This window comes from Aquarana catesbeiana, linkage group LG13 (assembly GCF_042186555.1).
Source record: "Aquarana catesbeiana isolate 2022-GZ linkage group LG13, ASM4218655v1, whole genome shotgun sequence".
Taxonomy (NCBI): Eukaryota; Metazoa; Chordata; class Amphibia; order Anura; family Ranidae; genus Aquarana; species Aquarana catesbeiana.
In genome coordinates, this window is record NC_133336.1 from 182,386,368 (window position 1) to 182,644,854 (window position 258,487).

The following is a 258,487-nucleotide window of genomic DNA, read 5'->3' on the forward strand; positions in this document are numbered from 1 at the left end:
TTTTTCCTGCAATACTCCTATACAAGCCACATTTGAGGAGAATTTGTAATATTGTTGTCACATGCACACAATGACCACACTTTTTTATAAATTCCTGCAACTGCTTCAGAGTTGCTGTAGGCATCTTTGTAGCCTCTCTGACCAGTCTCCTCCTGGCTTTTTCACCCAATTTGGAGTGATGTCCTGATCCAGGGAGGGTCCAGTTGTACCAAATACCTTCCACTTCTTAATAATAGACTTCACTGTGCTTCTAAGAATTGATAAAGCCATTTTTTTGTATCCATCTCCTGACTTGTGCCTGTCCACAACTTTATCCAGGGGTCTTTTTTTTCTAAGTGTTTTTATTGAGATAAAAAGGTTTACAGTACAGAATTATTATAGATATAAACCATCTTATTGTAAAAGCAGTTCCATAAAGCTTAAATTTACTGTACAAAGTCATGCATAAAACATCAAATTGTATAATCATTTAATGTTAAGCTAAAAGTCCTTGGTAGGATATGATCTTATCTCAGCTGTGATATACAAAACAAAACTATAACCAGAGTCAGTAAGTCCAACAAAATAGTAAAGAAAACATTAACTCAGGTCATTGTGGTAACTACTGGCAATGAAAAGCAGGACTAATGAATTTTTGCTTTTTTTTAACATATGCGCTGTGGTTTGTACTATCTCTGAGAACTCAAAAGACATCACAAGTGAGCTGATTTACCTTGGATAGATTTTTGGCATGTTTTTAAGAAGAAGCTATTGTCGGTCCCTGTCTCTGGTAATCGTATTTTTCTTCTATTGACTTCAAAAAGGAAAACATGTTACCCTTGTGGCCAAAAATGTAGTCATAAAGCTACATGACCAACAGAAGAAGTGGGAAGAGTATGGAAAGAGCACTCTTCTAGAAGAAATCCTGTGTGCTTGCCTGTGTGACAAACTGCTGTGTTTCGAAGACTCATACCCTTGTGGTAAGCTCTCAACCAACTCCAATCTAAAATGATGAAATGAAGGTCAACACACCTGGTTTTACAAGTGGCCTGGCTGTGCATAGTTGCGGAACCTTCACTGACACTGGATTGCAGATGGACAAGGAAGTCTGGCCGACTGTATCTTGGGTGGGTATGAGTTGCTGGAGAATGCATATGGAAAGTGTGGGATGGTTTTGACTGCCTTCAGACTTTGGAGCTGGTGCAACCAACCATTGTGGTAACTTTCTCCTTACATACTACAGACCATTCTGCCACTCAGCATAATGGAAGTAAACTGGACAACCGGAAACTTTACAGAAGAACTATTGTTGTTGAAAATAATTTGAATCTAATCACAAATTTAAAAAAACAGCAGACAATATTCCATTACTAGATTTTAATTCCTTCAGAGGTCATCTGAATATCACGTCTGCTTAAAGGAGAACTATAGTGGATTTTGGTCTATGGTATTTCAATTACTTTTATATCAATATTTTTGTCATTTGTATAAAATCTTTATCCTCAGGTCATTTCCCAGAAATAGGGGACACAAAAGCCTATGCTGATCCTGTATAACATTACAGTGACCCTATATTTTACCCACATTTATAAAGTAAGAGATATAGCAGACATAGTATACATCATGTATTCACCTTTCCAGTACCCTCCACTGCATGATCCTATACCAGTGTCAAAAAAAGACTCCTCCAGGTGTGCGATAACAGATGCAATCCCCCTGTCTCACCTAATAGGTTATTCAGAACCTGAAGGACCAGTGAACTAGTAAAATGCAATGTCAGCTTATCAAGTCCGGGGATGACCCCCTCTTCCTGTAAAAAAACACTGACTAATAGTTCTTCCTGAATGTATAAAAAAGTAAATAAAAAAGAAATAACCGCGCTAAATTATTAGTGAAACCCGTGAAATAATTTTGAAAGCTTCCGTTAGGAAGTACATATATGAATGAAAAAACATAAAAGAATATTAAAAATTAAAATATAGAAAAATACATGGCTCTACACATGTATCTATGGATCAAACATGAGTGTCCATATATGATATCTGTGAATCAAAATAAGTGTCCATATATGGTAAATGAAAAATAGAATGTAAAGTAATAATCTGAAATCAGTCCAAAAGAGACCCTTGGGTGAACCCAACCAGAGTCAATGGTGAAAAATATGAGTGACACCCCATACAATATCCTCAAACACACAATAATTGCGCTTACCACAAGGCAAGCGAACACCAGCCTGTATCTCGTCTTGGTATAGAGAATCCAGATGGTACACTTAGGATGCATACATCATGGCTGAAAGGATTTAATAAGGACACCAGACTTCCATCTCATAGACATGTAAATAAAAAGAAACTGGCCATAGTGTAATACTGTCAAACTAGTTAGAGCAGAAGAAGGTAGAAAACTTACACAAGTACATAGGGATATAGCAAAAGAAAAAACCTAAAGTGAACGTTATCAAACTACGTAGTGAAAATGAGACGCCACACTCCGTGCAATTAATGCGCTTACCACAAGGCAATCTAACAACAGCTTGTGTTCAGTATCAGTGTACCACACCACACTCCGTGATCCACCACCAGGCAAATAATGCGCTTACCGCAAGGCAAGCCAACAACAGCTTGTGTTCAATAACAGTACGAGAGATCCAACTGGCGTTCTGGACTGCTTACAGCATGAGCCGAAGGATATAGCAAGGACTCCAGATTGACATCTCACAAGCATGTAGATAAAAAGAAACTGGCCATGGTGTAATACTGATAAAAAACGATTTAATGGAATAAGGTAGAAAACTCACATGAGTAAATAAAAGTACAGCAAACAGCCGGCCGGCATAGCGAGCACCCGTCCACACTGAAAATGGCGATGACGTCAGAGCGTCAACCTCCCGACGTACGTTTCACCACAAATGGCGTCGTCATTTGAGATTATTTATTCTCTCTCTTTTTTTTATTTTTTTATATAGTTCTGCCTTTTCTTCTGTGGCCACAAGAGGGCAGAGTGTTGATAGTTGATTCGTTTAGTGTTTCTATAGAACTCCCAGTCTGTCTGACCCTTCATTAATGTTAGATTTTTTGATTGGGCATTTTTTACAATTATTTTTATAATTATTTTTACAATTATTTTATTTCCCCACAATAAATCATTTATTTTTACAATAGATGCTTTATAATATGAGTACAAGATTTGGTCTTGTTTGTGTTAATATGAGCTGTGATTAGAGAGGCGGCTCGTATGTCTTCCTTCCGCTGCTGAGATCTCAGAACGAGGCGTGATTTGGCTGTGTACTATTTAGAGCGATGATTCAGAGCATCGCCCGTTCCCCAGACTACGCCATTTGTTGTGAAACGTACGTCGGGAGGTTGACGCTCTGACGTCATCGCCATGTCCTGTGTGGACAGGTGCTCACTATGCCGGACGGCTGTTTGCTGTACTTTTATTTACTCATGTGAGTTTTCTACCTTATTCCATTAAATCATTTTTTATCAGTATTACACCATGGCCAGTTTCTTTTTATCTACATGCTTGTGAGATGTCAATCTGGAGTCCTTGCTATATCCTTCGGCCCATGCTGTAAGCAGTCCAGAACGCCAGTTGGATCTCTCATACTGTTATTGAACACAAGCTGTTGTTGGCTTGCCTTGCGGTAAGCGCATTATTTGCCTGGTGGTGGATCACGGAGTGTGGTGTGGTACACTGATACTGAACACAAGCTGTTGTTGGCTTGCCTTGTGGTAAGCGCATTATTTGCACGGAGTGTGGTGTCTCATTTTCACTACGGAGTTTGATAACGTTCACTTTAGGTTTTTTCTTTTGCTGTATCCCTATGCACTTGTGTAAGTTTTCTACCTTCTTCTGCTCTAACTAGTTTGACAGTATTACACTATGGCCAGTTTCTTTTTATTTACATGTCTATGAGATGGAAGTCTGGTGTCCTTATTACATCCTTTCAGCCATGATGTATGCATCCTAAGTGTACCATCTGGATTCTCTATACCAAGACGAGATACAGGCTGGTGTTCGCTTGCCTTGTGGTAAGCGCAATTATTGTGTGTTTGAGGATATTGTATGGGGTGTCACTCATATTTTTCACCATTGACTCTGGTTGGATTCACCCAAAGGGTCTCTTTTGGACTGATTTCAGATTATTACTTTACATTCTATTTTTCATTTACCATATATGGACACTTATTTTGATTCACAGATATCATATATGGACACTCATGTTTGATCCATAGATACATGTGTAGAGCCATGTATTTTTCTATATTTTAATTTTTAATATTCTTTTATGTTTTTTCATTCATATATGTACTTCCTAACGGAAGCTTTCAAGATTATTTCACGGGTTTCACTAATAATTTAGCGTGGTTATTTCTTTTTTATTTGTTATCTTGGTGCACATCTCACTGTTTAACTGCTGCTTTTTGGGGGGTTAGTTTTTATGGGTAGCGCAGTATTTTTTTGTTTTTTATGTTTTCTTCCTGAATGTATGTTTGTAGGCAGGTGCGGTTTACTCTCTCCTCTGTAGGTGGTGCTGTGTTGCTGATTGCTGTACAGAGGGAATGGAGGATGAGAGAAACTTTTGTCCTCTGAGCCTCCTTAAGTGTCACCAAGGGAGCAGTGCGCTAATTGGGCGCTGCAACACTAGTTGACCTTTGTGGCCATTTTTGGTGAGGGCAGTGCTAATAAATTGCACTTCCCCACTACAGTTGGCATGTATGTGTGAAATGGATAGGCAAGGGTTAGGATCCATGTTGGCAGAACAGAGCATCTAGTCCTAGAGAAAGCTTCCTGAGCAGGAGGGACAGAATAGGGACACCTTCGCTGGCTTCGCTATCTCTGGACTTTAGAGCTGGTGATCATGATCGGCTATTGATCTGCTCAGTGCAGCTTATACAGCAACCTGCCAAATAGCCACCCCTCTTCAACCAGATGCTTTTCTGGTAATGTAAACCTCATCAAGGTGACACTATACGCACTGGGACTATTCAGCTGTGACAATAACATGGCTGAGAGTTTTTGTACCTGTGACGCCTTTGTCAGTGAGAATCTGTTACCAGCTTGTTTGAGACTGTTATGCAAATACCTTGCTGCTGTTCTCCACCTGTTATTTTTACTTCCACTAAACCAAATAATAACTGTGCCATTCTAGTTCATCTTGTTGTGCCTCTTCTCCACCTTGGGTACCAACCAATTATCCCTGCCACACATGTGTAAATAAAAATGTTAGATTACATGCTTTCCTCATCCCTGTGTTCCACTTTGCATGGTGTTATATCTCTATCCTTCTTGCGAGATTACTGGGGAGTGATAAGTACCCTAGATCTTGCAAGAAGGCACTCCATTCCAGTGCAGGAACATCTTCTTGCAAGATTTTGGCTGCTCTGCATTCCCCAGGATCTTGCTAGGAGGAATATGACATTACCCTCTAGGTAAAATAGGTACATAATCTGCCTTTTTTTCTTTACAGGTGCATTTTTGAACTACTATTAGGCAGTTCCAGAAGCATAACTAGAACTTTCAGGGCACTGGTGCAAGAAACCATGAAGGGCCTCCCTGGCCCCCAACTGGGGCCCTTCTTACTGATCCCTGGGCCCTTTACTCCCATCGTGGGACCCTTTATTATGGTCTCGCAGCAAGCAACCTTCCTGCTGTCTTGGGGTCTCCCCACGGTGGAGGAACGCCAGAGCCCAGTTGCAAGTTTGACCTTGGCGACCCTGGTAGTTCCGCAGCTGGTGTCAGTATTTTTTTTTTTACCTTTTTACTTTATTTACTAAATTTATTTTCACAATTTTATTTTTTTACATATTTTTTAGCCCCCCCCATTGGGGGGCTTTGGTGAAATATCTCACTTTTGTGACAGAGAAAGGGACTGAGGACACATTCATCAACACCTTTCTCTGAAGCCTCAGCTGCACATAATGAACAGGAATAGCTCTGTACAGAGCTTCCCGTTCATTCATAAACTGAGGAATAGTAAGCACAGTTTACTATGGCTCAGCTATGAAATAATAAAAAAATAACAGAGTGAGTGGATGGTACCAATCACTGACTATTCATTAAGACAAGACTCTATTCTGACAGATCCCCTGCAGCAGCCAGTGGGAGGTGGAAAGGAGAAACCTGGCACTGCTGCGGGCGGGCAGGGGGGCCAAGAGAGAGCACACAGGAGCCAAGGGGTAGCTGGACAGCAATAGGAAGGTGGCGGGAGCAGTATGTGGAGAAACCAATGGCCTCCATTTCCCTTCTACAGCGGCTGAATGTATGTGGGAAGGAGAGGAGGAGAAGCAGGAATTCAGCAGCAACATGGAGGATTGGCTCCTCTACATGCCCGCACTTCTCTCCTATCCAGGCATACAGGGAGGCCGCATGAACCCCCTGGGACCCCCATGGGGCCAGGTCACAATAACTACCCCTGCAACCCCTTTAGGTATGCCCCTGGTCAGTGCATTTCACAGGAGAAGGGACTGAAACTAATAAAAGAACTTCCTTTTACTTCAATGCTCACTTTAAGTCATGTTGAGGAATCAAGAACTATGTCACTCAAAAATAATAACAGAGATGGATTAATGCTTTAATATATTTTATTTTTAAAAAGGAAAGGAAAACATCAGATCAGACTGTCATATATAGCAGTGGTCATAAACTCTGTCCTCAGGGCCCACTAACAGGCCAGGTTTGCATGATAACTGAAATACATCACAGGTGATATCATTGCTGGTCAGTGATTGCAGTATTCTAGTCTACATCTCTCCAAAGTAGTACATAAAACCTGGCCTGTTAGTGGGCCCTGAGGACAGGGTTGATGACCTGATATATAGCACAAAAGAAATGGCCAACCACCCCCTCAAAATAATAAGTAGAGAAAGGGAAGGCTAAAGAAATAAGAATTATCACTATAGAATAAATATAAACCACATAGAAGCCAGAGGACGCCAAAATGTGTTCCCCTGTTCCTAATCAAGCCAATCAAAATACCAATCAAATGGCAAAACAATTATGAAATTTTATTTTGTATTTTTAAATGTAATTGCAAACACAAGCATGATCCAATGTACATTTATTCATTATATATGTATGTACAAATGTGTCAACTTTTTTATATGTGCTCCATCAAATTCACATTGTGTCCTGTAGTGATGTCGGCTTCTTTCCAGAACCGGTAGATTTTCTCTTTGTACCATCTGTTCCTCTTCTATTGAACTGTAATCAAAGAGAGGTCAATGTCAGCAAATATTAAAACCATATTTAAATAATACATAGACCTTATTCGTTCATACTTTCTCATCTAAGTTGTCTAATAGGAAAGTCTAGCACCAGTTCTGTATTTCTTAGTTGTGATTGAAGATGATTCAGTTTTGTGTCTAACCTGAGATCCTGCTATTAAATCTGTATTTACACCACAGCAGTGTTACATTTCTTTGTGCAATATGTGTCTTCATTAAGCTGGCTGCTTTTGTTTTATAAAAAAGAAATGTGACCTCTATTATCTTATAACGTCCATTGCTGATATTAGATATAAGCAGATAGAACTGAGCTACTCACAGAAGGTATAATAGACTTGAAATCCCTTTGCCTGGTTAGACTTGTCACTGTGGAATACGAGAACCATAGAATTGCCTTTGGAGTAATACACAGGGATGGTGCGATCCCCACAGAATGGACCCTTTTGTGTACCATCCACGAAGAGTATTAGATAGTCGTACATACAGAAAGTGGCAGACTCTACATGGAAGTCACTTATGGTCAGGGCAATCTGAAAAAGAAATACAATTATGACTAACATGACAGTGGTGTGTTCATGCAACATACAAACAAATCATTTTTTATAGCATACAAGTGAGTGAGTATTTTGTTTCTTACAACTTATTGATAGAATTCATTGATGTTACAGTCTACCTGAAATAATATTTGAGCAAACATTTATAATATTGCAGTTTACCAATTCTTACATGTGATGCTGCTTTTGTTTTCTTTTTTAGGCTTTCTTTCTTCTATGTTCATCTAGTGATCCAGCCAGCAAGTCTGTTGTTTTTCAAAAGCACAAGCTATCCAGCAGAATGTATCAGTTTACATGGATGAGACAAATCATTCAACACTGGCAGGAGTGCTTAAAATGATCAACTTTAACTATTCATGTAGAACCTTTATCCCAAAAGTGAAAAAACTGCTGTAACTGATTATAAAATGTTAGCTGGCATTTGGATTCAACTTGTTAGTATATTTAAATCTGCTAATACATTTAACACTCCCGTCCCCCAAACTAACAGTGCTGCTGATTGCTGTGCCTCTTGTTCTCATTCATCCGGAGTAGACTCTCACTAATACAGGAGTTGTGTTACTGGCCAGATCACCAGGTGAAAATGGAGAAAAGCCAAAGAAAACGGATGCAGTCACCACATCTAATGATTGCTAATGTGTTTTTTTTTTTTTTATTCCTTTTATGTCGCTTTAGTAATGATACTGCACATAAAAGGCAGTGCTTAGGAATCTTGTTGGAAAAAGGAAGTCCTTTCTATTCCTGCGGTGTAATGGTCACCAATCTATAACTGCCAGACAAGGAATTAAACATCCAGAGCTGGGAGATCCGCTGTACTCCTCCTACATTACTGGCTGATTTATTTGTCATTCACCTGTCTACAATAGACTCAAGAAACTGATCAGCCCCCTCCCTTTCTCTCCCCTGTGCTCCTGTTACTCCCAATCAAGATGGCAGGTGCCAGGAATTAGTCCAGTGCTGCAAAGTCAAGTAAAGCTTTATAAACAACTTACAAATGTCACACCACCAGTTTTCAGTCAGCTTCACAAATTACCATTAACACTTCCTGTCATCACTGGGAAATTATCTAGAACGTTTTGGTGGTAAGATAGTCTTAGAGCAATCTACGATAGATTTGCCAACAGCCATGTTTTGTAAACAATACATTCGGTTTCCATTCATTGAGCTAGGCCCTGGTGAATGCTGGTAAATTCAAAGGGGGTTGTACATTCACCAATATTAAATTTTGTTTGTGTGACAATTTTAGAGAATGTGGAAGTCCAATAATTAGGGAGAATTTTGAAGTCATCTTGTTTTACCTTATATCCAACAGGAGCTGTGATGGTGAAATTCATGTTTGGACTGTAGTTCCCTGGGTATCCCGGAGATGTAAAGCTGCCTCGAGAGTTAAAGAAGGATCCTCCACACTGAACTGTAAGAATATAGATATAATCAATATAATAAAGAGATTTCTAATAGCATATGACATCATTTTATGTATATACTGTATATGCATAGTTCATCCTCCCTTTCAGAGTTCCAGATCGATCTTAGGCTAGGACCCCACTCTCCAACCCTCAATGCAGAGCTCAGATGTAGAGATGGCCTACACAGGCACCAAATGCTGCTTCAGGGCAGGAATGGGAGAGAGTCACATGTTCTGCCTTACCCAGAAGTGTTTCACAGAGGACTAGTGAGAAAACAGGAGTGTCCTATGAAAATAAATAACTGTAGTGGAGATGGGTGGGCTACCATACAAACCTATTATTGTGTCTTTAATGGGGTTAGTGCAGATGCTGTAAAATCTATTCATCTTGTTCCCCCACTACGCTGCTTGAGTTAAATGCTTCTTTAGTCTAGAAGATGATAAATACATTAAAAAGCTTACCTTTTTTATCACCCCACAGGCTTCCTCCATGCTGTACTACTGGTCCCTGAAGCTGCTTCTTTTTGCCATTCCCCTGGCTGTAGACTCTCAGATATCATCAAATACAACACAGGATCAGCAGTCATGCATTTTATGTGAACGTGTTGAGGGCTCGCCCACATATTGGGATATTGGAGAGCATAGATGACCACTGGCTGCCAGGGTAAGTTTTTGAACCTGAAGCATTTAACCAATGTAGTGCTGGGGAAAAGGGAGTCTGGTCACTGCACTCCACCCCGGAGAATTTTGAATGACATTGTCAACCGCCAAGAAGTCCATAAGAATTTAATAACCTCCTAGTTTTGCAGTAGGGCAGACATCAGGGATATACCGTAAGAAAGATCAATCTGTACAGTACCTGATCCAAAATAAGCCATAGAGGTAAGTATTATCACTCTTAAAGTTGACAAACATACACATTGAACAATCTATCACCTTTATAGTGGGAAGGCCTGACTGACCAGTAATTCTAATTGTATATACTAAGAAAATTCATGGATTACCTCAAAGGTTGCAAACAGAAGTTAGAGGACATGAAACTGTTGTGCCAATAGTCCCTCCTTGGGAGGGATCTCCTCTGTATCTATGATTCTTTAGTGTCTTTCTCTGAACACTTTCTTTAATATTAAAATAAATCAGCATACCTGAGCTATATGAAGCTTGGAAGCCGACCCAGGGCAACAGCCCCGTCACTGACGAACTGGACCAGCATCTGGCTTGTGGAAGCGATGAGTGGAGGGATGGTTTGACTTCCGCACATTTTATCCAACAACACAGGGGAGTTTTTAGAGGGACCGTCATAGATCCTCATGTAGTCTGAGTCACAGTTAGGAGTGGATTGGATATTAAAGCTATTGAACTTTAATGAAGCCTAAAAAGTGACACAAGGCAAATTTATTATCTACAGTAAACTCCAAACTTCACATATTTGTAACTGCAAACTGGATTAATATGTAATTGCAATATGATGCAATAGATTATTATATTAATGCTTGAACAGTCCTTCAGAAAAAAAAACCCACAGGAATATGTAGGATTCTAATTTCTGTTAAAAGATCTTGCAGCTATAGACTTTTCTAGCTAAGATGTCTCTTGAAACGTGTGTCTTTTCCATAGATTTTCCAGTTGACAGAAGTCTTCTGCTCCCTCTGATTATTTGTTGCTTGTGGTTTCTTCAGGGAAACAAAAAAGCTTAAACAAGACACATTTGGGGGAAGAAACTTTCAACAAACGTCTTTCGTTTAACGCTATATTGAATTAAGTCAAAGAAACCTGTGACTGTGGATATTGCAATACTGTTACTATTTGTAACATACTTGTAAGAACCAGAGCCCCAAATTAATCCAAGACCCATTTTGTTCCTGCTAAACCCCCATTCCTACAATGACGTCACCATCAGATATGGGGTAAAAGAAATCTGGCACATCAGAGTTGCCAAAATAGGCTCCCAGCAATGAAGTGGTAATGATAGTCTGAAGACTATAAAGTGGGCCATAATGAAGGAAAGTATTATTCCAACATATGGAGCAATTGGTGGTTGAAGCAGAGAATGAGGTTCAGAGGCATTTACATCTTAAAAGACCTAATCTATACCTCTGTCCCAGCCATAAACTCAAACCACCGCAATGGCTCCACTTCAATGTACAAAAGTGTGACATTCAGGTAGGGAGTATTTGAACCTATTGCTTGGCTCTATACTAGTCAAGTATCTTTTTATTATTAATGTAAAATGTAGATGGTGTACAAAACAATCTTCACTATGGCAGTTCATTTACACAGCTAGGCTGCTAGACACTCAGGGTCACATTTTGCATGTCTACATTTCTGTCTCTTTACCTGTCCCGATGGAACCCTAATCAACCAAACACAGTCAACATTATTAGGATAAGCAGAGGGATAGTTGTCAGAAGTGAAAATCCCTGTCTTATTATTAAGCAAAGTTGCACAGACACCTGAGAAGTGAAAAATAGACATATAAATTGTATGAATCACTGGTGGAATAGACTTATAATAATATTAATAATGAATTGGTGGGCAACAGGATAGGAGGTATTAACCTTCTATTAGATTAAAACTGCTGGAATTTTAATCTTAAAATCAAATGAACCTTGAGTTTAACCCTTTTATGTTGAAGATAAAAGATCCTTAATGCCTCAATGCAGTGTTACAACTTTCACATGTGTTAGTGAAACGGAACGTATCTTTACAACTACTTTGTGCATCCGGGTGAATTATACTTTGTTTGTTCAGGCCAAATTGACCCTTCATTTCATGGTAAAAATTACATTTCCTGATATTTTACTCTTTTTTTTTCAAAGAAAACTGGCCAAATTGTAAACAATATAATTTTTTTTTTAAATCTAGCTGTATCTTTCTTATTACTATATGACCCACCAAAAATAAATAACCCAGAATGAATTTGAGATGCAAGGGGATGCCACATATGTGTACATTATTTATTGTGTACACCCATAGTAGGGCCCAGAGACAAACGTGCACATTTTGTTTTGTTTTTTCAAAACATTTTTTTTACAAAACTGTAAAAATTCACTTAAAATGCAATCATAAAAAAGTATAATTTCTAATGTTTCAAACCCATAAAACTGGAATGTACAGGAACTTACTGCATTGATAAAGTCGGTTAATTTTAGTGACATCCAAGACACTCAGTCCAATTGTCTGCCCAATAGGCACATTGGGGTCAGGCTTGGGGACAATTGTAGGTTTGTTTGAAGTGTTGGTAAATGCATAGCTGGAAAATGTTGAATGGAGATAACATTGATATATTACCTTAAAAATATTTTATAATTCATGGGTAATTCACCAGCTAACATAAAATTCATGACTTACGCATCATAATGCATCACTGATTCGTTATCATATGGACTGCCCAGGTTATTAATGTTCGCTTTAGCAAAATTACCCCAGTATCCTGTAACAAGACAAAAGCAGTGGTAATGTCTCTTTTTTGAAAACATGGCTAAATTCGCTTTGTGTAAATGTCTGCAGTACCTTGAGAGATATACTGGAAATTGATGTCAACATAATTGTCACGATCACTTCTTACATGCTCATGGTAGAAGCCCAGGGCATGTTCTAGTTCATGTTGTATAATCCCCCTGTAGATGCAGCCTCCACCCAATGAAACTGTCTGGCTTCCACCAATTCTTCCAATATACGAGTAACAGCTAGAAATAGTAAATATACCGTTCAAAAGAGTTATGCTTTAATACCATTTGGGAGCCTAAGACAATAGTTGTAAAATTTTAAGTGGAACCAATTGACTCTGTTGACACTAAGCCCCACTCCCTCTCAGTCACTTCCATTTTTCTACTATATACTCAATGTTAGCAGCGCTGGGATAAATATTTTATGTCCCTGTGCTATTTCTGCTAGGTACATAAAAACCAAGAAGCACCTTGTTGTTGGCTTGTGACTTTCACATGTATTTGCGAACGTACAGAGGACTTACATAGTTTTTTTTGGAGGAAATTAAAAAGAGAAGCCATCATGCACAAATAGGTACTGTAAAGTCTAAGGTGTTTATGTTTCAGATGCTCCCTACTGTTTTCTTTATGTGAAGAACTATGATAGACAATAGAGCAAAGATGTATAGAATGTGGGACTTTAAAGATACTACATATGCATGAAAACACTATTAGCTAACTGCCCCTTTGGGGTGGTGCTGCCCACTGTGCGCCCACCTTGAGGTATCTTTTTGTCCCATGGCACTCCGGTTATACTGTGACCATCAGTCATCATCATTTACCATTTCTCCATTTATTTCCATCTCTTTGGTCCAGCACTGTCCCTACTGTGGGTCGTGGTGCTGATTTTTGGTTACCGGAAGTAATATATTTGTCCGGGTTTTGGTATCCGGTTCCCGGTCTTTCAGTCCATGGGTCTTGGACCTCCCCTTTGCGTCTGCTTGGCGCTGGTGCGGCGTGACGTCACGCGCTGCACTTTGGCGCCATGGGGAGGGATATTTAAATCCCAAACATTTGATGTCTGCTCTGGCAGCTTGGCAGCAGTTGAACACCTCGGCACTAGGTAAATTTACAATGACAGATAGCTGGATCGGTGTTTCGTTGTGCATTTAACTTGGAATCAAGCACTGTCTTGGGTGTTATTTTTGGTCTTTTCTTTTTTAGATCATCATTAGTTATTTCTTCGCTCTCTTTGGGGTATAGGAGCAGACTATCTTTTGATATTTCCTGCCCTTATGCTCTCTCTCAGCTGCGGAGATTGGAATGTGACACAGCTCCTTACACAGCAGTGTGATATCTTTAAGGTGAGCAAATACTCTTAAAGATCTAGAGACACACTACATATATACATTTTTTACATAGGATATTGATGCATATCGTTTCAGAAACTATGAAATAGCTGTGCCTTTCTTGGACTTTCTTATTGATGCATCTTCATACTCGTTGTTGTGCCCTTGGTCCGCATGAGCTCCCAATATAGACACTTGCTTGTTTTTATCGGATAACGGTGAGTACGGTCCATTGACAAGGCGGTGTTGTGGACTTATGCCCCTTCTATCCTAAATACATTTTTCTTTTCTTTTTTATAATCTATGATATATATCGCAGATATCGTTATCATTTTTCTATTTTGGACGGCTTATTAACTACAAAAACATACATCCCTCCCTACGGGTGATCTGGCAACTTTCTTGGACTGTCTAGGCAGCAAGATCTGAGGGGCTTCCCCCCCTCCTCCCTGAACACCCCTGGAACTGCGGTCTTCCCGGAACTCATCATTGAGGTATGGAGTTGACGTAGGGGTGGTGTCTGTGGTAGTTGAGGATTTGGAGGTGATGGGTGAAGGGTGGAGTTGGGATGGGTTTTGGGTTTTTTTTTTTTTTTTTTTGATGGAGTCATGGTTGTGCAAGCTATAGAGCTACTGACATGTATAAATGTAAATACTTTGTGTCATTTCAAATACTTTTCTCTTGTAATTATTTCTTGTTTCTTTTTATACATCCAAGGTTGATCATATCATATGTATTGTCATTAAGTAATCAAATATCCTCGTCCATTTTCCTGATGAAGCCTTCCCGGCGAAACATGTTGAAATCTTTGGACGTGGTTACGTTTAGATTTATGTGACTACAGTCTTCTCCTTCATTTGTCAATGTTTGGTAATGGATGTTTACCTTTGACTGTGCTTTTTCAATAAATATTTATATAATTTTTACTTAATAGTGTTTTCATGCATATGTAGTACCTTTAAAGTCCCACATTTTATACATCTTTGCTCTACTACTTTTAGGGATGTTGGTACAAAAACTCTTTGTGTTCTCTGAAAACTGATCTCTACCCGATTCACTTGCTATGATAGACAATAGACAACCTTACCCATCATCAGGAACGATGTTGATGTAATCATCTTCTGTTGTAAGAGGCACAAACCTCACTCAAGTCAATGTCTCAAACTTGGCCATGGCCAGCAAAATACTGTTCAGGTCACTGGGACCTGAAAACAGAGATAGAAGGTTGGGTTTCTACAAATAACAAATAGCAACGAATACTTCAATGCAAGAGAAAAAATAGGGAACTCACTGTAGCTGGATGCTATGATGTAGGGAACAGGAACAGTACTATTAGAACTTTTAGGCCAAAGGCAAGAAGGACAGTTTATTGCGCTGCGGTCATTCTGTACCAGCATATCGCCTCAATACATGGGTGTTTTGTTATCTGAAAATACAGAAAATAGTTGTAGATAATGCACTAAAATGTATTGGATTTTAGCTGCCCATACACTGTGAACTGGCTGAAGTCTGCTATGTGGGTGGCTGTGTCAGTCCACTCTCACCTGACATTCTTTGATTGAAAAATGGACGGATCCAAACAGATAATCTTAGAACTGACAGTGGCTGTATCTAATCAGATGCAGTACAGTACAGTGTTGGGGTATACAACAGAATAGAATAGGCACAGTGGGAATCTGTGCATCCGAAGGAACCTGTTAGATATTTTCATGCAGTCCAAAGGCCCAGCTTTACTCAGTTCTTTGACACAGCACAGCCCTGTTTGGCAGGGGGGGAGACCTGATTTTGCTCTGCTGCCGTGAAGTAACGCTTACAAGTCTGGTAATCTCATGTGTCTGTCACTCTGCTCTCTCCTCCTATTACAATGGAGCATACACTACAGTACAGCTAACATACTCTTGTGCTACTTCTCCCACCTCTAATCTGAGCTCTACAATGAAGGTACTTACATCGCTTGCATTTAAAAGAGTACAATTAAGATGTAGTAAGAAATACGGAGCTGCAATAACTTATGATTTTTTTTTTTATCTACCTGGAGTTCAGCTTTAATTTTAGATTTAGAACTAGAAATTACAACAGAAGAATACACAGTTTTACTAGAGATATTGATGCTGATTTTCTACTAAATTTCCATGCAAAGTGCAATTTCCAAAGTTTTCAAAGTGAACAATGTATTTGCCTTTATTAAATCAACCTCTTTATCTCACACGTTTCACTGCAACGGTAAAAGTGAATAGAAATAACCCACCAGTCTTTTTAGAAATGGAATAGTGATTTTAAAGACTCATTCAGCAATGAGGAAGATCTTGTAATCTAAGACAAGAGTGCCATATTTCTCCTCACACGCTATTGGCTAGTCCATCAGTGCATGATTTAAAGGATTCTGAAACTCATAACTTTATTGAGTATAATTGGTTATTGTCTATTCCCTTGCCTGGATTTAGCGCCTTCATAATGCAGTAAAGAATCCTGTGGATTAGAATAATTGAAATAAAAAAATAATTCAGTGCTATCATAAATGATCCAATGTGTGACTGATATCAAAAATGAATGTGACTGTGCAAGCTGCAATTTTTATGTGACCCACACAAACCATAAATAATAATCAAAAATAAACTGTGCTAAAATAAAGATGTGAATAATTTATGAAGAAAGTCTATATGCATAAAAAGCAAGAAAGTCCAAATGGTGACGTGATATCTGAAGGATCCCTAATCGTGGATAATTTCACCAAGAAATTTTGACAGTTCAGAGAAACACGTCCCCCTCATAAAATGGCCATTTACCAGCTCCTAAGACCTCCTGTTATAGGAGGTCCATGACATTGTGGCTATATAGCCAGCCAGGGCCTTTGGTCATCCAGAGAGATCGCGCTATTAAGCCTCCACTGCCTAATGGACTCGATCCCATAGGGGTTCCAAGAAAAGATAAAGCCTCCATAGTGTAAAGTATTAAGGTTTATTTAGGTAAAAAATATGCTGCACTTACATCGATAGAAAGTAAAACTCGCAGATATAAAACAAGCCTGCCAACTCAAAATGCAGGAGAAGGTGTTTCTCTGAACTGCCACAATTTCTTGGTGAAATTATCCACGATTAACGGATCCTTCGGATTTCACGTCACCATTTGGACTTTCTTGCTTTCTATGCATATAGACTTTCTTCATCAATTATTCACATTTTTATTTTAGCGCAGTTTATTTTGGATTTGAATAATTACCTTTATTAGCTTTCAAAATCTTGCTGAAGATCCCTTGCGGCACTTCGGAGTCTTCACTCTTTGGGGCTGTATATAAACAATAAACATTAGGCACATCTAGTGAAAAAATCGCAACCAAAAAATGAAAGTGACTTTATTTTTTTGTAAATATTGAACCTATTTTATTAAATGAAATATCAATTATTGAAAAAATAGGGTAGCTCTACAAAGCTATCCCTGATCTGTGAAACTTCTGGTTGGGAAAGTCTTTGCCTGTATCACCATGATTATCATAAACACTGTCACCTAAGCAAAGGGAGATGACTTTAAAAAATACCCTATTGCCAGGGTCTAAAAAACATGCAGACGATTATATGTGCATTTAGCATATTTTAGGAATGTCATTAAATGTAAAAAATCTTCCTTGTGTAAACAGCCGAAAGCTGGAAATTGCTGCTTGGACGTGATGTCATCAGCCCCAGCAGACTTAGAGCTTTCGCTCAAATGACACTTTATAGTATTCCTCTTCATTCCTCCCCCAGCAGCTAAATCAAAGTTTATGTGGGGAGGTGAGGGGAGGGACAGAGATGCTGGGCCAGCACAGACAGTAATTGGACACTCCCAGAAGAGGGGAGGGCTAAGAGAAACAATGAGGGAGGGGGCTGTGCTAGGGAAGTGATTCTCAGAGTAATCAAAATTTCATTGCAAGTTCAAAGCCACATTGCAGGTGAATAATAAATCATTTATGGGAAGGAAAAAACTGCAAGCAAGCATTTAAAATACGGTAATTTATTTTTCTAAGGGTTTTATATAAATTTAAATTGGTGAAAGGGTCTCTTTAAAGTAGGTATTTTTACCATAAGTGCTATAAAAATGTGGGATGGTCTTTCCTAGAGGCTGGATCTAGATGGAGAAGGAAAATAATTTTATAGATTATCTGGCCAGGCTGATTAGGGCCAATGGAGCAGTGCAAACAATTTTTGATTTAGGAATTAGGATTTAGGATTAGGAATATTATAAAAAGGGACTAATGAATGGGAGGAAAAAGCAGAACAAACAAAACAGTTGAGAGAGAACAGAAAGAAAGCAAAAATGATTCCTTAAATAAGAATGTTAAAAAGCTTGCCATCTTTATTCACTGCAAGTAGATGGTACTGAAAAGTAAATGTTTTGTATTAATATCCTTTTTCAAATGGAACACAATAATAAGAGATAACAGGTCTTGACCCCAACTCATCCCCATCCAGCAGAGTCCTCCTCAGCCCCATTGGAAAGCTCTCAAAACTGAGGTGAAATCCTTTCTTAGACAGATGTTACCACAACAGTCATCATTGGAAGATTTTACCGTATTCCCTGTTCTGTTCCCAAATATAACATGTTGGATTTCCCCTCACTTTCTGTCCTAATGGCAATGGCCTTTACAAAAGTCAAATCTCCTTACAGGAGACCCAGGCTGTAATAAGGAAGTGTTAAGATCTAACAATATTCCCACCACTTTATCAAAAACTAAGGGGATAACTATTTTGGCTAGATTTACACTTCTACTAGCTAATATTGTCAATAGGGATGAGCTTCGAGTTCGAGTCGATCTCATGTTTGACTCGAACATCGGCTGTTCGCCAGTTCGCCGAACAGCGAACAATTTGGGGTGTTCATGGCAAATTCGAAAGCCTCAGAACACCCTTTAAAAGTCTATGGGAGAAATCAAAAGTGCTAATTTTAAAGGCTTATATGCATGGTATTGTCATAAAAAGTGTTTGGGGACCTGGGTCCTGCCCCAGGGGACATGTATCAATGCAAAAAGAAGTTTTAAAAACGGCAATTTTTTCAAGAGCAGTGATTTTAATAATGCTTAAAGTGAAACAATAAAAGTGTAATATTCCTTTAAATTTCATACCTGGGGGGTGTCTATAGTATGCCTGTAAAGGGGCGCATGTTTCCCGTGTTTAGAACAGTCTGACAGCACAATGACATGTCAAAGGAAAAAAAGTCATTTAAAACTACTCGCGGCTATTAATGAATTGTCGGTCCAACAATACACATAAAAGTTCATTGATAAAAACGCCATGGGAATTGTCAAAAATGTTAAAAATGACAAGAGACAGTTTTTGATAATTCCTTTATTTAAAGTCTTCTTTCAATCTTCTTCGGGTCTTCTTCCTTCTTCCTTCCTTTTTCCTTCGGTTTCTTCCTCCATCTTCTTCTTCCTCTGCTTCTTCCTCCGATCCTCTGCTTCTTGCTCCGGTGTTCTAGTCCGGCATCTTCCTCCGCGGCGTCTGCTTCCCCGCTTTGTTCTTGGGCCGCTCCGCATCCATGGGAGGCTCCCGCTGTGTGACGCTTCTCTTCTTCTGACACTTCTTAAATAATGTCCACCCAGTGACCCCTCCCCCTCCGACGCACGGGGACTTCATGGGGACTTCCCCTATGGCTTTCCCCGTGACGTCAGAGGGGGGCATGGTCACCCGTTATGTAACCGGGATTTTCCATGGATTTTTCCGACGGATGTTGGCTCAAACTTGTCTTGCATACACACGGTCACACAAAGTTGTCGGAAAATCGGATCGTTCTGAACGTGGTGACATAAAACATGTTCGTCGGGTCTATAAACCGGGCAGTAGCCAATAGCTTTTGTCTCTTAATTTATTCTGAGCATGCGTGGCACTTTGTGCGTCGGATTTGTGTACACACGATCGGAATTTCCGACAACGGATTTTGTTGTCGGAAAATTTTATAGCCTGCTCTCAAACTTTGTGTGTCGGAAATACCGATGGAAAATGTGTGATGGAGCCCACAAAAGGTCGGAATTTCCGACAACAAGGTCCTATTACACATTTTCCGTCAGAAAATCCGACCGTGTGTACAGGGCAGTAGACTGGTCACCAGCCCCGTAATATAGACCAGAAGCAGGAGGAAGACTTTTTCATTCATCTTGTTCTGAATTCTACAACGTAATGTGAAATATCTTCTCTCTTTGACGCCTGGTGATATTTCTAAACCCCTTTCCACTCTATATAATGTACTCCTGGGTTGGGGTTCTCCTAAGATAGCGAAATTATGGGACAGATGGCATGCAGATATTCCTTCATTGGATAAAGAGGACTGGGAAGACTGTTTGGATAATGGCCCTAAGCTAGTGGTAGCATCTAAAGACAAACTAATTCAGGTTAAATTTATCCATAGGATTTACTATACTCCTCAGAGACTTCATCGTATATTCCCCGACAAAGATCCCATGTGTCCCAAATGTAATGCCGCACAGATTGAGGCAGCTATACCCGTGTATAGAATCACATATATTAACTGAGACTGTCCATGGAAATTCGATAAAGTTTGGGCTCCATGGCTTTCCTCCTAATGTTCTATAGTCGATGTGTGAATAATTTTTTTTTTTTTTTTGAGTTGTGGGGGAGACTCTAGGTACTAGAGGTCCTGTTTTGTATCTATAATTCTTACAATATTAATATACTCCGATGCATTATCCCTTAGACTGTCTGTACCACCTTGATCTTTGAGCGTTCATGTTAATCTGTCATGTAATGTTATGTACTATGTCAATTAGTATTTTGTATCTTTCCCTTTTGTGACAATAAAGCACATCTGTTTTGTAAAAAAAAGAAATATCTTCTTTCTGAAGCTTGGTGTGACACTTAGCTTCTGGATCACCTTTTATACAGGTACCAGAGAAGATCTGACCAATCATGAGACAGGAAACCAAATGTCAAGAATGACCTTAGTGGACATGTATGGGAATTAGAAATGTATAATTATCTCATGTATGACATTATGGTCCTTATTATTTTATTATTGTCTTTGTGTTCTGCTGTCTAACTTGTAATTGATTGTCAGGGTCTCCTGACAATTGTCTATAATGACATAAAAAGTTCTTGTTTAAGTAATAACATCATCAACTGTTTTTTTTCAGCTAAAATGTAAATAAATTGGAACTGGCAATGTAATTTTATATATTTTTTTGTATTCAAGGTTATACACATTCTATGAGATAATTAATCACTACAGTGCCATGAGCAATGATGTTGTGCAAAATGCAAAAACCCATAGTAAACTACACACGATAGGATTTTCCAATGGAAAATGTGTGATAGGACCTTGTGGTCTGAAATTCCAACCGTGTGTAGGCTCCATCACACATTTTCCATAGGAATTTCCAACACACAAAGTTTGAGAGCTTGCTATAAAATTTTCCGACAACAAAATCCGTTGTCGGAAATTCCGATCGTGTGTACACAAATCCGACGCACAAAGTGCCACGCATACTCAGAATAAATTAAGAGACGAAAGCTATTGGCTACTGCCCCGTTTATAGACTTTACGTACGTGTTTTACGTCACCGCGTTCAGAACGATTGGATTTTCCGACAACTTTGTGTGACCGTGTGTATGCAAGACAAGTTTGAGCCAACATCCGTCGGAAAAAATCCATGGATTTTATTGTCAGAAATTCCGATCAATGTCCGACCGTGTGTACAGGGCATAACAGATAATTTCTCTTTTAATCTGAAATTTGATCCTATGAAATTAAAATCTGATTGCTTAAAGTGATATTAAACTCTAATTGTTTTTAAAAAAAATAAACATATTATACTTACCTGCTCTGTGCAGTGGTTTTGCACAGAGGAGCCCAAATCATCCTTTTCTTGGGCTTCACGCGTCTCTCTGCCGATGAGAGAGCCTTTAGGAGGAGGGAGAGATTGTGCCTTTATTGTGGCCAGGCAGGTCACTTTTTGAAGTCTTGTCCTACCTGTCTAGGGAACACCTGAACCTTGAGGTCCTGTCATGGACAGACCTTAAGTGGGGTTGTTTCGTACCCAGTTATCCAGAAGGATAAGCCCCTGGTTTCAGTCACCCTTTCTTGAGCTGAGTCGTCCATCGAGATACAGGCTCTAATTGACTCTGGGGCTGCAGGCCTGTTCATTGATGCTGCATTTGTATCACAGCACTCGATTCCGCTGCAGGTGCATGACACTCCACTTGCCATTGAGGCTCTTGACGGGAGACCTCTACAGCCTGCCCATGTGACTCATGAGACAGTTCCGTTGTCCATGGCCGTAGGGGCTCTTCACCATGAGATAATCCAATTCCAAGTTATTTCCTCACCTAGGTTTCCTCTGGTTATTGGTTATCCTTGGTTACAGAGGCACAACCCCTCTTTTGATTGGCTCCGTGCTGAGGTTCTCTCCTGGTCACCACAATGCCGTGAGACATGCTTCCAGAAGGTAGCCAAGGTCCTGTGCACCTCTTCACTCTCCTCCCTCCCGGAGGAGTACCGCGATTTTAGCGATGTCTTTGACAAAGGTCAAGCCAGTAGATTGCGCAATTGACCTTTAACCTGGGGCCATACCCCCTTGTGGCCGGGTTTACCCTTTGTCAGTCTTGGAGGATAGGGCCATGAAGGAGTATGTTGCAGACGTACTTTCTCAAGGTTTCATCCGCAAATCCTTGTCTCCTGCTGGTGCTGGTTTCTTCCTTGTGAAGAAGAAGAGTGGTGAGCTGAGACCTTGTATTGATTATAGGGGTCTCAATCATTTCACGATTAAGAATGCCTACCCGATTCCATTGATTAAAGAGTTATTTGACCGCCTCAAGGGAGCAATGGTTTTCACAAAGCTTGATTTGAGAGGAGCATACAATCTCGTGCGGATTAAAGAGGGCGATGAGTGGAAAACTTTGTTTAATACCAGAACAGGCCATTATGAGTACCTCGTAATGCCTTTTGGCCTTTGTAACGCCCCGACAGTTTTCCAGGAATTTATTAACGTAATGTCCTCCGAGATTTGTTGCAGTTATGTGTGGCGGTTTATCTCGATGATATTCTCATATTTTCCAAATCCCTGGAGAGCCACCACAGAGATGTCTGTTGTGTGCTTCAGAAACTAAGAGAAAACAATTTCTATTGTAAACTGGAGAATTGCGAGTTCCATCGTGAACAGGTAAATTCCTGGGCATGTCATTTCCACTGCTGGTTTTTCGATGGACCCAGAGAAACTTTCGGCAGTCCTACAGTGGCCCCGACCCAAGGGTTTACGTCCTCTGCAGCATTTCCTGGGCGTTGCCAACTATTATCGGAAGTTTATTTGTAACTTCTCATCTCTAGTCAAGCCCCCGACTGATATGACCAGAAAGGATGGTAACCCAAACACTTGGTTTCCGGAGTCCATTAAGGCCTTTGAGAGTCTCAAGGCTGCCTTTGTTTCTGCTCCTGTGTTGGCACAATCCGATCCTACGTTGCCTTTTCTCAGAGATGTTGATGCTTCTGAGACTGGAGATGGCGCCCTTCTGTCTCAACGTCCTAACTCTGAGAGCGCTATGCATCCGTGTGGCTACTTTTCCAAGAAATTGTCACCTGCAGGGTGAAACTACGAGATTGGTGACAGAGAGCTTTCATTTTAGCCCTGAAGGCATCTCCTTGAAGGTACCACTGTGTCGGTTCTCATTCTTACTGACCATAAGAATCTTACATTCTTGTCTGAGGCTAAGCACCTCTCTCCCAGAAGGGTGCAATGGACTCTTTTCTTGTCGAGTTTTAATTACATTGTCTCATTCTTACCCGGTACTAAGAATTTACGGGCTGACGCCTTGTCATAACAATTTTCCTCCACTTCCAATTTGGAGTCGGTTCAGGTTCCTGTGATTCCTCCTGATCTAATTCTGGCTACGGTTCGCGCCAGTCTTACTTCTCCTTTGGGTGACAAAATTCTTGCTGCTCAGGTCCATGCTCCTCCTGCGAAACCTTGCGACCGCTGCTTTGTCTCAAAGAGTCTCCTTACTGCCGTACTCCAGACTTACCATTCTCCCAAGGCAGCTGGCCACCCTGGGAAGAATCAACTCGTTTGGGCCATTTCCCAAAATTCTGGTGGACCAGTCTACAGGTTGATGTAACTGCCTTTGTAGCTGCCTGTTTCGTGTGTGCTCAGAGTAATACTCCACGACACCTTCCAGTGGGCCTCCTACAACCCATACCCAATGGAGAGAAGCCCTGGACCCACCTGTCTATGGATTTTATTGTGGAGTTACCCAACTCCCAAGGCAACACTGTTATCTAAGGAACTGGCTTCCATTTCTGCTTGGGAGATCTTTCGCTTACATGGGCTACCCAAGGTGATTGTCTCGAACAGGGGTAGTCAGTTTGTTTCCCGGTTCTGGCGAGCCTTTTGTGCACAGTTGGGAATTCAGCTTGCTTTCTCCTCTGCGTATTACCCGCAGTCTAATGGGGCCGCAGAACGAGCCAAGCAGTCTTGGAGCAATTCCTACGTTGCTATATTTCTGACCATCATAACTGGTCAGACCAATTACCGTGGGCAGAGTTTACTCACAACAGTGCCTTGAATTCTGCTTCCCGGTTGTCCCCATTTATGACGAATTATGGTTTCCAACCTTCCATGTTGCCTGACTAGTTTGTTCTGCAGAGTATTCCTGCATTAGAGGAGCATCTCCGTGGCCTTCATTCCACTTGGGCACAAGTTCAGGAGGCTTTGCAACATGCTAACGATAGGTACAGACTCCATGCTGACTGCAGGCGCCTGCCTGCTCCTTCCTACCAGGTTGGGGACAGAGTCTGGCTGTCGTCTCGCAACCTCCGACTTCATGTTCCTTCTTTGAAGTTTGCAACTCGGTTTATTGGGCCTTTCCGTATCCTTCACGGGATTAACCCAGTGGCTTGCGCCTTGGACCTTCCTCCTGGTATGCGCATCTCAAATGTGTTTCATGTCTCCTTTTGTCTGCAACCGCTTTACCACCTCAGTGTCACGTCCTCACCCTATACAGGTTGAGAACCATGAGGAGTATGAAGTACAATCTATTGTTGACTCCCATAGGTTCCGTGGGCGCATACAGTACCTGGTGCATTGGAAGGGGTACGGTCCGGAGGAACGCTCTTGGGTCTCATCCTCGGACGTACATGCCCCTGTTCTCCTCCGTGATTTCCTTTGACGTTTTCCCCTCAAGCCCAGTGGTCCTCCGAGGGGGAGGGGTTGTTGGGGGCGGGGGTACTGTCAGGGCTGGGCTCAGCCCTTCCCTCTCTGAGCTGGCCACTCAGCTGTCGGCTAATTGCAAGCTCCCATTTCTCTCCACAGTTACCCAACTGTTGTTGATTCTGCTCATCAGTCCTGCCTACTTAAAGCCGTCCAGCTCACTTGATCTCTGCCTTTGCTTTTGTCAGCATCACAGAGACTTTCTCCTGCATTCCTGTTGAAGACTTGCTCAGCTGATGTTCCTTCTGGCTCCTGATCAGTGGCAGCTGGTGAAGTTTTAGAATGGTGGGGCGCCGGACCCCACCCTTCCTTTTTGACCCCTCCCACTTGGTGAAAATGGGTGTGGTTTCAGCAAAATAGTGGGCGTGGCTCTAAGGTGGTGTGGTTAGCGTCTGAGGTGAACGAGGGATGGAGGGAGAGGGAGAGAGGGATGGAGGTACAGCAGGCCCAGATCCTACACAACAATAGAAATATGTGTATTCTAGAAAGTTTAACAATCAGCAGATAAAGATACTCCAAACACCTGGTGTTAGCACTTCAACCATCCCGGCACCATGGTTGTTCAGGATGATTGAAGTGCATTATTTCTATTATTACATTGTAATATAAAATGAAATCATTCAATTAACCATAATGCAGAATCAGTGGGAGCCCGGTGCCACCAGATGCCATCAGGTGTCCCCAGCGGAGTCCCTCCTTACATGCAGCCTGTGTCACACAAAATGCAGCCAGTCTGTGTCACACCAAATGCAGCCAGCCTGTGTCCACCAAACGCAGCCTGCTGTGTGTAGAACATCTTATGTAGGACATGCCATGAATATCATGCTGTACATGTCCTACACATAGCATGTTCTTCTTCACATAACATGACATGTACATAGCATGTTCTACACATAGCATGTTCTTCTACACATAGAATGGCATACACATAACATGTCCTCCACATAACATGACATAAACATAACATACACATAACATGACATACACATAACACATCCTCCACATAACATGACATAAACATAACATGACATACACATAACATACACATAACATGTCCTCCACATAACATGTCCTACACATAACTTGTCCTACACATAACATGTCCTACACATAACATGACATACACATAACATGTCCTCCACATAACATGACATACACAAAACATTTCCTCCACATAACATGTCCTCCACATAACATGACATACACATAAACATGTCCTCCACATAACATGACATACACATAACATGTCCTCCACATAACATGACATACACATAACATACACATAACATGTCCTCCACATAACATGACATACACATAACATGTCCTCCACATAACATGACATACACATAACATGAAATACACATAACATGAAATACACATAACATGACATACACATGTCCTCCACATAACATGACATACACATAACATACACATAACATGATATACACATAACATGACATACACATAACATGTCCTCCACATAACATGACATACACATAACACATCCTCCACATAACATGACATAAACATAACATGACATACACATAACATGTCATACACATAACATGTCCTCCACATAACATGTCCTACACATAACATGACATACACATAACATGTCCTCCACATAACATGACATACACATAACATGAAATACACATAACATGTCCTCCACATAACATGACATACACATGTCCTCCTCATAACATGACATACACATAACACATCCTCCACATAACATGACATAAACATAACATGACATACACATAACATAACATACACATAACATACACACAACATGACATACACATAACATAACATACACACAACATGTCCTCCTCATAACATAACATACACATAACATGTCCTCCACATAACATGACATACACATAACATGAAATACACATAACATGTCCTCCACATAACATGACATGCAGATGTCCTCCACATAACATGACATACAAATAACATGCACATAACATGATATACACATAACATAACATACACATAACATGACATACACATAACATGACATATACATAACATGTCCTCCACATAACATGACATACACATAACACATCCTCCACATAACATGACATAAACATAACATGACATACACATAACATACACATAACATGTCCTCCACATAACATACACATAACATGACATACACATAACATGTCCTCCACATAACATACACATAACATACACATAACATGACATACCATACACATAACATGAAATACACATAACATGTCCTCCACATAACATGACATACACATAACATGTCCTCCACATAACATGACATACACATAACATTTCCTCCACATACCATGACATACACATAACATAAAATACACATAACATGTCCTCCACATAACATGACATACACATAACATGTCCTCCACATAACATACACATAACATGACATACACATAACATGTCCTCCACATAACATGACATACACATAACATGTCCTCCACATAACATACACATAACATGACATACACATAACATGTCCTCCACATAACATACACATAACATACACATAACATGACATACCATACACATAACATGAAATACACATAACATGTCCTCCACATAACATGACATACACATGTCCTCCACATAACATGACATACACATAACATACACATAACATGATATACACATAACATGACATACACATAACATACACATAACATGACATACACATAACATACACATAACATGTCCTCCACATAACATGACATACACATAACATACACATAACATGTCCTCCACATAACATGACATACACATAACATGTCCTCCACATAACATACACATAACATGACATACACATAACATGTCCTCCACATAACATACACATAACATACACATAACATGACATACCATACACATAACATGAAATACACATAACATGTCCTCCACATAACATGACATACACATGTCCTCCACATAACATGACATACACATAACATACACATAACATGATATACACATAACATGACATACACATAACATACACATAACATGACATACACATAACATACACATAACATGTCCTCCACATAACATGACATACACATAACATACACATAACATGTCCTCCACATAGCATGACATATACATAACATACACATAACATGACATACACATAACATGCCCTCCCCATAGCACAACATATACGTAGCATGACATATACATTGCGTGTTCTCCACATAACGTGTCCTACACATGACATACACATAGCATGTCCCACGTATAGCACGTCCTGCATATAATGTTGTCCACATAACATGTCCTATGCCTACAATTTTTTACCCATAGCATATCCTCCACAAATCATGAGTTGCACAACAAGTCCCCCACATAGAATGTCCCATACACAGCATGTCCTACATAGCATGCCCTGTACATAAAATGCCATATAACATAACATACACATAAGCCCAAACATATGTGTAGTCATGTGTAGGACATCATGCTGCAGACACCCACTCCTGGCCAGAGACAACATCTCAGATTGTAAGCACTTGTTGCTGTTATTATGCGATGGGGATGGATTCTCATTAGGTGATCAGACAGTCACTGGATGGACAGCTTTAATTTCAGTGGGGTGGGTGGGGGAGGGAAGGAGGCCATTAGAGCGGCTGATAAAACTCCTCACCTTCCCCGGCCGGCCATCCTCATCATTCTCCGCGTCCTCTGTCATGCTGTTGGTGTGGATGGAGGGATCACCAGCCAGATTCCAGTGCCCGGAGAGTCAGTCTGCTCCTCATACTTCCTGTTTCCTCTCTCTCTTGGGAGCAATGGGAGAGAGAAAACAGGAAGTGACATCAAACAGAGATGTCAATCAAACCGCCTGGCCGTAGTAATATATATTACAAGCGCCGGGCAGAAGCTACTCGGCGCTTCAGAAAGTGCCGCAAGGATGGCTAAATGCCCGCAAATGCAGAGCCACGTCTTCAATCTTGTGATTGCATAGATGTGGCACTTCCCATAAGTGCACTGTGTCCGGCGTCAGAACACAGTGCACTTAACCTTTTTTTGAATTTTTTTATATTTAAAGGGCCAGTATTAATTTTTTTTTTTACTTTTTTTTTTACTGCCTGGAGGGGGGGCGGCGCCCAGGTGCCCCCTATGGATGGGCCACCACTGCTCCTGATCCTGCTTGCTGTACTACTATGTTTATCTCTGGCTGTCTGATATTTGCTTGGCTGACTACCTGATCCGGTTAATGAACTCTGGCTTGTTTTGACTGTTTACTCTGTTTACCTTATTATTATTATTATTAAACAAGTGTGATTTAACAATACTTCTGTCACAGTCTGATTTATGGTTCCTGATACTATCACACTTTTAAAAGTGCTCCAAACTAGGGATGAGCTTCGTGTTTGAGTCGAACCCATGTTCGACTTGAACATCGTCTGTTCACCCATTCGCCAAATTGCAAACGATATGGGCAGTTCGTGCCAAATTCGTGTGGCACGTCACGGCCCATAATTCACTGCGGCATAGCAGTGCATTGCTGGCTGATGATTGGCCAAGCATGCACTATGACCCGCATGCTTGGCCAATCACAGCGCCGACTGTAGAGAGAGCTGTAATTGTGGCTCAGGGGGTTTAGTACACGCCCCACGCTATATAAGGCCGCCTGCACGGCGGCCCTGTGTAGTGTGTTCCGGCATTGAGAGACAGAGAGACAGTGTCATTTGATTTAGGTTAGATAGATTAGGCAGGACAGTCAGTCAGTTAGCTGCACTTACAGTGTATTGTGTATATATATGCATCCCAAGTGTTGTATGAATATATATATACACTGTATTCAGTTTAGCTAGATCCGTTCCTGTTATTATCTTCCTACTGACAGGCAGGCTTGTGTTGTTACAGTACAGCTACCTGAAGAAAATTGCTGGTGTTCTTCTGATCCTATTAGTACCACAGTCAGGCAGCTAGACTATTTACAGTTAGTGTAGTGCATCCTTCTCACAGTGTTCAGCTAAAGCTACAAGTTAGTTTAGTGTGACCTCTGCACAGTGTTCAGCTAAACCTACATGTTAGTGTAGTGCGTCCTCCTCACAGTGTTCAGCTAAAGCTACAAGTTAGTGTAGTGCACAGTGTTCAGCTAAAGCTACAAGTTAGTGTAGTGCACAGTGTTCAGCTAAAGCTACAAGTTAGTGTAGTGTGTACTCCTCACAGTGTTCAGCTAAAGCTACAAGTTAGTGTAGTGCGTCCTCCTCACAGTGTTCAGCTAAAGCTACAAGTTAGTGTAGTGCGACCTATGCACAGTATTCAGCTAAAGCTACAAGTTAGTGTAGTGCATCCTCCTCACAGTGTTCAGCCAAAGCTACAAGTTAGTGTAGTGCACAGTGTTCAGCTAAAGCTACAAGTTAGTGTAGTGCGTCCTCCTCATAGTGTTCAGCTAAAGCTTCAAGTTAGTGTAGTGCATCCTCCTCACAGTGTTCAGCTAAAGCTACAAGTTAGTTTAGTGTGACCTCTGCACAGTGTTCAGCTAAACCTACAAGTTAGTGTAGTGCATCCTCCTCACAGTGTTCAGCTAAAGCTACAAGTTAGTGTAGTGCACAGTGTTCAGCTAAAGCTACAAGTTAGTGTAGTGCGTCCTCCTCACAGTGCTAAGCTAAAGCTACAAGTTAGTGTAGTGCGTCCTCCTCACAGTGTTCAGCTAAAGCTACAAGTTAGTGTAGTTTGACCTCTGCACAGTGTTCAGCTAAAGCTACAAGTTAGTGTAGCGCTTCCTCTGAACAGTGTTCAGCTAAAGCTACAAGTTAGTGTAGTGCACAGTGTCCAGCTGAAGCTACAAGTTAGTGTAGTGAGTCCTCCTCACAGTGTTCAGCTGAAGATACAAGTTAGTGTAGTGCGTCCTCCTCACAGTGTTCAGCTAAAGCTACAAGTTAGTGTAGTGCGACCTCTGCACAGTTTTCAGCTAAAGCTACAAGTTAGTGTAGTGCGTCCTCCTCACAGTGTTCAGCTAAAGCTACAAGTTAGTGTAGTGCACAGTGTTCAGCTAAAGCTACAAGTTAGTGTAGTGCACAGTGTTCAGCTAAAGCTACAAGTTAGTGTAGTGTGTCCTCCTCACAGTGTTCAGCTAAAGCTACAAGTTAGTGTAGTGCGTCCTCCTCACAGTGTTCAGCTAAAGCTACAAGTTAGTGTAGTGCGACCTATGCACAGTTTTCAGCTAAAGCTACAAGTTAGTGTAGTGCGTCCTCCTCACAGTGTTCAGCTAAAGCTACAAGTTAGTGTAGTGCACAGTGTTCAGCTAAAGCTACAAGTTAGTGTAGTGCATCCTCCTCATAGTGTTCAGCTAAAGCTTCAAGTTAGTGTAGTTTGACCTCTGCACAGTGTTCAGCTAAAGTTACAAGTTAGTGTAGCGCTTCCTCTGAACAGTGTTCAGCTAAAGCTACAAGTTAGTGTAGTGCACAGTGTCCAGCTGAAGCTACAAGTTAGTGTAGTGCGTCCTCCTCACAGTGTTCAGCTGAAGCTACAAGTTAGTGTAGTGCGTCCTCCTCACAGTGTTCAGCTAAAGCTACAAGTTAGTGTAGTGCGACCTCTGCACAATGTTCAGGTAAAGCTACAAGTTAGTGTAGTGCACAGTGTTCAGCTAAAGCTACAAGTTAGTGTAGTGTGTACTCCTCACAGTGTTCAGCTAAAGCTACAAGTTAGTGTAGTGCGTCCTCCTCACAGTGTTCAGCTAAAGCTACAAGTTAGTGTAGTGCGACCTATGCACAGTATTCAGCTAAAGCTACAAGTTAGTGTAGTGCGTCCTCCTCACAGTGTTCAGCCAAAGCTACAAGTTAGTGTAGTGCACAGTGTTCAGCTAAAGCTACAAGTTAGTGTAGTGCGTCCTCCTCATAGTGTTCAGCTAAAGCTTCAAGTTAGTGTAGTGCATCCTCCTCACAGTGTTCAGCTAAAGCTACAAGTTAGTTTAGTGTGACCTCTGCACAGTGTTCAGCTAAGCCTACAAGTTAGTGTAGTGCATCCTCCTCACAGTGTTCAGCTAAAGCTACAAGTTAGTGTAGTGCACAGTGTTCAGCTAAAGCTACAAGTTAGTGTAGTGCGTCCTCCTCACAGTGCTAAGCTAAAGCTACAAGTTAGTGTAGTGCGTCCTCCTCACAGTGTTCAGCTAAAGCTACAAGTTAGTGTAGTTTGACCTCTGCACAGTGTTCAGCTAAAGCTACAAGTTAGTGTAGCGCTTCCTCTGAACAGTGTTCAGCTAAAGCTACAAGTTAGTGTAGTGCACAGTGTCCAGCTGAAGCTACAAGTTAGTGTAGTGAGTCCTCCTCACAGTGTTCAGCTGAAGCTACAAGTTAGTGTAGTGCGTCCTCCTCACAGTGTTCAGCTAAAGCTACAAGTTAGTGTAGTGCGACCTCTGCACAGTGTTCAGCTAAAGCTACAAGTTAGTGTAGTGCACAGTGTTCAGCTAAAGCTACAAGTTAGTGTAGTGTGTCCTCCTCACAGTGTTCAGCTAAAGCTACAAGTTAGTGTAGTGCGTCCTCCTCACAGTGTTCAGCTAAAGCTACAAGTTAGTGTAGTGCGACCTATGCACAGTTTTCAGCTAAAGCTACAAGTTAGTGTAGTGCGTCCTCCTCACAGTGTTCAGCTAAAGCTACAAGTTAGTGTAGTGCACAGTGTTCAGCTAAAGCTACAAGTTAGTGTAGTGCATCCTCCTCATAGTGTTCAGCTAAAGCTTCAAGTTAGTGTAGTGCATCCTCCTCACAGTGTTCAGCTAAAGCTACAAGTTAGTGTAGTGTGACCTCTGCACAGTGTTCAGCTAAACCTACAAGTTAGTGTAGTGCGTCCTCCTCACAGTGTTCAGCTAAAGCTACAAGTTAGTGTAGTGCACAGTGTTCAGCTAAAGCTAAAAGTTAGTATAGCGCTTCCTCTGAACAGTGTTCAGCTAAAGCTACAAGTTAGTGTAGTGCACAGTGTCCAGCTGAAGCTACAAGTTAGTGTAGTGAGTCCTCCTCACAGTGTTCAGCTGAAGCTACAAGTTAGTGTAGTGCGTCCTCCTCACAGTGTTCAGCTAAAGCTACAAGTTAGTGTAGTGCGACCTCTGCACAGTGTTCAGCTAAAGCTACAAGTTAGTGTAGTGCACAGTGTTCAGCTAAAGCTACAAGTTAGTGTAGTGTGTCCTCCTCACAGTGTTCAGCTAAAGCTACAAGTTAGTGTAGTGCGTCCTCCTCACAGTGTTCAGCTAAAGCTACAAGTTAGTGTAGTGCGACCTATGCACAGTTTTCAGCTAAAGCTACAAGTTAGTGTAGTGCGTCCTCCTCACAGTGTTCAGCTAAAGCTACAAGTTAGTGTAGTGCACAGTGTTCAGCTAAAGCTACAAGTTAGTGTAGTGCGTCCTCCTCACAGTGTTCAGCTAAAGCTACAAGTTAGTGTAGTGCGACCTCTGTACAGTGTTCAGCTAAAGCTACAAGTTAGTGTAGTGCGTCCTCCTCACAGTGTTCAGCTAAAGCTACAAGTTAGTGTAGTGCACAATGTTCAGCTAAAGCTACAAGTTAGTGTAGTGCGTCCTCCTCACAGTGTTCAGCTAAAGCTACAAGTTAGTGTAGTGCGACCTCTGCACAGTGTTCAGCAAACGCTAAAAGTTAGTGTAGTGCATCCTCTGAACAACATGCGGAAGACTTGGTCGAGTGGATGACCAAGCCGTCCTCAACCTCCTCATGCTCTCTCACATATGCTCAGGGTACTTTGTCTGGCAAAGCAGCTGCCAACCTGGCCTCTTCCCTCAGCTCAATGGCATCAGTGACTCCTTCCCTAGCCCCACCATGTCCTCCTGAGGAGTCCCTTGAACTGTTTGACCACAGTGTTGGGTACATGCTCCAGGAGGATGCCCAGCGTTCAGAAGGCTCTGATGATGATACTGAGCTAGATGAAGGCAGTAACGTGAGCACGGACAGAGGGGGTGCCCAAGAAGGACAGCAATCTGGCAGTCATGCTCCCCCTGCTGCAGCATACTGACAGGTTTGCTCCAGTGATGAGGAGGGAGGGGATGATGAGGTCACTGACTCAACGTGGGTGCCTGATAGGAGAGAGCAGGAGGAGGAGGAGGAGGAGGCACATCACCAACGAGGCAGGATGCCCTCCAGGGGCCAGCCTAAGGGCAGCACACTGACTGCATCACACCGTAAAGCTCCGCATGTGCAGGGCGCTGCTGTCTCTGCGCATTATTCCAAAAATTCTTTGGTGTGGGCCTTTTTTGAGACGAGTGCATCAGATCGCACCGCTGCTTTTTGCAACATATGTCTCAAGCGTATCTCGCGTGGCCAAAACATCTCCCGATTGGGCACCCCATGCTTGACCAGATATATGTTGACCTGCCATGCAGTTCGTTGGCAAGCGTATCTAAAAGACCCACACCAAAGAACAAAGAGGACCTCTCCTTGCTCCTCATCAGCTGAGATCTCCAACCCCGCTATACCTTCAGTCCTCTCTGAGACCTGCACTGAGAGGAATGAAGGTGTAGAATTAGGTGTGTCACAGCCAAGCACTTGTGGGCAATCTGCTTTCGGTACACCAACGTCAGATTGTACCAGGCAAATTTCCCTGCCCCCCCCTGCTGCACCGTCGAAAGAAGTTCGCTCCCAGCCATCCACATGCCAAGCAGTTGAATGCTAGCTTGGCAAAATTGCTAGCACTTCAACTGCTACCTTTTCAGTTGATAGACTCTGCCCCCTTCCGTGAGTTTGTGGAATGTGTGGTTCCTCAGTGGCAGGTACCCAAACGCCACTTTTTCTCACGGAAGGCGATTCCGGCTCTCTACCGGCATGTGGAAGGCAATGTTTTGGCCTCGCTGGACAGGGCGGTCAGTGGTAAGGTGCATATTACCGCTGACTCATGGTCCAGCAGGCATGGACAGGGACGTTACCTAAGTTTCACGGCGCATTGGGTGACTCTGCTAGCAGCTGGGAAGGATGCAGGACAAGGTGCAGTAGTGTTGGAGGTTGTTCCACCACCATGCCTCCAAATTGCCACTACTAATGATTCTGACACACCTCTCTCCTTCACCCCCTCCTCTTCTTCTTCCTCCATGGCCTCTTCCTGTGCTTTGTCCTCGGAACCAGCAGTGCTCCGTAGGCGTTCAAGGGGCTACTTAAGTATGCAGGCCAAAAGATGCCATGCGGTGCTTGAGCTGGTGTGCTTGGGGGACAGGAGCCACACTGGGGCAGAGGTTCTGTCAGCTCTGCAGGGGCAGGTTCAGAGGTGGTTGACGCCATGCCAACTTAAGGCAGGAATGGTGGTTTGCGACAATGGCACCAACCTCCTCTCCGCCCTCCGACAGGGACAACTGACCCATGTGCCCTGTTTGGCTCACGTCCTTAACTTGGTGGTGCAGGCGCTCTTGGGCAGGTACCCGGGCTTACAGGATGTCCTGAGGCAGGCCAGTAAAGTCTGTGTGCATTTCCGCCGGTCATATAATGCCAGTGCTCAGCTGGCAGACCTCCAAAAGGAATTTAACCTGCCCAAGAACCGCCTAATCTGTGACATGCCCACCAGGTGGAACTCAACATTGGCCATGCTGCAGAGGGCCATCAATGAGTACCTGTGCGACTATGGCACCAGGACAGGGTCAGAGGAGCTTGTTTTTTTTTCCCCACTCCAGTGGGCCATGATCAGGGATGCATGAACTGTCCTGTCACTATTTGAGGAGGCCACGAGGATGGTGAGCAGTGACAGTGCATGCATCAGTGACACTGTCCCCCTTGTCCACCTGTTGGAGCACACGCTGCGTGGAATAATGGACAGGGCACTTGAGGCAGAACAGAGGCAGGAAGAGGAGGACTTCCTTAGCTCTCAAGGCCCCCTTTATCCAGATAGTGTTCCTGTGTGCCCGCCGATCACACAGGAAGAGGAGGAGGATTGTGTCAGTATGGAGGTGGAGCCTGGCACTCAGCATCAGCAGCAGTCTTTAAGGGATCATTTACAGTCCCAAGAAACACATGGACTTGTACGTGGCTGGGAGGAGGTGGCTGCGGATCATGTCGTCCTTAGTGACCCAGAGGACTCCGGACCGAATGCCTCAGCAAACCTACGCTGCATGGCCTCCCTGATCCTGCAAAGCCTGCGGAAGGATCCTCGTATTCGTGGTATCAAGGAGAAGGAACAATACTGGCTGGCAACTCTCCTTGATCCACGTTACAAGGGTAAGGTTGCGGACCTTATCTTGCCGTCGCAGAGGGAGCAGAGGATGAAACATCTTCAGGAGGCCTTGCAGAAAGGTCTGTGCAACGCATTCCCAGAGACTGGGAGGTTACAAACTCCTGTTTCTGGACAACGTGTTGCTGAGGCTTTGGTCAGTTAAAGAAGGAGCGAGGGAGAAGGTGGCCGTCTGACCGATGCGTTCAGACAATTTTTTAGTCCGTAGCCCCAAGGTCTGATCGGTTCCAGAAACCATTGCCAGCGTCTGTTTTACATGGTGCAAGAATACCTAGGGGCAAGATCTGACTTGGACACCTTTCCCACCAAAAATCCTCTGGGTTACTGGGTCTTGAGGATGGATCACTGGCCAGAGCTTGCACAGTATGCATTTGAGCTACTGGCCTGTCCTGCATCCAGCGTTCTTTCGGAACGCACATTCAGTGCTGCTGGAGGCTTTGTAACCGATCACAGGGTGCGTCTGTCCACTGACTCGGTAGATCGACTGATCTTCATAAAAATGAATCAGTCTTGGATCACTACCAGCTACCAAGCACCTGATGCTGATGTAACCGAATACATTTTTTTGAAATGTCAGATCCCTTCAAAGACTGCCTATGCTGATGCTGAGTGACTATCCTGTTATACTGAGTAATTATCCTCTTCCTCCTCAATGATCATGATGATAGCTTGTAAGAACATTTTTGGTTCTGGGTGCCGCCAGTCCCGCCACCAGTGCCTAAGGCCCAATTTTTCAGCCCCTGTTTAACAGGGGCGTGTAATTGCAATTTTTCGTGCAATTCTTTGCAGCAGGGCTAGTTCCTGCGCTCCAACTAGAATATCTGTGAGGGGTTGCAGTGTTGTGGCACCAGTGCCTAAGGCCCAATTTTTCAGCCCCTGTTTAACAGGGGCGTGTAGTTACAATTTTTGATGCAATTCTTTGCAGCAGGGCTAGTTCCTGCGCTCCAACTAGAGTATCTGTGAGGGGTTGCAGTGTTGTGGCACCAGCAGCAGTGCCTAAGGCCCAATTTTTCAGCCCCTGTTTAACAGGGGCGTGTAATTACAATTTTTGATGCAATTCTTTGCAGCAGGGCTAGTTCCTGCGCTCCAACTAGAGTATCTGTGAGGGGTTCCAGTGTTGTGGCACCAGTGCCTAAGGCCCAATTTTCCAGCCCCTGTGCAACAGGGACATGTAAATAGAAATCTTGATCTAATATTTCACAGCAGGGCCCGTTTCTGCGCCCACCAAGAGTATCTGTGAGGACTTACAGTGTTGTGGCACCAGCACCACCACTACCACCACCAGAGGCCCAATTTTTCTTCCCCTGTTCAACAGGGGCATGTAATTACAGTTCTTGATCTAATATTTCACAGCAGGGCCCTGTGAGGGCTTACAGTGTTGTGGCCACAACAACAACTAATACCCAAATTTCTGCTGAGTATATAGGGCAGGCCCCTACTTTCAAACATCCAACTTACAAACGACTCCTACTTGCAAACGGAAGGAGACAACAGGAAGTGAGATGAAATCTACCCCTAGGAAGGGAAATTCTCTCCTGTAAGAGTTAATATGGGAAAAACTTTTCTCCTTTCCACTGATGTTTTATCACCAATCCTTGTTTCATAAAAAAAACCCCAAATTTTCTAAAAACATTTGTCATTGGGACAAAAAGTGAGGTGAAATCTTCTGAAGAGGAGCACAGACAGCAAAACAAATGTCACAGGGGTGATAACCCTTCCCTAGGTTTTCCAAAAAGATTAAAATAGATTTTTTGGCTGGAGCTAAACACGTTAAAAATGTACCAGTTCAAAATGACAAACAGATTCTACTTAACAACAAACCTACAGACCCTGTCTTGTTTGCACCGCCTGTATACTGCTGTTCAGAGTATATAGGGCCTGGGGGCCCCACACCTTTCCTTTTTTAAATTGGGGTGTGGGGTTCCCCTTAATATCCATACAAGACCCAAAGGGCCTGGTAATGGACTGGGGGGTACCCATGCCGTTTGTCTCACTGATTTTCATCCATATTGCTAGGACCCAACATTACATTAAAGCTGTAAGCAGTTTTAAATGACTTTTTTTTATTTAAAAATGACATTTTGTGCAGGGACTGTTCTAAGCACGGGAAACACGCGCTACTTTACAGGCATACTATAGACACTCCCCAGGTACGATATTTAAAGGAATATTTCACTTTTTTTTTTTTACTTTAAGCATCATTAAAATCACTGCTCCCAAAAAACGGCCGTTTTTAAAAGTTTTTTTTGCATTTATACATGTCCCCTTTGGCAGGAACGGGTCCCCAAACCCTTTTTAGGACAATACCATGCAAATTAGCCTTTAAAATGAGCACTTTTGATTTCAAACGTTCGTGTCCCATGGACATAAATGGGGTTCTAACGTTCGTGCAAATTTTCGGTCCGTTCGCAGGTTCTGGTGCGAACCGAACCGGGGGGTGTTCGGCTCATCCCTACTCCACACTATTCATGCAGTAAAAAGTGCTCTTTAAATGGCGCTCTTCAGTGATTCCATTCCTTCCCCCATACACACTGAAGCTCACCAGACGTTTCGACCCAGGTTATATATGGGTCCAAATGCACTTGTGTATTATATCCAGAGTCTGTGTCCCCACCCGTCTTTAAGCCCCCTCATGTATGAACACCAACTCAGGGATAAAAGGCCATGGACAAGATATCTGCTCAACCAGTTTTTAATAACACAAATGTGTCGTACACAAAGAAATGAATTCTAGCAGTGTATTTGAAGCCGGCCGCTGCTTGTCCCACATGGAGAAGCGGCTTGCCTTCCACTGGCTGGAAATTTCATCCCCGAGGTGGCGTTACGTGGCCACTGACATCACTTCTGGTGATGAGGTGTCCCAGGAGGGGTTTCACAGGATCATTCAGAAGAGCATCAGGGGTATCATTAATGCATGAGGGTAATCTGTTGGCACAATGATTTTACTCTATAACATGTTTTATACATAGACAGATACAAAATCTTTATTTATTTTTAATTTAAAGAAAAACACTTTAAAAAATGTTTTTTGACATTAAATGTATTTATTTGTATTGTAAAGTTTTTTAAGGTATACAATTTATACAGTGCATACTTATAATAAAGAACATATCAAAGTATACAATAAGCAATCTATTTTAAACATTAATAAGTGACCAAGAGTAGGAATTAACTTAGTGATATAATATATCAAGAAAGAAAGGAAATCTGAGTTACCGGATGGGGAAAGATTATATAGAAGGGGTACTGTGGCAAAACAAATAAAGAAAAAAAAAAAAGAAGTCTTATAACACTAACACATTTCAGATGGCCTGAATCTGTCAGTTAGTTAAAGTCCCATCTTGGATCGTACATGTAAAGTGTATGGGAATATATGACCAGATTGGTGAGAACAGAGGATTTTCTTTCACATTTCCATATTCTGGTTATAATCATCAGAAAATCTATATGAAACTCATGTGTTCCAAATTTTATGATGATGTTCTAGATGGTCATATGCAATGGCCATAGATTCTTCCATAACATGAACATTGTTAATCTCTGATAACCATTCTTTAAGAGAAGGGGTATGTGTAGTTTCAAATAACAGTGAAAGAGTGCATGGGAAACACTGCGCTAACAAGTGAAAACAGGGGGAAGCAGCTACATACAGTCTGACAAAAACAATAAATATATAAAATAGAAAATGTAGCGCATAATAAATGTGTGTGTGATCAAAGCCAAACAATTCCTAATTTGCACTTCAATCTAAAAATGATAGTGAAACATCAGCCGAATGGCAAGTGATAAACATAAAGTCACTGGATAAATGTTTATATGTGGGATATAATGTCCCACTGCACAAGAGGGTGAATGTGCTCCGAAGGATGGTGGTATTCAAATGGTTGTCAGGAGTTAAACTTCACAGAAACCAGACATATCAACGAGATGGAGCAATCATGGAAAGGATGGTGTGTAAAAAATTCTTACCAGATCCCGTGGATTCCCATGTCGGTGACAGGGAATCGCATGAGCAGTGTGCCACCAAGCGCGTGGAAAGGGACGTCCTGTCACTCGAATCCTCTAGGCTGGAATCTGCATGGATCTCCGGGGGCCACCAGGCAGGTCCTCACAGTAAACAACCAGGATATGGATCAGGAAGGCAAAGACATCACTTGTGGAGCTGTAGTAAGCACTTGACCTCATTCAGAAGGTACTGTATGTGGAAAGAAAAAATATGCCTCCACATGGTGCAGCTAAAAAAGGGGGTGTTTTTATTTCTAAAAAACCTCTTACAATAAAAGCATGATCACATTAAATTAAAAATTAAAAGGAGTGGGCAACATGGAGGATGGTAGATGAGCCTGACGTGTTTCGACCTAGGGGTCTTCAACAGGGGCATAAACCATCCACTCCAGTTTGCCTGTATTTATAACTAAAAATATCTACAAAGGACCAATTGCAGTGAGTGAAAATCGAAACATTTTCATTGGGTGGGTGTAGTCACATGTTTACACTTGGAATAGCAAAACAGGAAGTAATTGCCTAATCCCATGGGACCTGTGCAATCATCTGATATCACCCTGTATAACAGAAATAAATTGGAGCCAATCTCTAAAGAGCCCAAGGTTAACAAAAGGATCTCACGGCCAATAGTGGATTCGCCATACAGTGAAACTTCCTGTCAAGAGACCCCACTGCTGACAGTAGGAAATGGCTTCTGACAATGACAGTGCCAGGGGCCAATCAAAGCATAGGTGTTGTGTGACAGGTGGATCCGGCGGCCAATTGGGCGGCTGGCTGAAGTTCCGCTCCGACTTCCGCCGATCAACATGTCAAACTGGGGGGATGACGTTACGGCGCCCGGCGTCCATCCCCTAAGTGGATCAGGCGGCCAATCCGAGAGCAGCTTTCAAGTCATGCTCCACCGGCCGCCGATGCACGTGTCAAACTGATGGGAGTGACGTGGTGCCTGGAAGCGCGCCAAACATCCAACCCTCATCACGTGACCAGCAACGGGAACCTCGCAGGGCCAAGGAGAAATGAAGGCCCACAAAATGCGGAGTCCGTTCTCCATGGTTAAACTGTGCATGCGGACCTAGAAGTAAACAACAAGGTCACATGACAAGAAAATGTCTCGGTGGAGGAGATAACTAGATGGCAATGATAGGGGCACCACAGTTCAAATAATCTAAAGGAAATATAAATACAAATAAACAACAACAATAAATGTATAAAGAAAAAAACAAAACTGGAAGAAATTATTAAAGGAAAGTAGATGGTAAATTCCTTAATAAATAACGTCATTGCACTAGACCTATGGGAAATTAAGGACCATTGTAAAAAATACTCTAAATACCATAAATCCTTACAATGATAACAGACTCTAGAGTAGGGAATGATTATTGAGAAAGAACAAGGGGCAAATGAGAGTGGAGAACTGAAAAATAAATAATCAAGATTGATTAATGAAAGAGTTAAGGTCCCACTCCACGTTCAACCCGAACGGGAAGTAGGACCTCAACTCATATATCCAGTAAGTCTCGAGGCGTGAAACGCCCCGAAGACGTGACTCTCTCCTCCAATGGGGGACAAACCTGTCAATCACCTGAAATAAAGTCCCAGTAGGGTCTCTATTGTGGCACTCTAAATGGTGCCGGGGTACTGTATGTTTACTTTTGCCTTTGTTAATACCAGCCACATGCTCATTGACTCGGATAGAGAAAGTCCTGATAGTGCGGCCAACATACTGTTTAAGACAGGGGCAAGTCACTAAATAAATGATATCTTGTGAAGAGCAAGTGGTAAAGTGCTTCATGTGGTATATACAGGAAGTGACAGTGGATTTAAAAGTGGTGCTTTTATGTCTCCCTCCAATATTATGGAAACATACTTTACATCTACGGCAAGGGTAATAACCCTTACATTCCTGAAAGAAGGAAACTTTCTTGGGGGGATCTATTATGTTCGGAGCGATTTGTCCCTGAATAGACCGTGCCCCTCTAAAAACGACGGAGCTAAGAAGTCTGTCGTTTAGGAGCACTCTCCAGTGTTTCTTGAGAATAGCCCTAATCTGTTTAGATTGGGTAGAATGGGTGGTAAAAAATGACCATTTGAATTTAGGTTCTGATGTGATTTTAGGGCGTTCTATTAAGGTGGAACTTCTTTCAGTGGATAGTGCTCTATTCAGTTCTCCATCTAGGAGGTCAGGATCGTAACCCTTTTCAAGGAATCTGTCTTTAAGGACCTGTAACTGCGATAAAAAGTCAGAGGTTCTAGTACAGTTGCGCCGCAGTCTTAAAAATTGGCTGCGGGACACGGACTTGTGCCACTGTTCCTGATGACAACTATCGACCGGAATTAATCCATTCCGGTCAGTAGCTTTAAAGTATGTGCGGAACTCTAAATGTTGTTCTACTACAAAAATCTCCAGATCCAAAAAATGTACCTTAGTGGAGCTGGCCTCGTTACTCAAAGATATCCCCCTATCATTAGTGTTAAGTGTGGACATAAAAATGTCCAACGATTCACGGTCACCATCCCATAGGAAGAGGATGTCGTCTATGTACCTGGCCCAGAGAATCAACTCGGGTCTCTGTGCCGCATACACGACATCCTCTTCCCACTGAGCCATGAAGAGGTTGGCGAGGCTGGGGGCAAATTTAGCCCCCATAGCCACGCCCCTCTTCTGCAGAAAAAACTGGTTTTGCAAACAGGAATAGTTGTGCCCAGTGGCGAATTTTAGCAACTGCATGATGAAGTTGCGTTGTAAAAAGGGAAGCTTGTTATCTCTGGATAGATGTTTCTCGACAGCATCAAAGCCCAAATGATGTGGTATGCACGTGTACAGTGCCGCCTCGTCGGCTGTGACCAGAAGCATCACTTCTAGAAATTGAACTGGCTCTAATAATTTTATAGTATCCCTAGTATCCTTTAGATAAGAGGGGGTAGAACGGACCAACGGCTGCAAATAGAAGTCAACGTATTTTCCAATGCGAGCCATAACCGAATTAATCCCACTGACAATGGGTCGGCCGGGGGGATTAACGGGGTCCTTATGGACTTTAGGGAGATAGTATATGGCAGAAATGCGTGGAACCTGAGGAACTAGGAAACATTTTTCTTTCTTATTTACAATCCCCAACGCAAATCCCTCATCAATCAATTCTACTAGGACCTTTTCAAAAGCCGCAGTGGGGTCGGTAGGAATAGGGCTATATGTGTTAGAATCATTATGGATTCTGTTCATTTCCTTGAGATAATCTGCTTTGTCTAAAACCACAATACCCCCGCCCTTATCCGCAGGGCGGATTATAAGGTTCTTTTTTTCACATAATGATTTCAGGCCGGATTTGATGTCGGGTTTAACGTATAAATGTTTCCTACGTTCGGTTAATTTGTCCAAGTCTTCCAAAACAAGATTTTTGAAAACCTGGATGGAAGGTGCCAAAGTGCCTGGGGGGTTACATAAAGAGGGATTGGACAATCCTGAATGAACAACATTTGAATCTGAAGGGACTCCATCTGAATGATGGGGAACCGTATTGTTGTTGGAGGACACAGAGGGAACTCTTGTGGAAGAGATCACCTGGCTAGTAGAGGGCATGGACGGTCTGGTTAAAAAATGCCTTTGTATGCTAAGCTTACATGTAAATTTAAGAACATCAATAAATGTAGAAAATTTATTGAGAGCTTTTGGAGGGACAAATTTGAGTCCTCTATCCAGGACCGATTTTTCGGCTTCTGTTAATACAGCGGAACTCAAATTAAAAATACCTGTCCCCTTTATGTTCTTTTTCTTTTGGCCTTGGACCCTCCTCCCCCCTCTGGTCCCTCTTTTCTTTCTAAATGTCCTGAGTTTCCCTCTGTGGCTCTCTGAAAATCCAAAGATTGACTGGGGCCAGGCCAATTCTGATTATAATTGAATGGAGATCTGTGATAGTAATCCTCATCCCTCTCATAGTGAGAATATGCATCTGTATATGTATGATAGGGGATGCATATGTATCATAGGGAACATTATCTCTGAGTGGAGTGAACCGGTTACTAACACGAATCGAGGTATGGTAGCTATATTCCAAATTCTGATGTTGTGGCGCACGGTAGCCATGGAAAGAACCATGGTTTGAAGAGGGACCCCTTGGATTGCTTCTCTGTTGAGAATCCATTGGGTATCCTCTAGGTTGACCTTTCCACCCCGAAGCCCCTCCTCTCGAATTCCGGAGTGGGGGAGGGCCACGGGGAGGTCGGGGAGGCCCCTGTTCTGGGTCTTGTTTTTTAGGTATGGCCTCCTTTGATCCTGGTTTAAGGGATGATTGGTAAACCAGTGTTCTATCTGGGTGGGCCGTAGAAGGAATAGAAGTTTCCATAGATGAAGGCTCTCCATTGGAAGAAGAAGATGTGTTCAGTTTCCTCTGCCAAATAAAAACCGAGAGCGTAGTATAATTGGTGTAATCCCTGTTATACTTTTTTTGTTTTTTATTTCGTTGGTCCTTTTCTTCTTTTTCTAAAACATTTCTTAAGTTATTGGATAATGAGATATATTCAGCAGAGGTCTTATGAGGAATCAATTTGTCTCTCAACTCTTTGATTTCAGTGTCAATGAGAGACAACTTGATCTTTTTCTTTTCAACTAGGAATCCAAGTAGTTTTATACCAACTTCATTAAAGTATTTATACCATGATTGCAAGTCAAGCTCATCCTGTTGGGGATGAATGTCCCACCTGAGACCTCGAGGGACCATCTGTTCCTTGATGTATTGCTCAAGGAAAGCTGTATCCCACTGAAGGTGGAGTTCACTGATCATCAGATTTTTTAGTCTGACGAATAGGCCGCCTATTTCTGAGTCTGGATTTGAGTTGATAAAAACACCTTCCATGTTAAGGGACCTAGAGGTCCTATATTCAAACACATTCATGTGAACAGGGAAGTGCAAAGAATCAAATGAAAAGATAAATATGTGAAAGCTGCAGTACGTATAAAGTCAAATAACAGTGAAAGAGTGCATGGGAAACACTGCGCTAACAAGTGAAAACAGGGGGAAGCAGCTACATACAGTCTGACAAAAACAATGAATATATAAAATAGAAAATGTAGCGCATAATAAATGTGTGTGTGATCAAAGCCAAACAATTCCTAATTTGAACTTCAATCTAAAAATGTTAGTGAAACATCAGCCGAATGGCAAGTGATAAATATAAAGTCACTGGATAAATGTTTATATGTGGAATATAATGTCCCACTGCACAGGAAGGTAAATGTGCACCAAAGGATGGTGGTATTCAAATGGTTGTCAGGAGTTAAACTTCACAGAAACCGGACATATCAACGAGATGGAGCAATCATGGAAAGGATGGTGTGTAAAAAATTCTTACCAGATCCCGTGGATTCCCATGTCGGCGACAGGGAATCGCATGAGCAGTGTGCCACCAAGGGCATGGAAAGGGACGTCCTGTCACTCGAATCCTCTAGGCTGGAATCTGCATGGATCTCCGGAGGCCACCAGGCAGGTCCTCACAGTAAACAACCAGGATATGGATCAGGAAGGCAAAGACGTCACTTGTGGAGCTGTAGTAAGCACTTGACCTCATTCAGAAGGTATGTGGAAAGAAAAAATATGCCTCCACATGGTGCAGATAAAAAGGGGGTGTTTTTATTTCGAAAAAAGCTTTTACAATAAAAGCGTGATCACATTAAATTAAAACTTAAAAGGAGTGGGCAACATGGAGGATGGAAGATGAGCCCAATGCGTTTCGACCTAGGGGTCTTCAACAGGGGCATAAACCATCCACTCTAGGTTGCCTGTATTTATAACTAAAAATATCTAGAAAGGACCAATTGCAGTGAGTGAAAATCGAAACATTTTCATTGGGTGGGTGTAGTCACATGATCGCACTTGGAATAGCAAAACAGGAAGTAATTGCCTAATCCCATTGGACCTGTGCAATCATCTGATATCACCCTGTATAACAGAAATACATTGGAGCCCAATCTCTAAAGAGCCCAGGGTTAACAAATCACATCAGAACCTAAATTCAAATGGTCGTTTTTTACCACCCATTCTACCCAATCTAAACAGATTAGGGCTATTATCAAGAAACACTGGAGAGTGCTCCTAAATGACAGACTTCTTAGCTCCATTTTTAGAGGGGCATGGTCTATTCAGGGACAAATAACTCCGAACATAATAGATCCCGCCAAGAAAGTTTCCTTCCTTCAGGAATGCAATGGTTATTACCCTTGCCGTAGATGTAAAGTATGTTTCCATAATATTGGAGGGAGACATAACAGCACCACTTTTAAATCCACTGTCACTTCCCGTATATACCACATGAAGCACTTTACCACTTGCTCTTCACTAGGGATGAGCCGAACACCCCCCGGTTCGGTTCGCACCAGAACATGCGAACAGGAAAAAAGTTTGTTCTAACACGCGAACACCGTTAAAATCTATGGGACACGAGCATGAATAATCAAAAGTGCTAATTTTAAAGGCTTATATGCAAGTTATTGTCATAAAAAGTGTTTGGGGACCTGGGTCCTGCCCCAGGGGACATGTATCAATGCAAAAAAACTTTTAAAAACGGCCGTTTTTTCAGGAGCAGTGATTTTAATAATGCTTAAAGTCAAACAATAAAAGTGTAATATCCCTTTAAATTTCGTAGCTGGAGGGTGTCTATAGTATGCCTGTAAACGGGCGCATGTTTCCCGTGTTTAGAACAGTCTGACAGCAAAATGACATTTCAAAGGAAAAAAGCCATTTAAAACTACTCGCGGCTATTGCATTGCCGGTCCGACAATACACATAGAAGTTCATTGATAAAAACGGCTTGGGCATTCCCCACAGGGGAACCCCGAACCAAAATTAAAAAAAAAATGACGTGAGGGTTCCCCTAAATTCCATACCAGGCCCTTCAGGTCTGGTATGGATATTAAGGGGAACCCCGGCCAAAATTTTTTTTTAAAATTACGTGGGGGTCCCCCTAAATTTTATACCAGACCCTTCAGGTCTGGTATGGATTTTAAGGGGAACCCCGCGTCAAAAAAAACCAAAAATGGCGTGGGGTCCCCAAAAATCCATACCAGACCCTTATCTGAGCACGCAACCTGGCAGGCTGCAGGAAAAGAGGGGGGGACGAGAGCGCCCCCCCTCCTGAACTGTACCAGGCCACATGCCCTCAACATTGGGAGGGTGCTTTGGGGTAGCCCCCCAAAACACCTTGTCCCCATGTTGATGAGGACAAGTGCCTCATTCCCACAACCCTGGCCGGTGGTTGTGGTAGTCTGCGGGCAGGGGGCTTATCGGAATCTGGAAGCCCCCTTTAACAAGGGGACCCCCAGATCCCGGCCCCCCCCATGTGAAATGGTAATGGGGTACAAAAGTACCCCTACCATTTCACTAAAAAACTGTCAAAAATGTTAAAAATGACAAGAGACAGTTTTTGGCAATTCCTTTATTTAAATGCTTCTTCTTTCTTCTATCTTCCTTCATCTTCTTCTTCTTCTGGTTCTTCTGGCTCTTCTGGTTCTTCCTCCGGCGTTCTTGTCCAGCATCTCCTCCGCGGCGTCTTCTATCTTCTTCTCCTCGGGCCGCTCCGCACCCATGGCATGGGGGGAGGTTCCCGCTTTTCTCTTCATCTTCTTCTCTTCTTCACCTGCTTCTTCATCTTCTTCTTTTCTTCTCTTCTTCTCTTCTTCATTTTCTTCCCCGGGCTGCTCCGCATCCATGCTGGCATGGAGGGAGGCTCCCGCTGTGTCACGGCGTCTCCTCTTCTGACGGTTCTTAAATAATGGGGGCGGGGCCACCCGGTGACCCCGCCCCCTCTGACGCACGGTGACTTGACGGGACTTCCCTGTGACGTCATGGGGATTGCCACAGGGAAGTCCCGTCATGTCCCGTGCGTCAGAGGGGGGCGGGGTCACCAGGTGGCCCCCCCGTTATTTAAGAACCGTCAGAAGAGGAGACGCCATCACACAGCGGGAGCCTCCCTCCATGCCAGCATGGATGCGGTGCAGCCCGGGGAAGAAAATGAAGAAGAGAAGAAGAGAAGAAGAGAAGAAGAGAAGAAAAGAAGAAGATGAAGAAGAAGATGAAGAGAAGAGCGGAAGCCTCCCCCTATGCCATGGGTGCGGAGCGGCCCGAGGAGAAGAAGATAGAAGACGACATGGAGGAGATGCTGGACCAGAACGCCGGAGGAAGAACCAGAAGAGCCAGAAGAACCAGAAGAAGAAGAAGATGAAGGAAGATAGAAGAAAGAAGAAGCATTTAAATAAAGGAATTGTCAAAAACTGTCTCTTGTCATTTTTAACATTTTTGACAGTTTTTTAGTGAAATGGTAGGGGTACTTTTGTACCCCCTTACCATTTCACACAGGGGGGGTGGGATCTGGGGGTCCCCTTGTTAAAGAGGGCTTCCAGATTCCGATAAGCCCCCCGCCCGCAGACCCCCACAACCACCGGCCAGGGTTGTGGGGATGAGGCCCTTGTCCTCATCAACATGGGGACAAGGTGTTTTGGGGGGATACCCCAAAGCACCCTCCCAATGTTGAGGGCATGTGGCCTGGTACAGTTCAGGAGGGGGGGCGCTCTCTCATCCCCCCCCACTTTTCCTGCAGCCTGCCAGGTTGCGTGCTCGGATAAGGGTCTGGTATGGATTTTTGGGGGGACCCCACGCCGTTTTTTTTTTTTTTTGGCGCGGCGTTCCCCTTAAAATCCATACCAGACCTGAAGGGTCTGGTATGGAATTTAGGGGGACCCCCACGTCATTTTTTTTTTATTTTGGCCGGGGTTCCCCTTAATATCCATACCAGACCTGAAGGGCCTGGTATGGAATTTAGGGGGACCCCCACATCATTTTTTTTTAAAATTTTGGTTCGAGGTTCCCCTGTGGGGAATTCCCATGCCGTTTTTATCAATGAACTTCTATGTGTATTGTCGGACCGGCAATGCAATAGCCGCAAGTAGTTTTAAATGGCTTTTTTCCTTTGAAATGTCATTTTGCTGTCAGACTGTTCTAAACACGGGAAACATGCTCCCCTTTACAGGCATACTATAGACACCCCCCAGCTACGAAATTTAAAGGGATATTACACTTTTATTGTTTGACTTTAAGCATTATTAAAATCACTGCTCCTGAAAAAACTGACGTTTTTAAAAGTTTTTTTTGCATTGATCCATGTCCCCTGGGGCAGGACCCAGGTCCCCAAACACTTTTTATGACAATAACTTGCATATAAGCCTTTAAAATTAGCACTTTTGATTTCTCCCATAGACTTTTAAAGGGTGTTCCGCGGCATTCGAATTTGCCGCGAAAACCCCAAATTGTTCGCTGTTCGGCGAACTTGCGAACAGCCAATGTTCGAGTCGAACATGAGTTTGACTCAAACTCGAAGCTCATCCCTACTCTTTACAATATATTGTTTATTTAGTGACTTGCCCCTGTCTTAAACAGTATGTTGGCCGCACTATCAGGACTTTCTCTATCCGAGTCAATGAGCATGTGGCTGGTATTAAGAAGGGCAAAAGTAAACATACAGTACCCCGCCACTATTTAGAGTGCCACAATAGAGACCCTACTGGGACTTAATTTCAGGTGATTGACAGGTTTGTCCCCCATTGGAGGGGAGAGTCACGTCTTCGGGGCGTTTCGCGCCTCGAGACTTACTGGATATATGAGTTGAGGTCCTACTTCCCGTTCGGGTTGAACGTGGAGTGGGACCTCAACTCTTTCATTAATCAATCTTGATTATTTATTTTTCAGTTCTCCACCCTCATTTCCCCCTTGTTCTTTCTCAATAATCAGCCCTACTCTAGAGTCTGTTATCATTGTAAGATGTATGGTATTTAGAGTATTTTTTACAATGGTCCTTAATTTCCCATAGGTCTAGTGCAATGACGTTATTTATTAAGGAATTTACCATCTACTTTCCTTTAATAATTTCTTCCAGTTTTGTTTTTTTCTTTATACATTTATTGTTATTGTTTATTTATATTTCCTTTAGATTATTTGAACTGTGGTGCCCCTATCATTGCCATCTAGTTATCTCTTCCACCGAGATATTTTCTTGTCAAGTGACCTTGTTGTTTACTTCTGGGTCCGCATGCGCAGTTTAACCATGGAGAACGGACTCCGCATTTTGCGGGACTTCATTTCTCCTTGGCCCTGCGAGATTCCCGTTGCTGGTCACGTGATGAGGGTTGGACATTTGGCGCGCTTCCAGGCGCCACGTCACTCCCCTCAGTTTAACACGTGCATCGGCGGCCGGCGGAGCATGACTTGTAACCTGCTCTCGGATTGGCTGCCCAATCCACTAAGGCGATGGACGCCGGGCGCGCCTCCCGGCCTGACGTCATCCCTCCAGTTTGACATGTTGATCGGCGGAAGTCGGAGCGTAACTTCAGCCAGCCGCCCGATTGGCCGCCGGATCCACCTGTCACACAACACCTATGCTTTGATTGGCCCCTGGCACTGTCATTGTCAGAAGCCATTTCCTACTGTCAGCAGTGGGGTCTCTTGACAGGAAGCTTCACTGTGTGGCGAATCCACAATTGGTCGTGAGATCCTTTTGTTAACCTTGGGCTCTTTAGAGATTGGCTCCAATTTATTTCTGTTATACAGGGTGACATCACATGATTGCACAGGTCCAATGGGATTAGGCAATTACTTCCTGTTTTGCTATTCCAAGTGCGATCATGTGACTACACCCACCCAATAAAAATGTTTCGATTTTCACTCACTGCAATTGGTCCTTTCTAGATATTTTTAGTTATAAATACAGGTAACCTGGAGTGGATGGTTTATGCCCCTGTTGAAGACCCCTAGGTCGAAACGCGTCAGGATCATCTACCATCCCCCATGTTGCCCATTTAATTTTTAATTTAATGTGATCACACTTTTATTGTTAAAGGTTTTTTAGAAATAAAAACACCCCCTTTTTTATCTGCACCATGTGGAGGCATATTTTTTCTTTCCACATACCTTCTGAATGAGGTCAAGTGCTTACTACAGCTCCACAAGTGACGTCTTTGCCTTCCTGATCCATATCCTGGTTGTTTACTGTGAGGACCTGCCTGGTGGCCCCCGGAGATCCATGCAGATTCCAGCCTAGAGGATTCGAGTGACAGGACGTCCTTTTCTACGCCCTTGGTGGCACACTGCTCATGCGATTCCCTGTCGAAGTTTAACTCCTGACAACCATTTGAATACCACCATTCTTCGGAGCACATTCACCTTCCTGTGCAGTGGGACATTATATCCCACATATAAACATTTATCCAGTGACTTTATGTTTATCACTTGCCATTCGGCTGATGTTTCACTATCATTTTTAGATTGAAGTTCAAATTAGGAATTGTTTGGCTTTGATCACACACATTTATTATGCGCTACATTTTCTATTTTGTATGTGTAGTTTCCCATGTTCTGGGGATTAGAATTTTTGCTGCATTCAATAGATATCTAATCAGGGAGTTTTTGTAGCGCTGTAAAGGTTGTGTAGAAATATGTAGAAGGCAGAAAGCTGAATCAAGATCAATATCTGTCCCTGTAATCTTCTTTGTCAAGTTTCATACCTTTTTCCAAAACTCAGAGATCAAAGGACATTGCCACCAAATGCGCAGCATAGATCCAATGACTTTTTTGCATCTCCAGCAGGAGTTAGAGGTTTGTGGGTACCATGAGTGTATCTTATCTGGTGTGATGTACCATTGAGTGAGAATCTTATATGAGGTTTCTTGGAGTTTGGTGCTAATTGAACATTTGTGAGCTAGAATACAGGCTTTTTCCATTGGGAGTCCATGAAGCTTCTATCTAGAGCTTTTTCCCATTTAGCTTTGAAGTTAAGACTACTGTATGTTTGCTTACATGTGTTTGCAGCCAAGAGTATGCTAATGAGGTTGTTTTCCTTGTCATTGTAGCATTCAAATATATGGTTTCTAATTCTGTGTGTATATTGGATTTAAATTTGAGTTTGCTCAGAAAGCTGCGAAGTCATAGATATGTCCACTGGGGGACAGTCTGTTCTCTGCATACGTTTTGTAAGCTTTCCTTGGATTTAATTATTCCTGCCTGCATACAGTGTGAGATTAATAGCGGGTAGCCATCAGTAGTGGTGGGGATGCCTTTGTATTGTAAACCAGGACTGAATTCTGGGTTATCTGCAACCCTGGTAAGAGGGCCAGGTATTGAAGCTAAGTCATGAATGTGTGCAGTTAGATGGAAAATTTGTAATGTTGTGCCTATGAAGGGATGCCTTTTTATGGACAGTGGGTATAGAGATTTTTGAATCCATGGTAAGAATCTAAGAGGGAGGGAGGATGACGCATTTTCAATAGATATCCAATCTTTGTTTTGGGAATGGCAGTGTCAGTCTATGATCCTCGTGATATGCGTGGCATAATAATATTTCTTAAAGTCAGGTAGGGCCATGACTCCTGCCTCTTTTGGACGAGTGATCAAGTTGAAGTTTAGTCTTGGTTTTTTTGGGCCCATACAAATTGTCTCTGTATTGAAGATGTATGAAAAAGGTAGATAGTAACCTAATTGGTAAGGCATGCATATAGTACAAAATTCTGGGGAGGATAACCATTTTAACAATTGCTGCTCTCACAAACCATGAGAAGCCTCCTGTGTGCCATTTTTTAAGGTCTGATGAGATGCTTTTTAGTAGAGGGGAGAAGTTTTGACTAAAAAGTTCTTTAGAGTCAGGTGTGAGCCAAATTCCTAGGTATTTCAATGCTTTATCTTCCCATTTGAATGGGCAATTTCTTTTAGCTAATTGAAATTTATCGCTTGGTAGTGAGATGTTAAGGGCCTCTGATTTGCTGTAATATATTTTTAGGTTTGAAATATATCTAAATGTTCTGAAGTTTTCAAGTAAATTAGGGATAGAAATGTGTGGTTGTGTCAAAAAGAATAAAAGGTCGTCAGCATATGCTGCTGATTTAAATTCTTTGTCCACTATATTGAAACCATGAATAGATGTGTTTTGGTTGACTAAATGAATGAAAGGCTCTAGAGAAATGATAATCAGTAGTGGGGAAAGGGGGCATCACTGTCTAGCAGGGGCGTAACTAGAAATAGCAGGGCCCCATAGCAAAATGTTGTATGGGGCCCCCCTGAAAACAGCCCCCCCCCACAGCTGCCCTAGTGTCAATGCAGCGTGACCTGTGCCACATACAGCATGACCTGTGCCCCATACAGCGTGACCTATGCCCCATACAGCGTGACCTGTGCCTCATGCAGCGTGACCTGTTCCCCATGCAGCGTGACCTGTGCCCCATACAACGTGACCTGTGCCCCATACAGCGTGACCTGTGCCCAATACAGCGTGACCTGTGCCCAATACAGTGTGACCTGTGCCCAATACAGCGTGACCTGTGCCCAATACAGCGTGACCTGTGCCCCATACAGCGTGACCTGTGCCCAAAGCAGCATGACCTGTGCCCAAAGCAGCGCGACCTGTGCTCAATGCAGCGTGACCTGTGCCCCATACAGCGTGACCTATGCCCCATACAGCGTGACCTGTGCCCCATACAGCCTCACCTATGCAGAGGAAGAGGCAAGCCACCCAGATCAGCAGAGAGCGGGAGTGCCCGCTGTAATAGCTTTCATTTGAATTTCCCGTCTTCCCGGGGATCATCGTCACATAGCCCCACCTCTTGGCCTGACGCCCTTGATGACATCACATGTCCCGCATTGGATCGGCGTTCTGTCTATCAAAGGCGCCGGGCCAAGAGGTGGAGCTATGTGACGTGAGCCCCGGGAACACTGGAAATTCTAATGAAAGCTATTACATTGGGCAATTCAGCTCTCTGCTGATACGGACAGCTCTCCTCTTCCTCTCCTCTCTCTTCCCCTGGCTGGGAGACTGTGCCGGCGGTGCTCTCATCCTCACTGGGCCCCACTTGGCTGCGGGCCCGCATGGGTCGCTATGGTGGTAGTTCCGCCCCTGCTGTCTAGTGCCATTTTTAATCATGATAGTATTGGAAAAAGTACCGTTAATTTTATTTTTTTTCCGTCGCTGAGGCGTATAAAGTGTGAATCCCAGGGCTTTTTTTCTCAAACAATAGGTGCTGGAACTCAACCATGACCCTCCAAAACCCCTCCCCCCACACACACCCTCCAAATCACATCAAATAGTGGGTGTGGTCATATTTCACAAATAGTAGAAGGGTCTTAAAGGGGCAATAAATACCAGGATTGCATTACATATAGAGTGCAGAGTTCATGGGGGTTACACACAGAGTGCAGAGCTGTCACTTGTAAACACAGAAACCAGTGATTGTGGTGAGCAGGCAACAAAGGGTCTGAGCCAGAGCTGGTGGAACCAAGTTCCCCCTGAAAAAAAGCCCTGGTGAATCCAAGATAGCATATTTTTTTGTAGGCCAATGTGCTTGCAGGCTGCAAACATGTAGTCCCAAGCTACTCGATCAAAGGCCTTCTCCGCATCGGTGGACAGGAGAAGGCCTTAGATTTTATTTAAATGTGCATTATGGATCAGGTTAAGAGCTTTGGTGATATTATCTCTAGCCTCTCTTCCTGGCATGAAGCCCACTTGTTCTGGACCTATTATCTTCAGTAAAAGGGGTCTAAGGAGAGTAGCGATTATTTTTGCAAGAAGTTTTAAATCAATATTAAGTAATGAAATTAATCAGTAGCTTGAGCATTCCTTCAGATCTTTATTTGCTTTCGGGATCACAGTAATATGTGCTTGAGATTTTCAAGGAGAGGGGTTTTTATAATTTCAGAAAACAATTTGTAATACTGGGAAGTCAGGCCATCTGGACCAGGGCTTTTTCCTGGTTTGAGTTCTTTAATTGGCTGTAAAAGTTCAGTTTCTTGGATCGGTAGTTCTAGATTGTCTATTTCCTCTACGTTTAGAGTTGTAAGGTTACTTTGTTTCAAAAATTCCTTAATAATGTGGTTACTGTCCCCCAGTAATTGTTTAGGCTTGTGGGTTAAGAGAAGGTTATACAGTTTTAAGTAATATTCATTAAAGTGGGCTGCTATTTTGTCTGTCGAGTGTTCTAATATACCATTTCCCATGCGTATACAGTTCATATTTTCTAGTATTTTAGTGTCTTTTAGGGCTCTGGCCAGATAGTTTCCACTCTTGTTTCCATGTTCGTAATCGTTTTTTGAGAAATATTAAATGTCTCGTCTTATTCTCTAAAATATTTTGTAATTCTTTTCTTACTTCTAATAATTCAGAGGCTGTCGCTACTGAGAGCATTTGTTTATGCAGCGATTCCAAATGGGAGATAGTCGCAGAAAGAGCGAATATTTTTTGCTCAGATTCCTTTTTAAGCTGGGCACCCCATTTAATGAATTCCCCTCTTATCACACATTTGTGTGCCTCCCAGGTCTCCTTGTTGCTATTTAATGCAAAGTATGATTTGATAGATTCCATGATCTGTTTGATTACATTTGGTTTTAAAAGTAGGGAGGAATTTAGTCTCCAGTTGCATGCCCTAGTTTGGTTATCAGGCTGTGAGAGAGTGCTAGCAATAGGGCAATGGTCAGAAACAGATTGGAACCCTATTCTGGCTTCTGTTAATAGAGCAAGATCCCTTTGTGTTATAAATATGTAGTCTATTCTTGAGTATTTATCATGTGGTATCAAGTAGAATGTAAAATCTTTCTCTGAAGGATTTAGAAGTCTCCAAGAATCCATCAAAATCATAGAACTTAGCATAGATTTAATGCGTTTAAGTGTTTTATATGTAATTGAAGTTTGACCATTAGAGGTGTCTTGGATTGGGTTCAGTGGGATATTAAAGTCTCCACTGAGTATCACCATTCCAGCAGAGAAACACTTTAATTCATCTATCACCTTCTGGCAAAAAGAAATGTGTGCTTTATTAGGAAAATACACGTTTGCAAGGGTTGTTTGTTGTCCATTCAGGGTGCCTTTTAAAAAGAGATATCTGCCGTCTGGATCAGCTAGTTGATCCATGACTGAGAAATTGGAGTTTTTGCTAAGCAAGATTGCAACACCCTTTGTTTTCGCCAGCGGGTTAGATGCATGAAATGCCTTTGTAAAGTAGTTATTAAGTAGTTTCTGGGTTTTGTCCTTTTTGAAATGGGTTTCCTGCAGGAATACTATTTTAGGTTTGGCTTTAGAAAGTTCCCTTAATAAGGAGGTCCTCTTTTCAGGTATGTTAAGTATAGACCTTAGTCTAGTACTAATGGCAAATTTTTATCTGTAGACTAGTTGGATACTGAATGATAATTAGGTTTGTCTCTCTGTGAGGGTCTACAAAGTTTTGTGGGCTAGTGGGAGAATTGTGATTCACAAAACTATTGTAAGAGAGCCTTTTCTCTTCTAGTTTTATAACTATTAAAGAGAAAAATGTAAACACTGGTGATTGATAATAGTGAGAACTGTTAGAGGTATAACCTTAGCTCCACAGCGACAAATACAATTGTATATACAAAAAAAAGGCTTAACAGTAAACGGACAAACATACAGCTAACGTCCGATGAAGTCCCATCGGCTGAATCTCTGCAGTTATGATAACAGAACAGTAGGTCAACATATTTCCTGTAAAACAGGGTCATCGGAGAGAACAAATCTTGTTAGATTATGTGACTGAGCAGTCTTAATCTTATTCGTCTATATGACAGTAAATGCTTATGTATGGTTAAAGAAATATAATAAGTAATGTAAGAAGTCCTCTTTTGGTTATGTATAAAGCAGTATAGTTCTCCATTTCTCAGGTGTTAGGTTTTATCGCTTAACTGATACGCTGAGAATGAAGTTGGTATAGATGAGTATCAGAGGATCTTCAAATAACCAAATATATGTGGCTGATCCAGTTCAGAGAAACCAGGGATCTCAGCCTGTTTCGTGACATCTCCCTGGTATAACATTGTGAAGGAGAGTCAATAATATAGGGAGGTGTTGATGTCTCAGAGCATAAATTAGTTTTTTGTTTAATGAGGATTCCTCGTTTGATTGTAGTGACAGGATCCAGGAGACTCCTATTATTTGAAATGGAAGGGTGTCTTGGGGCAGGAGTTCATTGAGATTTTTCTTGGGCATCAGTATTTCTATAATGTGTACTCAAAAGTATGTAGAAGGTACTAGTGGATATGTGGGATGAAGAGTTCTCCTTTTTGGTAGAACTGCAGCTATGCAAGGAGTTAAAACAGTACTTGTTACCTTGTAGAGCCAGATGGCCGCTTGCAGTGTGGTTTCAGGAGATGTTCATCTTCTTAATAGTGAGTGGATACCAAAACCCGTCTGCGAAAGATCCACCATATAGTACCAGGTGCATACAAAACTATGCATGATGTGAGTCCATGTAATCAAATATTAAGGTGAAACAAGAATAAACAAAACAATTAAACTTCCGTATACTGCTTATAGCAACTTGTATGATCATAAAGGTAAATGAAGACAGAGTCTGCTATTTCCACTGTAAGAAGAGGCTCATTGCCTCGGATAGGTTAAAAGAAACCGCGAATAATAATGTTCAGATGTTGTCATGAGATATAGATGATCTTGAGCTGGGAGTGTTGGTAAGATGACTTTGATTGTGGGATTTCTGATATTTGTCTCTCTTATTTGGAGTGCTTATTGGAGATGTTGGTGACACTGATGTTCAATTTGGATGCGATGGTAGCTTGAAATCCTGGTACCAGTCAGGCAGATCTACCCGTAGAATGCCCAGGTTTTCACAGAAATCATGAGGTAGCCTCAGATAATATTGCTTGCCACTGGAAGTAACTTGAAGAGCAAAGGGAAATTTCCATCTATAGGACAGGCCATTTTCCCTTAGAGCCAGAGGACGTACAACTCTCCTGTTGTTTAGCATAATGGGGGAAAGATCTTGAAAAAGTTTGATTGGGCTTCCACTGAAATCAGTAAGATCATTTTGTCTTGCCTTATTTAGGATTTCCTCCTTTAAGGTAAAACTGGAGAGACAACAAATTATAACTCAGGGAGGTGCATTGTCTGGAAATTTGGGTCTATGAGCTCTTTCAAAGTTGATTTAAATGTCAGTGTCCCTCTCTAGCATGCTGTTGAAATTTTTTTGTAGTGCTGGTTTAATTTGCTCCTGTGAGATGCTCTCAGGAAGACCCCTGATCCCTACATTGTTCCTCCTTCCCCTGTTATCTTAGTCTTATAAATGTGTATTCATGCTGATAAGGTGGTTTAAGTGTGTCTCTGAAGTTGATTTTAGTCTGCTAATAGCTTTGTCTCTCTTTTTGCTTGCTTTGTCTTGAGATGCCATATGTTCAGACATGTGTCTGAGCTCTGCTTTCATGTCAGTTATGACTGAGGTTACTGATTTCTTGATATCAGCAGCAATCTCTGTCATGACAGCTAATGTAAGAGGTGAGTCTGTGTGCAGTGGGTCTCTTACCCATTCCTCCGATGCAGCTAATGACCCCTCATTGCTATCCTCCTCATGGCGGAACCCCACCATCTTGTCAGTCAGGGAGCTCTTCTGAGAACCAGAACGCAGCGTGAATATCTCTGGTATATATCGGCTTGTTGTTGTCTCAGCTGATTGTTTCTGCTTAGGTTGTGGAGTTGCTCTGGTGGGTTTGCCCATCACTTGTGAGAAAGAACCGCTTTGTAAGCCGTGGAGCCTTGGAGATCCGGGAGCTCTCCTGGTATGCTGCCATTCGCACCACTCATCAGGCCACGCCCCCAAATTTATTTATATACTTTTGAAAATTGAGTAATATCCATGATACTTTTTTTATTTGCACTAACATACAATTTTTCAGGACACGCTTTTGGGGTATGTCCCCTTCTTCAAGGTCCAAGCAGTAACCAAGACTGCAAATAAAAAAAATATCATGGACAGTACTCTTTCACAATTGCACTAATACAGCTACAATCACCTCAAGTATATTTATATACATTTGTTATGCTTATATGTTTTTAAGCCCAAATGTACTATCGATTAATTAATTTATTATCATTGCATAGAGATAAAATTATATAAAATTGTTGTGTGTACATAGATAAGGTTGATCCATCCCAATTCCATCAATTGGTTATTTGGTTTCATTTACTTAGGCATTTCCTAACTCAAATTTAGTATGTCATTCGTTTTTCATATGCCGCATAGATCACACAATGATCGGCAGCATCTAGTATGATGATTAAGGGTTAATACCCACACTGCTGGACAGGTATTTACATCCCGGAGGTTGCTGTTAGTTTGTCTGAGGAAGGACAGGAGTTACTCTCCGAAATGCGTCTCCCATGATTCTATGCAATTGATCACAAACAGCAAGAGACTTGCACTGCGATTATGTGTAGAGGCATCCTTTCCAGCCAGCACTATCAGCATCTCCCCTGCAGTGGTTGTTGCCAGTTGCCAGGTGAAGTCGGTTTTTTGGATCCACTGGTTATGGGACTTTCACTACTCGGTTATATGCCCATTCTCCTTCTTGACTTGTAAATGCAATATTTACTGGTTTAAAGACTGCTTTACTGATTAAAGTACACTAAATTACCAAAAGTATTGTGACGTCTGCCTTTACACACGCATGAACTTTAATGTCATCCCAGTCTTAGTTCGTAGAGTTCAATATTGAGTTGGCCCACCCTTTGCAGCTATAATAGCTTCAACTCTTCTGGGAAGGCTGTCCACAAGGTTTGTCTATGGGAATGTTTGACCATTCTTCCATAGGTGCATTTGTGAGGTCAGGCACAGATGTGGACAAGAAGGCCTGACGCGCAGTCTCCACTCTAATTTATCCAAAAGGTGTTCTATCAGGTTGAGCTCAGGACTCTGTGCAGGCCATTCAAGTTCCTCCAACCCAGACTCACACATCTTTGTCTTTATGGACCTTGCTTTGTGCACTGGTGCGCAGTCATGTTGGAAGAGGAAGGGGCCATCCCCAAACTTTTCCCACAAAGTTGGGAGCATGAAATTTTCCAAAATGTCTTGGTATGCTGACGCCTTAAGAGTTCCCTTCACTGGAACCAAGGGGGCAAGTCCAACCACTGAAAAACAACCCCACACCACTATCCCTCCTCCACCAAATGATTTGGACCAGTGCACAAAGCAAGCTCCATAAAGACATGGATGAGCGAGTTTGGGGTGGAGGAACTTGACTGGCTTGCACAGAGTCCTGACCTCAACCGGACTGAATACCTTTAGGATGAATTAAAGCGGAGACTGTGAGCCAGGCCTTCTTGTCCAACATCAGTGCCTGACCTCACAAATGCTCTTCTGGAAGAATGGTCAAACATTCCCATAGACACACTCCTAAACCTTGTGGACAGCCTTCCCAGAAGAGTTGAAGCTGCTATAGCTGCAAAGGGAGGGCCAACTCAATATTGAACCCTACGGACTAAGACTGGGATGCCATTAAAGTTCATTTGCGTGTTAAGGCAGGTGTTCCAATACTTTTGGTAATATAGTGTAGTACTACATTATGAGGCTGTTTGGCACCCCTCTATCCTTTGTTTATTTCAGGAACAGCACTTGAGACCCTTTATATCCATTTGAATAACTCATTAAAAAGGGTATTTCTTTATAGAATATTTTAATATCACCATGACAGTGCTATGGACTGTCATAGAGAAGAAAACTGGATTTTTGTACTTATCAGTAAAATTCATTTCTTTGAGTTTATCATGGGACACAGAGCAGCCATATTAATCTTTACTCATAAGGGTTACACACCACCTATAGTGATTGGACACTGGAAAAAAAGACAAGCCATACACCTCAACATAGAGGGGAAGGACCTCTGTGTCCTGTTATATACTCAAAAAATTGATTTTACAGGTAAGTACAAAAATCCAATTTTCCTATCGTACATCACGGGATGTGCACCGTCCATGTGACAGTGACCACTCAGAATCCACCTGGTCCATCTTTACAATGCTGGATGGTAAGGAAAGAAAGCAGCGAGGTTTTCAAATCCCTGGAACGGTGAATCGGCTTGACAGCTCAGGATTGTGTGAGGTAAGTACATTGGGCACAGTAGGGTGGGGATTGCATCCATTGTTAGGTCACCTTTTCATGTTTTCTGGAAAAGTGAACTATCCAATTGATAGGGTTGAAATAATGACTTAGAGTTCCACTTTAATTGTTTCTGTTTTTTCTTACCTGTGTACGTATCAATTGTTCTATTTAAATTGTTTGTGCTCCTTTCTTACCTGTGTACGTATCAATTGTTCTATCAATCTGTATCTAGATGGAATTTGGAACTGCTGAATAATCATTACATGTTCGCTGATGAGAAACTCTTTGTACCTTAACCTCATTTGGTAATGCCGATAAGATTACTGCTTTTGGAACTGCCTATAAAAGAAGTAAAGGGAGCAGTCCTTTTTTGGGGATGCTCAGAACTTTGATACAGACATACCTGACTCTGTGTCTTAATTCCTATATGAAGCAATAATTAGACAAAGCAATATAAACTATAAGCAACTTATTTCAGAGTTGCCCCTAACATTTTGGCGCCCAAACAGGGACTCACCGATGATACTACAAGAGGTGGATGAACGCGGCTGACGGAACAAAAAGGAATAGGCATTCCGGGAACCACAGATCAAAAAACCTGCGCAGGTAAGAAAAAGCTTTATTTTTCTTATATTCTGTGCTCCCCTGATTTGTGCCTATCCGTTCTGTCAGTTACGGTTCTCCTGGTTTTAAAACACCAGCCTCTGTAGTGGTGAGTCTAGAATTACTGCATATTTTAGTTTATATTGCTGGAATTATTTGTTTGTTTTGTTATCTGTGTTTGTCTTGTCTGTCTTGTTGAGAAAGTAAATGAGCCTTGTCAAGGATGGTATGAGTTAGAAGGGGATTGCCGAACTAAGCAACGGAATGCGCCTTACCTCACACGATTGGGAACCTGAGGGCTTGTGAGCTTGGGGGTCTGACGCTTATGCTTAACCTCACATCTAACTCATAAACCATAGACGGGTTGAGAGTATAAGCCCTGTCTGCTCCATAAAGCAGGGATAAGAGTGTATGAGAGGGATTCCCAGATACGGGGAGGGAATAAGGTCTCAACAAAGTCCCGAGATCTAGTCGGATACCTGGCCACTTAAAGGAATGCTTGTATATGTTGTAGCCGCATTTTTGTATATGTTGTAGCCGCATTCTGGTTTGTTATTGGGCTAGCATATAAAGTAATTATTTATTATTGGGCTAGCATATAAAGTAATTCGGTTTCAGAAATCTCATTCCGGAGAGGTTTCTAGAATTCTAGCACCCTAGGAGGAAGGCAACGAGGAACTAGTGTAACTTAGCTGGTTTGCTATTGGGCTAGCATATAAAGTAATTATTCATTCTTGTATATGTTGTAGCCGCATTATATTGTACACTAAGTGTCCCACACGCTACCTAGGCAGGACTGTTAGAATGGGCCAGAGGAACACAAAACCCCGTCAGGGAATTGTGGCGCACTATACGGTGCCACAGATAATTAAGAACATTTATGGGAAAACCGAAGCACAGGACTTAAAGGATGTCCTTCGTAAATTTAAGGTGAAAGGAGCAGCGGGCTTAGACCCGGATGTATGGAGTGAAATAAAAAGGGACAGACAAGGAGAGGTGTTAGAGAAGCAATGGATGCGTCAGGTTCAATGCTTAATTAAGGTCTCAAATAGAGCGAAAGAAGAGGGGTGGAAGTATAATCCAGATTGTGATGGTTGGGATATGAAAGATAGAAGAACAAAAAATGTCGAGGCTCCCAGCTCAGCCATCCCACCCCCATACACTGACGTAGAACGCAAACCACACAAGATATATCCGGTACTTGAGGGGAGAGGATGGGTTTGTCAGGATTGTGGAGCACAAAACCCAGAATGGGCAGTAGAATGTGTGCATTGTGGGGCACAAAAACCTCATCCAGAAACTGTAGCTCCCGTACGCACTGATACACGCATTGTTCAGGTAAACAATCCAGAATTTGGACAAGCAGCCCATCCAAATGCCCCGCCTACTGTCACTCGTAGAATGCAAATAAGGACTTGGGCACCATGGTTGGCAGACACCCTTATGGCATTAATACAGAGCGCCCCAGACCCGGTAGCAAAGCCAGCTGCTTTTTGTAGATTTGTGACACAGTTAATGAATACACATGAAGCGACCTGGCAGGATGGGGAGGATCTATGCAGACACAAAATGACTCTGACCCTGTATAACCAGTTTATGACAGAAATAGGTCCACACAGACCTGCAGGACAAGTTGATGGGGATGGCAATTTAGAGACAGGACATGTCAGACATATAGACTCAAGGGCCCCTTTTATTGCTAGATTAGAAGCTTTTTGTCAGGCAAAACAACAGGAGAGGGGGTCCATATCACCCATGAAGCAAATGCCAGGACAGACTGTATCGGAATTTTACTTATCTATGGAAAGTATGATGGCAGATGAGGGATTGGACTTGGCCCTGCCAGTCACAATCCGAGCCTTTAATAGACAATTTATGGAGGGATTCATTCCACAGATAAGTGAGAGACTGAAAGCCTGCACACCAGAGTGGAGGGCAACTAGAGATAGAGGGACGTTGTTACAAAAAGCGCAAGGCATAGAGGCGGACTTAGCAGAAACCAAAGGGAGGGAATCTCATGCTATCAACGCACTCGGGGGTCCCCAAGAGCAAGGTAGAGGTTCCTTTCGCAAACCCCTTACCTGTCACTACTGTAACAAGATTGGTCACATCAGGCGCAACTGTAAGAAAAGAATAAGGGATGAAGGAGAGGAAGGTGTTGATTCTCCAGTTAATCAGAGAAGGAACCAGCCCAGGGACAACAAAAATAGTCATATCAGGCAGCAGGGAGATGGTCCACGAGCATGACTCACCCCGGTTTTAGAAAAATCCAAAACAACAATGCTTAAGACAAATATAACGGTTGGTAATAAGAAAATCTCTTGTTTAGTAGATACAGGAGCTTCACGCTCGTTACTTTCTGACTCTGAACTACTCCCTGGCCAAAAATCACCTGACACTTTACTAATAACTGGATATGATGGCATTTTAGCCGACACCCCGCTTACAAAACCTCTGAAAGTTAAAGTAGGAAACCACATGTTCCTTGCACGCTTTCTGGTATCCAGAGGAGCCCCCACTAATTTGTTAGGAGCTGACATTTTGCAGAAAATAGGAGCTAACATTACCTATCACCCAGATGGCACTGTCACCTTAGCTATAGGGGATAATCAAGAACACATGGAGATGTGTAACCTGATACAATACCTAGAGGAGGAATCGGAATTGTCCGGCACACCTCCTTCAGACTTAGATCAGATTTTGTCGTCCCTTCCAGGAGAACTATGGGAAAAACATCCAGCTGATGTTGGACTTTTGCCCATACCTCCGGTTACCCTACAGCTGATTCCAGGAGCAGTGCTTCCCCAACAAAAGCAGTATTCACTTAGTGCACCCCAAGAGACGGCCATAGAAATGCAGGTCCAATCCTTCTTAAAAAGTGGAGTTCTAAAAGAGGTAAAATCACCGGCAAACACTCCCTTGTACCCGGTCAAAAAGAAATCGGTAGCCGGTAGTCCGGTTAAGTATAGAATGGTCCAAGACCTTAGAGCGGTCAACAAAATACTAGCCCCGATGACACCTTTAGTACCCAATCCACATACATTACTGTCACAAATACCATCAACCAGTATGTACTTTACGGTTATAGATTTAGCGAATGCTTTCTTTTCCGTCCCGCTTGCTGAAGAATGCCAACTTTGGTTCGCATTTTCAATAAAAAATCGGCAACTGACCTAGACACGCCTACCTCAGGGTATGGCGCATTCACCTACCTTGTATTCGCAAGCATTGCAAACGGTGTTGGGAGAATGGGTACCACCAGATTCCTGTGTATTGTTACAATATGTGGATGATTTATTGTTATGCTGCCCTGACAAAGAAACTTGTTTGGCCACCACCCTTAATTTGTTGCGATTTTTGGCAGAAAAAGGTTGCAAGGTTAATAAGAAAAAGTTACAAGTGTGTCAGGAAAAAGTTATCTTTTTGGGACATTGTATATCACAGGGTACGAGACATCTCACTGAGGAGAGGGTTCAAGTGATAAAGGGAATGTTACCCCCACGGAATTTCAAACAATTGCGTATGTTTTTAGGTATCGTGTCATATTGTAGACAGTGGATACCACATGCTAGCGCTTTGATGCAGCCATTATACGATTGTTTGAAAATTGTACCGTATGTGCTTACAGAAGTAGCTTATGAGTCGTTTATCACTTTGAAAAAGTTGTTGATTTCTGCCCCGGCTATTGGTATACCAGATTACACCAAGATATTTAATCTGTACATTGCTGAGATCACTGGACACGCCACAGGTGTTCTGACACAGGCACATGTAAAACAAAGACCAGTCGCTTACTTTTCAGCAGCATTAGATCCAGTATCTAGAGGTTCACCGTCTTGTGTACGGGCGGTAGCTGCAGTGTCAATTATCATAGATAAGTCATCAGAGATTGTTCTAGACAATCCAGTCGTAGTGCATACCACACATGACATACATGCAATCTTGTCTCAGGTACAGCCTAAACACATTTCCATGGCTAGGCAATTAAGGTTACAGTGTACTTTACTCTTACCTCCAAATGTTACTTTTCAGCGCTGTACAACCTTAAATTTGGCCACCTTTTTGCCTCTTCAGTCACCAGATTTGGCAAGGGGGAATGATAGTACTAATAGTACTAGTGAGAAAAGAAATGAGGACACTGACACTCTTTTGTTTAAAGAAGTAGATCAGCACGATTGTTTTCAGCTCATGGAACAGGAGACAATGGGATTCCCACACGTTACAGATACACCAATTTTAAACGCTGAGTACACCTTGTATATAGATGGTAGTAGGTTTGCTGATGACAAGGTTAAATATCACACAGGGTATGCTGTAGTGACTGATACGCAGGTAATTGAAGCACAGGCCTTACCAGCCCACATGTCAGCACAGGAAGCAGAATTAAAAGCTTTAGAACAAGCCCTAGAATACTTAAAAGAACGAGAAGGGAATATTTACACTGACTCTGCCTATGCTTATGGCGTAGCGCACGATTATGGCCACATATGGAGGGCTAGAGGTTATCTGACAGCAGCAGGTACACCTGTAAAACATGGAGAAGGGATTAAGAGAGTCCTGAACAATCTTCAAAAGGTTAAACGAGTAGCCATTATGAAGATAGCGGCACACACGAGCGCAAAAACAATTGAGGCAAAAGGAAATGCATTTGCAGATTTGACTGCAAAACAGGCAGCTCTAGGGGAAGGAAGCCCTGAGACCTTAGCAGCGGTAGAGGTGAGTATCCCAGAACCAACATGGCAGCAGCTGAGTAAATTACAGGAGCAAGCAGGGGAGAGCGAGAAAGATAAGTGGGTCAGGATGGGAGCAGCACCAGACCTTGACAATGTATGGAGGGAAGGAGGCAAAATATGCCTGCCTGCCTCTCTGTACCCAGCAATGGCAGCGGCAGTTCACCTACCCACACACGTCAGTTCCAATTCCATGTATAGGATTGTGAACCAAGGATGGCTCGCCCCTGGATTCAGTAGCACTGCAAGAAACTACTGTGCAGCCTGCCAAATCTGTCTCCTGAATAACCCAGGACAGAGAGTAAAAACCCCACGAAAACACCAGGTCCGGGCCCAATACCCCTTCCAGAGACTGCAAATTGATTACATACAAATGCCTAAGAGCGGCCCTTTTGAATTTGTCCTCGTGTGTATCGATTTATTCTCAGGTTGGCCCGAAAGTTATCCAGTAAAATCGGCTACAGCTAAAGCCACAGCTAAGAAACTGATCACTGAGTTAATACCTAGGTTTGGTCTTCCTGAAACCATAGAATCAGATAGGGGGACACACTTTACAGGAGAAATCATGCAGAATGTGATGACCATGTTAGGGGTTCAACAAAGTTTTCACACCCCTTACCACCCACAGAGTTCAGGATCAGTGGAGAGAGTAAATGGGACAATAAAGTTAAAAATACAAAAAGCCATGCAAGAGTTAAACAAGCCTTGGCCAGAATGCCTGCCTTTGGCTTTGTTCTCTATAAGGTACACTCCAACAGGAAAGACAGGATTATCCCCATATGAGATACTTTTTGGGAATGCACCTAGATTGGGTTTATACTTTCCACAGAGTATGCAATTGCAATGTGATAGTTTGACTGCATATGTGATACAATTACAACAACGTCTATCTAAGATCCACAAAAGTGTGTATTCTTCTCTTCCAGACCCTAATTCAATAACAGGTACACATACTCTGCTACCAGGGGATTATGTATATGTGAAGAAACACAGCAGAAAGACATTGGAACCCAGGTTTGAAGGTCCTTACCAAGTACTCTTGACCACAGCCACCTCAGTAAAGCTGGAAGGAAAACCTACCTGGATACACGCATCACATTGCAAGAAACAACCCGAGAAAACAACATGATGAAATATCTACTTACAGATTTTTTGTTGAAGATTGTTGTTTTACAAATATATGCATGGACTCCTGGTATTAATGTACTTGAAGTAGAGGAAACAACAACTTTCGAATGGGCTATAGATGATCCTAAAGTAGCAAATTATTATTGACAAAGGTAGACTAGTACATCTTTCCTCACAGATACAACAGGATACTGCACCACATTGGTGGGATATATTTAGTGGAATGTCTTCTACAGCAACCAATACCTTTCACTGGTTGTTAAGTCCAATGGTAATTATTATTATTCTAATATTAATATCACTTACAATCACGAATATATGTGTATACAGGAAAATAAATAGGAAAATTAGGAGAATAGACAGGGTATACTGATAAGTGTGTATTGACATCACCCTACTCCTATAAAACTCCTCTTCTTGAATTTTAAGATGTTGGTAATACCTAGGGGGATGGGTTCTACCCCTCTGACAACTCGCGGTCAGGGAAAGGACTCTGGGGAAAAACTAACTAGAACTTATTCATGAGGACCCAGGGGGAAGGAGAGGATGATGTCAAAGGGGGAAATTGATAGGGTTGAAATAATGACTTAGAGTTCCACTTTAATTGTTTCTGTTTTTTCTTACCTGTGTACGTATCAATTGTTCTATTTAAATTGTTTGTGCTCCTTTCTTACCTGTGTACGTATCAATTGTTCTATCAATCTGTATCTAGATGGAATTTGGAACTGCTGAATAATCATTACATGTTCGCTGATGAGAAACTCTTTGTACCTTAACCTCATTTGGTAATGCCGATAAGATTACTGCTTTTGGAACTGCCTATAAAAGAAGTAAAGGGAGCAGTCCTTTTTTGGGGATGCTCAGAACTTTGATACAGACATACCTGACTCTGTGTCTTAATTCCTATATGAAGCAATAATTAGACAAAGCAATATAAACTATAAGCAACTTATTTAAAAGTTGCCCCTAACACCTTTTAAGATTTACATATAATTCTATTCTTTATCTCCCATGTCTAAAATGTCCTTTTTTTTGCCTTGAAGCTTGGAGATGTAATCCATAGCCTTCTTGAAAAACATGTCATTATGAGTTCAGCTGTATAAAATCAATTGTACTGCATTTAAAATGCAATTGGATATTTAGCAGTGTGACATAATAAAATGAGAAAGTCACAAAGTCATTACAAAAAATGTAAAAAAAAAAGTAGATTAAATCAGTTACGCACAACCTTACTATAATAATGGCCATGTGACCACATTTAACATGATTACATACCTGTAATAGCTGTGAGCTAAAGTAAACCTTTGAATTGTCCATTCATGCCAAAGAAACAGGTTGATTTAATTGGCCCATCCACTCTCACCATATGGTCCCCTTATAAAATAATTACAGTTTGTTGCTTTGCAGCCTGAAATTAAGACAGACACAGAATTTATCATATTGTTGTCACATGCACACAATGACCAAACTTTGTTATAAATTCCTGCAACAGCTTCAGAGTTGCTGTAGGCATCTTGGGAGCCTCTCTGACCAGATGCATCCTCTTTCATCCAGTTTGGAGTGATGTCCTGATCCAGGGAGGGTCTGTGTTGTACCAAATACCTTCCACTTCTTAATAATAGACTTCACTGTTCTTCTAGGCATTGATAAAGCCTTTGGATTTGTTTGAATCCATCTCCTTTAACAGTTTTTTATTTATTTTTCTCACCTGTTGGTGTTTTTACATTTTTAACACTTTTTTGGTAAGGGTACAATGTACCTGATACCCATTCACATGGGGGGGCCAGGATCTTGGGGCCCCCTTGTTAAAAGGGGGCTTCCAGATTCCGATAACCCCCCACCCACAGGCCCCCACAACCATTGGGCAAGGGATGTGGGATGAGGCCCTTGTCCCCATCAACATGGGGACAAGGTGCTTTGGGGGGGACCCCCAGTCACCCTCCCCATGTTGAGGGCATGTGGCCTGGTATGGTTCAGGAGAGCGGGTGCTCTCTCATCCCCCCCTTTTCCTGCTTCCTACCAGGTTGCATGTTCGGATAGGGTCTGGTATGGATTTTGGGGAGGACCCCCACGCCATTTAAAAAAAAAAAATGGTGTGGGGTTCCCCTTAAAATCCATTCCAGACCTGAAGGGCCTGGTATGGATTTTGGGGGGACCCCATGCCAAATGTTTTTAAATTTTTGGCTTGGAGTTCCCCTAAATATTCATACCACACCCAAAGGGCCTGGTAATGGACTGGGGGGAGGGTTACCCTTTTTTTTAATGATTTTTTATGTATATTGCCGGCAATACATTACAGCCACGAGCAATTTTACATGACATTTTTTCCTTTAGAAACTTCATTTTGCTCAGTACTGTTATAAACATGGGAAAGATGCGCTACTTTACAGGCAGACTAACGGGGCCCCCGGGCACGATATTTAAATAAATATTTATTTTTATTGTTTCACTTTAAGCATTATTAAAATCACTGGTCCTGAAAAAATGGCTGTTTTAAAAAAAAAATTGCATTGATACATGTCCCATGGGGCAGTATCCGAGTCCCTATACACTTTTTATGTCAATAACTTGCATATAAGCCTTGAAAATGAACACTTTTGGCTTTTTCATGTTCGTGTCCCATAGACTTTAATAGTGCTTGAATAGTCGCACAAATTTTTTGTCTGTTCGCATGTTCTGGTGCGAACCGAACAAGGGCGTGTTCAGCTCATCCCTAGTCAGTAGATCCCAATATTTAGTTAGTATGTGTTTTACCTGCTTGTGTTGCAATGAGTAAGTGGTGATGATCTTAAGAGTATCATCTTTCTCTTTGGGAGAACAAGAGATCCTCAAATACTGGCTGTAGGGAATAGAGGCCAGTAGGGGTTTAGGTTGGAAACTTGAGGCATGAAGTAGCGAATTGCCTGCTATCAGTTTGCGGAATCGTTCACTAGAGAGGCGTCTATCAGTTTGTTTTTGGATGAGAACATCCAAAAAAGTAATTTTGGTTGTAGGGTCGCACCAATACCGATATTAGTATCGGAATCTGTCAGGAAGATGGCCGAAGGATGGGTGATCCTTCCAGTACCCATCATGGTGGCACCAGACGAATCCCCATGCGCATGCGCGCACGCAGGTGCGCAACGGCGGATGCGTGCTGATGTGTGCGTACACCGTGATAGTTGTTGGCTCCCTCTGGCTTATTTAAACCTAATGCTGACACTTGCAGGTTGCTGGATTATCGTCAGCTTCCTGTGTCTCCTCTACCTGTTTATCTTGATTCCTGGACTTCCTGATACCGACCCAGCTTGTTATATCCGTTATCCTGAATCTCTGGCTTGACCCCTGGCTTAGTCCTGATCCGTGCTCTTGTCTGTCTCATCGCATTTGACTCTGGCTTGGCTGACTACTCTACTATCTCCTGCCCATTGTGTATGACCTGGCTTGTTGCTGTATCCATCTCGGACTAATCCCGCTGTGTATGACCCCTGGCCTGACTATTGACTCTGTTCCTGGTTCATCCCGCTGTTCCATACCTGGGATCCCTCCTCGCACGGTTGCCAACACAGCTCACCCAGCGCACCCCAGCTGCCCTCTGTTTACCAGCTTACCCAGCAGCAGTACTGGCAATCCGTGCTCCTTTGGGCACCGTACTCCCTCTATCACTTCCTTTCACTTAGCCGCAAGAGACACCCTCTCAGCAATCCGGCCTCGCACCCGAGACGTTACAGTATCGGTGCCGATACCAGGCATTTGCAGGAGTACTTGTACTCCTGCAAATGCTTCCGATGCCTAGTCCAATACGTGGACACTTAGGGATGATCGGTGCTGCGGCGGGGGAAGTTATAATCACGGATCTCCCTGTGTGCCTTTCAATAAAGCAGCTAACAGCCGCTTCTCCTCCTCTCCCCTCCGTGGCTTACAGCTGCTTTATTTAAAGCCACACAGGGAGATTGGTGATTATAACTTCCCCCACCACCGCACCAATCTTTCCTGAGTGTCCCCTGCATCCTCCTCTGGCTCCCCTCTGTGTCCTCCTCTGTGCTCCTCTGTGGGCTCCTTCGGTCCCCCCTGTCCTCCTCTGGCTCCCCTCTGTGTCCTCCTCTGTGCTCGGCACTAAAAAAGTGGTATCGGTGCAACCCTATTTGGTAATACTCAATGACATCGTAAATTTTATATTGAAATCATTTGCAATGATCCATGTAATTAATGTATTAAGAAAAAGGTTTGATCCACCCCATAATACAAATTTATAAACTATATATATCGGTACCATGCTAATACATGGTCCGCATATATAGCGAAAGATTCATCAGATAACAATGTACGTTCCCACTCCTCAGGTACAAGTTGGCATAGGCTAGGGCACAACACGGCCAAGAATTATACCTGGAGGAAGTGGCCACTGTTAAATGAGAACACGTTGTGGCTAAGGAAAAAATCTAGGGCATGTAGAATGAATTTGTTATACTAATATTGATGCTGTCCGGTTTGTGTGAGAACATGGCGTATAGCTGCCATGCCCTTGTCATGAGGAATAGTACTGTACAGGGCCTCAACATTTATAGTAACAAGACAGGTGTGCTCGGTCACATGGGTTTCCTGAATAAGTTGCAATAGGTGGATCGTATAACATACATAGGATGGCCGACATAGTACAAATGGCCTGAGGTGGCTATCAACCAACCGACTAAGGTTCTCCGTGAGTCCACCTTGGCCAGATCTAATAGGCTTACCGGTTGGGTTGGAAGAATTTTTGTGTAGTTTGGGAAGAGCGTACAAGGTTTCTTCCCGGGGGAAGCTGGTCCTGGTGAATTCCCAAGTGTTTTTGGGAATAACATGATGGTAATATGCCTCATCCACTAGAAGATACAATTCTTGAGTGAATATGTCAACTAATGATTTAGATATAGGGCAATACCAATCAGTGTTGGATAGGATTTTGTTGCACATCTGTATATATCTATAACCACGATATTGCCCCCCTTGTCGGAGGGCTTGATGGTAATATTGGGGTTCTGGGTAAGGGATTTCAATGCCAGTTTCTCATTGTGGGTAAGATAGCTATGTGCATTTTCTGAAATTTGTAAATTTTGGATTTCCCTAGAAAACAATTTGGATTGGAACCCAGTGTGGGATATAGAGTAGACTTCTTTTTCAAAGAGTTGGTAGAGGTTACAGGTGATGCATTGAATGGATCATCCACTGCTGCCAATAGATTTTAAATGTCCACGGAGTCTATGAGATCTGATGATTCATTTTCCTTAAAAGTGAAATCAGGTGGTCAAGTGCCTGGAGATCCTTCTTGGTTTGGCCAGGTTCCCCAGAGGTGCCCTTATTGGCATCCGTATAAAGAGGTGAACGTCCTTGATGGTCCCAAACCTGTCCAGACAGGAGTCTGAGCAAAAGGTGAGGCCATGAGCAAGGACGCTCAGCTCTTTAGAGGTCAAATTGTGGGACGATAGATTTACAACATTTAACAAGGTTTCTGTGATTTGGGTTTCTGTGTCTTTGAGGTGTGTTTGTGTCTTTCCTTGACATGTTTGCATCCTGCCCCACATTTGATCCAAAAAAGTCCCCATCATTTGTTGGTGTGGGAGTGATGTAAATGGTGTAGTGTTAGGCGTATTTGGGTGTGGCCCCTCATTGTGAGTAGGGGGAGCATAGGAAACCATCATGTCACCACGAGCACCATTATGGGAACTAGGCCCATAACTGTTACCTGATTGTGAGGGAGAAAAATCTGTGTGAAAGAAATGATCGCGTGACCCATCACCATGACTGCTGCGTTTTTGACGCCTTCGTCATTTAGGCTGTGTGGAAGGAAACTGTGAATAGGAGGAGAAACACATGGATGAACATATTGATGGTTCAAGGACATTCAAATATTGTTTCACTTTGTAGGTATTAGTTGAGTTACGATTCCTGCTCATACCATGATGCCATTTCGAGGCCTTGCCTTCTTGGAAGGTTTTTTTGTCACAATGAAGTATTTTATCTTTTTGAATCAAAATATCTTCATTAAATTTTTCCAGATGTATTTTAAGTTTTTTCTCTGACTCTGAAAACATGGCATGGGTCTTCAGAGAAGTCATCTGGCTCTGTATTTTCTTAATTTTTGTGTCTAAATCAGTTATGCGCTTACATTATTCCTGAATTAATAATGACATCAGGGTCTCAGAGCACTGCTTGAGATTGCTTTTCCAAGCAGTTTTAAAAGTAGGTTCAGTATTGTCACATAAAGGAAACATTTGGACACAAAGTCCAAAAGGGTTAATCCCATCTTTGAGGTAATCTTCAAAAGATCTAACATGCCAAAACAACGAAGATTTTTTTCTCTAATGCAGCGTACAAGCGAGCAGGATTTCCGTCAGAAAAAACTTGGATGGTTTTTCCGACAGGACTCCGCTCAAGCTTGCCTTGCATACACACGGTCACACAAAAGTTCTCTGAACTTTCGTCCGCCAAGAACGCGGTGACGTACAACACTACGACGAGCCAAGAAAATGAAGTTCAATGCTTCCGAGCATGCGTCGAATTGTTTCCAAGCATGCGTGATTTTTTGCGCGTCCGAATTGCATACAGACGAACGCATTTTCAGATAGGAACTTTTTACGACCGAAAAATAGAGAACCTGCTCTCAATCTTTTGCTGGCTGAAATTCTCCCAGTAAAAGTCAGATGGAGCATACACATGGTAGGAATTTCTGACCAAAAGCTCATATCCGACTTTTGCTGGCAGAATGTCTGATCGTGTGCATGGGGCATAAGCTGTGGGATAAATTTGAAAAAGCTAAAGAAATCCTAAAGAGATTCCTTACACTGGAAATCCTGATGTAATTGGGACATAAATGTGTCCCATTCCTTTTCTTGATAGGTCGCTATCACGGAAGAGGGGAAGAAAAAAAAAAGGAAATTAGGTAGGTTTGACTAATGAGTGCCAACAGCTGAGGCCATATAATACACTTAAACCACTTCAGCCCAGGAAGGATTTATTTACCCCCTTCCTGACCAGAGCACTTTTTACAATTTGGCACTGCTTCGCTTTAACTGCTAATTGCGCGGTCATGCAATGCTGTACCCAAACGAAATTTGTGTCCTTTTCTTCCCACAAATAGAGCTTTCTTTTGATGGTATTTGATCACCTCTGCGGTTTTTATTTTTTGCGCTATAAACGGAAAAAAAACAAAAATTTTGAAAAAAAATATTTTCTACTTTTTGTTTTAAAAAAACCCAATAAACTCAATTTTAGTCATACATTTAGGCCAAAATGTATTCGGCCACATGTCTTTGGTAAAAAAAATCTCAATAAGTGTAAATTTATTGGTTTGTGCAAAAGTTATAGCGTCTACAAACTAGGGTCCATTTTCTGGAATTTACACAGCTTTTAGTTTATGACTGCCTATGTCATTTCTTGAGGTGCTAAAATGGCAGGGCAGTACAAAACCCCCCAAATGACCTCATTTTGGAAAGTAGACACCCCAAGGAAATTGCTGAGAGGCATGTTGAGCCTATTAAATATTACATTTTTTTGTCCCAAGTGATTGAATAATGATAGAAAAAAAAAATTTACTAAAAGTTGTCACTCAATCATATATTGCTCACACATGCCATGGTAATATGTGAAATTGCGCCCCAAAATACATTTAGCTGCTTCTCCTGAGTATGGGGATACCACATGTGTGAGACTTTTTGGGAGCCTAGCCGCGTATGGGGCCCCGAAAACCAAGCACCGCCTTCAGGATTTCTAAGGGCGTAAATTTTTGATTTCACTCCTCACTACCTATCACAGTTTTGAAGGCCATAAAATGCCAAGATGGCACAAAACCCCCCAAATGACACCATTTTGGAAAGTAGACACCCCAAGCTATTTGCTGAGATTCATGTTGAGTCCATGGAATATTTTATATTTTGACACAAGTTGCGGGAAAATTACAAACTTTTTTTTTTCTGCACAAAGTTGTCACTAAATGATATATTGCTCAAACATGCCATGGGCAAATGTGGAATTACACCCCAAAATACATTCTGCTGCTTCTCTTGAGTACAGAGATACCACATGTGTGGGACTTTTTGGGAGCCTAGCCGCGTACGGGACCCCAAAACTAAGCACCGCCTTCAGGATTTCTAAGGGCGTACATTTTTGCTTTCACTCCTCACTACCTATCACAATTTTGAATTGTCACTGGAAGGTTTGGGACTTTGAGTGAGGCGCGGGGCAGCGCCTCCATCCCGGATTCAGAGAAAACAAGAAAGGGCGGTGGGACTTTAAATGAGACAGCTGACAGGTTGGGGTTGGGAATGAAATACAATTTATTGCGTATGATTCGTACTGATATGTCTTACATGTGGAAGGTTACCTGTGCATGTGCACCAAGTCTATCCCATATACATACATGCATAAAAACAAAAACAATACAGAATTCCAGCAATGAGTAACTGACACATATATCATGTGGAGATTGTACATGTTGAAACTGGGGACCACACAACATCATGATGTAAAAATGAGTCTAAAAATTGATGCATAAATAATTCATAAAAGTAGAATCCTAAAGAGCGCACAGTGGCTGCATCCAACATGCCCGACGCGTTTCTGTGAAATACACTTCTTCAGGGGCGGATGCTCTAGGATTTCTGAAATAACAAAGTATAGTGAACATCAGGAAGTAGACTAGCTGGTAGCCAGAAAGGACAGCACGTCAATTTCTGGATATTAACATAGGTGGCCAAGCTATGGTGAGGTACAGGTACTGGGTCAAAGGCATTGTCCCCCTCCGGAGCTGAGGCGACAAGGGATCCAACACACGACAGACGCAAAACAGGCAACCTCCACCCAGTGCTAATCAACTCCTCCATAAGGTGACCAATGATCCTCAATGGATGGGGAGTATATCTGAAATGGATAAATAAATCCACTAAGATGAACCAAAATTGTTATGCACAAAAGGTGGAAAAAGTAGGAGCTTCAAAAAAATGGTCATGATATAGTACCTTGAGTTGCTGGAGACAGGACTTGTCCAAAAAGTGCGGCGTCTGCATATGAATGGAGAGGAGGACTGCACGGGAGGAGACGCCTGATATGCAGCCCATCTGCGTCGGCGATTGCCGCCAACGTCACGCCGAGCCGACGAGGCATGGGGCGTGGCCCCTGCCTGGGCAGTGAAGGTCCGCCCATGACAGGCGCCCTCACGTCCAGCCATGCCGGCATGATGGAAAGATCTGCTCCCGCACAACGGCGCCAACCAGTGACGTCATGTGTGGGAGTGATGCGTGGTGCCGATGCGATGTGCGGCACCCACCCAACCCCCCACACCAAACCAACCCCCACCGGGGGTGGACGTGGAGGGGGTGGGGGGGCCCGCAGAGCGCATCGCAGCTCCGGATATGGGAACAAGAACATGGCCCAGAACTGGCCACCATGCTGGAAGATGTGTGTAGTAACCCAGGATGGAAAGCAACATATTGTTGCAAAAAATGTGTGTAGACCAAAGGTTCACTAACACACATAGAAACCCCACACTAAAGCTAGACAGGGGATAACTGCCTGCTACTGTCAACTGTCTCCATCCCAAGTATCAAGTGTCACTGGAAGGTTTGGGACTTTGAGTGAGGCGCGGGGCAGCGCCTCCATCCCGGATTCAGAGAAAACAAGAAAGGGCGGTGGGACTTTAAATGAGACAGCTGACAGGTTGGGGTTGGGAATGAAATACAATTTATTGCGTATGATTCGTACTGATATGTCTTACATGTGGAAGGTTACCTGTGCATGTGCACCAAGTCTATCCTATATACATACATGCATAAAAACAAAAACAATACAGAATTCCAGCAATGAGTAACTGACACATATATCATGTGGAGATTGTACATGTTGAAACTGGGGACCACACAACATCATGATGTAAAAATGAGTCTAAAAATTGATGCATAAATAATTCATAAAAGTAGAATCCTAAAGAGCGCACAGTGGCTGCATCCAACATGCCCGACGCGTTTCTGTGAAATACACTTCTTCAGGGGCGGATGCTCTAGGATTTCTGAAATAACAAAGTATAGTGAACATCAGGAAGTAGACTAGCTGGTAGCCAGAAAGGACAGCACGTCAATTTCTGGATATTAACATAGGTGGCCAAGCTATGGTGAGGTACAGGTACTGGGTCAAAGGCATTGTCCCCCTCCGGAGCTGAGGCGACAAGGGATCCAACACACGACAGACGCAAAACAGGCAACCTCCACCCAGTGCTAATCAACTCCTCCATAAGGTGACCAATGATTCTCAATGGATGGGGAGTATATCTGAAATGGATAAATAAATCCACTAAGATGAACCAAAATTGTTATGCACAAAAGGTGGAAAAAGTAGGAGCTTCAAAAAAATGGTCATGATATAGTACCTTGAGTTGCTGGAGACAGGACTTGTCCAAAAAGTGCGGCGTCTGCATATGAATGGAGAGGAGGACTGCACGGGAGGAGACGCCTGATATGCAGCCCATCTGCATCGGCGATTGCCGCCAACGTCACGCCGAGCTGACGAGGCATGGGGCGTGGCCCCTGCCTATCACAGTTTTGAAGGCCATGAAATGCCAAGATGGCACAAAACCCCCCAAATTACCCCATTTTGGAAAGTAGATGCCCCAAGCTATTTGCTGAGAGGCATGTTGAGTCCATGGAATATTTTATATTTTGCCACAAGTTGCAGGAAAATGTCAAACTTTTTTTTTTTTTGCACAAAGTTGTCACTAAATGATATATTGCTCAAAAATTTACGCCCTTAGAAAGCCTGAAGGCGGTGCTTGGTTTTCGGGGTCCCGTACATGGCTAGGCTCCCAAAAAGTCTTACACATGTGGTATCCCTGTACTCAGGAGAGGCAACAGAATGTATTTTGGGGTGTAATTTCACATATTCCCATGGCATGTTTGAACAATATATCATTTAGTGACAACTTTCTGCAAAAAAAAAAAAAAAAATTTGTCTCTTTCCCGCAACTTGTGTCACAATATAAAATATTCCATGGACTCGACATGCCTCTCAGCAAATAGCTTGGGGTGTCTACTTTCCAAAATGGGGTCATTTGGGGTTTTGAACTGTCCTGGCATTTTATGCACAACATTTAGAAGCTTATGTCACACATCACCCACTCTTCTAACCACTTGAAGACAAAGCCCTTTCTGACACTTTTTGTTTACATGAAAAAATATTTTTTTTTGCAAGAAAATTACTTTGAACCCCCAAACATTATATATTTTTTTAAAGCAAATGCCCTACAGATTAAAATGGTGGATGTTTCATTTTTTTTTTCCACATTGTTTGCGCAGCAATTTTTCAAATGCAGTTTTTTGGGAAAAAACACACTTTTTAAAATTTTAATGCACTAAAGCACACTATATTGCCCAAATGTTTGATGAAATAAAAAAGATGATCTTAGGCCGAGTACATGGATACCAAACACGACATGCTTTAAAATTGCGCACAAACGTGCAGTGGCGACAAACTGAATACATTTTTAAAAGCCATTAAAAGCCTTTACAGGTTACCACTTTAGATTTACAGAGGAGGTCTACTGCTAAAATTACTGCCCTCGATCTGACCTTCGCAGTGATACCTCACATGCATGGTGCAATTGCTGTTTACATTTGACGCCAGACCGACGCTTACGTTCGCCTTTGCGCGAGAGCAGGGGGGGGACAGGGGTGCCTTTTTTTATTATTTTTTTTTTTGCTTTTTTATCTTATTTTTAAACTGTTCCTTTCATTTTTTTTAATCATTTTTATTGTTATCTCAGGGAATGTAATTATCCCCTATGATAGCAATAGGTAGTGACAGGTACTCTTTTTTGAAAAAATTGGGGTCTGTTAGAACCTAGATCTCTCCTCTGCCCTCAAAGCATCTGACCACACCAAGATTGGTGTGATAAAATGCTTTCTCAATTTCCCAATGGCGCTGTTTACATCCGGCGAAATCTAAGTCATGAAATGCTCGTAGCTTCCGGTTTCTTAGGCCATAGAGATGTTTGGAGCCATTCTGGTCTCTGATCAGCTCAATGGTCAGCTGGCTGAATCACCGGCTGCATTCTCAGGTTCCCTGTTGGGACAGGAGAGCCAGAGAAAAACATGGAAGACGGTGGGGGGGGTATTTCCTCCCACTGCTTGTAAAAGCAGTCTAGAGGCTAATTAGCCTCCCGCTGGCTGAAAAGAATGATACCAAGATGATACCTAAACCTGCAGGCATCATTCTGGTATAACCACTCAAAGTCCAGCAACATACCAGTATGTTGCTGGTCCTTGTTGGGCATATATTGTAAACTTTTTTTCATGCATCCTGTGGGCTGAACAAAAAAAGAGATTGATTGGTGGGTATGCCCACCATTAGAATACCTCCCTTCATCCACCCACTTCTAATGATGGGCATACATGCACCATTTATATATGCCAAAGAATGGGGGCATCTGCCCCAAAAGGTAGGAGCAAATCGCTCCTCCACCCCTGCTGCCCCCATGCTTCGGCATATATGCTCTTTTTTTAACTGTGGTGGTGAAATCACCTCCTACAGCGCTGGAGTCATGGCTTTATGTATCGTGGGAGCAAACGCTGTTGCTGTCAAGATAAATAAATCCGCGCTGCAACTGAATGGCGTACCTGCTAAGCAAATGATGGTTAACAATAAAACACAGTAAACAGTAAAGTATAAAAAAATTGCATACCTATAAAGCAAACCTTGATAAAACATAATAACAATAAAACATTGCAGAATAGAATACAGTAAAAAAGAGCAGAACAATTTTATATATTTTTTGTGATTTTTTTTTTTTACTTTTTTTTGTAACTGTAACTTTTGTAACTGTAACCGGTTCCAGGTTTGGGTCTCTCAAAATGCGATGGCGTCTTGGGAGACCCTGTGAAAGTGTGCCTAGTCTGTGCAGTGCTGTACCTTACGCTAATACTCAACTAGTGTATGGTAGCGTTCAAAACATTCACCAATGCAAAGACCAGGATTGTCAGGACAGGAGGGACAATAATAGCAGGTGTCACGCCTATATCCGCGCTTGCTGCAGACACATCTTTTTTGGGGTCTCGTTGGGTAGGGGTACTCGGGAGGACATAAAGAAAATGCCTCTCATGCAGCCGGCTTACTGCATTTGGTTGGGGATGGTGAGGTGGAGCACCGTCTGGAAACAGAAGGGCTCTGACGATCTCTTCCTGGAATTTAAGGAAGGATCTAGTCCGTCCTGAAGCTCTGTATAGCACATAAGCCTTCAGCAAAGCCAATTGAAATAAATAAACAGACACTTTCTTGTACCAGCATCTGCCCTTACAGGCAACTAGGTACGGCGCCAACAACTGGTCGTTGAGGTCCACCCCTCCCATAGTTTGGTTATATTCGTGGATACAGAGAGGTTTCTCCACAACACCAGTCATCGTAGTAATTTGGGCCGTGTCTGCTTGAAGGGAGGTAAGAACGAAAACATTCTTATTATCCCTCCACTTCATATCGAGCAAATTATTACACTTCAAGCAGGCTCTCTCCCCCAGCCTAAGACGGGAATCTACAAGCCGCTGGGGAAAGCCCCAGCGATTAGGTCGCACGGTGCCACATGCTCCAATCTGCTGATCAAACAAGTGACTAAAAAGTGGCACGCTCGTGTAATAATTGTCCACATATAAGTGGTACCCCTTTCAGAATAAGGGTGACACCAAGTCCCACACAATCTTGCCAGCGCTTCCTATGTAGTCAGGGCAGTTCGTCGGCCCTACGTGACTATCTTTTCCCTCGTAAACCATAAAACTACATGTATAGCCTGTGGCCCTGTCACAGAGCTTGTACATCTTGACCCCGTATCTGGCACGCTTGCTGGGAAGGTACTGTTTGAATGACAAGAGGCCAGAAAACTTAATCAGGGACTCATCAACGCAGACAACTTAATGGGGAGTAAACAAGTCTGCAAAACGTTGGTTGAAGTGGTTTACGAGGGGCCGAATTTTGTAGAGCCGATTGTATCCAGGGTCTCCATGAGGACTACAGAGTTCATTGTCATTGAAGTGCATGAACCGCAAGATCTGCTCGTATTGTGCCCTGGTCATGGAGGCAGAGAACACGGGCATATGGTAAATTGGGTCAGTGGACCAATATGACAGCAACTCACTCTTTTTATTTATGCCCATGTTGAGGGAAAGGCCCAGAAAGAGCTTAAATTCGGAGACCGTAATTGGTCTCCAATCTCTGGCAAGGGAGGACTGGGGATTAGCGGCGATGTGTTGACCAGCGTATAAATTGCTTTGGTCCACAATAGATCTATAGAGATCTTCGGTGAAAAACAGCGAATAAAAATCCAGTGGCGTAAAATCAACTGTTTCCACCTGAATTCCGGGTTGGCCAGTGAATGGGGGAAGTACAGGTGCTGCAGAAGTGGTGGGTTCCCAATTAGGATTGGCGAATGCAGCAGGAAGGGCACTATGGGCACGACGGGCCTGTGTTCGTCTTCTTAGTGGCAGCGGGACACTACTTGTGCTTGCCACCTCGCCAGCTTGAACTGCACTTATGGGACTCGCCACGTCACCACGTGATACTGCAGTGCTGGATGTACGACCAGGGTGTACTAGGCCGCTGGTGCTTGCCAGTTCACCAGAACAAACTAACTAACCAGTATCACCTGTAACAGTTATACAGTGATCACTGGTGAAATGGTTAACTAGGGGGCAATCAGGGGGTTAAGACCTTTATTAGGTAGTATATGGGGGTCCCTGACGCTATAAAACGCTGACGGCGAACCTAAATACTTACCTCCCTAACTAGAGTCACCTGTGACACTAATACAGCGATCAGAAAAACGATCGCTTAGTGACACTGGCAACAGGGGGTGATCAAGGGGTTAAAACTTTATTAGGGGGGTTAGGGGGGTATCCTAGACCTAAAGGGGGCTAACACTAACTGCCCTACCTCTTATAACTGTCACAAACTGACACCAATGCAATAACCAATGCAAAAAAAAAAAAATGCTATTGGTGTCACTGTGACAGGGGGTACAGGGTGGTGATCGGGAGGTGATGGGGGGTGAAAAGTGTGCCTAGAGTGTTCTACTGTAAGTGTAGTGTTGGTGTACTTACTTGGATGTCTTCTCTCCTCAGCGCCGGAACGAAAAAGACCGACACGAGGAGAGATGACATCACTTCCTCTGCCGCTGTTTACATTACAGAGGCAGAGGAAGATTGTCATTTTTTGGGAGCGATCGCGAGGGGGTGGCCACGAATGAGTGGCCTCCCCCTCAGCATGGATCGCTCCCCTAATGATTCCGACCGCCTCGGGCACCGGGGGGGGCGCGATTCACCCCCCGCCCACGGGAGGCAGATCACGTACCAGGTACGTGATTTTGCCTGCCCGTGCCATTCTGCCGCAGTATATCTGCAGTCGGCAAGTGTTTAAAGTCAACTGTCAGGAAAGGCTTACGAGAGGAAGAAATGTTACCCCCAGGCTAACTTCTGTTCCCCGGACTTGTCTTGGGGAAGCTGCGTTAGCACGTGCTAACGTACATTAGCACATGCACACTAAGATGAGCCAGAATCGAGCGGTTATGCACCCGAAGATGAGCCAGCATCGACCGGTTATGCGCATGTGCACTTCAGCCCGCGCGGCGCATCCTGTGACAGATGAGGGCGCCAAATGGGCTATTTAAACCAGATCAGTACACAGATCCAGTGCTGTCTTGTCTACAGCGTTCCCATGTCCTGTTTCCTGTTTATCTGCATCTGATTCCAGTTACCTACCCAGCTTGCTTTGACTATTCCTGCTCTCCACCTGCATTGATCCTAGCTTGAACTTTGACCACTCTCCAGTCTGTATAACTCAGCTTGTCTGACCCCAGATGATGTAGCTCCGGTACTGCTGACTTGCATCCACAACATGCCTGCATCTGCTGTCCTGTATCTACAGCTTGCCTGCATCCGCTGTCCTGCATCCATAGCATACCTGCATCCGCTGTCATCCGGCACACCACTCAACTGGAAGCCCAGAGGCTAGCATGACTACCGGCCCCCGTGTGACACTGCACTCCTACGCCACCTTTCTGCTCTACCAGGGGCCCCGAGTTAGAGGAGTAAGAGAAGCCTTCCTCTGCATACCAGGCTCTTCCTACCAGGTATGTGACAGCACCAGACCTGGAGGAAAGTGCATATATTTGCACTATATTAACCACTTGCCGACTGCCGCATGTACATATACGTCGGCAGAATGGCACGGCTGCGCAAATGGGCATACCTGTACGTCCCTTTGAATTTTCTCCGTGAGTGTGATCGCAGGTCCTGCGGACTCGATGTTCGTGGGGATACCTGCGATCATCTCAAGGAGCTGAAGAACGGGGAAATGCGAATATAAACAAGCATTTCCCTGTTTTGCCTAGTGACACTCTCACTGATCACAGCTCCCTGTAATCGGGAGCTGTGATCAGTGATGTGTCACACATAGCCCCTCCCCCCCAGTTAAAATCACTCCCTAGGACACACTTTGCCTCTACACTGCCCCCTAGTGGTTAACTCCTTCACTGCCAGTGTCATTTACACAGGAATGAATGCATTAGTATAGCACTGATTGCCGTATAAATGACAATGGTCCCAAAAATGTGTCACAAATGTCCAATGTGTCCACCATAATGCCGCAGTCCCGATAAAAATTGCAGATCGCTGCCATTACTAGTAAAAAAAAATAAATAAAAATAAAAATGCCATAAAAATAACCCCTATTTTGTAGATGCTATAACTTTTGCGCAAACCAATCAATAAACGCTTATTGCGATTTTTTTACAAAAAATATGTAGAAGAATATGTATCGGCCTAAACTGAGGAAAAAAAATGTTTTTTATATATATATTTTTTGGGGATATTTATTATAGCAAAAAGCAAAAAATATTGCTATTTTTTCAAAATTGTCGCTCTTTTTTTGTTTATAGCGCAAAAAATAAAAACCGCAGAGGTGATCAAATACCACCAAAAGAAAGCTCTATTTGTGGGAAAAAAAGGACGTCAGTTTTGTTTGGGAGCCAGGTCTCACGACCGTGCAATTGTCAGTTAAATCGACGCAGTGCCGAATGGCAAAAAGTGCTCTGGTCTTTGGCCAGCCAAATGGTCCGAAGCTTAAGTGGTTAATTGATATACAGTTATATTTGTATTTTTAGAAAGGATTGAGTATTCAAATCACCCCTGAAGAAGGAATAGAATTCTGAAACGTGTTGGTATACATCGCAGCAACTCATGTGGACTGACCACAGTTTATTTCTGGCAGTACCCAGGGTGCAGTCTAGTATTTTTTAGTACTTATTTTTCATATGGATTAAATTCTTTGTATTTTCTTTCTGTACATGTATAAATGCTATCTCTGAGCGTATCCGGCCCTTGCTCTTATCTTATTTTAAACTGGTATGAACGAAAGTGGCATTGTTGCCTTTTAACCTATCTACGTTCCTACTTGATTTCTGCCTATAAAGTCCAAGAGGGTTATATCTGCTGCATTTTTGTGCATCATACATATATCAGGATCTGTAGGAGGAGTTCTGTCCCCCTTTCTGCTTCAGACTGCTGAGACAAGATAAGGGTGAAAGTATAGGATGTGACGCAGCTGCAGGAGAGGTGTGGAGAACACACAAAATGGCCTGGGGGACCTTGTGTTGGACACGTGATTTAGGGAGTCATTGATACATGTAGGACATTATTTGTGATTTTCCTGGCTGTTTTTGAGCTGATTAGTGAAATATTGTTTTGCTGTGGTAAGGCTTGGCAATGAACAGCAGTGCTAATTAATTTTTGCTTTTTTTTAGCATATGTGCTGTGTTTTATACTATCTCTGAAAACCCAGAAGACATCACAAGTGAGCTGATTTACTTTGGATAGGTTTCTGGCATATTTTTGGAAGAAGCTATTGTCGGTCCCTGTCTCTGGCTATTGTGTTTTTCTTATGCTGACTTCAAAAAGGAAAACATGTGACCCTTGTGGCCAAAAACTCAAGTCATGAAGCTACATGACCAACAGAAGAAGTGGGAAGAGCAAGGCAAGAACACTCTTCTAGAAGAAATCCTGTGTGCTTGCCCATGTGACAAACTGCTGTGTTTCGAAGACTCACACCATTGTGGTAAGCATTTAACCACCTCCCATCTAAAGCCATGAAATGAAGGTAAACACACCTGTGGCCTGGTGGTGCATGGCTGTGGAATAGTCACTGATACTGGATTGCAGATGCAACCACAAGGAAGTCTGGCCGAGTGTACCTTGGGTGGGTATGAGTTGCTGGAGAATGCATGTGGAAAGTGTGGGAAGATTTTGACTTCCATCAGTCTTTGGAAATGGTGCAACCATTGTGGTGACTTTCTCCTTGTATTGCTACAGTCCAATCTGACACCCAGCATAATGAAAGTCAACTGGACAGACGGAAACTTTACAGAAGAGCTATTGTTGTTGAAAATTATTAGAATGTAATGACAAATTTAAAAAAACAGCAGATTGTATTCCATTACCAGATTATAATTCCTTCAGAGGTTATCTGAATATCATGCCTGCTTAAAGGAGAACTATAATGGATTTTGGTCTATGGTATGCCAATTACTTTTGTATCAATATTTTTTTCATTTGTATGAAATCTTTATCCTCAGGTCATTTCTCAGAAATAGGGGATACAAAAGCCTATGCTGATCTTGTATTACATTACAGTGACCTTGCATTTTACTCACATTTGGAAAAGTAAAAAATATAGCAGACATAGTATGCATTATGTATTCACCTCTCCAGTACGCTCCACTGCATGATCCTATACCAGTGTCAACAAAAGACTCCTCCAGGCATGAGGTAACAAGTTGCAATCCCCCTGTCTCACCTAATAGATTATTCAGAACCTGAAGGACCAGTGGACTAGTAAAATGCAATGTCAGCTTATCAAGTCGGGGGATGACCCCCTCTTCCTCTAAAAACCACTGACTAATAGTTCTTCATGAATGTATGTTTGTAGGCAGGTGCGGTTTACTCTCTCCTCTGTAGGTGGTGCTGTGTTGCTGATAGCTGTACAGAGGGAATGGAGGATGAGAGGAACTTCGTTCCTCTGAGCCTCCTTAGGTGTCACCAAGGGATGAGTGCTCTAATTGGGCACTGCAACACTAGCTGACCTCTGTGGCCATCTTTGGTGAGGACAGTGTTAATAAATTGCACTTCCCCTCTACAGTTGGCACGTATTTGCAAAATGGATAGGCAAGGGACAGGATCCATGTTGGCTAGGGACAGAGCTTCTAGTCCTAGAGAAAGGTTCTTGAGGAGGAGGGACAGAAAAGGTACACCTTTGCTGGCTTTGCTAGCTCTGGACTTTAGAGCAAACATCAGATCAAACTGTCATATATAGCACAAAAAATGGCCAAACACCCCCTCAAATAATAAGCAGGGAAAAGGAGAAGATAAAGAAATAAGAATTATCACTATAGAATAAATGTAAACCACATAGAAACCAGAGGACGCCAAAATTAGCTCCACTGTTCCTAACCAAGCCAATCAAAATACCAAGCAAATGGGAAAACAATTATGAAATGTTATTTTGTATTTTTAAATGTAATTGCAAACACTAGCATGATCCGATGTACATTTAATCATCATATATGTATGTACAAATGTGTGAACTTTTCTATACGTGCTCCATCAAATTCACATTGTGTCCTGTAGTGATGTCGGCTTCCTTCCAGAAATTGTAGATTTTCTCTTTGTACCATCTGTTGCTCATCTATTGAACTGTAATCAAAGGAAAGTCAATATCAGCAAATATTAAAACCATATTTAAATAATACCTAGACCTTATTCTTTCATTGATTTATAACAAAAGAAAAATAATAGAAATACATTTACATGGATTTGTATATCCAGTATCAATCATGTATACTCAAAAAGAATCTGCCCATACATTAAACAATGATTATTTGAACATCGTTGGTTGCTTGTTTGTTAGTCTTTATTTTGATACGCTGTATCTTATTAACAGATTTTTATTTCACTAGAGGTCATGTGAATATCATGTCTGCTTAAAGGGGGGCTATAGAGGGTTTTGGACAATTGTATTTTAGTTTCTTTTGTATTGTTTTTTTGATTGTAGGAAATCTTTATTTTACATACAAACATTCAATATACTGTATGCTGTTTCTTATTTTCAGTGTGTGCAGTGCTTGCTGGGTCGTCGAATAAGAAAGTCTAGCACCAGTTCTGTACTTCATAGTTGTAATTGAAGATGATTCAGCTTTGTATCTAATCTGAGATCCTTTATTAAATCTGTATTTACACCACAGCAGTGTTACATTTATTTATGCAAAATGTTTTTTTCATTAGGCTCGCTGCTTTTGCTTTACAAAAAAAAGTGACTTCTATTATCTTATAATGTCCATTGCTGATATTAGGTATAAGCAGATAGAACTGAGCTACTCACAGAAGGTGTAAGAGACTTGGAAGCCCTTTGCCTGGTTAGACTTGTCACTGCGGAATACGAGAACCATAGAATTGCCTTTGGAGTAATACACAGGGATGGTGCGATCCCCACAGAATGGACCCTTTTGTGTACCATCCATGAAGAGTGTTAGATAGTCGTGAATACAGAAAGTGGCAGACTCTACATGGAAGTCACTTATGGTCAGGGCAATCTGAAAAAGAAATACAATTATGACGAACATGACAGTGTTGTGTTCATACAACATACAAATTATTTTTATTGTATAAAAGTGAGTGAATATTTTGTTTCTTAAAATTCATTGATGTTACAGTCTACCTGAAATAATATTTGACATTAAAGCCATTTTAAACCCAACAGCAAACATTTTTTATATTACAGTTTGCCAATTCTTACATGTGATGCTGCTTTTGTTTTCTTTTTTAGGCTTTCTTTCTATGTTCATTTAGTGATCCAGTCAACAAGTCTGTTGTTTTTCAAAAGCACAAGCTATCCAGCAGAATGTATCAGTTTACATGGATAAGCCAAATCATTCAACACTGGGAGGGATTTATTCATGTAAAACCTTTATCCCAAAAGGAAAAAACTGTGGTAACTGATTATATAATGTGAGCTGGAATTTGGATTCAACTTGTTAGTGTATTTAAATCTGCTAATACATGTAAGGCTCTCCTCCCCCCAAACTGACAGTGCTGCTGATTGTTGTGCCTCTTGTTCTCATTCATCCAGAGTAGACTCTCACTAATACAGGAGTTGTGTTACTGGCCAGATCACCAGGTGAAAATGGGGAAAAAGCCAAAGAAAACAGATGCAGCCACCAAATCTAACGATTGCTAATGTGAAAAAATAAAATGTTTTGTTTTATAAGTTTATGTTGCTTTAGGGATTATGCTGCACATAAAAGGCAGTGCTTAGAAATCTTTTTGGAAAAAGGAAGTCCTTTCTATTCCTGCGGTGTAACGGTCACCAATCTACAACTGCCAGACAAGGAATTAAACATCCAGAGCTGGGAGATCCGCTGTACTCCTCCTACATTACTGGCAGATTTATTTGTCATTCCCCTGTCTACAATAGACTCAAGAAACTGATGAGCCCCCTCCCTTTCTCTCCCCTGTGCTCCTGTTACTCACAATCAGCATGGCAGGAATTAGTCCAGTGCTACAAAGTCAAGTAAATCTTTAGAAACAACTTACAAATGTCACACCACCAGTTTTCAGACAGCTTCACAAATTACCATCAACACTTCCTGTCATCATTGGGAAATGATCCAGAACGTCTTGGTGGTAGATAGTCTTATGCCGCGTACACGCGGTCGGAATTTCCAACAGAAAGAGTCCGATGTGAGCTTTTCATTGTATATTCCGAGCGTTTGTATGCCCCATCGGACTTTTTCTGTTGAGAATTCAGACGGTTTATGCCCCTGGCTATAGACTCTCAGATGTCATCAAATACAACACAGGATCAGCAGTCATGCATTGTATGTTAACATGTTGAGGGCTCACCCACATACTGGGACATTGGAGAGCATTGTCGGAAATTCCGACCGTACACGGGGTCGGAATTTCCAACAGAAAGAGTCCGATGTGAGCTTTTCATCATATATTTCGACCGTGTGTATGCCCCACCGGACTTTTTCCATCAAATTCAGGCTGACTCAAAAAGAGAACATGTTCTATATTTTTCCGATGGAAAAAATGACTATCGGAAAAAACGCTCGTCTGTATGCTGTTTCGACGCACCAAAAACGATGCATGCTCTAAAGCAAGTACGAGACGGAAGCTATTGGCTACTGACTATTGAACTTCCTTTTTCTAGTCCCGTCGTACGTGTTGTACGTCACCGCGTTCTGGATGGTTGGAATTTGGTGTGACTGTGTGTATGCAAGACAGCTTGAGCGGAATTCCGTCGGAACTCCGTCGGAAAAACCTTCAGAGTTTATTCCGACGGGAAAACCGGTTGTGTGTACAGGGCATAAGAGCAATCTACTTTACATTTGCCAACAACCATGTATTGTAATGCCCTAAACAATACATTCAATTTCCATTCATTCAGGTAGGCCCTGGTGAACGCTTGTGAATTCAAAGGGGGTTGTATATTCAGATTGTAATGTGTCTGTCCAACATTACATTTTGTTTGTGTGACAATTTTAGAGAATGAGGAAGTCCAGTAATTAGGGAGAATTTTGAAGGCATCTTGTTTTACCTTATATCCAACAGGAGCTGTGATGGTGTAGTTACATTTCATGTTTGGACTGTAGTTCCCTGGGTATCCCGGAGATGTAAAGCTGCCTTGAGAGTTAAAGAAGGATCCTCCACACTGAACTGTAAGAATATAGATATAATCAATAAAGTAAAGAGATTTATAATGATATATAACATGATTTTATGTTTATGTATATATATATACATATACATACATATATATATATATATATATATATATATATATATATATATATATATATATATATATATATATATATACATATATATATATATATACATATATATATATATATACACTTTATATACATAGTTCATCCTCCCTTTCTGAGTTCCAGGTTTTTCTTAGGCTAGGGCCCCACTCTCTGCTTCGGGCAGGAATGGGAGAGAGTCACATGTTCTGCCTTACCCAGAAGTGTTTCACAGAGGACTAGTGTGAAAACAGGAGTGTCCTATGAAAATAAATAACTGTAGTGGAGGTGGGTGAGCTACCAGACAAACCTATTATTTTGTCCTAAATGGGGTAAGTACAGATGCTGTAAAATCTATCCATCTTGTTCCCCCCACTGCACTGCTCTTAGGTTAAATGCTTCTTTGGTCTAGAAGGTGATACATACATTAAAAATGCTTACCTTATTTATCCCTCCCACAGGCTTCCTCCATGCTGTACTACTGGTCCCTGAAGCTGCTTCTTTTCCCTGGCTGTAGACTCTCAGATATCATCAAATACAACACAGGATAAGCAGTCATGCATTGTATGTGAACATGTTGAGGGCTCGCACACATACTGGGACATTGGAGAGCATAGATGACCACTGGCTGCCAGGGTAAGTTTTTGAACATTTCCAATCTGCCCTAAGCAAAGCAAGCATTTAACCAATGTAGTGCTGGGGAAAAGGGAGTCTGGTCACTGCACTGGATTTTGGATGACATTGTCAACTGCATAGAAGTCCATGGGAATTTTCCAACCTTTTAGTTTTGCAGTAGGGCAGACAGCAGGGATTTATCGCAAGAAAGATGAATATATACAGTATCTGATCTAAAATAAGCCATAGAGGTAAGTGTTATCACTCTTAAAGTTGACCAACATACACATTGAACAATCTATCAATAACTTTATAGTGTGAGGGCCTGACTGACTGGTAATTCTAATGTATACACTAAGAAATTCCATGTATTACCTCAAAGGTTGCAAACAGAGGTTGGAGGGCATTAAACTGTTGTGCCAATAGTCCCTCCTTGGGAGGGATCTCCTCTGTATTAGGGATGAGCTTCGTGTTCGAGTCGAACCCATGTTCGACTCGAACATCGGCTGTTCGATCGTTCGCCGAATTGCGAACGTTATGGGCCGTTCGCGCTAAATTCGTGTGGCGCGTCACGGCCCATAATTCACTGCGGCATCGCAGTGCATTGCTGGCTGATGATTGGCCAAGCATGCACTATGACCCGCATGCTTGGCCAATCACAGCGCCGTCAGTAGAGAGAGCTGTAATTGGCCAAAGCCAGGGTGGCTTTGGCCAATTATGGCTCAGGGGATTTAGTACACACCCCACACTATATAAGGCCGCCTGCACGGCGGCCCTGTGTAGTGTGTGTTCCGGTGTGCTGAGAGATAGAGAGAGAGAGAGACAGTGTCATTTGATTTGAGTTAGATAGATTAGGCAGAACAGTCAGTCAGTTAGCTGCACTTACAGTGTATTGTGTATATATATGCATCCCAGGTGTTGCATATATATATATACACTGTATTCAGTTTAGCTAGATCCGTTCCTGTTATCTTCTATCTAGACTATTTACATTTAATGCAGTGCGTCCTGCTCACAGTGTTCAGCTAGATCCGTTCCTGCTATTTACATTTAGTGCAGTGCGTCCTGCTCACAGTGTTCAGCTAGATCCGTTCCTGTTATCTTCTAGACTATTTACATTTAGTGCAGTGCGTCCTGCTCACAGTGTTCAGCTAGATCCGTTCCTGCAATTTACATTTAGTGCAGTGCGTCCTGCTCACAGTGTTCAGCTAGATCCGTTCCTGCTATTTACATTTAGTGCAGTGCGTCCTGCTCACAGTGTTCAGCTAGATCCGTTCCTGCTATTTACATTTAGTGCAGTGCGTCCTGCTCACAGTGTTCAGCTAGATCCGTTCCTGCTATTTACATTTAGTGCAGTGCGTCCTGCTCACAGTGTTCAGCTAGATCCGTTCCTGTTATCTTCTAGACTATTTACATTTAGTGCAGTGCGTCCTGCTCACAGTGTTCAGCTAGATCCGTTCCTGTTATCTTCTAGACTATTTACATTTAGTGCAGTGCGTCCTGCTCACAGTGTTCAGCTAGATCCGTTCCTGTTATCTTCTAGACTATTTACATTTAGTGCAGTGCGTCCTGCTCACAGTGTTCAGCTAGATCCGTTCCTGTTATCTTCTAGACTATTTACATTTAGTGCAGTGCGTCCTGCTCACAGTGTTCAGCTAGATCCGTTCCTGTTAAATTCCTACTGACAGGCAGGCTTGTCTGGTTACAGTATATAAAGCTACCTGAAGAAAATTACAGGTGTTCTATTTGATCCTATTAGTACCACGGTCAGGCAGCTAGACTATTTACATTTAGTACAGTGCGTCCTGCTCACAGTGTTCAGCTAGATCCGTTCCTGTTATCTTCCTACTGACAGGCAGGCTTGTCTGGTTACAGTATATAAAGCTACCTGAAGAAAATTACAGGTGTTCTATTTGATCCTATTAGTACCACGGTCAGGCAGCTAGACTATTTACATTTAGTACAGTGCGTCCTGCTCACAGTGTACAGCTAGATCCGTTCCTGTTATCTTCCTACTGACAGGCAGGCTTGTCTGGTTACAGTATATAAAGCTACCTGAAGAAAATTACAGGTGTTCTATTTGATCCTATTAGTACCACGGTCAGGCAGCTAGACTATTTACATTTAGTACAGTGCGTCCTGCTCACAGTGTTCAGCTAGATCCGTTCCTGTTATCTTCCTACTGACAGGCAGGCTTGTCTGGTTACAGTATATAAAGCTACCTGAAGCAAATTACAGGTGTTCTATTTGATCCTATTAGTACCACGGTCAGGCAGCTAGACTATTTACATTTAGTACAGTGCGTCCTGCTCACAGTGTTCAGCTAGATCCGTTCCTGTTATCTTCCTACTGACAGGCAGGCTTGTCTGGTTACAGTATATAAAGCTACCTGAAGAAAATTACAGGTGTTCTATTTGATCCTATTAGTACCACGGTCAGGCAGCTAGACTATTTACATTTAGTACAGTGCGTCCTGCTCACAGTGTACAGCTAGATCCGTTCCTGTTATCTTCCTACTGACAGGCAGGCTTGTCTGGTTACAGTATATAAAGCTACCTGAAGAAAATTACAGGTGTTCTATTTGATCCTATTAGTACCACGGTCAGGCAGCTAGACTATTTACATTTAGTACAGTGCGTCCTGCTCACAGTGTTCAGCTAGATCCGTTCCTGTTATCTTCCTACTGACAGGCAGGCTTGTCTGGTTACAGTATATAAAGCTACTTGAAGAAAATTACAGGTGTTCTATCCCAGCTTAGTGCAGCTACAGGCCATTAGTATGTCTGGAAGGCCAAGAAGGAGAGGCAGACAGTCACAAGCCAATAAGAGAGGGCAAGCAGGCTCTGTGTCTAGTGCTGGTCGTGGAGACGGTGCATCCTCATCAGCACGTGGCCATGGGACACGCTTGGCCTTTTTTTCGGCAGCTGGCCGCGTTGAGCCGCAACATGCGGAAGACTTGGTCGAGTGGATGACCAAGCCGTCCTCATCCTCCTCATCCTCTCTCACCCATGCCCAGGGTGCTTTGTCTGGCAAAGCAGCGGCTTCTTCCCTCAGCTCAATGTCATCAGTGACTCCTTCCCTAGCTCCACCATGTCCTCATGAGGATTCCCTCGAACTGTTTGACCACAGTGTTGGGTACATGCTCCAGGAGGATGCCCAGCGTTTGGAAGGCTCTGATGACGATACTGAGCTCGATGAAGGCAGTAACATGAGCGCGGACAGAGGGGGTGCCCAAGAAGGACAGCAATCTGGCAGTCATGCTCCCCCTGCTGCAGCATACTGCCAGGTTTGCTCCAGTGATGAGGAGGGAGGGGATGATGAGGTCACTGACTCAACGTGGGTGCCTGATAGGAGAGAGGAGGAGGAGGAGGAGGAGGAGGAGGAGGAGGAGGAGGAGGCGGCAGCACATCACCAACGAGGCAGGATGCCCTCCAGGGGCCAGCCTAAGGGCAGCACATTGACTGCATCACACCCCAAAGCTCCACATGTGCAGGGCGCTGCAGTCTCTGCGCGTTATTCAAAAAGTTCTTTGGTGTGGGCCTTTTTTGAGACGAGTGCATCAGATCGCACCGCTGCTATTTGCAACATATGTCTCAAGCGTATCTCGCGTGGCCAAAACATCTCCCGCTTGGGTACCACATGCTTGACCAGACATATGTTGACCTGCCATGCAGTTCGTTGGCAAGCGTATCTAAAAGACCCACACCAAAGAACAAAGAGGATCTCTCCTTGCTCCTCATCAGCTGAGATTTCCAACCCCACTAGACCTTCAGTCCTCTCTGAGACCTGCAGTGAGAGGAATGAAGGTGTAGAATTAGGTGTGTCACAGCCAAGTACTTGTGGGCAATCTGCTTTTGGTACACCGACGTCAGATTGTACCAGGCAAATTTCCCTGCCCCAGCTGCTGCACCGCCGAAAGAAGTTTGCTCCCAGCCATCCACATGCCCAGCGGTTGAATGCTAGCTTGGCAAAATTGCTAGCACTTCAACTGCTGCCTTTTCAGTTGGTAGACTCTGCCCCCTTCCGTGAGTTTGTGGAATGTGCGGTTCCTCAGTGGCAGGTACCCAAACGCCACTTTTTCTCACGGAAGGCGATTCCGGCTCTCTACCGGCATGTGGAAGGCAATGTCCATGCCTCGCTGGACAGGGCGGTCAGCGGTAAGGTGCATATTACCGCTGACTCATGGTCCAGCAGGCATGGACAGGGACGTTACCTAAGTTTCACGGCGCATTGGGTGACTCTGCTGGCAGCTGGGAAGGATGCAGGACAAGGTGCAGTAGTGTTGGAGGTTGTTCCGCCACCACGCCTCCAAAATGCTGATTGTGACACACCTCTCTCCTCCACCCCCTCCTCTTCTTCTTCCTCCATGGCCTCTTCCTCGGAACCAGCGGTGCTCCGTAGGCGTTCAAGGGGCTACGCAAGTACGCAGGCCAAAAGATGCCATGCGGTGCTTGAGCTGGTGTGCTTGGGGGACAGGAGCCACACTGGGGCAGAGGTTCTGTCAGCTCTGCAGGGGCAGGTTCAGAGGTGGTTGACGCCACGCCAACTTAAGGCAGGAATGGTGGTTTGCGACAATGGCACCAACCTCCTCTCTGCCCTCCGACAGGGACAAATGACCCATGTGCCCTGTTTGGCTCACGTCCTTAACTTGGTGGTGCAGCGGTTCTTGGGCAGGTACCCGGGCTTACAGGATGTCCTGAGGCAGGCCAGGAAAGTCTGTGTGCATTTCCGCCGGTCATATAATGCCAGTGCTCGGCTGACGGACCTCCAAAAGGAGTTTAACCTGCCCAAGAACCGCCTAATCTGTGACATGCCCACCAGGTGGAACTCAACGTTGGCCATGCTGCAGCGGCTGCACACGCAGCAGAGGGCCATCAATGAGTACCTGTGCGACTATGGCACCAGGACAGGGTCAGGGGAGCTTGGTTTTTTTTCCCCACGCCAGTGGGCCATGATCAGGGATGCATGCACTGTCCTGTCACCATTCGAGGAGGCCACAAGGATGGTGAGCAGTGACAGTGCATGCATCAGTGACACTGTCCCCCTTGTCCACCTGTTGGAGCACACGCTGCGTGGAATAATGGACAGGGCACTTGAGGCAGAACAGAGGCAAGAAGAGGAGGACTTCCTTAGCTCTCAAGGCCCCCTTTATCCAGACAGTGTTCCTGCGTGCCCGCCGATCACACAGGAAGAGGACGAGGAGGAAGAGGAGGAGGAGGAAGATTGTGTCAGTATGGAGGTGGAGCCTGGCACTCAGCATCAGCAGCAGTCTTTAAGGGATCAGTCCCAAGAAACACATGGACTTGTACGTGGCTGGGAGGAGGTGGCTGCGGACCATGTCGTTCTTAGTGACCCAGAGGACTCCGGACCAAATGCCTCAGCAAACCTACGCTGCATGGCCTCCCTGATCCTGCAAAGCCTGCGTAAGGATCCTCGTATTCGTGGTATCAAGGAGAAGGACCAATACTGGCTGGCAACCCTCCTTGATCCACGTTACAAGGGTAAGGTTGCAGACCTTATCTTGCCATCGCAGAGGGAGCAGAGGATGAAACATCTTCGGGAGGCCTTGCAGAAAGGTCTGTGCAACGCGTTCCCAGAGACTGGGAGGTTACAAACTCCTGTTTCTGGACAACGTGTTGCTGAGGCTTCGGTCAGTCAAAGAAGGAGCGGTGGAGAAGGTGGCCGTCTGACCGATGCGTTCAGACAATTTTTTGGTCCGCAGCCCCAAGGTATGATCGGTTCCAGCAACCATCGCCAGCGTCTGTTTTACATGGTGCAGGAATACCTAGGGGCAAGATCAGACTTGGACACCTTTCCCACCGAAAATCCTCTGGGTTACTGGGTCTTGAGGATGGATCACTGGCCAGAGCTTGCACAGTATGCAATTGAGCTACTGGCCTGTCCTGCATCCAGCGTTCTTTCGGAACGCACATTCAGTGCTGCTGGAGGCGTGGTAACCGATCACAGGGTGCGTCTGTCCACCGACTCGGTCGATCGGCTGACCTTCATAAAAATGAATGAGTCTTGGATCACCACCAGCTACCAAGCACCTGATGCTGATGTAACCGAATAATTTTTTTTGAAATCTCAGATCCCTTCAAAGACTGCCTATGCTGATGCTGAGTGACTATCCCTGAGTAATTATCCTCTTCCTCCTCAATCATCACGCTGATAGCTTGTAAGAACATTTTTGGTTCTGGGCGCCACCACCAGTGCCTAAGGCACAATTTTTCAGCCCCTGTTTAACAGGGGCGTGTAATTACAATTTTTGATGTAATACTTTGCAGCAGGGCTCGTTCCTGCATTCCAACTAGAGTGTCTGTGAGGGGTTGCAGTGTTGTGGCACCAGCACCAGTGCCTAGGGCCCAATTTTTCTGCCCCTGTCTAACAGGGGCGTGTAATTACAATTTTTGATGCAATACTTTGCAGCAGGGCTCGTTCCTGCGTTCCAACTAGAGTGTCTGTGAGGGGTTGCAGTGTTGTGGCACCAGCACCAGTGCCTAAGGCCCAATTTTTCTGCCCCTGTCTAACAGGGGCGTGTAATTACAATTTTTGATGCAATACTTTGCAGCAGGGCTCGTTCCTGCGTTCCAACTAGAGTGTCTGTGAGGGGTTGCAGTGTTGTGGCACCAGCACCAGTGCCTAAGGCCCAATTTTTCTGCCCCTGTCTAACAGGGGCGTGTAATTACAATTTTTGATGCAATACTTTGCAGCAGGGCTCGTTCCTGCGTTCCAATTAGAGTGTCTGTGAGGGGTTGCAGTGTTGTGGCACCAGCACCAGTGCCTAAGGCCCAATTTTTCTGCCCCTGTCTAACAGGGGCGTGTAATTACAATTTTTGATGCAATACTTTGCAGCAGGGCTCGTTCCTGCGTTCCAACTAGAGTGTCTGTGAGGGGTTGCAGTGTTGTGGCACCAGCACCAGTGCCTAAGGCCCAATTTTTCTGCCCCTGTCTAACAGGGGCGTGTAATTACAATTTTTGAAGCAATAATTTGCAGCAGGGCTCGTTCCTGCGTTCCAACTAGAGTGTCTGTGAGGGGTTGCAGTGTTGTGGCACCAGCACCAGTGCCTAAGGCCTAATTTTTCAGCTCCTGTTCAACAGGGGCATGTAATTACAATTCTTGATCTAATATTTCACAGCAGGGCCCTGTGAGGGCTTACAGTGTTGTGGCCACAGCAACACCTAAGGCCCAAATTTCTGCTGAGTATATAGGGCAGGACCCTACTTTCAAACATCTAACTTACAAACGACTCCTACTTGCAAACGGAAGGAGACAACAGGAAGTGAGATGAAATCTACCCCTAGGAAGGGAAATTCTCTCCTGTAAGAGTTAATATGGGAAAACAATTTCTCCTTTCCACTGATGCTTTCCAATCCTTGTTCCACAAAAAAACCCAAATTTTCAAAAAACATTTTTCATTGGGACAAAAAAGTGAGGTGAAATCTTCTGAAGAGGAGGAAAGACAGCAAAACAAATGTCACAGGGGTGATAACCCTTCCCTATGTTTTCCAAAAAGCTTAGAAAAGATTTTTTGGCTGGAGCTAAACACGTTAAAAATGTTCAAAATTACAAACAGATTCTACTTAACAACAAACCTACAGTCCCTGTCTTGTTTGCACCGCCTGTATACTGCTGTTCAGAGTATATAGGGCCTGGTGGCCCCACACCTTTCCTTATTTTAATTTGGGTGCGGGGTTCCCCTTAATATCCATACAAGACCCAAAGGGCCTGGTAATGGACTGGGGGGTACCCATGCCGTTTGTCTCACTGATTTTCATCCATATTGCCATGACCCGACATGACATTAAACCCGCAAGCAGTTTTAAATGAGATTTTTTCCTTTAAAAATGACATTTGGTGCAGGGACTGTTCTAAACATGGGAAACATGCGTCACTTTACAGGCATACTATAGACACCCCCCAGGTACGATATTTAAAGGAATATTTCACTTTTTTTTTTTTACTTTAAGCATCATTAAAATCACTGCTCCCGAAAAAACGGCCGTTTTTAAAAGTTTTTTTTGCATTGATACATGTCCCCTGGGGTAGGACCCGGGTCCCCAAACCCTTTTTAGGACAATACCATGCAAATTAGCCTTTAAAATGAGCACTTTTGATTTCGAACGTTCGAGTCCCATAGACGTCAATGGGGTTCTAACGTTCGTGCGAACTTTCGGTCCGTTCGCGGGTTCTGGTGCGAACCGAACCGGGGGGTGTTCGGCTCATCCCTACTCTGTATCTATGATTCTTCAGTGTCTTTCTCTGAACACTTTCTTTACTATTAAAATAAATCAGCATACCTGAGCTATATGAAGCTTGGAAGCCGACCCCAGCAACAGCTCCGTCAGTGACTAACTGGACCAGCATCTGGCTTGTGGAAGCGATGAGTGGAGGGATGGTTTGACTTCCGCACATTTTATCCAACAACACAGGAGAGTTTTTAGAGGGGCCGTCATAGATCCTCATGTAGTCTGAGTCACAGTTAGGAGTGGATTGGATATTAAAGCTACTAAACTTTAATGAAGCCTAAAAAGTGACAGAAGGAAAATGTATTATCTACAGTAAACCCCAAACTTCACATATTTGTAACTGCAAACTGGGTTAATATGTAATTGCAATAGGATGCAATTGATTACTATATTAATGCTTGAACAGACCTTCAGAAAAAAAAAAAAACCACAAGAATATGTAGGATTCTAATTTCTGTTAAAAGATCTTGCAGCTGTAGACTTTTCTAGCTAAGATGTCTCTTGAAACATGTGTGTATTTTCCATAGATTTTCCAGTTGACAGAACTCTTCTGCTCCCTCTGATTATTTGTTGCTTGTGGTTTCTTCAGGGAAACAAATAAGCTTAAACAAGACACATTTGGGGGAAGAAACTTTTAACAGAAGTCTTTAGTTTAACGCTATATTGAATTAAGTCAAAGAAACCTGTGACTGTGAATATTGCACAACTGTTACTATTGGTAACATACTTGTAAGAACCAGCACCCCAAATTAATCCAAGACCCATTTTGTTCCTGCTAAACCTCCATTCCTACAATATCTTCACCATCAGATGTGGGGTAAAAGAAATCTGGTACATCAGAGTTGCCAAAATAGGCTCCCAGCAATGAAGAGATAATGATAGTCTGAAGACTATAAAGTTGGCCATAAATAAGAGAAGTATTATTCCAACATATGAAGCAATTGGTGGTTGAAGCAGAGTATGAGGTTCAGAGGCATTTACATATTAAAAGACCTACTCTCTACCTCTGTCCCAGCCATAAAGTCAAACCACCACAATGGCTCCACTTCAATGTTCAAAGGTGTGATGTTCAGGCAGGGAGTATTTGAACCTATTGCGTAGCTCTATACTAGTCAACTCTCTATTTTTTATTAATGTAAAATGTAGGTGGTGTACAAAACAATCTTCAGATGGCAGTTAATTTTCACAGCTAGGTTGCTAGACACTCAGGGTCACATTTTGCATGTCTACATTTCTGTCTCCTTACCTGTCCTGATGGAACCCTGATCAACCAAATGCAGTCAACATTATTAGGATAAGCAGAGGGATAGTTGGCAGAAGTGAAAATTCCTGTCTTCTTATTAAGCAAAGTTGCACAGACACCTGAGGAGTGAGAAATAGACATATAAATTGTATTTAGTCACTGGTGGAATAGACTGATAATAATATTAATAATGAATTGGTGGGAAACAGGGGAGAGGGTAACCTTCTATTAGATTAAAACTGCTGGCATTTTGAACTTAAAATCAAGTGAACCTTGAGTTTGACCCCTTTATGTTGAAGATAATAGATCCTTAATGCCTCAATGCAGTGTCACAACTTTCACATGTGTTACTGAAAAGGCACATATCTTTGCAACTACTTTGTGTGTCCAGGTGAATTATAGATTGTTTGTTCAGGCCAATTTGAGCCTTAATTTCATGGTGAAAGTGACATTTCCTGATATTTTACTTTTTTTTTTCAAAGAAAACTGGACAAATTGGAAACAATATCATTTTTAAAAAAAAAACGAGCTGTATCTTTCTTATCAATACTATATGACCCACCAAAAATAAATAACCCAAAATGAATTTGAGATGCATGGGGATGCCACATATGTGTACATTATTTATTGTGTACACCCATAGTAGGGCCCAAAGACAAAAGTGCACATTTTGTTTTTTTTGTCAATACATTATTTTTTGCAAAACTAAAAATTCACTTAAAATGCAATATTAAAAAAAAGTATAATTTCTAATGTTTCAAATCCATAACACTGGAATGTACAGAAACTTACTGCATTGATAAAGTCGGTTAATTTTAGTGACATCCAAGACACTCAGTCCAATTGTCTGCCCAATAGGCACATTGGGGTTAGGCTTGGGGACAATTGTGGGTTTGCTTGAATCGTTGGTGAATGCATAGCTGAAAAATGTTGAATGGAGTTGAATGGATCAACATATTACTATTAAAATATTTTATAATTTATCGGTAATTCACTAGCTAACACAAAAGTCATGACTTACGCATCATAATGCATCACTGAACCGTAATCATATCGACTGCCCAAGTTATTAGTGTCCGCTTTAACAAAATTACCCAAGTATCCTGTAACAAGACAAAAGCAGTGGTAATGTCTCTTTTTTGAAAACATTGCTAAATTCACTTTGTGTAAATGTCTGCAGTACCTTCAGAGATATACTGGAAATTGATGTCAACATAATTGTCACGATCACTTCTTACATGCTCATGGTGGAAGCCCAGGGCATGTTCTAGTTCATGTTGTATAATCCCACTGTAGATGCAGCCATCACCCAATGAAACTGTCTGGCTTCCACCAGTTCTTCCAACATATGAGTAACAGCTAGAAATTGTAAATATACAGTTCAAAAGAGTTATACTTTAATACCATTTAGGAGCCTAAGATAATAGTTTTAATAGAAACAATGATTGAATCTGAGCTACAGAAAGAAAACAATCAATATCTGTTTGTGCTAAGCTTTTGAACTTTTCTAACTTATATCAACAGGTGTATCCCTATGTACAGGGGAGGACTGACAGCTCATAGGGCCCCCGGGCAAAAGGAGATCATGGGGCCCCCTGAGTCCCCGTCCATGTGTCCCCACCCATCTTTTTAAAATCATTTTTATTTACTTTATAAAAGTTTCACTGACCACCAATGTAAGGAGCATTCTTCCCACTGACCACCAATGTAAGGGACATTCTTCCCACTGACCACCAATGTAAGGGGCATTCTTCCCACTGACCACCAATGTAAAGGACATTCTTCCCACTGATCACAAATAGGGATGAGCTTCGAGTTTGAGTCGAACTCATGTTCGACTTGAACATCGGCTGTTCGCCAGTTCGCTGAACAGCGAACAATTTGGGGTGTTCGCTGCAAATTCGAAAGCCGTGGAACACCCTTTAAAAGTCTATGGGAGAAATCAAAAGTGCTAATTTTAAAGGCTTATATGCATGGTATTGTCATAAAAAGTGTTTGGGGACCCGGGTCCTGCCCCAGGGGACATGGATCAATGCAAAAAAAGTTTTAAAAACGTCTGTTTTTTCAGGAGCAGTGATTTTAATAATGCTTAAAGTGAAACAATAAAAGTGTAATATTCTTTTAAATTTCGTACCTGGGGGGGTGTCTATAGTATGCCTGTAAAGGGGCGCATGTTTCCCATGTTTAGAACAGTCTGACAGCAAAATGACATTTCAAAGGAAAAAAAAGTCCCTTAAAACTACTCGCGGCTATTAATGAATTACCTGTCCGACAATACACATAAAAGTTTTATTGATAAAAACGGCATGGGAATTCCCCACAGGGGAACCCCGAACCAAAATTAAAAAAAAAGAATGACGTAGGGGGTCCCCCTAAATTCCATACCAGACCCTTCAGGTCTGGTATGGATTTTAAGGGGAACCCTGCGCCAAAATTTTTTAAAAAATGGCGTGGGGTCTCCCCAAAAATCCATACCAGACCCTTATCCGAGCACACAACCTAGCAGGCCGCAGGAAAAGAGGGGGGGCGAGAGAGCGCCCTCCTGAACCATACCAGGCCACATGCCCTCAACATTGGGAGGGTGCTTTGGGGTAGCCCCCCAAAACACCTTGTCCCCATGTTGATGGGGACAGGGGCCTCATCCCCACAACCCTTGCTCGGTGGTTGTGGGGGTCTGCGGGCGGGGGGCTTATCGGAATCTGGAAGCCCCCTTTAACAAGTGGACCCCCAGATCCCGGCCCTCCCCCCTGTGTGAAATGGTAAGGGGGTACAAAAGTACCCCTACCATTTCACAAAAAAAGTGTCAAAAATGTTAAAAATGACAAGAGACAGTTTTTGACAATTCCTTTATTTAAATGCTTCTTCTTTCTTCTATCATCTATCTTCTTTCTTCTTTCTTCTGTCTTCCTTCGGTTTCTTCCTCCATCTTCTTCTTCTGGTTCTTCCTCCGATGTTCTCGTCCGGCATCTTCCTCCGTGGCGTCTTCTTCCCTTCTTCTCCTCCGGCCGCTCCGCATACATGATGGCATGATGGGAGGCTCCCGCTGTGTGACGCTTCTCCTCTTCCGACGGTTCTTAAAGAACGGGGAGCGGAGCCACCCGGTGACCCCGCCCCCTTCTGACGCATGGGGACTTGACGGGGACTTCCCTGGGGCATTCCCCGTGATGTCAGAGGAGGCGGACAGGGAAGTCACCGTGCGTCAGAGGGGGCGGGGTCACCAGATGGCCCCGCCCTCCATTATTTAAGAACCGTCAGAAGAGGAGAAGCATCACACAGCAGGAGCCTCCCACCATGCTGGATGCGAAGCGGCCCGAGAAGACGAAGGGAAGAAGACGCCGGCGCCACGGAGCAAGATGCTGGACGAGAACACCGGAGGAAGAAGAAGATGGAGGAAGAAACCGAAGGAAGATAGAAGAAAAAAGATAGAAGATAGAAGAAAGAAGATAGAAGATAGAAGAAAGAAGAAGCATTTAAATAAAGGAATTGTCAAAAACTGTCTCTTGTCTTTTTTAACATTTTTGACACTTTTTTTGTGAAATGGTAGGGGTACTTTTGTACCCCCTTACCATTTCACGCAGGGGGGAGGGCCAGGATCTGGGGGTCCCCTTGTTAAAGGGGGCTTCCAGATTCCGATAAGCCCCCCGCCCGCAGACCCCCACAACCACCGGGCAAGGGTTGTGGGGATGAGGCCCTTGTCCCCATCAACATGGGGACAAGGTGTTTTGGGGGCTACCCCAAAGCACCCTCCCAATGTTGAGGGCACATGGCCTGGTATGGTTCAGGAGGGGGGCGCTCTCTCATGCCCCCCTCTTTTCCTGCGGCCTGCCAGGTTGCGTGCTCGGATAAGGGTCTGGTATGGATTTTTGGGGAGACCCCACACCATTTTTTTTTAAATTTTGGCACAGGGTTCCCCTTAAAATCCATACCAGACCTGAGGGTCCAGTAGTACAGAAACTACTTTTGGGAATCAGAGGGGCGTCACCCCGATTCAGGTAGTGCCATTGCCGCTGATTTGCCATGAGATTTGACATGTCAAATCGAATGCCAAATTGCTCCAATGTGAACCAGGGCTAAGTGCTATTCCCTATATATAACACTGATATATATACACTGAATGGCATTCAATGTACCAGATATTAGTGTGCACTAGTGAATAGCACCTGGACTTGGTAAATAGGCACAGGGCAAGTTCTTATAAAAACAACATGCATACAACTGCTGTGCTGTCATTATATCACTGACCTGCTTCTGCACACAAGGCAGGTCAGTGTGGGTGGCCAATTCCAAGATGAGTCTAACTCCACTCCGTTGTCCGCTCTGTGTGCACTCTCTGCACTGCAGCCTCCAGTTCCCTTACCGACTGTCCCCCGCGGCAGTGACATTTGGCCCCGCCCCTCAGCTGAATTCCCCAGGGGGAGAGGTGGCCAGAGCGCCTGCCTCTGCAATAATTCCTGTACGGCTGACGCTGACAGCTCCATGATTGCTCTCTTACTCTGATCCATCCCGGCCAGCTCACTCCTCTCATATAGCCGCATCAACCGCCGGCAAGGATTTTAGGGATAAATATTTTATGTCCCTGTGCTATATCTGCTAGGTACACAAAAAAAAGAAGACAACCAAGAAGCACCTTGTTGTTAGCTTGTGACTTTCACATGTATTTGCAAATGTACAGAGGAGTTCTATAGTTTTTTTTTTTTGAGGTAACTTAAAAGAGAAGCCATCATGCACAAATATGTGCTGTAAAGTCTAAGGTGTTTATGTTTTAGATCAGGGGTTGGGAACCTATGGGTCGCGAGCCAGATGTGGCTATTTTGATGGCTGCATCTGGCTCTCGCCTCTCAATCCGCGGATCGCGTGGTGTGCCGATGCGCAGATTGAGCCCATAGGAAAGGACGCGGCTTCAGCCTAGCTCCGGAGCGGCGGCCATCTTGGTACACCCGGCAGCGGCCTAGGTGAGCGCCAAGCTGATGTCCTCATCACCCGCCTCAACTGCTCATGGATCTGCCTGCTGGTGTAGTGGTAAGCAAGCAGACAATCGTAGGGGAGATGTGGATATTACAGTGGGGGAGATGTGGGGAGATGTGGACATTACAGTGGGGGGAAGATGTGGATATTACAGTGGGGGAGATGTGGACATTACAGTGGGGGAGATGTGGATATTACAGTGGGGGAGATGTGGAAATTACAGTGGGGGAGATGTGGAAATTACAGTGGGGGAGCTGTGGATATTACAGTGGGGGAGATGTGGATTACAGTGGGGGAAATGTGGACATTACAGTGGGGGAGATGTGGACATTACAGTGGGGGAGATGTGGACATTACAGTGGGGGAGATGTGGATATCACAGTGGGGAGATGTGGATATTAGAGTGGGGAGATGTGGATATTAGAGTGGGGGAGATGTGGACATTACAGTGGGGGAGATGTGGATATTACAGTGGGGGAGATGTGCATATTACAGTGGGGGAGATGTGCATATTACAGTGGGGGAGATGTGGCTATTACAGTGGGGGAGATGTGGACATTACAGTGGGGGAGATGTGGATATTACAGTGGGGGAGATGTGGATATTACAGTGGGGGAGATGACGACATTACAGTTATAATTAATCGAAATTAGTCGATTCATCGATAAAAAAAAATCGATTAATCGAACACGAAAAGTCGCATTAATGGTAAGAAGTACTTTATTCATCATTGGTTAGCAACAGCATAACAACATTATTAAAAAGAATTCAGAGACTTATTGTACTTTAAAAGTGTTGGTCTTACATAAAATGCACACATTTACATACATATTGTATGGCTCTTACGGAATTACATTTTAAAATATGTGGCGTTCATGGCTCTCTCAGCCAAAAAGGTTCCTGACCCCTGTTTTAGATGGTCCCTACTGTTTCTCTTTATGTGAAGAACTATGATAGACAATAGACAACCTTACCCGCCATCAGGAACGATGTTGATGTAATCATCTTCTGTTGTAAGAGGCACAAACCTCACACAAGTCAATGTCTCAAACTCGGCCATGGCGAGCACAATACTGTTCAGGTCACTGGGACCTGGAAACAGAGATAGAAGGTTGGGTTTCTTCAAATAACAAATAGCAACGAATACTTCAATGCAAGAGAAAAAAGAGGGAACTCACTGTAGCTGGATGCTATGAGGTAGGGAACAGGAACAGTACCATTAGAACTTTTAGGCCAAAGGCAAGAAGGACACTTAACGGCGCTGCGGTCATTCTGTACCAGCATATCGCCTCCATACATGGGTGTTTTGCTATCTGAAAATATAGAAAATGATTATAGTTAATACACTAAAATGTATTAGATTTTAGCTGCCCATACACTGTGAACTGGCTGAAGTTTGCTATGTGGGTGGCTGTGTCAGTCCTCTCTCACCTGTCATCCTTTGATTGAAAAATGGACGGATCCAAACAGAAAATTTTAGAACTGACAGCGGCTGCATCTAATCAGATGCAGTACAGTACAGTGTTGGGGTACACAACAGAATAGAATAGGCACAGTGGGAATCTGTGCATCTGAAGGAACCTGTTAGATATTTTAGATCATGCAGTCCAAAGGCCCAGCTTTACTCAGTTCCGTGACACAGCGCAGCTCTGTTTGGCAGGGGAGGAGACCTGATTTTGCTCTGCTGCAGTGAAGTTGGCCTCTTGAATCTTCCCATGCAGGACACAGCAAAAAGCGTGCCCCCGCGTAGAGCCTTCCCACTATGGAGAGCAGAACTTAGAAATGCAGAGGAAAATGCTAAGCCTAGCTTAACCTCTTCCCACCTGGGCAAGCAAAACAAACTAACTAGCTAATCTGTAAGCACCTGATTACACACAGCCCTATTTGGCAGGGGAGGAGACCTGATTTTGCTCCGCTGCAGTGAAGTAACACTTACAAGTCTGATAATCTCACGTCTCTGTCACTCTGCTCTCTCCTCCTATTACAATGGAGCATACACTACAGTACAGCTAACATACTCATTGTGCTACTTCTCCCACCTCTAGTCTGAGCTGTACAATGAAGGTACTTACATTGCTTGTATTTAAAAGAGTACAATTAAGATGTAGTAAGGAATACAGAACTGCATTAATTTATGATTGTTTTTATCTACCTGGAGTTCAGCTTTAATTGTAGATTTAGAACTAGAAATTACAACAGAAGAATACATGGTTTTACTAGAGATATTGATGCTGATTTTCTACTAAATTCCAATGCAAAGTGCAATTTCCAAAGTTTGCAAAATGAACAGTCTATTTGCCTTTAATAAATCAACCTCTTTATCTCATAAGTTTCACTGTAATAGTAGAAGTGAATAGGAATAACCCAGCAGTCTTTTTAGAATGGAATAGTGATTTTAAAGTCTCATTCAGCAATTACGAAGATCTTGTAATCTAAGACAAGAGTGCCATATTTCTCCTCACACGCTATTGGCTAGTCCATCAGTGCATGATTTAAAGGATCCTGAAACTCATAACTTTATTAAGTGTAATTGGTTATTGTCTATTACCTTGCCTGGATTTAGCACCCTCATGATGCAGTAAAGAATCCTGTAGTTTAGAATAATTACCTTTATTAGCTTTCAAAATCTTGCTGAAGATCCCTTGTGGCATTTCGGAGTCTTCACTCTTTGGGGCTGTTTATACAAAATACACATTAGGCACATCTAGTAAAATAATCGTAACCAAAAAATTAAAGTGACTTAAGTTTCTGTAAATATTGAAGCCATTTTACAAACTGAAATATCAATTAATGAAAAAATAGGGTAGCTCTACAAAGCTATCCCTGATCTGCGAAACTTCTGGTGAGGAAATTCTTTAAGTCTTTGCCTGAATCACCATGATTATCATAAACACTGTCACCTAAGCAAAGGGAGATGACTTATAAAAATACCCTGTTGCCAGGGTCTAAAAAACATGCCGATGATTATATGCGCATGTAACATATTTTAGGTATGTCATTAAATGTAAAAAATCTTCCTTGTGTAAACAGCTGAAAGCTGGAAACTGCTGCTTGGATGTGATATCATCAGCCCCAGCAGACTCAGAGCTTTCGCTCAAATGACACTTTATAGTATTCCTCTTCACTCCTCCCCCAGCAGCTAAATCAAAGTTTATGTGGGGAGGTGAGGGGAGGGACAGAGATGCTGGGCCAGCACAGACAGTATTTGGACACTCCCAGAAAAGGAGAGGGCTAAGAGAAACAATGCGGGAGGGAGCTGTGCTAGGGAAGTGACTCACAGAGTAGTCAAAATTTCTTTGAAATAAATAAATAAAAGCTGGAGCGCACGCTGCAAGCGAGACATACCACAGATCTGAAGCTGTCAGTATTACCCGTAGCTGTTGAGTTTTTTTGAGGAGTTTCCATAGCATTGAATACTTGTTTTTATTTCTATTTTTTCTGTCTTTTTTTACTGTTTAATTTTAAAATAAAAACAGTCCTTATTTGTGAAGGGATATTTAGCTTAACCACTAGGGATGAGCCGAACACCCCCCTGTTCCGTTCACACCAGAACTTGCAAACAGGCAAAAAATTTGTTCGAACACGCGAACACCGTTAAAGTCTATGGGACACGAACATGAATAATCAAAAGTGCTAATTTTAAAGGCTTATATGCATGGTATTGTCATAAAAAGTGTTTGGGGACCTGGGTCCTGCCCCAGGGGACATGGATCAATGTAAAAAAAAGTTTTAAAAACGGACGTTTTTTCGGGAGCAGTGATTTTAACAATGTTTAAAGTGAAACAATAAAAGTGTAATATTCCTTTAAATTTCGTACCTGGGGGGTGTCTATAGTATGCCTGTAAAGGGGCGCATGTTTCCCGTGTTTAGAACAGTCTGACAGCAAAATGACATTTCAAAGGAAAAAAAGTCATTTAAAACTACTCGCGGCTATTAATGAATTGCCGGTCCGACAATACACATAAAAGTTCATTGATAAAAACGGCATGGGAATTCCCCACAGGGGAACCCCGAACCAAAATTAAAAAAAAATTGACGTGGGAGGTCCCTCTAAATTCCATACCAGGCCCTTCAGGATTTTAAGGGGAACCCCGTGCCAAAATTTAAAAAAAAATGGCGTGGGGTCCCCCTCAAAATCTATACCAGATCCCTGCCCCCCCCCCTGTGTGAAATGGTAAGGGGGTACAAAAGTACCCCTACCATTTCACAAAAAAAGTGTAAAAAATGTTAAAAATGACAAGAGACAGGTTTTTACAATTCCTTTATTTAAATGCTTCTTCTTTCTTCTATCTTCTTTCTTCTATCTTCCTTTGGTTTCTTCCTCCATCTTCTTCTTCTTCTGGTTCTTCCTCCGGTGTTTTCGTCTGGCATCTTCCTCTGCAGCGTCTTCTAACCTTCTCCTCGGGCCGCTCCGCATACATGATGGCATGATGGGAGCCTCCCGCTGTGTGACGATTCTCCTCTTCTGACAGTTCGCTGTTTGGTGAACTGGTGAACAACCGATATTCGACTCGAACTCGAAGTTCATCCCTATTAACCACATCCATTTTACAATTTAGTTTCCATTTTGAGTTTTTCCTTACTCCATTGCACATATTACTAGGTGCGTATTGGTAATGTGTTTCGTTTCTCATGCTCCTGTTATCTTCTTTTGTGTTTCGTTTCTTGTAAAGCACGTGATTTCTTAAAAATAATTAGTTTCACTTTTGTCATAAAATGTCTCTGTATTTGATTGGATAATTTGTATGACATGTTCAAAGGGTGGTAGTTTCTGAAAGCCCCTTTAAATATTCACACCAAAGAATAAAGATTAGATTTGCTCAGCGAGACTTTGTCATTCTTTTTTATCATTGTCTCAATGGGCTAATCTCACAGGCCTGTGGGGATTGTAAGGTACACCTTATGCAGAGTTATCAGGGGTCTAAAAATATCCCTAGACAATCTACATTTCCTAACAGCTGGGGGCTCGTCCGGGATTGATCATAATACGTCCGGTGAACTAGATTTATATCTATTTTTCTCTTGCCGTGATTTATTTAGAAATTGATTCCTTTTAAAGGGACCTGTAATTAATTTTTAGAACTCGATAAGTTTAATTGCTCTAAGAAGCAATAATACAGCTGTTCTGAGTTAACAGCTAGATAAACCCCTGGATGGGCTTCAATAATTGCTCTGGGTGGGTTTTAAGGACTTTGAGAAGAAGTCCATAGAATAAGACTGCAGCCATTGTTTTGGGTAAACAGTGAGATAAATAACTCCGGGAGAGTTTAAGGGCTTTGTGAAGTCCTGTGTGTAGATTCTGAGAAATCTATGATTTATACAGTACTGTAATTATAAGAAATAGTCTGATGAGGTGTGCCAGACAAAACCTAATCTCTGCTTTATCGTCCTGTTGTGTAGCTGTCCTAAGATGATTTTTAATGTTTCTCTGTGTGGAATTTGTTGGGTGTCATAAGGTAAGATGACACCTTTTCCACTGCACTGTGTTATACTCATAAGTAGAATGATGCTACAATATCTGGTAATGTATTGATGTTTATTTTTAATGATTTATATATGAATGCTTTGACTCTAAAGTTTAAGATATAACTTGTTTCGTATTGTAGTCTGCAGGATGACTCTGGCATTGCTTCAGTGAGTAAAAATATTTTCTTTTCCTTGCAGTAATCAGACGTTCAGTGTCATTTTAGGGAAAGAACTAAAAAGAGAAATAAAATATTGGGTGGTCTGACAGAACTAAGTCTTATACCTGGAATTACTGTTTTAAGGTTTATTGATGTTTAGTTTCTGCTGATTTATCTGTATAGGATTGAAGAAGAATTTTAGAGTTTATAAGGAGCCCTGGATTGGTGAGTATCCAGGTTAATTTCTTTTTATGTACTAACAAATGTCTCAAAAGTGTCCTGATTGTATTACCGGTTTTGTTATTCTATTATACTGGTCCTCGGACATATCTTGTAGCCAGGGGAGTTTATCATTTTAAACTAGGAAAGGGACCCTTATTTAGAGAAGGCAAACCACGGGTTCAAGTTTTAAGGTTTAATTTACATAACAAATTTGTGTTTACGAAGGGTTGACAGTAAAGGGAGTAATGTTACTTATTCGAAGAGCAGGGGAGTCTTATCAAGTCTGTCCCAGGTCTTTGAAGTATTGTGACATTAGGGACGTTTTTACCAATTAAAATTTGGGTAGAGCGTTAATAACACTTTCTTAAGGTAATACATAAATTGGTGAGGCTAACTTTTAATTAAAATATGCTATTTGAATAATTCTTTTTGCTACTGATATTTTTTGCGAAGGGGAAGTCAGGTGCAAAATTTGGACATTTGGCTTTTTGCCAACAGGGTTCAAGTGCTAATATCTCACTAACCGTAATAGATAGTGGGGAATTGTTTGCGGCATTAATACTACCGCAATTGAAGGCACTGTTTGAACCTGTTGGCACTCTGCCAAAAATTTGAAATGTAAATAAAAATTGTTTGGCTATAAACATAGGAAAAGTAATAACATACAGAGACTTAGTATCTACAAGAATTTAGAATGTTTAGAAAGAAAAATAAAGATGAAAATAAAAATGCTGTGGAGATCCTTGACTGGACCGAGGCTCCCTATAGCATCCTAGCCCAAACATTGTCCAAGATGAGTTTAGCAGAGTCATAGGATGGTAAATTTAAGGGTTAAATCGACCTTCTCTCTGCTTGTACTGTGTGCCCCGCCTTCTCCCCCTTACATTCCACAACCAGATAAGGACCTCATCACATGAAGACACACAGCAACAAATTTTTTTTACCAGCTTGCAAGCAAAAGTCAGCAGAATCTGTGTTAGAATTCTGGAAAAGATTTATAGAAGTTTGGACACAAGAGGCAGGATTTGTTCAGTATAACATGCACAGTCTCTTAATACAGACATACCTCAGCAACCTTGGCCTTAAACATGCACTTACAGTAAGACAGCAAATATCAGATTGGGCTACAGGCACTGTAACTGATTTTTGCAAGAACTCTTTGTTTTTACTGTATTGATTGACCAACACAGTCGTCAGTTTGCCTGGTGTAGAATGCCGCAGGGTTACATAGACTCACCTGTGGTCTATTCTATAGTACTCCAAGCCACCCTCGGGCCTTGGACTGCCCCTCATGGTTCTGTACTGTTGCAGTATGTTAATGATCTTTTGATTTGTAGTTTTTCAGAGGAGGACTACTGAGCTGATAGCCTATCCTTATTGAAATGGTTACATGTATGTGGTCACAAAGTGTCTAAGAAAAAGTTACAATGGTGTAAACAGGAGGTTGAGTACCTAGGGTTTGTGCTGTCTCCGGGAGTTAGGACAGTCAGTCACAAAAGAGCTGTCGCTCTTGTGGGTTTGCCCCGCCCACTTACCAAGAAAGACATGCTTACCTTTCTTGGAATAATTGGTTGCTGCCGCCAATGAATACCTGACTGTTCTTTCTATGACAATATATTGAGACAAGCAACCCTCTCTGAAATGTCTGATACTGTAAAATGGTCTGATGAAATGTTAAATGTTTTTGCCATGTTGAAATGTGCAATGGTTACCAGCCCGATCCTAGGCCTCCCTGAAATATGGAATCAATGGGAGATGAGTACAGCGCTGCACCAATAATAATGGAGAATGGTTACACAGTAAGCAGCTGACACTCCTCTTAGACAAAGGAAAATAAAATATAATAGAAAGTGTATAAAGTGTAGCGCTAAATGTGTAAATATTATAAATGAGAAAAGTGAACTAGGCCCAAACCATTCCTGGGGGGCCCACGAGAGAAATAAAAATAATATGGTTCAAGGTTACATATAAATGACTAAACACAATCAAAAATAAGCTAAGTGCCACACACTGTCATATAGATTGATACTATTGGACCGGTGAGAAAACAATGTGAAAAATAATATAAAAGTGAAGAAATAACAAAATGTCCATAAATGTTGAAAATTATGATCTAGATGAAATTCCACACCCGCCACCCAAAAGTCTCTGAGGGTAGGATAGTAAAAACAACGATGGAGAACTTCTGCCAAGTGGATAGATAAAACACCAGGTAAATAAGACGTCTAAATGAGTGTCGGGACCACCACCAAAGCATCGGAGGAGGCTTACCGGAACCAGGTGACTTGAGAAGACATACGTCTTACAAGTCCCAGAAAGCTTGTTTAGCCACCAAGGCTGGCAAGATGGATCCCCAGATGTCCTCAACTTCAAATGGGGGGGGGAGGAGAGAGATAGAGATCCCGTCACAGCTTCAGCCGTCCAGACTTATCAACAGGCCAACCGGATGAAATTACATGCCATGGGAGAAATAAAGCTCACATGGCATGATATCGTTTAAAAACATGAATTTATTGAAACAATAAAAGGAACACTCACATGTTAGGAGATCAGAATAAGCTCAAAACTGTATAACAATCGCGGTGATCGTAGGGAGTCCACCCAACATGTTTCGGCTAACGAGCCTTCATCTGGGGTGTGGAGCCCCCCTACCTCACCGCTATTTAAACTAAAAATGACCCCCACTGGGAGTGTCACAACACAGGAAGTGCTCCACTGATGTCACTTCCGGTTCAATAGATTGGTATGGAGTATGTATAAATTGTGGGATTCTGGTCAGTGGTATTAAGCCACTAGTGCCAGTTAATAGCATTCGAAAGTAAAAATAGTAAGACAAAAGAAACGTCTAAAATGTTCATATGGCCGGCCGACCCGGAAGTGCTCGGAATTAGACCAAGCCTCGGTGTCAGCATGGCCAGATAGGCAGACCAGAGCGCCGTCACGCTCCGCCCGCCGGGCGTGTCCAGGTAGCAGGGCCGTGTGCAATAGTGGAAGTCACAGGGGGACGTCCGCGTGCGCACCAAGCCTCGCTCTCAGTAGGCGAATCCGTAGGTCGGAGCGTCATCACGCTCCACCCCTCGGACTCAACATCTGAAAAATAAACAGAGCCCGTCTTTGTCGAATGCTGCGCACGCGCATTCGACGCTCGGGACTCAACTACGTCACCACGCCGACAGCTCTCACACTTCCTGCAAGTAAGGAGGAGGGCCCCAATAGGCCAGAGAAGGCCGTAACTCCATCTCGGCGACCTCGTAACCCAGGCCAAGTGTCAGCAAAGGTGGAAATATTGGGAACCTGGAGCACAACACAAATTGTGAACGTCTACGCGCTCAAAATAAGAATAAAAATATTGGTAGAATTAAAAGATTTGTGTTGATATTTATATGGGGGCAATAGTCACAACCATACAGTGTTACAAAGTGACACTACCAATGGGGGGCATCCCGAACAATCTATATAATGCACCATGAACAAAGGGAACTACCAATAACAGTAATACCACTAAACCAGGGAACATCCACCATGATACACAGATACATGAAGTATTGGTATAATGTCACGATATAAAATATGTTAGTGGTCAAAAAACAGCCTGGCATTAATGTAAGAATTTAATTAAAAAACATATACACCAGAAAAAGATATGTAAAAATATAAAAAATAAATGAAATATAAGGATAAAATTAAGAGAGATCATGAATAGCTATGCCTGATTAATAAACGAATTGATGTCCCACTCCACGTTAATACCTTGTGGGAAGTGGCAACCCAATTCGTAAATCCAGTAAGTCTCACGACGAGAGACCCCCCTAAGGGTTGATCCACCCCGCCAGGGGGCCACATATTTGTCGATGATGAGAAACTGGGTACCTTCAGGGTTCCGATCGTGGGATTCCCTATAATGACGAGGTACAGTGTGTTTGGTATTACCCGCCTTGATAAGGTTGATGTGCTCAGAAACTCTGGTCGTAAATGACCTGATAGTTTGTCCCACATACTGTTTGCCACATGGGCAGGTCAGGAGGTAAACTACCCCCGTGGTCGCACAAGTGCAAAACTGCTTGATCTTGTATGAACGGCCAGTCACCGTGGAAGAAAAAGAGTGACTTGCTCTCCTACCATTGGTATTATATTGACAGACCAAGCATTTTTTACAAGGGTGAAAACCGGTCCAATTGTGAAAAAAGGAAGGTTTATTTGGGGGATTAACCACATTAGGTGCCAACCTATTACGAAGGGACGGAGCACCCCTGAAGACCACCTTAGGGGTTCCGGGTAACATAGGGCCCAAGATCTTATCTGTTTTTAGAACGTCCCAATGGTGTTCAAAAATCCTTCTGATGTGTTTATGTTGGATGGAGAAGGATGTCATGAAAGACCATTTAAAGTCCTCATTGACCTGTCTAGGTTTGTCTTCTAAGAGTGTTTGACGATCAACAAGACAGGCATTGTCTATCTCCATATCCAAATCTGAGGGTTTATAACCCTTCTCCAAAAATCTATTTTTAAGAGACACTGCTTGGGTCTTAAAGGTGTTGAGATCACTGCAGTTTCTGCGTAATCGCAGGAACTGGCTTTTAGGGACTGATCTGATCCAAGGGGCATGGTGGCAGCTATCGGTAGGAATATATCCATTCCGATCGGTGGATTTAAAATAGGTACTGAATACAAATTGGCCTTCCCTTCTCTCAATAGCCAGGTCCAAAAAATGGACAGAAGATAAGCTTGCTTCAAAAGACAAGACAATATTCCTGTTGTTATCATTGAGGGTCGCAAAAAAATCAACCAAATCGTCCGAAGTCCCAGTCCATAGGAGGAGGACGTCATCTATGTAGCGAGCCCACAACAAAAGGTGTGGGCTCTGCATAGCATAGACGACATCCTCCTCCCATTTGGCCATAAATAAATTGGCCAGACTGGGAGCGAACTTCGCTCCCATTGCGACACCTTTATGTTGCCGGTAGAATCTACCATCGAACCAGAAGTAGTTGTGCTGGGTTGCAAACTCAATTAGTTCGATAATGTAGTCCACCTGGGGCGTAGCAAGGGAAGCGTCTCTATCAAGAAAGCATTTGACCGCATCAATGCCCCTGTCTTGTGGGATGCAGGTGTAAAGTGATGCAACGTCCGCAGTTGCCATGATGAGATCACCTGGGTAAGAAACATTAGAAAGTAATTTGATCACATCTTTGGTGTCCTTCAAATAGGACGGCATCTTAGTGACTGATGGCTGTAGGAAAAAATCAATATATTTTCCAATTTTTGAAGTGACCGAGTCAATGCCACTGATTATTGGCCGACCAGGGGGATGTAGGGGATCCTTATGAACCTTGGGCAGGTAATACATAACGGGTATGCGCGGAGCAAGTGGGACTAAAAATGATCTCTCTTTCTTGTTTAAAATATAAGAATTATACCCTTTAGATACCAGTCGTTGTAACTCTTTCTTATACTTATGTGTAGGGTTACCTGGTAGTTCGATATATGTCTCATGATCTCCCAAAATGCGATGCATTTCATGGATATAGTCAGATTTGTTCAATAAGACAATGCCACCGCCCTTATCGGCGGGACGGATAACTAAGTTTTTGTTGTCACATAGAGTCTTTAGGCCTGTTGAAGGTAAGGGATTGGGGAATTTGCGTTTTAATGGAATGTTGGCTAGATCCCTCAACACTAATTCCTTGAACAGATTAATAGCCGGTGAGGGCTGTGTTGGAGGGCTAAAAAGGGAGGGGTTGGATAAACCTGAGTGGACAGTGCCAGACGTTGCCGCCCTGGCTACATTCCTAGAGGGATTAGAGATAATATACCTCTGGACATTAATTTTCCTGATGTACTTCTGAATGTCGATAAAAGTATCAAACTTATTCAGTTTACACGGGGGAGCAAATTTGAGTCCTTTATTAAGAATGATTTTCTCTTCCTGAGTGAGAACAGTATCACTCAGGTTGAAAACCCCTTGACAGGTTAAGTTCTTTTCCTTTTTTCGTCTCTGAACCCTCCTCTGGACCCTCTCTTGTTTCCGGACCTCTTTGTTGTTTTGGGGGGCCTCGTGAAAACCCAGAGTGGTCCGTGGTCCAGAATAGGGTCGTTTGTAGGGAGATGGACCATAACCAGCATTAGGGAACGGGTAGACGTTCTCGTTATGTTGATCCCGCAAAGGGGAATATCTGTTGTATGTTGAGACAGGGGGGTGCCTATAGTATGGTGGATTCTGATGTTGGAAATAATGGGGAGGATCGTAACTGCGACCTGGAGAGCCCCTATAATGGGAACTCTCCCGATCGTAGTACTGATGATCATCTTGACCTCGATGATCACCCCTATTTCCACCTTTACCCCTACTCCTAGAGTAGTGACCCCTCCCTCTTTGTTGGTTTCTGGGGGTATGCGCGCTAGGGTGTCGACCTCTACGTGAGGAGGGGCGCACATCCTGAGCTCGCCCCTTATCAGCTGACGGTTTGGGATGAACAGAATGCTCCTGGGCGGAGGCTGCCATACCCGTGTCCTGGGCATTAGTCTCCATTGCAGCCTCCAAAATGGGTGCCGCAATGGATTTCTGCCATCCAAACACTTTCCCAGCTTTATAGTCACCAATATCTCTGGAATATTTTTTATGTTTTTTAGTTCTTTGTTCCTTGTCCTCCTTTACAAGATGAGCTTGCAAATTGGAAGACAAAGTATTGTATTCAACCGAGTTTTTAAAGGAAAGTAATTTGTCTTTAAGATCTTTAATCTCTCGATCAAGGATTGAAAGTCTAGTACGTTTCCTTGAAATGAGGAAATCGAGAAACCTGATGCCAGCATCATTGAAATATGTGAACCAGGTATCGAGTTCGGACTCACCCTGTTGAGGGTGAACATCCCATCTCAGGCTCCGTGGGATCATACCTTCTGCCACATATTTTTCTAAGAAGGCAAGATCCCATTGAAGATGGAGCTCGGAGACCATAACATTTTTTAACCTTAAAAATAGTCCACCTATTTCCGAATCGTTAGAGGTGGCTACAAACACACCATCGAAATATGGCAAAATGTATAACTTGTTTGCCAGGGAAAATTGCAGAACCATGGCGGGAGTACTGGCCCAGGAACATGGTGGGAGACTGCGCCTTGTAGTTTTTTTTCTCAAAGATGGTCCCGGTGCAGGTTCAAGGCATGCCCACGTGTCTCAGTACTCTAGCGTCCTGTGCGATGGTGGTTGAGATGGCCACTTCTTTCACTCTGGGACACCACACCACACTTCACACCACCCACAATGTGTCAATCCTGTTGAAAAATGTACATACACAGCACATGTCTGCTCAGAGGTTGAGCAGATATGAGGTAATTTTGCTGTCCAATCCAAAATTGCACATCAAATATGCTTCTCCCACTGCAGGCCCAGCACCAATTTTAAAAGCCCATTTAGGATTAAAAGGAGAACAGGATGAGGTCGTGCCACAACATGACTGCCTTAACCTCATTCACCAAGATACATCACCCAGGTCTGATTTATCTTCCTCAGCACTACCAGACACACAGAATGGTTTTTGTGGATGGTTCTTGCTCTAGGCCAAATGATCACACATACCATGCAGGGTATGCAGTTGTGCAGCTTCCAGATATTATACTTGAGGCCAAACGTATCCCATATCAATCAGCACAGGCTGCTGAATTAATTGCACTCACTAGAGCATGCCAGCTCTTTGAAGGTCAGGACGTAAACATTTACACTGACTCGAAGTATGGGTACGGCGTGATATGAAGTAGGCGTGGCTTCGTGACAGCAGATGGAAAGAACATTTCACATTCTTCTTTGGTAATGTTCCTGCTAAAAGCTATCCAGCTACCTAAAACACTGGCTATAACAAACTGCAGAGCACATACAGGCCAACAGACAAAGATAGCCAGGTAAAACGCTCTGGCTGACCTTGCTGCTAAACAAGCTGCTATCTCACAGACAGCAGACATCCAAATGGCTATGCTGATACCTGACATATCCCCATTTGAACAGTCACTTGCAGATCTTCAGGATTATGCATCAAATTATGAGTTAAGGGACTGGGATAAAAAGGGTGGAAAGATCCAAAAAACTGGACTTCTCTGCAAAGAGGGGAAACCATGAATACCAATGGCAAGTGCATCACTCTTCATCTCACAGTAGCACAGAATAGGCCATGCAGGTATACAGGTCACGGCTGATCTTCTGAGTAGAGATTTTTATATTCTCAAGATGGGTCGAATTTTTCCTGACCACAAAAGAAGATGCACAAACAGTAGTGAGGATCCTCACTCATGAAATCATTCCTCGATGGGGATGCCCACTTCATATAAACTCAGACAATGGTCCAGCTTTCATGGCCAGGGTCTGCCAGGACTTGGTAAAAACTCTCAAGATAGAATGGAAGTTCCACATTCCCTACCACCCTCAAAGCTCAGGGATAGTAGAAAGAATAAACAGAACAATAAAAGACAAGATAAGAAAGGCCACAGGAGGAACCTTTGCCAACTGGAAAAAGGTCCTCCCAGCAGTCTTGGCAGAAATAAGAATGACCCCTTCCAAAACTAAAGGGTATTCACCTTTTGAAGTTTTGATGGGTAGACCTTTCCCACCCCATGGGCCAGAGCACCTTTAATGGTAGGAAAGGGAGATTTAGACTTAATACAGGAAGAATATGTAAGAAAACTGGTTGAAACATTGGATACAGTCGAAAGAAATGTTGCTTGCACCTCTCCTTTTTTTTCACAGGAAGCTACTCACCCCTTCAAGGTGGGAGACACCGTGGTGGTCCAACAGCTGAACAGAAATAAGAAGCAAGAGTATCCCTTTGGACCTCCTACCACAGTGGTTGTAGTGACCAGAACAGCCATCCTAGTGGAAAACTGCCAGTCCTGGATCCAGTCCAGCCGAGTAAAAAAGGTTGCCCAAAGCCCCAGGAGCAGGAAGGAGACCTTGGATAAAGGAGGCCTTCAAGCAGAAGTCCAAGCAGATGAAGGAGGAGTTCCTGGGGAAGCAGGTCTGGCCAGAGAAGATGACCTAGCTTATTTCACCACAGACTTCTGGCAAGGCATTTTGCCTCCTGATCCTGATCTCTCTGATAGTGTTCCTGCCCACCTGGATCATCACTAACTGTATCTACCACCCTGAAGATTTGGGTGCAATTAAAAGTATCTGTGGGAACACACACACACAAGAGAACATTACAGTGACACAAGCTAGAACAAAGAATGAGATTGGAGATAGTTTTACTGATAAGATGCTTTTGCTAAAATTTAAGTATGCCTATGCTCAAAAAATCAGAGTATGAAGAATGTTGGATATGTAGCAAATTATATCCTAGCACTGCCCAAATTCCCCTTTTGGTTGTACCTTTAAATATTTCCTCCTTCCTCAACGAGACTCCTCCTGTCTTCTTAACTAACATATCCACTCTGTACATAAATAACACTGTTACCTTTCCGATAGCAGGTAAAACTCATTCCCCTGATTGGTGTTTTAATTTAGGGAATGAGACACAGACTAACTCCTCCATTTGTAGTAGGTCAATATTTAACATCTCCATGTGCTAATCTAGAGGCCAGTATACACCCCAGATACCCCCTCAAACACTGCGACAAAAGGGAATTGTTCTATAAACAAGATATGGCCTGGGCATGGTTTCCTTCTTGGACAGGATGGGGTATAGACATGATGAAAAGGTTGAACAATTATTCAAGTATATTGTATGAGATAATGGAGAGGAATTCAGATGACATTGCTATGTCATAGAAACATAGAAACTAGAGCAATTAGAAAACAGCTAGAACTACATGAGTTAGCTATAGAAAGCAAGAGTGCAGCTCTCACAGGTTTATATGAAATGACTGAGGACTATGAATGCTGTACTTGGATCTCTAACACAAGTGCCAAGGTGCCTGACTACTATGATATTTATCCTTGCTCTAATTCTTTACCTCTGCTTTAAGTGTTGTATTTGCATAATTGCACGCATTCAATCTCCTGATGATAAGGTTCTATCCTACATGACATACATGAAGAATCATCAGGCAATCTATGCCACAATCCCAAAGACTACTAGAACACTAGATAGAATGCAGAGATCATCTTATATGATCTAAGAGGGGATTGAAGGGATATTTAGCTAAACCACATCCATTTTACAATTTAGTTTCCATTTTGTGTTTTTCCTTACTCCATTGCACATATTACTAGGTGCGTATTGGTAATCTAGTTTTGTTTCTCATGCTCCTGTTATCTTCTTTTGTGTTTCGTTTCTTGTAAAGCACGTGATTTCTTAAAAATAATTAGTTTCACTTTTGTCATAAAATGTCTCTGTATTTGATTGGATAATTTGTATGACATGTTCAAAGAGCGGTAGTTTCTGAAAGCCCCTTTAAATAATCACACCAAAGAATAAAGATTAGATTTGCTTGGCGAGACTTTGTCATTCTTTTTTATCATTGTCTCAATGGGCTAATCTCACAGGCCTGTGGGGATTGTAAGGCATACCTTATGCAGAGTTATCAAGGGTCTAAAAATATCCCTAGACAATCTACATTTCCTAACAATTTGATTACTACACTATGGGAGCCCATATCTCATTTTTTTTTGCATGAAAAACTTTACCTGCACTGGATATCGGAGAGAGTAATAAGAGAGGAGTACAGCTGGTTGATCTGGCCCTGGAGAGATTTTTTGCATACTTAGTTCTATCCAGTCATGGGATATCCATGGGAGATCCATAGGAGCTGGATACTTGATGGAAAGGTTGGAGAGGAGCCTAGCTGCATGATCTATCTTTGGAAACATCTTTGGTACATCAAGCCTATCTTCTATGTGAGACACCTCTGTAGGGGTTATTGGAGCTGGTGAGTGGGGACCCAAGAGGGGGAGCACCGAAAAAGTCACCTGGATTTTTCCTGTGTTTACAGTCACCAAGCACTTAAGAATCACAAAAGACTTTGTTTTGATTGATCTCTTGATGTATTTTTTGGATTTAGCACTTGTGTTTTAATTTTTGGGGTTTTTTATTTATATTTTTATTATCTAATATTTTTCAGACACATTTGGGACTGGCTTTTTCCTATTATTATTTCGTATTGTAATACCTGGATCTATGATATTGGATTAGCACGTTTTTTGAATCACTTTTGTAATATATTTTGTATCATCTTTACAATCTATATTTACCAGTAATTTAGTGAGGTTTGCACCATTGGTGTATGCACATTTAATAGTCTCATTAGAGGCAAACAGCACCTAATAAGTGTTCTGGGTCTGTTGCCTTTCATTATATAGGGAGTGCCTTTTTACCCTTATACTTGTACTTATATTCACAGCTTATATTTACCAGTAATTTAGTCAGTTTTGCACCATTGGTATATGCACCTTTAATAGTCTCATTAGAGGCACACAGCACCCAACAAGTGTTCTGGGTCTGTTGCTTTTTATTATATAGGGAGCGCCATTTTACCCTTATACTTGCACTTATTAAAATTTCTTTGAAAGTTCAAAGCCACATTGCAGGTGAATAATAAACCATTTATGGAAAGGAAAATACTGCAAGCAAGCATTTCAAATAATTTATTTTTCTAAGGGTTTTATCTGCAATGTTTTAAATTGGTGAAAGGATCTCTTTAAAGTAATGGGTGTTTACCATAAAAGCTATAAAAATGTGGAATGGTCTTTCTTAGAGGCTGGTTCTAGATGAAGAAGGAAAATAATTGTATAGATTATCTGGCCAGGCTGATTAGGGCCAATGGAGCAGTGCAAACAATTTTTAATTTAGGAAGTAGGATTTAGGATTAGGGATGTTATAAAATAGGGACTAATGAACTGGAGGAAAAAGCAGAACAAACAAAACAGCTGATAGAGAACAAAAAGAAAGCAAAAATGATTTCCTAAATAAGAATGTTAAAAAGCTTACCATCTTTGTTCACTCCAAGTAGATGGTACTGAAAAGTAAAGTTTTGTATCAATATCTTATTTCAAATAAAATACAATAATAAGAGCCCATTCACACAGGGACGACTTGTCAGGCGACCTAGTCGCCTGACAAGTCGCCTCCCGTTCTGTGCTATGGAACTGTTCTAAGGGGAGCGACGCAAGTCGCTCCGACTTAGAAAAAGGTTCCTGTACAACTTCGGGGGCGACTTGGGGCGACTTGCATAGACTTCTATACAGAAGTCGTCTTGCAAGTCGCCCGGGCAGTCGTGTGCAGGTCGCCTCGCTGAGGCGACCTGCAAGTCGTGTTGCCCCTGTGTGAATGGGGTCTAAGAGATAACAAGTTTTGGCCCCAACTCATCCCCATCCAGCAGAGTCCTCCTCAGTCCTACTGGGAATCTCTCAAAAGTGAGGTAAAATCTTTTCTTAGACAGATGTTACCACAACAGTCATCATTGGAAGATTTTACTGTATTCCCTGTTCTGTTCCTAATTATAACATTTTGGATTTCCCCTCACTTTCTGTCCTAATGGCAATGGCCTGTACAAAAGTCAAATCTCCCTACAGGGGACCCAGGCAGTAATAAGGAAGTGTTAAAATCTAAGAGGATTCCTAACCCCCCACCACTTTATCCAAAAACTAAGGAGATAACTATTTTGGCTAGAGTTACACTTCACTACTAGCTAATATTGTCAGTAACTCCTTGGAATATACTTTCCTAAATATAGTTGTCACCTGTCCCCTGGACTGTTCATGTCAGCTCATCATCTCACCTGTATTTGTGTAGATAGAGGTAGACTGGTCACCAGCTCCATAACACAGCCCAGAAGCAGGAGGAAGACTTTTTCATTCATCTTGCTCAGAATTCTCCTTCACTGTAATGTGAAATATCTTCTCTCTGAAGCTTGGTATGACACTCATCTTCTGGATCAGCTTTTATACAGGTACCAGAGAAGATCTGACCAATCATGAGACAGGAAACCAAATTTTAAGAATGACCTAATTGTACGTGTTTGGGAATTAGAAATGTATTATTATTTCATGTGTGCCACTATGATCATTATTATCTTATTATTGTCTTGGTGTCCCGCTGTCGAACGTGTAATTGATTGCCATGGTCTCCTGACAATTGTCTATAATTACATAAAAAGTTCTTGTGTAAGTAATATCATCGTCAACTGATTTTTCCAGCTAAGATTTAAATAAATTGGGAATGGCAATGTAATTTTACATTTATTTTTATATTCAAGGTTATACCCATTCTATGAGATAATTCATCAATACAGTGCCGAGAGCAATGATTTGCAAAATGCAAAAACCCGCAGTAAACAACGAGAGATAATTTCTCTTTTAATTTGAAATTTGATCGTATTAAATTAAAATCTGATTGCTTAAAGTGTTATTAAAGTCTCGTATTTTTTCATAAAAAAATAAACATGTTATACTTACCTGCTCTGTGCAGTGGTTTTGTACAGAGGAGCCAAAATCATCCTCTTCTTGGGTTCCCAGCCGGCGCTCCTGGCCCCTCCCTCCTGCCAAGTGCCCCCACAGCAAGCAGCTTGCTATGGGGCCACCCGAGCTAAGCCGCTACTCTGTGTGTCTATTCAGACACAGAGCCGTGGTTTAGCCCTGCCTCCTCCCACTCATCATTGGCTCACTGACTTTGATTGACAGCAGAGAGAGCTAATGGCGCCCTGCTGCTTTCTTAGCCAATGAGGAGGGGAATCCAGGACAGCCGAGATTCTTGTGCAACATCTCTGGTTAGAGATGGGGCTCAGGTAAGTATTAGGGGGTCGGGGGTCGGGGCTACTGCACACAGGTTTTTTTTTTTTTATCTTAATGCATAGAGATAAAAAAACCTTCTGACTCTAGAACCACTTCACTTTAATTTGGGTAAACCTGGTCTTCACCCTAGGCCTAAGTGCTAACCACTTTGCCACTGTGCCACCCTGGAGGTGTAGCTGGTTGCTAAACACTGAATACTATCTATGGCTATTGGCTATGCTGCTGCCTTCTTGGGGAACTCAAAACTGCAAAAAAACACAGGTAGAGAGGAGACCCAAGCAGCCTGTCAAACTTTCACGTACCTGACTGATGAGCCCAATGGAGCATAGGAAGGTCTCCCTTACGTGTCTGACTCGCGGCCCCTGGTAGAGCAAACAGGAGGCATGGGAGTGCAGAGTGGTATGAGAGCCTGGCGGGTCAGTTGCAGGAAGGGCAGCTCTGGGGTCCCATATGCATTAGAGATGGTCACCAACTGAACAGCAGACAGGCAAACAGGAGCACTCGATATCCACAGCCAGAGGCTGGATGGAGAGTCCATACACAGTTCAGGGGTAGAGGATCCCAAAGGAAGCAGATAGGCAGGCAGGTGCACAGGTAGATGATGCTGGAGCAGGCGCAGGGCGAACAGGTCAGGTCACAGGCAGGGTTGACAACAGGCGGGCAGTGAGGTACCAGAGGAGCAGATAGGTTCAGAGTCAAAGGCAGGCTGAGGTTAGGTGCTGGCAGAAAGCAAGGAGAATCCAAAGGTAAAAATGCAGGAAAATGCCCAGGACATGCACAGGAAGTGACCTCACCCTGATGGAAAAAGGCGGGAAAATACCCAGGAGGCGTAAAGGAAATTACATCAACCTGATGGAAAAAGGCGGGAAAATCCCCAGGAGGTGCACAGGAAGTGACCTCAAGCTTCCCTATATAAGCCCAGCCCAGACACTGCCAAATTGCTGGATTATCTTCAGTCCCCCCTTGTTCCTGTGCTAGTGTGTGATCTGTCCAAACCTGTTGTGACCTGGAAACCTATTTGACTACTCTTGATTGCTGCTTGCCATTGACCTCAGATTTGTACCTTAACCATTCTACTTCTTTGCCCCTTTTTGTACTCAGCTGCCAGATTATAACTGACCCTGGCTTGGATCTTGACCATTCTTCTTCGGATTAACCCTTTTAGGCTTCGTTGCCCAACTGGACTTGACCTCGGCTCGGATCTCGGACTAAGGCTTGCACAGTGCTCCGCACCCCTGGCACCCCTGCCACTCAATGTCCACCAGGTCTCTGTCTCCATCTCCAGAGGCTTTGAGGTCCTGAGGTGCAAGAGAGGCCTCACCACTACTTCAGTCTCACATCAGTTAAGTGGCCCTCATGACACTTCCTCTTTACAGGGAAAGGCCCCACGAATTTAGGGCCCAATTTCCTTGAGGGGCAAACCATTTTTAAGTTAACTGTGGATAACCATACCTGGTTGCCAGGTTCCAGAATAAGCTCTCCTTGTTTCCTCCTGTCAAACATTTTTTTGTTATATTCCTGTTTTGGTCATTGTTTCCTGTAACAGTTTATTGCTTGTAAGTCCTCATGCACACGGACGTTTTTACAGCTGCTTTTTTGAGCTTTTTTTGCAGCTTAAAAAGGCCTGTCTATGTTAGCCTATGGCTTCATGCCCACCTAGGCGTTTTTGAGCTGCAAGTGGCATAGGCGTTTTTAAGCTGTAAAAAAAACCCAGGACCAGTGGGTTCTGAAAGACGTTTTTCAGCTGTAAAAACGCTCTAACGCTGAAAAACGCTGAAAAACGCTGAAAAACGCTCAAAAACGTCATTCACCAACGTTTTTTAGCGTTTTTGATCCATTGAAAAAAAAAAAAAAAAAATTTGAAAAAAAAAAAAACGCTCAAAAACGCTAACGTGGAAAAACGCTCAAAAACGCTCAAAAACGCTAAAAACGCTATTGCAAAAACGCTGAAAAAAGCTGAAAAAAGTTAAAAAAAATCACTGCAAAGATACTGGCATTTTCATAACGTTTTTTAAACAGCCTGTGTGCATGAGGGCTAAAGCTGTAAAAAAAAAACAGGACCAGTGGGTTCTGAGAGACGTTTTTCAGCTGTAAAAACGCTCTAAAGCTGAAAAACGCTCAAAAACGCTCAAAAACGTCATTCACCAACGTTTTTTAGCGTTTTTGATCCATTGAAAAAAAAAAAAAAAAATTTGAAAGAAAAAACGCTAACGCGGAAAAACGCTCAAAAACGCTGAAAAACGCTGAAAAAAGTTTTAAAAAATCACTGCAAAGATACTGGCGTTTTCATAACGTTTTTTTTAACAGCCTGTGTGCATGAGGGCTAAGAAAGAAGTCCATTGTCTTGGAGACCACAGGAATGGCACACTCAGGTATTGTACTGGGCAGGAAAGATGGGTGGAAGCCGAAGTTAGCAAAAAATGGAGTCTGCTTGATGGCAGAATGAAGAGAGTTATTGTAAGCTAACTCAGCATGAGGCAGTAATGAGACCCAGTCATCCTGTGAGAAGGAAGAGAAGCAACGGAGATAATGTTCTAAGGTTTGACTGGTTCTCTCCTTTTGCCTGTTCGTCTGAGGATGGTAAGCAGAGGAAAAAGCCAACTCAATCTCAAGGGAACCACATAGAGCCTTCCAGAACCTGGAGGTGAACTGGACACCCCGATCAGACACAATGTTGGCTGGGACTCCATGAAGCCTCACAATCTCTCTAATAAAAAGATCTTCGCAGTCTCCATAGCCGAGGGTGTTCCTTTCATAGGTAGAAAGTGAGCCATTTTGGACAGCCTGTCCACCACCATGAAAATAATAGAAAAACCTTCTGCCGGGGGGGGAGTTCCACGATGAAATGTATCAAGATCATCTTCCAAGGTCTCTCTGGGACGGGTAATGGCTTCAATAGATCCCAGGCTCTTGCCTGGCTATTTTTGCTTCAGGAGCAGGTGTTACATGACTCCACGTAACTTTTGCAGTCGCCTACAGCTGAGGCCACCAAAACGTGCGCTGTATTAATTCGGCCATCTTCAGAGCACCGAAGTGTCCGGCCAACTTATGGTTATGGCAGACTCCAACACTGCTACCCTTAGGTTCTCAGGTACCACAATTTCATGCCAAATTAAACCATCCTGCACCCCTATGCTGTAGGAGTGCTGAAATTAATCATTGCATCGCGATTCAAGTGTCCCTGATGCGGCATCGATGCATAAGGACCGGAAAATCGATTGCGGGTGACATCATGGCGACTAGCTCCACCCCTACCGGGAATGCACTCCGAGAGTATTTTTAAAATTACATTCTTTTAATAAATTCTGTGTTACAATGGATGATGTGCCCCGTTGGCTGTACTGTGTGTGCTTTTTAAAAAACTGTCACTTCATACCGAATTTCACTGTTGTACGATATATCCCGCTCATGTGACTCCCGGCCCATCCCGCCCCTCTCCGCTCTCCTGAGTCCTGACGTCAGCGGGGAATTCTCAGTCTCGCCCGCCTCTCTTCTGATGTGATAGCTGTAGTCAGCGGGCAGGGATGAGAATTCCCCGCTGACGTCAGGACTCAGCAGACGTGAGAGGAGAGCGGAGAGAGGAGAGGGGCACAGGTGGCTGCGTTTGACGGGCACAAGTGGCTGCGTTTGACGGGCACAAGTGGCTGCGTTTGACGGTCACAAGTGGCTGCATTTGACGGGCACAGGTGGCTTCGTTTGACGGGCACAGGTGGCTGCGTTTGACGGGAACAGGTGGCTGCATTTGACGGGAACAGGTGGCTGTGTTTGACGGGCACAAGTGGCTGCTTTTGATGGGCACAAGTGGCTGTGTTTGATCGGAACAGGTGGCTGCGTTTGACGGGCACAAGTGGCTGCGTTTGACGGTCACAAGTGGCTGCATTTGATGGGCACAGGTGGCTGCGTTTGACGGGCACAGGTGGCTGCGTTTGATGGGAACAGGTGGCTGCATTTGACGGGCACAAGTGGCTGTGTTTGATGGGCACAAGTGGCTGCGTTTGACAGGAACAGGTGGCTGCGTTTGACGGGAACAGGTGGCTGGGTTTGACGGGCACAAGTGGCTGCTTTTGATGGGCACAAGTGGCTGTGTTTGATCGGAACAGGTGGCTGCGTTTGACAGGCACAGGTGGCTGTGTTTGACGGGCACATGTGGCTGCTTTTGATGGGCACAAGTGGCTGCTTTTGATGGGAACAGGTGGCTGCGTTTGACGGGCACAGGTGGCTGCGTTTTTGGCGGGCACAAGTGGCTGCGTTTGAAGGGCACAGGTGGCTGCGTTTGACGGGCACAAGTGGCTGCGTTTGACGGGCACAGGTGGCTGCGTTTAATGGGCACAAGTGGCTGCATTTGACAGGCACAGGTGGCGGCATTTGACGGGCACAGGTGGCTGCATTTAACAGGCACAGGTGGCTGCATTTAACGGGCACAGGTGGCTGCGTTTGATGGGAACAGGTGGCTGCATTTGACGGGCACAAGTGGCTGCGTTTGACGGGCACAAGTGGCTGCGTTTGACGGGCACAAGTGGCTGCGTTTGACGGGCACAAGTGGCTGCATTTGACGGGAACAGGTGGCTGTGTTTGATGGGCACAAGTGGCTGCTTTTGACGGGCACAAGTGGCTGCGTTTGACGGGAACAGGTGGCTGCGTTTGACGGGAACAGGTGGCTGTGTTTGATGGGAACAGGTGGCGGCGTTTGATGGGAACAGGTGGCTGTGTTTGACGGGCACAAGTGGCTGCGTTTGACGGGCACAAGTGGCTGCGTTTTGATGGGGGAGGTTCAGTATTTTTCAGTTTGTTTGCGCCCCCCCAAAAAATTTTGAGCACCAGCTGCCACTGGTCAGCACAGAGACAGTACAGGGAACTTCACAGGGCTGTTTGTCAGCTGTGGATTGTAATCCCTTCTGACCTCCAAGCAGCAGTGTGTGTGTGAATGTCTGTACCCTGTAGTGCACCGGATTAGTGCACTTTTTAAGGGAGAGAGGTTATTTTTAATTTTAATTCATTCCAGTCAATTTTTTGTTTATTTAAAAGTTAGCAGCTACAAAAAAAGTGTATCTTCTGACTTTTAATAAAAAGACACTCACCTGTCCAACAATCCAGCGACGTGGCCACCCAAACCCTCCCTTCTCTCCCCGCCTATCCACGGCGCTGGCAATACTACTGTGGGCATCCGGCTGTGACAGCTCACAGCTTCAAAGCCGGGTGCACATGTCTCACTGCGCTTTCCTGCCGGTTAACCAGGTGAGAACGGATAGGGATTTTGTTGCTGGACTGGACTCCTTGTGTGAAAACAAGGGTCTGGTAATCAGACCGGCAGACATGGGAGGAGGGATCATTATTTTAAATAAAAGTGACTACCTTGCGGAGATGCATAGAATATTGATAGAGACACCTATACTCCCCTTGGATCTGATCCTAAGATCAAATTCAAAAAGGAGTTGGAGGTTCTGGTCCAGAGAGGTTTTGATTTAGGCATCCTCAATAAGAAAGAGAAAACTTATTTGATACCTAGGACACCACGTACCCCGGTGATATATTATTTGCCGAAGATTCATAAGCATACTACCTGCCCCCCGGGCCGCCCTATAGTTAGTGGCATAGATTCCATCACATCCCGGGTGGGCAGGTACATTGATTTCTTCCTTCAGCCATTGGTTAACAAAATGCCTTCCTTCATAAAAGATTTCCGTCAGGTAATTAATCTGTTGGCGGCTCTCACCCCTAAGTAGGGAATGTGGATGGTGACTGCTGACGTCACGTCCCTCTACACTGTCATACCACACAATCTTGGTCTGTTTTCAGTTGAATACTTTCTCAGATGGGACTCAGGCCTAGTGGATGAACAAATCTTTTTTATTTTAGAGTTGCTTCAATTTGCTGCCTCTCGGAGCTATTTTTGGTTCGGAGGCCAATTCTATAAGCAAGATAGAGGGGTCACCATGGGGGCTAAATATGCCCCCAGTTTGGCGAACCTCTTTATGGCCCTCTGGGAGGAGGATGTCGTCTATGCCCAACCATTCGGATAAAAGATGGTCAGTTCACCACTGCTACCTACTTTAAAAGCACCGACCGTAATTCATATATCCCCACTTATAGCTGCCACCATGAGGCTTGGATTAGGTCGGTGCTTAAAAGCCAGTACATCCGCCTAAGGCGTAACTGCTCTGATAGTAGTGAATTTTTGATGCAGGCGGATGTCCTGACCAAACGCTTTCTGGAGAAGGGCTATTCGAACTTACACCTTAGTAACACACTAGAGGAGGAATTATCTATCGATAGAAGTGAATTACTCAAAGAGAAGAGGCCTGATACCAATAGGGTACCATCTGCTTCTTTTATCACAACCTATTCTATCCAGCATAGGAAGGTAGGTCAGATGATCAAAAAGCATTGGCACATCCTTATGAGTGATTCTACTTTTAATACCATCCTCCCTCCTAGACCTCAAGTGGTCTATAAGGGGGCACCCTCTATTAGAGGCACCATTGCTGATAATATCATTGATCCACCTACTTACAAAAGGTTTTTTTTTTGACAATCTCACAGGATTCTATCAGTGCAGGCGATGCAGAATATGCACATTGAATGGTTGTACTCAGAGGAGAATCCATTCCTTTAGATCCAATAGTACGCAGGTTGAGTTTGTGATAAAGCCTTTTGTCACCTGTTCTACCAAGGGGGTCATATACCTGCTCCAATGCCCTTGCGGGTTACAGTATGTGGGCAGGACTAAGCGACCCCTTATGGTTAGACTTAATGAACATGTGACAAATATCCTGACTGGTTTCCCCAAACACCCTGTTTCTAGGCATTACCTGGAAGCCCACAATAAGAATCCAGATAAAACTGTTTTCCTGGGGATAGATAAATTTACCTGTCCGTGGAAGGGAGGCTCTTTGGTCCGAGGCATATCACGTCTTGAAATGGCGTGGATACATAGGATTAAGTGCTATACACCATTTGGGTTAAATGTGGAGATAGATCTGAATGCCTTTATTGACAATGCCTAATATTGTTATTCCCATATTGATCTTGTAGCTTAACGTCCACTTTTAGGTTTATGTGAACTCGATGTGATCTCTCGATGCCGTTGTCTCATGTGTCCATATTTTTAATGGTTTACGTGTTCACTGGTAATGGACAATGGTAGTGCCATTGTGATTATTTGCAGTTTTGTTCTATCTTAACTGGTGGTGGACAGTGGTGACACCATTGTGGACATTTGTTATTTTGCTGCAATCTTTCCCTTTTTTTTAATACATTTTTTTTATTTTAAATTTTTGTTATTGACCTAATTTCCCTTTTTTTTAATTCAATTTTTACGATTAAAAGATTTTCCCCACAAGATGGCGTTATACCGTCTCACAGCTAATCCATGCTGCTAGTGATATGTTGGTATAATTCTCTATTTTAATGGTCGAATGCCCATTGAATACTATTTGTAGTTTGGTTTGGTATATATAGGGCGAATTCCATCTATTTATTTTCCTTTCTTTTTAATTTAATTCTATCAGTCGAAATGGTTGTCTCCTATGTGGACGGTCTGCTTTCGACCGCTCCCGTGGATTTGACACATGTGCTTGCGCCTTTCGAGATCACATTGAGGCGTGGTGTTATCTGTCTATATAATAGCGATGGCTCGGAGCGTCGCCCGTTCCCCAGACGACGTTGAATACAGACGAAACGTACGTCGGGAGGTTGACATTCTGAGGTCATCGCTTTTCATCTGAACGGGCGCTTGCCAGCCGGCTGGCGAATCCGCTTTACTTCTTATACTGGAATGTAAGTCTTTTACGTGTTTTAATAAATGTATTTGTACGGAGTTACGCTATGGGCCTTTCCTTTTTGCAACTATGGTGGTGACTTGGGTTGTGGCAACCCCCTCCTGCCCCATGCATGTCCGTGGTACACTGATTGAGTGATGTCCTGATGCTGCTGGATGCCTGAACACAAGGTCCTATACAAACCTGGTTTGCCTGTCATCTGCCACGTCAACAGAGGAATATTCCAATATTTGCTGGTTATCCGGCCTTTGGTTTATCTACGAGCTTATTGAAGCTTACTATCTGGTAAGCATGTATTTTTAAAGGTGGAGGATCACTGCAAGGGGTGTCGTTTTCATTTTCCACTTTCATACACTGATCCCTACAAAGAGCCAACTGGGGACTCTTCCCATCTTTTTAGAAGATTTCCTTTTCGGTCCTGGGACTTTTTTTGTTTCACTATTTTGTGCTTTTGGCACTTTTGTGATTTTTATTATACAATACTGATTGCTCATTTTTGATTTGTATGTCATCCTATTTAATCTTTAGAGGATTCACATATATTTCCACAATCAGTTTGATGTCTTTTCATATATACCTTCACACATGGTATAAGGGTTTAGCGCAGTTTTTTCTTTGTTTTTATCCCATTGTTGTCTATTGCACATTTGAACTGCAGCTCTTATTAGCTTTAGTCTAGCGCAGTGTTTTCTTGTTCCATTTCCTGCATAGCCAGGCAGTCTTTTGGGAACTGTGATGTGTCCCAGAAAATTGCAGGGAGGAAGGGCCGCCTAGGCGGCCCAAGTGGAAGTGGTAGCTCATCGGTAATCGTGATGCATTGTGATGCATCGCGGAATCAAATTGAATCGAATCATTGACCAGATAATCATAATCGAATTCCCCGCTGACGTCAGGACTCAGGAGACGTGAGACTTGAGAGGAGAGCGGAGAGAAGAGAGGGGCGGGACGGGCTGGGAGTCACATGAGCGGGATATTTCATACTACAGTGAAATTCGGTATGAAGTGACATCGTTTTTTAAAAAGCACACACAGTACAGCGGGGCACATCATCCATTGTAATACAGAATTTATGAAAAGAAAGTCATTTTAACAACAGTAACCTTACACCTCTCGCTCCCTGCTGACAGGTCCCTGGCTATCCTGTGCACATTCCACTGTTAACTCCTAGTGTGCTGGAAGGTGCAAACAGGAATGCCAAGGAACTATCAGCACCAGTGGTGGCCCGTGCATTGTGAGGGGGTTAGTGATGGCTGCATTTAATGGGCACAAGTGGCTGCGTTTGACGGGCACATATGGCTGCGTTTGATGGGCACAAGTGGATGCGTTTGACAGGCACAGGTGGCTGCGTTTGACAGGCACAGGTGGCTGCGTTTGATGGGCTCAGGTGGCTGCGTTTGACGGGCACAAGTGGCTGCATTTAACGGGCACGGGTGGCTGCGTTTGATGGGAACAGGTGGCTGCATTTGACGGACACAGGTAGCTGCTTATGATGGGCACAAGTGGCTGCATTTGATGGGCACAAGTGGCTGCGTTTGATGGGAACAGGTGGCTGTGTTTGACGGGCACAAGTGGCTGCTTTTGAAGGGCACAAGTGGCTGCGTTTGATGGGCACAAGTGGCTGCGTTTGATGGGGGAGGTTCAGTATTATTCAGTTTGTTTGCGCCTCCCAAAAAATTTTGAGCATCAGCTGCCACTGGTCAGCACAGAGACAGTACAGGGAACTTCACAGGGCTGTTTGTCAGCTGTGGATTGTAATCCCTTCTGACCTCCAAGCAGCAGTGTGTGTGAATGTCTGTACCCTGTAGTGCACCGGATTAGTGTACTTTTTAAGGGAGAGAGGTTATTTTTAATTCAAAACGGAGTTCCAGTCAATTTCTTGTTTATTAAAAGTCAGCAGCTACAAAAAAAGTGTATCTTCTGACTTTTAATAAAAAGACACTCACCTGTCCCACAATCCAGCGACATGGCCACCCAAACCCTCCCTTCTCTCCCCGCCTGTCCACGGTGCTGGCAATACTACTGTGGGCATCCGGCTGTGACAGCTCGCAGCTTCACAGCCGGGTGCGCATGTCTCACTGCGCTTTCCTGCATAGCCAGGCAATCTTTTGGGAACTGTGATGTGTCCCAGAAGATTGCAGGGAGGAAGGGCTGCCTAGGCGGTCCAAGTGGAAGTGGGAGCTCATCGGTAATAGTGGTGCATCGTGCTGAATCGCAGAATCGAATCGTGAAACCAGTGAAGATGCGCACCCCTACTACGCTGGTTTCAGAAGATGGGGCCAACTCAGCAGAGGTTTGTTTAATTCGGGAAATGAGATCCCCTTGAAGCAACAAGAAGTTTCCCGAAGGGAGTATGGTGTCTGGGAGTGTAGATTTCTTAGGGTCATTGAACATACGGAAAAGTGCATTTGGTTTAATATTCTTTGACCCTGGTCTGTACGTGATGTGGAACAGGAATCTTGAAAAAAAAAGTACCCACCTTGCCTGCCGTGGTTTCAATCTCTTGGCTGTTCTCAGATATTCCAAGTTTTTATGGTCCGTATAGACCAAAATGGGATGTGCAGCACTCTCAAGTAGATAACGCCAGTCTTTTAATGCAGCCTTGATGGCCAAAAGCTCACACCTCTCACATCGTAATTCCTTTCCGCTGTTGATAATTTGCGAGAGAAGAAAGCCACCGGATAGAGAAGGGCCTTGGCTCCTTGCCACTGGGACAGCACAGCCCCTACTGCAACTTCCGAAGCATCAACTTTGAGGACAAACAGTAAGGCAGGGTCAGAGTTCTTCAGGATGGAAGCTGAAGTGAATAATTCTTTAAGTTTTTCAAAGGCGGTTTGTGCCTTAGGGGACCAGAAAAATCGGGTTCCTTGTCTAGTCAGTTCGGTAATAGGAGTGATTATCGCAGAAAACCCCCTGATAAATTTCCGATAAAAATTGGCAAAAGCGATAAAGCACTAAACCCCTTTCATATCTGTGGGGGCAGGCTAGTCCAGGATGGCAGTAACTTTCTGAGGATCCATCTTGATGCCTTCGACAGAGATGATTAGCCTTAAAAACTGGATACACTAAAGTTCAAATTCGCACTCCTCCGGTTTGGCATAAAGGCCATGCTGCCTGAGCCGGATTAGAACATTTCGGACATGTCTGCGATAGTCATCTACTGGGGAGGAGAAGATCAGGATGTCATCCAAGTATACGATGACGTACAAGTCCAGATAGTTACGAAAGATGTTGTTGACGAAGTGTTGAAACGTGGCCGGTGCATTACATAATCCGAAGTAAAGAAAAAGATTTGCCTTTGCTAACTGATAGAAAACTGTCTGTTGTCCCATCCCCATATACATATAGTAAAATCAATTTCCTCAGAGAAGTGGGACTTTGAATGGATTACAGACAGGAAATATGTAGAAAATGATTGGATGTTATTACACGAATAGACAACTCATGGTGAAAAACACAATACAAAGCATTGGATAAAATCAAAACATATACATGAAAACACAGAATTAAAAGACCAATTATGAACCAAAGCCCAGAAACTGTCAAGGCCACAGATCATCCAACACATTCCGAAAAACACATGGTTTTTATCTCATTCAGGGACTAAACCGAGCTTATTATTTTCAAAGTTGTAAGTTGGATCGGTGCTAAGAGCGTTTCTCCAACTCGAATGCGATAATTCAGTTAGGAATAAAAGGGTCAGAAGAGAAAATCCATCCGTCACAAGCACCCGTAGATCAAACTGCCACACACCCAAAAAGGGGATGTTTGTCCTAAGGATATGCTGTAATGGGCAGGGAAGAATTTTTGGTCGCTGGGAGTGTCTAAAAATTAATTTTAGGAGTTTTAACATTTGTGTGCCAAAACAGATCCGTGAAAAATCAGCCAGATTTAGGCATGATCTACTGTAACTGTCCATATCCTAATTTATCTGGTAGTTGGACGGGACACATTGGAGAAAAAGGTATTACCTACACTGAAGAATCTGTAATGATCTTACTCCTGAGATTACTTGGCGTGGCTCATATTGTCAAACGACCTAATCCAAAGGGCATAACAAAGGTACTCAAAGTGCCTGAATCAGGAATGGAAGGCAGTTTTCCACTCGTATCCTTCTCGAATGCGAATTAAGTTGTAGGCTCCCTGAAGATCCAACTTGGTGAAAATGACTGCGGACCCCAGCCTTTGGAACAGCTCAGGCACAAGAGGCAGTGGATAACGTTTTTTGATGGTGATCTTATTCAGTTCCTGGTAATCAATGCAGGGATGTAGTGAATGATCCTTTTTTTCAACGAAAAAGATGCCTGCGATAGCCGGAGAGATAGAGGGACAAATAAAACCCTTCTATAGGTTATCGTCAATATAGTCCTTTAGTGTGCCCAACTCCTGCTCAGTTAAAGGAAAGATTCTCCCAAATGCAACTTCAGCTCCTGGTAGTAGTTCTATAAGGCAGTCATAAGGCCTATGAAGGGGAAGGGTCTCTGCCCCCTTCTTACTAAACACGACCCGAGAAAGTCATGGTATGCTACTGGGATTGACTGCCGTAATTCGGTGTCCGTGTCAAGGCAGAGTCGTTGTGAGAGCTTAACTGAAGCTCCTTGCAAACAATGCTGTTGGCAGTAGCTGGAAAGGAACTTGATCTCTCCAATGGCCCAGTCAATGCTGGGGTTATGGGCTTGCAGCCAGGTCATACCCAAGATGATGGGAAACAGTGGTGAAGAGATGGCATCCAGACATAAAAGTTCTTGATGATGGAGGGTCATGGTGGCCAGCAAAGGGACAGTCTCCTATGTGACTGGACTGGATTTAATGACAGAGCCATCAGAAAGGTGTACAGCTAGTCCCCGGGTCTTTGGTTGGAGAGGGATGCGGTGGTTGGCTGCAAATGCTAAGTCTATGAAGCAACTGCATGCTCCGGAATCAATGACGGAGACTGGAATATTCTTTCCTGGGAACTGCAACATGATGGAAAGAGCCAGGTGAGAAGCTGAGTTAGGTAAAACAGGTGCACACATTGAATAGATTGGATGGCACTTACGCATTTTTGTAGGGCAAGACCTTACGTAGTGCCCGGGTTCCCCACAGTACATACAGAGGTTGTTGAGCCGTCTGCGTTTTCGTTCTTCCAGGGTGAGGGAAGGACAAAGTAGGCCTAACTGCATGGGCTTGGAGGTATCAGAAACCGGAGTAGCTGGAACAGGTAGGATCTGGCTGGAAAAGCTGGGAATCTTTGGAAGCATCCAAGTGGGCCGGTATTGGCTTGTAGATCTTTCGGATCAGCGCTCTCTTAAGCGTCAGTCGATTTGGATCGACAGGTTAATGAGCTCATCCAAAGATTGGGGTATCCCGACCCGTGCAAGTTCATTCTTCAGTGGGTCAGATAGCCCCATCCGAAATTGGTAATGAAGGGCTGAATCGTTCCAGATAGTATCAGAACTCCAACGCCTGAACTCTTCCACGTAGTCTTCTGCCATTCTGCGACCTTGTTGTAGAGCATGGAGTGTGGCCTCAACAGTAGCAGTTTGCTAAGAATCCTCATAGAGCTGAAACATAGTGGCAAAAAACGTGGTAAGGTTGATCAATAATTCTGCTTTTTGCTCCAGAAGGCGGTGGGCCCAAGTTTGGGGTTCACCAGACAATAAGGAAATAACGAAGCCCACTTTGGTTGCTTCTAAGGAAAAGGTGCGAGGTTGCAGAGCAAAGTAAAGTTTGCAAGCATTGCGGAAAGTCCGGTACTTGGGGTGATGATGCTGGAGCAGGAGCAAGGCGAACAGGTCAGGTCACAGGCAGGGTCGACAACAGGCGGGCAGTGAGGTACCAGAGGAGCAGACAGGTTCAGAGTCAAAGGCAGGCTGAGGTCAGGTGCTGGCAGAAAGCAAGGAGAATCAGGTACGCGCTAGAGCGACCAGTACTGCATCTTCCACGGGGACTTTGCTGACACAGCCTCATAGTGTAATAATCATTTTTTCACTAAAGCAATCTTAAAACCAATAAATATTGCACTATCAAGTCAAGGAGCCACACTCCAGCTACCCCCTCTATCACCAATAGAAAGATTCATGCATTGCATGAATCTATCCATGGCCCCCGTTGCCACCCCCTATTCAAGTGCCCGGCCCCATTTCGGGCGCCAGGTGCCTGAATTACAGCAGTGGGGGGTGTTTTTGAAGCACCTGATTAGAGCCATAGGCTCTGTTACCCATCACCTGATTGGCTGAAACGACAGGCGCTGTGATTGGATGCCTATCAGGCATCCAATCATAGGTGAGGACGGGAGGAGAGGACGGGAGAAGAAGACATTGAGGACATCGTCTGCTGCCATCACCCGCTGCCCCACCGAGACAGGGTAAGTGCCGGGCAGATGGTGGGCGGGCGGCACAGTGGCAGCATTCAATGGGCACAGTGGGAGCATTTGATGACACAGTGGGAGCATTTGATGGGGCACAGTGGGAGCATTTGATGGCACAGTGGGAGCATTTGATGGGCACAGTGGCAGCATTTGATGGGCACAGTGGCAGCATTTGATGGGCACAGTGGCTGCGTTTGATGGGCACAGTGGCGGCATTTGATGGCACAGTGGCTGTGTTTGATGGTACAGTGGCTGTGTTTGATGGGCACAGTGGCTGTGTTTGATGGGCACAGTGAGGCTGCAATTAATGGGGGTTTTTTACAGAATTTTTCAGTTTGTTTGCCCCTCCTAAAAAAGTTTGAGCAGCAAAAAGGAGGATATTACATAAATAAACAGGTGAAATTAAAACCGAATGAAACAAATAAAAAATAAAAAATAAAATGATATATTTGGGCTTATTTACAAAGCATTTGCACCATGAGTTGCGGCGCACGCCAGTGCGCAAATTACATTTTCGTATTTGCAAAACATTTGCGCCGGTAACACAGCGCGATCCCCCATTTACTATTCTCTTCGCAGCGCATGGGAAGAGGTGATCGGTACGTCAATATAGACATGGCGCACGGCATCTTTAACTTAAAATTTAAACAAGCTGGAAGTGCCAATATTATGGGGGTGATGTGAGGAAGTATACTAACGCTGGTTCACTTTGTGGCTATAATGAAATGTCGGTTCGGCAATACACATAAAAGTTCATTGATAAAAACATGCGTGGGGTTCCCCCGAAATTCAATACCAGGCCCTTCAGGTCTGGTTTGGATATTAATGGGAACCCCACACCAAAAATAAAAAAAAATGGCGTGGGAGTGCCCCTCAAGATCCATACCAGGCCCTTCAGGTCTGGTATGGATTTTAAGGGGAACCCCGCACCAAAATTTAAAAAAATGGCGTGGGGGACCCCCTAAAAATCCATACCAGACCCTTATCTGAGCACGCAACCTGACAGTCTGCAGGAAAAGAGGGGGGACGAGAGAGTGCCCCCCCTCCTGAACCGTACCAGGCCACATGCCCTCAACATTGGGGAGGGTGCTTTGGGGTAGCACCCCAAAGCACCTTGTCCCCATGTTGATGAGGACAAGGGCCTCATCCCCACAACCCTTGCCCAGTGGTTGTGGGGACTGCGGTGGGGCTTATCGGAATCTGGAAGCCCCCTTTAACAAGGGGACCGCCAGATCCCGGCCCCCTCCTGTGTGAAATGGTAAGGGGGTACAAAAGTACCCCTGCCATTTCCAGGGCTGTCTTTAATTTTGATTGGGCCCTGGGCAAACATTTTCTTGACCCCCCCTCCATTCTGAGACATACAAAAAATAGCAGATAGACTCAAAATCAGTTTACTCCAGCAGATCACGCAGCAATTTCAATTGTTTGCCAGAGGTTACAGCCTATCCTTACCGCTCACTGGCTGGTTGCTAGAGGTTACAACACATAATTTCTGCTTGCTGATTGGTTTCTAGAGGTTACTGCACATTATTAGCGCTCACTGATTGGTTGCTATAGGTTATTGAACATCATTACCACTTACTGAGTAATGGAGCAATCCCAAATAATTGAGCAAGTAAAGCGGCACATTAATACACATACTACAGACGAGAGGGTCAGAGAGTGCAGACATACCGCAGGAGATTACCAGAGACTGCGGACATACTGCACGGAATTACCAGAGACTGCGGGCATACTGCACGAGATTACCAGAGACTGCGGACATACTGCACGAGATTACCAGAGACTGCGGACATACTGCACGAGATTACCAGAGACTGCGGACATACTGCACGAGATTACCAGAGACTGCGGACATACTGCATGAGATTACCAGAGACTGTGGACATACTGCACGAGATTACCAGACTGCAGACATACTGCACGAGATTACCAGACTGCGGATATACTGCATGAGATTACCAGACTGCGGACATACTGCATGAGATTACCAGACTGCGGACATACTGCATGAGATTACCAGACTGCGGACTTCCTGCATGAGATTACCCGTGAATTGGGGCCCCGATGACAGCTTTGCAGAGTGCACAGAGGACACAGGTGGCTGTATTCGTGCGCTAGCCAGCAGAGAGGGGGAGGGGCCGGGAGCTCCACTGATGCTCTGACCCCGCCCCATGTAGCCTGTATGCTTGGAACAGAGCGGCTGCATTTAGAGCAGTGATCAGAGTGGGCACGTCAGTGGGGCTCCCGGCCCTGCCCCCAGACCAATGTATTCCCCAGCCAGTATAGAGGGGGCGGGGCCAGGAGCTCCACTGACATGCCCACTCTGATCACCGCTCTAACTACAGCCACTCTGTTCCAACAGGCTACATGGGGCGGAGTCAGCGCATCAGTGGAGCTCCCGGCCCCTCCCCCTCTCTGCTGGCTAGATCGGGAATACAGTCTCCCGTGTCCTCTGTGCACTTAGCAAAGCCGTCATCGAGGCGCCAATTCACGGGTAGCGCGGGCCCCCCTACAAAGATTGGGCACAGGGCAAGTGCCCCGTGTGCCCTGCGCTAAAGACGGCCCTGACCATTTCACAAAAAAAGTGTCAAAAATTTTAAAAATTACAAGAGACAGTTTTTGACAATTCCTTTATTTAAAGTCTTCTTCTTTCCATCTTCGGGTCTTCTTCCTTTCTTCATCCTTCGGTTTCTTCCTCCATCTTCTTCTTCCTCTGCTTCTTCCTCCGATCCTCAGCTTCTTGCTTCGGTGTTTTAGTCTGGCATCATCCTCCGCGGTGTCTTCTTCCCCGCTTCGTTCTCGGGCCGCTCCACATCCATGATGGGAGGCTCCCACTGTGTGAAGATTCTCGTCTTTTGACACTTCTTAAATAATGGTGGGCGGGGCCACCCGGTGACCCCGCCCCCTCAGAAGCACAGTTCCGTTATATATTATCAATTATTTGTATTGCCGAACCGACGTTTCATTATAGCCGCGAGTAGTTTTAAATAACTTTTCCTGGTGCATCTTCATGGCAGCATACATATGAGTTGTGACTCCGCCCCCACAACCTGATAGGACTGGTTAACTATAAATCAAAGACAGACCCGGCTCACAGCATTCTCTTTTTTTCCTCACCTGATCAAGACTGGAGTCGCGAGGTATCCCTTACCGCTTGTCGCCCCAGCCAGGTTCAGCCTCTCCTGGGTGGAAGTCCTTAATGTACAGCCTTCTAAACAAAGCTATATGGTTGGAGCCCCATTCTGGTGGTGCAGGCTTCTCAAAGAAAGCTTAAAACAATCTTTGACGTAAGTGACAGCATTTCCTTTTGTTTTCCATATGCTTTTTACTTCTTTTCTCTGTGTTATGGGTGTTTGCCATTTCCAAGATGGCTGCAGCAGTGCAAGTACACTCTGAGCATGAGAGGCAGGAAGTGATGTGGCCTCTGTGTTTCCTGGCTAGAGCTTTTCCAGGATGGTGATCTGAACATGCTCAGGCACTGATATCACCAATGGCAAATGTGAGTTCTAAATGGTTTTTTTGGCATTTTTGGGCAACAAATGGTGGAGCTCTCTACTCATGCATGCTGGATGCTTATGTGGTCATTGTTTGCAGGTATGTTTTCCCTTTTTATGGCATTCACCTGTGTTTTTCCTATCTCCTTCTCAGTGTTGCTCTAGGATCATTGTGCTCTTTATGACATTCACCTGGGCTCTTCCTATCCCCTTTTCTATGCTTGATCTGGGATCACTGTGTTGGGCTCAGTTATCACTAGTGCGACTTGTCACTGCAAAGTCACATGTCAAGCCGTACCCCATGATTTCCAATGAGTACCATTCATATCTGTGTTCATAGACCTTACGAATACACAGGCATTGCTTCAAGTCGCATCAAATTGCAGCAAAATCTTGCGACTTTCAGGTCGCAATAGTGGAGACTTAGCTTATGCTGTTTTTCATTTCAGTCTGCTGCTTTGCTCTGTTTCTATAGGAAACGCTGTCCAGCCAGACCACCCATTGCTTTTAAGGTATAGGGATTAGGTAAATAGTGAAGATTGAGAAAAAGAGAGCCAATATCTATAGTCCTGTAAGGACTACAAGATGGAGGGAGCCTTCTGACGGTCAAGACAAAGTCACCATCTAAGAACAGACATCAAGGCAATGTTGATTAAAGTCATCATCTCACCCCTCATTATCATTGCTCCCTGTTTACAAACCTCACAAGTTACCAGCCCTAATAGTTGCTGCATTTGTGGTGGAAGGTCATTTGCCTACCAAGCTAGTATGTCAAATCTGCCTGGAGCAAGCACTATACAGCCCCGCAAGGACCTCAAGGTGAAGAGATCCTGCTAAAAGCCAGAAAAGTCACCATTCAAAGCACAGACATACCGGCAACATTGATCAATGTCATCTTCTCACCTCTCATTTTGTTTGCTCCCCATTTACGAACACCACAGATTACCAGCCCTAATGGTTGCTGCATTTGTGGTGGAAAGTCATTGCTTGAAAAGCTATAGTGCATACATTGCCTAGCACTTCCAACCAGAACCAGTAGGTGGTGTCCAAATAAGAAAGCTTGCACAAGCTTTGAAGATTGCCCAATAGTGACTTTTTTTGCAAGGACAGCTAAGGACGCAATTGCCTGGGTTGAAGTGGAGGAAACTCTCCACAAGGTTCGAAAGTACTAATTTTCTTCACTGAACAACTGGAAGAGTTAATCCAGGAAGAATTGAAGGGGTCAGAGAAAAATGCTCCTATAAACAGGCTGTCAAAACTGTATACCCTGAAAAAGCTAGAGGTCAACCTACTGCAGTCTTCTCCAATGATGGATGCATCATGAATGTAGCTGGCAAGACATGGCACATTTAAGGAGGCTCTAGTCCGAAAATTAGATCTGAAGTGCTCCTTCATACTGTAGCATCTGCAGGTGCTGGCACACCAACAATAACCAGCCCATGTGCTGAATGAGTCTTATTGGGAGTGGTTTCATAATTGTCAATCAGCTGCTGTACCTGCAGGACTCTGAGGAAAGTGGCAGGGTCTGCATCCCTTTAGACGTGATTCCCTTTTGGGAGTATCTTATCAAAAATGAAATTTTTATTGTGGTGAATGCCAAAGAATCTGACTTTTATCTTAGTGCAGACTTCTGGGAAATTATGTTTAGGGGGTGTTCTGTACACATTCTGTGTGCAGAGCACCTCCAGATGGTCATGTTTAATTGCATTTTACAGAAAACTGCAGCCCTGAAAAAAAAAAAGTGGTGTAACCCTTTAAATAAGCCCGTCTGGAAGAAGTGAAGAGACAAGGTGGTAGCAGCTTTGTAAGAGCTGAAATTGGCGGCATACTCTGTGGTGGATGTGTCAGACATTAATTGATGTTTTTCAAGAGCGTTGTTCCCCGCGGTCAAGGCAAGGAGTGCATTATGGCTGAAGCCATGGTTGGTGGATCCCGCCAAAAAAAAAAAATGATGCTAGACACCAGAACACAGATCCAATCTATTCGGGAGTAGACAGGATACAGCCACCTCAAGGGTGACCATTAGCAGGTCAGGGCAAATATCATCTGACAAAAAACAGAGAATTCAAAGGTCCAGCATACAGGTGGCGACTCCTAAGTAGACACCAGGAGGCAAAATCCTACGGACCGGGAAAAAGATTAGTAATCGAACTGGAAAAGTACCCAATCTTCATTATTGAAGCCTTAAAGCTCTAAGGCTCCTGTCTTAACAGAACAGCGGAAGTCCCTTTTAAGGGTGCACTAATCCAGGGGGTGCCTGTGCAAAGCTTTACGTGCACACCTGGAGGGAAAACCTTCAGGATCAGTGGGCCATATCAGCTATATTGGCGTGACATTGGCGGAAGTTTAAGGGAGGTCCGTCTTTCTGGTGCAATAATTTTTATTGATAAAGTATAACATGACAAACTCACCCATGCAGGGGCATAATTCAATGAGCATACCGATCACATAACATTGACAGGTGGGAAGTCCACCTTTCAATCTCTTCCAGTCAGCCAGGCTACCAGAGTTGATGGGAAAGTAAAAAATTCTGTTCCAGTTTGTAGCTGGATATAAAAAAAGAAAAAAGAAAAAAAGAACGAGCAATCGTGAAGGTTCCAGTTACCCATGGGAGATGAGGATTCGGTTCACCTCTGTTACTAGCAAAAATAAAAAATGAAAACCAGGTAATCTGTGCCCAGTGCTAAAGTTTAAAAAAAAAATTGACAAGCAGCACAGGAAGTTAGAGTCATGCAAGATGCAAAACCTCCAATCAATTATATTATTCATAAATCTGGGAGATCGGATTCTCCTGTAGGTTTATCAGACACCTACTTGTCCCAATTCATCCTCAATTTCTCTACCAGTTGAATTCCTCCCCTTCGGTCTGTACATCTCTCCCGGGGCATTCACAAAGGTCTTATGCCGCGTACACACGGTCGGACTTTTCGACCGGACTGGTCCGACGGACGCCGACGGACCAAATCCGGCGGACAATCTGATCGTGTGTGGGCTTCACCGGATCTTCAGCGGACTTTTCCAGTCGCAAATCTGACGGACTTTAGATTTGGAACATGCTTCAAATCTTTACGTCGTAACTCCGCCAGACCCAGAAATCCGCTCGTCTGTATGCTAGTCTGACGGACAAAAACTCACGCTAGGGCAGCTATTGGCTACTGGCTATCAACTTCCTCATTTTAGTCCGGTCGTACGTCATCACGTACGAATCCGTCGGCCTTTTGTGTGATCGCATGTAGTTAAGTCCGTTCGTTATAAAGTCTGCCGCAAGTCCGCCAAAAGTCTGTCTAAAGTCAGTTGGACAGGCTGTTGGACTTTTGTAGCCAAAAAGTCCGACCGTGTGTACGCGGCATTACTGTCTGCAATAGCGACAGGAAAAATTCAGTAGAACTTACACAAGGCAATTTCCATCCTCTGATAGAGAAAGCCAAAGGTGCTTTGGGAGTGAAGTCTCTTCCAGCAGAACAGTGCTGGAGTATCCTTGGCTCTTCGTAACTGACCAATTATTCTCAGATGGAACATTATCACATCAGACCCCAACTAGAAAGGTTGGGGGACCCATTTCAAAGACCAGGCTGCTTAAGGTCATGGGATGTTAAGCTTATGAGGAATAGTATTGAATTTCTTGAACCGAGTAGTGTTCAAAGCACTTTTGTCATTCACTCCTTTTAGCAAGAGGAACAAGATTTGTACTGTGCCTAGGCAGCAGTGGAAGGGTAGAATTCTTAGGCTGTCAGTGGAGCTTCCTGTATTAATAATTGCAAATGTACAATTTTGGCTTAGGAGGCTCTAGTGTCTCTCTCTCCTACTCTTAAGCATTGAATCACCACTGCCCCTTCCAGTGATGATGGATTCACTCTCTCATAGACAGTTTTGCCATCCAGCTCCAAGACACTACTTTTGATGGCATGGAAGTTGAGAGGCAGTGGCTACCAAGTCAAGTATGCTCAGTGCAGGTAGTGACTACCTTGTGTCAAACCAGAGAGGTCTTCATGAATAAGATTTACCCAAGAATATGGGGAAATGATGCAGCTCTCACACAGCAAAAGCCTGGAGTCCTTTATCACCTAAACCAGCCAAGGTTCCACAGCTCTTACAACTGGGGCTGAACAGGGGCCTAGGTTCAAATATGTTTAAAGCTCAAAGTTCAGCTTTGTCTGCACTTTCATCACTAAGGGTTAAGGACTCCTTAAACCCCTGCAATTCTTAAAAGGCTTGCATGAAGTTATAGGCCACCCAGGAAACCATTGTTCCCTATGTGGAACTTGCTTATGGTCCCCATTTCTATCAGAGTCATTCCTATCCCACAGAATTGACTACACTCTTCAAACCCTAAAGACTGTATTTCTGGTTGCTACAACCTCTGTGAAGAAGGATGTCAGAACTGCAGGCTCTGCACTCAAGGAACCTCACTTAACATTATACCTGGACAGAACAGAATAGTCCTAAAACTCCAGACTGCTTTTATCCATGGGGTGTCTTTCTCCTTCCAATTTAACCAGGAAGTCAATTTCCTGTCTTTCTTGGTTGAGTGGGGGAACCACATCTCCTGTAGGTTGAGCTAACGCTGGTGACCTGCTTGGCAGCTACCCTTTCATTCAGGAAAGCTGAAATATGTACTTGGTTCCAGCATGGCTTAAGGCAGGGTCAGACAGCATCAACACGTTCAGTCACCTCCTAGATTGTTAAGACAATTAAAAGAGCCTACTCTTCAAGGCCTTCCTGTTTTGGAGGTCTTAAGAGCACATTTAACTAGGGCAGTGCCAGCTCTGTGGACAGCTCAGCACTGAGTGTCTCCTGACGTTATTTGCAAGTCAGCAATATGGTCCTCCCAGGACACCTTCATTACACTTTTATAGGTGAACCCGGCTCGCAACAGTAAAATTTGGAAAAATTCATGGTGCATACTTGCGCTACTGATGATTACAAAATTTTTCTTGCACCCTCCCGTATGGCGAGTTAGTCCCCATATGTATGCTGCCATGATGCACCAGAAAAACAGAAAATTGTATACTCACTTTTCCGTAATTTTCCTTTTCTGGTGCATCTTCATGGCAGCATACAGATACCCACCCAAATGGTGAGAGTTAGAGAATGCTGTGAGCCGGGTCTGTCTTTGATTCATAGTTAACCAGTTCTATCAGGTTGTGGGGGCGGAGTCACAACCCATATGTATGCTGCCATGAAGATGCACCAGGAAAGGAAAATTACGGAAAGGTGAGTATACAATTTTCCTTTTTATTCCTTAAGGGCCAGTTCACACCACATGCAGTCCAGTGCGTTTTTTTTTCTGCATCAAAAACGCACGGAAAGTAGGTTATATGGTTTTCAATGGTATAGTTCACACCAGTGCTTGCAGTTCCAGTGTGTTTCCAGTTCCAGAAAAAAAGTAGAACATGCTGCATTTTTTTATGCACTGGACTGTACTGGAACGCTGTAAAATGCATCAAAAACACACTGGAACGCACCTAAATGCACCAAAAACGCACTGCAACACACTTGTTCTTATTTAAGGTTAAGAAAAAAGAGGGGGGAAAAAAGCACTGGACTGCATCAAAAACGCACTGGAACGCATCAAAAACGTGCATGCAGAAAAACACCTGGAACGCATCCGGAATGCGTTTCTGTGGTGTGATCTGGCCCTTAGGTGCCCTAAGTGCACTTGTAGTGCAAAGTGGATTTACCTTTTAGTAAATAAAGCCCAAGATACATAATAATTTGGGATGTACATGGCAAAATGCTAGAGTGCAATTTCCCGAATGGGAATAGATTGACCTGTGTGTCCCCAAGGACATACATTGGTAGGGTTTTACCCTCACTTCCTGTTTGGCTATGTGACAGGAAGTGAATAATTTTGAATGAGAAATTGGCAAAATTCGGGAGGCGTCTTCAACCTAACAGGGGTGTAGACATCTGACAAAACTTCTAATCTCTCTGCAGTCTATCCCTAAGCAAAAATAAGAAAGGATTTTAATTAGTTTAACTTTGCAAAGACACATTCCTAAGTTCAATTGTGATGCATGTTAATGGTCCAGACCTTTAATAGAAAGTCATTAGTTGCCTTTGACCCCAAACATTATTTTTGGCCAGTCCTAGAAATCTGCATCTGTTTTTCTATTAACTACTTGGTGTCTGTGCTATAGCCAAACGACGGCCACAGTGTGGACCTGAATTTCTGGGAGGCTGTCATTGGGCGGGCTCCCCATGTGCTCCCTGCAGCATGCACTGAGTCACTGAGACTCATGTGATCACAGATCCGAGTAACCACGCGATTAGCTGTCAGCCAATGACGGCTGATCACATGATGTAAACTAAAGCTCGGTAATTGTTTATTTTTTCTCCTCACACCGACAGCATGAGGATAAAAATAAAAGCTGATCACCGGCTTAGGTGCAAGGGACATTGGTCCCGAAGAGGCAATTCTGCCTCATCTGTGCCCACCAGTATTACCTGCCAGTGCCACCTATCAATGCCCACCAGTGGTCCCAAGCAGTGCTGCCTATCAGTGTAACCAATCAGTGCCGCCTCATCAGCGTACATCAATGAAGGAGAAAAAATACCTGTTTGCAAAATTTAATATCAAAATATCCAAAAATATACAAAATTATTTTAAAAAATCTGTTTTTTCTTTTTTTTTTTTAACAAAAGAAAAAAAAACACAGAGTTAATCAAATACCACCAAAAGAATTCTCTATTTGTGGGAACTTAAAAAAACAAACATTTGGCTAAGTATGACCATGCAATTGTCATTCTAAATGCATCAGCGCTGTAAATTGGTCTGCACAGCAGGGGGGTTTAAGTGCCCATTAAGCAAGTGGTTAATTTCCATGCCAAATATGTATTTCTGTAATGGCACCAATCCCCAGATAGCCTTGAAACAGTAGGAAGGAAGGAAGGGGATTTTTTAAGGTGCAAGAATGTCATCAAATGTATAAATATTTTATTTCTGGTTTTGAAGGGCAAAACAGAAAATATGTACATAAAACCAAAGGACACAGGCATGTACAATACTATTGTTGTGATAAGCAGGACAGCATAAGAGATCCTGACATGTTTCGCCCATAGATCAGGCTTCTTCAGGGGAGCTGTCTTTACAGAGGTACAGGCCTTCTAAAATGGACAACAAAAAACACACAAACAACATATACACAGAGTAATAAGTAATCAATTACTAATGAAGGGATATAGTGTACATATTAGTGATGAACATTGTGATGAACGCTCAGCAACCATGCTTAAAAAACATGAAGTGTACAATATAATTAAATATGCACCTGTGTCTCCACTCCCAGGGCAGTGCTTCTATCCCAATTCACCCGAAGCAACAGGGGCAATGGTCCTATCGCAGTCCCACCCGAAGCTGACTATGCAAGTCAGGATCACAGGCGACTGGGGGTCACAGAGGGGACAAAAGGACCAGCTGTAAGCAATATACAAAGGGTCAAATAGACAAATAAGAAAATATAAAAAATGGGAAGTATATAGAACAATATTGTATCCAATTTAATGAATGATGAAGGATAAGCTTACAATGTGGACCCAAGGAAAACTTGAAGCCGAGGGACTTGATAAGGCCACCTCACAACACTAAGGGTTCTCGGTAGGTTGGTATACTAAAAGAAGAAAATTAGCAATAAACAAGTGGTAATCCAAAAAGGAGACCAGTGGTTCAAGCAATGATGTTATGTCAAAAAAAGGAAGGTCAAAGGGAGCCTAGGCAGTCACAGATAAAGACAGCCTGGCGCCAGATCATGACAAATGCATAAAAATAAAAACGAGCAATAATCCTCAGTGAAGCTGAGGGATATACCTGTAAGTGTGCAATGGCGCATAATGTCCCAAGGGGCTCCAGCAGCATGTGAACGCCGGAGCGGCGGCATTTTATCCCCCCATCCGATCCCGGAGGGCCGGAAGTGGACGTAGAGCTGTGACGCACCTGCGCAGTACATCACCGCACAACTCCGCTCGTCGTTGCGGGGTCCTAGGGCTCGGATACCAGACAGAGCAGAGCAGCTCCCTCCAGTGGTGATCGAGGGGGGAGGGAGAGAAATCATCCCTGGGAAAACAGGGAGATGTGATGCAGAACACGCAAGGTGGCACAGAATGGCGGGCATTCTGCTGGAAAACAGGAACGCCCCCGGGCGTCCATGTGGCCACCAAAAAAATGCCAAAGGGTCAGATTGCAGTACAGCTGGAGGGCATAAACAGGAGCAGACCCCCATTCTTGGGGAAAAGGGGGGAAGAAACCCGGAGATGTAGAAAACACTAAAGCAATGCCATGGGTCTAGGAGATGCAGGTGCATTTACAGAGGTATGGTGATACTCAACATAATCAATCAATAAGGTGCTGATTTAAGATGATAAATACAAAATACAGGGACAATATTAAATTCAAAAAGCGTGAAAATACTCAAAATAATTATAATTAGTGGACAGAAACAACTCACAGAGGTAAATCATAAAGGTAAGGTCAGAAGAGATCAAAGAAAAATAAACAATAAACAAAGATGTTATCAAGGTATTTAATTACGGTAATGTGTTACTAGATGATGATAAAGAGAAGGGGAATATATTCATTAATAGCAGCATATAAGGTTATTGCAACAACGGCCAAAAGCTAGGGGGAAAGAAGGGAAGGGGGAGGGAAGAGAAAGAGAGAGTAAACGAAGAGGGAGATGGGGGAAAGGGAAAGAGGGGGAAGGAAAGAGAGAAAAAAAGAGAAAGGGAGGGGAAAATGGGAGAGGGTGGGGGGAATGAAAGGGGGAGGGGAGGGGGGAAAAGGGGGAGGAAAGAGGGGGGGGGAGGGGGGGAGGGGGGTGGGGGGTGGCAAAAGGGGAGGGGGAAGAGGAATGAGAAAGATAAGAAACATATGACAACAGAGGGTGGTAGGAGAGATTAGAGGAAGGGCTTGAAACTCAGCATCTCAATTAAACCAGGATAGACAGTAGCTTTCAATAAATGAATCCAACGGGATTCAAGTTGTAACAGCCTCTGATCATTGCTACCTCCTCTAGTGTCTAAGGGGATATATTCCAAGGCCATGAATTTAATAGTGTCCAGTCTGAAACCATGGTACAGTCCCACATGGCGACTGATTGGAGTTTCCATTTTCCGTTACTTAATAAGTGATATGTGGTCATTGATTCTTTTAGAGAAGGGACGTTTTGTCTTTCCAACATAGAAACACTTGCATGTAACATTGCATCAAGTAAACAATGCCAGGGGTTTGGCATGTGACTCTATGTTTGATCCTATGAATTTGACCATTGGGCAAATTAATTTCTTGATGGTTTAGCATAAAGCGACATTTGTCACATTTATTGCAAGAAAATGATCCCGGAGTGGAGGTAGGTAAGGAAGACATTTGATAATGGTTTTGAGTCAGACAGTCTTTTAAGGACCTGGCACGCCTGTATGTAATTTGAGTTTGTTTCTCAACGTATTTGCATACTATTGGGTCTGCCAGCAGTAAGGGCCAATATTTATTAACAATTTTCCTCACTTGTTTGTGTTGTTTGGTATAAGAAGTTATAATCCTTACTACTTGAGATGAAGGTTTTATTTTTTCTTATGAATCAGCGTGTTCCTGTCAGGGGACTTTGCTCGATTAAAGGCCCTCTTCAAGGTATTATGGGAATATCCTCTTTCACGCAAACGAGAATACAGAAGTTTAGCTTCCCTCTGGAAGTCATCATCCCTACTACAGTTACGCCTCAATCTGAGGTATTGACTGTAGGGGATGCTATTGATTAAAGGTTTGGGGTGTGAGCTAGATGCATGAAGGATAGCATTACTAGCCAACTGTTTCCTAAAAAGAGATGTACCCAGGGAGCCATCAATTTCTACAAAAATTTGATTGTCCAGAAAGTTGATGGACTTCCTATCACATGACATGGTGAACTTGAGGTTGTAAGTATTATTGCTCAGAATATCCATGAATTCAAGCAACTCTTCATGGGTACTTGACCAAATAATCAAAATGTCATCGATATAGCGATGAAACGTCACCACATTGTCTAAATACTTAGTATGTCCTCTCTAGAGAAAAGGTCTCTCTCCCACCCCCCAGGTACAGGTTGGCATACGATTGGGCACAGCGTGTCCCCATCGCTACCCCCCGCACCTGGAGGTAGTGGGAGAGACCAAAGACAAATACGTTCCTAGTGAGTATAAACCTCAGTAGTTCAAGTATGAATTCGTTGTATGGTTCAGCAGTCCGACCACGTTCACATAGGTGTTCAGCCACTACCGATAACCCCTTCTCATGCAGGATTGTATTATAGAGGGTCTCAACGTCAATAGTGACTAGCCAGGCATCCTCTGGAACAAAGATGCCCTCTATAATTTTGATAAGGTCGATGGTGTCTTGTACATAGGAAAATGGTGCCTTGACATGGGGATTAAGGTAGGTGTCAATTAAACTACTGACATTTTCGGTTAGGCAGCCACAACCAGAAATGATTGGGCAGCCAGGGGGATGGGTTAGCGATTTATGAACCTTCGGTAGGGCATAGAACGCCGCAATCTTAGGTTCTTGTACGTTCAAAAATGTCCAAGTAGGTTTGTCAATCAAGTTTTTAGAAAGGCCTTTTGTAATGATGTTTGTATTCTCTACAGTAGGAGTCAATGATAGTACGTGAAATCAGTCTATACCATTTGCGGTTTTGTAAGATTCGTAAACACATTAGTTTGTAATCTAAATGATTCATTATGACTAGGTTTCCCCATTTATCAGCTGCCTTAATTATGATCTCAGTGTTGTTTTTTAAACTAGTGAGGGCTTTCCTGAGTGGAGGAGAGAGATTGTCAGGACCTGATGCTGACCAGGTCATCTCCTCTACCTCTTTGGTTATTTGTAAAACAAACGCCCAAATGTTCAGACACTTACCCAAATTGGGAAAGATCCTCAATTTGGGTTTAAATAGCTGAGGAGGAGGAAAAACACAAGCAGGGAAAGTCCCCTGTGTTACGGAGGGGGGATTTACAGGAGAGTCAACTGACTCACCATCCTCTTCCCAAAGTTCCATTGAGGAAAATTGTTAATAAATATTGGCCCTTATTGCTGGCAGACCCAATTGTATGCAAATACGGTTGAGAAACAACCTCAAATCACATACAGACGTGCCAGGTCCTCGAAAGACCGTCTAACTCAAAGCCATTATCAAATATCTTCCTTACCTACCTCCACTCCGGGATCATTTTCCTGCAATAAATGTGACAAATGTCGCTTTATGCTAAACCATCAAGAAATTAATTTGCCCAATGGTCAAATTCATAGGATCAAACATAGTCACATGCCAAACCCCTGGCATTGTTTACTTGATGCAATGTACATGCAAGTGTTTCTATGTTGGAAAGACAAAACGTCCCTTCTCTAAAAGAATCAATGACCATATATCACTTATTAAGAAATGGAGAATTGAAACACCAATCAGTCGCCATGTGGGACTGTACCATGGTTTCAGACTGGACACTATTAAATTCATGGCCTTGGAACATATCCCCTTAGACACTAGAGGAGGTAGCAATGATCAGAGGCTGTTACAACTTGAATCCCGTTGGATTAATTTATTGAAAGCTACTTTCTATCCTGGTTTAAATGAGATTCTGAGTTTCAAGCCCTTCTAATCTCTCCTACCACCCTCTGTTGTCATATATTTATCTTTCTCATTCCTCTTCCCCCTCCTTTTCCCTCCCTTTTTCCCTCCCCACTTTTTTCCTCTCCCCCCCGCCTCTTTCCTCCCCCTCCCCCTTTCCCTTACCGTAATTAACCACTTTGCGCCCGCGCTATAGCCGCGCTACCGCGGGCGCGCATCGGGGAAGTTCTGTGCTGGCTGTGTCCCTTGGACACAGCCAGTCACAGATCGCCGTAAACGGGCAATCACTACGGCCGTTTACAGTGTGATCGGCGGTGCCAATGAGAGATGATCTCATATGTAAACATATGAGATCATCTCTCATCGCTGGCTCTCCCTCCTCACACAGAGACACCGTGTGAGGAGGGAGAGCGAACCGCTGCAGCGGTGAGTCAGAAAAAAAAAAACGGAAAAAAGTAAAGTCAGTGTCATCTATCCCCACTGCCATCCGTCATCAGTGCCATCTGTCATCAGTGCCACATATTAGTGCCATCTGTCATCAATGCCACATATTAGTGCCATCTGTCATCAGTGCCACCTGTCAGTGTCACGTGTCATCAGTGCCACGTATCAGTGGCATCTGTCAGCAGTGTCACGTGTCATCAGTGCCACGTATTAGTGCCATCTGTCATCAGTGCTACGTGTCATCAGTGCCACATATTAGTGCCATCTGTCATCAGTGTCTCGTGTCATCAGTGCCACGTATTAGTGCCAAATGTCATCAGTGCCACGTATTAGTGCCATCTGTCATCAGTGTCATCAGTGACACATATTAGTGCCATGTCAGTGTCATCAGTGCCACATATCAGTGCTATCTGTCATCAGTGCCCCGTCAGTGTCACATGTCATTGTCCTGGTGCTCCAGGGCCTTCAAAAGTGTAATAGGTAGTCAACAAGTTAGATGTGTAATTTATGTCCCTAGAACGCCTGACGGTGCTCCCTGCATGTTGGGCCTCTCTATGTGGCCAAGCTGTGAAAAAGTCCCACACGTGGTATCCCCATACTCAGGAGGAGTAGCAGAATGTATTTTGTGGCGTTATTTGTGGAATACACATGCCATGTGAGAGAAATAACCTATTACAATGACAATTTTGTGGGGAAAAAAAAATCTTCATTTTACAAAGAATTGTGGGAAAAAATGACAACATCAAAAATCTCACCATGCATCTTACTAAATACCTTGGAATGTCTACTTTCGAAAAAGGGGTCATTGGGGGGGTATTTGTACTTTCCTGGCTTGTTCGGGTCGCAAGAAATGAGATAGGCCACCAGTGCATCAGGTGTGTTCAATTTTTTATGATTTGCACCACAGCTTGTAGACTCTCTAACTTTCATAAAGACCAAATAATATCCACTAATTTGGGTTATTTTTATCAAAGATATGTAGCAGTATAAAGTGTGGCCAAAATTTATGAAGAAAAATTTATAATTTTCAAAATTTTACCACAGAAACTAAGAAAAATGCGTTTGTTTTTTTTTTAATTTGGTCTTTTTTCATTTATAGCGCAAAAAATAAAAAACCCAGAGGTGATCAAATACCACCAAAAGAAAGCTCTATTTGTATTAAAAAAAGGACAAAAAATTAATTTGGGTACAGTATTACTTGACTGAGTAATTGTCATTCAAAGTGTGAGAGCACCGAAAGCTGAAAATTGGTCTGGGCAGGAGGAGGGTTTAAGTGCCCAGTAGGCAAGTGGTTAAATACCTCTAACATTTTTGTTTATTGTTTATTTTTCTTTGATCTCTTCTGACTTTATCTTTATGATTTACCTCTGTGAGTTGTTTCTGTCCACTAATTATAATTATTTTGAGTATTTTCACGCTTTTTGAATTTAATATTGTCCCTGTATTTTGTATTTATCATCTTAAATCAGCACCTTATTGATTATGTTGAGTATCACTATACCTCTGTAAATGCACCTGCATCTCCTAGACCCATGGCATTGCTTTAGTGTTTTCTACATCTCCGGGTTTCTTCCTCCCTTTTCCCCAAGAATGGCGGTCTGCTCCTGTTTATGCCCTCCAGCTGTACTGCAATCTGACCCTTTGGCATTTTTTTGGTGGCCACATGGACACCCGGGAGGCGTTCCTGTTTTCCAGCAGAACGCCTGCCATTCTGTGCCGCCCTGCGTGTTCTGCATCACATCTCCCTGTTTTCCCAGGGATGATTCCCCCCCCTCCTCGATCACCACTGGAGGGAGCTGCTCCGCTCTGTCTGGTATCCGAGCCCTAGGACCCGGCGACAACGATCGGAGTTGTGCGGTGATGTACTGCGCAGGTGCGTCACAGCTCTACGTCCGCTTCCGGCCCTTTAGGACCAGATGGGGGGATAAAACTCTGCCGCTACAGCATTCACATGCTGCTGGAGCCCCTTGGGACATGATGCGCCATCGCACACTTACAGGTATATCCCTCAGCTTCACTGAGGATTATTGCTCGTTTTTATTTTTATGCATTTGTCATGATCTGGCACCAGGCTGTCTTTATCTGTGACTGCCTAGGCTCCCTTTGACCTTCCTTTTTTTGACATAACATCATTGCTTGAACCACTGGTCTCCTTTTTGGATTACCACTTGTTTATTGCTAATTTTCTTCTTTTAGTATACCAACCTACCGAGCACCCTTAGTGTTGTGAGGTGGCCTTATCAAGTCCCTCGGCTCGTCCCAAGTTTTCCTTGGGTCCACATTGTAAGCTTATCCTTCATCATTCATTAAATTGGATACAATATTGTTCTATATATTTCCCATTTTTTATATTTTCTTATTTGTCTATTTGACCCTTTGTATATTGCTTACAGCTGGTCCTTTTGTCCCCTCTGTGACCCCCAGTCGCCTGTGGTCCTGACTTGCATAGTCGGCTTTGGGTGGGACTGCGATAGGACCGTTGCCCTTGTTGCTTCGGGTGAATTGGGATAGAAGCACTGCCCTGGGAGTGGAGACACAGGTGCATATTTAATTATATTGTACGCTTCATGTTTTTTAAGCATGGTTGCTGAGTGTTCATCACAAAAGCCCTAATATGTACACTATACCCCTTCATTAGTAATTGGTTACTTATTACTCTGTGTATATGTTGTTTGTGTTTTTTGTTGTCCATTTTAGAAGGCCTGTACCTCTGTAAAGACAGTTCCGAAGCCCGATCTATGGGCGAAACATGTCGGGATCTCTTATGCTGTCCTGCTTAACATCACAACAATAGTATTGTACATGCCTGTGTCCTTTGATTTTATGTACATATTTTCTGTTTTGCCCTTCAAAACCAGAAATAAAATATTTTTTATTGAATACATTTGATGACATTCTTGCACCTTAAAAAATCCCCACCCTTCTTCCTACTGTTTCTGTCAAAACACATGTATTTCAATTTCCCCCGTTCTAATTGATGCAACTCCAAAAAAAGTTCTTGCACTACTTTGTTCAAACTTCAGTGCGAATTTTTCTCCAATGTTTTGAACTAGTCGCATGACATGGCATTAAGAATCAGTTTCCACTATCGCAAGCCCAAAGTTGCGTGTTTTTTGCCGCGAGTTTCCCGCAACTTTTTGCCAAAACTTGAAGCAATGCCTGTGTATTTTTGAGGTCTATGGACCTCAAGTCGCATCAAAGTGGGACCAAAGTAGTGCAGGGACTACTTTGAAGTTGCTGCGACTTGAAGGTGCAGACATATGAATGGTACTCATTGTAAATTATGGGGTAGAACTTGTGATGCAACTTTTCAGTCCCTAGTGGCATGACAAGTTGCAATAGTGGAAAACAAGCCGAAAAAACACATTGTAAATCACGCAACTTTCGGGTTGAAATAGTGGAAAGAGAGCTTTAGGCTAAAGCAGTAATAGGAAGATGCACTGTAAGAATTACTTCTAATTGTAGAAAACCAAACAGGCTCTTGCACTGAATCTAATTTATGGAAGATCTAACTGATTGGCCAGTGTATGGTGACTAGGGACTCGAACATCGTCTGTTCACCCATTCGCCGAATTGCAAACGATATGGGCCGTTCATGCCAAATTCTTGTGGCGTGTCACGGCCCATAATTCACTGCGGCATCGCAGCGCATTGCTGGATGATGATTGGCCAAGCATGCAATATGACCCGCATGCTTGGCCAATCACAGTGCCGTCTGTAGAGAGAGCTGTAATTGCCAAAAGCCAGGGTGGCTTTGGCCAATTATCGCTCAGGGGGTTTAGTACACGCCCCACACTATATAAGGCAGCCTGCACAGCGTCCCTGTGTAGTGTGTCCGGCGTTCAGAGAGAGAGAGAGACAGTGTCATTTGATTTAAGTTAGATAGATTAGGCAGGACAGTCAGTTAGCTGCACTTACAGTGTATTGTGTGTGTGTGTATGTGTGTGTGTGTGTGTGTGTATGTATGTATGTATATATATATATATATATATATATATATATATATATATATATATATATACTGTATTCAGTTTAGCTAGATCCGTTCCTGTTATCTTCCTCCTGACAGGCAGGCTTGTGTTACAGTATTTACAGCTACCCAAAGAAAATTGCTGGTGTTCTTCTGATCCTATTAGTACCACAGTCAGGCAGCTAGACTATTTGCAGTTAGTGTAGTGCGTCCTCCTCACAGTGTTCAGCTAAAGCTACAAGTTAGTGTAGTGCGACCTCTGCACAGTGTTGAGCTAAAGCTACAAGTTAGTGTAATGCATCCTCTGAACAGTGTTCAGCTAAAGCTACAAGTTAGTGTAGTGCATAGTGTTCAGCTAAAGCTACAAGTTAGTATAGTGTGTCCTCCTCACAGTGTTCAGCTAAAGCTACAAGTTAGTGTAGTGCACAGTGTTCAGCTAAAGCTACAAGTTAGTGCAGTGCGTCCTCTGAACAGTGTTTAGCTAAAGCTACAAGTTAGTGTAGTGCACAGTGTTCAGCTAAAGCTACAAGTTAGTGTAGTGTGTCCTCCTCGCAGTGTTCAGCTAAAGCTACAAGTTAGTGTAGTGCGACCTCTGCACAGTGTTCAGCTAAAGCTACCTGAAGAAGGTTGGTGGTGTTTTCCTGATCCTATCACTACCACAGGCAGCTACATTATTTACACGTTGGTGTAGTGCAACCTCTGCACAGTGTTCAGCTAAAGCTACAAGTTAGTGTAGTGCGTCCTCCTCACAGTGTTCAGCTAAAGCTACAAGTTAGTGTAGTGTGTCCTCTGAACAGTGTTCAGCTAAAGCTACAAGTTAGTGTAGTGTGTCCTCTGAACAGTGTTCAGCTAAAGCTACAAGTTAGTGTAGTGCGTGCTCTGAACAGTGTTCATCTAAAGCTACAAGTTAGTTTAGTGCGTCCTCACGGTGTTCAGCTAAAGCTACAGGTTAGTTTAGTGTGACCGCTGCACAGTGTTCAGCTAAAGCTACAAGTTAGTGTAGTGCGTCCTCCTCAGTGTTCAGCTAAAACTACAAGTTAATGTAGTACGTCTTCAGAACAGTGTTCAGCTAAAGCTACAAGTTAGTGTAGTGCGACCTCTGCACAGTGTTCAGCTAAAGCTACAAGTTAGTGTAGTGCGTGTTCTGAACAATGTTCATCTAAAGCTACAAGTTAGTGTAGTGCGTCCTCCTCAGTGTTCAGCTAAAGCTACAGGTTAGTTAGTGTGACCTCTGCACAATGTTCAGCTAAAGCTACAAGTTAGTGTAGTGCGTGTTCTGAACAATGTTCATCTAAAGCTACAAGTTAGTGTAGTGCGTCCTCCTCAGTGTTCAGCTAAAGCTACAGGTTAGTTAGTGTGACCTCTGCACAGTGTTCAACTAAAGCTACAAGTTAGTGTAGTGCGTCCTCCTCACAGTGTTCATCTACAGCTATAAGTTAGTGTAGTGCGTCCTCCTCAGTGTTCAGCTAAAGCTACAAGTTAGTGTAGTGTGTCTTCTGCACAGTGTTCAGCTAAAGCTACAAGTTAGTGTAGTGCGACCTCTGCACAGTGTTCAGCTAAAGCTACAAGTTAGTGTAGTGCGTCCTCTGAACAGTGTTCAGCTAAAGCTACAAGTTAGTGTAGTGCGTCCTCCTCACAGTGTTCAGCTAAAGCTACAAGTTAGTGTAGTGCGACCTCTGCACAGTGTTCAGCTAAAGCTACCTGAAGAAGGTTGGTGGTGTTTTCCTGATCCTATCACTACCGCAGGCAGCTGCATTATTTACACGTTAGTGTAGTGCGACCTCAGCACAATGTTCAGCTAAAGCTACAAGTTAGTGTAGTGCGTCCTCTGAACAGTGTTCAGCTAAAGCTACAAGTTAGTGTAGTGCGTCCTCTGAACAGTGTTCAGCTAAAGATACAAGTTAGTGTAGTGCAGTGTTCAGCTAAAGCTACAAGTTAGTGTAGTGCGTCCTCCTCACAGTGTTTAGCTAAAGCTACAAGTTAGTGTAGTGCAACCTCTGCACAGTGTTCAGCTAAAGCTACAAGTTAGTGTAGTTTGTCCTCTGAACAGTGTTCAGCTAAAGCTACCTGTAGAAGGTTGGTGGTGTTTTCCTGATCCTTTCACTACCGCAGGCAGCTAAAGTATTTACACATTAGTGTAGTGCGACCTCTGCACAATGTTCAGCTAAAGCTACAAGTTAGTGTAGTGTGACCACTGCACAGTGTTCAGCTAAAGCTACAAGTTAGTGTAGGGCGACCTCTGCACAATGTTCAGCTAAAGCTAGAAGCTAGTGTAGTGCATCCTCTGAACAGTGTTCAGCTAAAGCTACAAGATAGTGTAGTGCACAGTGTTCAGCTAAAGCTACAAGTTAGTGTAGTGCGTTCTCCTCACAGTGTTCAGCTAAAGCTACAAGTTAGTGTAGTGCGACCTCTGCACAGTGTTCAGCTAAAGCTACAAGTTAGTGTAGTGCGTTCTCCTTACAGTGTTCAGCTAAAGCTACAAGTTAGTGTAGTGCGTCCTCCTCAGTGTTCAGCTAAAGCTACAAGTTAGTGTAGTACGTCTTTAGAACAGTGTTCAGCTAAAGCTACAAGTTAGTGTAGTGCGTGCTCTGAACAGTGTTCATCTAAAGCTACAAGTTAGTGTAGTGCGTCCTCCTCAGTGTTCAGCTAAAGCTACAGGTTAGTTTAGTGTGACCCCTGCACAGTGTTCAGCTAAAGCTACAAGTTAGTGTAGTGCGACCTCTACACAGTGTTCAGCTAAAGCTACAAGTTAGTGTAGTGCACAGTGTTCAGCTAAAGCTACAAGTTAGTGTAGTGAGTCCTCCTCACAGTGTTCAGCTAAAGCTACAAGTTAGTGTAGTGCAACCTCTGCACAGTGTTCGGCTAAAGCTACCTGAAGAAGGTTGGTGTTTTCCTGATCCTATCACTACCGCAGGCAGCTACATTATTTACATTTATATGTTCAGCTAAAGCTACAAGTTAGTGTAGTGCACAGTGTTCAGCTAAAGCTACAAGTTAGTGTAGTGCACAGTGTTCAGCTAAAGCTACAAGTTAGTGTAGTGCGTCCTCCTCACAGTGTTTAGCTAAAGCTACAAGTTAGTGTAGTGCGACCTCTGCACAGTGTTCAGCTAAAGCTACAAGTTAGTGTAGTGCGACCTCTGCACAGTGTTCAGCTATAGCTACAAGTTAGTGTAGTGCGACATCTGCACAGTGTTCAGCTAAAGCTACAAGTTAGTGAAGTTTGTCCTCTGAACAGTGTTCAGCTAAAGCTACCTTTTAGAAGGTTGGTGGTGTTTTCCTGATCCTATCACTACCGCAGGCAGCTACATTATTTACACATTAGTCTAGTGCGTCCTCTTCACAGTGTTCAGCTAAAGCTATCTGTAGAAGGTTGGTGGTGTTTTCCTGATCCTATCACTACTGCAGGCAGCTACATTATTTACACATTAGTCTAGTGCGTCCTCTTCACAGTGTTCAGCTAAAGCTATCTGTAGAAGGTTGGTGGTGTTTTCCTGATCCTATCACTACCGCAGGCAGCTACATTATTTACACATTAGTCTAGTGCGTCCTCTTCACAGTGTTCAGCTAAAGCTATCTGTAGAAGGTTGGTGGTGTTTTCCTGATCCTACCACTACTGCAGGCAGCTACATTATTTTAACGTTGGTGTAGTGCGTCCTCTGCACAGTGTTCATCTAAAGCTACCTGTAGAAGATTGGTGGTGTTCTCATGTTCTCATACTACAGGCAGGCAGTTGATTTTGCTAGCTGCAGTATCAGTATGTGTATATATAATATATAATATATATATATATATATATATATATATATATATATATATATATATATATATATATATATATATATATATATATATCTATCCCAGCTTAGTGCAGCTACATCTCACTGCAGGCCATTAGTATGTTGGAAGGCCAGCAAGGAGAGGCAGACAGTCACAAGCCAATAAAAGAGGGCAAGCAGGCCCTGTGTCTAGAGGCAACAGTGCTGGTCATGGAGACGGTGCATCCTCATCAGCACGTGGCCGTGGGACACGCTTGGCCTTTTTTTCGGCAGCTGGCCGTGTTGAGCCGCAACATGCGGAAGACTTGGTCGAGTGGATGACCAAGCCGTCCTCATCTTCCTCATCCTCTCTCACCCATGCTCAGGGTACTTTGTCTGGCAAAGCAACTGCCAATGCGGCCTCTTCACTTGGCTCAATGGCATCAGTGACTCCTTCCCTAGCCCCACCATGTCCTCCTGAGGAGTCCCTCGAACTGTTTGACCACAGTGTTGGGTACATGCTCCAGGAGGATGCCTAGCGTTTAGAAGGCTCTGATGATGATACTGAGCTAGATGAAGGCAGTAATGTGAGCACGGACAGAGGGGGTGCCCAAGAAGGACAGCAATCTGGCAGTCATGCTCCCCCCTGCTGCAGCTTACTGCCAAGTTTGCTCCAGTGATGAGGAGGGAGGGGATGATGAGGTCACTGACTCAACATGGGTGCCTGATAGGAGAGAGGAGGAGGAGGCACATCACCAATGAGACAGGATGCCCTCCAGGGGCCAGCCTAAGGGCAGCTCACTGACTGCATCACACCGCAAAGCTCCGCATGTGCAGGGCGCTGCTGTCTTTGTGCGTTATTCCAAAAGTTCTTTGGTGTGGGCCTTTTTTGAGACGAGTGCATCAGATCGCACCGCTGTTTGCAACATATGTCTCAAGCGTATCTCGCATGTCCAAAACATCTCCCGCTTGGGCACCACATGCTTGACCAGACATATGTTGACCTGCCATGCAGTTCGTTGGCAAGCGTATCTAAAAGACCCACACCAAAGAACAAAGAGGACCTCTCCTTGCTCCTCATCAGCTGAGATCTCCAACCCCACTATACCTTCAGTCCTCTCTAAGACCTGCACTGAGAGGAATGAAGGTGTAGAATTAGGTGTGTCACAGTACTTGTGGGCAATCTGCTTTCGGTACACCGATGTCAGATTGTACCAGGCAAATTTTTCTGCCCCAGCTGCTGCACCGCCGAAAGAAGTTTGCTCCCAGCCATCCACATGCCCAGCGGTTGAATGCTAGCTTGGCAAAATTGCTAGCACTTCAACTGCTACCTTTTCAGTTGGTAGACTCTGCCCCCTTCCGTGAGTTTGTGGAATGTGCGGTTCCTCGGTGGCAGGTACCCAAACGCCACTTGCTCTCACGGAAGGTGATTCTTGCTCTCTACCGGCATGTGGAAGGCAATATCCATGCCTCGCTGGACAGGGCGGTCAGCGGTAAGGTGCATATTACCGCTGAATCATGGTCCAGTAGGCATGGACAGGGATGTTACCTAAGTTTCCCAGCGCATTGGGTGACTCTGCTGGCAGCTGGGAAGGATGCAGGACAAGGTGCAGTAGTGTTGGAGGTTGTTCCGCCACCACGCCTCCAAAATGCCACTACTATTGATTCTGACACACCTCTCTCCTCCACCCCCTCCTCTTCTTCCTCCATGGCCTCTTCCTGTGCTTTGTCCTCGGAACCAGCGGTGCTCCGTAGGCGTTCAAGGGGCTACGCAAGTATGCAGGCCAAAAGATGCCTTGCAGTGCTTGAGCTGGTGTGCTTGGGGGACAGGAGCCACACTGGGGCAGAGGTTCTGTCAGCTCTGCAGGGGCAGGTTCAGAGGTGGTTGACGCCACGCCAACTTAAGGCAGGAATGGTGGTTTGCGACAATGGCACCAACCTCCTCTCCGCCCTCCGACAAGGACAACTGACCCATGTGCCCTGTTTGGCTCATGTCCTTAACTTGGTGGTGCAGGTACCTGGGCTTACAGGATGTCCTGAGGCAGGCCAGGAAAGTCTGTGTGCATTTCCGCCGGTCATATAATGCCAGTGCTCGGCTGGCAGACCTCCAAAAGGAATTTAACCTGCCCAAGAACCGCCTAATCTGTGACATGCCCACCAGGTGGAACTCAACGTTGGCCATGCTGCAGCGGCTGCACATGCAGCAGAGGGCCATCAATGAGTACCTGTGCGACTATGGCACCAGGACAGGGTCAGGGGACCTTGTTTTTTTTCCCCTCGCCAGTGGGCCATGATCAGGGATGCATGCACTGTCCTGTCACCATTTGAGGAGACCACGAGGATGGTGAGCAGTGACAGTGCATGCATCAGTGACACTGTCCCCCTTGTCCACATGTTGGAGCACACGCTGCGTGGAATAATGGACAGGGCACTTGAGGCAGAACAGAGGCAGCAAGAGGAGGACTTCCTTAGCTCCCTTTATCCAGACAGTGTTCCTGCGTGCCCGCCGATCACACAGGAGGAGGAGGAGGATTGTGTCAGTATGGAGGTGGAGCCTGGCACTCAGCATCAGCACCAGTCTTTAAGGGATCATTTACAGTCCCAAGAAACACATGGACTTGTACGTGGCTGGGAGGAGGTGGCTGCGGATCATGTCGTCCTTAGTGACCCAGAGGACTCCGGACCGAATGCCTTTATGGCCTCCCTGATCGTGCAAAGCCTGCGGAAGGATCCTCGTATTCCTGGTATCAAGGAGAAGGAACAATACTGGCTGGCAACTCTCCTTGATCCACGTTACAAGGGTATGGTTGCAGACCTTATCTTGCCATCGCAGAGAGAGCAGAGGATGAAACATCTTTTGGAGGCCTTGCAGAAAGGTCTGTGCAACACGTTCCCAGAGACTGGGAGGTTACAAACTCCTGTTTCTGGACAACGTGTTGCTGAGGCTTCGGTCAGTCAAAGAAGGAGTGGTGGAGAAGGTGGCTATCTGACCGATGCGTTCAGACAATTTTTTAGTCCGCAGCCCCAAGGTATGATCGGTTCCAGCAACCATTGCCAGCGTCTGTTTTACATGGTACAGGAATACCTAGGGGCAAGATCTGACTTGGACACCTTTCCCACCGAAAATCCTCTGGGTTACTGGGTCTTGAGGATGGATCACTGGCCAGAGCTTGCACAGTATGCAATTGAGCTACTGGCCTGTCTTGCATCCAGCGTTCTTTCGGAACGCACATTCAGTGCTGCTGGAGGCTTTGTAACCGATCACAGGGTGCGTCTGTCCACCGACTCAGTCGATCGACTGACCTTCATAAAAATGAATCAGTCTTGGATCACCACCAGCTACCAAGCACCTGATGCTGATGTAACCGAATACATTTTTTTGAAATGTCAGATCCCTTCAAAGACTGCCTATGCTGATGCTGAGTGACTATCCTGTTTTACTGAGTAATTATCCTCTTCCTCCTCAATGATCATGATGATAGCTTGTAAAAATATTTTTGGTTCTGGGCGCCACCAGTCCCGGCATCAGTGCCTAAGGCCCAATTTTTCAGCCCCTGTTTACCAGGGGCATGTAATTACAATTTGTGATGCAATTCTTTGCAGCAGGGCTAGTTCCTGCGCTCCAACGAGAGCATCTGTGAGGGATTCCAGTGTTGTGGCACCAGCACCAGTGCCTAAGGCCCAATTTTTTAGCCCCTGTTCAACAGGGACATGTAATTACAATTCTTGATCTAATATTTCACAGCAGGGCCCTGTGAGGGCTTACAGTGTTGTGGCCACAACAACACCTAAGGCCCAAATTTCTGCTCAGTATATAGGGCAGGCCCCTACTTTCAAACATCCAACTTACAAACGACTCCTACTTGCAAACAGAAGGAGACAACAGGAAGTGAGATGAAATATACCCCTAGGAAGGGAAATTCTCTCCTGTAAGAGTTAATATGGGAAAAACTTTTCTCCTTTCCACTGATGCTTTATCACCAATCCTTGTTTCACAAAAAAACCCAAATTTACAAAAAACATTTGTCATTGGGACAAAAAGTGAGGTGAAATCTTCTGAAGAGGAGCACAGACAGCAAAACAAATGTCACAGGGGTGATAACTAGGTATGAGCCGAACACCCCCCCGGTTCAGTTCGCATCAGAACCTGCGAACGGACCGAAAATTCACACGAACGTTAGAACCCCATTGACGTCTATGGGACTCGAACGTTCAAAATCAAAAGTGCTCATTCTAAAGGCTAATTTTCATGGTATTGTCCTAAAAAGGGTTTGGGGACCCGGGTCCTGCCCCAGGGGACATGTATTAATGCAAAAAAAAACTTTTAAGAACGGCCGTTTTTTCGGGAGCAGTGATTTTAATGATGCTTAAAGTAAAAAAAGTGAAATATTCCTTTAAATATTGTACCGGGGGGGGGGGGGGTGTCTATAGTATGCCTGTAATGTAGCCCGTGCTTAGAACAGTCCCTGCACAAAATGACATTTTTAAAGGAAAAAAAGTCATTTAAAACTGCTTGCGGCTTTAATGTAATGTCGTGTCCTGGCAATATGGATGAAAATCAGTGAGACAAACGGCATGGGTACCCCCAAGTCCATTACCAGGCCCTTTGGGTCTTGTATGGATATTAAGGGGAACCCCGCACCCAAATTAAAAAAGGAAAGGTGTGGGGCCCCCAGGCCCTATATACTCTGAACAGCAGTATACAGGCAGTGCAAACAAGAAAGGGACTGTAGGTTTGTTGTTAAGTAGAATCTGTTTGTAATTTTGAACTGGTACATTTTCAAAGTGTAGCTCCAAGCCAAAAAATCTGTTTTTAAGCTTTTTGGAAAACATAGGGAAGGGTTATCACCCCTGTGACATTTGTTTTGCTGTCTGTGCTCCTCTTCAGAAGATTTCACCTCACTTTTTGTCCAAATGACAAATGTTTTTTGAAAATTTTTTTTTTTTTTAGTGAAACAAGGATTGGTGATAAAGCATCAGTGTAAAGGAGAAAAGTTTTTCCCATATTAACTCTTACAGGAGAGAATTTCCCTTCCTATGGGGTAGATTTCATCTCACTTCCTGTTGTCTCCTTCCGTTTGCAAGTAGGAGTCGTTTGTAAGTTGGATGTTTGAAAGTAGGGGCCTGCCCTATATACTCAGCAGAAATTTGGGCCTTAGGTGTTGTTGTGGCCACAACACTGTAAGCCCTCACAGGGCCCTGCTGTGAAAATATTAGATCAAGAATTGTAATTACATGCCCCTGTTGAACAGGGTCAGAAAAATTGGGACTTTGGTGATGGTGGTGCTGGTGCCACAACACTGTAAATTCTCACAGTTACTCTTGGTGGGCGCAGAAACGGGCCCTGCTGTGAAATATTCGTTCAATAATTCTAATTACATGTCCCTGTTAAACAGGGGCTGAAAAATTGGGCATTAGGCACTGGTGCTGGTGACACAACACTGCAACCCCTCACAGATACTCTAGTTGGAGCGCAGGAACTAGCCCTGCTGCAAAGAATTGCATAAAAAATTGTAATTACATGCCCCTGTTAAACAGGGGCTTAAAAATTGGGCCTTAGGCACTGGTGGCGGCACCCAGAACCAAAATTTTCCTTACAAGCTATCAGCATGATCATTGAGAAGGAAGAGGATAATTACTCAGCATAACAGGATAGTCACTCAGCATCAGCATAGGCAGTCTTTAAAGGGATCTGACCTTTCCAAAAAAAATTATTCGGTTACATCAGCATCAGGTGCTTGGTATCTGGTGGTGATCCAAGACTGATTCATTTTTATGAAGGTCAGTCGATCGACCGAGTCGGTGGACAGACGCACCCTGTGATCAGTTACAAAGCCTCCAGCAGCACTGAATGTGCGTTCCAAAAGAACGTTGGATGGAGGACAGGCCAGTAGCTCAATTGCATACTGTGCAAGCTCTGGCCAGTGATCCATCCTCAAGACCCAGTAACCCAGAGGATTTTCGGTGGGAAAGGTGTCCAAGTCAGATCTTGCCCCTAGGTATTCCTGCACCATGTAAAACAGACGCTGGCAATGGTTGCTGGAACCGATCATACCTTGGGGCTGCGGACTAAAAAATTGTCTGAACGCATCGGTCCGACGGCCACCTTCTCCACCGCTCCTTCTTTGACTGACCGAAGCCTCAGCAACACGTTGTCCAGAAACAGGAGTTTGTAACCTCCCAGTCTCTGGGAACGCGTTGCACTGACCTTTCTGCAAGGCCTCCCGAAGATGTTTCATCCTCTGCTCCCTCTGCGATGGCAAGATAAGGTCCGCAACCTTACCCTTGTAACGTGGATCAAGGAGGGTTGCCAGCCAGTATTGGTCCTTCTCCTTGATACCACGAATACGAGGATCCTTCTGCAGGCTTTGCAGAATCAGGGAGGCCATGCAGTGTAGGTTTGCTGAGGCATTCGGTCCGGATTCCTCTGGGTCACTAAGGACGACATGATCAGCAGCCACCTCCTCCCAGCCACGTACAAGTCCATGTGTTTCTTGGGACTCTGAATGATCCCTTAAAGACTGCTGCTGATGCTGAGTGCCAGGCTCCACCTCCATACTGACACAATCCTCTTCCTCATCCTCCTCCTCGTCCTCTTCCTGTGTGATTGGCGGGCACGCAGGAACACTGTCTGGATAAAGGGGGCCTTGAGAGCTAAGGAAGTCCTCCTCTTCCTGCCTCTGTTCTGCCTCAAGTGCCCTGTCCATTATTCCACACAGCATGTGCTCCAACAGGTGGACAAGGGACAGTGTCACTGATGCATGCACTGTCACTGCTCACCATCCTCGTGGCCTCCTCAAATGGTGACAGGACAGTGCATGCATCCCTGATCATGGCCCACTGGCATGGGGAAAAAAAAAACAAGCTCCCGTGACCCTGTCCTGGTGCCATAGTCACACAGGTACTCATTGATGGCCCTCTGCTGCGTGTGCAGCCGCTGCAGCATGGCCAACGTTGAGTTCCACCTGCTGGGCATGTCACTGATTAGGCAGGTCTTGGGTAGGTTAAATTTCTTTTGGAGGTCTGCCAGCCGAGCCCTGGCATTATATGACCGGCGAAAATGCACACAGACTTTCCTGGCCTGCCTCAGGACATCCTGTAAGCCCGGGTACCTGCCCAAGAACCGCTGCACCACCAAGTTAAGGACGTGAGCCAAACAGGGCACATGGGTCAGTTGTCCCTGTCAGAGGGCGGAGAGGAGGTTGGTGCCATTATCGCAAACCACCATTCCTGCCTTAAGTTGGCATGGCGTCAACAACTTCTGAACCTGCCCCTGCAGAGCTGACAGAACCTCTGCCCCAGTGTGGGTCCTGTCCCCCAAGCACACCAGCTCAAGCACAGCATGGCATCTTTTGGCCTGCATACTTGCGTAGCCCCTTGAACGCCTACGGAGCACCGCTGGTTCTAAGGATAAAGCACAGGAAGAGGCCATGGAGTAGGAAGAGGAGGGGGTGGAGGAGAGAGGTGTGTCACAATCATTAGTAGTGGCATTGTGGAGGCGTGGTGGCGGAACAACCTCCAACACTACTGCACCTTGTCCTGCATCCTTCCCAGCTGCCAGCAGAGTGACCCAATGCGCCGTGAAACTTAGGTAACGTCCCTGCCCATGCCTGCTGGACCATGAGTCAGCGGTAATATGCATCTTACCGCTGACCGCCCTGTCCAGCGAGGCCAAGACATTGCCTTCCACATGCCGGTAGAGAGCCTGAATCGCCTTCCGTGAGAAAAAGTGGCGTTTGGGTACCTGCCACTGAGGAACCGCACATTCCACAAACTCACGGAAGGGGGCAGAGTCTACCAACTGAAAAGGTAGCAGTTGAAGTGCTAGCAATCAACCGCTGGGCATGTGGATGGCTGGGAGCAAACTTCTTTCTGCGGTGCAGCAGCTGGGGCAGGGAAGTTTGCCTGGTACAATCTGACATCGGTGTACCAAAAGCAGATTGCCCACAAGTACTTGGCTGTGAGACACCTAATTCTACACCTTCATTCCTCTCAGTGCAGGTCTCAGAGAGGACTGAAGGTATAGTGGGGTTGGAGATCTCAGCTGATGAGGAGCAAGGAGAGGTCCTCCTTTGTTCTTTGGTGTGGGTCTTTTATATTCGCTTGCCAATGAACTGCATGGCAGGTCAACATATGTCTGGTCAAGCATGTGGTGCCCAAGCAGGAGATGTTTTGGCCACGCGAGATACGCTTGAGACATATGTTGCAAATAGCAGCAGTGCGATCTGATGCACTCGTTTTAAAAAAAGCCCACACCAAAGAACTTTTGGAATAACGCGCAGAGACAGCAGCGCCCTGCACATGCAGAGCTTTGCGGTGTGATGCAGTCAGTGTGCTGCCCTTAGGCTGGCCCCTGGAGGGCATCCTGCCTCGTTGGGGATGTGCCTCCTCCTCCTCTCTCCTATCAGGCACCCATGTTGAGTCAGTGACCTCATCATCCCCTCCCTCCTCATCACTGGAGCAAACCTGGCAGTATGCTGCAGCAGGGGGAGCATGACTGCCAGATTGCTGTCCTTCTTGGGCACCCCCTCTGTCCGTGCTCACGTTACTGCCTTCATCTAGCTCAGTATCATCATCAGAGCCTTCTAAACGCTGGGCATCCTCCTGGAACATGTACCCAACACTGTGGTCAAACAGTTCGAGGGACTCTTCAGGAGGACATGGTGGGGCTAGGGAAAGAGTCACTGATGCCATTGAACCGAGGGAAGAGGCCGCATTGGCAGCTGCTTTGCCAAAGCACCCTGAACATGGGTGAGAGAGGATGAGGAGGATGAGGACGGCTTGGTCATCCACTCGACCAAGTCTTCCGCATGTTGCAGCTCAACACGGCCAGCTGCCGAAAAAAAGGCCAAGCGTGTCCCACGGCCACGTGCTGATAAGGATGCACCGTCTCCACGACCAGCACCGTTGCCTCTAGACACAGAGCCTGCTTGCCCTCTCTTATTGGCTTGTGACTGTCTGCCTCTCCTTGTTGGCTTTCCATATAGATACTGCAGCTAGCAAAATCAACTGCCTGCCTACAGTATGAGAAGACCACCAACCTTCTACAGGTAGCTTTAGCTGAACACTGTGCAGAGGTCGCATGACTCTAACTTGTAGCTTTAGCTGAACACTGTGCAGAGGTCACACTAAACTAACTTGTAGCTTTAGCTGAACACTGTGCAGAGGTCACACTAAACTAACTTGTAGCTTTAGCTGAACACTGTGAGGAGGACGCACTACACTAACTGTAAATAGTCTAGCTGCCTGACTGTGGTACTAATAGGATCAAAAGAACACCAGCAATTTTCTTCAGGTAGCTGTAAATACTGTAACAAGACAAGCCTGCCTGTCAGTAGGAAGATAACAGGAACAAGTCTAGCTAAACTGAATACAGTGTATGTGTGTGTGTGTAATATGTGTGTGTATATATATATATATATATATATATATATATATATATATATACACACACACAACACCTGGGATGCATATATATACACAATACACTGTAAGTGCAGCTAACTGACTGACTGTCCTGCCTAATCTATCTAACTCAAATGAAATGTCACTGTCTCTCTCTCTCTCTCTCGCTCTCTCAGCAAGCCGGAACACACAACACAGGGCCGCCATGCAGGCGGCCTTATATAGTGTGGGCATGTTCTAAACCCCCTGAGCCATAATTGGCCAAAGCCCTGGCTTTGGCCAATTACAGCTCTCTGACGGCGCTGTGATTGGCCAAGCATGCGGGTCATAGTGCATTCTTGGCCAATCATCAGCCAGCAATGCACTGCGATGCCGCGGTGAATTATGGGCCGTGACGCGACACACGAATTTGGCGCGAACGGCCCACATCGTTCGCAATTCGGTGAATGGGGGAACAGACGATGTTCGAGTCGAACATGGGTTCGACTCGAACACGACGCTCATCCCTAGTGATAACCCTTCCCTATGTTTTCCAAAAAGCTTAAAATAGATTTTTTGGCTGGAGCTAAACACGTTAAAAATGTACCAGTTCAAAATTACAAACAGATTCTACTTAACAACAAACCTACAGTCCCTGTCTTGTTTGCACCGCCTGTATACTGCTGTTCAGAGTATATAGGGCCTGGGGGCCCCACACCTTTCCTTTTTTAATTTGGGTGCGGGGTTCCCCTTAATATCCATACAAGACCCAAAAGGCCTGGTAATGGACTGGGGGGTACCCATGCTGTTTGTCTCACTGATTTTAATCCATATTGCCAGGACCCAACATTACATTAAAGCCGCAAGCAGGTTTAAATGACTTTTTATCCTTTAAAAATGACATTTTGTGCAGGGACTGTTCTAAGCACGGGAAGCACGCGCCACTTTACAGGCATACTATAGACACCCCCCAGGTACGATATTTAAAGGAATATTTCACTTTTTTTTTTTTTTACTTTAAGCATCATTAAAATCGATGCTCCCGAAAAAAACGGACGTTTTTAAAAGTTTTTTTGCATTGATACATGTCCCCTGGGGCAGGACCCGGGTCCCCAAACCCTTTTTAGGACAATACCAAATTAGCCTTTAAAATGAGCACTTTTGATTTTGAACTTCGAGTCCCATAGACGTCAATGGAGTTCTAACGTTCGTGCGAATTTTCGGTCCGTTCGCAGGTTCTGGTGCGAACCGAACCGGGGGGTGTTCGGCTCATCCCTAATAGTGACCTTTAAAGATATGAAAAGTTGAATTTCTGGTGTTTAAGCCTCATTCACGAGTCTTTGTACAAACTTTCCTGTGAATTTTTGTACAAAGGGCATTGGCCTTAGGGTTCTTTCACACGGACGTGTCCATGTACGGAGCCCGCTCTGCTCAGCGGGGGATCGCTCTGTGGATCCCCGCTGAGCAGGCAGATGACAGGTCTGTCTCTTCACACTGTGCAGGGGTGGACCTGTCAGAGTGCCACCCTCCTCTATAGGGGATCGGATGATGACGGACCGTAGAGTCCGGCGTCATCTGATCTGCAGACGGATGGAAAAATAGGTGTTTCCTCCGTTACACTTTTTCGGATTGGAGTGGGTCAGATGTCAGCGGACACGTTACCACTGACATCCGACCCCCCATAGAGGTCTATGGAGTGTCCGTTCAGGTCCGCAGGTACGAGGCGGACCTGAAAGGTCCGTCCGTGTGATGGGGGCGGTGCGGGCGGCAGCAGGAAAATGGCGCAGCTTTACTGGCGGTATTTGCCACTAGCGGTTGAAAAGGGGTTTATATAAACCGCAGCGGCGTTTTGCCACCGGTATAGCCACGCTGTCCCATTGATTTCAATGGGCAGGAGCGGTTTATACACCGCTCCAAAGGTGCTGCTAGCAGGCCTTTTTCTTAGGCCCCTTTCACACTGGGGTGTTTTTAGGTGCTACAGCACTAAAAATAGCATCTGAAAAATGCCCTAAAGAAGCGGCTCCATTCACTCCAGTGAGGGCTTTCACACTGGAGCGGTGAGCTGTCAGGGCGTCACAAAAAGTCCTGCCAGCAGCTTCTTTGAAGAGGTGAACTCACCGGTCCTCCCCATTGAAATCAATGGGGCAGCGCTGTGATACTGCTGGCAAAATGCCGCTCCAGCAGCATTTTGGGGGTGTATTTAACCCCTTTTTGGCAGGGGGATTAAAACCACCCCACTAACAGCTGAATAATGCCGCTAAAATGGCAGTAAAGCGGCGCTAAAAATATCGCCGCTTTACCGCAGGTGCCCCCACCGCCTTAGTGTGAAAGGGGCCTTACTGTCCTGCTAGTGCACCGCTCCAGTGTGAAAGCCCGATTCACACTGGAGTGAATGGAGCCACTTCTTTAGGGCGTTATTCAGGCGCTATTTTTAGTGCCTGAAAAACGCACCAGTGTGAAAGGGGCCTTATCCTTTCACACGGACTGATAAAATTGTGCTTTTAGCTGCGTTTTCTACTGCACCTAAACGCACACAATGCTTTCCTTATGGCCCCATTCACACACTGTGTTTTGATTACATGCGGTTTGGTGCGGATAGAAAAAATAGAATTGACTGCGTCCAGGAGCGATTTAGCGCAGCTATCCGCACATAACCGCAGGTAATCGCACTGCACTGTGTCTGCTGCAGATAGCAGCGCCGAGCCGGCTCGCTCATCGGGAAAGGAAAAAATGTTTTTTCCTTTCCCAATGAGCGACAAGCATGGGGATCAGACTTGGATCCCCGCCATTGCCAGGCACTGTGATATGAATCTTGAGCGAGAACTCCACGCCAAATTTTAAATAAAAAACCGGCATGGGTTCCCCTCCAAGACCATACCAGGCCCTTTGGTCTGTTATGGATTTTAAGAGTAACCCCTCACGCCAAAAAAACAATGTGGGGGTCCCCCCAAAATCCATACCAGACTCTTATCCGAACACGCAGCCCGGCCCGTCAGGAAAGGGGGTGGGGACAAGCGAGCGCCCCCCCTCCTGAACCGTACCAGGCCACATGCCCTCAACATGGGGGATGGGTACTTTGGGGAAGGGGGGCGTGCTGCGGCCCCCCCACCCCAAAGCACCTTTTCCCCTTGTTGACGAGGACAAGGGCCTCTTCCCGACAACCCTGGCCGTTATTTGTCGGGTCTGCAGGCGGGGGGCTTATCAGAATCCGGGAGCCCCCTTTAATAAGGGGGCCCCCAGATCCCGGCCCCCCACCCTACGTGAATGAGTATGGGGTACATGGTACCCCTACCCATTCACCTGGGGGAGAAAAGTGTCAAGAAAAAAACACACTACACAGGTTTTTAAAGTAATTTTTTTAGGTAGCTCTGGGGGTCTTCTTCCGCGCTCTCTGCATCTTCTCCCGGTGTCCGGTTCTTCTCTGTGCTATCTGGCCTCTTCTCCCGGTGTCCGGTATCTTCTGCCGGACTCCCCCGCTATCTTCTTCCAGCTCTTTTGCAAGCGGGGGCCCGGTCTTCTACTGCTGTCCGGATCTTCTGCCGCTGTCCGGTTCTTCTCCAGTATCTTCTGCCGGCTTCCCCCGCTATCTTCTTCCAGCTCTTTTGCTAGCGGGGGCCCGGTCTTCTACCGCTGTCTGAATCTTCTGCCGCTGTCCGGTTCTTCTCCAGTATCTTCTGCCGGCTTCCCCCGCTATCTTCTTCCAGCTCTTTTGCTAACGGGGGCCTGGTCTTCTGCCGCTGTCCGGTTCTTCTCTGGTATTTTCTGCCGGCTTCCCCTGCTATCTTCTTCCAGCTTTAATGCCTATATAAGTCGCTGCACACCTCGCTGACGGCATTACAGCGGGAGAGAGCGTCGTGTCAACATCGGAAGAAGAGAAGAGGGGAGAAGACGACCGGGCCCCCACTAGCAAAAGAGCTGGAAGAAGATAGCGGGGATCCGGCAAAAGATACCAGAGAAGAACTGGACAGCGGCAGAAGACCGGGCCCCCGCTAGCAAAAGAGCTGGAAGAAGATAGCGAGGGAAGCAGGCAGAAGATACCGGAGAAGAACCGGGCAGCATCAGAAGACTGGGCCCCCGCTAGCAAAAGAGCTGGAAGAAGATAGCCGGGGAGGCCGGCAGAAGATACCGGACACCGGGAGAAGATGCGGAGAGCACGAAAGAAGACCCCTGAAGTCGGAAGAAAACCCCCGGAGCTGCCTAATAAATTACTTTAAAAACCTGTGTAGTGTGTTTTTTTTTCTTGACACTTTTCTCCCCCAGGTGAATGGGTAGGTGTACCATGTACACCATACTTATTTACATAGGGTGGGGGGCCGGCATCTGGGGGCCCCCTTATTAAAGGGGGCTCCCGGATTCTGATAAGCCCCCCGCCCGCAGACCCGACAACCAACGGCCAGGGTTGTCGGGAAGAGGCCCTTGTCCTCGTCAACATGAAGACAAGGCGCTTTGGGGTGGGGGGGCCCGCAGCGCGCCCCACTTCCCCAAAGTACCCATCCCCCATGTTGAGGGAATGCGGCCTGGTACGGTTCAGGGGGGGCGCTCGGTCGTCCTCACCCCCTTTCCTGACCGGCCGGGCTACATGCTCAGATAAGGGTCTGGTATGGATTTTGGGGGACCCCCCACGCCATTTTTTCGGCATAGGGGGTTCTCCTTAGAATCCTGGCATGCACCCGGAGGGGGAACCCACACCAGTTTTTCTCGCGCTGCTTTAATAGGAAGATGTGTTTTTTCCTATTGCAGCGAGCACGAGATGTACCTCGCCGAGAACCAGCGCGATCCCATCTCGCTGGAAACATTCTCGCGTGTAGGTACTCCTGTGTGTGCGTCGGTTCACACACTGAATTAAGGATCTATCCAGCGCACCAATTAATGTCTGAACCAGGGCAGTGCATTCATCTTAGTAAATGACCCCCAAAGTGTTGAAAGAATTAATGATCCTCTTAATTTGGTTAACGAAAAAAAAACTTATCGTATTTGAAAGTAGTCTAGATACATTGCTTTTTCAAATGCGATGTCCCGACCAGACATGCTTTTCGAAAATGAAAAAAATCGAAAAGAAAATAGTAGGCACAATGCTGTCAGTGTATTCTATCTGTAATGCACTGCATCGCATGAAACTTTGGGAAAGCCAGCCAAAGATAAAAAATTACGCTGCAGGCAACATCTTACTTGCGGGCGCGATTTGTTTGTCAGGTGGAAGCTTTCAAAAGGTAAAAGAAATGTTTGATCTAAGCGGAATTTTGATGTTTGGAAAATCGTCCTATAACAGAGTAAAAAAACAGCATATTTTTCCTTCAATTGATTACAGTTGAAATGAAAATTGTCAAAAGGTAAAAGAGGAATGGACAGGAACTCCGTTATTCCTCATCGGTGGACGGACAATGTGACAGCCCCGGGTTTTGTGCGAAAAATACTACTTATACTTTTATGGATATATATATATTCTAAAAAAATTGTGGATTTTGAATTGGTGCAGGTGCCCCAAACAGTGGCGTCACTAGGGTTGGTGTCACCCGGTATGGAAAAAATTGGTGTCACCCCCCCTTCACCAACTGTAGCCCCCCTCAGTACAGACCCCCTCCACTAACTGCAGCCCCCCCTCTCAGTATAGACCCCCCACTAAGTACAGACCCCCCTCTCGCAGTATAGATCCTCACTAAGTACAGACACCCCTCACTAAATACAGACCCCCTCCATCAGTATAGCCCCCCTCATTGCAGACCCCCTCTATCAGTATAGCCCCCCTCTATCAGCATAGACCCCCATCTATCAGTGTAGACCCCCTTAGTGCAGACCCCCATCTATCAGTATAGACCCCCCTCAGTGCAGACCCCCTCTATCAGTATAGAACCCCCTCTATCACTATAGACGTCCCTCCATCAGTGCAGACCTCCCCTCCCTCATTGCAGACCCCCCCTCCATCAGTTCACACCCCCCTCAGTACAGACCCCCCTCCATCAGTGCAGCCCCCCCTCAGTGCAGACCCCCATCAATGCAGACCCCACTCAGTGCAGACCCCCCTCCCTTCATCAATGCAGACCCCCCTCAGTGCAGACCCCCACCCCATCAATGCAGACCCCCCTCAGTGCAGACCACCGTCCCTCCATCAGTGCAGACCCCCTTATCATAGCGTTGCCCCAGCACATGTCTATTTGGATAAAAATTTTACAGACCTCAGAACAGCGCGGGATAGGCACAGTGGCATGTGTCCCTCAGACTCCTCCTCCTCCCCCTCCGTAAACAGAGAGGAGGGGGAGGCGGCTTCGGTCCGCTCCGCTGTGCGCAGTGCTGTGTAGGGGTGAGGACTGTGCGGTGTTAGCGAGCAGTGCCGCTTGCCCACAGGTGTCACCCCCTCTGGTGGGTGTCACCCGGTGCTACGCACCCCCTGCCCCCCCCCCCCTGGCAACGCCTGTGGTCCCAAACAACATCCTCTGTTGCCATGGAAAAATTGGCCTTTACCAAAACTCTAGACAGAATACTGGAAAATGGATTTGATGTTCAATTTGTTGACTTGAATTGACTTGTTGTTGAATTGACTACAGCTAAATATGAAAAAAGGAATCATCAATTTGATATTTGGCATGTATTATGTAAAAAATTTAAAAAGGAAATGGATGCAAATATCCAAAAAAAAAGGTTTTCCTCCAATTTTACCGTGGATTGAAGCCATATTGACCCATTTCTATTGGTGTAGCAGAAATTGTGATGGAAAAGAGGATGTTTTCAAAAATCTATGGGAATCTCTGCTACATTATGTAGTGAATGAACATACGTGGACAGTTGGAGAAATACAACATCATTGCTTACATGATGATCTCGGTATTCATTTTCCAAAGATTTAATGGCTTAAAAAAAACACACCTGCATTTGATTCATTATCTGCAATTATAATGGACCCACAAATAGATAAAGATTTAAAGCATCTGACTTATTTCTGCCAAACTGGTAGCATTGAAACATACCACAGCATGATGCTCAAATATAGACCAAAGAGAATGCATTATAAATATGATTCAATGGAGGCTAGAACCTGATTAGCTGCAATGCAACACAACAACAACGTAGGAAGAAAAATGGCAACAGTAAAAATAATTGATGACAGTGGTGAGGTATTTCAAGAGGAGCGTAAAAATTTGGAATTCCCTAGAGGACGTAAAAAATGGATTGTCAGAAACGTGTATGAAAAAATGTCGAATGAACATGCCAAAACAATTTTAGCGAACAAGATGGCAATCATAGAAGGAACATTAGTACATGGAAATCAAAAAATGTACTATTTCCAAAAAACATAGCTACTGAGGAAAGGTCTGAAACCAGTGCTGCAATTGCAAAGCACAGAACACATTTTCCCGTTGTATAAAATATAAAATAATTTTTTTTATTATAATGTTTAAAATGTACATACATTTTTTTAATTTCTTAAAAGTTTGGGATTAGTATGTAATTGATGGATAAAAAATAAATTTTTTGATAGTGTATGCACATTGAACTTTGATATTCATTAAGTGATAATTTTTTTTTAATTAATTATAAATAATGTATTTAATAAAATGTATTCTTAAAATTTTATTAATGTAGTATGTATTTTTTTTATCAAATTATAAATTAAAACATCAATAATATTAATTAACATTAGCATTAAATAAAGCACACACTAATTGTATCTTAAATAACATTTATTTATTAATTAGTCAAAAAACATAAAAAAATAACTTAAAATTAACAATAACATTATTGATTTTTTTTAATAGCCATTTCTGAAGCATCATAATCATTGGAATGAAGAAATCCAACATATGATCCATTGGGATCAGGAAACACAAGTCGCACTGCATTGACTGCACAAGAAGGTATAACCCTTCTGTTTCCTTTTCCTAAAATCCCATAAATTCAAGCAATGAAAGTTCGATATACAGTTTTACGTAATCCCCTGGAATAAATAAAAAATAGATTTAAAATTCTTACATTAAAATAAAGAATAAAGATTTTTAGATACAAAGTCAGTAAGGTACAAAAGATAAATATTATCAGCTTATAATCAATATTTAAAAAGTAAAAAAAAATTGAAAGATAAGTAATGACCTGTTGTTGTTGGCATCTACAAGCGGGAGATTGTCCGTATTCGCTATCCTCACATGTTGATGGTGCACAATTTGAGAAAGGAATGTATCTGCCTGCGTAATACATTGATGTCCCTCTGGTATACAAGCAGCATAGTTACATAGTCAGGTTGAAAAAAGACACAAGTCCATCCGGTTTAACTTTAAAAACAATAAATAAATAAAATAAAAAATATCGTACAATCCAATATACCCAATTTTATACCCTCAGTTGATCCAGAGGAAGGCAAAAAACCCCGGCAGAGCATGCTCCAATTTGCTACAGCAGGGGAAAAAATTCCTTCCTGATCCCCCAAGAGGCAATCAGATTTTCCCTGGATCAACTTTACCTATAAATGTTAGTAGCCAGTTATATTATGTACATTTAGGAAAGTATCCAGGCCTTTCTTAAAGCAATCTACTGAGCTGGCCAGAACCACCTCTGGCGGGAGTCTATTCCACATTTTCACAGCTCTTACTGTGAAGAAACTTTTGCTTATTTGGAGATGAAATCTTTTTTTCCTCTAGATGTAAAAAGTGCCCCCGTGTCCTCTGGGTTGACCGTAAAGAGAATAACTCAACACCAAGTTCACTATATGGATCCCTTATATTTGAACATGTTGATCATATCCCCCTTTATTCTCCTCTTCTCAAGAGTGAATAAATTCAGTTCCTCTAATCTTTCCTCATAGCTGAGCTCCTCCATGCCTCTTATCAGTTTGGTTGCCCTTCTCTGCACTTTCTCCAGTTCCCCCGATATCCTATATGAAAAGGATCAACTTCACAGCAGCAGATAGACTCCACTTGTGTGGGCATTTTTATGCACCTTTCACAGGAACACAAGGTAATATTGCCAATTCTGTTTCAGTTGTTTCGGTTTCTACTGTTGAAGATCCATCACTACTAGAGGGAATGGTGGGATTATTGGGGAAAGTCGGATCATTTTCTTGTGATGGATACCTAGCCCATATTTTCTTTATAAGCAGTCTTCGCTATGAGTACATAACAAAAAAAATGTATATTAGAATAATATTTTTGTGTTTTTTATTTTTACTTTTTTAATGATTAAATTTAGCAAACAAGTATGTTTTAAGCATCATTTATGTAATCTGAAGAGGCTTCTCTGATGTATACAAAATGAATGCATTGATCGTCAACAAGAAGGCGGAACTGATGGGCAACGATTGCCTGCACTGGCAGGAACTGATAAGACTGCATTGGTGGCCACTGATAGTCAGGAATGGGGTGCACTGTTAGGTGCATCCGGTGGGCACTTTTAGGTGTCAGCGATGGGGAGCACTGAAGGTCACTGCTGGGCATTGAATGAGGGGCACTGATCAGCACTGGTTGGTGACCCTGATAGGCAGCTCTGATAGGTAGCAATGAGGAGGCACTGATTGGCAATATTTGTGACAATTTATAGGTGGCTTTCATGGGCATTATAGGTGGCACAGTTTTCAACTGGTGTGCACTGATTTGTGTCACTGTGGTTAGTGGTGGGCACAGATTATGAGGAAGTATTTTTTTCCTCTTGGGGACCAAGTGACCTTGCAGAAAAGCTGGTTAGATGCATATTTTTATACTCATGCTATCAGCGTGAGTCTAAAAATAATAAAATCACTATCATTTTATAAAATCACGTGATCATTTGTCATTTACTGACATGTGATCCCGTGGTAAGGGGCCGTGATTTCAGTGATTCATTCCTAATTACATATTTAGTAAGGTTGAATTAAGACACCAGTCAATCCATTTCTATCTAAGTGAGTTTGGGTGCGTGTCTACAATTGTCCCTAACCCTACTGAGTTTGTTATTTATAGTTTACAAATTTTAGGCAAAAGTTAAATTAAATTACATATATTATAAATATTTTACTTACCATGGCAGTCGATTAAAAGAAAAGGATCAAAAAATATTGCTTTTAAATATTGTAGAAAGATATAAACTCTGTAAAAAAAATTGAAACATATATTATATTTTTAAAATGTACATGAAATTTTGATAAATCTATTTTATTTTTATAGATATATCTATATCTCTCACTCTCTCTCAATATATACATAAATATATATATATATATATATATATATATATATATATATATATATATATATATATATATATATATATATATATTGATCTGATGTTTTCACCTACATAACACTATTTATAAACTTATTCAACCACCCGTTTTAAGAAAAGTCTTTGTCTGCCACTTTGATAAGGAAAAAAAGATAAGCATTTTGTTGACAATAAAAGGTCAAGATAAATTACTTTTTAACAAAAGTACACAGCTTTTGAAAAACAAAAATTACCATTAAAAAAATAAATACTCAGACTGTGTCTATCACAAAAAAATACTTAAAATTATTTAAATAATTTTAAAAAAATCTATTTACATAGATAAAAATACATCGATTGTAAAAAAAATAAAAAAGAAATAAACAACCAATAAGAGAGAGCTATATATATATATATATATATATATATATATATATATATATATATATATATATATATATATATATATATATATATATATATATATATATATATATATATATATATATTAGCTCTAGAGAGAGAGAGATCTGGATATATAAAAATTATATCTCTCTCTAATATATATATATATAGATATAGATCTATATCTATATCTATATATATATATATATATATATATATATATATATATATATACAGTGGGGACGGAAAGTATTCAGACCCCCTTAAATTTTTCACTCTTTGTTATATTGCAGCCATTTGCTAAAATCATTTAAGTTCATTTTTTTCCTCATTAATATACACACAGCACCCCATATTGACAGAAAAACACAGAATTGTTGTCATTTTTGCAGATTTATTAAAAAAGAAAAACTGAAATATCACATGGTCCTAAGTATTCAGACCCTTTGCTCAGTATTTAGTAGAAGCCCCTTTTGATCTAATACAGCCATGAGTCTTTTTGGAAAAGATGCAACAAGTTTTTCACACCTGGATTTTTATTATATGACACAATACATTCAGCTAAAGACACTGTATTTAAATATATTGTGTATGTATTGTATCATATAATAATGTATTAGCTTTTTGCTGGGAATATAACATAGTTTTAATGCTTTAGCTTTATGCTGAGAATTTAATACAGTTTCATGATGTCTCAAGGGAGGATCGCTATTGATTCACCTTTGCGGACATGGTGGGAAGGGCCACTCTACCTTACCATGGTCTGATTGGTCCCCCCACATAGAGGAATGTGACGAATGTGGCGGCTCCCTACAAATGGACGTAGTGCGTGGCGTGCTGGCACCGTCGCTGAGGACGTCTATGACGAAACGTGTACGACGGCGCCACGCACGCTACGTCACTTCCGGGTACAGACCTTTGGAACGCAGGTGGAGTGCAAACAACCAGCACAAATTTTGAATTATTATTTGGTTTATTTTCAATTTTTTTTTTTTTTAACTTTTTGACATTTATAATATGGAGATTTGTCAATAAATTTTTACCTGCTACACTATGGGAGCCTTATATTCCTTTTTTACGAGGGAGCTACCATGAATACAATTTAATCCCCAATACGGAGATCGGAGACTGCCCTGGGCGCCCTACATGATCACGGTGGTGAGGAGATCGTGGATGATATAATCATATGCTGTATGCCCCTTTGGGGTTGTTGGATCCGGTGAGTGGGGACCCTTGAGGGGGAGCACAAAAGTCACTAAGAACATTTGAAAGCACCCCAGTCACGGTTTTGTTTGAAGAAAATTTGAACACGTTTTTTGCTGAAATTTATCATTCTATGGACTATGATTACTATTTATAATTTGTTCGATGTTATTTGTATATACCTGAACTATTAGGCAGAGGTGCATTTTTATGTCTCCGTTCAGTGCTAAGTCACTATACCATATGGTGGTTTCTTTTTGAAGTTGCATCACTACTAATTATAGGTTTATAGCTCACACCTTTTATACGCATGAGTTCACTATTTATTATGATTTTTCCTATCACATAGAGACTGTTATAATTTTGGCACAATCTATTGGTGGTCTCTGTAAACCACCACTAGGGTTTATGTGGTTTTTACAAACCTCACTCAGATATTTATTATAGCTTGTACTATCACGTATTCAGGACACAAGGGGTAACCCCCCCTCCCCCCTGCTGTAACTGCTCATCCCATATAATCCTATAGGGAGCGCCATACCCCATTGTAGATAATTTGTATCAGATCAATATATAATATATATTTATGGATATATTGAGAGAGAGTCAGAGAGATAGATACTGGTGGTTGACTATTTTTCTACATAGTGTTATATATGTAAAAACATCAGATCTATCTAAAGAGAAAATTGAGTACTGTCCGTGATACTTTTTTTATTTGCACTAACATACAATTTTTCAGAACAAGCTTTCGGGGTATGTCCCCTTCTTCAAAGTCCAAGCAGTACTGATTCACAAATTTTTAAGCAGAATGTTAAAGAAAAAAAAAGAGAAAAACAAACACATACAAATCAATGGTAATAAAGATAGCAGCAGAGTTAGTGAGATAAGACAGAGGGAGAGTTATAGAATGCCAGGGGGGGGGGGGGATACTAGTCACAGAGGGGTCGTAAAACTTTAGCATAATGTGTAAGGAAACCAATATCTAAATTTAGGCCATTATTTTTCGTGTCAAAAAGAAGTATCATTCTTAGTTAAAACATTTTCCTTTCCTGGATAGTTCTGAAATTCCCTGTAGCCTCCCTGACGGTATTCCCGAGTGTGGCTCGGGGTTAAATTTTTAGTCCCATTAGCGGTAACCCCAAACCACACTCGAGATTACATTGCAGGATCCTGGTGCGGTGTTACTTACCTTGTCCCCAGGATCCTGCGATGTCCCCCGCAGTGTCTGCGGGCTCTGTCTCCTCCGAAGCCTCTCTGTGCCAGGCTCCGTTCCCTGCGAGCGTCGCGACGCAGTCTGGCAGCAAATTAAAAAAAAAATGTACAAACCATAACACATACAGTACTGTAATCATTTCACATCCCTTTTGTCCCCAATGCTTTGGCCCATGCCCTGCATGCAGTTTTATATGATATATACTGTTCTTTCTGCCTGGAAACTGGAGATTGTCCATAGCAACCAAAAAGTGTCCCTTTATGTCAAAAGTGGCTTTAGACCAGCTAGAAAACAGCAATAGTAAATTAGAACACTTGCAGAATTGAGCGATAGTGAATCGTGGGGAAATTTATTTTATTATTATTATATTATTATTTTTTTTAAATTATTTATATTTATTTATTTTATAATTTATGTTTTTGTGTTTCAAACTTCATCATACCCAGGATATCTACTAGACTCTTGTTTGGACAGATTTAAGTCTGTTATTGTTAAGAATTACAGGCCTACAATATAAAACGCCAAATTTCCATGCAAAATAATTGTACCACTTTCAGCACCTAAAATCCGAAATAATCATACCGCCAGGGAGGTTAAGAACTAAAACATTGAGGTCTTCTATAGTATGATCCGGTTGTGAGAATTGATGTCCCACAGGTGTGCATAAACTGTCTTCTTTATGTTCTTTGATGGTATGTCTGTGCAAATTCATCCTCGCTTGCAACTTCTGTCCTGTCTCACCAACATAAGATCCTTTGCTGCACCTTTTGCATTGGATGAGGTACACAACATTACTGGAGGTACAGTTGTATGATCCCATGATATTGAAGGTCCCATTTGTGTGTGTAACACTTTTGGATACATTGATCTGGTTGCATAGTTTGCAGCGTTTTTTATTGCAGGGTTTGCTTCCATTATTTGTGACTTCATAATCAGAGTGAAGTTTCCTGCTGATTAGTTTGTGTCTGAGGTTGGGGGGATGTCTGAAAGCCAATAATGGGGGTTGTTGGAATATTCCTTTCAGAGTTTCATCCTCTGTTATAATGGGTTGTAAATCTTTGATTATCTTTTTGATCCCTTCAAGTGCTGGGTTGTATGTGGTGACTAGAGGTACTCGGTTATTTGTTTTTTTTCTCTGTGTATTTGGAGGAGATTTTCTCTTCGGGTTTTCAAGGCTGTGTTTATGCTGTTGTTGATGGTTTTGTCTTTGTAACCTTTCTTATGGAAGGAGTCTGCCAGTGTTCTGAGATGTTTATCTCTGTCTTCTGGGTCTGAACAAATTCGGTGGTATCTGATGGCCTGGCTGTGTATGATGGCTCGTTTAGTGTGTTGGGGGTGAAAACTGGAACTATGAAGATAGCTGAATCGGTCAGTCGGTTTTCTGTATATCGACGTGTGAAGCTTGTCATCCCTGATGTATACTGTAGTGTCCGGGAAGTTGACATGTGTGTTCGAATAGTCCATTTTTAGTTTGATAGATGGGTGAAAAGTGTTGATCAATGAGAAGAATTGGTTTAGATTTTCTTCACCTTCAGTCCATATCATGAAGATATCATCAATATAGCGATAAAATCTGTATGGCTTTTGTTGTATGCTGTTCAGAAATTTGTCCTCCAGGTCAGCCATAAATAAGTTTGCATATTGGGGTGCCATTTTGCTTCCCATAGCAGTACCCATACACTGGCGATAGATGTCATTATGTGACTACTATCCCCCCCTGCATTCTATAGCTCTCCCTCTGTCTTATCTCACTAACTCTGCTGCTATCTTTATTACCATTGATTTGTATGTGTTTGTTTTTCTCTCTTTTTTTTTTTTTCTTCTTTAACATTCTGCTTAAAAATTTGTGAATCACTGCTTTGACTTTGAAGAAGGGGACATACCCCGAAAGCTTGTCCTGAAAAATTGTATGTTAGTGCAAATAAAAAAAGTATCACGGACAGTACTCAATTTTCTCTGTCACAATTGCACTAATACGGCTACAATCAAATCAAGTATGATGGAAGATGCTGCATATAGCCACATAAAGAAGCAGTTAACCAACCTGATCACAAAGGAAACACAGGTCAACAGTGACATCTTCTTTCTCTCAAGATGCAAAAAGAGGAATCTCATACCACAGGGTCTCCGGATTAAAAATCCTTGTGCAAATACACTGAACTCTCCTTATGCAGAAGGACTCTGCAGACGTACCAGCGAAAGGTTAAACAACCTCATTCATAAACTCTACGGTAAAAGGGAAACAATCCGGAAACAAAAGCAGTTGGTGTTTGAAACCTGAACACCATTGGACCCTACAAGCATCAACCAAATTAAGAATGAAATCGAAACCTTACAAAGACAACTGCAAAAACTTGCCATGAACAGGAAGCAAAAAAAACTCCAAAAGCTACACCAAGAGCAGACCTTTTGGATACAACCTAAACAGCACAAAACAAACACAACTTCTATAACTCCTGCTATCAGCAACTCGGAACCCGATCCAGAATCCCAAGGTCTCCCTTGTGTAAATGCTGACTTTACAGAAAATGTGGATATAACAGAGGAACCCGGAATCGTAAATTTGTCAAATCATAAACTTTCTACACCAGAAACAACAGTCCTCTTCAAAGGCCTCACATTCTGCCCAACCACCAAATTGGATAATTTACAGGTATGGTCAGATATGGAGGAATTCTTTAGGAGACTAAGGCTCAAAGAATATTTTCACAGTAAGGAAATGAATCCTAGGATAATAGGAGGTGACAAAAAGAAAAAGAAGAGCAACTTCACACCTCCACAAGGACGCAACCCCAAACTGGATACCTATATTGACAGCTTCAGGCTGTGAGTCACATCCCTGATAGCCACCGAGAAAAAGAAAATATTATAGAACCTTTCACCACTGGAGCGAAGAGCTGTACATGATCTACGCAATAATCAGGCCATAACCATCAAACCAGCAGATAAAGGGGAGCAGTCGTTGTGATGGATACAGACAAATATATACAAGAGGGCCAGAGGCAGCTGGCAAATACTACTTACTATAAAAAACTGGATTATGATCCGACCCAGGATTTTACTAAGCAATTAAAATGTCTCATTGCGACAATACCAAGCCACCTACATTCAGAACTCATCAGTGCGATTCAGGATAATCCAGAAATTGGAGACTTCTACATGCTGCCCAAGATTCACAAGCCAGGAAATCCAGGCAGACCCATTATAACAGGTATGAATACACTTACCGAACATATATCAGGCCTTGTAGAAAACATGTTAAAACCTTTGGTCATGAACACTGCGAGTTTCCTGCAAGACACCACTGATTTTCTAAACAAGCTTAACAATATGCAACAATTACCACCAAATACACTTCTAGTCACTATGGATGTAGAATCTCTGTACAGTAACATCCCTCACAAGGATGGGTTGGTGGCATGTCACAGATTCTTATCATCCTCACCAAACCACAAATACACGGCTGAGGATGTGACACGGCTCATCGAATTCATTCTTACACACAACTACTTCACTTTCAATAATGACATCTATCTCCAGTGTATGGGTACTGCTATGGGAAGCAAAATGGCACCCCAATATGCAAACTTATTTATGGCTGACCTGGAGGACAAATTCCTGAACAGCATACAACAAAAGCCATACAGATATTATCGCTATATTGATGATATCTTCATGATATGAACTGAAGGTGAAGAAAATCTAAACCAATTCTTCTCATTGATCAATACTTTTCACCCATCTATCAAACTAAAAATGGACTATTCGAACACACGTGTCAACTTCCTGGACACTACAGTATACATCAGGGATGACAAGCTTCACACGTCGATATACAGAAAACCGACTGACCGATGCAGTTATCTTCATAGTTCCAGTTTTCACCCCCAACACACTAAACGAGCCATCATACACAGCCAGGCCATCAGATACCACCGAATTTGTTCAGACCCAGAAGACAGAGATAAACATCTCAGAACACTGGCAGACTCCTTCCATAAGAAAGGTTACAAAGACAAAACCATCAACAACAGCATAAACACAGCCTTGAAAACCTGAAGAGAAAATCTCCTCCAATACACAGAGAAAAAAAACAAATAACCGAGTACCTCTAGTCACCACATACAACCCAGCACTTGAAGGGATCAAAAAGATAATCAAAGATTTACAACCCATTATAACAAAGGATGTGACTCTGAAAGGAATATTTCAACAACCCCCATTATTGGCTTTCAGACAACCACCCAACCTCAGACACAAACTAATCAGAAGAAGTCAGTTTATGCACACCTGTGGGACATCACTTCTCACAACCAGACCACACTATAGAAGACCTCAATGTTTTAGTTCTTAAAGGGAATTTCAGAACTATCCAGGAAAGGAAAACGTTTGAACTAAGAATGATACTTCTTTTTGACACAAAAAATAATGGCCTAAATTTAGATATTGGTTTCCTTACACATCATGCTAAAGTTTTACGACCCCTCTGTGACTAGTATCCCCCCCTGCATTCTATAGCTCTCCCGCTGTCTTATCTCACTAACTCTGCTGCTATCTTTATTACCATTGATTTGTATGTGCTTGTTTTTCTTTTTTTTTTTTCTTCTTTAACATTCTGCTTAAAAATTTGTGAATCAGTACTGCTTGGACTTTGAAGAAGGGGACATACCCCGAAAGCTTGTCCTGAAAAATTGTATGTTAGTGCAAATAAAAAAGTATCACGGACAGTACTCAATTTTCTCTCTCACAATTGCACTAATACGGCTACAGTCAAATCAAGTACTATGTAGAAAAATAGTCAACCACCGGTTTTTAGATAAGTCATTGTCTGCCACTTTGTAAGGCAACACGGATAAGCATTGTGTTGACAAGAAAAGGTCAAGATATAATTCTTTTTTCAAAAGACAAAACTAAACAGCATTTAAAAAACAAGAATTACCACAAAAAATACTCATACTGTGTATATATATAAAAAAAACCTTAAAATTATTTAAATTTATTTACATATATAAAAATACATAGATTGTCAATCAATTAGAAATAAACAATGAATAAGAGAGAGATTTATAAATATATCCTATCTATCTATCTATCTATCTATCTATCTATCTATCTATCTATCTATCTATCTATCTATAGATAGATAGATAGATAGATAGATAGATTATATCTCTATATATATCTATCTATATATCTATATATATATATATATAGAGAGAGAGAGAAAGATTTAGATATATCTCTTTCTCTCTCTCTGTGTATATATATATATGTGTGTGTGTGTGTATATATTCACACACATATATATTCACATATTCACATATATATATATATATATATATATATAAAATATTAAAAAGAGATAAAAATATTAGGGACGCCTTATTTATTTCAATAATTAGTTCATTATATTTAAGTGAATGAAAAAATATTTGTGCCAAGAGAATGCATATCATCATAGTTATCAATCTTCTTTATTAAATTTTTAAAAAAACAAGTAATACGCATCATACCATCTTCAAAAATACATACATTAAAAATTCCTTTTACATAATAAATAATCTTAATGATACCCACTTCCTCCCATTTTTGCCATATTTCTGGCATCTGACCCCCTACATACCCTTCTTCTCTTATCTGTTTTTTCATCAATTCAATTTAGTTCATTTCACATATCCATTCCAACACAGATGGCTTATTTGTTTTTTTCCAATTTCCGGCTATAATTGTTGTAGCTGCAGTTGTCACGTGGTGAAGAATATCTATTTTGGTTACCCTTATTGTATCTGATGTAAGGGAAAACAACGAGGTGCTTATATTTGGACTCCTTTCTACTCCTGACACTTTCTGATATATCTCAAATATTTTGTCCCAGAAGCGCCTCACTCCTTGACAACTGTACCATACATGATCCATAGTCCCTCTTTCTACCTTACATCTCCAACATGTTTCTGTATTAACTTTGCATATCATATATTAGGATTTTGGCAGCATGGAACAAGATATTTTAATACTTACCTTTCCTCTAACTCCAGCGCCGCTCTGTCCTCTATGATTCTCTGATCTACCTTCTTTTAGTCTTTGCTTATCTCCATTGCCATCACAACGGGGCGGGACTTCCTACGACGACGCCCGTTGTGATGGCAACCGGAGCTGTTGACAGTGCTCCGATTTCAGTTTACTGCGCATGCGCGAGATCGGGAATAGAATGTGCGGTGCATGCTGGTCGATCAGCAGCACCATATCCCGGAAGAGGATGCCTGTGGGCTTCACATGCCCACAGGCAAGATGACAACCTGCAGTATTAGAATTTATAACTTTTTATTATGAGAAAACGGACAGCACTAATCCTTATAAAAATGGAACAAGTGAGTTCTATAGTCATATATCCTAATCTTTATCATTTTGCCAAAAAAAAACAAAAAACTTTGGAGACAGTGGAACCCCGCTTTAAGGCAATCAGCCCAATACAATAATATATGAGATAACCTGAACAGGTCAAATCTAAAAATGGTTGTTAATGAATAACGGTAGCCAGCTCAGGAAATGTCAGTTCTGCTTTTCAAAGTACAAATGACGTGCTCAACTGGTTTTGTGACTGTATATGCGCTTCTTCTGGAGCTAAAACGATCTGATGAAAACATAGGAAGAGCAGAGTAACTTACACAAGAATAATTGTTATACAAAGAAAAAAATGCAACAAGTGCAAATTTCTGAGATATAGTATATAGTAAAACAATATTGAGGAAAAAACAGTACTTACACATATAAAACATAATTTGCTGCCAAGGCGGCAGAAAACCCAATTAGTGATGAAGTAAAGGTAGGGTTGTCAAGGAGACAACCACACAGGTTATATGGAACAGTAGGAAATAACACCTACCTAAAGTGTAGTTAGAGGTTATATAAATAGAGTAAATATATCTACAACAGGTAGATATTATCAACCATTTTAGGATTTGACCTGTTTGGGTTATCTCATATATTACTGTATTGGGCTTATTGCCTTACTCAGGTCTATTCAGGCCGACTAGTTGTATCCATTGAGCCCGTTTGGACTCTGGATAGACAGCAGACCTTTGAGAATTTAATCACTTTTCACTTCATGTATATGTGTTTTATCTATTGTTTGTCTATGAATCTGTTATAAATAAAATAAACTTTGTTATACTGCTTTTAAGTTTGCTTTTAAGTGTGCCTATAAAGTCCTTTCTTTCTAAACTAAGTCTTGAACTAATCTTAGGACGTGGCATGTGATATTCTGTTGGGCTGTCCACAGCACCATCCTGTGGGGACAGCATTAACATTGATAGGTGGCACTGATGAGGTGGCACTGGTGGGCACTGATCAGGAGGCACTGATGAGACTGCACTGATGGGTGGCACTTATAGGTACTGATAGGTGGCACTGATGGGCACTGATAGGTGGCACGGAGAGGTGGCACTGATGAGGCATTAATGATCACTGATTGGCAGCACTGATGGACACTCATAGATGGCACTGGTGGGGGATGATTAGCAGTACTGATGGGCAATGATAGATGGCACTGGTGGGCATGGATTTGCAGCACTGGAGGGCACTGATTTGCAGCACTGGTGAGCTCTTCTGTTTGCTTCCATGATCAGCTGTCATTGGCTGACAGCTAATCAATGAGGTAAAGGGCCCGCTGGGATTGGTCCTTTACCCTGCTCTGTGATCAGCCGAGTCCCAAGAACTCGGCAATCACAGAGCGCGCCCAAGGGGCGCACCGGTGGCGCGAGAACCGGAAAATGCACATGGACGTCCTCCCAGCAGCTGTAGCTGTCATTCGGCTATAGTGTGGACGTCAAGTGGTTAAGGTAAACACTGCAAAAATGTAACATATTGATAGGGTAAATGGAATAACTATTTATTTATCAAACATTTAGTTATGATTATCAAAACATGTATTCTGATTAAGCAGAGGTACTTTTTACAAATGTTTAGAAGTCGTATGAGTTAACAGCTGTTTTGGTGATCAAATGCCATTCACACCTTCAGCTGTGTAAAGTTCTATCTCTGGCTTTCCCACAGAACTTGGAAAGTGACTTGTATATGTGAAATGACCATTTGCATATCAATGAATATCACCAAAGGGTTGAATGGTACTTCAAAAGAGTCCTATTCAATGTGCCACCCCTGTAGAATGTATAAATTGTACTGAGGCTCTCAGCCATTTCAGAACAATCATATTGAATGTCCCCATGTACTTACTGTATTGTTCTCCCTGCCTATAGCTAAAACTATGGGCTTGTATATTAAATACATCATCTATAATTTGGCTTCAGCAGTCAATGTTATTGAAAGTCCTTAAGTTGCGGGCTTTCCCTATCAATTGGTCCTTTTCGCATCTGCGTAGTTCTCCATAAAACTACACAATAAGCAGATGTATTATCTCTCCTATTCTGCACAGTGCCTATAAACTGATGTGGAAGACTTTAGGGAAGCAGAACTGTCAGATTCTATACTCTAGAATTTTCTCCTATTGAGATTTTTTTGTTACTGTACTGCATAATTTGTTGGAATATGTGATGCTGTGTGTGTGTCCTGCATGACTGGCGTGTCTAAGGGAGTGCTTTGTACATTCGTGCCTGTCATATGTGCTGCCATGTATCTTGCATATAAGTGGACTGTTTCTATTTATAAAGGAGTGTGTTTTTACATCTTAAATCCAGAGTTTCCTTTTTTTTTAATTTTTTTTTTTTAGCAGCTTCTGTGACTAACCCCGTTCAATTGTGTGCCTGTCAGTCTGTGTGGCTGATTTGTGACAGTTCTACCTAAATTCTCTGTGTCTGTGTGATGTGAGGCCTTAGGAATAGATGAATCCTTGAGGAAGTCTCACCACCGTGTGAGATGGGGAATTGTACCACCGAGTACACCCCAGATTGGGACCTGTGTGATCCCACCAGGAGCTCCTTTGGGCTGTCTGTCTGACCCCATTCTGTGTGGCTGATTTGTGCCGAGTCCCTCAAGGAATGGAACCAAAGCACACAGGGGTTTTATACCACTAGAAGGCTAAAACAAATGACAAAAATGTTGAAAAAAAGGAAATGAAAGAAACTTATTGTCCTGTATATGAATTTGAACCTAATAATAACATTGCTAAAATAACTGCAAGCACATTATACCCTACCATCCAGCGCATTTATAATGACCTAAGTAGACATATGGATTAGAGCCCATTATAGATGAGTGAACTTATAAAAAAAAAAAAAAAAGAGAAGGGAAAGTTTGATTAGAGAAATATTTTTGTCTACAGGGTGTAGTTGGCTCTACAGGGTAGAGTTATGTTTGTTGTATATATGTGTGTGAGATCCATGGATTGTTATGTCATGTTAGTTGTATTAATATGCCCAAAGTGCTGTATCAGCAAAACAGTTGATCCAAACCACGACTTTACCTACATGGAGTTTGCGTGTTCTCCCTGTGCCTGCATGGGTTTCCTCCGGGTACTTCTACACTCTGGAGAAATGCTGGTAGGTTAATTGGATCCTGTCTAAATTGTCCCTGGTGTATGTATGAATGTGAGTTAGGGACCTTAGGATTGTAAGCTCCTTGAGGGTAGGGACTGATGAATGTGAAATAATAGTAACACAGTATGAATATGGGTGGCATGATGATTGTGTTTTGTGTTTGTTATGTATGTTTAAAGTGATGGGACATTGCCACAGGTAACAAGTCAGTGGAATGTTGGTCATTGCAACTTTTAGAAGCAAGAAAAATATTTTGTTTGTAAAGTGTGACCCTAAAAATTGTATTTCTGACTTAAAAGAACAATTTGATCTATATAAATTTGGGTATAAAAAAATGTTACTTAAAATTTATAAATTTCATGTGCAATGTGTAGTCATTTTGCACTGTGGTCAATTTAATATGAAAAAAATTATTAAATTATTATATTTGCTTATTCTAAAAGAAAGGTTAATCTAACAACTGTGAGCTGAAAATCGTTAATTTAAATACTTGCTGGGGTGGCTAATCATGTGGTCATTGGAGCCACACCCAGTACATTTAATAAAATTGATAAAAAATTATTAAAGTGAAATGTTAAAAGATTAGTGACGTAGGAGAAAAAAACTTTTTCAATGATGATTAAAGTTTAAAAATAAGGAATAGTGTTTTATAGTTTAAAGGAGCAACGAGCTCCCACCTTTTTCTTTGACACAGGTTAAATTGCATGGCTTGTGTGTGAACAGCTGTATTGTCATGCAAATTGAGTGACCTGAGTGAACTGTAAACAAAAAAAAACAAAAAAAGAGAAAGTAAGACCTCCTAATAATGTATATTTATATGTGTGTTTGTATATTAACGGTAATCTTTGTTTCCATAGAAGAAACAGTTTTGGAGGAAGTTTTCCAATATGCTCAGTATGGTGAAGTATAACTGTCTTGCAAGACAAAGTGGAACTTATAAAAAATTAGTTTTTTTGAGCTGCTCATTTTTAACCATGGTGAATAATAGTTTTTTTTTTTTTATATATAGTAATGGTATACCATACATAAAATCCACGTGGTAACATTTAGTTTGACGTCAAACAATTTTTGGTATTAGAAAAAGTGCACTGGTAAAACATCTAATGCCCCGTACACACGGTCGGACTTTGTTCGGACATTCCGACAACAAAATCCTAGGATTTTTTCTGACGGATGTTGGCTCAAACTTGTCTTGCATACACACGGTCACACAAAGTTGTCGGAAAATCCGATCATTCTGAACGCGGTGACGTAAAACATGTACGTCGGATTTTGTTGTCGGAAAATTTGATATCCTGCTCTCAAACTTTGTGTGTCGGAAAATACGATGGAAAATGTGTGATGGAGCCTACACACGGTCGGAATTTCCGACAAATAGGTCCTATCACACATTTTCCGTCAGAAAATCCGACCGTGTGTACAGGGCATAAGAAAGAAAATGTTCAAAATGCTTACTGTATGCTAAATATCTCTAACCTTTGGTTTATTTTTAGGAGGAAAATCTAATGTGTTGTTACTAAAATTTTGATACTTATTTCCTCAGATTAGTTCTATGCCCTGAGTGGATTTATATTTAAGATCTTCCGAAACAGAAGGAGACCACAGCCTTCAAAGACAATTCACCAATGGAAGTATTGTTCTAAAGTGTTTCTATTTTCATATGTCAACATTTATGGGTTTCACTCCCCCCCCCCCCCCCCCCCACACACACTAGCTAAATCTTGATGCAGTCATCTGAGTCTGTACTGCCCAGTTTCTTGGTCCTATTTACAATATAAGGTGCTAAATTTTATGTGGTGTTATGATCTGACATGTAGGAGCTTTGAAATTTAACAAGTTTCAGTACCCTAGAGCCAAGGTGTCAAACACAAGGTCCATTGCCAAATCCAGCCCTCCAGGCCATTTCATGTGGCCCTTGCACCTCTCCTGCAGCTGCAGGAGAGCTCCAGCCCTCCTCTGGTCCTCCTCCAGACCCTTACTTTCTGCTTTCAAGCAATGCATCCAGCTTCTTCCTAGCAGCAGCATAAGGAAAGGGGGTGCACTGTGATGTTAGGGAGAGTAGGGGACTCAACTTCTGATGGTGGGGTGGCTCTTGACATCCAATGTAAGGGGAGGGGATGCGCTGGACATCTAATCTTACAGATACAACCGGACCTTTTGAGGACAATCATAATGCTAATGCGGCCCACGAGGAAGTTGAGTTTGACACCCCTGCCCTAGATATTTAAGCGTTTCTTGTCTTAGACTAAGTTTCCACTATAATGACTACCAAAGTCATGTGATTCAGAGACTCTGGAGTGTGACATTGATCCATCTTCACAGTCTCTAGATCAGAGTTGCATTGAATGTCGCATCAAGGTAGTGCAAGAACCTTTTCAAAGTCGCTGCAACTTTAAGTCGCAATAGTGGGAACTGAGCCTTATATAGTTTCTGTATATTATTTTAAGATGAAAAAGTTATTAACATTGAATTGAAACATTGCTGCTCTAGTTTAAACACCTATGATGACAAAAAAAAGTAATGAATGTATTACTACATGTATGTCAGTGTTACTACATTGAGTGTATTTTTGTAAACTAGTTTCCTGTTCGGTGACACCATGCAACTTCACTACTCTCATAGATTCCTGTGTGACTGTTTGCATGGCTACTCATTTCTAGCTGTTTGTGTCTTTGTGTATCTGTCCCCAATGTCTGTGTGTGTGTCCAGGCACACACCTGTTAGCTTGAATTTTACTCCCTACTGTTTAGTGATCCCAGCACCTCAGCGCTGCAAGGGATTCTCATTTGTCCATTGGCCCTTAGTTCTAGGTATCTGCCGGCTTGGGTGAGTAAGAGGGCCGCAAGCGAGGATCTGTCTGCAGCACAAAACCATCTCTACCATCAAGAGCTCTGGAGAAGACAAGGCAGTTCCTTAGACTCTGCGCCTCGGCCCTTTCAAGGGCCCTCACCATTGTTGCATGTGCGGACATGCTGCGTTCTCCCCAGATAGTACCATTAGGTATCCTTCCTACCTTAGAATCCTTGTACATGTCAAATGTATCTCCTGTGAACCCTGAACCCCAGTACTGCACTATACTCCTGTCATTCTTGTAAATCCTTGTCTATGTTCCTGTAGGATCAATGATCCAGGCCATGCGTGATAGCCCCCCTGCTGAAAAGCCTATTGTTCATGATAAATGTTTATGGTCTAGACAGTTTAGTTTAAATGACAGTTGAATAATATTTTATAGTAAATGAGAATGGTTTCTCCTTGTATTAAGACATTTTTCTTTTCTTCTAGGTCTTATTGCTAGAACATAGATTTACTTCAGCAGTAAAAAAAAACTCAAACGGCTTTATGGGCATTTTTGTTAATGATCAAATGTTGGACTAACAATCTGAGTGACGCCATCTTCACAAATATCCTCCCTCATTCCTTGGCTTTATGACATCAGCCACAAACAACATTAATGGAAAAGCGTGCTTTCAGAAGCTTTTTAGATGTCTGAAGAACTTTGATACTTATCATGTCAGCTGTCTAAAAAAACCACAGCTCAGTTTGCTATAATTGTAAAAAAGATCTGCACACCTACTGGAAGTTTCTTGTCATGTGGACTGCAATAGTCCTGAAGAAAACAAGATTATGTATGAAAACTGTATGACTTCTTAAGGTGTTGCAATGGAGTCTAAGGCTCGATTCACACCTATGCCTGTTGCTTTTGAGTGTTTTTGGAGGTTTTTTTTTCATGCTTGCCGCGTTTTTGAGCCGCGTTTTTGCCGCGTTTTTGCCGCGATTTGCGTTTTGCGTTTTTTTTTTTTTTTTTTTTTTTTTCATTTTTTTTACAGTCTTACAAAAAAATTACAAAAAAAAAAAAAAAAAACGGCAAAAACGCACCAAAAACGCACCAAAAACGCATCAAAAATGCTGCAAAAAAGGTGCACTTGCGTTTTTGATGCTTGTCCATTGAAAACCATTACATGCAAAACGCTGCATTTTGCATGAGAAAAAGTCCCCGACCCTTTCCAAAAACGCGGAGATACAAAAAAGCATTGATGTGAACATGTTCCATAGGAACCCATGTTAAAAAATTCCCGTGCATTTCTGCAAAATGCAAAATGCATCAAAAAACGCGCTAGTGTGAATGGGGCCTTATGGAGGATGAGCTGTTACAGCAGAGCAATCAACTAAAGACTTGGTGTTCATACATTGTTAGACCAACGTGTAATTTTTGTTTTTTAGACATTTTTGTATTTTTATTTTTGTTTAGCCTTGACAAAGCAAAATGAGATTTTTCTGCAGAAGTAAATTGGGTACATAAATTAGGAGGAATATGAACTAGAAAAATAAAGATTTAAACTAAGATTAGGCAGTTGGAGGGAGATGTTGGAATTTTAGAAGCAATTATAAGAATTGTAATTGTATCTGCCGTTCTTTAGGTTGTGCATGTGTTATGAGACGTAGTTTGTTCCATCTGCCCAATATCATTGACTGTAATATTCACATCTAGTTAGGCCCCACACAGCTTTAACTGTCACCAAAAGAATATCTACACTGAATAGTCAAGCACCTAACTGTCCACAACCAGTGTATGAATTGTTTGTTATAGTGCTGTTATGTTATGTTTTGTTAGTTATGTGGTCAATTTTTAATTTGACCAAGAGATGGGATTGATAGGGTAAAAGGAATAACTATTTATCAAACATTTAGTTATGATTATCAAAACATGTATTCTGATTAAGCAGAGGTACTTTTTACAAATGTTTAGAAGTCATATGATTTAACAGCTGTTTTGGTGATCAAATGCCATTCACACCTTCAGCTGTGTAAAGTTCTATCTCTGGCTTTCCCACAGAACTTGGAAAGTGACTTGTATATGTGAAATGACCATTTGCATATCAATGAATATCACCAAAGAGTTGAATGGTACTTCAAAAGAGTCCTATTCAATGTGCCACCCCTGTAGAATGTATAAATTGTACTGAGGCTCTCAGCCATTTCAGAACAATCATATTGAATGTCACCATGTACTTACTGTATTGTTCTCCCTGCCTATAGCTAAAACTATGGGCTTGTATATTAAATACATCATCTATAATTTGGCTTCAGCAGTCAACGTTATTGAAAGTCCTTAAGTTCTGGGCTTTCCCTATCACATATATAGACAGTTATTTGTGTACATGAATATTTAGTTTTTTAACTTACTCATAATTTTATATTTCCACAGTGAGACTGCAAACTTTCAAGAGTAATTTGCTTGTTTAAATTGAACGTTGATTGGCATATGTCGCAATGTGCTCCCAAAACGTACAAGGAAGCTAGTGTTACCAGTAAATCTGAAATCAAAGTTTACATTGTGTAATTCTGGATTTATCAAAGAGTATGAGACAAAGTAGGACCGAATACAAAGTACAATCTTTTTGTTTGTATAACAGGAGGTAAGCAACGAATGGTAAAAGCGTACCTCCCACCCATTTCATTCTTTAACAGGGATTGTGAAATTATTACAGCAAGAGTATAGCTCATATAAACACAAAGACAAGGCTAGTGAGGGGCCCAGAACATTTTGGCACCTGCTGGAGCATCAGATATCTTATATAATGAATTTACCGGCATATTTACTTGTATTTTTTGGCGTGTTATACTGTACTGCAGAACCGGCATCTGTATCTGAAGCAGCTCCAGGTAAGACATACAGAAATCCAATGATAGTTGTCAATAAGATGTGTGATATGTGATATTACATTATTTTTTGCATTAGAGGTGCACAACTGTATTATATACACTATGAGGTTGATTTAGCAGCCTATGTGCCTTTAATAAATGCCCAGTGCCAATTAATGCCTCATCATCACTGCCTCCTGAGCAGTGCCACCTATCAATGCCCATCAGTGCCACCTTACATTAGAGGTGCACAACTGTATTATATACACTATGAGGTTGATTTATGATAGGCACATAGGCTGTTCACTATGTAAGGGGATTTTTCATTAACTTAGTGAGTGTGGAGAAAATGCAGTTTTGCAAACAACACTCAATCACATGCAGTGAAAATGTGTGTGTGTGTGTGTGTGTGTGTGTGTGTGTGTGTATATATATATATATATATATATATATATATATATATATATATATATATATATATATACACACATATATACAGTATCTCACAAAAGTGAGTATACCCCTCACATTTTTGTAAATATTTTATTCTATCTTTTCATGTGACAACACTGAAGAAATGACACTTTGCTACAATGTAAAGTAGTGAGTGTACAGCTTGTATAACAGTGTAAATTTTCTGTCCCCTCAAAATAACTCAACACACAGCCATTAATGTCTAAACCGCTGGCAACAAAAGTGAGTACACTTCTAAGTGAAAATGTCCAAATTGGGCCCAATTAGCCATTTTCCCTCCCTGGTGTCATGTGACTTATTAGTGTTACAAGGTCTCAGGTGTGAATGGGGAGCAGGTGTGTTAAATTTGGTCACTGGAAGTTCAATATTGGCACCTTATGGCAAAGAACTCTCTGAGAATCTGAAAAAAGAATTGTTGCTCTACATAAAGGTGGCCTAGGCTATAAGAAGATTGCCAAGACCCTGAAACTGAGCTGCGGCACGGTGGCCAAGACCATACAGCGGTTTAACGGGACAGGTTCCATTCAGAACAGGCCTCGCCATGGTCGATTAAAGAAGTTGAGAGCATGTGTTCAGCATCATATCCAGAGATAGTCTTTGGGAAATAGATGTATGAGTGCTGCTAGCATTGCTGTAGAGATTGAAGGGGTGGGGGTCAGCCTGTCAGTGCTCAGACCATACGCCGCACACTGCATCAAATTGGTCTGCATAGCTGTCGTCCCAGAAGGAAGCCTCTTCTAAAGATGATGCATAAGAAAGCCCGCAAACAGTTTGCTGATGACAAGCAGGCTAAGAACATGGATTACTGGAACCATGTCCTGTGGTCTGATGAGACCAAGATAAACTTATTTGGTTCAGATGGTGTCAAGAGTGTGCAGCGGCAACCAGGTGAGGAGTACAAAGACAAGTATGTCTTGCCTACAGTCAAGCATGGTGGTGGGAGTGTCATGGTCTGGGGCTGCATGAGTGCTGCCAGCACTGGGGAGCTACAGTTCATTGAGGGAACCATGAATGCCAACATGTACTGTGACATACTGAAGCAGAGCATGATCCCCTCCCTTCGGAGACTGGGCCGCAAAGCAGTATCCCAAAATGAGAAAGACCCCAAACACACCTCCAAGATGACCACTGCCTTGCTAAAGAAGCTGAGGGTAAAGGTGATGGACTGGCCAAGCATGTCTCCAGACCTAAACCCTATTGAGCATCTGTGGGGCATCCTCAAACGGAAGGTGGAGGAGCGCAAGGTCTCTAAAGTCCACCAGATTCGTGAAGTCATGGAGGAGTGGAAGAGGACTCCAGTGGCAACCTGTGAAGCTTTGGTGAACTCTATGCCCAAGAGGGTTAAGACAGTGCTGGAAAATAATGGTGGCAAAATATTGACACTTTGGGCCCAATTTGGACATTTTCACTTAGGGGTGTACTCACTTTTGTTGCCAGCGGTTTAGACATTAATGGCTGTGTGTTGAGTTATTTTGAGGGGACAGCAAATTTACACTGTTATACAAGCTGTACACTCACTACTTTACATTGTAGCAAAGTGTCATTTCTTCAGTGTTGTCACATGAAAAGATAGAATAAAATATTTACAAAAATTTGAGGGGTGTACTCACTTTTGTGAGATACTGTATATATTGTGGCATATCTGGAGGAGGGCACGTACTGACGTCACCACACGAATTTACTAGGAGGACGCGGTGTCAATGCTGACAACGTCGTGTATGACAAAACGCGTCTGGAGGAGGGCACATACTGACGTCACCACGCAAATTTACTAGGAGGACGGGCTCTGTTTGTTGCCGGCTAGCATTGTTTTTAACACATGTGATATTCAACCTACAGATGTAAGTGTAATATCTTTTTTCTAAATAAAGTATTTATACTGTATTACGCTATGATTAGTTTTCTCTTTTTGGTGCATTTACCTAAGCAAGTACAGACTCCATAGATGGTGAGAGGGAGAGATTTGCACCATCCAGTCTGCTGGAACCGGTTTTGATTGACATCTGCAAGCTAAAGGCCGCGGCTGGGTTATAGCCAACTGCCCTTTATGCTTGCCATCTGGTAAGCAGGTCTTTGTTACGGTGGTTGGGCACTCTCTTGTTTGTGTATAATCACTGTGGTGCCATTAAGAAGAAATAGTGATTCATTATCGACTTTATATGCCTTGACTTGATTGACTGAGACTCTCTAGCGCAGCTTCTCTCTTTTTAATGTTATTTTTTGTGTGTATCCCACTTCATGCTGCTGCTTGTCTATGTTTTTTATATACATTTAATTGAGTTATTTTTTAGCGTGGTTCTTTTTGCCTTTTTAAACTGACCCCTACTGATCATAAGGAAAAATAACACTTTTAAAAGTGATTAATAAATATTCTATGCACCCACTGCCATCCTGTATAAATACAGATAACAAATCACATACATACAAAAAACAACCTGACAAATATGTATCTCAGATAAAACCAAAATAAAAATGAATAGAAAATTAATAAAACTGATCTATCAGAAATAAAACAATTCAAATCAAAATCTATATTTAACCCTTCAGGTGCTAATACCTTTGCCTCAAAAATCCAAAAAGATTCTCTCTGGCTAAGGCGGCGGAAGTAATTACCCCCCCCCTCCAATGTCTATCAACCCTTTCAATGCCCCAGAACTTAAGACCTCTAGGATCCCTATCATGGCAGACTTGAAAATGTTTTGAGACACTATGGGATCTTAATCCTTTTTAATTTTATTTATGTGTTTTCCAATGCGTACACCAAGGGGCCTCGAAGTCCTACCTATATATTGGTGTCCACAATTGCACTCCAACGTATATATGATCCCCTGTGTTATTTCACGTAATCACATTTTTTATCTGATATTTTCTATTAGTGGAGGTGGAGGAAAAATCCTTATGTTTTTTAATACTATATTTGCATTGCTTACATGCTGGACACCTTCCACAAGCATAGAAACCAGAAAGAAATTAAAAAATCCTATTTTCCCTAATGATAGGTGGATCAATCACTCCGGGAGTGATAACATCTCTCAAAGTCGGAGCTCGCCTATAAATGAATTGGGGACGATTGGGGAGAAGAGAACCCAACACCCTATCTTTTTCTAAGAACATCCCAATGTTTTAAAACAATTTTCTCAAATTGCCTAAACTGAACATTATAATCAAGAACGATTTTAAATTCATGTTTATTTTCTTTCCTAACGTTGGAATCAGACCAATAATTGTCTATCAAGATTACCTATCTTTTCCCTATCAATGTTAACCTGCTCTTTTTGATAACCCTTTTGAAAAAACTATTAGAAAGAACTTGTGACTGGACCTGATAATCCAAATCCAAGGCGCAATTTCACATCAGGCAAATAAATTAACCTCTGGGAATGTTGCGCAGCAATGAATTATGATGACAACTATCAAATGGTATTTAACCACATGCCGACCGGGCCATAGCTGAAAGACGGCTACAGCGCGGTCGGCTTATTCTGGGAGGGCGTCCATGGACGTCCTTCCAGAATCCCCTGGGGCGCGCACCTGAGAACATCCGTGACCGCCCGGTCTTCGTTGGGACACCTTCACTTATGAACTTTTTTGTTGTCACATTTTGTGTTTTATTATGCACGTATTTTCTCCAACACATCAATTACGTATGGACTACCTTTTCACTAGATGTTTTTTATTTTTGATCATGATTAATTATATACTTTACATTAGTGTAAGCGTACACATTATATTCACTTGGTAAATATTGATCTATTATCTGCCACTGCACTTTTATCCTTCACGGTTTATTTCAGTAATTTACATGTTTTTTATTTATCACGCACCTAGCACAATTCTTCCTTTATAATTTCATTTTTATTGTTTCACTTTAAGCATTATAAAAATCACTGCTCCCGAAAAAACGGCCGTTTTTAAAACTTTTTTTTGCATTGATACATGTCCCCTGGGGCAGGACCCAGGTCCCCAAATACTTTTTATGACACTAACTTGCATATAAGCCTTTAAAATGAGCACTTTTGATTTTTCATGTTCGTGTCCCATAGACTTTAACGGTGTTCACATGTTCATCCAAATTTTTTGCCTGTTCGCATGTTCTGGTGCGAACCGAATCGGGGGGTGTTTGGCTCATCCTTATTCAGCTGGTGCAATGGTACAAAGCATTGAAAAGTCATTTACAAATATCTTTATATCTTTTGATCTTTATTTTATTTTTTTTAACTTTGCACTTTTTTCAATGTAAAACATGTAAATATATGTTAAAGGTGTAAAAATATTAATGAACAAAACAAACAAAACGTTTTAATTATTAAATTAAAACTTTAATTATTATAAAACAGAAGTAAACAAAAAAAATCAACAGGGAAATTATAATTAAATGGAGAATAGGGAGTTAATTAAGGCTGACTTAAGTAAAATTACGGGTTACAGTGAGTAAATTATAGGTTAATAAGCTGTTAAACAAAGCAACAATTTATTAAATAAAATGTTTTTTACTTGACAGGTTGCTTTAAACTGACTTCATCTGCAGATCGAAGTTCATCCCTTTGATCTGCAGATGAATTAACAGAAATATATAAAAATAAACAATGTTTCTGTTTATCTTTGTTTCAGTGTTGTTTATATATTTTTTTTTTTGACAGCTTCAATTGCCGGGACTTCATTTACACTTAAGCTGTTATCAGGGGAACCCCACTGGAAGTCGAATGAGTCCCCATGTGGCCCCACTCCCTAACAACTGATAATTGCCAGCTTTTTTTGTTTTTGCATTTCATCTGTCAGTGGGGGAACCCCGCTGACAGATGAAAGAACTGAGCCTGAAAGTATCAGTTTCAGGTATATGAGCATTTGCACGAGTACTGATACTCATAAAATGCTTAGTATCGTCACCGATATCAGTATTGGTGCAACCCTAGTTTTTGGTTTGTGGTGCTCAGATACAGTTAAGTTCCACTTTAAATCACATTTACTTTTATTGTATTTCAGGCAATGAAGAGAGCTGTAGTCGTCCACCGACAGTCCAGAATGGAGACATCACAGAAATACCAAAGCTTAACTATCCATCGGGATCTTTTGTAAGATACAAATGTATAAATTTTTATAAACTTGAAGGAAATGAAATAATAAGATGCAAAGGTGGAGAATGGGAACAGGCACCAACGTGTCGAGGTATATTGTTGTTTTTTTTTTTAATGTAGCATTGCCCCCCCTCCCCCAAAGGGGCCACTGGACATAAACTGGGTCCCCCATACATGTTCAGAGGCTTCCTGTCCAGTTTCCAGTCCCAGTAGCACACCGACCAATTAAAGCTTTAGTCCAAAGGTCTCTTTAAGATTTTTTGCAGGTCCTAATTAAACTGCAGGAAGGAAGGTTCAGGGTGCAGAATAAATAAAGTACACAACATCTCAAAGGACAGCTTCCTGAATATCTTGTTTCATCAGTATTAGGCTGTGTAGTAGCAGCCTCAAAAATAATGCTGACAGAAGAGGGGACAGCTAGTAAATCGGTAATGTGAGCAGTCACAGTCCTTAAAGTGGTTGTAAAGGCTCAAGGTTTTCTAAAAAAACCTTCTGAGTGCAGCCCCCCAGCCCCCCCCCACATTATACTTACCTGAGCCCCATCTCGATCCAGCGATGAGCATAAGAACAGCAGCTTTCCTGGGTCTCGCTCTCCTCATTTCCTCACACTACAGCAGGGGCCACTGGCTCATGCTGCTGTCAATCACAGCCAGAGAGCGAATGAGAGAGAGCGAGGGGAGGCTGAGCCATGCACCATGTGTGAATGGACACACAAAGCACAGCTCGGAAGTGAGCCTGCTCGAGTGCCCCCATAGCAAAAGATTTGCTATGGGGGCCAGGAGTACTTGCATCTGAGAAGAGGCGGATCGGGCTGCTATGTGCAAAACCATTGCAAGAAACAGGTAAGTATAACAAGTTTGTTATTTAAAAAAAAAAATTCCTTTAGAATCACTTTAAGCAGCAACTTCTATTGTCTCACCCTCAAGAAGTACTTGCATAGCTGGAGTTACAGGCAAAAGGTTGCACCTTTCCAACCTAGCTCTCTGTCAGAAACCATGAAATCAGACCGAGACAGAAGTACAGTTAAATCACACTTGTTTAATAATAAAAGTAAAAAGAACAAACATAGTCAAAACATAGCCAAAGTTCAGTAACCTGATGAATAGTCAGCCAAGCCAGAAGTCAGGGATCAATGTAATGGAACAGCAAGCAGGATCTGGAGCCAGAAGGGATGTCAGCAAAGCAAGTCTTTAAACAGGAACACAGGAGATGTCTCTGTGATGTTGACCAAGGCGAAGGCAGAGAACCACTGGGCTGAACGGCTTAAGTAGGCAGGACTGACGAGCAGGATATCCGGGGCAAGGTCATTTGGTGCCCAGGGCGAAGATGGCAATCTGCGCCCCCCCTATTTCAAAACAAGAAAATATTTAAAACAATACAAATTAAATTAGGTTTAATAAAACAGAGTTCACAGGGGAGTAGGTGGGTGGGAGCATGCACCTGAAACAGGCAGTGACATACGCATTTTGGAGGATGTATGGGAGCACTCTGAAAGATATAAAGGGGCACTCTGGAGGTACTATGCCTCCAGGGTGCCCCCTTAATGCCTCCAGCATGCCCCATTGGGATCAGTAGCAGTAGTGGTGGGGAGATACTATGGGATCAGGGGCAGAGGGATTATGGTGGGCTGGGTGGGATCAGGGGCAGAGGGATAATGGTGGGGGGTGGGATCAGGCGCATAGGGATGGTGGTGGGGGTGGGTTTAGGGGCAGAGGGATGGTGGGGGGGTGTCAACAGGGGCAGAGGGATGATGGTGGGGTGGGTGGGATCAGGGGCAGAGGAATGGTGGGGGGATGAGGTGGTAACACTGGCATTCCCCTTCTCCCAATGTAAGTGGATACCCCCTCCTTGCGCAGTGCTCTGTCTGGACTCAGAGTGTCTCCAGTAACGCTTCTTCTGGGATGGGGACACTGTCTGCACATCTGCTAACAAAGGGGAGGGCTCCTCCCCCCCTTCACTTGACTGGTCTATCAGCTAATCAGCTGACTTTCTCCTCCACTATCCTCCTCCCGACATGGATCTGCTTGGAGGAATAGGCGGAGCGCTGTGCCAGGAATAGTGAGTGCACAGTGTATACATTGTCCCATAGTTACATAGTTACATAGTTAGTCAGGTTGAAAAAAGACACAAGTCCATCTAGTTCAACCATAAAAAAAAAATAAAATATTGTACAATCCAATATACCCACAGTTGATCCAGAGGAAGGCAAAAAACCCCAGCAGAGCATGCTCCAATTTGCTACAGCAGGGGAAAAAAATTCCTTCCTGATCCCCCAAGAGGCAATTGGATTTTCCCTGGATCAACTTTACCTATAAATGTCAGTACCCAGTTATATTCTGTACATTTAGGAAAGTATCCAGGCCTTTCTTAAAGCAATCTACTGAGCTGGCCAGAACCACCTCTGGAGGGAGTCTATTCCACATTTTCACAGCTCTTACTGTGAAGAAACCTTTCCGTATTTGGAGATGAAATCTCTTTTCCTCCAGTCATAAAGAGTGCCCCCTTGTCCTCTGTGTTGACCGTAAAGTGAATAACTCAACACCAAGTTCACTATATGGACCCCTTATATATTTGAACATGTTGATCATATCCCCCCTTATTCTCCTCTTCTCAAGAGTGAACAAATTCAGTTCCTCTAATCTTTCCTCATAGCTGAGCTCCTCCATGCCTCTTATCAGTTTGGTTGCCCTTCTCTGCACCTTCTCCAGTTCCCCGATATCCTTTTTGAGAACTGGTGCCCAAAACTGAACTGGATATTCCAGATGAGGTCTTACTAATGATTTGTAGAGGGGCAAAATGATCTCTCTCTCTCTGGAGTCCATACCTCTCTTAATACAAGAAAGGACTTTGCTCGCTTTGGAAACCGCAGCTTGGCATTGCATGCTATTATTGAGCTTATGATCTACCAAAACCCCCAGATCTTTCTCCACTATGGATTCCCCCAGTTGTACTCCCCCTAGCATGTATGATGCATGCATATTCTTAGCCCCCAAGTGCATAACTTTACATTTCTCAACATTAAACCTCATCTGCCACATAGACGCCCAATTAGACAGAGCATTGAGGTCAGCTTGTAAATTGTCCCGACTTCACTTCCTCCTCTCCTTGGCTGCTCTAGGTCACAGCTCTCTATGCTCCTCTCCCTCTAAATCCTCCCATCCAGTGGCATCACTAGGGTTGGTGTCATCTGGTGCGGTAAAACATGGTGTCACCCTCCCCCCTATTTTTGGGCCAGCAGCACAGTGTTGGAGCTCGTTGTGGTGGTCAATTATTGCCCAACCTGCTATCCTCTACCCCAATATTGCCTGCAGAGGCAATATTAGGGTAGAGGATAGCAGGTTAGGCAGTTCCTAAGGGCTCAGTCCCTAGGATCAGTAAAGGATAATGACAAACAGACCCTCTTACCAGACCCAGCGAAACTGCAGCAGTGATCCCTCCGGCTGGATGTTTGCTCACTCTGTTTTGCCCGGGGTGACTCTGGTCAGTAGTGTAGCATCTCTGTACCCTGGTAGTGGTCAGTGTAATTCTCTTTGGTGGTGCTGGTTAGCAGTGTGGCTCTCTGGTGGCTCTCTGGTTAACAGTGTGTCTCTCTCTGGTGGCTCTGATTAGCAGCGTGACTCTCTCTGGTGGCTCTGGTTAGCAGCATGGCTCTCTCTGGTGGCTCTGGTTAGCAATGTGGCTCTCTCTGGTGACTCTGGTTAGCAGCCAGGCTCTCTCTGGTGGCTCTGGTTAGCAGCGTGCCTCTCTCTGGTTAGCAGCATGGCTCTCTATGGTTAGCAGCGTGGCATTCTCTAGTGGCTCTAGTTAGCAGCATGTCTCTATCTGGTGGTGCTGGTTAGCAGCGTGGCTCTCTCTGGTGGCTCTGGTTAGCAGCGTGGCTCTCTTTGGTTAGCAGCGTGGCTCTCTCTGGTTAGCAGCATGTCTATCTGGTGGTGCTGGTTAGCAGCGTGGCTCTCTCTGGTGGCGCTGGTTAGCAGCGTGGCTCTCTCTGGTTAGCAGCGTGGCTCTCTCTGCTGGCTCTGGTTAGCAGTGTGACTCTCTCTGATGCCTCTGGTTAGCAGCGCGGCTCTGGTTAGCAGCCTAGCTCTCTTTGGTTAGCAGCGTGACTCTCTTTGGTTAGCAGCGTGGCTTTCTCTGGTTAAAAGGTGGCTATCCATTTGGCTTCCCCCGGTACACTCCTCTCTTTCTGTTTCTGTCTTTTGGAGCAGTTACAGTATAGCACTCCTTCGCCCAGCTTGTTTCTGGGTTCTGGGCTCTCTCTCTCTTTTTCCCGCAGTGGAGTGCATGCTGGGAGCTGTAGTCTCCTCCCTGTTTAAAACAATGGGCCGCCAATCTTTTGGGACTACATGTCCCATGATGCTCCAGTAGTCTACTGTGATTGGCCCTACGCTCTGGCCAATGGGGAGGGAAAAGCAATGGGCAGGAAGCTGGGCGGCGAACCTAATGAGAGAGCTGCTCTCTCTTCTCCCTCACTGCTGACAGGAGAAAAGGGGGGTGAGCGAGGGAAACCTTCTGATATCACAGCTCGCCTCCCCCCTGTTACACCTGCGCTGTCACCACTTCACTGATGGGGGTGGAGGGAGGGGGACTTGACAGCACCCACTACAACTCCCAGCTTCCTTTATGTCACTTGGGAGCAGTCCACCACCTCTGCACCCACATACCAACGCCACTGCTCCCATCCCGCCTCCAGCCAGCCTTTCAGTGTGTGACACGGGGCAGGGAATACGAAGTGCCTGTCAGGGGGAGTATTTCCTCTGACAGGGAGTGAATAAGTGAAGTGCTGGTCTGTTCTAGGCTTGTGCAGGTGCAGGAGCGCACTCGGCACATAGTTGCAGGTGTAGCTATTAGGGGCTGGTATGTCCAGCCAGATTTTAGAAGCACACGGCCAGCACTTTACCTGCGCCCCCGTTCCTCCAGTATATAGTACCACCCAGGGCATCCGTCCCTCCGCCCCCCTCCCCCTTGTACCGGCCCTGCCCAGGGGAGAAGCCCCAGGTGTAGAGAGAGACTAATCAGATCCTCCTAAATATTTATCTTTTCCCCAGCCACACCATCTCGGTCAGGAATTAGCTAGTCCAGTAAACATTCATAACCCCAGCGACTGATCATCCCACTCTAATTATGCTGGAATATTCTTCCAGCAGCAGACAGAAGCAATCTACCACCAAGTTTATGGAAATACCTGAGCAGACCAAAAAGGTATATTGCATCTCAGCTGGCTACAGCAGACCATATACCTAATATATCCAGCCCAGGGCAACGGTGCTACATAAATGTTTGAAATATCGGGTTCAAGTGGGATCACTTTTTGCTGAGATCAGAAGGCCCTGGTGAAAGCGGACAAATATGTTCCATTTTAGCAGATACATTTAAAACTGAAACACACACAGATATGTTGATAAATTCCATGTTTTTATATCCTCTTTCTATTTGCAGAACCTTGCATTGTTACCACCGCTGCTATGCTGCAGAACAATATTCATCTGAAATACAAGATTGGAGATGATAAAACGAGGAAACTATATGTTATTCATTTTGATAGCATGACATTTGAGTGTGTACCAGGATATGAGATAGCTGATACAAAGCGTCTGAGAACTCAGTGCTTGAATGGTGTAGTAAAATACCCAAAATGCCTAAAGCAAGGTGAGCAATATAATCAATGTACTATCTCCACCAATACTCATACTAATAATAAACATAAAGCAATATAAAGAAACATTATAAAATATGTTTATGTTACTATATGTAACTATGTTGTAACAATGTCAGATCATTATGCACTAGCATAAAGACTTATGTCCTGTACACACGGTGGGATTTTCCGACGGAAAAAGTGCGATCAGATTGTGTTGTCGGAAATTCCGATCGTGAGAGCAGGATATAAAATTTTATGACAATAAAATCCGATCGGTTCCGATCGTGTGTACACAAATCCGACGCACAAAGTGCCACGCATGCTCAGAATAAATAAGGAGACGAAAGCTATTGGCTACTGCCCCTTTTATAGTCCCGACATACGTGTTTTATGTCATCGCGTTCAGAACGATCGGATTTTCCGACAACTTTGTGCGACCGTGTGTATGCAAGATAAGTTTGAGCCAACATCCGTCGGAAAAAATCCATGGATTTTGTTGTCAGAATGTCCGATCAATGTCCGACGTGTGTACAGGGCATTAAAGTGGTTCTATATTCTAAAGGTTTTTTACCTTAAAGTGATTGTAAAGGCAGAAGGTTTTTTATCCTAATGCATTCTATGAGCAGCAGACCCCGTCAGCCCCCCTAATACTTACCTGAGCCTATCTATATCCAGCGATGTTGCAGGAGAGATTCGACTGCCCGGGACTCTCCTCACTGGCTGAGACAGCAGTCATTGCCATTGGCTCCTGCAGCTGTCAGTCAAAGTAAGTGAACCAATGAGGAGAGTAAGGGGGCCGGGCCTGGCTGGGGCTCCGTGTCTGAATGAACACACAGAACTACAGCTCAGTTCGGTTGCCCCTATAGCAAGCTGTTTGCTGTGGGGACACTCATCAGGAGAGAGGGGCCAGGAGGGCAGATGAGGGACCCAGGAAGAGGAGGATCTGGGCTGCCCTGTGCAAAACCAACTACACAGAGCAGGTAAGTAGGACATGTTTGTTATTTTTAAGCAAAAAAAAAAAGACTTTAGTATCTCTGTAATGCATTCTCTGTGTTAAGGTAAAAAACCTTCCAATACTAGTTTCCTCCCACCCCTAACACTTACCCGAGTCCTGTATCGATCCAACGCTGTGCCTGGATGCAGGTCTTCTCTCCCCTCTCTCATAGGCTTTGCTGAGGGCAGCAGGAGCCATTGTCATCAGTCAAATCCTCTAAGAACAGAGCAGGGACTTGGCCTGAGCCTCACTATATTTGTCTATGGACGCACACAGACTGTCTCGGGACCGTGCCAGCACATGTGCCCCTATAGCATATGGCTTGCTATGGGGGCACACACAGAAAAGGAGGAACAGATAGCACCTGTGGGGGACACCAGAAGAGGTGGCAAGGGGATGCTCTGTGCACCCCAGAGGGGTGTTCACATACCTTTGACCATTAGTGTTTGACCATTGCACAGAGAAGTTAAGTATAAACCTCTTTTTTATTTTAAAGTGGTTGTAAACCCTTACATGTACCCAGTGAAGTGAACGTCTCAGGTGATACACAGAGCTGAAACAAATCCTCCTACGTAAGTTGTATCTGTCTTCTCTTCTCTACATCTGTTCAAAGTGCTGAATTTACAGCTTGTATGAGAGTTCCCAAAAAAGTGGGCGGAGAGCTGAGGTTACACTGCAGAGCTCAGTGAGGTGAGCTCTGAGAGCTAATTGGAGGGAAGAGACACACCCCACTTCACACAGCAAACAGGACTAGAGCTGAGGTTTTCAATCAGATAGAGATCCCTTTCCTGTCACCATTTTTCTCTTGGTGTCAGGAAAACATGTCATATGTGACTCATGCTGTTTCCATGTGACCATATGACTCATGGTGATTGGATGATGGAAGTCAGCAGAACTTCTGCTCATTTACTAAGCTCTGAGGGACTGCTCTTGCAGTGTGCACCTTGCAAAGAGCACAGTATATTTTGCCTTTAGTCAATCAACCGCTTAGTGCTCTTAAATGAGACAAGTACACACTATAGAGTAGTGGTCTCCAAACTGTGGCCCAAGGGCCAGATGCGACCCTTTGCTAGCCTTTATCTGGCCCTTGGGGCACTATTCCTTCCACTGACACCAGCAATGGGACACTATTCCTTCCACTGACACCAGCAATGGGACACTATTCCTCCCACTGACACCAGCAATGGGACACTATTCCTCCCAATGATACCAAAGATGGGACACTATTCTTCCCACTGATACCAACAATGGGGCATTATTCCTTCCACACTGATACCAATAAAGGGTCACTATTCCTCCTACTGACCACCAGCCCTGAGGCCATATTTGATTTCACTGGTGCTGGGCCCGGAACATTTTCTACCCCCGATGGCCACAATCCGGCCCTCCTAAAGTCTGAATGACAGTAGACTGGCCCTTTGCTTGAAAAGTTTGGAGACCCCTGCTATAGAGGCATATGCTTTGTTCATATTTCATGTATGAGGTCTACAACCACTTTAACTTAAAAATAATGATGTACAATCAATCAATTTAAAGCTGAACTTAAAGCGGAGTTCCACCCATTTAAAGGTCAGCAGCTGCTGACTTTTAATAAACAGACACTTACCTGTCCCCCGGTCCAGCGATGGGGCCGCCCAAAGCCTTGCTTTTCTCCCTCCCCTCTCTGCAGCATCGACATTGTAACTGTGGGCGTCCAGCTGTGACTTCAGAGCCAGGTGCGCACTGGGCATTGCGCGAGCCGTGCTGCGCGTTGTGAATCGCCGGCAATCTTCTGAGACCTGTGACGTGTCCCAGAAGATTGCAGGGAGGGAGGAGAAGTGAATTTCCGCTCGGCGCCACACCAACAGGAGAGGAAGTGGAAGCTGGGTGCCTGTGAAAACTAGGTACCTGCCCCCCCCCCCAAAAAGAAATTACATACCAAATGTGGCATGTGTGGGGTCACTAGTACTTAAAGCAGAAGTTCTACTTTTGGGTAGAACTCTGCTTTAAGGAAATGTGAAAGCTCACCCTTGCAATGGAGCTGTGCCCACACTGGGTTGCCTGCTCATTTAGGTCTAGGGGACATGGAGAAAATTTATTTACCCAATCCTCCACTCCTCCATGCTGCTAGACTGGTCTCCACAGTGTCTTCTCTATGCTCCATCAGCATAGACCTGCATTGGATGTGATAATGCCAAGGTACAGTCCGCCACCAGAGCATGGGGGGAGTGCGGGCTGCCAGGGGAAATCAGATCAAGTAAAAATGCTTTTCCTATCCCCAAGACATAAACAATTCAAAGGCAATGGCAAATTCTGCAAGACAGAATTTTCAGGTCTCCCTGAGTTCAAAGTGGACCATGCATGAAAATTGGAGGGGTGTTCACATACCTTTTGACCATTAGTGTAAACTGAACCATTAGTAAAAATAAATATAAAATAAAAAACTACTGACACCACTCCCCCTGACCTACCAACACTGCCCACTGCCCCAACCCCCTCCCTCCAAAAAGCATTGTGAAAAATTTTTTTAAAAAATTCAATTGTAAGAAAATCAATACATAAAAAAAAAAACTACTGACAACATCCACTGCCTTACTGACGCTGTCCACTGCCCTACATATATATATGTATATATATATATAAACATAATTGTAAAAAATAATAGATAAAATAATAAAAACAAAAAACGGCTGACACTGTCCACTGCTCTACTGACACTGTCTACTACCCCACCCACAATCATTGTGAAAAACAATAAAATACAAAAATATATTGTAAAAAATAATTACAAAAATAAAATTGTAAAAATAATAATAAAAATTAAAAAAACGTTGACACTGTCCACTGCCCTACTGACACCACCCACTGGCCCACAAAAAGCATTTTGAAATAAGTGAAAAAAAATACAAAAAAATGTAATTGTAAAAAAATAATAATAAAAATAAAGAACTACTGACATTGTCCACTGCCCAACTGACACCATCCTGCACATACTACCCACCGCTGTACACTCCACACCCCTCATGTGCACATTATACCCACCTACATACACTCTGCACTCCTCTCCTGCACATACTACCCACCTTCATAGACTCCACACTCCTCTCCCTGTACATCCTACCTACCTCTATATACTCTGCACTACTCTTCTGCACATAATACCCACATCCATACACTCCGCACTACTCTTCTGCCCATAATACCCACTGTCGTACACTCCACACTCCTCTACTGCACATACTACCCACCGTCGTACACTCCAGACTGTATATACCCTATTTAACATTACTGCATTCTGCATTATGTAAGTCATCTCAGACTCTATTAAACCACACCCCATTTAAGCAACGCCCAATGTGTAGTGCAATTTAAGCCACACACTCATTTTGCTGCAAGGGGGGGTGTTGCGCAGAGAGCCACCTCCCTGAAATGAGTTTGCCACCTCCCTAATATGAGTTTTTGCAGGCTGGGATGTCTGAGATGGATCGGACATCCTGATCATGTAAATCACTGTGATTGGCTCTCACTGTGGCTATATGATCAGGAGCCTGTCCTGCCAGCTCCTGATCATAACCAGAGAACAAGAGCTGTCTGTAAAAGCTTGGCCGCTGCGCTGTGAGCATGCACTGAGCACTGAAATTTTGGCTGTCTATGGATGCATATGTGCGGCATGTAGGTGCTAAAGCCCACCCTCCTTGATGTCACACATGTGCATTACATAGTCGGCAAAAAAAGAACCTAGGTATAGTCACTGTATACACAGTACACATGTCACAATTCTTGTACCCCAAAAATACCATAGGAAGCCAAGTCTAAGCAGTACTTTCAAAGCAAATCCTGTGGAAGAGCAGCTAGTAGTCACTACAGGTACAGGTGCTCTTTGAGGTTGTAAGTATTGCAGCAATGGTGGAGGAGAGATGGGAGGTAGTTCAGAATAATCCCCAGCTTTCTGTTCTGATTATTCTGCTGAGAGTGCCCCAGTTGTGAGGGAGAGGTCCTCAGAGTCAGCTGTTTGCTGAGGAGCGGGGGCTACAGGAAAAGCTACTTCCATAGGAATGGTGCACTCGTGTAAAGCCCGTACCTCCACCTCTGATGTTGAATGGTGTTGCGAGGGTTCTCTACCCGAGGTTCCAGGAGAGGTCCACTGTCACTTGTAAACACAGAAGCCAGCAGAGAAAAAGCCTTCTGCCCCGTACACAGGATCAGAAATTCCCCCAGCAAAAGTCCGATGTGAGCTTTTGGTCGGAAATTCCGACTGTGTGTATGCTCCATCGGGCTTTTGCTGGCGGAATTCCCGCCAGAAAAAGATTGAGAGCAGGTTTTCTATTTTTCGGTTGGAAAAAGTTCAGATCGGAAATTCCGATCGTCTGTACAAATTCCGACGTGCAAAATTCCTACGCATGCTCAGAAACAATTCGACGCATGCTCAGAAGCATTGAACTTCATTTTCTTGGCTCGTCGTAGTGTTGTACAGCACTGCATTCTTGACGGTCAAAAGTTCAGAGAACTTTTGTGTGACCGCGTGTATGCAAGCCAAGCTTGAGCAGAATTCCGTTGGAAAAACCATCCAAGTTTTTTCCGACGGAAAATCTGCTCGTGTGTACAGGGCATTACTCTACTCATTCCCTCTGTGGCTCAAACTGATGACATCTTCTAACGCAGAGTAAGCGAGTATTGGAAGACTTCCTCTGCTGGCTTTTGTGTTTACAAGTAGCATTGGGAAGTGTCACATTGATACCCTGAGTACAGGACCAGTACCAGCACATAGGACCAGCATGTTGGGGCACAAATAAGATCTGCCTGGGAAATATCTGCCTGGAAAGCTGCTATATGAAACCTATTTGGTTCTTGTCCAGGATACTGTACTTTACAAGAAACGGAAATGGCACTGAAAAATATCCGATATAGAGAAAGCACTGAGATTGAAAATGGACAAGCTATTGTATTCGAATGTACTGAGGGAATGGTGCCAGAAGAAAGCATGGAAGCCAAATGCCAGAACAGTCACATAAAATACCCAAGATGCATTGCTCCACGTAAGTATTAAACATATTTTCATTTTTTTTTGTTTCATTCAATTTCTAATAATAGTTTGCAGCGTATAATAATAATACAGTTTAAGTATAGAAAAATTAATTATCATAGGTAGAGGGTTTTGTCATAGTTACATTGTTACATAGTTGGTAAGGTTGAATAAAGACACCAGTCCATCCAGTTCAACCTGTGTTGTGTGAGTTTATGTGAATAGTAATTCCCATATCCCTGTATGTTGCTATCGTTAAGGTGCCCATCTAATAGTTTTTTGAAAACCTCCCTGCTGATACCATTGCTTGTAGAAGGGAATTCCACATCCTTACCGCTCTGACAGTAAAGAACCCTCTGTAGGACCCCCTTCATGGTGACCAAATTTTAAATCCATCTTAAGGCATTTTTAACGACTAAAAGAACCTAATATGTTCCACCCCATTTCTTGTTAATCTTGTGTCTGACTGATTGGGATTTTGAGAATGAAATAAGTGACTGGAATGATATTTGGGTCTAAATTTTGCTCATGTAGTCAAGACATTGAATTTTCACGAAAAGAATAACTTTTTGAAAATCATATACTGTTTAAGTAGAACTCCAACCAAAAACAACAAGATCGAAATGAATAGCCTATTAACCACTTCAGCCCCGGAAGATTTTACCCCCTTCCTGACCAGAGCACTCTTTACAATTTGGCACTGCGCCACTTTAACTGACAATTGCGCAGTCGTGCAACGCTGTACCCAAACTAAATTTACGTACTTTTTTTCCCCACAAATAGAGCTTTCTTTTGGTGGTATTTGATTACCTCTGCGTTTTTTATTTTTTGCGCTATAAACAGAAAAATGCGACAATTTTGAGAAAAAAACAATATTTTTTACTTTTTGCTATAATAAATATCCCCAAAAATGTCTTATCAGTTTAATATCAGTTCAGGCCAATATATATAAAATCGCAATAAGCGTATATTGATTGGTTTGCGCAAAAGTTATAGCGTTTACAAACTATGGGAAAGATTTATGGCATTTGTATAATTCCATTTTTTTTCACTAGTAATGGCGGTGATCTGTGATTTTTAGTGGTATTGCGATGGACAGATCGGACACTTTTGACACATTTTTGGGACCATTGACATTTATACAGCGATCAGTACTATAAATATGCACTGATTACTGTGTAAATGTCACTGGCAGGGAAGTGGTTAACACTAGGGGGCGATCAAGGGGCTAAAAGTGTGTTCCCTGGGTGTGTTCTAACTGTATGGGGATAGGACTGACTAGGAGAGGAGACAGATTGTTTTTCCTACTTGGAAGGAACACACGATCTCTCTCCTCTCCTCTGACAGGACAAGGATTTGTGTGTTTACACACACATATCCCCGTGCTGGCTCTCGTGCACGCGATTGCACGTGGCTGGCGGCGATCGCGACCGACAGCCACGCGCAGTGGGAACATGCCTCCGGTGGCACGTCCTCTGGCGGCTCTTAAAGTGAAACCCATATATGTACGGGATTTCACCCAGGAGAGCCATTGTGCCACAGTAAATCTCCGTAAGCCGGTCGGGAACTGGTTAAAAGATAAAATAGCACAACCAGCTTTTGCACCAATATTCACCTTCCATCAGAGATTTTCACTGCAGTATTTTTTTTCCTGCCACTAGATGTCCTCAGTCTAAGGGCTAGCATCATTCAACCCACTCTCTCTGAGCCCAGGTTATCCCTGATTGTGACTGGGTGGACAGTGAAAGGAGAAGCAGCGCTGTGATAAGCTTGCTTCTCCTGTCGGCATTCTTCTTCTCAGAACTTGAAGCGATTGGCTTCTTGTGCTGTTTCTTCCTTTCACTCTTCAGCCCTACTGTACAGGGACTGCAAGAAGCTGACACCAAATCAAATTCAGATACTTATATTGCTTGCATTTAAAAATTACATTAATATATGTATTGATGATTACAGAGCTGCATTAATTTTTATTTAATCTTTTATATCTTTGTTTTTAATCTTTAATTATAACCTGCATTATATATTTCATTACTACATTTTTTTAGGGACCTGTGACCCTCCTGAGATTTCAAATGGGAAACTGATTCCTAAACAAGATCGCTATGATGCTGGCTCTTCAATAAATATAGAGTGTGAAGACCTTTACGTACACAATGGGCAGAACAATGCAATATGCGAAAATGGTCAATGGAGGGAGCTACCACAGTGCCTCAGTAAGTTCCACAGTAGTAGAAGTCATGTTGAATTATGTTACCACTAGTAGATCTGAATGCATCAGCGATAATTTTTATTGGCTTGCTTGGTAGCTACAAGATTTTAAAGTGGTTGGAAACCTCAGACATGGAATATGAACAAAGAATATTCCTCTATAGCGTGTGCTTGTCTCAACTAAGAGCTCTGAGTATCTAATTATTTCTGTCTGTTGCCCTGTTCCTCTGCTATCAGCATGAATCACTTCTGACAGGTTTTCCTGACACCAACAGAAAAAAAGGTGACAGGGGAGGGAGCTCCAGCACACAAAACTAAACTGTACCAGGAAGAGGGGTAAAATTCAAGTACCACACAATTTTTATAGACTTCCTGACCTCTCCAAACCTTCCACCACCTTGACAAAATTGAATGTATGGGTGTTTGATGGGTGATGACTTTTGATTGGGGGTAGTTCGGCAGTTACCTTCTTTGGCATTTGCACACACAGCATTTTGATATTCATTTGGTTTTTATATCTCTTTAGGTAATTCTCAAATTTTGCTATCTATACGGGACCTTTCTCTTCAGACTGTAGATCTATTTATTTTTTTCTCTAAGGCATGGAGTATGTTTTGGGAGAAGAGGTAGATGTTGAGATCAAGTCAGCCCTAAGTGGTGATCAAAATGGGTCTGAAAATAAAGGCAGGAAATAAAAAGAAGTTTTAAGAGCCATTAGAAATAATTAGTAAAACAATCATAAATGGGCTGTATCTTTTTTGGAGAGTTATATTACACAGAAGATAATCCCAAGAGGTTTGAGAGACAGAGTGTTTCCTGTGGAACACTTGCATAATGATAGATTTATTCCAAAATGGAAAGAACTCTGTATATCCCATGGTATAGATTTAATTAAGTTGATTGTAGAAGAGAAGATAGATCAATTAGAGTATTTAAAAACTGATAGATCAAAGCAGTCTGGACCTAAACCCTTTTAAAGAAGAAGAATTTATTAAACAAAATGATATGGTCAAAAAAGAGATAGATAATGTACAAAGAAAATTGAAGATAACAAAACAGTCCAAATTTAGAAGGGATCTCCTTGACTAGGAAAGAGGGGGTATTTTTGATCTTTCTTCACAAAAAGGTAGGAATAGACCCAGACGTAGACAATTTAGATCCTCATTCTCCCATTCTGAAACACATATAGCCATCAGTGAAACTGATAATGATGGTCCCACACGCTCAGTTACTTTTTTAGATCAAGAAGAGGACAGTTCGCTGTCCCTGGTGAGAAACCCCCAGGAAAGGACAGGCATTCTAAAGACAAAGAAAAAGACACAAAAAGAGATAGAAAAAGAAAACATAGATTGCAAAAACAAGACAAGGAGTCAGCGAAGAAGAATTGAAGAAGAATCTCAATTGTGACTCTGCCAGGATGCTTGGATAATAAAAGGGTTAATCTATCTTCCTTCCCCCTAAAAGAGCAACACTTACAAATTTTAATTAGAGGATTATCTTTTTTCACCAAACAGAACATGGAGGCATTCACAGTGTTTAAATATATAAATATCTTCCTACGCAAGGTACTCTTTCGCTATTTACACGAGCATAAAGACAAGAGCTTTGTAGCTATTGAAACCTTGCAGGAGGAAGATTTAAAATCATTTGTGAGAGATACTAAGGACGTTCTTAATAAATTTAATAGCATTAAACTAGAGGACAACTGGTTCCTAGTGTGTATCGATGTGGAATCTCTGTACACATCGATACCCCACTTTTGGGGACACAAAGCTACAAAGCTTGGAAAAATCCTATCCAGAAATGGCTCATCACAACAAATTTGTCTTGGAGCTTTTAGACTTTGCCCTACATGACAACTATTTTCAGTTTAGTGCAGTCACCTATCAACAGGTGCCAGGCACATCTATGGGTGCCCCTTGGGCACCCTCATATGAGTGCCTGCACCTAGGCATGTGGGAAGAGACAGAGGTCTATAAACTAAGATTAGGGATGAGCCTGTTCGGTTCGCACCAGAACATGCGAACAGGCAATTCGCAACACACTAACACTGTTAAAGTCTATAGGAATGGGACATGAATAATCACTACGTGTGGATAGTTTCCACCCTAAATCTTTGGTACAGGGCATCCCTATTGGTCAATTCCTCCATATTAGGAGGAATTGTACCAGTGATTCTGTATTTAAAAAAGAGGCCCATGCAAAGAAAAGAGCAATGAATCAAGACAGACCCTCTTTGGTTGAGGAACGTCCTTCTCTCCCCCCTAGATGGGACATACAACAAGGACCTGTAAGATTTATCACCCAATATGGGTCACAGTGGTCAGAAATCAGAGAGATCCTTGCAAGACACTGGTCCACTTTGTCTCCCTGTCCTATACTGTCAGGAATAGTGGGAGAATATCCACACATGGTTGCACGTAGGGCTCCAAATTTATCTGACATTCTCACTCGGTCCAAATATGTACGAACGTCTGGGGATTCTTGGTTATCTACTGTTCCCAGAACTATGGGAATGTTCCCTTGTGGGCATTGTCAGATCTGTAAATTTGTTGAGCGCACGGAGACGTTCATTGATACGGACAATTTGATTGTATACAAGATTAAAAGCCGAATTAACTGAGCAATTAAAGTAATTTACAGTTTGCAATCTCCTTGCAATAAAATCTATATAGGAAAAACTAAGCGCCAACTTTGCGTGCGCATTGGTGAGCATCCTGGTGACATTAAGCACAAAGAGCCCCTTAGCTCAGCATTTTCTCCCTCACCATCAGTCGAAGACGGATGGACTGACGGTGAAGGGGATTTATGCTTTGAAGTTTAGTAAATGGCCGGGCAATTTTGATAAGGTGCTCCTTAAAAGGTAGAAATTCTGGATTTATAAATTAGATGTATTGATACCTAAAGGACTCAATAGAGTTAAATATACAGGTCTTTGGACTGAACCAAGACCTATCCTGAATACATCTTTCTTGGAATTAGCATGCACATGCCCTTGTGAATATGTTCACAGGAGCAGTGTGTTATTTATTTTAGAAGTGTTTATTATGTTCTATTATAGTTTGATTATGTGGATTTGTTTTTTATTCCTTTATTTATTAATTATTTTGTTGTTGTTTTGGTGTTGAATAGTTTGCTGTGTGTGTACTGCCTAAGAAATGTTGTGGAAGTTCTGCTGATAATTTGATTTGTATGTATGAGCCTTACACCCAAGTATATGGATATGCACAAGGTGCAGTTGGTTCCCCTATGAGAAAAAAGAGGCTGAGTTAGAAGGTGTATTTATAAACGCCTCAGCTAAGGGGTGCCACGTCCTGATGAAGCTGGGCATTGATGTCATGTTCCTGTGCGTCTAATACCGTCCCTTGCATTCTCTTGGCATCACCACTATCTGGTCTCCATGGCATGGATACGACTGTGGGATTGTGGGAATGGAGCTACAGTGCCTGGCCCTAAGCTTATTGAAGCCACTCGGAGCCGCTCTCATACACACTGGGCCACAAGTCAACAGCCTGCGGGTCATGTATCCGTGTGTGGCGTGCTGTTGAGCTGCCACAAGGAGAGTTGGCAGGACCCTGGATCTGTCATACTGGCATGAACTTCATACCACAATCACGGATCTCACAAGCTGACACCTGCAAACGTAACTATGCAATGAACTATCACTGTGCATCCTTTTTTCTTCCTGTGGCAATGAGATTGTTTGATGGGAGATTTACATAGGATCTGTTTATGCTTGACCCTTGATTTCTTTCCACTTCCTCAATGCTACAGCTTGTTGCATAAGGTGTTTACCATCATTCCCTCTATTTCCCTGGATTTCGATTCATGTGTTCATGTGACATTAGTATCATTATTCACGGCCTATGGAACAGCACCATACACATTTATGTACTTTCATTCCAGCCATGGTATACACCCCCGTGGATTTATAAGTCTGCAATAATTGATTGCTACTTCATTATTATCAGAGTTACAGGTTTACCCAGCTACCGGTGCCTGCCAGAGCCTCCAATTTATTATATGCTTTATTTATGACTTGATCGTTATATATGTGGATGCATGGATGGTGTCTAGACATTTATTTGCTATGGACAACGTCGTATTTTTAGAAGGTTGGAAGGTAGAGGTTTTGTTTATTTCATTTGTTTCATTGGTTACAATATAATGAAACGTTTGCAATTTTAGATTTTGTCTTTCTATTTATTGTGGTACTATTTCCCTGTGGCTTAATTGTGTGGTACTTGAATTGTACCCCTCTTCCTGGTACAGTTCCGCTTTTTTCATATGCTGGCCTTTGCCACCGAGCCCCACTCCTATTTTGGAGTTAGTGGATGAGTACCAAGTGGTACTGTTTTGTACCTCTCATATATTTTGTCTCCCAACAATTTTAGTATTTTATTTTAGCTCCAGCACACTCCAGCTTGTGATTGACAGCCTTAGCTCTATTCTTGTGTGCTGTGTGAAGGGGGGTTTGTCCCTTCCCCTCAATCAGCTCTTGAAGATCTCCTCCCAGAGCTCTGCAGTGTGTAATTTCGGGTCTCTGCCCTCTTTTTTTCTGACAGCTCAGACATATAAATTCTGGCCTTTCAGGGACTATAGAGAAGAGTAGACTGCAGATAAACAGGTATAAACTGTAGAAGGATTTGTTTCATCTGAGGCCAGTCACTTTACTGGGTATATGAAAGAGTTTACAACCAGGAGGCCTGGTGATCACATGGGAAGCTGTCTTAAAACATTCAGCTGTTTTCCACTTAGCTAAGTACTGCATATAATTTTCTTAGATACACTTTTCCTGCATAGCTAAATCTGAATATTTTTTTTTTTTTGCAGAGCCTTGTACTGTTTCCAGCAGCAGTCTGGATAAAAACCACATTGAGCTTATCTCACCAGAAGATGCTCTTATGACACATGAGCACGGTACAGAAATAAGAGTAAAATGTAAAAGAAAATTTAAGCGCCGAGGACATTTATTGGCTTTCTGTCATGACGGAGTGATGAAGTATCAAAGATGTTTTTCTGGAAGTAAGTAGTGCGTCTTTTATATCTTATTTCTGCCTAAAGTGGATGTCCAGCCTAAGGCCAGGCGCAAACTTATGCGAGAATGCATGTAAAGCCCAATCCCTTGACAATTATTTGTCTCCCAGTTTTCTCAAACCTACTCATACGTCTACCAATCGCCGACTTGGCTTCATTTCAAGGGTAATTATAGATGTGGCTCTTCTGACTGCTTGTGTTGTTCCCATGTACTGCCGGGACAAAATATATATGCTCCACTACAAGTGGTAAGATTTTTAAGATTGACAATTTTTAGAATTGTAATACTAGTAATGTATATGTTATCACATGTGGAGCATGTTCCGTACGGTACGTGGGAAGAACAATTTGTAGGCTTATGGACAGATTTTGTAAGCATTTGAGTGAGATTAAAGTTAACAAATCTACCAATGTTGCCCATCATTTTAATTCAACACATGGGGGTGATTTGTCCTTGGTACAGGTACAAATTATTGACAATGTAAAAACACCACAGAGGGGAGGGGACACTTTTCACCTCCTTTGTAAAAGGGATGTATTTTGGATTTTTAAACTTCAAACTAGGATACCAAATGGGTTAAACTTCGAGTGGGATGTTACACACTATTATGAATAGGATTGTTGCAGTTTGTTTGCTCTTCCCACTCAGATGTTTTAATTTACCATTTTTCTACCACACTAACACTGGTTGTTACCATATTGATTAGTGGCATCATTTACTTAATTTACTTTATTTATTGGTTTTATTTTATTTGTTACAATTATGGGATTTTATCCAGTGTTTGTGTTGTTTCCTAGATGTACTCTTTGTTTCTTTTCTATTCCTATGGCTGGGTACATTGTATGTTGTGCATTGAGATGGTTAATGAACTGAGTTATATGCACAACTATTGGGTTGTGGTTTATGTCATCGTCCATTTATGATTTCCAACATGATATTTCATCTATGATATGTTATAGATTATGAATTATATTGATGGGTCTGAGTGGAACCTTTTGTCCCTCCCCTTACATACAGTATAAATGTACATTTCGTCTGTTGGTCTCACTATATAACATTGAGTATTTTCTCTTTTGAGACTTTTTGTTTACTGTGCATGTATTTGTATGTACATGGATCCTTTTTCAAAATACTATATCTATTGTCACCTCTCTCCTTCATTTTCACATTTGTAGCTGGGCTTACTCCTTGTCTTGTTAAATAATTATTTGATCCCCTGCAGATTTTGTAAATTTGCCCACTTACAAAGAAATTATCAGTCTGTCATTTTTATCATAGGTGTATTCTAAATGATAGAGACAGAATATCAACCAAAAATCCAGAAAAAACACCTAAAACAAATGCTATGAATTAAGTGGCAGTTCAGTGAGTAAAATAAATATTTGATCCCCAAACAAAACATGACTTAGTACTTGGTGGACAAACCCTTGTTGGCAAGCACAGAGGTAAAACGTTTGCACACATCTCGAGAGGGATTTTGGTCCACTCTTCATTACAGATCTTCTCTTAATGCTTAAGGTTTCTTGGCTGTCTCTTGGCAATTCGTATTGGTAGCTCCCTCCCAAATTTTCTATAGGATTAAGGTCTGGAGACTGACTAGGCCACTCCATAACCTTAATGTGCTTCTTCTTGAGCCACTCCTTTGCTGCCTTGGAGGTATGTTTTGAGTCATTGTCATGCTGGAAGACCCATTCACAACCCATCTTCACTGTTCTGGCTGAGGGAAGGAGGTTCTCATCCATGATTTTACAATACATGGGCCCCATCCATTGACCCCTCAATGCGGCTAAGTCTGTCTGTACCTTTTAGCAGAGAAACAGCCTCGAAGCATAATGTTTCCACCCTGTATTGGACTGTAGGGATGGTGTTCTTAGGGTCATAGTCAGCATCCTCCAAACAAGGCGAGTCGAGTTAATGCCAAAGAGCTCAATTTTGGTCTCATCCGACCACAGCACTCCTAATCCTTCTCTGAATCATTTACTGTATATGTTAATTGGCATGACTGTACATATGCCTTCTTGAGGAGGGGCACTCGCCGTGTTTGGGGGATGAAAAATGCTGACTGAAACGTCTTACCTCTGTGCTTGCCAACAAGGGTTTCTCCACCAAGTACTAAGTCATGTTTTGCTTGGGGATCAAATACTTATTTTACTCACTGAACTGCAATTTATAACATTTGTTTTATGTGTTTCTTCTGGATCTTTGGTTGATATTCTGCCTCTATCATTTAAAAGACACATATGAAAAAATTATAGACTAATCATTTCTTTGTAAGTGGGCAAACTTACAAAATCTGCAGGGGATCAAATAATTATTTTCCCTACTGTACATGCATTTTTTATATTATCAATTTTTATTGAGATTTAACATAACAAATAAAAAGGAGACAATTAAACACTCATATCCATTATTAATCTACACATGATGTCTTAGTTTACATATACTTCTCAATGTATTTTTTTTTACAAACTACATAATAACAATGAAATAAAATAACAAAACATAATCAAACAATCAACCAAAAGAAAAAAAAGAGGGGGGTCAAAATATATATCCTCTGTATAGTATGAGCGTTAGTCAAAGAAAGGGGAAGAAGGAAAAAAAAGGGGGGGATAAAGGAGGTCAAAATATATATCTCTGGCATGTATAGTATGAGGGATAGTCAAAGAAAGGGTAAGAAGAAGAAAAAAAAAACCCTTGTACAAATTCCAAAGTGAATAGTCCACTCAGTGCCAAGATCAGAAAAAAAGGAAGAAATCACCTCCTACCCTGAACTCTTCTCAAAACACCCAACTTAACCATACTATAACATAACACTTAAAACTTAAAGTAAACTAGTATATATAACCAAAACCACCCACACCTTTTACCCACATACATAGTACTTTAATGGTTGAGTATACTGTATATAAATACGTTCATTTTAACATATTCTATTGGCTATGTGTGATTTCTAATGGTGTGTGATTTAAATTAAGTATACAGTATCTCACAAAAGTGAGTACACCCCTCACATTTTTGTAAGTATTTTATTATATCTTTTCATGTGACAACACTGAAGAAATGACACTTTGCTACAATGTAAAGTAGTGAGTGTACAGCTTGTATAACAGTGTAAATTTGCGGTCCCCTCAAAATAACTCAACACACAGCCATTAATGTCTAAAGCGCTGGCAACAAAAGCGAGTACACCCCTAAGTGAAAATGTCCAAATTGGGCCCAAAGTGTCAATATTTTGTGTGGCCACCATTATTTTCCAGCACTGCCTTAACCCTCTTGGGCATGGAGTTCACCAGAGCTTCACAGGTTGCAACTGGAGTCCTCTTCCACTCCTCCATGACGACATCACAGAGCTGGTGAATGTTAGAGACCTTGCACTCCTCCACCTTCCGTTTGAGGATGCCCCACAGATGCTCAATAGGTTTTAGGTCTGGAGACATGCTTGGCCAGTCCATCACCTTTACCCTCAGCTTCTTTAGCAAGGCAGTGGTCATCTTGGAGGTGTGTTTGGGGTCAGAGGCGGCTCTAGGCTTTGTGAGGCCTTAGGCAAAATTTAGACATGAGGCCTTCTCACGCCCATAATGGGAAGAATAATTAAAGCGATAAAAATGTAATACTACATTGCAATGTACAGTGTAAAATGAACTGATGGCAAGCCACCCATGGCCATCCTTCAAGGATTCCAGCATGGTATTGGATCATATCACACCAGCGAGCTCACCCAGACCGTCCCTCCCTTTCCCAGGCTGTGCTCTGCTCTCCGCTGGGTGTGTCTTGTCCGCAGATCACCATTTGTGAGCGGCACAAAGAGATAACATTGACAGCTCAAGGTGGCAGTGCCATCCTTCTTCCCGATGCTGGGCTCTCCCCTCCAGTGGCATAGCACAGGTTGTCAGCACCTGGGGCAAGGCAAGTAATTTGCGCCCCCCCCTAACCCGTGGACTTTTAGCTCTGGTCTGGTCATGTGATCTCCTGTGTCAGTCATCGGTGGCTGCAGGGCAGAGGACCACTTCCTCTGGCTGGTCTAGATCTGTATACGATAGAGTTTTTGGGGACTCAGGTCTCCTGAATGTTCCACCAGGTAGGTAAGAGGAATGCAGCACCTATATGGCCTTCTTTATGCCCTGAGATAGTGTGGAAGACTTAAAGCGGGGGTCCACCTATCTATCGTTTTTTTTTTTTTTTGAGTTCATTCACAAACTTTTCTTCTCAGCATTACATACTCACATATTGTGTGTAATATGTCCGCCTGTGTCAGATTTTGTCGGAAAGAATAACTTATATTATTCACTGCAGGCAGTTTCCATCTTCATTGTGGGCATTTGAAGCCCACAAGCATTTATTTCCTGGATGTGGTGAATGCTGTGCTCCCAGCATTCACCGCTCGTTCCCGCACATGCTCAGTGGCATCCTGGGAAGCCTGAGACTAGCTCCCAGGAGTCTGGGAGAGGCTAGAAACACGACTACTCCCACGGGAGGAGAACCAGGAAGTGCAAAGAAGAATAGAAAAATAAAAGGTAATTACGGTGATTTAAATTTTCTTAAACGGCATGTCAGCATCTAGGCAAGGAAGAGAATACATACAGATATTGTTCAAAATTTGGGTGGAACCCCGCTTTAAAGGGTAAGTTCACCTTTTCACAAAAAATGAAAAGCTGAACTAACTCCAAGTATCCTGGCCACCCCTCTGTACCTTGCTGTTCATAGTGCTCATGAGACCCCATGCTTCCGGTGTAGAGGTCTGTGGTCTTTACACAATTCATGACCCCGGAGGAGGGAGGGGGGCGAGGACAGAGAAAGGGGGGTAGAGAGGATATGGATAGGGAAAAGAAGAGAGAAGAAGGGGGAAAGAGAACATAGAGAGGGAGGGGGGAGAAAGGATGGGGGGAGAGGGGGGTAGAGAAGGGAGGGAGAGAGGACAGAGAGGAAGGGGGAGAGAATGGAGGGGCAGAGAGAGAAAGAGAGAGGACAGAGAGAGGGAGGGGGAGAGAAGATAGAGGGAGGGGGGCAGGATGGAGAGAGGGGGAGGAGAGAGCAGACAGAGGGAGGGGGAGAGAAGATAGAGGGAGGGGGGACAGGATAGAGAGAGGGGGAGGAGAGAGTGGACAGAAAGAGGGGGAGAGGATAGAGAGAAGGAGGGGGGGAGAAAGGGCAAAGGGGAAGGACAGAGAGAAGGAGGGAGGGAGGGAGAAAGGGTAATGAGAGAATGGGGGGAACAGAGAGAGGGAGGGAGGGGAGAGAGGATGGGGGGAGAAGAGAGTGTGGACAGAGGGGGGGAGAGAAGAGAATGAGAGCGAGGGAGGGGAGAGAAGAGAGGGAGGGGGAAGGGGAGAGGATAGAAAGAGGGAGGGGGAGGGGGAGAGGAGAGACTGGACAGGGGGAGGGAGGCAGAAAGGACAGAGGGGAAGAAAACAGGGAGAGAGGAGAGAGGACATGGGGGGAATGATAAAGAGAGGGAGGGGGGAGAAAGGACAAAGGGGAAGGACAGAGAGAGGGAGGGAGGGAGAAAGGGTAGCGAGAGGATGGGGGGAACAGAGAGGGGGAGGGAGGGGAGAGAGGATGGGGGGAGAGGAGAGTGTGGACAGAGGGAGGGGGAGAGAGAAGAGAATGAGAGCGAGGGAGGGGAGAGTAGAGAGGGAGGGGGAGGGGGGAGAAGATAGAAAGAGGGAGGGGGAGGAGAGAGGAGAGACTGGACAGGGGGAGGGAGGCAGAAAGGACAGAGGGGAAGAAAACAGGGAGAGAGGACATGGGGGGAATGATAGAGAGAGGGAGGGGGGAGAAAGGACAAAGGGGAAGGACAGAGAGAGGGCGGGAGGGAGAAAGGGTAGAGAGAGAATGGGGGGAACAGAGAGAGGGAGGGTGGGAGGGGAGAGAGGATGGGGGGGAGAGGAGAGTGTGGACAGAGGGAGGGGGAGGGGAGAGAAGAGAATGAGAGAGAGGGAGGGGAGAGAAGAGGGGGGAGGATAGAAAAAGGGAGGGGAGAGGAGAGAGTGGACAGGGGGAGGGAGGCAGAAAGGACAGAGGGGAAGAAAACAAGGACGGGAGGAGAGAGGACATGGGGGGAATGATGGAGAGGGGGAGGGGGAGAGAGAGGAGGGAGGAGAGAAGAGAAAGGGAGGGGTGATGAAAATAATGGGGGGGTAGGAGGGTTAGAGGGCAGAGAGAGGGGGGATATAGAGTAGGGTAGGTAGAAGGAGACTGTGTGGCCCCGCCCTGAGCTATATAAGAACTGTCACAGAGAAGAAGCGTCAGTCAGCGGGAGCATCCCATGGAGGTGGAATGGTTGCGGCTTTTTTTTTTTTTCGGTCCATCGGGCGGCATGATAGAAGATGAATGGACATCGCTGGACATTTTTTTTTTTTTAATAAAGGACTTGTCCCAAGCTGTCTCTTGTCTTTTTTACTATTTTTGACACTTTTTTTGTGAAATGGTAGGGATACAATTACAATGTACCCCATTACCAATTCACATAGGGGGGGAGGCCGAGATCTGGGGGTCCCCTTGTTGAAGGGGGCTTCCAGATTCCGATAAGCCCCCCACCCGCATACCCCCACAACCACTGGGCAAGGGTTCTGGGGATGAGACCCTTGTCCCCGTCAACATGGGGACAAGGTGCTTTGGGGTCAGACCCCAAAGCACCCTCCCCATGTTGAGGGCATGTGGCCAAATACGGTTCAGGAGGGGGGGCACTCTCCTGCCCCCCCTCTTTTCCTGCGGCCTGCCAGGTTGCGTGCTCGGATAAGGGTCTGGTATGGATTTTGGGGGGACCCCTATGCCATTTTTGGGGGACAGGGTTCCCCTTAAAATCCATACCAGACCCTACTTTTGTCCCTGTCCCCCCATGTGCCCCCCCTAAATATGAAAGCTGTAGATGCCACTGGGTATTTGTACCCCTTATGTAGGAACCCTGAGCTATAGGCCAAGTCTCCCTCCACCCAGAAGATGGAAATGAGAAGAGCCTTGGGGACAAAAAATTATCCAATGTCTGTGAGCGGCGGCTAGAGAACCTGCAGCCCGCAGACAAAACTGGTGCCAAACCTGGATCCGCATGTAAAACTGTGAGGTATTTGGAAAAAATCTTTTTTAAACTCCTGCGAAAAAGTAGTGACAAAAGTTGTAGGATTAGAAACTTCCACTTATTTTTTCATTTTTGAAACAACGCAGGCCCAGCAGCTAAAGAGAGCCCAGCCGGCAGATCTGCTTTCTTTGAAGAAGGCTGCCTCAAAGGAGTACCTATCAGAGGTTTGGCTTGTTCATTATAAACAGAACAGGCCTTGGGCAGGTTCCTATGTCTGGCAGGCATTACAAATGGAGGTCAAGGCTGTGCAGGGAGTCAGGGAGGGGGGGTACGGTACAGAGGACATTATAGTTGAACCTTGTAGGTGACAAGGGGCCTGTGTCTGGAGGGAACGGCACTGCGGGGTGATGGATACCTCTGCTCTCCTTGAAGCCTGCATGTGTTCTGTTGTTGGTGACATTACAGATCATATTTGATATCTGATAGGGTATTATTGTATATATAAATGGATATTCCGCTATACTGAGTGCATTACATGACTGGCATGAGTCTTATAGGTGACTGACCACTGTGCTGTATATGACATGCTCCTGACCACTGCACTCTGTACACTGAGCTGTATATGGCACACTTCTGACCACTGCACTCTGTACACTGGACTGTATATGACATGTTCCTGACCACTGCACTCTATACACTGAGCTGTATATGACATGTTCCTGACCACTGCACTCTGTACACTGGGCTGTATATGACATGCTCCTGACCACTGTACTCTGTACACTGAGCTGTATTTGATATGCTCCTCCTGACCACTGCACTCTGTACTCTTCGCTTTAAATGACATGCTCCTGTCCACAGCACCCTGTACACTGAGCTGTATATGGCATACTCCTGACCACTGCACTCTGTACACTGGACTGTATATGAAATGCACCTGACCACTGCACTCTGTACACTGGGCTGTATATGACACATTCCTAACCACTGCACTCTGTACACTACACTGTACTGTGTATGATATGTTCCTGACCACTGCACTCTGTACACTGCACTGTACTGTGTATGACACGTTCCTGATCACTGCACTCTATACACTGGGCTGTATATGACATGTTCCTAACCACTGCACTCTGTACATGCACTGTACTGTGTATGATATGTTCCTGACCACTATACTCTATACACTGAGCTGTATATGACATGTTCCTGATCACTGCACTCTGTACACTGGGCTGTATATGACACGTTCCTAACCACTGCACTCTGTACACTGCACTGTACTGTGTATGACATGTTCCTGACCATTGCACTCTGTACACTGCACTGTACAGTGGGGACGGAAAGTATTCAGACCCCCTTAAATTTTTCACATTTTGTTATATGGCAGCCATTTGCTAAAATCATTTAGGCCCCTTTCACACGTGCGGACCGTATGTCTGTATTTCATCCATCCGTTTTGGGATGAAATACGGACATACATGCATCCCTATGGGATAGCGGGTGTCAGCGGATGAACATCCGCTGACAACCGATATCATCTGGCCCCGCTATTATCCGATTCTGAAGACGGAGGAAAATCCTATTTTTCTATCCGTCTGCAGAGCGGATCAAATGAACACGGACAGATGGTCCGTGTTCATCCGATCCCCCATAGGGGAGAGTGGAGATCTGGCAGGGCGGTCCCTGCACAGTGTGCAGGGACTGCCCTGTCATCCGCTGGCTCAGCGAGGATCAATGTAGCGATCCCTGCTGAGCAAGCGGATGTTCACGGGTCAGATCAACATGGATTCGCACGTGTGAAAGGGGCCTTAAGTTCATTTTTTTCCTCATTAATGTACACACAGCACTCCATATTGACAGAAAATCAGAGAATTGTTGACATTTTTGCAGATTTATTAAAAAAGAAAAACTGAAATATCACATGGTCCTAAGTATTCAGACCCTTTGCTGTGACACTCATATATTTAACTCAGGTGCTGTCCATTTCTTCTGATCATCCTTGAGATGGTTCTACGCCTTCATTTGAGTCCAGCTGTGTTTGATTATACTGATTGGACTTGATTAGGAAAGCCACACACCTGTCTGTACAAGACCTTACAGATCACAGTGCATGTCAGAGCAAATGAGAATCATGAGGTCAAAGGAACTGAAGAGCTCAGAGACAGAATTATGGCAAGGCACAGATCTGGCCAAGGTTACAAAAACATTTCTGCTGCACTTAAGGTTCCTAAGAGCACAGTGGCCTCCATAATCCTTAAATGGAAGACGTTTGGGACGTCCAAAACCCTTCCTAGAGCTGGCCGTCCGGCCAAACTGAGCTATCGGGGGAGAAGAGCCTTGGTGAGAGAGGTAAGAAATAACCCAAAAATCACTGTGGCTGAGCTCCAGAGATGCAGTCAGGAGATGGGAGAAAGTTGTAGAAAGTCAACCATCACTGCAGCCCTACACCAGTCGGGGCTCTATGGCAGAATGGCCCGACGGAAGCCTCTCCTCAGTGCAAGACACATGAAAGCCCGCATGGAGTTCTCTAAAAAAACACCTGAAGGACTCCAAGATGGTGAGAAATAAGATTCTCTGGTCTGATCAGACCAAGATAGAACTTTTTGGCCTTAATTCTAAGCAGTATGTGTGGAGAAAACCAGGCACTGCTCATCACCTGTCCAATACAATCCCAACAGTGAAGCATGGTGGTGGCAGCATCATACTGTGGGGGTGTTTTTCAGCTGCAGGGACAGGACGACTGGTTGCAATCGAGGGAAAGATGAATGCAGCCAAGTACAGGGATATCCTGGACGAAAACCTTCTCCAGAGTGCTCAGGACCTCAGACTGGGCCGAAGGTTTACCTTCCAACAAGACAATGACCCTAAGCACACAGCTAAAATAACGAAGGAGTGGCTTCACAACAACTCCTTGACTGTTCTTGAATGGCCCAGCCAGAGCCCTGACTTAAACCCAATTGAGCATCTCTGGAGAGACCTAAAAATGGCTGTCTACCAACGTTTACCATCCAACCTGACAGAACTGGAGAGGATTTGCAAGGAGGAATGGCAGAGGATCCCCAAATCCAGGTGTGAAAAACTTGTTGCATCTTTCCCAAAAAGACTCATGGCTGTATTAGATCAAAAGGGTGCTTCTACTAAATACTGAGCAAAGGGTCTGAATATTTAGGACCATGTGATATTTCAGTTTTTCTTTTTTAATAAATCTGCAAAAATGTCAACAATTCTGTGTTTTTCTGTCAATATGGGGTGCTGTGTGTATATTAATGAGAAAAAAAATGAACTTAAATGATTTTAGGAAATGGCTGCAATGTAACAAAGAGTGAAAAATGTAAGGGGGTCTGAATACTTTCTGTCCCCACTTTATATGACATGTTCCTGACCACTGCACTCTGTACACTACACTGTATATGACATGCTCCTGACCACTGCACTCTGTACACTGTACTGTGTATGACATGCTCCTGACCACTGCAATCTGTACACTACAAAGAAGCTGTGAGGGAGCCCGGGTAAGGTGAGTATAAGGGGATCGGCTGTTATCTTGCTCTGCATTTACATGGTGACAGTGTCTCTTCAAATCTGATACAGTGGAACCTTGGATTACGAGCATAATCCATTCCAGGAGAATGCTTGTAATCCAAAGCAGTTGCATATCAAAGCGAAAGTTTCCCCATAGAAGTCAATGGAAACGAAGATAATTCGTTCCACATTGACTTCTATTACATGCAATACCGCATGTAGCCAGAGGTGGGGGCGCCGGAGAGCCTCAGAAATACTCGGGGACGGCTCGGCTGAACTCGGAAGGCCTCGGAAAGGCTCGGAAACACTCGGGAACGGAGTATTTCCGAGTGCTTCAGAGTATTTCCGATCAGCTCCGAACCATTCCGAGTGTCCCCGGTGCCCCTGCACCTCTGGCCAAATGTGGTACTGCACCGCCCATTAGCTTGAATTCTGCTCGCAAACCGAGTCAGAATTAAAAAAAAAAAAAAGTTGCTCGTCTTTCAAAACACTCGTTAACCGCGTTACTCGTAAACCAAGGTTCCACTGTATTCTTATTTTGCCATGCAAAATCCAGACTGAGGGAGGGAGGGAAGGAGGGAGGGGCAGTAATGTTAAACAATCCATGACATTAAAAAAAAATGCTGTCAGTCTAACACTGGCTGCTTGCATACAGAAGAGGGCAGTTGGACTTTAATTGACAAAGGACAGTAACAATTCAGCAGCAGCATCCTTGCATACCTTTATCTCTATGATTAATTAACTGCTTGCCGCCCGCCCACCGTCAAATGACGGCGGGGCAGTGTGGTTCTCATTCTGGGACAAGGTCATATAACGGCGTCCCAGAACGGCCACTCTCGTGCACCCGCAGGGACGCACAGCGCGGCTATCGTGGCTGCGCCGTGTTGCTAGGACACGGCGCAACCCCGATCTCTGTAAAGAGCCGCGTCTGCGGCTCTTTAACCATGTGATCGGCTGTGTCCAATAACAAGCGGTCACATGTAAACAAGGAAATGAAAGTAATCGTCTCTCCTTGCCTCACACTGACAGAGTGTGAGGAGAGGAGAGCCGATCAGCGGCATCTCCTCACAGGGGAACATCTAGGGATGCAATCAGGGAACTGATTACAATAAATAAATACAGTGTCACAAAACAGTGCCCACCATTTCCCACCAATGCCAGCATACAGTGCCCATCAGTGGCAGCAATCAGTGCCCACCACTGCCCACAAGTGCCACCAATCGGTGCCCATTAGCGATGCTAGTCAGTGCTGGCAATCAGTGCCACCTAGCAGTGCTGCCCATTAATGCCCATCACTGCTGTCGATCAATGCCCATCAGTGTCGCCCATCAGTGCCACCTATCAGTGCCCTTCTGTACCTCATATCCGTGTCACCCACCAGTACCGCCTATCAGTGCCCACCAGTGCCGCCTATCAGTGCCCACCAGTGCCGCCTATTAGTGCCCATCAGTGTCACCCAACAGTTCTCATAAGTGCCACCTATCAGTGCTCATCAGTGCCACCTATCAGTGCCCATAAGTGTGGCATTTTAGTGCCTCCCCATAAGTGCCAACTCATCAATGCCCACCAGTTCAGCCCATCGGTGCCACCTCATCAGTGCACATCAGTGAAGGCAAAAAATTACTTAGTTACAAAATTTACTGACAGAAGAAAAGCAAAAAAACATTTTTTTTTTCAAAGTTTTTGGTCTTTTTATTTTTTTTTTTTGTAAAAAACAAAAAAACCCAGCAGTGATTAAATACCACCAAAAGAAAGCTCTATTTGTGTGAAGAAAATGATAAAAAATTTGTTTGGATACAGTATAGCATGACCGCGCAATTGCCATTCAAAGTGCGACAGCGCTGAAAGCTGAAAATTGGCCTGGGCAGGAAGGGGATGTAAGTGCCTGGTATTAAAGTGGTTAAAGAGCAACTGCAGTCTGCCCACATAATTTGTAATAAAAAAATCTTTGCCATTCTGAAGCTTCCCTCCAACCACTTTGCATATTATTTTATATATACTGTGATTCTGTACTTGCCAAATATGCTGCAGAAATCTCCCTCCACTGCTACTATTTTAACTGTGGGCAGCTGAAGCTGCTGCCTGTTCACTTCCTGGATTTACACAGACACACAGAGGCACACCTCCAGCTCTGCAGCTCTCATTGGGTCTCTTATGACTCATCCCCCCTCCCTTCCTGGCCAACTCTCACCAGAGAGAGAGAGAGCTGTGCATGATGTCATAAGCCTAGGCTAATGACCAGAAAAGAAACAGGAAGTGGGCTGTATAAGGGATTTACTGGCAGAAAAAAAATGTTTTACTATCCAAAGTTAAAACAACAAGAGCAGAAGATTTAATAGATGGAAAAATGAAACAATGACTGAAGTTCCACTTTAAGATTTTATTTTCATTTTTCGGCTCTCTTTATTTTTATGTTTTTTTTTTTTATTTAGGTACATGTCAACTAGACCAAGAACAAATGGATGACAACTTCATAGAACTGGACGATAAACACGATGGTGAATCATTGTACAGGGAAGGTGAAACTGTCCAGTTTAAATGTAAGGCTGGATACTTTAATAGGACTTCATTGACCGCAACATGCGCTAAACCAGTAGAAACTGAAAGCGTATCCGTTGAACCAACACTGGCTTATCCAACCTGCATAAGTGAGTGGGAATTTATCGCACTTTCTAATGTAGTACTTTTTTTTCCACAGTGTATTGGGGTTATTTATTTAAAAAAATAATAATAAATAAATTTAAAATAATGCTGGGCAAATCTCACAAATCTAACATGATTATTTCCTATGATCGTCAACTCCATCTGGTGGCCATAATATGGTATTTTCCTGAAATACCTCAATCTTAAAAAAAAATATCACATTATGGTCACTAGATGGAGCTGACGAGCATAGGAAATAATCCTATTAGATAAGCAACAGGGAAAGTTTGTTAAAGCCGGGCAAATGCTAGAACTGAACTGAAGGAACTAATATTTAATTGATCAAAGGGGTTGATCCAAAACAGTCAAGCTGGGAAGGAAAGGGCTGGATGATTCTGGACATCCTTCAGCTAGTTAATGAGGCGGGCTCTATTTGGCTTGCTGCAGCTTCTAATGCACACTATGAGAAGCTCACAGTGTGCAGTGAAATCACAGCATGCGTTTTCAGTAAAACTTGTGGCAAAAAAAATAACATCACCTTGGAGTGTCTACTTTCAACAAAGGTGTTATTTTAGGGACATTCATACTATCCTGCCATTTTATCTTAATAGGGAAACTTTTTTTTTATTATTTTTTTTTTTCATTTTTGGTCTATTTCTCTAGTTAAAATAGAAAAATATATAAAATTCCTTTGAGTACAGTGTTGCATGACTGAGTAGTTGTCAGTCAAGGTGTCAAAGCATTGAAAACTGAAAAATTTGCCCGGTAATGAAGGTGTTAGAGGCTGGTAATCAAGTGGTTAACCACTTGCTGATCTCCTACTGCCGCACGCCGATATACGTCGGCACATTGGCAGCGGTGGGCAAATGGGCATACCTGTACGTCCCCTTTAATTGGCGGGGCTAGCGGGCGCGTGTGCGCCACGTACAGCGTGACCGTGCCCGCGGGACCGGCGGACTTTATGTCCGCCGGTCTCCCGGTGATCGTGTCACGGAGCCGCAAAACAAGGCATTTCCTTGTTCTGCCTAGTGACACGACAGAGATCACTGCTCTCTGTCATCGAGAGAAGTGATCGCTGTCATGTGAGTGGTAGCTCATCCCCCCCACAGTAATGGCGCTTACACACGATCTGAATTTCCGACAACAAATGTTCGATGTGAGCTTGTTGGAAATTCCGAATGTGTGTAGGATCCATCGGACATTTTCCGACAACAAAAATTTGAAAGCTGGTAATCAAATTTTCCAACAACAAAATCGGTTCCCGGAAATTCTGATCTTGTGTACACAATTCCGACGCACAAAATTCCACGTGTAGCAATAACTCACGGTGGAGCTGCTGGTTTAAATTGGGCTGTTACCGTCACCTTTGTTACCTCTATTTCACCAGAACCGGGTCTAGGGTCCCGTTGAGCGTAATACCAAACAATGTAGGCACCGGACACTTGAGTATCTTTTTCAATGCTTTAATAAAAGTAACTGAAGGAAGTAGCAGGAAAGAGGTAGAAGAAGAGTTGCAGGGAAGTTCAAATACATTTTCTTAGTGTAGTATTAGGAATTGTAATCTTGTGGATGAATGTACTCTCCTTTTAGAGTTGAATCTTTGCCCGCCCGGATAGGTTTCTCTCACTAACCTAGCAGCCAGTACGTAGCAGGAACAAAAGTCTCTGCCACAGACTTGAATAGAACAAAACCCGTACGATCCTCTGGCACAGGATGTAATGGTTTACGATGAATAGCAAACACAGCAAACCTTTAAGCCGACCCGGCAGTACTATGCGGTAGGATAACTTTAGGATGCGTCCTCCAACTGAGTCACCAGGCCCCTCTCCAGACCAGCACTCTGCATGATCCTTCCATGACGGGTCCTCCCCTGGGATCTTCTCAGTTGTCCAGCTTGTTCCCTTAGGACAGACAGCACAGGACCATTCCCTCGCCGCTGTGGTAGGCCCCAGACAGGCTTCTGGGCCCACCCACAGGCTGCAGCAACGTGGGCCTCCCGGTCGGAGGACCACGCGGTAGTACTCCTAGCACATACCTGTCGGCCAGGTGGTTAAGCAGGTGGAACGAAAGACCCTAAAAACATGGTGTCTGTCCCATAAATACCCTCTCCCAGAATGCAACTCGGAGGACCACCTCCACCGAGTTATCTCCGGGACAGAGGAGCACTCATACGCTTCAACGTGTTGCTTTTCCAACACCGACCCATGGTGACAACGACACCCACAGGCACAGTGTGAAACTATATGCAACACAGCCAAACTGGAACAGAGGCTAAATCTGACCATGTATGAACAGATAACCCACTAAATTTACCTATAAGCGGTAGATTGAAAATCTACCAGCGCTACACACGCATGCTCAGAATCAAGCAGAAGAGCCACACTGGCTATTGAACTTCCTTTTTCTAGTCCCGTCGTACATGTTGTATGTCACCGCGTTCTTGACGTCTAGAATTTCCAACGACATTTGTGTGACCGTTTGTATGCATGACAAGTTTGAGCCAACATCCGAAGGAAAAAATCCACGGTTTTGTTGTCGGAATGTCCGATCGTCTGTACGCGGCATAAGAATCACTCCCTAGGACACACTTAACCCCTTCATCGCCCCCTAGTGGTTAACCCCTTCCCTGCCAATGTCATTTACACAGTAATCAGTGCATTTTTATAGCACTGATCGCTGTATAAATGACAATGGTCCCAAAATAGTGTCAAAAGTGTCCGATGTGTCCGCCATAATGTCGCAGGCATGATAAAAATCAGATTACTAATAAAAAAAAAAATAATAAAAATGCCATAAATCTATCCCCTATTTTGTAGACGCTATAACTTTTGCGCAAACCAATCAATATACGCTTATTGGGATTTTTTTACCAAAAATATGTAGAAGAATACATATCGGCCTAAACTAAGGAGAAAATTAGGTTTTTTTATATATTTTGGGGGGATATTTATTATAGCAAAAAGTACGAAATATTGCTTTTTTTTGCAAGTTGTCGCTATTTTTTTGTTTATAGCGCAAAAAATAAAAACCGCAGAGGTGATCAAATACCACCAAAGGAAATCTCTATTTGTGGGAAAAAAAGGATGTCAATTTTGTTTGGGTGCAACGCCGCACGACCGCGCAATTGTCAGTTAAAGCAACGCAGTGCCGAATTGCAAAAAGTGCTCTGGTCAGGAAGGGGGTAAATTCCTCTGGGGCTGAAGCGGTTAAAGTAGAACTCAAAATCACACACATAATACAGTCTTTCATTAACATTAAACTGGTTCTAAATGTGAAATGTTTTTTTTTACCTTAATGCATTCTCTGCATTAACCGGCTCACGCAGATATACTGAGGCAGAATGGCTCCCCTGGGTGAAATCTAGTACGGGTACGTCCTTCCCTTTTAGCGGCCACCAGAGGGCGCGCGCCCGCTGCACGACGGGAGGCCCGATGCGCATGGCTGGCGGGCACAATCACCACCGGCCACGCACGAACGCGTGCACAGGGATTTTTTCCCTCAGTGTGTTCTAACTGTATGGGGATAGGATTGACTAGGAGAGGAGGAACAAAAACGATATGGCTCCTCTTCCCTGACAGCACAAAATCCCTGTGCTGTCAGGGAAGAGGAGCCATATCGTTTTTGTTCCTCCTCTCCTAGTCAATCCTATCCCCATACAGTTAGAACACACTGAGGGAAAGAGGAGCCATATCGTTTGTTCCTCCTCCCCTAATCAATCCTATTCCCCCACAGTTAGAACACACTGAGGGAACACAATTAACCCCTTGATCGCCCCCTAGTGTTAACCCCTTCCCTGCCAGTGACATTTACACAGTAATCAATGCATTTTTATAGCACTGATCGCTGTATAAATGTCAATGGTCCCAAAATAGTGTCAAAAGTGTCCAATCTGTCTGTCGCAATGTCGCAGTACCGCTAAAAATCGCAGATCGCCGCCATTACTAGTAAAAAAAAAAAAAAAAAAATAATAAAAATGCCATAAATCTTTCCCATAGTTTGTAGACACTATAACTTTTGCGCAAAACAATCAATATACGCTTATTGCGATTTTTTTTTTTTTTTTTTTACCAAGAATATGTAGAACAATATCCCAGCCATCCCAGTGCTGGTAGGCGGAAGTGTGAACCACTAAGCCACTGAGCTGCCCATAAGTAAAAGTTGACCATTGTAAGCAACCCCAGTTGGGTACTACTGTATGGTTTCTCCTAACTCCTGTTACTGTCACTTTCACTGCATAGCTTGCATTGCAAGAAAAATATAAACCAAGGCATGTGAAATTTAAAAAAAAGAATTAAAATGAATAAACAAAATACTGTCTTAACAAGCATTAAAGTGGATGTAAACCCAATGTCATCCTTTCTAAAGTACTGCCATAGGGGTTATCTATAAGGATATTCCTGCCTCCTGCATGTATCTTTACCTGTCAAATGTCTCCCCTCTGTCTGTTATGAGACCAGAAAAACTGCAGATTCTGTGGGTGGGTCTGTTGTCTGGATCTCGGTGGGTGGAGTCGTGATGTCAGTAGACTCCCCGCCCACCTCTACACTCCCCTTGTCAATATGCATTTTCTCCTGTGTATGTCTAACACTGAACTTCTGCTATGATCTCTAACATCCAGTGAAAAGACAGGAAAGTAACCACATGACTTCAGCATGCCAAATCATGCTGAGGTGTGGAACATCCAATCCTTGCAGAGCTGCTGAAGAAAGGAGTGGGAGGGGGAATTAAAAAATACTGCATGTCTTAGGCTGTCACTCACAGCAAGGGGGAGGATTCGACAAAGTTTTTCTCTGTCAAGTTTTATCTCACTGAACAATAAAAGGGGATTGCTCAGAGATGGATTAACTTTTTGTGGCAAGACTGGGCTCAAATGATAGGAAATCTTATACTCTATATTATGACATAAAAAAAAAAAATAATTTTCGGGTTTACATCCACTTTAACCCGTATTCTTATTAAAATGCATATAGCAAGCCTTTAATCCATCTGTGTTTTTTGGTGTTTTTTTTTTTTAGGACTTGGGCAAAGCTGTGGTCCACCACCATCAATCCAGAATGGAGAGATCGTAGGAGTAAAAAATCTTAAGTATCCATCTGGTTCTATTGTAAACTATAAATGTGCCAACTGGTACACCCTTGAAGGAAAGGCAGTAACATGCAGACATGGAGAATGGGATGCAAAACCAGTTTGTCGAGGTATATTTATTACTTTGAGAAGATATGTATACAGTAAAGAATCCCAACCCTAAGTGGAATTGGCAGAGACTGGCACACAACATAAAAAACCCAGAATTCAAGAAACTAATGAACACTTCTAATGTGGGATGGCGACATATATATATATATATATATATATATATATATATATATATATATATATATATATATATACATACATATACATATACATACATTTTATATACAACTTGATAGATCAGACCAAAATGAGGGACAAATGAGGAGGAATGAGGGACTTTGATCCAAACCAGGGACAGTCCCTCCAAATCAGGGACAGTTGGGAGCTATACGGTATATTTATCCATTCAGCTCCAGTTTGTATATGCTGAACACAGATCCTCATGGGAGGGCTGATTGCCACTTTAACCACTCCATAGGCGACTTAAAATTTTTTTACAGGTGGCATGTTTTGAGTTACAGAGGAGGTCTAGGGCTAGAATTATTGCTCTCTCTCTACCAATCGCGGCGATACCTCACATGTGTTGTTTGAACACCGTTTTCATATGCGGGCGCTACTCACATATGCGTTGGTTTCTGCACGTGAGCTCGGCGGGACGGGGCACGTTTAAAAATTTTTTTTTTTTCTCATTTATTTTACCTTTTATTTTTTATGTTTAAACTGTTTTTTTTTTTTTTTTTTTTTAAATGTGTTACTTTTATTCCTATTACAAGGAATGTAAACATCCCTTGTAATAGAACAAAAAGCATGACAGGACCTCTTAAATATGAGATCTGGGGTCAAAAAGACCTCAGATCTCATATTTAGACTAAAATGCAATAAAAAAAAAAATTATCATTTAAAAAAAACGATTTAAAAAAATGTCCCTTTAAGAGCTATGGGCAGAAGTGACGTTTTGACGGGTGGGGGTCATCTTGCCCTCATTTGTCTCCATGCCCAGCCACAGAGAGGACCGGATCGCCTCCGCCGCTGCCGACGGCTCCGGTAAGTGGCGGGGGGCACCGAAGCGCGGCAGGAGGGTGCCCCTCTCCTGCCGCCGATAAAAGTGATCTCGCTGCGAATCCACCGCAGAGACCACTTTTATCTTGTAGCAGACCGCTGGCCGAACACGAGGATACCGGGGTTATGGCAGCTAGCTATCATGCTATGCATGAATCTATCCATTGGTCATAGTGGGGGTGGCTGGAGAGAGGGGGCGGCACTCGTGCCCCCTTTTGGACTGGTATTAACCATGATAAAAGTACCAACCATTTGGGTACCCCATGTACAAGTAAACACGAGTCTGCACCACAGAGCAGCGCCTCACTGAGACAAGTCAGTAGCAAAAGGTCCACACTATTCTTCCTTGATCCTCACTTTCTACATCTCCTCCCCTAAATAACAATCTCCTTCTGCATGTCGGCCGGCTTCCCCGCCCCCCTCCTTAGCAACCAGATATATACAGTGTGTTTACAGTGTGTTTAAAGAGAAAAAAAAACAAAAAGCAAAATGTATGAAAACTGCATGCAAAAACGCATAAAAAAACAAGGGTTTAAAAATGCAAAATGCACAGCAAAACGTTCCTGAAAAACGCATCAAGCGCAGCCGCATAGATGTGAACCTAGGGTAAGTGCATGTGTTCTTCCATGTCTAGATTTGGTGGCCTCTGGTCTCACATTAGTTACCAGTACATTTTCAAGAATTTTCTTTTATCTTCGTTCTATCCTGTAGCACAGTGGTCTCCAAATTGTGTCCCAGGGCCCAGATGCAGTCCTTTGCTTGCTTTTAACCGACTCTTGGGACATCTTTTCATCCACTGACACCAACGAAGGGGCCAATGATGGGGCACAATTATTTCTCCCGATGACACCAACAATGTGGCCCAGTGACACTAATGAAGGGGCATAATTCCTCCCAATAATGCCAATGTTGGGGCACAATTTCTCCCACTGATATACCAAAGATAGGGCATTATTTTTTTTATTCCCAATGACCACATTTCAGCCCCTCTAAAGTCCAAAAGGACAGTATACTGCCCCCTTGTTGAGAAGGTTTGGAGACCCCTGCTGTAACATATTGACATATTTATTGTATGTGTTCTCTACTCAATTGCAGCGCCTTGTATTGTGAGATCAACTGATATGCTACAAAACAACATTAGGCGAAAATATGCACTTCCAGAGGATAAAATGAAGGAACTATACTCTGAGAATCTTGATAGCATAGCATTCGAGTGCACACCTGGATATGGCATTCCCGATGAAAAAAGCCTGAGGATTCAGTGCATGGATGGTGTGCTAAAATACCCAAAATGCTTAAAGGAAGGTGAGTAGCAGATTGCCTACTAAATACTTCAGATTATGATTGTCTATGTAATACATTCCTGGCAGGCTGTGGGAAAAGAGGGGGGGATGAGAGAACGCCCCCCCCAAACCGTACCAGGCCACATGCCCTCAACATGGGGAGGGTGCTTTGGGGTCTGACCCCAAAGCACCTTGTCCTCATGTTGATGGGGACAAGGGCCTCGTCCCCACAACCCTTGCCCGGTGGTTGTGGGGATATGCGGGCGAGGGGCTTATCGGAATCTGGAAGCCCCCTTTAACAAGGGGACCCCCAGATCCCGCCCCCCCTGTGTGAAGTGGTAATGAGGTACCCAATCGTACACCTACCATTTCACAAAAAAAGTGTCAAAATGGTAAAAAAGACAAGAGACAGCTTGAGACAAGTCCTTTATTAAAAAATAAAAAAACAAAAATGTCCCACGATGTAAGTTTACGCCGCCCGACGGACCAAAAAAAAAAAAAAGACACAATCCGCCTCCATGGGAAGCTCCCGTCGAGTGATGCATCTTCTCTGTGACAGGGCCACCCGGTGATGTAAACAGGTGGCCCCGCCCCCCTCTGATGCCATGGGGAAGCCATAGGGAAGGCCCCGTGGCGGAGTCACGTGGTTATGTCATCGGGTGGCCCCGCCCTCAGTAATATAAGAACTGTCACAGAGAAGACTCATCACTCGGCGGGAGCCTCCCATAGAAGCGGATCGGTTGCGGCTTTTTCTTTTTTCTTTTTCGGTCTGTTGGGCGGCGTGAACTTACATCGTGGGACATTTTTATTTCTCTATTTTTTAATAAAGGACTTGTCCCAAGCTGTCTCTTTTTTTGTGAAATGGTAGGGGTACGATTGGGTACCCCATTACCAATTCACACAGGGGGGGAGGCCGGGATCTGGGGGTCCCCTTGTTTAGTATTGGGACGCCTGTCTTTACACACACATGAGCTTTAATGGCATCCCAGTCTTAGTCCGTAGGGTTCAATATTGAGTTGGCCCACCCTTTGCAGCTATAACAGCCATCCAAAAGGTTTAGGAGTGTGTCTATGGGAATGTTTGACCATTCTTCCAGAAGCACATTTGTGAGGTCAGGCACTGCTGTTGGATGAGAAGGCCTGGCTGGCAGTTTCCTCTATAATTCATCCCAAAGGTGTTCTATCGGGTTGAGGTCAGGACTCTATGCAGGCCAGGCAAGTTCTTCCACCCCAAACTCACTCATCCATGTCTTTATGGGCCTTTTTTTTTAGCACTGGTCCAAATCAGTTGGTGGAGGGGGGATTATGGTGTGGGGTTGTTTTTTAGGGTTTGGGCTTGACCTCTTAGTTCCAATGAAGGGAAATCTTAAGGAGTCAACATACCAAGACATTCTGGACAATATCATGCTCCCAAGTGGTACAAAAGCTAATAACTTTGGTGATGTAGCTCAGGGCAGTGTTGTAAATGGCTTTGTATGTTGTTGTTAGTATTTTTAATTTTATTAGTTGGGTAATTGGAAAACAGTGGAGGGATTGACATACAGTGGTGATGGTGACTGGCATTGATCCAGAGTGGGAAACCTCCAGTTACTGCACATAGCATATACGGACGCTTAAGTGTTGATTTACTAAAGGCAAATAGACTGTGTACTTTGCAAATCCAGTCGCATTCTGCAAGGGAATTTGCGTCAGAGTTTAGTTAATGAGGTAAAGCTTAAATTTTCTTCAATGCAAATTCTCCTTGTATGTGAATACCCAATCACATGCAAGAAGAAAAAAACAGCATTTTTGCTTGCACATGATTGGATGATGGAAGTCAGAAGAGCTTCCCCTCATTTACTAAGCTTTGGAGCAAATGCAAATCAGTGGCAAAAGTCCCTTGAGGAATAGGAACTTCCTGGCCTCCGCCTTCTAACTTCCAGAAGCTTCTACCAGGGGGAGGTACAGGAGACCTGCATCTGTAAAGCCATTCAGCCTGACCTCCAATAACCCAACCCAATTTCTGACTCACATAATTTACCATGAGTCATAGTTTAAATTTGCCTACACTGGCACTAGTGGCACACTAGAGGGTGTTGCATAGATAATACCATTTCAAATGCTCTAATGAAATTTTTCACATGTATGGATATTTGTTTGGCTCTAGGTTTCTGTGTAATACAACAACATGAAATGGCCTTAAAGCACATTCGATACAATAAAGGCACTGTGATTGAAAATGGACAATCAGTTGTATTTGAATGCGCTGAAGGAATGGTGCCACTGAATAATCTGGAAGGCAAATGTGAAAGAAGACACATAAATTACCCAAAATGCATCTCTACAAGTAAGTTTACAATAATCTCAAATGTCTGTTTTTGATTTTTTGCATTTCTCTTTTGACTTTTGAACATCACTCGTTCTGCTCATTAAAGGTCTTTCACCTATACGGATTAATCACAGGGAATAAAACGAATGCAGGGCAAAGCAGATTCACTCACAGTAGAATTTAAATGGTTGGAAACCCTTCAATATATTTAGTGAAGTGACTGGTCTCAGGTGATACATGAGATAAAACAAATCCTCGTATATAAGTTGTACCTATTTATCTGCAGTCTTCTCTTCTCTACATCAATATAAAGTGCTGAATATTTTAAGCTTGTCTGAGAGTTCAGAAAAAAAGGGGGTTGAGAGCTGAAGTCACACTCTGCAGAGCTCAGTGCGGAGAGCTCTGAGAGCTGATTGGACGGAAAAGGACAAACCCCCCTTCACACAGCTCACGGGAACAGAGCCGAGGCTGTCAATCAGCTGGAGTTTCCTCCCCTGTTACCTTTTTTTCTCTTGGTGTCAGGAAAACTTGTCAGAAATTACGTTTTTCTTTATTTTCGTTTATGACAGCTAGCGGGGAGATCTCCCGCTAGCTGTCAAAATTGATTCAGGGGGGTGCGGGGGCTGGTACATTTGTTGTATGTTCCATGTTACACCCTGAATATGGGTGTAACATGTAACATGTTACAAAAAGTGAATCTATCCTTTAAAGCCCACCACACAAAAAATGCTTGGAGGTATTGTTTTTTGGTTTTTTTATTTTAGCAGAAGTTACATTGTATTTCTCTTCTGCCAAAAAAGTACTGCCGTGTACACTACCGGCATGTAAGATGCTACGTGTTCAGATAGGTGGTATAATGTAAATCAAGTTACATCATTATTGGTCGCCCAATGGGCAAAAAAAAAACATACCGGTCTTGAAGAACCAGTGGAAAATATGGCGTGTTCCTGCTGTAAATATTGCCCCATTCTTAATCAGAAATGTACTGTAACAGCTCTCTACACATTTCATGAACAACATTCACTTCTTCAGGAGACTGTAAATGTGTGGTGGTGTCACAATCTGGAGTCAGGCTCAGAGACCAGTAGCTATAGCAGTAGCGAGGCTCCTTAGAACCAGCAGTCTCCTGGTCCTCCTCCCATTCTGTCAACTGATTATTGATTTTCTCACAATACATGCCCATTATATTTTTGGCTATGGGAGAAGTATTAATAATTGGGTCTTCCTGGGACCACAGTTGTCACCTAATGTTCCCGTGAGTGAGAAGTGGCTATCTCACAAGGTTATCATTTGGGTGGGGACTCAGCCGGTATAACCCTAGGTTCACACCTATGCGTTTTTAGTGCATTTTGCAGTTTGCAGAAACCCACTACAGTCCATTTAACATGGTTTCCTATGGTACACGTTCACATCTATGCGTTTTGCGTCCGGTGTGTTTTTGAAAAGGGTCGGGGACTTTTTTTCTGCACTTTGCGTGTAATAGACTACAATGGAATTGCACCAGAAAAAGAACTTTTTTAGAAAATGGCGTGGGGTCCCCCCAAAATCCATACCAGACCCTTATCCGAGCATGTAGCCTGGCAGGTCAGGAAAGGGAGGGGACGAACAAGTGCACCCCCCCTCCTGAACCATACCAGGCCACATACCCTCAACATGGGGGGGATGGGTGCCCTCCCCATGTGAATAGGTATCGGGTACATCGTACCTTTACTCATTCACCCCAAAAAGCAGTGAAATGTAAAAAAAAACAAGAGCCAGTTTTTGACAAGTCCTTTATTAAAAAATAGCTCTGAGCCATCTTCTCCCTCTGCTGTCTTCTCCTACTTCCGTCTTCTCCCAGTGCTGTCTTCTCCTACTTCTGTCTTCTCCCAGTGCTGTCTTCTCCTACTTCTGTCTTCTCCCAGTGCTGTCTTCTCCCGCTTCCGTCTTCTCCCAGTGCTGTTTTCATGCGCTGCTGTCTTCTCCCACTGCTGTCTTCTTCCTTGGCTGTCTTCCTCCGTTGTGTTGTCGCTCGCTGTCTGGTATCTCTTACATAGCCATGGGGTGTGGCCATCCAATGACGTCACCAGGAGCAGACGGCAGCAGGAGAAGACGGCTCGGACTTGTCAAAAACCTGCTTTTTTTTTTTTTTTTTTTTTTTTTTTACACTTCGCTGCTTTTTGCGATGAATGGGTAGGGGTACGATGTACCTGATGCCCATTCACATAGGGGGGACTGGGATCTAGTTTTTGATAAGCCCCCTCCCGCAGACCATGATAACCACCAGCCAGGGTTGTCGGGAAGAGGACCTTGTCCCCATCAACAAGCACCTGTCTCCCCCCCCCCCCATGTTGACCGCATGAGGCCTGGTATGGTTCAGGAGGGGGGCCCTCGCTTGTCCCCTCCTTTTCCTGCATGCTCGGTTAAGGGGCTGGTATGGATTTTGGGGGGACCCACACCATTTTTTTTAATATTTTGACATGGGGGCTGGTATGTGCTGGTATGGACCTTGGGGGGGGGACCCCACGCCGTTTTTTTCGAGATTTTGTTTTTGCTGGCAATTTTGTTTTTTTACATTGAGCTATCAGAAAGGAACCCAGCTGACAGCTGATGACTCATCAATTGTTAAGGATGCAGCAGCTGGCTTCCCGGCCCCCTCCTTAGCAACCAGATATATACAGTGTGTTTACAGTGTGTTTAAAGAGAAGAAGAAAAAAACATAAAACGCAAAATGTATGAAAACTGCATGCAAAAACACATAAAAAAAGGAATTTTTAAAAAAAGCAAAACACACTGCAAAACCTGAAAAACGCATCAAGCGTAGCCGCATAGATGTGAACCTAGGGTAAGTGCATGCGTTCTTCCATGTCTAGATTTGGTGGCCTCTGGTCTCACATTAGTTACCAGTATGCTGTACCCAAATGTATGGTACATTTTCAAGAATTTTCTTTCATCTTCGTTCTATCCTGTAGCACAGTGGTCTCCAAATTGTGTCCCAGGGCCCAGATGCAGCCCTTTGCTTGCTTTTAACCAGATCTTGGGACATTATTTCATCCACTGACACAACGAAGGGGCCAATGATGGGGCACAATTATTTCTCCCGATGACACCAACAATGTGGCCCAGAGACACTAATGAAGAGGCATATTTCCTCCAAATGATGCCAATGTTGGAGCACAATTTCTCCCACTGATATACCAAAGATAGGGCATTCATGTTTCTATTACCAATGGCCACATTTCAGCCCCTCTAAAGTCCAAAGGACAATATACTGCCCCTTTGTTGAGAAGGTTTGGAGATCCCTGCTGTAACATATTGACATATTTATTGTATGTGTTCTCTACTCAATTGCAGCGTCTTGTATTGTGAGATCAACTGAAATGTTACAAAACAACATTAGGCTGAAATATGCATCTCCAGAGGATAACATGAAGGAAATATACTCTGAGAATCTTGATAGCATAACATTCGAGTGCACACCTGGATATGGCATTCCCGATGAAAAAAGTCTGAGGATTCAGTGCTTGGAAGGTGTGCTAAAATACCCAAAATGCTTAAAGGAAGGTGAGTAGCAGATTGCCTACTAAATACTTTTATGATTGTCTATGTAATACATTACTTCTCTGTATGTATGTTATATTTCAGAGACCGTGTCTAAGGCCTCATTCACACAGGCTCAAAAAAAAACCCCATTCAGAGGCATTTGGGATTTTTTTCCACCACTAAATGCACTTCCATGTTTGTTAATGTGCTCATGCAGAGGTTTTTATGGCTTCTGAGGCACAAAAAAATGGCCCAAGCACACATTTTTGCATCTTTTCCATGAAAACGGGCATACATTTTTTCTAGTGAATGAGTACATGAATATTCCAGCCAATAGAATTAGCTTATGCTCAAAAACTTCAAAACATCATAGGCATGTGAATACACATTTAGGTATTTAGAGGCATATTTTCGGCCACCTTCTGACAGCATAAATCCATACACTCATGTGCATAAGGCCTTAGCTATTCCTTTGACTGAATATGTACAACAGGTACTTGCTTATAAAAACACACATTTTTGAGTCATATATACACTATATTACCAAAAGTATCAGGACGCCTGCCTTTACACGCACATGAACTTTAATGGCATCCCAGTCTCAGTCCGTAGGGTTCAATAATGAGTTGGCCCACCCTTTGCAGCTATAACTCCTCAACTCTTCTGGAAAGGCCATCCATAAGGTTTAGGACTGTGTCTATGGAAATGTTTGACCATTCTTCCAGAAGAGCATTTGTGAGGTCAGGTACTGATGTGGACAAGAAGGCCTGGCTCGCAGTCTCCGCTATAATTCACCCCAAAGGTGTTCTATCGGGTTGAGGTCAGGACTCTGTGCAGACCAGTCAAGTTCCTCCACCCCAAACTCACTCATCCATGTCTTTATGGACCTTTTTTTTTAGCACTGGTCCAAATCAGTTGGTGGAGGGGGGATTATGGTGTGGGGTTGTTTATTAATTGGGTAATTGGAAAACAGTGGAGGGATTGACATACAGTGGTGATGGTGACTGGCATTGATCCAGAGTTGGAAACCTCCAGTTACTGCACATAGCATATATGGACTCTTAAGTGTTGATTTACTAAAGGCAAATAGACTGTGTACTTTGCAAATCCAGTCGCATTCTGCAAGGGAATTTGCGTCAGAGTTTAGTTAATGAGGTAAAGCTTCAATTTTCTTCAATGCAAATTCTCCTTGCATGTGAATACCCAATCACATGCAAGAAGAAAAAAAAACAGCATTTTTGCTTGCACATGATTGGATGATGGAAGTCAGAAGTCATTTACTAAGCTTTGGAGCAAATGCAAATCAGTGGCAAAAGTCCCTTGAGGACTAGGAACTTCCTGGCCTCCGCCTTCTAACTTCCAGAAGCTTCTACCAGGGGGAGGTACAGGAGACCTGCATCTGTAAAGCCATTCAGCCTGACCTCCAATAACCCAACCCAATTTCTGACTCACATAATTTACCATGAGTCATAGTTTAAATTTGCCTACACTGGCACTAGTGGCACACTAGAGGGTGTTACATAGATAATACCATTTCAAATGCTTCTATGATATTTATACACATGTATGGATATTTGTTTGGCTCTAGGTTTCTGTGTAATACAACAACATGAAATGGCCTTAAATCACATTCGATACAATAAAGGCACTGTGATTGAAAATGGACAACCGGTTGTATTTGAATGCACTGAAGGAATGGTGCCACTGAATAGTCTGGAAGGCAAATGTGAAAGAAGGCACATAAATTACCCAAAATGCATCTCTACAAGTAAGTTTACAATAATCTCAAATGTCTGTTTTTGACTTTTTGCATTTCTCTTTTGACTTTTAAACATCACTCGTTCTGCTCATTAAAGGTCTTGCACCTATACGGATTAATCACAGGGAATAAAACGAATGCAGGGCAAAGCAGATTCACTCACAGTAGAATTTAAATGGTTGGAAACCCTTCCATATAATTAGTGAAGTCACTGGTCTCAGGTGATACAGAGATAAAACAAATCCTCGTATATAAGTTGTACCTATTTATCTGCAGTCTTCTCTTCTCTACATCAATATAAAGTGCTGAATATTTTAAGCTTGTCTGAGAGTTCAGAAAAAAAAGGGGACAGAGAGCTGAAGTCACACTCTGCAGAGCTCAGTGAGGAGAGCTCTGAGAGCTGATTGGACGGAAAGGGACAAACCCCCCTTCACACAGCTCACGGGAACAGAGCCAAGGCTGTCAATCAGCTGGAGTTTCCTCCCCTGTCACCACTTTTCTCTTGGTGTCATGGAAAACTTGTTAGAAATTACGTTTTTCTTTATTTTCGTTTATGACAGCTAGCGGGGGAGATCTCCCGCTAGCTGTCAAAATTGATTCAGGGGGGTGCGGGGGCCGGTACATTTGTTGTATGTTCCATGTTACACCCTGAATATGGGTGTAACATGTAACATGTTACAAAAAGTGAACCTATCCTTTAAAGCCCACCACACAAAAAATGCTTGAAGGTATTGTTTTTTGGGTTTTTTTTTTTTTTTTTTTTAGCAGAAGTTACATTGTATTTCTCTTCTGCCAAAAAAGCACTGCAGTGTACACTACCGGCATGTAAAATGCTAAGTGTTCAGATAGATGGTATGATGTAAATCCAGTTACATTATCATTGGTCGCCCAATGGCCAAAAAAAAAAGATACAGGTCTTGAAGAGCCAGTGGATAATATGGCGTGTTCCTGCTGTAAATATTGCCCCATTCTTAATCAGAAATGCACTGTAACAGCTCTCTACACATTTCATGAACAACATTCACTTCTTCAGGAGACTGTAAATATGTGGTGGTGTCACAATCTGGAGTCAGGCTCAGAGACCAGTAGATATAGCAGTAGCGAGGCTCCTTAGAACCAGCAGTCTCCTGGTCCTCCTCCCATTCTGTCAACTGATTATTGATTTTCTCAAAATACATGCCCATTACATTTTTGGCTATGGGAGAAGTATTAATAATTGGGTCTTCCTGGGACCACAGTTGTCACCTAATGTTCCCATGAGTGAGAAGTGGCTATCTCACAAGGTTATCATTTGGGTGGGGACTCAGCCGGTATAACCCTAGGTTCACACCTATGCATTTTTAGTGCATTTTGCAGTTTGCAGAAACACACTGCAGTCCATTTAACATGGTTTCCTATGGTACACGTTCACATCTATGCGTTTTGCGGCTGGTGCGTTTTTGAAAAGGGTCGGGGACTTTTTTTCTGCGCTTTGCGTGTAATTTCTGGTGCAATGGAATTGCACCAGAAAAAAACGGCGTGGGGTCCCCCCCAGGACCATACAAGGCCCTTCAGGTCTAGTATGGATTCGGAGGGAAGCCCCCCACGCCAAAATCTTTTTTAGAAAATGGCGTGGGGTCCCCCCAAAATCCAAACCAGACCCTTACTTGAGCATGCAGCCCAGCAGGTCAGGAAAGGGAGGGGACGAACGAGTGCATCCCTCCCTCCAGAACCATACCAGGCCACATACCCTCAACATGGGGGGGATGGGTGCCCTCCCCATGTGAATGGGTATCGGGTACATCGTACCTTTACTCATTCACCCCAAAAAGCAGTGAAATGTAAAAAAAAAACAAGAGACAGTTTTTGACAAGTCCTTTATTAAAAAATAGCTCTGAACCATCTTCTCCCGCTGCTGTCTTCTCCTACTTCCGTCTTCTCCCAGTGCTGTCTTCTCCTACTTCTGTCTTCTCCCAGTGCTGTCTTCTCCCGCTTCCGTCTGCTCCCAGTGCTGTCTTCTCCCACTTCTGTCTTCTCCCAGTGCTGTCTTCTCCCGCTTCCGTCTTCTCCTAGTGCTGTTTTCACGCGCTGCTGTCTTCTCCCACTGCTGTCTTCTTCCTTGGCTGTCTTCCTCCATTGTGTTGTCGCCCGCTGTCTGGTATCTCTTATATAGCAATGGGGTGTGGCCATCCGATGACATCACCAGGAGCAGACAGCAGCAGGAGAAGACGGCTCGGACTTGACAAAAACCTGCTTTTGTTTTTGTTTTTTACATTTCACTGCTTTTTGCGGTGAATGGGTAGGGGTACGATGTACCTGATGCCCATTCACATAGGGGGGACTGGGATCTAGATTCTGGTAAGCCCCCTCCCGCAGACCCCGATAACCACCAGCCAGGGTTGTCGGGAAGAGGACCTTGTCCCCATCAACAAGCACCTGTCCCCCCCCGCATGTTGACCACATGAGGCCTGGTATGGTTCAGGAGGGGGGCCCTCGCTTGTCCCCTACTTTTCCTGCATGCTCGGTTAAGGGTCTGGTATGGATTTTGGGGGGACCCCACACCATTTTTTTAAATATTTTAACATGATGGGGGGTGGTATGTGCTGGTATGGACCTTGGGGGGGGGACCCCACGCCATTTTTTTCGAGATTTTGTTTTTGCTGGCAATTTTGTTTTTTTACATTGAGTTGTCAGAAAGGAACCCAGCTGACAGCTGATGACTCATCGATTGTTAAGGATGCAGCAGCTGGCTTCCCGGCCCCCTCCTTAGCAACCAGATATATACAGTGTGTTTACAGTGTGTTTAAAGAGAAGAAAAAAAAACGTAAAACGCAAAATGTATGAAAACTGCATGCAAAAACACATAAAAAAAGGAGGGTTTAAAAAAAGCAAAACGCACTGCAAAACCTGAAAAACGCATCAAGCGTAGCCGCATAGATGTGAACCTAGGGTAAGTGCATGCGTTCTTCCATGTCTAGATTTGGTGGCCTCTGGTCTCACATTAGTTACCAGTATGCTGTACCCAAATGTATGGTACATTTTCAAGAATTTTCTTTCATCTTCTTTCTATCCTGTAGCCCAGTGGTCTCCAAATTGTGTCCCAGGGCCCAGATGCAGCCCTTTGCTTGCTTTTAACCGGATCTTGGGACATTATTTCATCCACTGACACAATGAAGGGGCCAATAATGGGGCACAATTATTTCTCCCAATGACACCAACAATGTGGCCCAGTGACACTAATGAAGGGGCATAATTCCTCCCAATGATGCCAATGTTGGAGCACAATTTCTCCCACTGATATACCAAAGATAGGGCATTCATTTTTCTATTACCAATGGCCACATTTCAGCCCCTCTAAAGTCCAAAGGACAATATACTGCCCCTTTGTTGAGAAGGTTTGGAGACCCCTGCTGTAACATATTGACATATTTATTGTATGTGTTCTCTACTCACTTGCAGCGTCTTGTATTGTGAGATCAACTGAAATGTTACAAAACAACATTAGGTTGAAATATGCATCTCCAGAGGATAACATGAAGGAAATATACTCTGAGAATCTTGATAGCATAACATTTGAGTGCACACCTGGATATGGCATTCCCGATGAAAAAAGTCTGAGGATTCAGTGCTTGGAAGGTGTGCTAAAATACCCAAAATGCTTAAAGGAAGGTGAGTAGCAGATTGCCTACTAAATACTTTTATGATCGTCTATGTAATATATTCCTCTGTATGTATGTTATATTTCAGAGACCGTGTCTAAGGCCTCATTCACACAGGCTCAAAAAAAACCCTATTCAGAGGCATTTGGGATTTTTTTCCACCACTAAATGCACTTGCATGTTTGTTAATGTGCTCATGCAGAGGTTTTTATGTCTTCTGAGGCACAAAAAAATGGCCCAAGCACACATTTTTGCATCTTTTCCACGAAAACGGGCATACATTTATTCTAGTGAATGAGTACATGAATATTCCAGCCAATAGAATTAGCTTATGATCAAAAACTTCAGAACATCATAGGCATGTAAATACACATTTACGCATTTAGAGGCATATTTTCTGCCACCTTCTGACAGCATAAATCCATACACTCATGTGCATAAGGCCCTAGCTATTCCTTTGACTGAATATGTACAACAGGTACTTGCTTATTAAAACACACATTTTTGAGTCATATATACACTATATTACCAAAAGTATTGGGACGCCTGCCTTTACATGCACATGAACTTTAATGGCATCCCAGTCTTAGTCCGTAGGGTTCAATAATGAGTTGGCCCACCCTTTTCAGCTATAACTCCTCAACTCTTCTGGGAAGGCCATCCACAAGTTTAAGGAGTGTGTCTATGGAAATGTTTGACCATTCTTCCAGAAGCGCATTTGTGAGGTCCGGCACTGATGTGGACAAGAAGGCCTGGCTCGCAGTCTCCGCTTTAATTCATCCCAAAGGTGTTCTATCGGGTTGAGGCTAGGACATGCAAGCCAGTCAAGTTCCTCCACCCCAAACTCACTCAACCGTGTCTTTATGGACCTTGCTTTGTGCACTGGTCCAAATCATTTGGTGGAGGGAGGATTATGGTGTAGGGTGTAGGCCCCTTAGTTTCAGTGAAGGGAACTCTTAAGGAGTCAGCATACCAAGACATTTTGGACAATATCATGCTCCTAACTTTGTGGGAGCAGTTTGGGGATGGCCCCTTCTTGTTCCAACATAACTGCGCACCAGTGCACAAAGCAAGGTCCATAAAGACATGGATGAGTGAGTTTTGGTGGAGGAACTTGACTGACCTGCACAGAGTCCTGACTTCAACCCGATAGAACACCTTTGGGATGAATTAGAGCGGAGACTGCGAGCCAGGCCTTCCCGTCCACATTAGTGCCTAACCTCACAAATGTGCTTCTGGAAGAATGGTCAAACATTCCCATAGACGCACTCCTAAACCTTGTGGACAGCTTTCCCAGTAGAGTTGAAGCTGTTATAGCTGCAAGGGGTGGGCCAACTCAATATTGAACCCTACGGACTAAGACTGGGATGCCATTAAAATTTATGTGCATGTAAGGGTAGGCGTCCTAATACTTTTTGTAATATAGTGTACAGGTATGTAGTGTACCTTAACATTACCCACATTCTAAAATGCTCCATTTAGAATGCAGCCTGCTGTACATTTTGTTAGGCAGTGATTGTTATTATTAATATTATAGGGGTTTTTAAAGGCACCAACAGTTTGCACAGCACTTTACAATATAAAGAGAGACAGTACAGTTACAATACAATACAATTCTATACAAGAGGGTAAGGAGGGTCCTGCTCGTGAGAGCTTACAATCTAATAGAGAGAGGAAAGTGGTACAAAAGATAATACCTGTGAGAAGGATGAGCTGATAGAACTATTAAAAGTTCAGTTTTTAAGTAGAGATGAGATAAGCTTTCCTGAAAAGAGGAGTTGTTAGGGATCTCCTAAAAGATGGATAGAATGGAAGATAGCTGGACGTATTGGGGTAGAGAGTTCCAGAGGAAGGGAGAGGCTCTGGAGAAGTTCTGAAGATAAGGTTCGGAGGAGGACACAATGGATCTGGAGACCAGTAGGTCTTGGGAGCAGCGGAAAGGATGATTTAGGAGATATATTTAGACAAGATTGGAGATGCAGTTCACGGTAGAGTTGTAAATGGCTTTGTAGGTTGTTGTTAGTATTTTGAAATTTATTTTTTGGTCAGTCAGAAGCCAGTGGAGGAATTGACAGACAGTGGTGGTGAGTACTAAACCATTGGTAAG

At 43.2% G+C, this 258,487-nt stretch overlaps 1 protein-coding gene and 1 pseudogene across 3 annotated transcripts in view; one reads left to right on the forward strand and one right to left on the reverse strand.

Annotated features, from left to right (window-relative positions):
* Nucleotides 1–7,519: 7,519 nt before the first annotated feature.
* Nucleotides 7,520–136,134, reverse strand: LOC141117100 (embryonic protein UVS.2-like; annotated as a pseudogene).
* A 63,762-nt stretch (nt 136,135–199,896) lies between these two features.
* Nucleotides 199,897–258,487, forward strand: part of LOC141117114 (coagulation factor XIII B chain-like) — a 124,278-nt gene continuing 65,687 nt past the window's right edge. For 2 of the 3 annotated variants that reach the window (XM_073609739.1, XM_073609740.1), the window contains exons 1-13: nt 199,898–200,079; nt 205,516–205,698; nt 211,047–211,256; nt 217,078–217,257; nt 219,290–219,457; nt 224,286–224,477; nt 237,466–237,681; nt 242,692–242,871; nt 244,967–245,176; nt 247,300–247,479; nt 250,795–251,004; nt 252,572–252,751; nt 256,181–256,390. In XM_073609739.1, coding sequence (XP_073465840.1) covers nt 199,995–200,079; nt 205,516–205,698; nt 211,047–211,256; nt 217,078–217,257; nt 219,290–219,457; nt 224,286–224,477; nt 237,466–237,681; nt 242,692–242,871; nt 244,967–245,176; nt 247,300–247,479; nt 250,795–251,004; nt 252,572–252,751; nt 256,181–256,390 — 2,404 coding nt within the window. In that variant the 5' untranslated portion in view covers nt 199,898–199,994. Of the gene's footprint in view, nt 200,080–205,515; nt 205,699–211,046; nt 211,257–217,077; nt 217,258–219,289; nt 219,458–224,285; nt 224,478–237,465; nt 237,682–242,691; nt 242,872–244,966; nt 245,177–247,299; nt 247,480–250,794; nt 251,005–252,571; nt 252,752–256,180; nt 256,391–258,487 lie in introns of all 3 variants that reach the window. The other variant, XM_073609741.1, reaches the window with a different exon arrangement.